Source organism: Oryctolagus cuniculus, chromosome 2, assembly GCF_964237555.1.
Source record: "Oryctolagus cuniculus chromosome 2, mOryCun1.1, whole genome shotgun sequence".
Classification (NCBI taxonomy): Eukaryota; Metazoa; Chordata; class Mammalia; order Lagomorpha; family Leporidae; genus Oryctolagus; species Oryctolagus cuniculus.
The window spans coordinates 181,719,027-182,007,384 of NC_091433.1; the positions used below are offsets into that span (position 1 = coordinate 181,719,027).

Below are 288,358 nucleotides of genomic sequence, written 5' to 3' on the forward strand. Positions count from 1 at the left end.
GAACACTGCAGGATAGTGGATGAGAAAGAACCTGGAAACACAAAATGCTGGGCAAATGCAGTAAAGAAAGCAATAACACGGCCGGCGCCGTGGCTCAGTAGGCTAATCCTCCGCCTTGCGGCGCCGGCACACCGGGTTCTAGTCCCGGTCGGGGCGCCGGATTCTGTCCCGGTTGCCCCTCTTCCAGGCCAGCCCTCTGCTGTGGCCAGGGAGTGCAGTGGAGGATGGCCCAGGTGCTTGGGCCCTGCACCCCATGGGAGACCAGGAAAAGCACCTAGCTCCTGGCTCCTGCCATCGGATCAGCGCGGTGCGCCGGCCGCAGCGCGGCCGCGGCGGCCATTGGAGGGTGAACCAACGGCAAAGGAAGACCTTTCTCTCTGTCTCTCTCTCTCACTGTCCACTCTGCCTGTCAAAAAAAAAAAAAAAAAAGAAAGAAAGAAAGCAATAACAACCTTTCCTGTGTTGGATTTTCCTAGAAAAGGAGGCAAGGACTAAGTGGCTAAAAAGGATGCCAGTTCTGCATTGACAGACAAAAGCCAGAGATCCACCTCCAACTTTTGGCCTACTGCAGCCACTCTGCCCTACGCAGGAGGCCCACATTTCCCACAGATGACCCACACCCTATTGGCTGATCACCTTGGCAATAGTGCTGACAGACATTCTGCTTCTCCCTGCTTTGAAGTGGAAGCCACAGAAGTGCTCCTAATCATTTCCTGAGCCACTCAACCAGCTCTGTGTGTTTCCCTTTGGCACATGTGCAGTTAGGGTACACCATCAAACAAAACCGGCTTTGAAATCAACTCTCAGAGGCTGCTCTCTGGAAGTGACCTAGTTCATTTTTTTCCCTTATAGGTCATGGCTATAACTCATACTTAGATGTGTCTAAAATGAATGGATGTGTATATTTATTCTTGAAAAAAATGCAGTTTCTGATTGTGTGTCTTCTACATAGGCAGCAAAATACCAAAGTCAAGGCACTATTGTGTGATCCTAGTTAATTCTAGTCCAGTGGCTTCCAAAGTGTAGTCTGGAGCCTGAGGATGCCAGTCCCCATGAGGAAATCCATAAGGTCAAGGCTATTTTCATAATAACACCAAGACATTGTTTTCCCTTTTCTGTTAGCTTTTGAATTAGTGGTTCAATAGTAACGGGAGCTACAGTAATAATGGCAGCAGGCAATGGAAACATAATGGGTACAGGCAATGGGGACAAAATGTATGGGATGTTACTGCATTATTCACCTCCATGCATCTGCAGGAAACTGAAAAATGAAGAGCAAAGAAAGCTTTGATTAATAATGTTTGGGGGCAGGTGGGAGGCAGTACTGTGACATAGTATGTTAAACCTCCACTTGCAGCGTGGGCATCCCATATGGGCACCAGTCCAAGTCCCAGCTGCTCCACTTCCAATCCAGCTCCCTGTTAATGGCCTGGGAGAGCAGTGGAGGATGGCCCAAGTGCTTGAGTCTCTGCATCCACCTGGGAGACCCAGAAGAAACTCCTGGCTCCTGGCTTCGGATCAGCCCAGCTCTGGCCATTGGGCTGTTTGGGGAGTGAACCAACAGATGGAAGATCTCTCTCTCTCTGTGTCTCTCCCTCTCTCTCTGTAACTCTGCCTCTCAGGTAAATAAATAAATGATTTTGAAAAAGAATGTTCTGGAAAAATACTATTCCTGTGTTATCTAGCCCGATGTATCTGGCCTGCATTGACAAGTGCTATGAATATTAAGTATACACTAGATTGCAGAGAGTGAATGTTAGAAACTAATGTAAGACATCTCATTAATAACTATTTTTATATAAATTATATGTTGAATCCTATTTTGAATATTCTAAGCTAAATAAATTATTTTAAAAGAATGTTCTTGACCAACCTATAACACTTATTTTGTTAAAACTGATCTTTTCTTTTAAAAAAAATCCATTTATTTATTTATTTGATAGTCAGAGAGAGAGAAGAGACAGGTCTCTTATCTGCTGGGTCACTTCCCAAATGCCTATAACAGCCAGGGCGGGGCCAGGCTAAAGCCAGGAGACCAGAACTCAATCTGGGTCTCCCATGTGGGTAGCAGGAATGTAAGTACCTGCTGCCTCCAAGGGTACATGTTAACAGGAAGCTGGAATCAGGAGGAAAGCCTACACTCAAACTCTTGCATCCTAAGAAACGTCTTAACCATTGTGCCAAACACCTGTTCCTAAAGACCATCTTTTCATTATTCCACGTGCTGAGACAGGAGGTATTCCTCCAGCACTTTTGTCATGCCCACATTACCATGATTGGCTCAAGAAGAGTGCTTGCACCTTTGAGTTGTAAGCTTACAAGTCTTCTGTTTTTCTTTTCTTGACAGAAACACTGACTACAGATATTCAGACTAAGGCATTTGGCAGACATGCTCTTGAAAATGAATGAAGGGAGCCTGTCATGCAAGGTGACAGTTTTTGTTGCTAATAGTAAAATTCAAACTTTCAGATGGAAAATAGAAAGTTGGGACACTTCTATCTACCACTATCACCTTGATGGCTTCCCAATACTTACACACTTTTCCATAAAGATGAGTGGCAATATTGATGAATGTGGCTCTGTTCTATGTTGTTTAATGAAATGTCCCCCTCAACATAAGGAAGATCTGTATAACACAGTGAACCAGTATTTTCAAAATGATAGAGGTAGTATGTCACAAAAATCAAACATGGGTAAAATTTCTATTCAAAGGGCAAGATAGACCAATTGATTTTGGTGTAAAAAAGTATAAAATGTTCATTAAGGTGATTTCAAATTCCATATTTTAACCCACTTTTGGGTACTGGTTGAGTTTGATGCAGAATCACAGAAAAATGTCCATGCTATCTGAAAAGACTAATAAAATACTCCCTTTTCCAACTATAGGATTGTGTAAGGCTGAATTTTCTTCACTGACTTCAACCAACTATAACCTATCTTAGCAATGTAATGTAGAAGACTGGACAAATGAGCAATCTTCTATTAAATTATACTTTAATATAAAGAGAATGATTTCATGCATTCCATAGTTCAGTTCCAAGAAGACAACCACACTTCCCTCTTTCCCCTGTTCCCCCTCAGATATCCCTCTCACCTTCCCCTCTTGTCATCAGTTTTTGCAAAGACATAATTTTACTTTAAATGAGGAGACTTTAAAAATATAAAGCAATGATAACTTTCTCACTAGAAAGGTGAATTATTTGTCACTGAGGCATGTTATTTTTATTAACATATAATTTGATTGCAGTTGGTATTTTTAATGAGTTGACAAATACTTTTAAATTTCTCAGTAAGTTTCTATTATGAGAAATATTAGAAGCTATGAACAACATAAACAAAGTGTTTCAGGGTCTTCAACAATTTTTAAGTGTGTAAAAGGCTCCTGAGGTCAAAAAATTGGAGAACTGATATTACAGAGGAATTTCATCTTGTAATATATTATATGGTATGTCCTCAGGTGAATGTTGGTGAAATAGAGAAAGATAAAGCACAGACCAAGCCATAGGAAGCTCCCAGAGTAGTGAAGTAAACAGCTAGTTATGGTACAAAAGAAAATATCCAAATCCAGAGCTCTGGGGGGCTTATGGGAGCCAGCTTGGGTGAATGAGCATGACTTCCCAGGAAAGTCATGCCTGAGATGAGATGGGCCTGTGTTATAAAGGATGAATTCATACAGAACGAAAATAAAGGTTCATATGAGCCCAAGGAGGGGCAGGAAGCATGACATTTAAGCTGGAAGGGTTATTTTATTCTGTTTTTATCATGTATTTGGGAGACTGAGAGATGAGGGAGGGGAAGAGAGAGAGAGAGAGAGAATCGCCTACCCACTGGTTCATTCTCCAAATTCCTGCAATAGCCAGGGCTGGGCCAGGCTGAAATCAGGATCCAGTAACTCAATCTGGGTCTTCCACAGTGAGTGTTAGGGACCCAAGTACTTGAGCCATCATCTGCTCCCTCCAAGGGCACATATTAGCAGGAAGTTGGAATAGAGAGGGGAATAAGGTCTCAAGCATAGGCACTCCAATATGGAATGCAAGCATCCCAAATAACAGTACTACTGTACCAAATGCCCCCAATCCTGGTTTATACAGGCAGAGGAAAACAATGAAAATGCTCAAGTGGAAGAGTGACCTGGTCAAATTTGTGTTTGTTTTTATTTTTCTTGCAATGAAGAAAATGAATTTGAAGAAAATATAGACAAAGTGATCAATAATGAGGCATCTACAATAATCTGGGTGAGTGATAATGAGGCCTGAACTGGACTCAAAAAATGCTAAGAAGTAAAATCCACAAGAACTGCTGACTGACTGACTTTCACAGTGAGGGAAAAGGACATATCTGGGATATTCCCAGTGTTCTAATTTGAATGAGAGAGAATAGAGGCTCCATCAGATGATAGAAGAAGGTGATTTAGGGGATCATATCATGAAAATTTTTGAGAGCTGATATTGAGAGGCCCAAGGAACAACTAAGCAGAAGTGCCCCACAGGCAACTGAAGTCTGAAGCTCAGAGAAGTATGGGCTGGAGATTTAAGAAAAGTCACCATGCAAAGATGCTTCAAAAACTTTGAGGTGAAATGGAATTAAAGACTAAGTTTATTCTGGTACAAATAATTTTGAAATCATATAGGTGGTAGCTAAAACCATAGGACTGAATAAAGAGTAGCCTGGGACAAAGATTGTGGAAACAAAAAGAGTGAGGAAGATGTAAGAAGGAAAAAAGCAAGAGAAGGAGGAGCCAACAAGGAAACTGACCCCAGGAACACGAGAAGGAGGAACGGTGTCAAAAGCAGCAGAGAAATCTAGCAAGACAAGGAGTAAAGGTTGCTACTCGGTTTTGGAAATTAGAAAAATATACGGTGACCTTAACGTATTTTTATTATATTGAGTAAAGATTTCTATAAACAATAATACAATAATATACACTGTGTATTATTGTAGGTGCCAGCAGCCCACTGGCACCAAAACACAAAGATAAGGAGATGAAAAGCCTAGTTGCCTGGTATAATTGGTTTACACTGCATACACACATGCTGAGACATGTACTATACCCCACAAAAATGCACAAGTACTACTTGTTAGTCCACCATTTAAAAACTAAAAATTTTTAAAGGGAAAGAAATTCTTGGGGAGTAAAGAAATGAAGAATATAAACAATCCCTGGAAACATTTGACTGAGTAGGGAGAAAGAAGATTCAATGTTTAACTAAATCCATTTGAATGTGAAAGGACAGCTTTAGCATTGTTGCTACTTGATTTTTGTGGAGTTTTTTTTATTTAAGACCCAAGAAATTTGGGCATGGTTATACAGTGATATAAAGAAAACCAACAGAGAGGGAAAAGATGCAGAATCAGGAAAAGAAAAATGGTGCTGGATCTTAGAAACAGAGGGGATAAGAAACAGAAGACCAGGGAGGGTGATGCCTCAACCAGTCCAGCCATAGGGAATGTGGGTGTGGGTGTGGGTGTGGGTGGATGCACATTTGCACGGAGTCCAGGGCAGGGAGTTGGAACAGCTCATGCCTCCTGGCCTCATTTCCCAAAAAGGGAGGTCATCTACTTAAAGTGCTATAGGAAGGCATTGCTAGAGGTATCAAAAGAAGAATAAAGGTTTGGAATACTTACCTTGGGTAACACAAAGCAGAACAGTGTCAAAGCCTGAATCAGGGAGGTTGAACTTGATTAAAGGAAAGATATGAAATTCTGTTGCTAAGATCGTTAAAAAGCGCACATGTCTGCATCTAGGGGCAGGTGGGGTGTCATGTAAACAGCAGTCAGTGCTTGTGCGTCTACTGAAATGTTCATTCAACATGGCATCAGCTGGCAGGCAGCAGACATGGCTGGCTGAATAGGCTTTGGCACTGTCTTCCTACCTGTCTTTATAATTCAGGTCACTGCAGAGTGGACTAATTTAGCTTCTCTTGGTCTCATTTTTCACATCTGAGCAGTGTCAATAATAAATCCTATCTCTATGCTTGTGATCTTAATGAGACAATATTTCCAAGGTATTTGGTACCTAACAAGTGTTAAATAAATGGCAAAGATACTATCATCATTATCACATTCATCATCAAAGCAAGAAACTGTGGCTGGGTTCACATACCTCACTCCCACAGCCCTGACACAGTGCCCACAATTAACTACATTTTGTAATTCTCTGCAGTCCTCTCTCCTGCCCCTTTCCAGAAGTAAAATTCAACATTGAGATGCTCTACTTAGTTTCAGAGAAAGAACGGGGAAAGTAAGAAAGGCGCACAGACATATGTAGGAATATGAGAGAGAGGAAAAGTATAAATATTTCTTTTATCTACAAAAATAATTGGATGTGGAGAAGGCAGGAATAGAGATGTTTCTCACTTCATACATTATTAAGCTCCTGAAAACTGGAAGCACAAAAAAATAAACTCTATCTCTATAAGGACTTATGTGTCACTTGGAATAGTACCTCCTATAACCCACACTTCTTGCTTGTACTTGTCACCATGCTAAAGGCTAAACACATGTGACCTCATCTAATCCTCACTATAGGTCCTGCAGAAATGGAGGGACAGAGACAATAAGGAACCTGCCTAATCCACTTGTAAACCAGTGTTCATTGCAAATTTATTCACAATAGCCACAAGGCAGAAGCAGCTTAAGTATCCACCAGTGGATGAGTGAATAAAAAAATATGGCATATGCTCACACGTGCAATGGTACACTCTAGAGTCATGCTAAGAAAAGAAGATCTGATGTGTACCACAATACAGATGAACCATGAAAACATTACACTAAGTGCAATATACCAGACTCAAAAAGATAAATATTATGTGATTTCACTTATAAAAATATATAGAATGAAAATTTATAGGCACAGAAATTAGATTAGAGGCTACCTGGGACTTGGGGAAGGTAGGAATGGGGAGATATTGCCCAATATTTGGAGAGGATGAAAAAGTTCTACAAATAGATATGTCTGATGGTTGTACAACACTGTGATTATAATTAATGCCTGCTTAGATACACTTAAAAGTTACTTTTTAATATTTTATTTATTTTTGAGACAACATATCTTTAATATACATTATAGTCAAAGGCTTATTGGCAGGGCCAGCACTATGGTGTAGCAAGTAAAGCCGTGGCCTGCAGTGCCAGCATCCCATATGGGTGCCAGTTCAAGTCCCGGCTGCTCCACTTCCAATCTAGCTCTCTGCTACGGCCTGGGAAAGCAGTGGAAGATGGCCCAAGTCCTTTGGCCCCTGCACCTATGTGGGAGACCTGGAAGAAACTCCTGGCTCTTGGCTTCAGATTGGCTCAGCTCCGGCCATTGTGGCCTTCTGAGGAGTGAACCAGCAGATGGGAGACCGCCCCCCCACCTGCCTCTGCCTCTCTGTAACTCTGCCTTTCAAGTAAATAAACAATTTTTTTTTTAAAAAGCAGCTTATTGGCTCAACTAAATAAAGAGTTCAACAAATAAAAAGTGAAAAGACCATAGTCTTTTCTGGCAGGAAAATAGGCAAGGACCATACACAGTAATCAAAGGAAAAGATGTTCAATTTCACCTAAATAAATTGTATTTTAAAACAGTCACAAGACCATTCAAACTATAGTAGTAGGTAATTTCTATCAATTTGATGGACAAATATTTACATACTGTGTATTTCTCTATCAAACAAGAAAACAGAAAATAGCATTTTGAATGTTTTCACCATAAAAGAATATTAAATGATTGAAAAGATAGAGTATTTACACTGATTTGAAATTTCCCAATGTATTCATGCATTTGAAACATTATATGGTATTCCATAAGCATGTACAATTTTATGTAAAAAATGTTTTACTTAACAATAAAAAATTATTAAAACAGTAATTATGCTATATATTTTACCACAGTTTTAAAATTTTTTCTGGAACAACAACAACAATGCAAAAAAAATTGTGCAAGTTCATTCACATTGCTGGTGGGAAAAGGGAGTTCCCAGGAGCCGCCAGCCTCATTTCGCATGGATTTCCCACAAGTCTGTGACTCCAGACTTTCAGATTAGCTTGCTCCCTGTCCCAGCACCTCTTTCTAGTGGACATAGCATGTTCCCCAAACCTCTTGCCTCCACAACTAGAGAGAATTCCTGCACTGGCCTTGAGTTGTGTCTCCCATTAGTGGGCTCCCTTTGTCTGCCCTTTGTCCTTGACATCAGAGGGGACATTACTGAGCATGAGGACTGAGCCATTTACGGTGTTGGTGGGCTAATCCAAAAACAAATTTGGTGGAGTCCCTATTGTTTCTTCCTTCCTTCCTTCCTTCCTTCCTTTCTTTCTTTCTTTTTTTCTTTCTTTCTTTCTTTCTTCCTTCCTTCCTTCCTTTCTTCCTTCCTTCCTTCCTTCCTTTCTTTCTTTCTTTTTCTTTTTTTTTTTTTTTTTTTGACAGGCAGAGTGGACAGTGCCGTTGGTTCACCCACCAATGGCCGCTGCGGCCGGCGCATCGCACTGATCCGATGGCAGGAGCCAGGTGCTTATCCTGGTCTCCCATGGGGTTCAGGGTCCAAGCACTTGGGCCATCCTCCACTGCACTCCCGGGCCACAGCAGAGAGCTGGCCTGGAAGAGGGGCAACCCGGACAGAATCCGGCGCCCCGACCGGGACTAGAACCTGGTGTGTCGGCGCCGCAAGGCGGAGGATTAGCCTAGTGAGCCGCGGCGCGGGCCCCCTATTGTTTCTTAATTCAGAGCCATGGTAGGATGTATCCCCAAGGGCAGGGAGCAGTCTGTGAAGACCAGAATGCACGGAGCTGATTCCACTGATGCATCCAAGGCAGAAGCACATGTGATGGGTGGTTGCCTGCCCAGCAGCTCCATTCTAGAAGAACTCTCATGCAGTCCAGGGCTTTACCCCAACACCAGCTTGAGAAGGGGCTCCTGGTGGGTCCAAGATGTCAGCTTATGACAAAGTCCAGCAACTCTTTCTGGTCCACAACTTGGGTGATCACTCAGACATGACAGGAGGATTTATATGTAATCCCTGCTTAGGAGACAGATTTCTCTCTCCTGTCATATTTGTGCAATGAGACAACCTGAAGAGGAAGTAAAGGCTGAGGACATGATCTGAAGAGCATTACCATGGCTCCCAATGACACACTTTCTTACCTCCATTCACAAAACAGCCACCATCATTCAATCATTCTACACGTGCTTATAGCATACTCACTGTGTGCCCCATGTTATGACAGGAGCTGTCCTAGAAATGAAATAATATGAACCATGGGGTCTTGGTGCAGCTAAGAGGGATGAAAAGGTAGAAAGAGAAATCGTCATAAAACAACAACCAACAGCACTCAACAGAAACACATTGTCCTCCAGCCTCAACATAGCCCAGAAATGTGATTCTGTGGATACCTGCAGGTGGGTATCAGAGGCCAGAACCTGGCAGCCCCCAGGAGAAGAGTTTAGGCTGGAGTTGTAGAGAAGGAAGGAGGGTAGCTGCTATTAAGTGCAGTCCCTCAGGAATAGAAAATGTAGAATTTAATGAGAAACACGTTATGGACTGGGAGATACTCTCACATTTACATCCAGCCAACAGGCACACACGGGACCAGCAGCAGCCACTAGATGCCAGATTCTTGCCCTAGGTACATATATACAACTGTGGATATACCTGCATGAGTGCACCAGCTTGTGGAGGAGACTCTAATGGCCTGACACAAAGTTCAAGGTCACCTGGAGAAGGCAGCTTTCACCCCACCCAGTGTCCCAGAGCCCCCAGGACATACCTTCCCCTAAGAGGCCACACTATGCAGATACACCAAAATTTATTCAAAGCTCCAGGATAGACAAAAGCCAGGCACCACCCAGTCTCCCTTTGTTTCAAATTTGTAACAACTGCAGGCTTGGCTCACAGTGTCAGGGGCATAACTGTTCACTTTGCCCCGGCCAACCCCTGTCAGGCACACGGTAGTTAGGGGATCTGTGTGGCAGGCCTTGTATTACCACAGAATCGCTGTCACTTGAATGTCACTCCATCCTGTTCAAATCAAGTTGTTAGGAAATTCAGATTAGGAAATAGGAATACAAGTGCTTAATGAAATGCATGGTGTATACCCACATGACAGCTCAGGAACAGCTGTACAAAGCCACAAGCCCTGAGGACAGATGGGTCACCTCTTTTGTCTCTTTCACCTGCTGCCACTCCCACTCCTCCCCAGCTCCCAAAGGCTCTACCACCAGAGCAGACAATCACATCTAGCCTAGAGCCCCTTCTAGTCCAGCTCACTACAATCTGAAATAACCAAGTCCCTGCCGCTGACCTAGGGCAGAGCAGAAGTGAAGAAATAGGAGTCAAGTTTTGGGACAATGTGCAAGCCAGAGAATCATTTTTGTGGCAATTTCCAGATTAACCCCATGACAGAAGGAAACCAGAATAGGCACTCCCTTGTTTGCACAGACTTTTGCCCCATTTCTGTGTTGGACTTCCCTTTGTAGACCCTCAAGTAGCAAACAACTTAGGCAGCCATGGCTCTCTCCCCGGGTCTACAGCCCCCAAAGGTAGAGCTGGCAAGGGTTGTTCTGCCCCATTACTGGACCACATCAATTAAGTGACCCACACACTTGACTGTGGTGACATGAAGGCCCAAGGCCAGCTTTCATCCACCCACTCACTTACCTGTCTGTCAGGTATTTACTGAGCACCTGCTGGGAGCTCTATTCCCTTTATATAGACTCACCCAGTTGCCACATATACATGTTTTTTCAATGCAAAAGAGGAATGCCCAGCAGCATCCCTCCCCACCCCTGCCTTCCTGTGCCTGGTCCTGTCTTACATTGTCAACAGAATAAAGGTTGGATGTGCCCGTCACTAGGGAGAAGGCCCAGGGCTGAGCAGAGAGGCCAAGCTGGCAGTGTGTGTGTCAAATCCACAAGAGGGTCTCCACATCTTTACATTTTGCATAAATGCATTAGACACTTGTCATCAGAAGGGCCGTAAAAACTCCTCATGTAAGCAGGGGCCTGGAGTGCCCTTTAGGGAGGTCAAAGTCACATTGTTTGGTCACTACAAGTGCACGTGAAGGTGTGCGTGAGAAAACTCTGAGAGGATGACTAAGGGGATGGTGGCCACGGGCAGTGGTTCTAAGAGCTGGCTCTGGGAAAATTCAGAAGCCTTCAAGATGGAAACAAAGAAATGGAAAGGCAGCCGTCGAAGACAAGAGCCAGGGACTCTCCGTGATTGCAGGTCCTGAATCCTGGCACGCATTTGGGTTAATTAATGTGGCAATGTTGCCTTATGCTGGAAAGCCCTTTCCATGTAGGAGATGCTGCTGATACTACCATTAGGGGAAGGGGATGAAGCTCTCTAAAATTCCAGGAAAAGAAAAGGGACGTCCCTAAATCACAAAAAAGAAATGTGAAAGACTCACAGAGTTAAGGACCCTGAAGGGCAGAGAAACCTTGAACGTTGTCCAATCCCATTGCTTTCCAAGAGGAGTCAGAGAAGTCTGGGAATGTGTCCTGATCTCACTGACAGCTGATTCCAGAGCCAGGGCCGGGTTCTCAGTGGCCTCCTCCAGCCCTCGCTGGCATCCCCACATCCTCTGTCACTCTGGGGCATCCCAGCTGTGCTGTGAGTGAACTTCTCTCCAAAGCCCAAGAGGTGAGCCTAGCTTCCAGGTAGTAGAGACACTTTCTTGTCCAAACCCCAGACATGAGGTTAGTGTGTGCCTCCCCAGAGGGAACACCTGAGAGTAAGGCCAGAGAAATGTGCATGCTAATGTGAGCCCCTGCCTCACTAGCCATAGGGGGAAGGAGTGTGGGGAGCCCTAAGTGGAGCCGGCCCTCCCAGACACTCTTCCTCAGATTGGGCTCACATTCAGTGACATCTGGGCTCTGCCTCATGGCCCCCAAGCCCCACTCAATAGCCCCACAGCATCCTCTGATTTCTCTTGCAGCATGCGGGAGCATGATGAAATCACAGGGAATAGAGGGAAAGAGCTGGGTGGAATAGAAAGGAAAGGAGAGGGGACGGCACTGTGGTGCAGTGGGCTAAGCCTCTGCCTGAGGCACCAGCATCCCATATGGGCGCTAGTTCACGTCCTGGTGGCTCCACTTCCAATCCAGCTCTCTGCTCTATGGCCTGGGATAGCATTAGAGGATGTCCAACGGCTTGGGCCCCTGTACCTATGTGCGAGATCTGGAAGAAGCTCCTGGCTCCTGGCTTTGGATTGGCTCAGTGCCAGCCATTGCGGCCATCTGGGGAGTGAACCAGCAGATGGAAGACCCCTCTCTCTCTCTCTCTCTCTCTGCCTCTGCCTCTCTGTAACTCTTCCTTTCAAATAAAAATAAAAAATATTAAAAAAGAAGAAAAGAGAGAGAAGGATCTAGTTTATCCTTACCTCCTCCTGCTGCCTTTGGATACTTCCACCCCCAGACCCTGCTGAGGTATGATTTGTCTGTCCTTCAATAACTTCCTGTTCATTTTGAGTCTCACCCCACTTGGGTGGCAGAAACTCAGTCTCATGCCTTCTCTACGCCTGCTTTACTTTCCCCAGATCTGTCCATGTTCTGGAAGGCTCATGTTGTATTAAAAGACCAGATGGGGAGGTAGCATGGCCCCAGTGCAGGCATAAATGACACGCACACTGTGCCACCTGCTTCTCATCTGTCAGTCCCCACAGGTCTTCACAGGACATCCACCACTCAAGACAGGCCCTTTAGATATCATTGTCCTCTTAGCTTTTTTGTGCCACCATTCCCAGATAGAATTGCCAACAGGTTGGCCACAAAGCTGCCTGCCAATCCTCCTTCACCCCAGGGCACCCTCTTTACATTGGTAGGAGTGATCTCTGCTCTCACTGAGGTTGTCCCTCCCATCCTGTCTACACACAGAGGGCTCACAGCTCCTCTGAGAGCATCAGCTACAAGAAGCGTGTGTCAAGGTGACTTTGTTTTCTGTTTCCTGCTTTTCCCATCTCCTTCCTGAGGGACCGAGCTCAGAGCAGCCTGATTGCTTAAACTGGCTGAGTGGAGAGGAAAGGGGAAGATAATTAATTATGGGAGGGAGGGGGAATAAATGTAAGTTAGTACTGAAAAGGTTGTCCTACTTTACATCACATTATTCTAGGGTTTGGATGTCCAAGAAAATTCTTCATGTGTGCTCAGTATTTTGGACAGGAATGCCACTGAAGAAGCTGAGAATAAACGGGGGAGGTAAGGGAAGGAAATGCATAAAGCAGCGATTCTTCAACCTCTGCACTTTTCTTCTTGGGTGACAGTGAAGCCTGAGGACCACCGGAGGCCAAGGGCACTGGAAACAGCCTGCTTGATGGTGGGCATGGAGGTCTTGTTGGAGCTGCTGGCACAAGTGCCTCTGGACAACAGGGTAGCCCTCTGAGATGACAAATTACAAAATGATGACCCATCTTCTGGACTGGCACATCCCAGGATCATATGGAAGACCTGGCATGCAAATTGCATTGCAATCCCACAATCCCTGCTGGCCAAGCACTTACGCCTCACACAAACCACACAACCTTAAGTAGGAATTTGAGCTATTAAATATTAAATACAAAAGCAAGTTATACTTTAAATACTAGCAAATTTAAGTTATTCATTTATTTCAGACATTGAAGATGAGACAGATAGACTCCCATCTACTGGTTCACTCCTCAATTGCTCACAAGAGCCAGCAGGGTTGTGAGCTGAGAGCAAAGAATCAGGAGCCAAGAATTCAGTCCAGGACTCCCACATAGGTCGCAGAAGCCCAGTTAGGTGAGCTATCATTGTTTTCTCCAAGGGTCTTAATCAGCAAGAAGCTGAAGTTGGGAACTAGAGCTGGGAATCAAACCCAGGTACACTGATGTGGGGCACAGGCATCCCACCAGGCTTTTAAACCAATGCCAGCATCCAGGTTGTGTTTTAAATAAGATTGCAAGGGGACTCTCAGAGGGCGTGATTCCATATTCAATAGTCATGGGTAGTTAGGGACCTCAAAACCTAGAAGAGCAAGGTTATGGATATTGGCTTTGCTTCTGAGCATCAAGCTGTGGCTTGATCTTTGGGTGGAAGTTGTTTCCACCTCTCAGGGAACAAGCCAAAACTTGAGAGCAAAGCATTTAGAAAGTTCTGTGCTCAGAAGCTAACTTGCTGCTCTAAATGGTTTTCATGTGCCTGGTATCTCTGCTCTTCAATGTAAATGCCATGGGACACTTTATAAGGGAACACAGAGCTCTAAAATTCACCTCCCAAGGTTAAAAATTGGTAAACAAGAGCAGGAAAAAGAATAAAGAAGTTAAGCTAGCCCCTACACATGCCCAATTTTCTGGTAACACAGATCATATCTGAAGCCAAAGCTGCTTCTAATCAAAGGTGGTTGCATAGCTGTGATAATACTTTCCACATTGGGTCGTCTAGGCAGCGCGCAGCAAGGGAGGAGGCTGTGCACACACAGCCATTAGGATGAGGAGGTATACACTCTCAATGGAAAGCCTGCATCAAAACTTAAGGAACGGTAAATCTTCAAGAAATACCTCCTGCCCTGGTCCTAACAACCCTGTACAAAGTCACTGTGCACGCTGCTGAGTTAACTTGACTCTAGGTAGCTGTTCACACTGTGGAAGTGAGCTGCTCCAGCTGCAAACTTTCCAGTACAGGCTTTGGGAGGCAGTGGTAGGGTAGCCTCAGACTCTAGCCACAGCCAAAGAAATGCCCAGTGGGGGTGCCAGTGAGGACTGCAGTGCAAAGCTCTCTGGGATTTGTGACCTCTAGCAGGGAGGTGCTCCAAAGGGAGAGGTTATCTGGACCAGAGCCCATCAATCTCATCCTAGATTCAGAGGCTTCCCTGGTTAGCCTTTTCCACTGAGGACCTATCCTGTGCAGCAAACACAGCTTCTTGTAGCCAACCCTGAGGAGAGTTTCCCATCACCATTCTCAAAGTGATTGTGGCAGAGAAACAACACTATGTGCGTGCCAGATACCATCTCACTGTCCTCTCCCAGAGTACACAGGAGAATGACAGTTTCCAGCCCCCTCCATAGTTAGGAGAGGCATGTGAATAGGTTTGTACAGTACAATATGAGTGGAAGTGATGTGCAACACTTCTGCTTTAGGGCCGTTAACACCTGGTGTGCCTTCACTGGGATTTCTCTCTTTTCTTCCAGAGACCACATGTTTAAGATGGCAACATTACACCACAAAGGAGCTAGGAATCCTGACTTACTGCATGGGAGAGGACAGCCAAGAAGAGCTCTCTGGGACCGGCGCCATGGCTCACTAGGTTAATCTTCCATCTGCGGTGCTGGCATCCCATATGGGCGCCGGGTTTTAGTCCCCATTGCTCCTCTTCCAGTCCAGCTCTCTGCTGTGGCCCAGGAGGGCAGTGGAGGATGCCCAGGTGCTTGGGCCCCTGCACCTGCACGGGAGACAAGGAGGAGGCACCTGGAGCCTGGCTTCGGATCGGCACAGCGTACCGGCCACAGCAGCCATTTAGGGGGTGAACCAACGGAAGGAAGACCTTTCTCTCTGTCTCTCTCTCTCTCACTATCTAACTCTGCCTGTCAAATAAAAAAAAAGAAAGAGCTCTCTGATCCACGCCAGACAAGAAATTATCCACCAGAACAAGAAAAAAACCTGTTTTGTGTTAAGCAGCTGAGTCTGTAGGATTATTTATTATAAAAGTCAGTCAAAATTACATTGACTTGTAGAAAACAGTCTGGAACTTCGTGAAAAACAGAAAAGGAACTGCGATATGATACAGCCATCCCAGTACTAGGTATGTATCCAAAACCATGAATTTGTTGTATCAAAGAGATACCAATTTCCCTATATTTATAGCAGCACTGTTCAAAATAGCCAAAATATGGAATTGTGAAGATGCCCATCACAGATGAATGAAAAAAATATGTGTATGTATGCACAATGCAATACTATTCAGTCTTAGGAAAGAATGAAATCCCATCATTTACAGCAAAATGATGGACACAGAGGACATCAGGTCGGGTGAAAGAAGCCAGACACAGGAATACAACACCACGTGTTCTCCCTCAAATGTGGTAGCCAAAATTCGATAATAATAAAAAAACAAAAAACTCAATCTCATCACAGAATGCTGATTACTAGAGGCTGGGAGCCAAATCTGAGTGTGGTTCATTCACTGTTACAAATATACCAATAGGAGAGGTTGATAATAGGGGGAGGGGGTGAGGGACATTTGGAAACTTTGTATTACTACCTCCCAATTTTCATTTTGTAAATTTAAATATACTCTGAAATAAAATGCTAAAAAAATTACATGGTGACTTTCTGAATCCACTTAAACCAAAAGACAATTGGTCCTCCCTTATCCCTGGCTCTTCTTTAGCATACTTTCAACCCCAAGGGAGCCATAGGACTTGACAGATTGTAAGGCCAGAGAGGATGTTTCCATAACAAGGGGCTTCCTGAGATGGAAGCTTTCAGAAAGTGGGAAAGACATATACTCTCCTCTCTGAGGAATTATTTCTTTTTCCACTTCCCCCTCCTGGAAGTTAACAGAAGGTGTCCATGGCCAGACAAATAAATATGTAACACTTCAGGTGATGATAGGGGCTCTGAGGAAGCATAAAATACAGTAAGGAGATGAAGAGGAGAGGGGAGGGGTGGCCTTGAAACAGCCAAGGAAGTTCCTCTGATGAAGTGATGCTTGGAAAAAAGATTCTGAGAATGAGCCCAGCAAACATCTGCAGGAAAAGTGTTCCGGGCCGAGGGAAGTGCAGGTGTATCATCTCTGGGGCAGGAACACAGTTTGGAGAAACGTAAGATATCCAGTAGAGCTAGGTGAGGATTAAAAGGAGCCAAGTGGTAAGATACGGGGTCAGAAGGCTGCCCCTAAGACAGATCACACAGGCCTTTGGAGGCCAAGTAAAGGACTTGGACTTTCTTTGAAAGAGCTCTGATTCTATTCTTTAACTCTTCAAATTCTCTGTCACAGTCTCTACACAGCATCCAGAGTGACCCTGTTATAACTCATAACATGTGTCACCAGTTTGCTCAAAACACCCTATTGGGTCCCCAGAATGCAAGCTAGATGCATCACAATGGCCTCAAGGCCCCTCCTGCACACCTGTGCCCCCACAGCCTCTTTGACTTCTACATTCTCTCCCTCTGCCTCATCCATGGTGCTTTCTTGTTGTTCCTTGAATAAATGAAAGGAAGGAAGAAAGGTAAGAAGGAAGGAAATTGAAATCAGTGGAATAAGGATCTCTAAAACCTCCCTGTCTTAAAGACAATGAGAAGGGCTGGCATTGTGGAATAGTATGTAGAGCTGCTGCCTGCAACACTGGCATCCCATGGGCACTGGTTCGGATCCCAACAGCTTTGCTTCTGATCCAGCTCCCTGCTAATGATCCTGGGAAAGCAGTGGAAGACAGGCCAATTCTTGGGACCCTGCAACCACATGGAAGACCCAGAAAAAGCTCCTGGCTTCTGGCTTCAGCCTGGCCCAGCCCCAGCCATTGAAGAGTGAATCAGTGGATGGAAGATTTGTCTCTCCCTCTCTGTAACTCTGCCTTTCAAATAAATAAAATCAATCTTTTTAAAAGAGCAATGAGTAGACTGACAAAACTTTTGTTGTCAATTCTTTCAAAATTCTAGAAATAAATCCAATATTTACATCAATTAAAAGGGTATTTATTTGAAAAAAATTTTGAGTTTCAAATAGAACAGAATTTTCAGGCATTCTGATTTGTCTTGTTCCCATCACAACAGGTTCATGGTAATCTCAAAAATTTCAGCCTGAAATCACACTGAAACCATGAGTCTGACAGCCATTGGAGGGGTAAGAATGGTGACACAGTTCCTTCAGAGACTGATTCCCAGAGTACTAGCATTATTTGACCTGTATGCTTTTCTCCTTCATTACAGTTGTCTTTATTTGACTGGACTCATATCTTACCACTACAAAAAGACTCTTCCTTTGGAGTGTTTATTAAAAAAAAATTAGAAGAAATCTATTAACTTTGCAGCTTTCAAGCAGGGCATAACAGTTGTGGGAACAATATGCTAATCAAAAAGCTTGAAAAGAAAAGCTAGGAATGACTGTCTGCAGAGGCTTTGAAAAGCTGTGACATATTGCAGAAGGCAATGTGCATGTGTAAGATTGTGCACAACTAAAAGGCCCATGAGAGTCTCACAGGCATGGAAAGCCACGACACGGTGGCAAAAACAATCTAAATGAAAGATCCTGGTGAACAAGACCCCAGCGGAAGGAACAGGCCATCAAGGAGAGAGGCACCTTTCTCTGAAGGGAGGAAGGAACCTCCACTGTGATACAGCCTTGACTAAACAAGTTCAGAGTCGGTGAACTCAAGGGGCTTCCATAGCCTAGACAGCACATAGCAAGAGTCTCGAGTGATTGCTGATGCCATAAATAAGAGTGCCAATTGTTAAATCTACAACGGGAGTCACTGGGTACATGCTCCCCACGTAGGATCTCTATCCTTAATGTATTCTACTATGAAACTTAAAAACAACACTACTAGTTGAACAATACCCTATACCTTGTGTGGTTGTGTGAGTGCAGACTGTTGAAATCCTTGCTTAGTATATACTAAGTTGATCTTCAGTATATGAAGGTAACTGAAAATGAAACTCGATGAAGGGCGTGATGGGAGAGAGAGAGAGTGGGAGAGGGTAGGGCCGCGGGAGGGAGGGAGGTGGGGGGGGGGGAGCCACAACAATACAAAAGTTGCACTTTGTAAATTCACATTTATTAAATAAAAAAAGAAGGAAAAAAAAAAGATTGTGCACAACGTCAGAAAACCTTAGAATGCCTCAAACTCTCATGCTGGGCAGATCTCGGTCTCTAGGAAAGCAGAAAGTGAAGGTAAAGACAAAATTGTCAGCTACCTAACTGGATGCTGAAGACATTCCCAAACACACACACAGAGTCCACAGGCAAAGACTGAGAAAATTACTGATTCCTGACAAATAAATCTCTATTCAATTAGTAGCTAATGTTTCAAGTAACAAAGAAAGAATTCAGTGGAATTAAACTGAAATCCAGTAATAATTTTAAAAAATGAGAACAATGTCTCCTGAAATAAATAATATCAATAGAGACAGATATTATTTAAAAGAACAGCATAGAAAATTCTTGAAGTGAGAAGTAAAATACTGAGATTAAAAATTCACTAGAGGGGCCAGCACTGCTAGCGTAGCTGGTAAAGCTGTGCCTGCAGTGCCGGTATCCCATATGGTTCAAGTCCCAACTGCTCCTCTTCCAATCCAGCTCTCTGCTGCGGTCTGGGAAAGCAGTAGAAGATGGCCCAAGTGCTTGGGCCCCTGCACCCACCATGGGAGACCCAGAAGAAGTTCCAGGCTCCTGGTTTCAGATTGGTGCAGCTCTGACCATTGCAGCCATCTGGGGAGTGAACCAGTGGATGAAGACCCCCCCTCCCCTCGTCTCTCTCTCTCTCTGCCTTTCTGTAATTCTGCCTTTAAAATAAATAAATAAACAAATATTTAAGAAAAATTTCACTAGAGGGACTCAAGAATAGATTTGAGCAATCAGAAGAAAGAACTGACAACCCTGAACACAGGCAATTGAGACTATTCAGTCCAGGAAACAAAAAGACAAAAGAATAGGGGCCAGCGCCCTGGCGCACTCGGCTAATCCTCCTCCTGCGGTACCAGCATCCCATATGGGCACCGGGTTCTAGTCCCGGTTGCTCCTCTTCCAGTCTAGCTCTCTGCTGTGGCCTGGGAAGGCAGTGGAGGATGGCCCAAGTGCTTGGGCCCCTGCACCTGCATGGGAGACCAGGAGGAAGCACCTGGCTCCTGGCTTCAGACCATTGTAACTCCGGCCGTAGTGGCCATTTAGGGAGTGAACCAACAGAAGGAAGACCTTTCTCTCTATCTCTCACACTCACTGTCTGAAACTCTACCTGTCAAATAAATAAATAAATAATCTTTTTTTAAAAAAAGACAAAAGAATAAAGAACACTGAACAGATCTTCAAAGACGTGAAGAATATTATGTAACACACCAACAGGTACTTGATATGAGCAAAAATGTTTGAAGAAATAATGGATAAAACTTCCCATGTATGATGAAAAATGTGAATCTGCACATCCAAGAAGCTCAATAAACTGCAAGAATGACAAACTAAAAAAAAAAAAGTCCACTTTGGGGCTGGATTTGTAGCACAGCAGGTAAAACTGCCACCTGCCATACCAGCATCCTATATGGCACCAGTTCAAGTCTCAGCTGCTCCACTTCTGTTCCAGCTCCCTGCTAACATGCCTGGGAAAGCAGCAGAAGATGGCTCAAGTCTCTGGGCCCCTCCCCTCTTATTTTATAAGATTTAAAGAAAATAAATAGAAAAATGACACAAGTAATGCTAACATAGAAATAATTACATTAAATGTAAATGTATTAAACATTCCTATCCAAAGGCAAAAGTTGTCAGGCAAGATTTTTAAGCCTTAAAATATATTTTCTACAAGAAACATACTTTAGTTCAAAAGTAAAAATAGGCTTAAAATGAAAATATTAAAAATTTCAACAGTAATGAACATAGGATCAGAATAACTATTAGTGGCAGACAGAAGAGAGTTTCAGACAAATAAAATGGTAGAAACAAAAAAGAACATTTATAATGATAAAAGCATCAATCCATGGGGAAGGTACAACATTAAAAAATACTTAACAATAGAGCACCAAATATATATAAGGCAAGAAATGACAGAATTGAAGAGAGAAACAGAGCATTCATCAACAATACTTGGAGTCTTCAGTATCATTTAATAATTGATAGGATGACTAACTGGAACACCAAAAGGAGAGACTATCAAGAAGACTTGAGCAGTAATATATGCCAGGTAGACCCATTAGTTATCTAAAAAGAATTCCACTCAACAGCAGAATACACATTCTTCTCAAGTACACATGGAGTATACGTCAAGACAGATTATATGGTAAACCATAAAACAAGTCTCAATCAATTTAAAATGGTTGATATCATAAAAAGTAACCATTTTCTTGGAGCACATATAATGAAATAATAATCAATGAAAGAATAAAATGCAGGAAATTGAAAAATAATCATATGTAGAAATTAAACTCCTAAGTGACCAATGAAACAAAGATGAAGTTACAAAGAAAAATATAAAGTACTTTGAGATGAATGAAAATGAAAACACAACATACTAAAAACTCTTGACCAAGAGAAAAGATAGAAGACTGAAATTATGAAAATCAGGAATGAAAGGCCCCACAAAAATGAAAGGGTTTAAAACTCTAAACAATTATATGCCAACAAATTGGACAGCCTACATGAAATAGACAAATTCCTAGAGAGGCATAAACTATTGAAACTATCTTAAAAAGAAATGGAAAATCTAACTAGATTCATAACAAGCCATTTGAAGTTGTAGTCAAAATGCTTCCTTCAGAGAAAAACCCAGGCTTAGATGGTGAATTCTATGAAACATTTAAAGAAGAGTACACTTAAAAGTGGCACTTCCCAAGCTTTTTCAAAACAAAAGAGGCAAGAACACTTCTCAACTCATTCTATGAAATGAGTTTTGTGATACCAAAATGAAAGACATCACAAGAAAACTTTTCTTGACCAGAATCCTCTATGAATATAGTTGCAGATATCCTCAACAAAATACTAAACTACTGAATCAATCAGCATATCTAAAAACCAAGTGAGTTTTATCCCAAGAAAATAAGGTTGGTTTAACACATATAAAAATCAAGTAATATAATACACCATAGTGATATAATATGGAACAAAAATCACATGATCATCTCAATAGATGCAGGAAAGTAATTTGACAAAATCTAAACATTTTCTGTGACAGAAAAAAAATCACTTACCAACCTAAGATTTTAAGTCAACTTCTTCAACCTATTGAAGAGCATCTGCAAAAAAAAAGTCAGAGCTAAAATCACCATTAATGATGAAGAATGAAAACTCTGTCCTGAAGATCAGAAACAAGTCAAGAATACCCTCATTCTTTATTTACATTCACTTTTTCACTTCACACCAGGTCAGCAAGGAAATCAAATGAAACAAAAGATACTCAGCATGGGAAGCAAGAAGTGAACTCATCAATAGTAACAGACTATTAACGCTCTGCTTTGTGAATAAAAAATTGTTTTTTAAAATAAATGCTAAAAAGGAAGGCAAAGCAATTTGTTATCTAGACCCTCTTGTTACCTGGTCAGGTTCTTTACATCTCCCAGCTAGTCCAGGCTCCATCCAAGCTTCCTGAGATGGGGTAAAATTATGATGAACAAGCTGCTTGGATGTTCTTGGATAATCTATTGAAAATGTCCTCACTTGACTTGACTGGCCTGGTCAACCTACACTGTGGGCTATCTCCTCTGAGACTTCACCTCTGGCTTCATTCACCTCCACCACAGATATGCCTCTAGCACCTGCCCCACAGTAGGTTTTCAGAAATAATGATGAAAGTTCATACATTTTTGGGCTTACTATATATAGGTTCCTTTTCTAAGTGCTTGACAAATTTTAACTAATTCTCAAAAAAAAATCCTGTGATAGATATGTTACTGCTATCATCATTTTACTGATAAAGAAGTTGAGGCTTAGATAAGTGAGATAGTTTTCCAAGATCACACAGCCAGTAAGCAGTAGAACTGGGGAATAAATTCAGGCCTGTTGTGGAGTGGCACTGTGGTGTAGTAGGCTAAGCTTCTGCCTGCGGTATAGCATCACCTATGGACGCTGATTCGTGTCCCAGTTGCCTCTATTCCAATCCATCTCTCTGCTTATGGCCTGGGAAAGCAGTGGAAGATGGCTCAAGTGCTTGGGCCTTTGCACCTGTGTGGGAGACCTGGAAGAAGCTCCTGATTACTGGCTTCGGATTGGCTCAGCTCTGATTGTTGCAGCCATTTGGGGAGTGAATCAGCGGATGGAAGACCTTTCTTTCTGTCTCTCCTATCTCTGTCTGTAACTCTATCTTTCAAATAAATAAATCTTTAAAAAAATATATAGGTCTGTCTAACTCCAAATGTTGGCTGGCTGGCTGGCTGGCTGGTTGGCAGGATAGGTAATGGATGGGTGGATGGACAGATGAATTAATGTGTATGAACTTCACTGACAGCAAAGTGTCCAGTTACCCTGTGGACACTTGCAGGTAGTGCCTATATTTGACCAGGAGGTTCAGTTCTCAGAAGGCAGAATGCTGTTATGACAAAAGCAGTTGCTCTTTGGTCCTTGAAGGGGAAGAGTCCTCTCAGTGTCTGAGAGCTGCTCCGTGGTAATTATTCATCTTTGATGCTAATGTCCTGTCTCTTGTCCAGGAAGAACAGAGGCTCATCATAGCTCAGCAGAGCACAGGGAAAAGACCATCTAGGCCTCTGAGGTTTGAAGCCTTTTCGCTTAGGAGGGAGAGAGAAGTCCATTAAAGAAAAAGGTATTTTTAAAATTAGGAACATAAGGTTAGGTACAGGACTTGAAAGGAGCCCACACGCAAGGGCCCCCTGTGATGCCTAAGTTGTTAGCTCCCTGGTAAAGCCTTGCCCTCCAGATCCAGGAAGACACCCTGTCCTTGTGGATGTGGAAGACATTAGATGGCTGAAAATTCATCCTACTGCTTCTGAGCCCAGCTTCTGCCAGTCTTTCTCAACCAGAGCTACCCATCTGAACCATAGAACAGAGAAAATTATTTGAGTGACCATTTTACCATTCTTCTAAGTGTGGCACGTAGCTAGTGTCATTCTTAAAGCACTCCAAAGAAATTGGTTCATTATACTCCATACAAATGAGGCTGTTAGTGCCTCTTCAATGAATGAAAGGGCACAGAGTGAGGTTCATTATGGAGTATTAGGGAAGATGGGAAATTCATATATTGGGATTCTAAGAGTTTACAATCTAATTGAGAAGGTTCTGCTTTTGCACACATAACTAATTAAGGACAGCTACCACTGCCTCTGCAGAAATAGCTCCTGGAAGTGGCTGGTGAGCAGCTGATGGACCTCAGAGAGGGGGTTTTCTATCTTCAGCATGATGATGCCAGTGGCCTGCTCAACTGTCACCTTGCCTCCAGATACCCCAGGAATGAAGAGAGGGATAAACACTGTGCAAAGTGTTGTAGAAGGAATAGCAATCAAAACCCTCTGAACAGCATGACTAAGAAACTTTGGAAAATGTGAGACTGGATGAGAAGTCAATGAGGGATTAAGATAATTTTTCCCAGAAGACACAAGGCCTGCCATGCCTTTGAAGAAAAATGTAATCAGTGCCCAGCTGGGGACTATTTCTGTGTGTTTGTCAACAGCCTAATGAAATAATGCAAAAGCAGTAAGGATGTCCCAGCCCAGAGTCTGCCAAATTGGGGTGCTAAGTAGCCCACCAGGAGTGAGGGATTTGAGGTCTAGTTCTTTCCACTGCTCCAGGACAATCCCTCAGTTCTCACAGCCAGGATGATAGGGATACTTCAGTGGGGATTTTGAAATTTTTTTCCATCCATTCTTCCCTTTTATCTGCCCCAAAACACATAGAACCTGAATGTGCTCTCCCCTCTCCCCCCTTCTTTTAGGGACTGTGGAAAAGGAGATTTCTTAAAGTATAAAAACAACTGGTTTGGTATCAATCGAAGGGCCTTCTGTTTTTGGTTCCATACCTGGGCCAGCATTCTGACCCTTTGGCGCTATGAGAAAGTGTGTTGATGGGCATTCCTGGACCCTATCTCAGACAGGGCAATGGTCTGACCCAAGAAAAGAAAACCAACATTGGCCACAGCCATTCACAAAGACTTAGAATCTTTTCCTACATATTTTGTGCTGAATTCACTAGACTATAAGAATATTTTTCCCAAAAAAACCTTTTATTTAGTGAGTACAAATTTCATAAGTACAACTCTAGGAATATAATGATTCTTCCCACCATACCCACCCTCCCAACCCACTCCTACCACAGAATATTTTCTCAAAGATGATCTCCTTAAGGTGATCAAGATGTTAGGGGAAAACTTAGTTGTAAAACCACTCAGAGCAATGCAGAACAAAGCAAAGCCAAGTCTGCCTGCCAGCTCCAGGCTTGGGTGTACCTGGCCATACACTAGAAAGAAGTCCTAGCTAGGGAGGGCCCAGTGTTTCATGTCGTCCTGGTATTCATATGGAACAGCTGGTGAAATAACATGTGCTTGTTCCATCATTAGGGAATAACTTCCCAGCCTGGCTCTGAAACAAATCACTTCAAATCTTCATTCATTTATCTGAAATTTCCTGGAGACTTTCTAAATTCCAGGCACAACAGTAGACTTCAGAAATAGATGTGCTACCTGCAAGGAGGTTTCTATCCCATGGCAGAGAGAAGAGTTAGTAGACGGTTATAACTCGTGTAAAACATGATGCAACAGAAAGAAGTGCAAAGGAAGCCCAGAGGGTCTGTGAAACCCAGCTTGCCAGGGATGAGAAGACCTCACAGAAGGGGAGATGCTAAAGTGAGTCTTGAACAATCAGCAGGAATTGTCCAGGGAGAGACTGTGAAGGGCATTCCCAAGCGAGGATCATTCAGCATTTCTAGATGTTTTGATTTTCCTGTCCTTTATGGAACCTGACTATACAGCAGTTTATTATATTAAACCTTCAAAATTTCCCAAAGTACCAATAGTTACTTCCATAATTGGCATATTGCATACACCATGTTCGGGCGCTGGGTGGCTGTTACTGATTCTGCAAGCACCAGGCCCTGAATTAGCCAACCCCAGGGGAATAGAGTCCCAGGCCCATCTCATTCTAAAAAGATCTCAGAGGGCCCTGTGGCTTAGTAGGTTAAGCCTCTGCCAGCAGCGCTGGCATCCTATATGGGCACCAGTTCAAGTCCCAGCTGCTCCACTTCTAATCCAGCTCTCTGCTAATGGCCTGGGAAGGCATTGGAATATGGCCCAAGTTATTGGGCCCCTACACCCATGTGGGAGACCAGGATGAAGCTCCTGGCTCTTGGCTTTGACCTGACCCAGCCCTGGCCATTGAGGTCATTTGGGGAGTGAACCAGCAGATAGAAGACCTCTCTGTCTCCCTCTCTATATGGCTATAACTCTGCCTCTCAAACAAATAAATATATCTTAAGAAAGACACAGAGAGAGAGAGAGAGAGATAAGAGGGGAAGGAAGGAAGGAAGGAAGGAAGGAAGGAAGGAAGGAAGGAAGGAAGGAAGGAAGGAAGGAAGGAAGGGAGGGAGGGAGGGAAGAAGGAAGGAAGGAAGGAAGGAAGGAAGGAAGGAAGGAAGGAAGGAAGGAAGGAAGGAAGGAAATCTCAAAGCACCATTGTGAGACAGGCCTGTGTATTCCTGGTCATTGTATGGCTGTGTTAATGTCAGTTATTGTCCAAGTTAGAAAAGAAGCAAGTGAGTCCCCAGAGTCCCTTCATCACTTCCTACATGTCTATCCTTAGGCCTCCTTTCCGTCTCCCCTAGGGTGTTGAAAGCCTCTTCTCTCACTTTGCTTCCTTGAGCCCCATGATCCCTGCCTCTTCACAAATATAATGGATTATAAACCTGGCAGCTGAAGAACTGACACTTTGCATCTAGGAATCAGGGGAAGTTTTGAGGATAGTGCAAAGATGGTTAGACAGTGTTTTTTCCCCACATATGTAGGCCATCTGTTTTGCTTGTAATTAAATGAGGATTTCTTTTCTACTCCAAAAGAATTTCAAAATTAATGTGGTTTTAGTCTGTGTAGCCACTAACACTCACAACTTCCTCAACCCCTCTACCAACCAGACCTTCAGTTACCTGCCACAACTGAGAAATGGATCCCTGAGAAGCACCTAGGAGCAAAGCAGTATACATCATATTCTTGGGAGCCTCCCTGACATTCAATACGCCTTGGGCTCAGGACATTAAGCCCCAAGGGTATCTCAATGTGCCCTTCACTGAAGGTTTCTAACCCAAGCATCAGGGCCTCATCGGCAATGATGTGAAAAACAGGGAGCTATGACTGGATTTCCAAGGAGCTGCAGAATCTGAAGCAGAGGAAGAGGACCCCACTATGAAAAATGATTACGTTTGGAAGGTTGGAGGGGGATGAGTGGGGTGAAAGGTCACAGTGCAGCCATTCCAAAAAGAAGCAGCAGCACAAAGTGTCATGTATCACAAAGAGGTTCTGCATGAACTGAATCTATGGATTCAGGAATCAGGAGGCTGTTATTCAACTCAGCAAGAGCAGTTCTTGGGGCTGGCACTGTGGCATAGCAGGTTAAGCCTCTGCCTGAGGTGCCAGCATCCTATATGGGCACCGGTCTGAGCCCCAGCTACTCCACTTCTGACCCAGCTTCCTGCTAGTGGCCTGGGAAAGCATTGGAAGGTGGCTCAAGTGCTGCACCACATGGAAGATCTGAAAGAAACACCTGGCTCCTGGCCTTCGGATCAGCTCAGCTGCAGCCATTGTGCCCATTTGGGGAGTGAACCAGAGGATGGACAACCTTTCTCTCTGTCTCTTCCTCTCTCTGTCTGCAACTCTGCCTCTCAAATAAATAAATCTTAGAGAGAGAGAGCAGTTCTCAAAGGATGGTGCAGGTGGCAGCCAAACTGCAGTGATTTGAGGATGTGGTGGTAGATGGTTGAACAACAATGGAATGTACTTAATAATGAAACACTCTGAGGGCTTCTGTGAGATTTATACTTATTTGTATAGGCCATGATTGAAGAGTCACCCAGGCTTCCTTAAGCATGTGTACTGGAGAAAGTTTTATGATAATGAGGAAAGGTAAAAACTGCATTCTATCATATCCGATCCTTTCATTCATATAGCTAATAAGCACATGTGAGTTTATGTGATATTTCTGCAACTGCAGCCTTGTGATTTTGAGCAAGTTTATTTAAACTATCCAGATGTTAGTTTCTTCATCAATAAAATGGATCTACTATCTACCTCATAATAATTAAGAAATCTACATTAAATAAGACCCTGTCATAAGCACCTAGGAAACTATTGGGCATACAATACATTCTTTTTTTTTTTTTTTTTTTTTTTTTTTTGACAGGCAGAGTGGACAGTGAGAGAGACAGAGAGAAAGGTCTTCCTTTGCCGTTGGTTCACCCTCCAATGGCCGCCGCGGCTGGCGCGCTGCAGCCGGCGCACTGCGCTGATCCAATGGCAGGAGCCAGGTGCTTATCCTGGTCTCCCATGGGGTGCAGGGCCCAAGCACCTGGGCCATCCTCCACTGCCCTCCCGGGCTACAGCAGAGAGCTGGCCTGGAAGAGGGGCAACCGGGACAGAATCCGGCGCCCCGACCGGGACTAGAACCCGGTGTGCCAGCGCCGCAAGGCGGAGGATTAGCCTAGTGAGCTGTGGCGCCAGCCACAATATATTCTTAATAAATGTAGTCACTCTTGACTTCATTTCTTCATTCTTGACTCTTGAAATCATCTTGATTTCTTGAATTTAATTGTTTCCTGGATGTCAAAGACACTAAAATTTAGAGGAAACTTGAAAATCAGGCTAAGACCAGTTAACATCTGTAGAAGTTCAGTCAAGCTTCCTGTAGTGATTTGACAAATGTTAAAATAACCTGAAAACAGATCCTACTTCCCACAGCACCCATCACCATTAAATAATGTTTAGGTTATTGCTTTAGCACACTATCCCCTTGATGTGGGACGCCAAGCTTGTGAAATAACATTCTTCAGCCACAGTATGAATGTATCCTGGCTCTTCTCTCAGTTGAACATGGTGAGCAGCTGGAACATGGCATCTTTCTCGGTGAGCTCCAGCATCACTGTCAATTAAGCTCCAAAATCAGAATTATCTCCGGGGTACCAGTGCAAAGTGCGTTTTGGTTTAGTGTGCAAAGAACTTAGGATAAGCTGTACATGTGACAGGTTTTCGGAAATGAAGACAAAGTTCCTCACAGAGTACACATTAAAATCAGGTCTTTCCTATTCTTTGTATTTTCTGTTGGGGCAAATGGATTCCCAATAGGATTGCTTCTCTTAAATGGTCATGGAAATTAGAAAGGAAATGCACTTTTTTTACTTTGCATTTAATTTTCATAACAAATATCAGTAAAAATAAGTTTAATACACATATGCTGTTGTGCATATACAAAATACTATATTATATACCTAATTGATTTATGCATAAACAATTTTATGTATATATACAAATATTGTGTGTGGATAACATATTACAAAAATCATTTAGTAACACAGCCAGAGGAAATAATGCTAACTACATGGTCCATTTGCTTTCCTTCTGGCCTATGGATTCTGGTCATAAATAATACTTGTCACTCTCATACCCAGTCCTAGAAGAGCAGTTCTGATTTTTCTTGGCCCCTGCATTGGCCATTGTAGAGTGTTCTAGATGGGTACAACCATAAGATAGTGGAGCATCCACCAGTTGGGTCCCCAGAGCAGGTCCGCGCTTTTATCCACACCACTTTTTTTTAAAGTTTGTTTTTCTATTTACTTATTTGAGATGTAGAGTTACAGTCAGTGAGAGGGAGAGACAGAAAGGGCTTCCTTCTGTTGGTTCACTCCCCAAACGGCCGCAACGACCAGAGCTGCGCCGATCCGAAGCTGGGAGCCAGGTGCTTCTTCCTGGTCTCCCATGTGGGTGCAGGGGCCCAAGCACTTGGGCCATCTTCTGCTGCTTTCCCAGGCCACAGCAGAGAGCTGGATTAGAAGAGGAGCAGCCGGGACTAGAACCTGGTGCCCATATGGGATGCCAGCACCACAGGCAGAGGATTAACCTACTGCGCCATGGCGCCAGCCCCTCACCCACACCACTTTTATGACACACAATGGACAAGGGATAAGCCTTTGCTCAGGTAAGCCACTAGGATGTTTCAATTAATTTTCAATCACAGCAAACCTCTCCTAATCTGGCTAATAGAAATCTTTAAATTCTCTAACCCAGACCTCAACCAGAGCTTCGAACTCAAAGTCAGGCATATGAGACTTTGGGAGCAATGATAGCACTCTGTTTTCCTTTTTTCAAATTGATTTTTAAAATCATGTAGATACTTTTAATCTAAAAAATATGTTTCAGTATTTTCCTATTCAATCTGGACAATCTTCTCAAATTCCAAACTATTTACCTTGATGAGGCTTAGAAGCTTAAATGTTTAAAGTTCCTCTTACTTCTAGACTATTCTTCCAGGAAAACGACTTTCTGCAATAACAAATAAGGACATCCCTAAATCAAGTATTCCAGATTTAGAAGGCAGAGGCCTTGGAGTTGCATTTCACTTACATGGCAAAAGGGACTCACCAGATATTTTTGTAAAGTGAAGATAATTGAGCTATTGTTTATAACGTTAAAAAAAAGTCATAAAAATTTTTAAATAGAGCAGCATTCTGCCAGCTTCATGGCTTATGTGAGACAAAGTGAAATGGTGAAGGAAGCATTTTTCACAACTCATGCAACCCAGCTGGAAGGCTGGAGAAGGAGACAAACACACCCAGTGGTCAGGGTTCAAGACTACCAAGTGGGGAAGATGTGCTCTGCTGCTGACTCCCTCGACCCCACAGGGCTTGATGAGGATTAAACAAGCTAAAACACTTTGAAGATGACAAATGCTTAAGTGCAAAGCATTATTATTATCAGAAACTATTATTTCATCAGTTCTTTGTGTAATCTAGTATTATAATTGGAAGCTCAGCAAGAAAATCTAATCTTTGGAGATTTTCCGCTCTGTTTTCAGAACAAAGAGGCAGGCAGTATCATTTATCCTAAGTACTTTGGACTTGTGAATGAAGGGTAACTAGACAGTGAGTGAGTATCTGTGCTTTCCCATTCTTCAGCTACCAAGAACTTTGTATTTGTTGGCATGACCAAAAAAAGCAATTTGGTACTTTTAGGAGGAAATACAACACAAAAAGATTTAAATTCTAGAATAAGGGAAAGTAAAATGGAACCTACCCAAACATTTTCAACCAAGATTAAAAACCCCTTCTGGCTATTTGAATAAATTGCTCTTGAAGTAATTAAAACTGTAACCTATGGTCTTTAGTAAATTCTAGTAATTTCTCTGTACTCAGTTTCAAATATTTTCTGATTGGCTTCTTTCCAAAGAGTACACCTGTGTGTTAGTTGAACAATGTCTTACTGAAAGATGAAATTCACTAATTTTGTTTGATTTGGATCTTGGTTAAAACTCTGTGGTTAGATATTTATATGCAGAGACACACAAAGAATAATAGCTGAAATTATTCCACTAGGGACTATAATAAGATTTCCATTTAGCTAATAAAACATTAGAATATGCTTAGCTAATGAAAACGATTCATCACTGTTTTTCTATCAAATACAAGACTTGTGGGGGGACAACTATTATTTTAGGTACAGAACTTGTAGTATTTTAACGTTCTTCCCTTCCATACCACATCCTCTTCTTAATTTATTCACTTCGTTTCTGAACTTTTAAAAGTCCTTGATCTATTTTAATTCATAAAAAACCAATAAAACATTGTTTTGATTTTAAATAATTGGCCTTTAATGCCTTTGATCCCCTTCTCCCATGTAAAACAAAAGACTAATGATTCCTATTAAATGTGGGGAATAAAGTTTGTCCCAGTAACTATTTTCATTTTATGAGGGCAATTTAAGTTTTCACTTTTGCCCATTAATTATATAAGAATGTCACAAATGTCAGAAGATGGGATTTGTTTGTTAGTGATTTGGTTCTCAATTGTAGTCATCTCCTTGCAGAGAATTAACACATAACTCAGTAGGGGATGCCACCCTGCACCCTTCCCCCACCCTCACGAGGACAGGGGTGTCAGTAAGAATCTGGTGCCAATCACAAACATGCTACAGTGCTGAGCATGCATGCTCTCCAGTGAGGCTTGTCTCAGAATGGCTCCAAGGAGCTCCCATCTCACTGTCAGGAAATGCAAACCCTCCGGGCAGCGTGAGGTGAGCTTTACTGGGCCCTCATGGAGAAAGAATGCTGCTGGCTTTCCTGTCGTGCTCTGTGAGGTCCACAACAATGACCTAGTCTAAGACTGGGAGAGAAACCTCAGTTTATGAAAGGAGCCTTTGAGGGGTAGGCATCTGGCAAGATTAAGACCCCCTCAGGATGCCAAATCCCAAATCAGAGTGACTCGTTCAAATCCTGGCTGTTTCTAATTCTAGCTTCCTGCTAATGTACACCTTGGTAGCAGCAGGTGATGGCTCATATACTTGGATCCCTGCCACACATGTGAAAGACCAAGATTGAGTTCTTGGCTCTCAGCTTTGGCTTGGCCTAGCCCCAACTGTTGTAGGCATTTGGAGAGTGAATCAGTGGATGGAAGATTCTCTCTCTCTCTGAAATATTTTTCTCATTGTTTAAAGAAAGAAAAGTTGTTTCTCAAATATTTTGCAAGCCATCCTGGGGAGCAGGAATGAATGTTTATGATAGTTTAAGAAGATTTTTCAATTCTCCAATAAAATACCAGGGAAACAAATAAATGCAGATGGATGAAACTAGGGATAGAAATACGTACTGTGCAAGAAACAGAAGAAGTAGATTATATGTGTATCTAATGCAGATTGGAATGGATAGAGAGACAAAGTAGGCACTAATATATTTGTGGGGTATGTGATATGTCAATTTTCATGAATCACTAATAATTCATGCAATCTTTAATTATCCACTTGGTTGTGGTACCCATTTATACTTCACATTCTCTCTCTCTGTGAGACTTACTTATTTACTTATTTGAAAGAGAGAGGAGACAAGAGATTGTCCATCCATTAGTTCAATCTGTAAATGGCTGCAACAGCAAGGACTAGGCCAGGCCAAAGCCAGGAGTCAGGAACTATATCTTAGTCTCCAATGTGGGTGGCAGCTCACGTAATTGAGCCAACATTGATGGGACACTGTGAATGTGAATCAGGGCCCACTAGAAGTCCAGACCAATGCTCAAAGGAGCATCTGCACCTTTGAAAGCAGTGTCTCCAGTTTATAATTAAACATGTACACACAACAAAGGCCTAATTGTGCATATGCATGTATACGTGTGTATAAAGAACTCTTATAAATCAACAATAAATAAATAAACACAATAAAAAATTGCCCTACAAATTCCATTACAATGGGCGGTAATAATGCCATCTTAAGTATTAAAATGATCATATTAAATGTTAAATTAATCATATAGATAGGATTAAGTGTTGAAGGAACCAAATAAATAAAATCAAATGTCTGGTAATAGCAATAGAAATAAAGAGGAGAGAATGTTCCAACATGGGAAGCAGTTCACACAGCAGCCTCATAGAATGACAAATGCTCTAAATAGCACTCTGACCTCAGAATCAGCCCTTAAGGCATTATGGTCTGGCTGAAAAGCCATGAGAGCATTTCAGGCATGGAAAGCCAAGATACTGTCGCATAAAAATGTCCTACATGAAGGATCTCTGTGAGTGAGATCCCAGTGGAAAGAAGGGGCCATCAAAGAAGGATCTATTTTTCTCTGAAGGGAAGAGAGAATATCCACTTTGCTTATGGCCTCGCCTAAATACTGACAGAGACTGTGGACTCAAAAGACTTCCATAGCCTTGGCATCTCATGTCAAGAGACTTGGGTGATCACTGACATCATACATAAGAGTGTTAATTGTTAAATTAATGTTCACTTACTCCCCATGCAGGACCTCTGTCCTCAATGAGTTGTACTTTGAGAATTAACTGTAAAACTTCTCAGCTTTTTATATTTTGTGTATGTGTGCAAATCATTGAAATCTTCATCTAGTATAGAATTGGTCTTATGTGTTTAAAGTTAATTGAAAAACCAATCTTGAAGAGGTTCCAAGATGGCAGAGTAAAGGAGGATAGCTTTAAAAAAGTGGAGAGGGTACAGTTTCAGGGAAGAGTTAGAGAGAAAATGGCAGAGGAAATGCTATGCAAATTAGAGGGACATAGTGGATCTACGTGGAGGGCAGGGACACCCACAGCTCAGGACTCTAGCAGCTGAGAGCTTCCACACCAGCGTGGGAGAAAGAGGTGAGACCAGACTGCAGCAGTCCAAACCACTGGTGATAAAGCTGCAAGAAGAGCCTAGAGGGAACCTGGCTTGGAGTCTTGTGGGGGATAGTGTACCTAGCAATCTAGAGGAAAAAAAAATAGGAGAAACACGTTTCTCTCTCCCCCATCACCTTACAATGGTGTCCTGTAACAAGCTGCTAGAGCAGGTGCCATTTTGGACATAAATAACAGCTGTGCCAACTTGTGTCCATGCCCAGCAATCAGCCAAGTGAAAACTCCTGACTCTGATGAGGAGCACTCAGGGGACTGAGTGCTCATGAATGTGGGAGACTTGTGTACTGGAATTGTGAAAAAAGCACAACAAGAAAACTGAGGCTGTGTGGGAGGACTCACAGTGTGGCAGGGTCTTTGGGCAGTCACTGTGGGAAACTCCACATGCTCAGGGCTTCCTGGTGGTTACCTGCTAAGGGACATTGTTGGGGAATTTGAGCTTACACTGAAGATTACACAGATCTTTTGCATGGTCCTTAGGACAGAGCGGACAAATATTACACCACTGTGGCTAATGCTCAGGCACTAGTCTCCTTTGAGGAGAGGAGCTCAGCTGAGCAGAATAAATCTCCTTTCTGATAAAAAAAAAAAAAAAGATTTACTGCACCAAACCAGGGTGTGTCACCTTACGCACCCCTTTCACACCGGAGAACTGAACAGAGTTCCCTGGCCACACTCACTGCAAACCTCTAGATATTCACTGAAAGTAGACACTGTACATATATACAGAGGCATGGTATAAAGATGAAAGCCAAACCAGTGGAAAGAACAAAAAAAGAAACAAACAAGTATCTCCACAAATGCCAAATAAAAAACACACCAGAATACAACACTTCAATACTAGATTATGAAGATGATGAGATTGAAGAAATGCCAGAAATGGAATTAAAAACATTTATCATAAGATCACACAGAAGTAATCAGAAGCAAATGCATGAGCTACTTAATTCTGTACATGACATGAAAGAAAATTTCTCTCATGTAATTGAGATCGTAAAGAGAAATGAAAATGAAATGAAGAATTCAGTAGAACAAATAAAAAATGCAGGGGAAAGCTTCAACAACAGAATTGGTGAAGCAGAAAAAAGAATAAAAGAATATCTGAACTAGAAGATAAAGCACAGGAAATTATACAGTCAAACAAAGAACAAGAAGAGGAAATTAGAAAACTAAAAACCACTGTTGGGAATCTACAGGATAATATCAAATGACCCAACATACTGGTTCTAGGAGTTCCTGAAGGTGTAGAAAAAGAGAAATGGTTAGACAACCTTTTTAGTGAAATAAAAACAGAAAACATCACTAATTTGGAGAAAGAAAGGGACATCCAAGTACAGGAGCACATAGAACTCCTAATAGACATGACAAGAAAAGATCTTCACCAAGACACATTGTAATCAAGCACACCACAGCAAAACATGAAGAAAAGATTCTAAAATGTGCATGAGAGAAATGCCACATTACTTTCAGATGATCTCCAATTAGGCTCACAGTGAACTTCTCATCAGAAACCCTACAGGCTAGGAGAGAATGGTGAGATATAATGCAAGTCTTAAGAGAAAAGAACTGTCAACCCAGAATACTACCATGCAAAGCTCCCATTTATGAATGAAGGTAAAATAAAGACCTTCAATAACAAACAGAAATTGAAAGAATTTGTCACCATCCGTCCAGCCCTACAGAAAATTCTTAAGGATATGCTACACACAGAAACATGATCATCACTACAAAAGAAGGTAAAGGAAGGAAATCTCCCAGTAAAAGTTCAAAGAAAATTCAAAGTAAAAAAAAGGAATATATTTGGAAAAATGACAGGGTGAAGTTATTACTTATCAATAGTCACCTTGAATGTAAATGGCTTCAATTCTCCAGTTAAAAGACACAGAATGGCTGAATGGATGAAGAAACAAAACCCATCTATTTGCTGCCTACAGGAAACATATCTCACCAACAAAGATGCATGCAGACTGAAAGTGAAAGGATGGAAAAAGATATTCTGTGCCAACAGAAACAAAAAAAGAGCTGGTGTCGCCATCCTAATATCAGATAAAATAGACTTTAACACAATAACTGTTAAAAGAGATACAGAAGGGAACTATGTAATGATTAAGGGATTAATCCAACAGGAAGATGTAACTATTATAAACATATATGCACCTAATTACAGGGCACCTTAAAAGAAATGTTAAGGGATCTAAAGGGAGACATAGACTCCAAGAAAATAGTAATGAGGACTTCAATACCCCCACTTACAGCAATGGACAGATCAACCAGACAGAAAAATTAGCAAGGAAACATCAGTGTTAATAGACACTATAGACCAAATGGACCTAATTGATATCTACAAAACTTTTTATCCTACAGTTTCAGAATAAACATTCTTCTCAACAGTTCACGGAACTTTTTCTAGGATTGACCACATGCTAGGCCATATAGCAAGTCTCAGCAAATTCAAGTAAATGAAAATCATACCATGCATCTTCTCTGACCACAATGGAATGAAGCTGGAAATCAACAACTCAGGAATCTCTAGAACATATGCAAACACATAGAGACTGAACAATATGCTCCTGAATGAATAGTGGGTCATAGAAGTCGTCAAAAGAGAAATAAAAAAAATTTCTGGAAACAAATGAAGATGACAATACAACATATCAAACCTATGAGATAAAGCAAAAGCAGTGTTAAGGGGAAAATTTATAGCAATAGGTACCTACATCAAGAAATTGAAAAGGTACCAAATAAATGAGCTATCAATGCATCTCAAGGATCTAGAAAAACAAGAGCAACTAGACCTGAAACTAGTAGGAGAATAGATATAATAAAAATTAGAGAAGAAATCAATCTAATTGAATCCAGTAAAATACAAAAGATCAGCAAAATGAAGTGCTGGTTTTTTTAAAAAAATAAATAAAATTGACACACCATTGGCCCACCTAACAAAAAAAAGGAGACAGAAGACCCAAATCAATAAAATTAGAGATGAAAAAAGAAATGTAACAGACACCACAGAAATAAAAAGAATCATCACAAACTACTACAGAGAGCTGTATGCCAACAAACTGGGAAAACTATAAGAAATGAATAGATTCCTGGACACATACAACCTACCGAAACTGAGCCATGAAGACACAGAAAACCTAAACTGACCCATTACCAAGATGGAAACTGAATCAGTAATAAGGGCCTTTCCAAAAAAGAAAAGGCCAGGACCAGATGGCTTCACTGCTGAATTCTACCAAACATATAAAGAATTAACTCCAATTCTTCTCAAGTTATTCAAAATAATTGAAAGGGAGGGAATACTTCCAAATTCTTTCTATGAAGCCAGCATTACCTTAATTCCTAAACCTGAAAAAGATGCAACAGAGAAAGAGAATTACAGACCTATTTCCCTGATGAACTTAGACACAAAAATCCTCAACCAAATTCTAGTGGGATTTATCCCTAGTATGCAGGGATGGTTCAACATTCACAAATCAATTAATGTGTTACATCACATTAAGAAACTGAAAAACAAAACCATATGATTCTCTCAATAGATGCAAAGAAAACATTTGATAAAATACAACACCCTTTCATGATGAAAACTCTAAGCAAATTGGGTATAGAAGGAACATTCCTCAACACAATCAAGGCAATTTATGACAAACCCATGGCCAGCTACTGAATGGGGAAAGATTGAAAGAATTCCCACTGAGATCTAGTTCCAGACAAGGACGTCCACTCTCACCATTCCTATTCCATATAGTACTAGAAGTATTAGCCAGACCCATTAGGCAAGAAAAAGAAATCAAAGGGATACAAATTGGGAAGGAAGAAATCAAACTATCCCTATTTGCAGATGACATGATTCTATATATAGGGGATTTAAAAGACTCTACCAAGAGACTATTGGAACTCATAGGAGACTTTGGTAAAGTAGCAGGGTATAAATTCAATACACAAAAATCAACAGCCTTTCTATACACAGACGATGCCACAGCTGAGAAAGAACTTATAAGATCAATCCCATTGCCAATAGCAAAAAAAAAAAAAATCAAATACCTTGTAAATTTAACCAAGGATGTCAAAGATCTCTATGATGAGAATTACAAAACACTAAAGAAAGAAATAGAAGAAGATACAAAAAATGGAAAAATCTTCTATGTTCATGGATTGTAGGGATCAATATCATCAAAATGTCCATTCTTCTGAAAATGATTTACAAATTCAATGTGATACCAATCAAAATACCAAAGAGATTCTTTTCAGATATAGAAGAAAATGATGCTGAAGTTCATATGGAAACAAAGGAGACTTTGGATAGCTAAAGCAATCTCATACAACAAAAACAAAGCTGGAGGCATCACAATATCAGATTTCAAGACATATTATGGCTGGCACCATGGCTCATTTGGCTAATCCTCCGCTAGCACCCCGGGTTCTGGTCCCAGTTGGGGTGCCGGATTCTGTCCCGGTTGCTCCTCTTCCAGTCCAGCTCTCTGCTGTGGCCTGGGAAGGCAGTGGAGGAAGGTCCAAGTGCTTGGGCCCTGCTCCCGCATGGGAGACCGGGGCAGAGGGGATACCTGGCTCCTAGCTTCGGATCGGCGCAGCACTGGCCGTAGCAGCCATTTGGGAGGTGAACCAATGGAGGGAAGACCTTTCTCTCTGTCTCTCTCTCTCTCTCTCTCTCGCTCAAAAAAAAAAAAAAAAGACATATTACACGGCAGTTATAATCAAAACAGCCTGATAATGGTACAAAAATAGAAAAGCCAAAATTAACAAATGGGATTACATCAAGTTGAGAAGCTTCTGTACTGCAAAAGAAAACACTCAGGAAAGTGAAGAGGCAACTGATAGAATGGGAGAAATTATTTGAAAACTATGCAATTGATAAAGGATTAAAAACCAGAATATACAAAGAGATCAAGAAACTCCACAACAGAACAAACAATCCAGCTAAGAGATGGGCAAAGGACTTAAGCAGATATTTTTCAAAAAGGAAATCCAAATGGCCAAAAGATGCATGATCATGATCGCTAGCCATTGGGGAAATACAAATCAAACCACAATGAGGTTTCACCTCACCCTGTTTAGAATGGCTTTCATACAGAAATCAACAAAAAACAAATGCTGGAGAGGATGTGGGGGAAAAAATACTCTAACACACTCTTGGTGGGATTGTAGACTAGTAAAGCCACTATGGAAGACAATATGGAGATACCTCAGAAATGTTAATATAAACTTACCATATGACCCAGCCATCCCACTCCTGGGAATTTACTCAAGGGAAATGAAATCAGCATGTGAAAGAGTTAGCTCAATTCACAACAGCTAAGACATTGAATCAACTTAAATGCCTATCAATCAAAGACTGGATAAAGAAATTATGGGATATATATACTATGGACTACTACACAGTGGTAAAAAAAAAAATGAAATCTAGTCATTTGCAACAAAATGGATCAATCTGGAAAACATCATACTTAGTGAAATAAGCCAGTCCCAAAGGACAAATACCATATGTTCTCCCTGTGAGAACGAATAGAGCACCTAAAACAAAATCTGCAGAAGTGAAATTGACACTTCTAGAAGGGATGACTTGAGCTGTCCTTGTCTTTACTGTCAAGGAACAGTTTTGATTTTTGTTTTGTTTTGTTTATTCAGTTTTTTTCTCTTCATACTACTTGTTGAATTCTTTACTTAACAAAATATATATAAAGTATATATACTTATATATGTAAGTATATATAGTATATATAAGTATATATAAAGTATATATATATATATATAAAGTTAAGTCTGTATAAAGGCAATTGAGGATGGATATCAGTAAGAAATAAGAATGGGAATAAGAGAGGGAGGAGGAAGTTTTTATCTGTAAATCTTCATAGTTTTGCTTACATTCCTAAGGACTCACTTCTAAGGGTACAGTCTAAAAACTTCTCATGGGACCCCAAACCCATTGAGCTCGGTGATAAAAATGTCATCCTAAGTGTTAATCATATTAAATGTTAAAGTGAACATATAGAAAGGATTAAGTGTTAAAATGACCATATAAATAGGATCAAGTGTGGGATAATTATAGTAGACAGAATTTAAAAGGAGAGAATGTTCCAACATGGGAAGCAGTCCACACAACAGACACATAGAATGACAATTGCTTTAAGTAACACTCTGACCTCAGAATCAGCCCTTAAGTCTTCCTGGTCTGACTGAAAAGCCTGTAAGTGCATTTCAGGCATGGAAAGCCAAGACACTGCAGCAAAAAAAAAAACATTCTATATGAAGGATCTCTGTGAGTGAGATCCCAACAGAAAGAAGTGGCCATCAAAGAAGGATGTACCTTTCTCTAAAGGGGGAGAGAACTTCCACTTTGCTACTGGCCTTGTCTAAATACTGATGGTGTTTGTGGATTCAAAAGGCTTCCATAGCCTAGGCAGCTCATGTCAAGAGGTTCGGATGGTCACTGACGCCATACATCAGAGTGTTAATTGTTAACAACAGGAGTCACTGTGCACTAACTCCCCATGCAGGAATCTGTCTTAATGAGTTGTATTATGAGAGTTAGCGTGATACTTGTTCTCAAACAGTTGTGTGTGTGTGTGTAAATTGTTGAAATCTTTATTTAGTATAGAGTTTGTCTTCTGTGTATAAAGTTATTTGAAAATCAATCTTAATGGAGAATGGAATTGGGAAGGGGAGAGAGAGGAGGCAGAGGGGTAGGAATGTGGGTGGGAGGGCGGGTATGTTAGAAAGAATAACTATATTCCTAAAGTTGTATATATGAAATTTGTATTCCTTAAAAAATTAATGAATTAATTTTAAAAAAAAGAAAATCAGTCTGGAGAATGGGACTGGGAATAGGAGAGGGAGGAGGAATTGGGGAGCGGGTATGGTGGGAAGAATCACTATACTCCTAAATTTTTACTTATGAAATTTGTACTCATTAAATAAAAGGCTTCTAAAAACTTAGCTGGAAGTATGTTAAATTGGTTATTTTCCTCTTTGTAATGTTTTTTCAGATAAATGCATATCTTAGAAGTTCACTTAAGTTCTGTACTTCTTTGGAGCAAGCATAAGCCTTACAGCTCTGTGAGCAGAACCACATCAATCAAAGAACTAGAGAAAAAGAGACCTAACCTAAAAAAAATTCCAAAATTATAGAGATTCATGTGAAAGAAAAATAAAAGTACTTCTAAAGTTCATAATAACATAAATCAAAGATACTTTTAGGGCAAAAAGTTTAAAATCCATGTGCAATTTTTTCACAGTATGCATTTTCCATGAACATTTTGAAGGATCCTTATATATGTCACAACATGTTTTGGAAGAAGTGCCTAAGATCAAGGAGAACAGCTCCGGTGTTCTAGCTGCCCTAGCACAGGCATGGGAGAAGCAGGCAGGGCAGTGCTGACTTCCCTCTCTGTGGGCAGCTGGGCCAGGCAGGGTACCCTGGAACAGCACACAGGCTTCGTTGAAAGGCCACATCCTTCTCTCTCTTCAAGTTCACCCAAAAATCTGTATTTCCAGATATTCTCCGGGATGGCTTATGAAGCTCAGTGATCCCCTGAGATTCCATGTGGGCCTCTCCACTTCCAGCCCTTTCCTGGAAGCACTTTGCTGTTTTGGTTTCATGATCTCGAAGCCATGTTTCCCTCTACAAAATGGGGAGAGTGGGTCCTTCCAACGCTCTGTGTCACTCTTCATTAAACGGCTTCAGGAGGAGTAAATGCCTGTAACTCTGGTAAGAGGATTCTGCTACAGATTTAGTTGTCTAAGGGAGTGAAGGACATATAGCTCTCCCTCTCCCTTCATTTGCTCCTCCACCTATTTCCCACCCTTTGACTTAAAGCCTTGATACTTAAAGTAGGGAACAGCAGCATCGTGTCACCTGGGAGTTTATTGGCAAAATAGAATCCCAGACCCATTTCATCAGAAGCTGCATTTAAACAAGACCATCAGATGATTCCTCTGCACATCGGAGTGGGAACAGAATCTGCAGCTCTGGCTCCAGCTATTGACACGCACACCCATTTCCAGCTGGGCAGCTCTCAGAAGCAAGACTGTCTTCTTCCTCCTTCTTGCCCCTTCATCAGACTGCCTTGCACAAGGCCATCCATGCAGCACTCGACTCCTGTACCGGTCCTTCCCTGCTTCCTGCTACCCTTTCACGTGGCTCTTGCTGTTCCCTTCCTGTTGACAAGTGTCTGCACAGGCCTCCTGGCTCTGTTTCTCCTCCTCCCAGTAAGGCTGCAAACACACCCCAAGATCAGCTGTGGTCAGCCTGAGGGGCTCCACCCTGCCTCTCCTTGTGCCAGAAGTAATCATTCCCAGAGTTCAGAGGTTTACAGATTGTTTCTTGTGGTTCCAAATGTTCGGTCAGGATGCCCTTGTGTTGAGTTGGCAGGACTGACGGCTTATTTAAATAGTTTTCCAATTCTTCTTGTTCAGACTGCTTCTTCCACATTGATATCACTTGTATGGAATATGAATGTAGGAAAACCATGAGGATCATGTCAATTCTGTCTCTAAACTTTTATACTGATTCAATCATTACATCAGCAGTTTCCACAAACTTTAAATTCACTCTGAAAGAAACAATACCCCCAAATCTTTCCACAGACGTGACTATACTCTGGGAGTGTGCTTTCACTTCCTAGACGCAGGAAGAAATTATATTTGAAGTCCAGGAAGGACATAACTTTTGGTATTTCTGGGGTACTTAGGGGATCTACCTATAGCCACAAAGTTGGAGTGCTTTTATCCAATTGTACACACGGGTGCACACACACGCGCACACACACACACACACTTGAACGCACGCATACAACTTCTGTGCCTCACTGCACAAACTTGTCTCTACTGGCTGGGAAAAAGCAAAAACAGAAAATTCCCAACCACAGTCCTGATTTCCTGGGGAGGGTACATTAGTGTCCTGGGGCTGCCATACAAATTGCCACAAACTTGGCAACTTAAAACAACAGAAATTTATTTTCTTACGGTCTGGGGACCAGAAGTTCAAAATCAAAGTGTTGGTGGAGCTGTGTTCCTTCCAGCTTTTTGCTGGCTCTCTAATTCCTTGTCTATGGCAGCAGCACTCACGTCTCCTCCATCTCAACATAGTGTTCTTTCATGGTGTCTATGCCTGTGTGTCTCAAACATCCCTCTTCTCTTTCTTATAAGCACACCAGCTATTGGATTTAGGGCCCACCTTACATTCAAGATAATCTCATACTGAGAGCCTTCATTTATGAGATCTTCAAACACTGTTTCCAAATAAGGTCACATTCATAGTACCAAGGATTCAGATGTGAACATATCTTTTAGGGGACACAATTCAACCCACTAAAGAGAGGGCAGTAGGTTTAAAACATGACCCTAACTTCTTGGATAATTCTTCCATCAGTAGGGGTCTATAGTCCCTCTAGTGAATCTGGGTGACCCTGCAGCTGAGCTAACACTGCACTGCAGCAGTAGTGACACATCTGACTTTCCAGGCCAGGTTATGAAAGACATGCAGCTTCTGCCTTGTTTGCTGAGATACTGGGTCACTGAGTAACCAGTCCAACAACTCTGGGTGGCCTAATGGAGAGGATCCAAAGTCAAGGTTCTCCTGCTACCAGCACCGGACGTTTGTAGCAATTATGTACCTGCTGAAGTCATCACCAGCCATGTGTTTCCAACAAGCACTTGTAATGTGGCTGGAGCAACTGAGGAACTGAATGTTAAACTTCAGTTAATTTTAAATAATTTAAATTAGATTTAATATAAAATACATCACTGCTTATTTTTATTCTGATTGCATATTGAAATGATAATATTTGGAATATATTAGGCTAAATAAAGTATATTATTAAAATTAACTTTACCTTTTTCTTTTTCCTTTTTTTTCCCCAAATGTGATTTTAAATTTGTTATGACTTATGTTATGTTCCTACTGGAAAGTACTACTCTAGCATCTTCTCCAAAATGTTCTGGAGCCCATGGTGACCTTAAGCACTTGTCTCCCACTTATGCCAGGCTAGACATGCCAACTGTTCACCTTGACCTCCCAAGGGCCTACCAAGGCTCTGTTCTCTACCTGAGCATGGAACAGACCTAATGTACACAGGGGTGCTCGTGGAAGTTTAAGGATATTTTGGAGCAGAAAAAAGGCCTCTCTTTACCCAATGCTCACTATTCTTGTGGGATACTATGGCATTTTGGAAAGATTTTAGTTAACCTGGCTTTAAATACAAGCTAAGGGGCCGGCGCTGTGGCACAGCGGGTTAACACCCTGGCCTGAAGCGCCGACATCCCATATGGGCACCAGTTCTAGTCCTGGCTGCTCCTCTTCCAATCCAGCTCTCTGCTATGGCCTGGGATAGCAGTAGAAGATGGCCCAAGTCTTTGGGCCACTGCACCCACGTGGGAGACCCAGAGGAATCTCCTGGCTCCTGGCTTCAGATCGATGTAGTTCTGGCCATTGAGGCCATCTGGCGAGTGGACCAGCTGATGGAAAACCTCTCTCTCTCTATAACACTGTCTCTCAAGAAAAAAAAAGACAAAAAAATTAAATAAAATAAAAATAAATAAATAAATACAAGCTAAGTGAGTGGGCATTTGGTGCAGTGGTTAAGATGCAGCTTACAATGCTCACATGCTCACATCTCATATCAACATGCCTGGCTTTGAGTTCCAACTCCAGCGTCCTGCTAATGTGCATCCTGGGATACAGCAAGTGATGGCTCCAGCAGCTGTGCCCCTATCACCCATGTGGGAGACTCAGGTTGAGTTCCTGGCTACCACCTTCTGCCTGGCCCAGCTCTGGCTGCTGTGGGCATTTGGAGAATAAACCAGTGGATGGTCTCCCTCTCTCTCCCTTTCTCTCTCTCCCTTTCAAATAAATAAATAAATATTTAAATACCAGCTAGGCTGGTACTAGCTGTACATTCTTAGGTGTATTTCTGCATCTCTCCAAACACCAGATTCTTCATAGTTGAAAGCAAAGCTTATTGTGAATATGTATAGCTCATTCTGCTAGGCCTGTGCATTTCTCTTTCTTTCTTTCTTTCTTTCTTTCTTTCTTTCTTTCTTTCTTCTTTTTTTTTTGACAGGCAGAGTTAGACAGTGAGAGAGAGAGAGACAGAGAGAAAGGTCTTCCTTTCTGCTGGTTCACCCTCCAAATGGCCGCTACGGCCAGCGCGCTATGGCCGGCACACTGCAGCCGGCGTGCTGCACCGATCCAAAGCCAGGAGCCAGGTGCTTCCTCCTGGTCTCCCATGCGGGTGCATGGCCCAAGCACCTGGGCCATCCTCCACTGTCTTCCTGGGCCACAGCAGAGAGCTGGACTAGAAGAGGAGCAACCAGGACAGAATCCAGCACCCCAACCGGGACTAGAACCTGGGGTGCCGGTGCTGCAGACGGAAGATTAGCCAAGTGAGCCATGGTGCCAGTGGGCTTGTGCATTTCTTGAGGATGTAATATGGCCCTTGCCTTACAGAGTCACTGTATGGATCAGGAATCAGGATGTAAATGGCCCAGAATCTAGTGCCAAATAAACAAGCTTATTATTATTATAATTTAATGCTATTAAATTATTAATCATTAATATAATTTATTTAAATATTAATACTTTAGAATTCTGACAGGATAGGAAGAAAGACCTCCAGAGGAGAGAGAGTAGTGGCCAATAAAACAGTTTACATTGGTTGTGCATGTGTGCGTTGTAGGGATGCAGAGGGGTGGGGAGACAGACAATATGCAAATAGGTGAATAAATATGTAGCTCAGAATGAGATGAATACCAAGGGAAGGCATCGCATTGGATAAGGAGCTGGTAAGTGACAGGTGGAGAGACTGGTTGGGGAAGACACATCTGCTATGGTTTGGATGTGGTTGATCCCCACCAAAACTCATGTTGACACCTGCTGCCAATGTTGGGAGGCAGGAGCTGTGAGAGGACTGCTATATTTCTTTTGAGACTAGGTTAGTTCTTGTGTGAACAGAATAGTTCCAGTGGGAGCAGACTGTTCTAAAGCAGGTCGGTGTCTTTGCCCCCTTTCCCATGTGCACCTGCATCCCCTTACACTTTTATGCCAGGAATGTGGCCCTTCCCAGAAGCCAAGAAGAGGCCAGCAGCACACATCTGGACTTCCAGAACCATGAACTAAATAAAACTCCTTTCTTTATAAACTAGATTCTCTGTAATAGCAACAAAACCTGGACCAAGACAGCTCCTCAGCTAAAGGGGCTTCCATCGGGGTAACCCTTGGACATGTCTCCATTTTCTCAACACTAGGCCTACAAAATAGGCTATGGATAGGAATCTGTCCTTTGACACCACATTATATTACTTTGCCTCTATCTGCCTGCATTCTTTTTTCTTTTTCCCCCACTTATCTTTTAACCCTAGCAACCACAGATAAGTGCAGCTTTCTAAGGAAAAAACTTAAAACCAACTGGCCTAAAGTCCATTCTTCTATAGCCAATTTGCACATAGCCAACTTTCTCAGTGATCTTTTGATGTAGCTACGTTCACCTACTTTTCTTTTAATGCTTCAGCTTTAGAACATTGCCGATGAAGTAGGTCAGCTTTAATCTCTTGTGAAGTTTTCTACTTTTCTAAGTTTTTTTCCATTTCTGTCAGTTTCTAAAGGGATTCCCATCTTATTTTTCATGTTTCTAATAAACATTTATGCAGCTATTCACAAATAAGTCATCTGTTTCTTTCCTTACTTCTTCAGGCAACTGGTGAACTTCTTATCCCTGGCTGCCTATAATCCTGCCCCACCCACGGTCCAGGTCTCAAATTCTCTTCTCTTTGTTGTTCTTTTTTTTTTTTTTTTTTTTTTTTTTTTTACAGGCAGAGTGGACAGTGAGAGAGAGAGACAGAGAGAAAGGTCTTCCTTTGCCGTTGGTTCACCCTCCAATGGCTGCCGCGGCCGGCGCGCTGCGGCCGGCGCACCGCGCCGATCCAGTGGCAGGAGCCAGGAGCCAGGTGCTTTTCCTGGTCTCCCATGGGGTGCAGGGCCCAAGCACCTGGGCCATCCTCCACTGCACTCCCTGGCCACAGCAGAGGGCTGGCCTGGAAGAGGGGCAACCGGGACAGAATCCGGCGCCCCGACCGGGACTAGAACCCGGTGTGCCGGCACCGCTAGGCGGAGGATTAGCCTAGTGAGCTGCGGCGCCGGCCTCTTTGTTGTTCTTTTAAACCACATTCTTAGAGAAGGTCACTTGAAAATTAATGTATGGCCTCTTCCAGGCACATACATACAAAAGACCTTGCTTTAAAAGCTCAAAGCAGGCCGGCACCGCGGCTCACTAGGCTAATTCTCCAGTCCCGGTTGGGGCACCGGATTCTATCCCGGTTGCTCCTCTTCCAGTCCAGCTCTCGGCTGAGGCCCAGGAAGGCAGTGGAGGATGGCCCAGGTGCTTGGGTCCTGTACCCGCATGGGAGACCAGGAGGAAGCACCTGTCTCCTGGCTTTGGATCAATGCAGCGTGCCAGTCGTAGCAGCCACTTGGGGGATGAACCAACGGAAAGGAAGACCTTCCTCTCTCTCTCTCTCTCTCTCTCTCTCTCACTGTCTAACTCTGTCAAAAAAAAAAAGTGTTCATAGTGGGGTATGAAATAGAAAAATAGAAAGGGACTTCAAAATGGTAGGAAAATGGAATTAAAAGATGCTTATTTTAGTGTCAAAAATAGTGAAATCCATGCATTGCCTCTTCATAATAACACATACATTTTCATGAGCTTTCTGAAGCCACCTCACATAAAGTGCTTTCTCGTCCTGTGCCTCATTAGCTTTCACAGCTCTGTTCTAAGACTGAGAAGGCAGAAGACTTTTTCAAAAGTATCTGTGAGAGAGACATAGAGGGAGAGAGATCCCATCCCCTGGGTAGTTGACTCCCCAAAGTCCACAAGGGCCAGGGTCTGAAGCCAGGAGCCATGAACTCAATCTAGGTCTGTCATAACTTGAGCTATCACTGCTGCCACCTAGGGTCTGCATTAGCAGGAAGATGGAGTCAGGAGACAGAGCAAGGAGATGAACCCAGGTACTTTGATACGGGGGTCATGGATGTCTTATCTGGCATCTAAACCGTGAGGCCAAATGTCTTCCCCAGTGCAGAGGATTTCTAGTGTCCACTGGAATGATGAGGAGGCGTGCACAGAGCTTCAGGCTACCCAGCTGGTTGCTGATGGTGCCTGCATGAAACACTGGGCTTGAGCGGTTAATGCTTCTCAATGGAGAGGTCCCACTTTCTGGGAAGAAGGTGAAGAGCCTTGCAATACAACCCAGGCTATTTCTTAGCTAAGGAAAAAGGAAGCTATTTCCCTCTTTTAAAAAGCTCCAGCAGGGCCGGTGCCGTGGCTCACTTGGCTAATCTGCCTGCGGCGCCAGCAACCCGGGTTCTAGTCCCAGCTGGGACGCCGGGTACTAGTTCCCGGTTGCTCCTCTTCCCGTCCAGCTCTCTGCTGTGGCCCAGGAGGGCAGCAGAGGATGGCCCAAGTGCTTGGGTCCCTGAACCTACATGGGAGATCGGGAGGAAGCACCCAGCTCCTGGCTTTGGATTGGCGCAGCGCTGGCCATAGTGGCCATTAGGGGAGTGAAACAACGGAAGGAAGACTTTTCTCTCTGTCTCTCTCTCACTGTCTAAAACTCTACCCGTGTAAAAAAAAAAAAAAAAAAAAAAAAAAAAAAGCACCAGCAAACCTTCACTGTTTGTAATGTTTCCCTCTCCTGTCATTTCTTTCTGGTATTCAGTTGACAGTTCAGTTCTTCGTCCAAGTTTTCACTCTGCTCTCGACCCTCAATAAAGGTAATTATAAAGGGGTAACACAGAAATTGGAATTTCATTGTTGGGCAAAAAGTAAAAAAAAGAGAAGGCTTGAAGAACCCTAAAGAAAATTCATACAGCTTCGAGGGCAAGCAGAAAGGCACAATGAAATGCAGTCTGAAAAGCGCTATAATTGGCATACTCCCACAAAGCTTATAGGACCCCAGAGGAGGCAGAGTCTATCTATACAGGGTGACAGGGGGAATATGGGACTTGCATACAAAGTAGTTATTACCTGACCTCATAACTAAATAACTTCTTCACATGAGAAATGTTTATTTCAATGGCACCACTAATTTAGTGTATGGTTTTATTTCTCACTGTATGAATGACTTTAAATGTCACTATTATTTTAGTGTGCAATGTTTCACTAGAAAAATACAAGTTTTTAGGTGGTTTCCCATATGATCCAAGAAATAAACTATAATTGAGAAAGTGTAGAGAGGAAATGTACAGTTCGGCACATGCTCACTTGGACTTACCCCTAACGGTAGAGCTAGAAACATGCCAGGGGATTCCAATTCAATTCCATCAAGGTGGCATGTACCAATGCTATCTTAGCAGTCAAAGTGATCAGTTTAAGTTCATAATTGATCATAATGATAGGATTAAGTGTCAAAGGGATCACATAAACAAGACTAGTGTCTGCTAATAATAACTGATAGAATTAAAAAGGAGAGAACTATCCAACATGGGAAGTGGGATACACAGTAGACTCATAGAATGGCAGATGTCCTAAACAGCACTCTGGCCTCAGAATCAGCCCTTAAGGCATTCGGAGCTGGCTAAAAAGCCCATGAGAGTTTCTCAGGCATGGAAAACCAAGACACTGTGGCAAAAAAAAAAAAAATGACCTAAATGAAAGATCTCTCTGAGTGAGATCCCAGAGGAAAGAACAGGCCATCAGAGAAGGAGGTACCTTTCTCTGAAGGGAGGAGAGAACTTCCACTTTGACTATGACCTTGTCTAAATAAGATCAGAGTTTGTGAACTCAAGAGGCTTCCATAGCCTTGGCAGCTCATGACAAGAGCCTCGGGTGATTACTGACATCATAAATAAGAGTGTCAATTGTTAAATCAACAACGGGAGTCACTGTGCACCTACTACCCATGCAGGATTTCTCTCCTTAATGTGTAACATTAACATTAACAGTAAAACCTCTACTCAAACAGTACTCTAAACTTTGTGTGTCTGTGTGGGTGCAGTCTGTTGAAATCTTTACTTAGTATATACTAAATTGATCTTCTGTATATAAAGATAATTGAAAATGAATCTTGATGAAGAATGGGATGAGAGAGGGAGTGGGAGATGGGATGGTTGCAGGTGGGAGAGAGGTTATGGGGGGAAAAGCCACTATAATCCAAAAGTTGTACTTTGGAAAGTTATTAAATAAATGTTGAAAAAAAGAGAAAGTGTAGTTTTAATTGTTGTTTTGTCTCGAATTATACTGTATTTCCTGGTTTTCAGTTTGCTGACTTTTACACTGGATTACACCTCATTTGGATCCAGATGAAACTCATACACTTCCTACAGCCACCACTGCCTTCATGTTGTGATGTTTTTGTACAGTGATCACTGCCAAATTGTTTCACACCAGATGGGACAAAGTAGGACAATTATCTAATGCTCCCTCAACAAATGGTATGAAAATTATTTAGGGGTTTGCTTTGATGTTATTACTGACATAATTATTCTTTCCTACTCTCCTCTTCAACAAAACTCTGTTAACCTATTTAGCCACTCCTTGCCCTTTCCCTTCAAACTCCCACAGGATTCTACCATGCTTGGTACAAAGTTTTGTTTGTTGTTGTTGTTGTTATTGTTGTTACATGATATTTATGTGTCCCAAATAACTTGCTTATTTTTAATTTAGTCAAAGAGCAAAACTCCCAGAAGTGCATTGGTTTGGGATATCTTCCATCCACAGATTCAAGGCATAATAACCTAAGATCACAGTAATTATGATTACTCATGTATTGTTCTATTTGAAATAAGAAGTGGAACCAGACTGACTGACTTTACACAGAGCCCATCTCCTCTAGCACTTCACATTAAGCTCTTCTGGATGACTATGACCACCACAAGACAAAGAAAGCCATCTAGAAAAGCAGGGTAGAAAGAGATAACTATAGTCTAAGGATATTGCAGAAGACTGGTGAGATCAGGGACAGAGCTGGACCTTGATGGCCAAGTAGGATTTCAAATAGGATAGAACAGGAGAATGACCCCTGAGGAGATCAATACCTGAAGCAAAATACCATAGTAGAGACTATTGGGAGCTATTTTTTTTTTTAAAGAAATTAATTGATCACTACTACTAGAGACCAACATTCTGGGATGGAGAAAGGCAGAGAAGGCAATAAACTTAGACATGTGGATCAGAGAGAGATGATGTTGGACTTCTGATGGCAAGCTGGAGATAGAATTTATTCTGTAAGGAAGAGGGGCCATCAAAGGCTTCACAAAGTACTCCAGAAGCATGGAGGTGTGAGATAGTCCAATGGGGAAAGGAGAAGCTAAGGTGAGGCTGCTCAAGGAAATGACTCAATGGCCAGGCCTAACTTGCAACTCTTGATCTATCATTGAAAATGTCTTCCAGGAAGTGGAGGATGGCCCAAGTGCTTGGGCCCTGCACCCGCACAGGAGACCAGGAGGAAGCACCTGGCTCCTGGCTTCGGATCAGCGCATTACACCAGCCGTAGTGGCCATTTTGGGGGTGAGCCAATGGAAAAGGAAGACCTTTCTCTCTGTCTCTCTCTCTCTAACTCTGCCTGCCCCCCCTCCAAAAAAGTCTTCCAATCATGATTAGATTTACACTTTCTAAAGCCTGTCTGTTCTAAGACATTTGCCTCATGTGTCAACATTGGCTCTGGTTCTAGCCCCAGATCCAGGGAAAGCACAAAGTCCTTTCACCTTGAGGACTGCCTCTCCTACCAGACTTTACTGCTAGTAACCTACTTTTCAACAGCTTTGTTAATGCAGACAGACCATCATACTGTGAAATTCAAATGCAATTTGTAAAGATGAAATCCCTAAATGGCATCTTGGAACATGGGTTAACCACCTCACCAAAATTCACAAGTCTTAACTATCCAAAACCATTTTGTAAAATATTGATTTAATTGTTGTTGTATTTAACTAAATGTTCACAGATGTATTTCAGCATTTTGCACACATAAGTCAAAATAAACTAGAAACTAAATTATTCAGTTTCCAGAATAATTCCTTAGGAGCCAAGTAAGAATGGAGGATCTTATTCCACAGTTCCAAGATGTACAACCCAAGCATGTCTGGCAATAAGCAGAAGCACAGTGGTGTAGAGGACTGCTATTTGCAGCTATGACTTCTGTCCCACAGTGGATGATATGGCCAGCCAAGTTATGCATCAAGAAATTTTCAAAACAATGACAACAGTCAGGCAGGTGCCTTCTAAGCCTCACATATGCCTTCCTTCATTCTCAGCACCTCCTCTCCTCTTATCTAGGGAAAATTTCTGAAATTTCTCAGTAAGCAGAAATGTATATTGGCTACCCATATATTGATCATCAACTTACCTGGTGCAGAGTGAGAAAGAAAGGAACCACCTCCCTGGTAGAAAACTTCCTGCAGAGTATGAGAGGATGGGTAATTCCACTAAATATGGAAACATAGGCCAGAAAGAGACAGAAAGCAACTCATTAAACCAGTAGAGTCAGTTACCATTTATACCCACTGAAGGTTTTATTATTCCACAAAGCTTACTTTTAAATATCTGAAAAAAATCAAGCCATTTTCTCCCTGGGAGTTCTATTCCAATGTTGGCTGAAGTTATTACACTTACATTTTTAAAAAAATTTTAAAGGTAGAAAGGGAGACAGAATGAGATCTCTTATCCAATGGTTCACTCCATTGGGAGTGGAGGGGAGAAAAGAAAAACCTCCAAAATCTTCAGGAGAGGCCAGTAGGCTTGAGACCCAAGGAAAAGCTGCTGTCCAAATCCAAAGGCATTCCATTTGCAGAATTTCCTCTTGCCCAGAGGAGATTAGATTTCATTCTACTTGACTTTCAACTAGGCCTTTGACTAGATGGAGGCTACCCACATTATGGAGGTCTTCCTGGTTTACTTGAAGTACACTTATTTAAATGTTAATTTCATCCAGAAAAAAATACCCTCACAGCGTAATATCTGACCAGAATAATATTATCCGATCCAGAATAATACTTGACCAACTATATGGGCATCATGGTACAGTTGAATTGACACACAGAATGAACCACACACATAGCAAAGCCTCATAGGTCAGGATTTCTCTAAAATAGCACTTTCCTGTTAGGCCTGGGGGAACTCTTGACCCTTTACTACGCACAACATTACTAGAAATGACAGCACTACATTGTCTTGGCCACTGAAATTTGCCATTGATTGGCACTGTGCCAAGTACCCAAATCACAACTCTGGGGGCATGACAATCAATTGCCCAAGGAGTCAGGTTAGTTGTCTGCAGTGACAGAAATGCCCTGAAAGGAAGGGGTTTGTAGTCTAGCTGTCAGGAGTTGGCAGGATCACCTATGTTCACTCATGGCACCAATTTTTCAGCTTTACCTCTGTCCCCCTCTCTTCTTTCATTCTGAGGCTATGGCCCATCTGACTAGGGACCACCCTGCCTTCCTTTCCCCCACCTCACTTTTCTGGATGGTAAATTTTTTTTTTAAATTTTTTGACAGGCAGAGTGGACAGTGAGAGAGAGAGACTGAGAGAAAGGTCTTCCTTTTTGCTGTTGGTTCACCCTCCAATGGCCGCCGTGGCCGGTGCACCGCGCTGATCAATGGCAGGAGCCAGGTACTTATCCTGGTCTCCCATGGGGTGCAGGGCCCAAGCACTTGGGCCATCCTCCACTGCACTCCCTGGCCACAGCAGAGAGCTGGCCTGGAAGAGGGGCAACCCGGACAGAATCCGGCGCCCCGACCGGGACTAGAACCCGGTGTGCCGGCGCCGCAAGGCAGAGGATTAGCCTAGTGAGCCGCGGCACCGGCCCTTGGATGGTAAATTTTAAGAACCTCCATTTAACTTAGCTAGCCTTATCTTCCACAGCTGCCCCTTAGGCCTTTCAAACAGTAAAACTTTTCTTCACTTTTGATTATTCCCATGCTCATAACCTCTAATAGTTTCCTTATCCTATTTTTCTACCCTAAATACCTTTGCTTTATTCCATTCTAATAAGAATTCTATTGCCATTTACAGTGCTCAGTTCAGGCATAATCACCAGGAGAAGGAAGTGATGCTTTTGTCTGTTCTTATAATAAAGCTAGTTCCATCATGTTTGTAATTACGTTTGGGAAAAGCGCTTGGTTAGATTTATAAGTACACCTTGTCCTATAATACTAAGCCAAAAAGGACAAAAGCATTTTATATATCCCATGATTTAATAAAATTAGTACTTGCAGCAATCAACCAAATTCCTCTCTGTTTACATCTAACGTTTGACCACTTAAAGCGATGGAATTTTTTTTGTAAAATTTCCGTAAATGTGCACTGAATTCATATATCCGAAATATCTTTGAAATGCTGGAATCAATTTGCTAATGTTGTAAAACTGACTGATATTCTAAAGCTCTGAAAGATATTGTTAGGCTTCCCATTTTAATAGTACATAGTCAATTTTATCTCTACCAGAAAAATTAATTTGCCTTGATATACACAATAATTATATGCATTATGATCAGTTTCTTACAAGACAACTTCCATGGAAAGCTGATAGAAAAGGCCTTCAAAGGGGCACACCTGTTTCCAATCAGATGCTCCTTCCAGTGCTCATGAGACAACATCCAGCATTCCACTGGAAAGACACACATCAATCTCTTTTGCCCATTTCTATGTCTTGGACAATTTTTCCTGATGATTTCTATGGGTCACATTTCACAAACTTTATGGGGGAAAGGAAGGCAGGGTGGTCCCTAGTCAGATGGGCCATAGCCTCAGTGTCGCTCCCCGTCTTCGTGGAGGAACGACACAGGACCCTGCGTTGTTCTTTCGTCTGCTCGGCCCTCCCCGGGTTTGCTGCTGGTTCTTTCCGGGTTGGCTACCGACCCTTCCACCTCCGTGGAAGGGCGGTTCCCCCTGCCACATTCCCCACTTCCGCGGGGGAGCGGCACACCGCCGGCCGGCTCTCTCGGGGGCTGCACAGGTGTTCCTTCAGATAGATGTTCCCCTTAGATGTTCCTGGTGCATGCCGTCTCTCTCCTCCTTTATAGTCCTCCTCCGCCAATCCTAACTCGGCTGCCCACACGCCGAGTACGCTGCTCTCCTCCAATCAGGAGCAGGATCAGCTCCTGGAGGTCATCACTCAAGTTGGCAAGAGGCAGCTGCGTAGAAGCTGTTTTCTTCTCTCCCAGCGCCATATTGTGGGAGAGCAGATGCATAGAATAAGTCTTAATTCCAGTAATTTAGTCCAGTCCGGGTTGCTCCCCACACTCAGAATAAAAGAAGAGAGGGGGACAGAGGTAAAGCTGAAAAATTGGTGCCATGAGTGAACATAGGTGATCCTGCCAACTCCTGACAGCTAGACTACAAACCCCTTCCTTTCAGGGCATTTCTGTCACTGCAGACAACTAACCTGACTCCTTGGGCAACTCCCAAACATTGTCCCAGTACAGTCAGACCATTGAGGTATGCCATAGTTCAGTGCAATATGTGATGGAGATTTTGAGCTGATTCTGTTCAGTTAAACCTAGGGTCATAGACTTCTGGCATCACCACCAGAATTACAGAACATGACCCTGCCTTCCAACTTGGAGGAATTATGAATGTGCCAGGACATCAAATGAGAGGTACTCACACACCAGCAGGTTGGGTAGAAGCCAATCAAAAAAGAATGTCATCACTCCCCTTACTGAGGGGCACAGGTGGCATGCTGACCTCTGTCAAGGAAATTTCTCATTAAGAAGCTAAGCCCAAGAACAAGTAGCACGATTCTTCAACCCAAGGAATGCTCAAGGATTATTACCAAACTCATAAATAGTCAAGAAAGCTAGTGAGTCTGTGGGCATTGACTTAACTCTTCTATGATTCATGAACACCCTGGCTACTTGCTCAAACAGGACACTGACTGGTCTTTGATGCCATCTCTTCTTTCCCCATGTTCTAGCTCAGTTCTATTAAGCTCCCCCCAATCAGTCATATCTTCTATTCTCCGATAACGTTCCCAGACTAAGGAACATCCCCAAGTTTTCCCTTTCCAAATAGTCTTAAGAGCCTGTAGTCTAATTATTGAACTTTCTCCCCTTTCACTGAGGCTTAGCTTTCTTCAAAAACAAAAGGAAGGAATGCCTTATTTCTGTTTTCTGCTGTCTTTCTTGTCCTGACACTGAGAATATGAAATGTCCACTTCACTGGGAAGAGAAGTGCCAGAAGGACACACTCAGAATAGATTTGGATTATCTATTATTTCAATAGGATCAGGCCAAAAACATGCATTTCAAAAGCATGAAGCAGATTTGAGACATCAATGGTCCAGTCAAGATGAGTGGTAATTTAGCAGCTCTACCTGCAGCTGCACTTAGAGGACATGCTTCTCTTTTTAAATGCTATTCATTCTTCTCAATGATGTTAACATCTTAAAATATTGAGTTTGTTAATTTCTTTAAATAACAGAAGTCTGACCCATAAAATATCAAATAACAAAATAAATTCTTTAAAAACCTACTACTCTGTAAATGAACATAAGATTCAGTCAACATAGTGGGTGAGCTAGCTTTCAGGTTCAAGTCATCATTTTGCATTGAGCAAATCCTTGTGAAGAATGAAGAAAAATGTGAGAATTGACAGAAGAGTCCCTGGTCTTTCAATGTAATCAATGATGATGATAACAAACCCTTGTGTCTCTGCAGGTAGGATCAGGTATGGAAACCCCAAATGCCTCTGAATTGAGTATCTGCTTTAATAAAGGTATTTTTCCTTTACAGTCTTAAGTACAGAAAGATGAGACATCAAAGGAAGATTTTGTTCAATGAGAAAAAAAGGATATTTTCCTTCAGGTGAAAACTAGTCAATAGATGGAGTTAGGGACTGGACGGGACTTACTTGTTGGAATCTCATTCACAGGGGGCTTGGAAAAACAGGTGAGGTTGTAATGAAATCCTCCACTCTCCCAACATTTACAATTTGTTGCAATGGTCTATGAATAGTCTTGCAAATTTGATTTTGAAAATTCCCCATAAAATGCACAAATATCTTTAAAATTTTATTTTCTTTCATTGAAAATATATTTAGCTCTGGCCCTGAAACAAGTTAAGTTCATATAAGCTCTAGTGATCTCAGTTCCTCATATGTAAAATGAGAGTAGTACAAATGATTTTTATATGCCCTTCCAGAATTAACATCATACATGTTCATAATTGAAAGAAAGTTGGGGCCGGCGCTGTGGTGCCGTGGGTTAACACCCTGGCCTGAAGTGCCGGCATCCCATATGGGTGGCAGTCCGGGACCCAGTTGCTCCTCTACCAAACCAGCTCTCTGCTGTGGCCTGGGAAAGCAGTACAAGATGGCCCAAGTGCTTGGGCCCCTGCACCCACATGGGAGACCTGGATGAAGCTCCTGGCTCCTGGCTTCTGGCTTCGGATAGGCGCAGCTCTGGCCGTTGCAGTCAATTGGGGAGTGAACCATCAGATGGATGGCCTTTCATTCTCCCCCTCCCTCTCCTTCTCCCCTCCCTCTCCCTCTCCCTTTCCCTCTCCCCCTCTCCCTCCACCCCCTTCTCTCCCTCCTTCTCTTCTCTCTGTGTAACTCTGACTTTAAAATAAATAAATAAATCTTTTTTTTTTAAAGAAAGTCAGCATTTCTTAATAGAGGAGGAGCTTGCATTGGAAGTAATTGCTCTTGCTACAAGAAGACACTGGCACCCTTAATGACTCTTTCCTCTTGAGTTCTCCCTTACTCCTATGGTCACTGGTTGATTCTTGCCATTACCATCATGCTGACTTCAGAAGATTCTGAATATCCCCAGGCCCAAGATGGATACAGGCCCTTGCTTTGGTTCTCCTGAATATGAGGAAATAAGCAGAGAGTGGTAAGCATCTATAACAGGCATTTATAAGCTATGACATATTCTCACCTTGTGATCTGTGGTGGGGTCCTACTCAGTCTAGGTCCCCCTTTACCTCCAAGAATAAAAAAAACCTTTGACCACTTCTCACCTGAAGCTGTGCATATGGATACCTACACTCCTCAAAATCCAGGCTCAGAGGGAAAGAGAAAGGCCCAGTTACTTAGCAACTGAGGCTTGTCTTACAGTTATTCATTTTACCTGGAGACTTTGCCAGTACTCGATATGACAATCATCTCACATTAGAGCAAAACACAGTAACCCTAGCACTCCTTCAGGGAAGGATATATAAGAAAATAGTATTAAATAGTTTTGTCATTGCTATAATGAAGATGTATAAGTTAGGAATAGTGCTGGTGCATATAAGAAAAATCTAGTGGCCACTGCTGTGGAGTAGTCAGCTAAGCCTCTGCCTGAAGTGCCAACATCCCACATAGGTGCCAGTTCATGTGCCAGCTGCTCCTCTTCTGATCCATCTCTCTGCTATGGCCTGGGAAGCAGTAGAAGATGGCCTAAGTGCTTGGGCCCTGGCACCACATGGGAGACCCGGAAGAAGCTCCTGGCTTTGGATTGGCCTGGCTCCAGCTGTTGCAGCCATTTGGGGAGTGAACCAGGGGATGGAAGACCTTTCTGTCTCTCCCTGTCTCTGTCCGTAACTCTCTCTCTCAAATACATAAATACAATCTTCTTTAAAAATCTAATTAAGAGCTTCAGCCTCAGGAATTTTCCATCTTTCTGCTCCACCATCTTTAATGCATGGTGTTCATTCTCAAGGGAGTTTCATGGCCCAAGATGGATGCTGAAGTTCCAGCCAATATGTCCATATTCTAGGTAGGAAAAATATAAAAAAGGCCCATGACAGATACCTGAATTTCTTCTGAGACATTTTGTGGAACTTCCCCTCAGCATATATTTGTGTTTCACTAACCAGAACTTGGTTTTTGGCCACAAGAAAATTGGGAATTGGGCACAATGACTCTCTAAATAAAATCAAGAATCTTGTATGAGGAAAGAAGGGGAAAATAGATGTTGGATTGGCAACAAATCAGCCATCTCTGCCTCAGCAGGTGTGTACAAAGCAGGGTGGGAGAGCTGGAGGGTACATCAGGCAGGCAGAAAGGCCTTCACTGGGACAGGTGCATTTGAGCTAAAAAAGGAAAAGGTGGGGAGTAGGAAAGGATTCTCAGTAGTCTCCCAATTGGTGATAAACATACTAGCCCACTCAAATGGGATGTGTAAAGATAGAGGAGTCAGAATAAAGCTTACAGGGAAACTCTGGGTAGTTAAGACTCAGGGGAGGAGGAAAGAGAGGTGGAGAATGAAACCAAACCAAAAGATTAGGGGTGGATAGGGTGGACATAGGTTTCGTCTCATAGATAGAGGGAGCTTACTGGCAATGTTAAGCATGAGAGTGACACAGTCTTATTTTCACAACTGAAAAATTAATACAATATTAACCCTAGGATATATTGATCAGCAAGAAAGAAGAGAGATTCTGTCTCGTCCCCCATGTTCACACCAGCAGAGTCACTAGCAGTTGGTGACTGCCAATGGAGGAAAAAGGAAGGAGAACCAAGGCTAATAACCCAGGCTTCCTTGCAAAGACAACACACACACACACACAAACACACACACATACATACTCAATGCAGATACACTCCAGTTTAGACACAGTACAAGTCTTATAGTACATGCTGGGGCTCAAATAGAAAGTAGGGAAGAAATCAAAGGATTAAAAAACACAGATTTAACTCTGATCAATTCTTTTGTCCTGTCTTTTATAGATCAATCTCCCCCCCTCCCCACAAACACACGCTTAAATCCTATTGCACCCTTAACATAATGGAGGGCCAATTTTTTAATCAAAAGCCATTTTTAGGATCAAAGAGAAACATATTTCTGGCCAGATATTGTGTTAGTTATATCTTGTAACATCATATGGTGAGGAATATTCAACAAACATTATAGATGAGGGTCCCTGAAATTCTCAAAAAATCAAATGCTTCCAACTCTGGGGGTGGGGTGAATTAAATCTTTTTTTCTTCCAGGATATTTTTCTCAAGTACTAGCGGAAGTGCTAATGAGAGACAGGCCTCCTTGCCATCCCGTGACAAACGTAATAGGTCACATGAAACCACAGAAAATGAGTCTATTTAAAAATGTCAGATACAACACTAAAGGAAAACTCAGTCTTGTATTTTTTCCTCTTGATCATGGTCTAATAGAGACAATTCAGAAATGATTTCTTCTGAACTTGGTGATATTCATGATTGAAATAGTGTTGCTAATGATAACAATGTGTAGAATCATTACATGGAAAGTACTAATAATGCAAATCAGATGTTGCAGTTTCCCTGTAGATTATTTTTTCCTAGACATATTTGATTCCTCGGAGATTAGCATATTAAAACTCAGATTTGTACTAACATATAGAGAATTTGAGCTTCTAAGAACAAAATTAGACAATTCACCAAATTTTCACTTATGCCAGTTTTGCCATGTAAAATAATGAAAATGTAATATAGTGGTTAATAAACCAAGAAGCATTATTTTCAAATACTTTTGGCACTTGATATATTTTTCTTAATCTATCTTTGAGGCATAATGTTAAAACAATTGTGAAGTTACACAATTATTTGCTAAATCAAAGGCACAACTTTTAATTTATTTATGTCAATTTGAAATTTTAAATATTACCTGATTTCTTGACTATGATTTCAAGAAAAAGTTAGAATTTTTTTCATAGTTAGAGGATTTTTTTTAAAGTATCTTCATATCTCATACTGTTTGTATGTCTGATAGTTAAAGGAAATTAGTTTCCTCTTCTGTGCAACAACAGAAAGATGCATTATGTTATCATGAATATAGGTTATTTCTACTGGTTTTAAGTAGTAATAAAAATAAGAATTTAAAAAATGCAAAAAAGAGACAACATCCCTTTTTTCACATTAGTAAATTTCATCTGATGGGTATAGAGTAAAGGAATTTCCTCAAAGAAATATAGTTGAAATAGAGGAACTTTTTGGAACAAAGACTTGGCATTAAACAAATCATCCCTACGTCACAAATGTGCCATAAGAACAAAAACACAACTCTAAATTTTTATAATAGCTATTTAAATAGGAAAAATTACATTTGAGTCTCATAAAAGGTACTCACTGTTCAAAGGCAGTCACTGTTCATATTTAAGTATACAAAATATATTTTTGCTATATCTATATAACATAATAAAGGTAGATATAATGGTTATACTGTGTACATTCAATACACACTGTATGGATCAAACAGTTTTGCTAGATTTTACTGCAATAGCAAACTCCAAAACTGCAAGTTTATGGCCACCAGTTATCTTGCTCCCATTATATGAACTCTAATGATTGGTTGCATCTCTACTCCACATCTGTCTCATCCAGAGATCAGGGCAAAGGCACATCCCAACCTGGTACATGCTGATCTTGGAGCAGAGAGAAAAGCAGAATAGTAGAATTCCACATTGCGGAATCCCACAATGGACCATCTGTTATCATTCCGTTCTCCAAAACAAGCCACCTGGCCAAGACTGATGTATTGGTCCACAAAATACAATTTCTCACTGAGAAAGGCATTAAATTAGTGGACTAACTGTATTGTTTAAGAAACTTTCTGTAAGCAGATTTATTCAAAGGATACCTCCTTCACAGGACAATGACAAATCTGTTTACTTAACAAATGACTGTTTACTCCTCAGTATATCAGAGCACATCAGAAACACGGCATATAAGCTAAGCAAATAGCACAGGAAAATTCATAGTTGGAAAATTTATATTTACAAACAAGATTCAAGTTAGGAAAAAAACAGGAAAAGCAGTATCATAAATCACAAAGCATTCAATTATGACTCTAAAATGAGAAATATATAGAACTAGCATGTAAATATAACTACTATTACCAAAAACATTAAATATATATAAAAACATAAATCAATAGGTCATCTGCTGAAGTAGGGAAATGTTAGATAGAATAAAAGTACAAAATTTGGGACTAATAATGAAATAACCACAAATAAAGCAGAGGTTGAAAGGGGCATGATGATCACTATGTTCAACTCTAAGCAAACCTAAGAATTTGAACTAAAAGGGTGATTTTTAGGAAAACATAAATTACTGATGGTTCCAATACTATTTAAATTTTTCCAGAGCATTGAAAATTAAAATAAAAAATTTCTAAATTATTTTTATGAAGTTACAGCAATCTTGATGGAACAAAAATCCTAACAGAAAGCTGCAAATTGGGGTGGTGCTGAGGTGCCGGCATCCCCATATGGGCACCGGTTCTAGTTCCCGCAGCTCCTCTTCCAATCCTGCTCTCTACTATGGCCTAGAAAAGCAGAAGATGGCCCATATGATTGGGCCCCTGTACCCATGTGGGAGACCCAGAAGAAGCTCCTGGCTCCTGGCTTTGGATAGGCGCAGCTCTGGCCATTGATGTCATTTGGGGAGTGAACCAGCAGAAGGAAGACCGTTCTCTCTGTCTCTCCTTCTCACTGTCTGTAATTCTACCTCTCAAATAAATAAATAAAATCTTTAAAAAAGAAAACGAAAGTAGCTGGCACTGCGGCTCACTAGGCTAATCCCTCCACCTGCAACGTCGGCACACCGGGTTCTAGTCCCTGTCAGGGCGCCGGATTCTGTCCTGGTTGCCCCTCTTCCAGGCCAGCTCTCTGCTGTGGCCCGGGAGTGCAGTGGAGGATGGCCCAAGTGCTTGGGCCCTGTGCTCGCATGGGAGACCAGGATAAGCACCTGGCTCCTGGCTTCGGATCAGCGTGGTATGCCGGCTGCAGCACACCGGCTGCAGCGGCCATTGTGGGGTGAACCAATGGAAAAGGAAGACCTTTCTCTCTGTCTCTCTCTCTCACTGTCCACTCTGCCGGTCCAAAAAAATAAAAGAAAATAAAAAAGAAAAAGAAAGCTGCAAATTAATCCCACTTAAATATATCAGTATAAGATCCAATATAAAATATTAGCAAACAGAATGCGGTAGCATATTAAAATAACATTTTATGTATTTTTGTATCTCTGAGGGTACCCCCAAAATAGTACTGTTATGGGCTGCAGTTTCCCCAGCTGGGGCTATTGCAGGTTTGTCCCTCTGTGCATGGAAGAATTAAAAGTGGAGGCAAAGCAAACGTGCACACTCAAGAAATAAGTCAGATCAGCTCAAGAAAGAGAGACAATGAGCAAACAACACATAAAAATATCTCCCCAAAAACCCAATCCCCCCCCCCCACACACACACAAAAAGAACCCTCAACAAGTTTCAACTCAATCTTTTTACTGTCAGGAAGCATAGAGGGTGGTATCAGGGTGTGGCTTAACTGAATATTCAAAAGGAACTGATGTTTGATACTAGGTTGAATACCACCCATCCTTGCCCTTTTATGGAAATATCAAAAATGTTCTGGTGTCAGGTGCATGATGGGATCAAGAATACCCGCCATGGTAACTTTATTATAATGACATAAAGGTCATTGCAGGGACACATCCTGCAGCCATACTGGATATTTCCAGTTGGCTCTAGTTCTAAGTTCACAACACTGTGGAACTTGTGGTTCCACTATTCAGAAAGGTGGGGGCCCGGATGGTGCACAGAAAGGGGATTGTCACACAGGCCAGGCTGGGCCAGCCCCAGCTCCCCTATCACAGGCTGTCCCTATCCCATAGAGGTTGGCATCAACAGAGCCATCTCCCAGCATGTCACACCATGGCTGTCAAACAGCAGCCTACACCACCATGTGGGTTGCTCAGAGCTGGCAAACCTCAGCTCCTCCCTCTACCTACCTACCTTCCCACGTCAGTACCCTTCCTAGTCTTTGGAGGCTAGAAAAAAAAAAAACTGGAAAAAAAAGACTATAAATAAAGCATATAGAGACCAAAATGTCATAATTAATTCTTTTTTATAAGATTTTCTTAAATTTATTTATTTGACAGATAGAGTTAGACAGTGAGAGAGAGAGAGACAGAGAGAAAGGTCTTCTTTCCGTTGGTTCACTACCCAAATGGCCACTATGGCCAGAGCTATGCCATTCCGAAGCCAGGAGACAGGTGCTTCCTCCTGGTCTCCCATGCGGGTGCAAGGACCCAAGCACTTGGGCCATCCTCCACTGCCTTCCTGGGCCACAGCAGAGAGCTGGACTGGAAGAGGAGCAACCGGGACTAGAACCGGTGCCCATATAGGATGCCGGTACCACAGTTGGAGGATTAACCAAGTGAGACATGGCGTCGGCCCCCATCTTTAATTCTAATAAAGACTATAATATGGTCTGTTGAGAGTCAAAAGGGCCTGCAAAGCAAAGCCCAAACTGGACAGACTTGCCTATGAAATGGAGATTTGCCCAGGGTATTCTTAAATTGTGGAGGGGTAGACTTCCATCTCTCAGAGGGAAGTTGGTTTCAAGAAGAAAACAGATGATTTAAGCATTTACTGGTTTATTCTTCCAATCTTTACCTACCACTTTCCCTGGGGCAGAGGAAAGAATTGAGACATCAGGAAAAGATCCTTTACCAGGAAAAGAAACACTGGAAGTGGAAAATGCATTCCAGCTCGTTGGTTTTGTTAAAAAAAAAAATCCTTTGATTTCACCATTAGCCTATGGTGTATGGCCCTCAAGAGACAGACTTATTAGTGGGGTTCCTGCTCCTACCCTCAAGAGGCTGTTACCACATGATGACTCTTTGGGTATCCTCTGGGGACTCTTCATGAGCAAGATATTAGGCTATTGGGATATTGTTTCCAGAAGACTATGAACTGGCCTGGAAGTATATATTATTTAATAAATTCGAGGCTTTGCTGGATTAATGGTTGAAATTTTATTCTCCATTTTGTTTTCCATTTCTAAATGTGTCCTTGCTGTGCTGTCTAAAACATATCATCAGAGATTCTGCAATTAGATTAAATGACAACATCAAGTTACTGCAATAGTGAAATGCAAACACCTAGTGCTGACCATGAATGAAAACAGAATCTAAGAATGAATTTGAACTCTACTAGCAAGGTGACTATATTTTGGTAATTAAGAGCTACACTGTGAAAAGGCAGGCACCCTTGAGAATTTTCTAAAGATATCTAAACTCAAGAAAGCAAAAGCATAGCAGAAAAAGTATAACAGAATTTTAGCAATAAGTACTCTGAGAAGCTTGAAATCTATCTAGCTAATATCATGTTTTCAAAACAGAAAGGGGGTCAGAGTCTTCATTTAGTTGATGTATTAGTTTCTGCTGTAACAAATTACCATAAGCTTAGCAGCTAAAACAACACGACTTACTATCTTAGAGTAATGGAGATCAGAACTTCAAAATCAGTTTCAGTGGGGTTAAAGCCAGGTGTTGGCAGACTTGGCATTTCTTCTGGAAGCTCGAAGGGAGAATTCATTTCCTTGCTTCTCCCAGCAATTGGCTGCCTGTTTTCCTTCGTTCATGGACCCTTCTTCCACATTTAAGTCAGCAGCACAGCCTCTTCCAATCCCTTTCTACTACTGCTGCATCCCCAATTGGATTTCCTTCCCTCCCCGCTTCTGACGAGGCTAAATCTTCTCTAATTCTGACCCTCTTAGATGGCCCCCTGTGATTACACTGGACCCACCTGGATCATCCTGCATGATCCTCCAATTCAGGATTGCTAAAACACACATCTCTAATCACATCTGCACCGTTCTTTTTGCCATGGAATGCAGCATGTAATAAGTTCCAGGGTTTAGGACGTGGGCATCTTAGGGGGACCATTATTCAGTCTACTATGGTTGGATAGATGGCTGGTATGGAAAGGTATTTTGACCTATGAAAAATTCCATGCTTAATTTATTGGGGAATACAAAGTATCCATTAAAAGTAAAAAGGAATGATTTGTAAATGTCCTGTAGCAGTATTATTAGCCCACTAAAACCTTACTGAATGGAGCAATTAGTTTCTGAAGAATCCAATAAAATGGGAACATACTGTACTCCAAGGGGATATCCATCTGCAGCTAGTCCCAGTGCCTACTTTGTTTTTCATTTATAGAGGTAGTTGAACTACATCTCCCATATTTTTCTTATCCTCATCCTTCCCTGCCCTGCCACTAAAAGCTTCTTTATGGTATGGTTTCATTGAGGTAATGGATCACATCATGGATTAAATATTTGCGGCTTCAGTTACACTATAAATGATGAATTACCCTAGAAGTCTTAAAATACTCATTTGATCTTTAATATATATACATATGCATATATATGCCAATATATGTGTGTACACATATGTTTTTGGATAATTTTCATGGTAGGAACATCTAAATATTGCTATTTATTAGTTTTTTAATTCATTCTTTTTCTAAGCCAAGTATCTTTCTGGAGGCAGTGCTATCAGTGACCTGTGCTTTAACAATGGTCTCCACATCTCAAAACTCATGTGCTGGCTTTAAGGACCATCTATATCTTTGGATCTGTGCATAATTAACTGACAAGAAGAACAATTTAGTTTTAATATGTGAGTTCAATGTAAATTTGTCAATTTTTAGCTATCATCTCTACATAGCTTGTTCACCACTCTTATTCAATATAGTACTAGAAGTTTTAGCAAGAGCAATTAGGGAGGAGAAAGAAATAAAGACCATCAAAATTAGAAAAGAAGAAGTCAAATTATTCATGTTTGCAGATGGATGTACATGGAAAAATCTAAACACTCCACCAAAAAGCTATTGGAATTGATAAACAACTCAGTAAAAGTTGCAGGTTACAAAATAAACACAAAAAACTGTAGTTTTTTTTTTTTTTGTTTGCTAATGATGAACTCACAGAAAGAGAAATCACACTCACAACAGCCACAAAAGAATAAAATGTTTAGGAATAGATTTAACCAAAAAAGTGAAAGATCTCATGGGAGCAGCACTGTGGCATAGGGGATAAAGCCGCTGCCTGCAGTGCTGGCATCCCATTTGGTTGCCCATTTGAGACCCAGCTGCTCCACTTCTGATCCAGCTCTCTGCTATGGCCTGGGAAAGTAGTAGAAAGTGCCCTAAGTCCTTGGGTCCCTGCACCCACATGGGAGACCTGGAAGAAGCTCCTGGCTCCTGGCTTCAGATCAGCACAGCTCCAGCTGTTGTGGCCATCTGGGGAGTGAACAAGCAGATGGAAGACCTCTCTCTCTCTCTCTCTCTCTCTCTCTCTGCCTCTCCTTCTCTCTCTGTGTAAGTGTGCCTTTCAAGTAAAATTAAAAAAATCTTTAAAAAAAGTAAAAGATCTCTACAAGGAAAATTATCAAACATTGTTGACAGAAATCATCAAGAACACAAAAAAAGGAAAGATATTCCTTGCTCATGTATAAGAAGAATCAATATCATTAAAATGTTTATACTATCTAAGCAATCTATAGATTCAATGCGATCTCTATCAAAATACCAATGATATTCTTCACAGAATTAGAAAGAGCAATCCTAAAATTAATATAGAATCACAAAACACCCAGAACACCCAAAGCAATTTTGAACAAGGAAAGTCAAGCTGGAGTCATCACAATAACTGACTTCAAAGCATATTGCAAAGGTATAGTAATCAAAACAGCATAGTATTGGCATAAAAATTAAGATACAGATTAATGGAATTGAACAGAGCGCCCAGAAATTAATCTACATACATAAAGCCAACTGATTTTTGACAAAAGTGTTCAAACCATACAGTGGAGTAAGGATAATCTCTTCAACAAACGGTGTTGGCAAAACTGGATGTATATATGTAGAAGGATGAAATTAGATCCATACCTCTCACCATACACAAAAATTAACTCAAGATGGATGAAAGGCTTACGTTTAAGGCCTGATACTACGAAGCTGCTGGAACAAAATGTAGGGGAGACACTCCATGATATTGGTGTAGGAGATGACTTCTTGGATAAGACCCCCAAAACACAAGCAACAAAAAAGTAAAACTAAACAAATGGGACTATATCAAACTCAAAAGCTTTTGCAAAGTGAAGATAATGATCAATAGCATGATTGGGAAAAAATATTCACAAACCACCTATTAGACAAAGGAGTAGTATTCTGAATATATCAGCAACTTAAGAAATGACGACAACAAAAACAACCAATCCAGTTGAGAAATGGGCAAAAAACTTTGATAATTCTGAAAAGAAGAAATACAAATGGCCAAGAAACATACAAAAAAGTACTCATCATCACTAGCCATCAGAGAAATGCAAATCAAAACTACAATGAGATATCACTTCACCCCTGTCAGAATGGCTAAAATCCAAAACGCAGAGAGCAACAAATGCTGGCAAGGATGTGGACAAAGGTTCCACTTATATACTGTTGGCGGGAATGTAAATTAGCGCAGCCAATGTGGAAAACAGTGTAGCAATTTCTTAAAAAACTAGAATTAGACTTTCCATATGATTCAGAATCCCACTAGTGAGTATATACCCAAAAGACATGAACACAATGAGTCAAAGAGATACTTGCACCACCATGTTTATAGTAGCACTGTTCACAATAGCCAAAATATGGATTCAACCAAGGTGTCTATCAACAGATGAATGGATAAAGAAAAGGTGGTATATATATTCACAGTGAAATATTACTCAGCTATAAAAAGGATGAAATTCTATAACTTGCAGCAAAATGGACGCAATCGGAGGAGATCATGTTGAGTGAAATAAGCCAGAATATCACGTTTCCCTTTATATGTAGGAACTAAAATTTAAAAAGAAGAAAGAAATGTTTTTATGTATCAGTATTGCTGCAAATATAGTTTTGTAAATCTTTTTTTTTATACCTTGTGAAACCAATGGTTAAAAATGTTATACTAGGGCTAGAGCTGTGGCACAGCGGGTACAGCACAGTCTGTGATGATGGCATGTCATGTGGGCACCTGTTCAAGTGTCAGCTGCTCCATTTATGATCCAGCTCTCTGCCAATGCTCCTGGGAAAGCAGTGAAAGATGACCCAGGCCCTTGCACCCATGTGGGAGATCCAGAAGAAGCTCCTGGCTCATGGCTTTGGATAGGCTCAGCTCCAGCCATTTCAGCCATTTGCAGAGTGGAACCAGCAGATGGAAGATCTTGCTCTCTCTCTCTCTGTCTCTCACTTTCTCTGTAACTCTGCCTTTCAAATAAATAAATCTTTGAAAAAAAGAATGTTATGCTACTATAGTTTTATTGATCTGTGATTACTTTAAAATTTACTCTATATGGGTGAAATAGCCATTTTTCTATTCAATTATTGTTTATAGCAGTAGTCTGTATTTCTACTAAACTAGAGTCTTTTTGCTTTTCACTTATTAAACTTCTTATTCAGTAAAGTATTTAGCTTTGTTACTGCAATGTAAATTTAAAATGTGTTATCTAAAAACTAAGAAAAGAGAGAGAGAGAACAAAAGGGAGAAGGAAGGAGAGTGACAGGGAGAGAAGGGAAAGAGGGAAAGGGCGAGAGCAAGGGAATATCATTATGTTCTTAGAAATGCATCTACAAATCACACTGAATCAGTTACAAAAAGTTTAAAATTAAAATAAAAATTTTAAAATACACTTTTATAAACTCATATTGAATTTTAATTTATTTTTAGGATAAATTATTATTTTTTTAATTTTTTGACAGGCAGAGTGGACAGTGAGAGAGAGAGACAGAGAGAAAGGTCTTCCTTTGCCGTTGGTTCACCCTCCAATGGCCGCCGCGGCCAGCGCGCTGCGGCTGGCGCACCTCGCTGATCCGATGGCAGGAGCCAGGAGCCAGGTGCTTTTCCTGGTCTCCCATGGGGTGCAGGGCCCAAGCACCTGGGCCATCCTCCACTGCACTCCCTGGCCACAGCAGAGGGCTGGCCTGGAAGAGGGGCAACCGGGACAGAATCTGGCGCCCCGACCGGGACTAGAACCCGGTGTGCCGGCGCCGCTAGGCGGAGGATTAGCCTAGTGAGCCGCGGCGCCGGCTATTTTTAGGATAAATTATTGTGTGGATCTGTTTTATTGACCTAAAGTATTGAAAGAAAAATCGATGTGGATCTCAGGGTACACCTGCGGCTCATTTGCTGGCTGCATTAAAGAATTGTACATTTAAAGCATTTAGAATTATATCTACTTACAAACTTACAAATGAGAAAATCCACTGTTAAAGCAACAAAATTGTAGCTTAAAATTCACCAAGGTATATGCCTATCTCTAGACTATACATCGAAAAAGCAACCTAAGTTGACTTTAAAAATTTGATTTTTTTCTTTCATCTTTTTGCTTTTTCTCTTCTTCTTGTTTCTTTTTACAAAATCATCAGTATACAATATCTTAACCCAAGGGCTGTCTAAACCAAGGGTTTCCAAGTTCTGTGTGGTGGAATAATTTAAAAAGACGTATATGATTAATAAGCACAGGACCTCCCAGTTCTCCCACATCCCCCAGAATTATTACTCCCTACCATGAAGGTACACATGTTGTGCAATTCTCTGTCGCATTTTCACTGATATCCTGACACCTTCAGCCCCTTGGAAAGCTGTTCTCATTAAGCTGCCTCCAAGTAAGAGGTCTCCAACAATTGTGGCAGTTTCTAGGCACTGTATTCAAGAATCACTACACAGTTGATCTTGGGCGTATCAGAAATGCATCCTTTCTCCCTCTTCCTCTTCATTGATGTCCATGAAATGCCATAAAACTCCGTACTGTCTCCACTGTGACTTCCTCCCTGTAAGTGCTGTACATGGTTGACAGTCCCCTGAAATCATTTTATGTTCATGTGACACTACTCCTAGTTCCTCTGCTGTACAGCAGACAGCTTTCTGCCCTGTCTGCTGTACTCCCTGGCACTATAACCTGTCACAGTGGTTCCTGAGTGGCCCTGCCTTGGGATCTGAAAAATCTCTCATAGATCTCATAGATCCTGTGGGAAAACTACTTCTTTATATTTGCTGCCAGAGTCTTCTCTCTCTAGGATCCAGATATAGTTCATATGGGCTGCACAAAGAGGCCATTTATCCAGGACCCTCATCCCAAACTCTGTCCTCAAGTTTCTCTGCTTCTAAATACACGTAAAACATTAAACACAAAATTGGCACATAATAAATATTATTTGACCAAAACAAAACCCTCTCTCTTTTTCTGATCATTTACATAGTCATTAGCATCCTATAATTAGCCTATTTGATATAAGTCTCAATTTACATCCCGGAATTCCCTTTCCACAATTTTTTTCTTGCCACTCAACCATGAAATTAAATAATCAGCAAACCTTTCATTGCATCTTTATTGGGCTACTGCTAGACCAACGGAGTGCACACTCAGCCCCTCAAGGGTGTTACAATGAGTCCTCAGTTACCCTGGGAGCAGGTCAGGATGTATCATTCGGAGACTCTGCTGGAAAAAAGAAAGCACAAGTGAAACTGCTTTAATCATAGGGCTTTGTTGGCTCATGCAACTGGCAAGTCCAGAGAAGGGCGGACTTCACATATGGTGCATCAGGACCAGGACCTTGCCTCCATTTCTCTTGTGAGTCCCTTCCTGCCTTGTTCTCCTTATTTTGACCTTTCATCACAGAGGCAAAATGCTGCAGCTCCAAGTATCCTACTCAGATAACACATAATGTGCAAGAACAGAGAACACAACTCCCCCAGCATTTCAAGCGTCACACTGACAGAACAGGCTTAGCTCATAGATCAAGCCTGTAATCAGTGAATGAGGCAGGGTGGGAGTGGCAGTGATGATTAAGTCAATCAGAGCCCATATAGGTGCCTCCCCTTCATACTGAGATTCTTTATTTATTTACTTTTTTTTTTTTTTTTTGACAGGCAGAGTTAGACAGTGAAAGAGAGAGAGACAGAGAGAAAGGTCTTCCATATGACTTGGAGGACCAAGTTTCAACATGAGTTTTGGAGGGGAGAAGCACCCAGAACATAGCTGTCACTGAAGGCAGGGGATGGTATGTCAGTTGTGAGATTATGTTATAAAAGACTGAAGCTTGTGGCTACCTTTCTCTCTTTCTTTCTCTCTCTCTCTCCCTCTCTCTCTCTCCTTCTCTCCCATTCTCTGTAACACTGCCTTTCAAATAAATAAATCTTTGACAAAAAGTCTTGCTCTCACAGACATACAATAAACAAACTAAATAGATTAATACATAATGACAATACAAAGGCAACTAAAAGGCCTGCTTAGTGGAAGAGAGTAGGCAAATGTCTTAGAACAGACAGGCTTTAGGAAGTATAAATCTAATCATGCCTGGAAGACATTTTTAATGATAGATCAAGACTTAGGAGTCAGGCCTGGGCACTGAGCCATTTCCTTGAGCAGCCTCACCTTAGCTTCTGCTTCCCCATTGGACTATCTCACACCTCCATGCTTCTGGAGTACTTTGTGAGGCCTTTGATGGCCCCTCTTCCTTACAGAATAAATTCTATCTCCAGCTTGCCATCAGAAGTCCAACATCATCTCTCTCTGATCCACATATCTAGGTTTATTGCCTTCTCTGCCTTTCTCCATCCCAGAATGTTGGTCTCTAGTAGCAGTGATCAATTAATTTCTTTAAAAAGATAGACCCCAATAGTCAACAGATGGGGCTAAGCCAGGTCAAATCCAGGAGCCCAGAATTCCATCAAGGCTTCCTGTTGTATGTCAGGAATCCAAATTTTTAGCCTATCATCCAATGCCTTTCCAGGCATATTACCAGGAAGTTGAATCAGAAGCGTAGAGTATCTGGGATTTGAACTGGCATATCAACGTGGCATGTGGTATTGCAAGCAGTAGCTTAATCTGCTATACCACAACACCCTCACAGAACAAGAGTTTTCCTGTTTGGACTGCCTTTGTGTCCCTAGCTGCAAAGAGGGGACTGTTAATGTCAGTCAATTAAAAAAAAAAAGAGTGAATAGAGAGTAAAATTATTTATGGAGGCCGGCGCCGCAGCTAACGAGGCTAATCCTCCACCTGCGGCACCAGCACACCAGGTTCTAGTCCCAGTTGGGGTGCCGGATTCTGTCCCAGTTGCCCCTCTTCCACAGCTCTCTGCTGTGGCCCGGGAGTACAGTGGAGGATGGCCCAAGTGCTTTGGTCCTGCACCGGCATGGGAGACAGGGAGAAGCACCTGGCTCCTGGCTTCCGATTGGAGCAGTGCACCGGCCACAGCGCATCAGCCATAGCGGCCATTGCGGGGTGAACCAACAGAAAAAGGAAGACTTTTCTCTGTCTCTCTCTCTCTCTCTCATTGTCCACTCTGTCAAAAAATAAATAAATAAATATTCATGAAAAGTGTGAAATTGTTTCACTTACTGTTTTTTAAATCAATCTACAGTGGTCTAATTTTTATGGCCCTCTATACTTGTAGAAGATAGCTTTGTAGAAACTATCATCCACTATGATCTCCTTACCCATAGTGCAGATGACCAATATGACACTAGCATTGTCACTGGTGATTTGACAGTTGCTGGACAACTGACCCACCCACCCTGAGCCAATCAGAAACTCTCTCCTGAGAGTTTGGAATGAAAATCAAAAGACCACGTGTGACTCTGTGTGGCTGTCCAAATGCATCAACCTGGACAGACTTTGTAGCACTGCAGTAACAGATAACACCAGGAATCTGAGGAGTTTTTAACAAGGTTTACTTCTTTTTCACAGTAAGTAGTCATCACCAGATGGTGAGCAGAGGCTACACAGCAACAGCTGCTCAAGGACACAGAGCTGCAGTAGACACCACCCTGAATGTTGTCATCACCATAACAAAGGAACAACTAGTCAGCTGCTAAGCCTAGAACTGATACACCATTTCTTCTCGAAACTTATTTCTCTCACCACTTCAGCCTTTCACCAGTCCTACTATGTGTCTAAGAAGATAACAACAGACACTATTTGAACAAAACTATCGATTTTTAAGTTTACGAGATAAATGTCAGAAGCCATAAGCAGTCACATTCTGTGGCCTTTAATCAAAGAAGGATAAAACAGATGCTCAGACAGAATTAAAGGCAACAGATGGAAACAGAATCCTGACTCAGTTTCCAACTGTTTTTCAGATCTCGTGTCTTCTTTTTGTTACGGTCTAGATGCATTCCTGCTCTTGGAGTGGAAATCATTAGTTCTGTGTGGGCTACATTACCTTCTGGTGCCTCTTTGACTTTCAAGTGGAATTGCTGAGTAGGCTATATAGTCTACAAGCCTGGAACTCATGGGAGAGTTCTGGGATGGGTGTGCAGTTTGGAGAGCTGTCTGTCCATAATTAGTACTTAAAGCTACAGGACTGGATGTGGTTACCAAGGGGGAAAGTTTGGATAGAAAAGAAGGTCAAGGACAGTGATGAGACAGAAGATGAGAAGGAAGGCTGAATTATGTTTTACTAATTGGCTAACTCCCTTGCCTTTTAGGATTCAGTTCAGATGTTTTCCTTATAACTCAATCTAATTTAGTCACTTTTATACTGACATTTAATGTTATTCCTTATTTCCTTCTTACTTATTCATTGTCTGCCAGCCTTCCAAAACAACAACGACAACGACAAGCAAAGAGCTTTACTGGGTCCCTGACACCCATAGCACAGCAATATCCAGCACACAGTAAGCACTCATATATTTCTGGAAGAATGAAAATAAATAAATGTGGTGGTGCAGATCCATTTCACAAGGTATATTTTTGTGCAATATGTGTTGGATGCTACATGAAAGCCATGTCAATTAATTACACATATTCTTAGACACAAATTACCATATACCATAAGTCAAGTCTATCAACCTCCTCTCATATTTTCCCTATACTATTAGATAGGGTAGAGCTACTCAGTGCTCACAGTACTCATACTGTGGTCCAAGGCCCAGCTACAGCAGAATAATCTGCAAATGCAAGCGCAAATCCTCAGCTTCACCTAGGACCTACACACTAAATCAGAATCTGTGTCTTAAGAAGCTCTCTAGGTGATGCCTATGCACACTAAAGTTTGAGAAGCATTGATAGTGGTGATGCTCCTGACCTTCAAATAAACACATGCACAAGAATTTAACAGTTTCCAAGGATTGTACTGAGCACAATTTGCAAGGCAATCGTATCTCAACAGTAACTGGAAACTACTGTAGAAAACAAGATACTTGGCCGGCGCTGCGGCTCAATAGGTTAATCCTCCAACTAGTGGCGCCGGCACACCGGGTTCTAGTCCCGGTCGGGGTGCCAGATTCTGTTCCAGTTGTCCCTCTTCCAGGCCAGCTCTCTGCTGTGGCCCGGGAGTGCAGTGGAGGATGGCCCAAGTGCTTGGGCCCTGCACCCCATGGGAGACCAGGATAAACACCTGGTTCCTGCCTTTGGATCAGCGTGGTGTGCCAGCCGCAGAGCGCCAGTCGTGGCAGCCATTGGAGGGTGAACCAATGGCAAAAGGAAGACCTTTCTCTCTCTCTCTCTCTCACTGTCCACTCTGCTTGTAAAAAAAGAAAAGAAAAGAAAACAAAAGAAAAGAAGATACTCACATAAAAGCTCCACAATACCAGTTTACCTAGAACATGTGTTGAGTGGGTTCTGCAGGCTCCAAGGGTCATTCCATTTCTGTAGTCAAGTGGTTATTTAAACAATTTACAGCGTGCTTATCACATCTCAGGCCCTATTTTAGACCTAGGAAATACAAAATAAATAAGTGATATTTGTCAAGTAGGGTCTCATGGTCTGGTGCTAGACACCAGACAAATAAGTATCCTAACAGAAGAATACACATAGTGATACAAGAGTATGAAACAGGAGACCTCACCTCACCGGGGATAGCAGTGAAAGCCATTCACAAGTGAATCTCACGTCATGTGTTGGAGTTAGAGGAGGGAGGGGGTAGCGTGAAGGGAAAGGAGAACAGCATGCAGGTAAAGGGAGCAGTGAGCAAGAGTATAAACCACTGGAGAGAGTCCAGACATTCCATAAACCACAGGAAAGGGAGAGACGTGGAAACCAATGAGGAGGTGCTGCAAGTAGTGCAGGTGGGAAACAGTAAGTCCTCAGACCTTCACAAGTGTCATGGGAACTCATCCAAATGTAATGTAGCATAAAAGGATACTTCAAAGAGTTTGCAAAATGTGAAATCAAAAGACAGGTTTATTTTGGTGCAAAAAATTAAATACATGTATAGAATTTTCACATTATGCATTTTCATGAAATTTTTAAAGGCCCTTTATGTGTTTCAAATTTTTTTGCACCAGAATAAACTTAGCTTTTAATTCCACTTTCCATGAACTTTTTGAAGTACCCTTGTATACAAAGCATAGTAGATGTGACCTTGTACAAATTAGGGCCGTGACTCCTATTCCAGTTTATTGCTAATGTGCAGACTGGGAGCTAGCAGGTGAAAGCTCAAGTAATTGGATCTCTGCCATCCACATGGGACACAAAGATTGAATTCCAGCTTCCTGGCTTTGACCTGACCGATCCATGACTGTTGTGGGTATATGGAGAGTCAACCAGCAGATGGGAGATCTCTCTTTCAAATAATTAAAAGAATAAGAGCCAGTGCCATGGCTCAGTAGGCTAATCCTCCACCTGCGGCGCTGGCACACCGGGTTCTAGTCCCAGTTGGGCACCGGATTCTGTCCCGGTTGCCCCACTTCCAGTCCAGCTCTCTGCTGTGGCCCGGGAGTGCAGTGGAGGATGGCCCAAGTACTTGGGCCCTGCACCCCCATGGGATACCAGGATAAGCACCTGGTTTCTGGCTTCGGGTCAGCGCGGTGCACTGGCCACAGCAGCCATTGGAGGATGAACCAATGGCAAAGGAAGACCTTTCTCTCTGTCTCACTGTCCACTCTGCCTGTCAAAAAAAAAAAAAAAAAAAAAAAAGAGTGAATTTCTTTCTGTGCCTCATTTTATACTATGGAGAAAAAAAATGGCAGTAATAATACTGAGTGTCCATAAAGTCTGGAAAGATAGATTTTGATTTGTAAAGATTGGAACTTCTTGGGGCCAGCACTGTGGCGCAGCAGGTTAATGCCCTGGCCTGAGGCACCAGCATCCCACATGGGCACCAGTTCTAGACCCAGCTGCTCCACTTCCAATCCAGCTCTCTGCTATGGCCTGGGAAAGCAGTACAAGATGGACCAAGTCCTTGGGCCCCTGAACCCACGTGGGAGACCCAGAAGAAGCTCCTGGCTCCTGGCTTCGGGTCAGCCCAGTTTTGGCCTTTGCTCCATTTGGGGAGTGAACTGGTGGATGGAAGACTTCCTCTCTCTCTCTTTGCCTCTGACTGTAACTCTTTCAAGTAAAATAAACAAATTTTTTAAAAAATAAATAAAAAATATAAAGAGGTACCAGTCTACTTCTAACAAATGGTTGAATGGTTGTGCTAATCAGTGAGATGTTGAATTCAAAAGAAGCAGTTATTTTTCTAGATGTGAGAATTATGATTTGCTAGCTTATCTACTTCTCCTGGCCTTTCACATTTTCACATTACTAGCATATCAGGTAATACATACAATAGTGTATCTAGTATTATACATGTAACTAGCATATTTAGACAAACAGGGGACCTCAGAAAGATCATGGGAAAACGGAATTTAAAAGGGTAGTTAATTTTGGTGCAAAAGAGAAAACTGAAATCCATGTACAATTTTTTCACAAGCCGCATTTTCCATTAACTTTGCAAAGACCATCACAAACTGGTCACTATGTACCATGTTCTCACACAACTGTTCACCACACGGACAGACTTTGTCTTCACACTGTTGGAGTGCAGGAAGTTCCAAACACCTGTGGAACAGGCATATTTAGCATTTCCCTGAAATGCAGAGTACCAGAGGCTGGCATTCTAATGCTAATGAACAATGCCAGCTGAGAATCCACTTAGCTGTGTATTTCTCGAGAGGAAGAGTTGCAAGCAGCCATTGAGAAAGGGGAAATGAGCAGAGAACTGGAGAATAAAGAACGGAAGGCAGGGACTATATCAAAGATGACAGACAACAAGAAATAGATAAAAATGAAAGAAAAGGGGAGAGATCACTACAACCCTGGTCCGAAGTCCGAAACTCCCGTTTACCCGCGCGCTGAGCGCCCTGAAGTCGTGTGCTTCCGGGAACAGTGCGCGGCGCGGCGATGTGACGTCACGGGGAGGCGGGATTTCCGGTCCCTGCAGCGCCTTCCCAGGACCGTCGGGGAGAGCCGGCCGCCTCTTAGGCGGACAGGTGAGGTACCCTTTCCTGCACTCGGGTAACTTTGCAGAGGAAGGGGATCCGACGCGTGGAAGCACTTTCCTCTCTGTGGCTCCTCGCAGATCCCTAGCTGCCTTTGTACAGGCAACCCGTGGTGGCGGAAATAACGGTGCTGCGATAGTTTAGGGGTTCAGAACCACTTGTTCCGGGCGTCCCTGGTGCTGCTTCCCCCGCAGTCTCGCCCCAGAGCCGGAGAACACAGCATTTACTGGTGGGCTAAGTGCGCCCACCGGTGCGTGCGAATGTCCCTTTGGGAAACCGACCGGGAAGAAGTGGCCAGGATGGGGCCAAGTGTGGGCCGGGAACGGAGCAGGCACCTGGTGCCTACACTGCTCTGCACCAAATCCCCACCCTTGGGTTACTGGGGTTGTCCTTCCTTCATCGGGTCGGGGTGCAGATTGGACGGTTTATTCCTTGACTCGTTACGGAATTCCCGCGAAGGTGGTTCCTGGACACCTGCTTTGTGGCCTGTGGGTCACCATCTAAACACACAGCCCTTAGCCATTTTAGCTCTAAGAGCAAATTCCTGTGGAGACAGAGACAGACAGAACAAAAGAAAGCCCACAAAATTTAGAAACGTCTCCAGCATCTTTACTCTGAGAAGCTTCGTTTTTACTTCGTTTTAAAACTATAAATGGCATCTCACTGGGGTGTTTTTGCAGGCTTTCTCTGACCCCTCTTCCCAGCACAAAGGTTTCCACGGGGTAATCAAGGCAGCATGCAGATGCTCCTTCAGATTTTTATATTTTAATGTTTCGTATTTTGATAGCTTAAGACCTTCAGAATGGATGCTTTTCTTTTTGTTAGGACGTTGATACCCTTTCAGCATTTTTAATTCCAAAGTCTGCTTTAAGTATACTTCATCCAAAGGGAAACTAGTGTATTATATTTAATGAATATATTTATAAGTAGAGTAGCCTGCACATTTTTCTAAAATTCTTGGCTTTAATTGATGCTCAGAATATAAACTACTTTCTAGTATATTAGAGAAATAGTACTTGTGTGATTCCAACAGCGTTTGATGCCATAGCTGGTAACTTAGAGGCTGCAATAGAGTTAGGGAAAAAGACATTTGCCTTTTTCAAGAAAATTCAGCAAGTTTATCATATGCAGTAGTGTATGCTTTCATTTTTATATTTCCTCAGTAATATTGTTGGATTCTGTATTCTTCATATAAGCTCAGCTTTCTGACCCAATTTCACAGATTTCATTTAAGTAGCAAATATTTCAAAGTAGCAAATTAGAATATAAAAGTTGTTCTGAAAAGTCTAAAATTGCTGATCTCATGACCACTTTATCAAGCAGGAGCAAAGATGACCGCTCGAATATTGCTGAGACATGAATCACACTTCCACTTGAACTTTATCCTACAGAATTATACAGCTTGTGCTTGGTATCCATTAGCATTATATAAAGCTTCAAAGTAATATGTGTCTGGAAAAATAACGGAATAGAAGTCACAAGACTATAGAATTGGTTTTGCCACTTGAAGTCCTAAGACCTTCAGCAAAGAAAATAAAAAATCCGTGACTTCAGATTTTCTTAACTACACTACCTACTTTGCAGATCTTGTTATAAGATGAGAAAGGGTGAGAATGCACTTATCAAATGAAAAGTACTACAAAAAGGAAGATAGCTTGTTGCAAGTGCCAGATTACCATCCCAGTCAGGATATAGAAAACAGCGATTTGTCGTTTTATTCCTTCATCTTATCCTGTGGATACAAACAGTTAAAAAGATTTTTTTCCATGTGTCTATATTGAATGATGACTTTCAGCTTTATTTTTTTTTAAATTGACATGGGACTATGTGGTAAGATTTCTGATTTTTCTCTTTTTGTACCACATATACCAGTTGCAATTAAGTAAACAACTGTATAATTAAGGTTTTTGTTTTTCTGTTTTTTAGAAAACTTACTGTGAATTTATAGATTATAAGAAGTGGCAAAAACTGTAGAGCAAGCTCCTTGTGCACCCTTCAGCCAGCCTCCCCTAATGGTGACATTTTATTAACTGCAGTAGTACATGAAACTTGGAAATTGACTTGGTTACAATCCAGTTACTGAGAGTTCAGTAGTTTTATAAACACTCATTTGTGTGTGTACACAGATCTTTGCAAGTTTGCCACCTGTAATCACATAATGACCACCGTTATAGTCAAGATGGAGAATTACCCTCCTTGCTCCCTCGTGGTCTGCTTTACAGTCATAGCCATTTGCCCAACTGCAATCTCTTAATTCTTGGCAGCCCCTAATCTCTGCATTACTATACTTTTGTTACTTCAAGAAAGTTGATAAATGGAATCATACAGTATGTAAATCTTAGAGGCTGACTTTTTTTTATTCAGCATGATTCATTTGAAATCCATACAATTCATATATATATATATATATATATATATCAATTACCATTCTTTTTTATTCTGTGAGGTGGTATTCATTGGTCAAAGGATATATTTGTGTTGTGTCCAGTTTTTCAGCTGTTACCATAGAGGTGTTGTGAACTTTTGTGTGAAGGTTTTTGAGTGAACCTAAGTCTGTTTTCTGTAATAAATGCCCAAGAGTACAGCTGCAGAGTTTTGTGGTGTTTGTTTACTTAACTGATAAGACTTCTTTAGCTTATTGATGTGGTGAGGTACATTAATTGGTTTTCAAATGTTGAACGTAACCTGGAATAAACCCCACTTGATCATGGTGTTTTCAGATTGAATATCCTTTACATGAAATGCTTGGAATCATAAGTGCTTTAGATTAAATATTTTTTTGTGAATTGGGGATTTTTGCATGTACATGATGAACTATCAGGGATGGGTTCAAGACTAAATTCAGAATTCATTTATGCTTCATATATCCTTTATACACACCCTGATGGTAACTTTATAGCATATGTTCAGCACACCTGCGTGTTGATTGCAACTTGTCAGGTGAAGTCAACTATGGAATTTTCTGCTGGTGACATCATGTCAATGCTCAAAAAGTTTTAGATTTTGGGACATCTTGGATTTCAAATCTTTGGATTAGGCATGATCAACTTGTACTTCTTTTCATATATTGCTGGATTCTAGTTGCAAATATTTTGTTAAGATATTGGTATGAAAGATTTATTGTGTATTTTTGTACTGTTTTTGGTTTTGATATCAGTGTATTCTGCAGGATCTTTAGATATATCTGTTTTTTCATTCCTAATATTGATAATTTGTGTCTTCTGTCTTTTTCAGTGGTAGTTTATTGATTTTATTGATCTTTTTCAAAGAACCAGCTCTTTATTTCATTGATTTTCTTTCTTTTTAATTGATTTTTGCTCTTAAATTATTTTCTCCTTTGCTTTGCATTTATCCCTGCCTGTTTAAGGTTTTCTTTGTTCTTTTTCTACCTCTGTGATTACTGACTTGAGAACTTTGTTTCTAGTGTAAGCATTTGGTACTGTTATTTCCATTTTGACATTGCTTTGTTGTATCCCACAGATTTTGGTATCTTGTATTTTCATTTTCACTCAGTTGTGTGTATTTTCTTTTTTAGATTTATTTATTTGGCCGGTGCCGCGGCTCACTAGGCTAATCCTCCGCCTAGCGGCGCCGGCACACCAGGTTCTAGTCCCGGTCGGGGCGCCGGATTCTGTCCCGGTTGCCCCTCTTCCAGGCCAGCTCTCTGCTGTGGCCAGGGAGTGCAGTGGAGGATGGCCCAGGTGCTTGGGCCCTACACCCCGGGGGACCAGAATAAGTACCTGGCTCCTGCCATCGGATCAGCGCGGTGCGCTGGCCGCAGTGCACCGGCTACTGTGGCCATTGGAGGGTGAACCAACGGCAAAGGAAGACCTTTCTCTCTGTCTCTCTCACTGTCCACTCTGCCTGCCAAAAAAAAAAAAAAAAAAAAAGATTGATTTATTTATTTGATAGCAGAGTTACAGAGAGGCAGAGAGAGAAGGAGAGAGAGAGAGAGGTCTTTCGTCCTTTGGTTCACTCCCCAAATGGTGCACTTCCCACATGGGTGCAGGGCCCAAGGACTTGGGCCATCTTCTATTGCTTTTCCAGGCTATAGCAGAGAGCTGGATCAAAAGTGGAGCAACCGGGACTCCAACTGGCACCCATATGGGATGCCGGCACTGCAAGCAGCAACCTCACCCGCTATGCCACAGCACCGGCCCTGTCAGTTTCATATATTTTTAAAATTTCCTCTGAAACTTCCTTTTTGTCTCATGGAATATTTAGATATGTGTTCTTTGTTTCCAAGTGTGTAGAGACTTATTTTTTGTTTATCTCTTACTGATACCTAATTTTATTCCACAATGTATAGAAAATACAAGCTTATCATTATAATTATTTTAAATATGTTTGTTTTATGACTGATATGGTGTATTTTTAGAAATGTTTCATGGATACTTATAAAAAAAGGTATATTCTGCTGTCGGGTGTAGTATTCTGTACGTATTCATGACATCCTGCTGGTGGTACTGTTCTCTTCTTCCGTACTTTTTAATTGACTGCAGCAGTTTTGGTTGTTACTGTGTTGCTGAGAGTCCCAACTATAGTTACAGATATTTCTATTTCTCCTTTGAGCTCTGTTGGTTTTGGCTACCTGTATTTTCAGTCTCTGTTGTTTGGTGCATATACAGTTAGTATATGTCTTAGTGAATTAATCATTTTATTTTGTTCTTTGCTCCAAAGTCTAATTAATGATTAACACACAGGCATCCCTGCTTTAAAAACTATTAAGATGAGGGCCAGCATTGTGATATAGCAGTGAAACCTGCGACTACAATGACAGCATCCCAAATGGGCCCTGGTTCAAGACCCGGATGCTGCACTTCTGACCCAACTACTTGCTAATGTACCTGGGATAACAGCAGAAGATGGCTGGAGTCCTTGGGCCCCTGTACCACAGGGGAGGCCCGAAAGAAGCTCCAAGCTCTTAGCTTTGACCTGTCCCAGCCCCTGCCATTGTGGCCATTTAGGGTGTGAACCAGCAGGTGGAAAATCTCCCTCACTGTCTCTCCTCCTCTCTCTCTAACTCTGCTTTTCAAATAAATAAAAAATAAATCTTTAAAAGAAAAAAGAATCCAGAACAGGGGACCAGCATTAAAAGAAATATAATAACATGACAAATCTTTTCTATACCTTTATTTTCAAACCTACCAATGTCATGCTGAAGTCAATTTCTCACAGACAATATACTTATATAGTGGTTTTTTTTAATCTATTCTGCCTATCTCTGTCTTTTAACTGGTTTGTTCAGAACATATATATTTCAAGTAATTGTTGATGGGTTTAAGTCAGCCATTTTCTTTTTTGTTTTCTTTTTATTCTGTTTCTCTGTTCTTGCCTTTCTACGGGTTGATTTATCATTTTTAGTATTATATTTGACTTAAACTGTTTTTGAGTTTATTGCTTAGTATACTTTTTTTTTTAGTGGTTACCCTCTATATAAATATACATAATAATTTATCTCACAGCCTACTTATATTGACTTTTGCCACTTCAAGTGAAATGTAGAAATCTTACTTTCATTTAGGAACCTTTACCTTTTCTACTCTTTCAATATAATTGTCATATTTCTCTTATGTATGGTACTTCCCCTGTTGTCTGTGGAAGATATATTCTAGTGTTCCCTGTGGGTGTCTAAAATGACCAGTAGTACCAAACACTGTATATATTGTTGTTTCCAATATGTACACACCTATGATTGAGAAAATAGGGGTTACTTGAATACAAGCACTTGGACACTCAGTCTGCTAACCTAGATAGTGATCAGATGACTAATGTGTGGGTAGCATCTATGGTATGAATGTACAATAGAAAAAATGGTTTCTTTATTAAATGTTATTAGCACAAGTAGTTCTCCATCTGAGAGAAAATCAAATTAAATCCTTATATATTAAAAGTTTAAATATAAAAATTGAAGATCTAGGAAGCTATACATATAATATAGAAACCCTTAAAAGGGTTGATATCTGTAGCATACAACATTTTTTTTTTAAGATTTATTTCTTTATTTGAGTGGTAGAATTACAGAGAAAGAGAGAGAGAGAGAGAGAGAGAGAGAGATCTTCCGTCTGCTGATTCACTCCCCAAATAGCCACAACTGCCAGGGCTGGGCCAAGCTGAAACCATGAGCCAGGAGCCAGGAACCTCTTGATCTTCCATGTGGGTGCAGGAGCCCAAGTCTGGGCCGTCCTCTGCTGCTTTCCCAGGCACATTAGCAAGGAGATGGATCAGAAGCAGAGCAGCCAGGTCTCGAACTGGCTCCTGTGTGGGATTCCAGCACTACAGGCGGTAGCTTTACCCCTCTTCGCCACAATGCCAGTCCCTAAAATTTTCTGACAAATTAGAAAAAGCTAAGTAACTTACTTGGAACCTAGACAGACAATATGAATAGACAATTCAAAGAAAAGAAAGTTCAAAAGGTTAACAAAGTGAAAAGATGTCCAAACATAATAGTAGTTAAAGACATGTAAATTAAAGAGTGAAGTATTTTGTACCCAAAGACTACAAGTGGCAACATGATTGTAAAGGGAAAGATATCTTCCTGATTCTCTAAAAGAAATGTGATTCTTAGGTTCCTTTTTTTTTTTTTTTTTTTTTTTTTTTTTTTTTTAAAGAAAAGAATCTGGCAGCACTTAACTAAAATTCGACACAGTAATTCCGTACTTGGGAATCTGGTGTATGAAAACAATACATACGGATATGGCAGTCTGTAAGAACATGGAGCTTTAAGGGGACTTACTGAAGCATTGTTCTAACCTGAGAACCAGCTGAGTGCCTGTCAGCAGGGAGATGGTCATGAGTTATGATGTATCCATATTCTGGAATCATTGATAATAAATTGGACCACTTGTTTTGATGGGATTTCCAAGTGTATGAAACAAAGTGCATGGACATGTATGTAGCATGTTCCTGTTTATCCAACAGTGATAATTATTTATGTAATAATGTGTATAAATGCTTATATATACATGTGTGATTATAGAAAATGATGGAATATTCATTTATTATTATATAGATAGCCCTGCTTGATTATTTTTGTTTTATCTTTCATAATTTCTTATTAAAATGAAATACTGTATTTTTCCTTTTTAAAAATGGTTTAATTTTATTCAGTTTTAGTAACCTTTTTAATTTTATTTTAATTGGACTTGTTTATAGAGAACTGTGACATAAATACCATGTGTAATGATCAAATCAGGGTAATTAGCATCTCTGTCTCCTTAAACAGTTATCATTTCTTTGTGTTGGTGACTTTAGAACTCCACTCTTGTAGTTCTTTATAAAATGTGTCATGAGCCATAGTTACTACTACACAGAAGTCTTTATAATGAGTGAATAGCATGGGTTTGGCAGTAATGTTGATGGAGAGGTAGAGTGGAGGCATGGTGCAGCAGATTTAAAAAGACCGCTAAAAGACAAGTTCTATGTCAGCTGAGATGATTATATAATTTTACTCCTTTATTCTGCTAATGTGATAATGACATTTTTGAATACTTAAACAATCTTTCATTTCTAACATTTATACAATTTGGTTGTCATCTGTTACCGCTTGGTATAAGGGTATTTCAAAAAGCTTGTAGAAAATACAATTGAAAGATAAGTTTATTTGTTGCTTAAGAAAAAAAAGAGTTATGTATTTGTTTAAGAGGTAGAGTTACAAAGAGAGGGAGAGACAGAGAGAAATGTCTCCCATCCACTGGTTCACTCCCTAAATGGCCAGAGCTGAGCCAATCTGAAGCTGGGAACCAGTAGTTTCTTCTGGGTCTCCCACATGAGTGCAGGGCCCCAAGGACTTGGGCCATCTTCCAGTGCTTTCCCAGGCCATAGCAGAGAGCTGGATTGAAGAGGAGCTGCCAGGAAATGAACCGACGCCTATGTGGGATGCTGACATTCCGGCGGAGGCTTAGCTTGCTATGCCACAGCACTGGCCCCACTAAAAAAGTTTTTAAACGCTTGCATTCAAGGGATATTCAGAAAGTTTGTGAAAATGTATATTTTGAAAAAACTAGGTGGATTTCAAAATGTTTTGTGCCAAAAAAGAAACCTTTTAGTTCCTCTTTTTTTCATAAACTTTTTGCAGTGCCTTTATGTATCACCAAATTTAGTCTGCTAGTATTTAGAATAGAGTTTTTGCATGTAATTTCATGAAAAAGATTGGCCCATAATTTTTCTTTATTGTAATATCTTTGTGAGATAGTGATAGTGAGGTTTGCAGGATTCATAAATTGAGTTGAGATAGTGGTCCCTCAGTTTCTATTCTCTGGATGCTATCCAAGATTGGTATTAAATGAAAAAAAAATTTTTAATTTTTATTTAATAAATATAAATTTCCAAAGTACAGCTTATGGATTACAGTGGCTTCCCCCCCCCCATAACTTCCCTCCTACCCGCAACCCTCCCATCTCCTGCTCCCTCTAAATTTTAAGGGGTGGACATTTGGCCTACCAGTTAAGACTCCAGTTAAGATGCCCATATAGGGGTACCTGGGTTCAATACCTGCTTTGGCTCCTGACTCTAGATTCCTGCTATTGCAGACACTTTGAGAAATTAAACTCAAGTGATTGGGTTCCTTACATCCTTGTGAAGGACCTGGATTGGGTTCCTGGCTTCATCTTCATGGGCATTTGGAGAGTAAACCAGAGAGACAGAGAAGACTCTCATTCAAATAAATTTTTTGAAAAGAATTGGTATTATTTCTTTCTTAAGTGCCGACACTTTCTTCTGGACCAAAAAAAAAAACACGATGAATTCAGTGTCATTAAAAACATACATAAAGATAGAGAACTATTAAGATTCTACTAGTCTTTTTGTATTAGGATTTTTTGTGTGTTTTGTCAGAGAGAATTTTCCCAAATTAATTGGCATAAAGTTCTTTATAGCATTCTTTCATTATCTTTTGATAGATGAATAATATGAAATAATACACTTTTTTCACTTCAGATAATTCTTATTTGTGTCTTTTCATGATGAGTCTTCTTAGGAATTTACTTATTTATAGGTCTTTTCAAAGAGCCAGCTTTTGGCTTTGTTAATCCTCTTTAATAAAATTTTTTCTCCCTATCCTATTAATTTCTACTCTATTATCATCACTTGTCTATTTTTTTTGTTTGGATTCATCTGTTTTTTCCATTTGTTTCTGCCAGATGGTTAGATCCTTGAATTCCAGCCCTTTTTTTTTTAACTGCATTTCACGACTTTCAGTTTTCCTGCATTCATGCCTGTATCAACATCCTATACATCTCAATATGTCATACTTTTTGGTCTCTGTTGCTTTTCTGCTTTCTTCTCATATTAATTTTATTCTCTATTTCCTTTTTTATAAACTTGTTACATTCTTGTCTAATTCTTTTAATGGTTACAAATTTTTGAAGACTTAAAAATTATTTTCTCTATCTTTCCTAATTGTTTTTAATGAAAGATTATTTGGAAACAAACTAGTGTATCATTGTTCCATCAAATTCAAACTCAATTTTAATGTATGTTTTAAACTTAAAAAAATAAAGCCTTCTAAGTTAAAATACTATCAGATTCATCTCATGTACCAAACAAAACCAACATGCTAATGTTTACTGCTAGATCAATAAAAAAAAAAAAAAAAACGCTTGAAATAAAGCTTCTGTTTGACATTTTTGTGTCTATTTATTCTTCAATTTTGTTTTGTTATCAATTACCAATTTCGTATCTCTGCCCTGGACCCTTAAGATTTAAATCTGCACCTGTCCAGCCACCAAATATTTAATACTAGTATTCAGGAATGGCACTAATTAATTACCATCTGAGGCTCAGACATATGCAAAGTTTATGCTGTGCTCTATATCACTGTAGGACAATAATACAGTCCACAAAGTTGTCCACAATTGATAATATTGTGTAAAGATTTTTTTTTTTTGGTCATTTCAGGCAGCTATGGAAGCTTTATATCTACCTTACGTAAGTGATAAATAATGCAAAATGTTATTAGATATGCTTTAGCTTTGAAAGAATACTCATGCTACCTTTTTCAGGCTTACTATAGGTCCGTTGAAGATTGGCAATCACAACACAAACTTCTAAAAATTTTTTATAAAGGCCAGCATTGTGCATAGCAGGTAAAGCTGCTGCCTGTGACACTGGCATCCATACAGGCATGCTTTGGGTCCAGGCTACTCCACTTCCAATCCAGCTCCCCTGCTGACGGCCTAGGAAAGGTAGAAGAAGATTGCGCAGTGTTTGGGCCCCTGCCACCCACGTGGGAGACCCAGAATGAAGCTCCTGGGTCCCTGCTTTGGCCGGGCTCAGCCCTGGCCATTGCAGTTGTCTGCAGAGTCTTTTCCCTCGTCTTTTCCACTCTCTCTCTCTGTAACGCCTTCAAATATATAAATCTTGCTTTAAAAAAATTCAGTTTTTATCATCTGCTGTTCTTCCATAGAAAAAGGAGAATTCTTACTTAGTAGCCAAGTAAAATGTAGACATTATTTGAATGCTGAAGCTAAGAAGGTGTATTTTTTTTTTTTTTTGACAGGTAGTGTTAGTGAGAGAGAGAGAGAGACAGAAAGAAAGGTCTTCCTTTTTCCGTTGGTTCATCCCCCAAGTGGCCGCTACGGCTGGCACAGCTGCGCCAATCCGAAGCCAGGAGCCAGGTGCTTCCTCCTGGTCTCCCATGCGGGTGCAGGGCCCAAGCACTTGGACCATCCTCCACTGCACTCCCAGGTCACAGTAGAAAGCTGGACTGGAAGAGGAGCAACTGGGACAGAATCTGGCGCCCCAACCGGGACTAGGGTGCCCGCACCGTAGGCAGAGGATTAGCCTAGTAAGCCGCGGCGCTGGCCAAGAAGGTGTATTTTTAACCATTTTCAAATATTTTTCTTCATTATTACAGCCTTTTGTCCTCTCTGGTCAGCCAATGAATTTGTGATATTAAATACTTACAAATATTATAGTAATTCATATTAAAGATAAGTTGAACCTCTAAAAATTATACTGATAAAATTCTTTTTTTCTGTTTTAAATCTTGTCCAGGTTTATATAAAATTTAATTGAAAAAAATCTGTTAGAAAGTAAAATTAGAAACACATTACTATAAGCAATTGATATATTTCCCATATAGGTAAATAGGATTGCCCAAGTTGTACAGATTGTATCCACACTTGTTTTTTATCCTGTGTAAGTTTGACTGCTTATCAAAATGGGTTTCATGAAAGATTGCTTATAGGCTGAGGCCAAAGGTGGAGCCGTCACCCTTGCCAATATATAATTACAACACATTGTCCCTTGTTAATCTGATACTTGTTTGCAGGACCAAGTTACCTTGGATTTGTAGGTAAGAAAGAGTTTGAATTTTTGTACCTCAAATTCTCCTGTGCTGCTTTTACGTGGTTGTGTGGGATTCAGAAATGTAAGAATGAAGTGAAATGAAGGGTGCCTCGTTTGTGCTCATGTTATCTCCAGGTTTCTCAGTTGTGTTTTCAGTGTTTTATAATTGCAGTTACTCTTTTGTTTCCCAATTTTTATAGACTATGCTTGAGTTTCCTACCCACTTGAATTACTAATTTTGTTGCTAATCAAACTCCCCAGATGCCTTCTCCTTGAAGTTAAGTATTTACTCATTGACTTTATGGTTAATAACTTCAAATTCTCTTCTGCTGAAAGTAGTGAGTGCAGCCAGTGTCTTCAGAGTCAGTGCTCTGATTTAGTGTTGTGTATAACAGCTCCATCTAATGCTGTTTCTAACACATTATAAATGTCAGAAGGCCTTTATAAATATACTGAATTTTGTGATGATTTTGGATACTGGGCTACAGTGACATTTATTGGTAAACTAAAATCATTGGATGAAAATGTATGGTGATACTTTAATTAGGTGGTCAATGTATTTTGAATCAAGAAGGGCCCCACTTTTTTAGTGAGAGTTTTTCATTTTTCTAAATATTGTTGTTTAAGAACATCAGTTTTGTACTTTTGGTTAAACATGGAGATTACAATGTATATATTTATTTCTCCTTCCTCCCTAAATTCATTTAACTGTCAGTAAAAGTAATAGAGGTATAAACAAAGAGAATGGAAGAGGCAGTATAACATCAAACTAGAGAAGTGAGATTTTAGAAATGCTAGAAAATAAATTACAATCAACAGAGCTGGGCAGTTTGGATGGAACATAATGTTTGATCATACTGTTGAACTATAATTTATTTAATCATTCCTTAATGTTGAGTCATATACATAATTTTTATTTTTTGCATAGTGGTTTGTCATAATTAACTGAACCTTCTATTAATAACCACTTAGATTTTTCAGCTTTTCATTATTATAAATAACATTCTATGCATTAGTCTGAAAAAAATATTTGGGATTTTTGTTTTAGAATCGAGTCCTCAAAATGACTGAAACAGAGTTTATGCCTTTTATGGGTAATGCCAGGTTGCTTACCGAAACCCATTCTCATTCACATCAGTATGTGGGATTTCCCATTTCACAACACCCCAGCCTGCATTGCATTTATCTTAAGATGTTCAATTTGGAAAGGGACAGGTGCCGCTTACAGAGAATTGCTTGACTGTGGTGCCATGGGAGAGCATGGCCTGACACGAGTAACAAGTTTTTCCAGGTAGAACTTAGCTGGCTGCCTTTACCCCAGCCGACTTAGGATAAAGACAGGTGCTGTGAGTTTAGAGGAAAAATTTCCTGTACCTGCAGTGCTCAAGGAAGGCTTCATGTAAGAAGTAGAATTTGACCTGAGCTAAGGTGAGAAAGATTTATAGAGAGACCTTGCAGACACATGAGTGTATCAGTAGATCAAATTAGAAAACAAGAACCACACAATAACTTAAATGATTGGTTTAATATAATAATTATTTTTAAAAAGATTTATTTATTTTAAAGGCAGGATTACAGAAAGAGAAGGAGAGACATAGAGAGATGTTTTATCTGCTGGTTCATTTCCCCAAATGGCTACAATAGCCAGGGCTGGGCCAGGCTGAAGCCAGGAGCTTCATCTGGGTCTCGCATGTGGTTGTCAGGGACACAAGCACTTGGGTCATCTTCTGCTGCTTTCCCAGGTGCATTAGCAGGGAGCTGGGTTGCAAGCAGAGCAGACAGTACTCGAACCTGCACCCATATGGGATGCCACCATTACAAACCGCATCTGAACCCACAACACCGGCCCCAACATAAGAATAATTAAGATGTGATAGGAGAAAAACTGTAAAGTTTCTGTATAAATATAACTGTAACAGGTACCACCAGGACTAAATGATAATACCTAAGTAAGGACAAAATTGGAGGTGGAGCCCAATGGGTAGCGGAGAAGTATGCTGGATTGCTTTGGCCAAAGCCTGGTCTTTCTAGAGGCTGCAGTATCAACCCTGAGGTGCAGATGAGTTGAGGCTAGTAGGGGTTGGGAAAGCTCTTTATTCCTGCAACATCTCTCCAGGGTATTCTACTAATAGAGTTCAATGTTATATCAGCAGGCAAAGGAAAGAAAATTTAAACCTCCAGGTCCATTATCCCAGAGAAGGCAATGACATGAGTTTGGAGCTGGGAGACAGTAAGTTGATAACGCATAAGGGGAGAAAGCATTCTGGAGTGGAGGGGGAATAAATACAAGACAAGTTACAGGAGAAGAAGAGTGTAAGGACTTAGAAATAAGAGGGCAGGGTCAGTATAAAGTGGCAAGAGGAGAAAAACTAGGAGAGTCTTAGAGTTTTGACTTTAGAGGGCTTTAAACGAATGAAGAATAGTAGAAGGTGAATATAGACCATTGAAGGTTTGAGACCTCTGCCGTCAATAGACAGGACAGGCCAAGGCAGAGATGGAGGAGAGATGTGCTTAACTTGGGCCTACATTTTTGCACATACTTAGATTATACAGCAAATTGTTCATGGTGTTATCTCATATCCTTTCTTTTGTTCCACCCATTCAGAATTTAAAAATGTAGTACTTTAGTAATACATACAATATGCTTGTAGTATTGGGACAGGAAAGGATTAATAGGAGAAGAAAATAAACGACCATGGAGTTCACTGTCCCTCCCACTTTTCCACTAGAGAATGCAAGGGTGAGCACTTCTGTACCAGTCCTCTCCAGGTCAGGTAGGGAGAGTTCGGTAAAGTACAGAACTGAAGGAAGCATGGAAATTATCCATGCTTATTGTTGATTTAAGCTGGGGAAGAGAGCGGGAGAAAAGGTGAGTCTGATTTTGATTCAAACCCCACTATCGTCTTATTTCATCAAAGATGTGTCTCCCTGTTCCTAATGATTCTTGTGGTTTGTTTTAATTTGTTTTGCAATCCAGTAATCCATAGAAACTAGTCTATCTCCCATACATCCTTGTGCAATTTCCTTCTAGGTATGCTGAAATTTGCCTTTCTTATTCCTGAATATTGTCTTTGGCTCACGGTTTTACATTTTATTGACTCTTCATGTTACCTTTCTCTCCTTATTTAGAAATGGACTCGGAAACCCAGGAAGAAATTCCTGTGCATGAGGAATTCATTTTATGTGGTGGAGGCGAGACCCAGGTCCTAAAATGTGGGCCCTGGACAGACTTTAATGATCTAAGTGTCGACAGGCCTAAGCTGCTTATTTTCATTATTCCTGGTAGGTATAGAAGCCTAGATGAAGAGACTTTATACAGATGCTCATAATTATTACTGGTTTTAAAGGTGCTGTATGTGGGGTAGGCGTTGTGGTGTGGGAGTTAAGCCACCACTTGGGATGCAGGCATCACTTATCAGTGTGCCGGTTAGAGTCCTTGCTCCTCCGCTCATGATGTGCCTTCCTGCTAATGCATCCCATGTTGGGCCCTGCCTTCCAGCTGGGAGACCTGGATGGAGGGAGGAAGAACTAGTTTGAAACAATTGGCGAACAAAGCAGGAACAGAAATGTTCTAAGTGTTCTAGTCCCCAGACTAGAAGTAGGAAGGGTATTAAATTAAGGTATATGTAAACAAATTAGTAGATCTGTATAAGAAAGTGTGAGGAGAAACTGACCCTCTGGTCTATACATCATCCTGTGTGTGTGTGTGTGTGTGTGTGTGTGTTTATTGCTTGGGTTAATCTGAACCCTGTATTTCTTTTCTTAGGTAACCCAGGGCTTTCTTCCTTTTATGTGCCATTTGCAAAGGATTTGTACTGTTTGACAAAAAAACGCTTTCCAGTTTGGATTATTAGTCATGCGGGACACGTCTTGCCCCCCAAAGACAAGAAGATTGTGACAACTTCAGAGGGTATGTCCTTCCTTTACAGTGAGTGGACGTGCCTGTTTCTAGAAAGCCTGCTAGGGTTAAGAGTTATCACTAATGGAAACCTCTGCTTGTGGCATTTGGTCCACAGTGCCATATTTTGGTAATTTAGAAGTTTTAGAGACATTTTTATTTTTCTGTGAGTAATTTTCTATAAGAATTTGGATGGATCAATCTGTTATTATTTGCCTGCTATATATTTACCAAATAATAATCATCCACGTGTTTATTGCTCATGTGCTATATTCTAGGGTTGCACTAAGAGAAGTGGTAGAGGCACTGGCCCTTGCTACCGTGAGGGGGAGTGAACCAGCTAAAGGAGGATCTCTCTCTCTCTCTCTCTCTCTCTCTCTCTCTCTCTCTCCCCCTCTCCCCCTCCCCCTCCCCCTTCCCCTCCCTCTTTGTCTGTCACTCTGCCTTTCAAATAAATAAAATAAATCTTAAAAAGAGAGAGAAGTGGTGGAAGGTGACTTTTTTTTGTCTGTGCCCTCTTCTCTCATGGTGGAGAGAGAGGATGCAAGTTCTTTTGGGACCCTTCCTAGGCACTCGTTCCATGCATGAGGTCTCCAGCCTCATCACCTTCCTCCCCCATCCTACTCATTTCCCAAAGTCTCCACCTCCTGATATCATCCCATTTCAGGGTAGGGTTCCACCATACATATTGACAGAGGAAGAGACAAGCATTCAGACCATACCAGTAAGTTTTGAAAGTTGAGTAAAATTTGGATTTGGTTGTGGAAGTGGAGTAACCAAGAGGGACTCCTACAGAAGGGAGTGAGATGTAATGAGTGAGCTACTGCTATGCCGGGCCAAACTGAAAGAAAACTTGAGAGCTGGGGAGAGAGCTAGGACTCCAGGTGGTAGGCTGCTGGAAGGATTTTTTTTTTTTTAAAAGACTCATTTTATTTGAAAGTTAGAGTTACAGAAAGACGGAAACAGAGATCGTCCATCTGCTAATTCACTTCCCAGATGACCACAATGGCCAGGGCTGGACCAGGCTGAAGCTGAGAACCAGGAGCTTCATCTGGGTCTCCCCACAAGAGTGGCAGGGGCCTAAGCACTTGGACCATCTTCCACTCCTTTAGGGAACTATACCAGAAGTGAAACAGCCAGCACTTTAACTTTCGGGAATTGAACTGGCACCAGTATGGAATGCCCGTTACAGGTGGCAGCTTTAGCCTCTTTGCCACAATGCCAGCCTCATGCTGGGAAGGCTTTCAAATGGAGGAAGTATTACCATAGTTTAAAAAAAATGAGGAGATGGGGCTGGTGCTGTGGCTTAGCAGGTAAAGCCACCACCTTCAGTGCTGGCATTCCATATGGGCACCAGTGTGAATCCTGGCTGCTCCACTTCTGTCTAGCTCCCTACTAATGTGCCTGGGAAAGCAGCAGAAGATGGCCCATGTGCTTGGGACTCTGTAACCACATGGGAGACCAGGAAGAAGTTCCTGGCTCCTGGCTTCAGATTGGCCCTGTTCTGTCCGTTGCAGCCATTTGGGGAGTGAAAGCAAATGGAAGATATCTTCCTCTTTCAGTCTCTCTCTCTTTCTCCCTCCTTCTCCCTCTAACTCTGCCTTTCAAATGAATAAATAAATCTTTTAAAAAATGAGAGGATAAAAGACAACCATAACTTTTTTTTTAATGAATATAAATTTCCAAAGTACAGTTTATGGATTACAATGGCTCCCCCCCTCCATGACTTCCCTCCCACCCGCAACCCTCCCCTTTCCTGCTCTCTCCCCTTCCATTCATATCAAGATTCATTTTCACTTCTCTTAATATACAGAAGATCAGTTTAGTATACATTAAGTAAAAATTTCAACAGTTTGCACCCACATAGAAACACAAAGTGAAAAATACTGTTTGAGTACTAGTTATAGCATTAAATCTCAATGTACAGCACACTAAGGACAGAGATCCTACATGAGGAGTAAGTGCACAGTGACTCCTGTTGTTGACTGACAACCATAACTTAAATTTTCAACAGACATTCCATTCAAGGGCCTTTGTCTTAGCGGCCCCCCTTAATTGGAGGTGAGAGAGAGGGGGCTGTGGCCACATGGCTGCTGTGCTCCTGATTCTTCTATGTCTCCTGTCACGTGAGCACTTTCTGTACTTACTGAGCTTCTAAGTTTTGAAGATATGGTGCTCTAAAATACATTCTACTTTTGTTGTATATTCATGATTATTTTAGTGTTGCAAGTTTTACTATACAAAGACCTATACTCTATAAATGATCTGAGTGATACTCAGGGTTTTGTTTTGTTTTTAAGATTTTATTTACTTATTTGAGAGGTAGAGCTAGAGAGAGAGAGAGAAAGGTGGTCCATCTGCTGGTTCACTCCCCAAAAGGCCTCTCCTGGAATTAGGGTTTGTTTTGATTGTATTTTTTAAGTATGTACTTTACCCTTTAAGCATCATCACAGATATAATTTGTGTTTTCAAATTTAAATATAGTAGCAATAAATATGATTACATATGTTAGCTCTTCTGAACACCCTCCAAGGAAGATGACTTTATTAATCTATATTATTATTCATTATTATTCATTTTGGGTACATGTTGTAGGTCAAATAAATACTATCAATTTATCTAGTTTATCTAATCTTTAACCTTATATTTTGGAGCTAACTTTTTAACCCCAATAAGTAATGCTGTCCAGTTTATTTGTTTTCAAAATGGATTAATTTTCTTTGTGGTGTTTTTATATTTAAAAGTTATATGTGCTTATTGTAAAAAAAATTTAAACAATATAGAATATAGTAAGAAGGTTAAAGTCATAAAATCTTGTTTCTATAATTTAAAGGGTGAAAAGAATGCCAACAGTTTATAATGCTTTATTTTAATTATGTCTAAACATTTTCAACCCCAAATCAAACAAACATTAGCATTTGCCACTGAGAGATGAGATTGTCCCATGCCTCTAACACTTTGTGTAATAAATCAAGGTTTTTTTTTCCAAGCTGAAGTAAGCACTGGGATCTGTAGTATCAGGAAGTATATTTTTGAGGTTTCCCTCCAAGCCCTGTCATGACAGTGTCATGATGAAGTATGTATCTTAAACCTTAGTAATATAGTTATATTGGATTTGAGGGTATTTTCCCCAACACTTTTTTGCTCCATTTTACCTGCTCAGAAATTTTAGTTGACTTATGATATATACCAAGAAAACAATAAGTATAGAGTGATTTGAAAAAACAAGTAGTGGGCTTCTACTTTCATCTCTGAAATATAGAACTTGGGATTTGCCACTGCTATCCTCATAAGAAGAAAGCTGAAAATCAATGATTTTTCCGAGATCTGTCAAAGAGATAAGGTGACAAGACAAACTGCCTCCTGAAATCTGGAGATTAGGAATACAGTGAAGATAGCTCACCTGAGGCAAAGGACCCTAAAGCCCTAAGCTGGTGAAATACGTAAATAATTACTTTGATAAATAGTTGAAGATGAAGTACAGAATGGTTTGAGAGTAAGAAACTAGTGCAAGCCTCATCTTAGGGGAACTTTCCCACTTTCATGAAAACCCATTACATTCTTATGTGAGAAGCAGAAAACTTGCCTAGCGCTTATTGTCACTGAAGAGGACAAGTAACTGTTTTGCAACATGTCTGGAGCATTCTCAATAATAAAGGCATGCACTCCAAGGGAAAAAACTTTGCCAGGGCCTTATCCAACTATGGGGGTAGGAGAGTTGGCCAACTCCACTCCATTCCAGTCTTCTTGTCTCACACACAGAAAGAAAAACTTGACACACACTTAGGCAGATTACATCCTGGAGTCTCAGCTTACTGAAAGACTGAGATTTAACAGCAGGTTATAGGATGCTTCCTGCCTCCAGATTTACTACCCTGTCACAAGGACTCCAGACTATTTAAGAATTATCAGTGGCCGGCGCCGCGGCTCAGTAGGCTAATCCTCTGCCTGCGGCGCCGGCACACCCGGTTCTAGTCCCAGTTGGGGCGCCGGATTCTGTCCCGGTTGCCCCTCTTCCACGCCAGCTCTCTGCTGTGGCCCAGGAAGGCAGTGGAGGATGGCCCAAGTGCTTGGGCCCTGCACCCCATGGGAGACCAGGATAAGCACCTGGCTCCTGCCTTCGGATCAGCGCAGTGCGCCAGCTGCAGTGCGCTGGCTGCGGCGGCCATTGGAGGGTGAACCAACGGCAAAGGAAGACCTTTCTCTCTGTATCTCTCTCACTGTCCACTCTGCCTGTCAAAAAAAAAAAAAAAAAAAAATTATTAGTGAAACCAAAGACAACAAGGAAGAAAAAGACTCACATACACACCCACCCACCCACCCACACACGTATGCTAGAGGAAACTATCCTTTGGCACCTATAGCTATAGCAAACATTAAACACAGCCCAGCTACCAACCACATTAACATAAAGCCTCATACTGAAGGTCTGTTTGCCTCATTTCCTGTTACCCAGTACATGGTATCCAGCTTTAAATTAAAAAAAAATTTTAAGTATTGTAAAAGCAAGAAGAAACTCTGAAGAGACAAAGCAAGCATCAGAATCAGATTCAGAAATATGCTTATTACTGATTTTTTGAATTATTAGGGAAATAAAATTATTATGATAAATATGTTATCAACTCTAATGGAAGAAGTAGCATGCATCATAAATAGCTGGGTAATACAAGCAGGGAAATGGAAGCAGAGAATCAAAAGGAAATGTAGAAAATCCTATAACAAAAATGAAAAATGCCTTTGATGGCTCTCCTGTCGAACAGATACAATTGAGGGAGAAACCATTAAGCTTGACAATAGGTTAATAGAAACTTCTCAATCTGAAACACAGAGAAGGGATAAAATGGAAGGAAAAAAAAGAGCATCCCAAGAACTGTGGGACAATTTCAAAAGGTACAACATATGCATAATTGGAATACCAAAACAAGCAGAATAAGATGGAACTAAAATATTGAAAATACTTAATGCCAACCAAAAAGCACGGGCCCAGGAAGCTCAGAGAACACTAAGTCTTCAGCTAGGTATGATATATGTACATTGCAGAAAACCAAAAACAAGGGGAAAGTCTTGAAAAAAGGTAGAAGGAAAAAGTCTTACCAGTGAAAAACAAATATGAGAATTACAGGGAACTTCTTGTCAAAAACCATTTAAACAAGGAGAGAATGAAGTGAAGTCTTTGGCATTGAAAGAAAAATACCACCAGTCTAGAATTCTATATCTAATGAAATTATCTTTCAGAATTAAAAGAAAAACAAAGACTTTCAGACAAATGCTGAGGCCATAGAGCTGCCTTAGAAAAAATATTGAGAGATGCTCTTTAGGGAAAAGGAAAATGATAAAGTTTGGAAACTTAAATATTTGTAAAGAAAGGGACAGCATTGGAGAAGGAATAAATGAAGATTTAAAATATGTGTATTTTTCTTATTCTAAATTGACCTGATAGCAAGTAACATTAACAAACAATAATACAATAATAATATATAAAATAATAATAAAATAATAATTGAGTGATTATTAAATATGGATCAGTAAAATGATAGAAGAGATGAATTGGGAAAATTTAGTTGCAATGTACCTGGACTAAAAGTGCCATGGTATAGTGTTATTTATATTAATTTACATTGTGTATATTGTAAATTCAAGAGCAACCACTGAACTTTTTAAAATTATAATTAATATGACGTGAAGAAAGAAAATGGGGTCATATAAAATGTTGAACTAAAGTTGGAGAAGGTAGAAGAAAGGAAGTTTTAAAGAAGAAATAATAAATTTAACAAATAGAAGACATTCACAAAAATGGTATGTACTAGTCTAAGTGTGTCATTAATCATTTTAAGTATAGTCTAAATATACCAATTGAAAGAGACTGTTTGGAATAGATTTTAAAAGATCTTATTATATCCATGTTGTATACAAGAAACTCATTTTGACTATAAGGATACAACTCAATTATAAGTAAAGGGGTATAGAAATACATGCCATGCTAGCACTAATTGAAGAGAAGTTACAGTGGCAGCTATTTTAATCTATGAGAACTAATAAACTAATTCGGTAAAGTTGAGGATATAAAATCAACAAAAATCAGTTTTAAGTTTCCATACAGTAACAAAGTACTATCTGAGAAAGAAAAACATCTAATTAACAATAGCATCAAAAATGCTAAAAAAAAAAAAAAAGAGAGAGAGAGAGAGACAATCTTAAAAGTGTAAACTCTTAGAAACAGGTGTTTGTCAGGGCTACAAAGTAGGGGAAATTGGGAGACATACAAATAGCCAACAGACACATGAAAAAATGCTCAGATCACTAGCCATCAAGGAAATACAAACAAAAACCACAATGAAGTTTCACCTCATCTCAAGTTAGAATCAAAAAATAATAAATACTGGTGAGGATGTGAGGAAAAGTTACCCTAATACACTGGTGATGGGAATGTAAACTATCATAACCATTATGGGACAGTATTGAGATTTCTTAGAAATCTGAAAATAGATCTGCCATATGACCTAGCCATCCCACTCCTGGGAATTTACCCAAATGAAATGAAATCACCTCCATGTTTATGACAGCTCAATTCAAAATAGTTAAGATATGGAATCAACCCAAATGTCCATCAACTGATGACTGGATGAAGAAAATGTGGTATATATACATTATAGAATACTACTCAGCCATAAAAATGAATGAAATCCAGTCTTTTGCAACAAAATGGATGCAACTGGAAGCCATTATGCTTAGTGAAATAAGCCAGACCCCCAAAAGACAAATATCATGTTTTCTCTGATATGTGGTAGTTAATATAGAATCCAAAAATAGTATATGAATGAAATGGAAAAAAGAATGTACACATGTCAATAAATGAAATAAAAACAGCTGAAAAAAAGAAATAAGTGAAAATAAAAATTCTATTTTAAAATAGAAGCAACAACTTTAAGTTATAAGATAAATAATTTCCAGGGATCTAATGTTTAACATGGTGATTATAGTTAATACTGTATTATATATATGAAATTTGCCAAGGGAATAGTTCTTCAAAAAAAAAGAAAAGATCCTAAACCAATAATCAGTAACCTTCCAAATATGAAAGTGGCAGCTTCAGATGGTTTTACTGGTAAATTCTACTGATGAAGAAATTATACCAATTCTCTATCTCTCAGAAAATAAAAGTAGAAGCAACATTTCCTAACTCATTCTGTGAGGCCAGGTTTACTATATTAGCAACATGAGATAAAGATGTTTAAGTTTCCAAAAAAGGAAAACTATATACCAGTATCTCTTACCAACATAGACACAAAAATTCTTAACAAATATTAAATCAAATCCAACAATACATAAAATCAATTAACCACCAGAGTGGGATTAATACAAGGCTGTTTTAACAGTTGAAAATCAATTAATATAATCCATCATATCAACAAGTCAAAGAAGAAAAATCATGTTCATATCAATTGATACAGAAGCACATTTGACAAAATGTAATACTAATTTAAGATTAAAATGCTCAGCAACTAGGAATACAGGGAGAAATTCCTCATCTTGATAAAGACTACCTACAAAAAAACCTATAGCTAATATCATACTTAATGGTGAAAAATGGGATTTTCCTCTAAGACAGGGATCAAGACAAGGATTGCCCCCATTCCTGTTGAACATTGTGCTAGAATTCCTAGCTAGTGCAATAAGATAAGAAAAGCAATTAGGATTAGGAAGGAAGAAATAAAATTACCTTTGTTCACAGATGATATAATTGTCTATGTAGGAAATACCAAAAAATTGATAACAACAAAAACTGTTGGAATTAATGTGATTATAGCAATATTGCAAAGTGCAAGGTTATATGAGGCCACTTTTAATGTGTGAAAAATTAGAATTAAAAGTTAAGTCTGCTTTGGTGCAAAGAAATTTTTGAAATCCATTCAGTTTTCTTATAAAATGCATTTTCCATTAACTTTTTGGGACACCCCCCCCCCCCATACAAATGAAGTCAATTGTGGGTGGAACATTTATCCTAGTGGTTAAGATGCTCACACCTATCAGAGTACTCTAGTTCAACACCTGACTCTAGCTCCTGAATCCAGCTTTCTGCTAATACAGATACTGGAAGACAGTACTGATGGCTCAATAATTAGGTTCCTACCACCTATGCGGGGGATCTGAATTGAGTGAGTTCCCAAGTTCAGCACCTGGTCCAGTCCCAGCTAATGCAGGCATTTAGGATATGAACTAGTGGACGTGTGTTCTCTCTCTGACTCTCAAGTAAATAACTATTTTAAAAGTCAGTTGTTTTCCTATTTAGTAGCAGTGAAAACTTAGAGTTTAAAATTAATAACACTTTACATTAGAACTAGGGTATATTTTGAAGGCTGAGTGAATATTGATTACCTAGCAGTGAAACATTTTAATAGCAGTAGTGAAAGAAAATTGAATATACAAATTGCATTGCCTTGGTTAAAAAAACATGTATTTCAGCAGGCATCATTTTTGAAATGTGACTGAGAGTGAATAAAGTATACAGAAAATACTTGCTTCTAAGTATGTACCCAAAATTAGGGGTTTAATACCATTGTGTTTCATTTGTTGGGAAATTTGTATGTATGTTGAGAATTTGTTTTTGCTACCTTATGTTGTGTTTGAAAAACAGAGGTGATAAAAGAAATCTTGCTAGAAAAGAGGCTTCCTTCTTTAACAAGCTGAACTAACAAAAGCTGCCAGCCACCTGGTCTTTAATATGAACTCTAGCAAAAGAAGAGAGAAACCAAAGACAGAGGGAGCTAGGAAGTACAGAGTGAGCTTCCCTAATATATTAGTCCAAATCCCAAATACTTCAAAATCCATGACCTTTTGAGTACGAAAATAATGCTCTAAAAGCCTTGGATTTTGGAGCATTTCAGGTTTTTGGATTTTTGGACTTCAGATACTCAACAGGTAAGCAGATATTCCAAAATCTAAAAAACTCTGAAATCTGAAGCAGTTCTAAACACTTCAGATAGGGGATATTCAACCTGTAGTGGAAATACCGCAAGTACACAGTGAGGGAAAATTCCTATTCTTTTGTTGTGTTCAAACTTCTTAATGGTTATTCTTATTCCTATGTTCTCAACTTGGTGAGAATGGCCAACCATGGTAGAGAGAAACTACAAGAATTACTATATTACAGAAACATTGAGCTATCACAGTAAGCTATATGAAATCATGCTAAAGACAGAGGCAAACATTTGAACAGGATGTGAATCATGATTTTGAAAGCTGAACTAGCCTTGAAGGATAACTCCAGATCGGGGATTCTCAAACTTCGGCATCCGAATCACCTGGAAGATTTATCAAAACCCACATGGTTGCCCCCTGGGCTGTTGGTTCAGTGGATCTTGGGTGGGACCTGAGAATTTGTATTTCTATTAAACTCCCAGGTAATGTTTATGCTCCTGGTCCTAGGCCACATTTTCAGAACCACTGCCCAAGGTCTGCCCCCATTAAGCACTGAGAACCAGCAGAAAGTATCTGTTGTGTGTCTGAATTTCTAGGGAATGTTTCTAGTTCTTGTTTTAAATGGATGTCTTATTACTCATAACTTGTTTGGAGTATGCTTATTGCTCTTTGTGCTGCAAGTGTAATGTTGAGTTAGTAACTTAGTAATTAGAGCCTGCATTCTTTGCTACCTAATGAGAACAGTGCCATCTAGAGGAATTAGCCCACAGGGCCACTACAGAACCAGAAGAAGCCTTGGTTTCCTAGAGCAGGTGAAAGGGTGACTCATCTTTGCCGGGAGTTACAGATGACTGACTTGAGTATGTGTGGTGCTACACAGGGCATACAATGAAACTGAAATGCCAGTCTGCACCTTATATAACAGTGCCTTTTCAGCTGTGTTCTGTGAAGGCTCTGGGCCTTGTCAAACACCCATTCAGGAAAAGCAATTCTGCTTTTATGTTTCATGAGGTGGAAGTTATGTTTGCAAGTGTTTACTATAATAGACTGCATTGGATAGGTAGGCTAGATATAATATTCTCCATTCAAGATTACTATCCTAAGGTGCAGGTTTTCTGACATGCAAAATATGGCACGAAAATTACATAATAATTGAGAGAGCATAAATTATAACAAGACATCAGATGTTGAGAGTGTATTTTGCTTCATAATTAGCACATGTTAAAATAATGAGCAGTTGGAAATAATATTCTAGTTGTACCACATTATCAAATTGAATGCAATTAGGAGAACAGATGTTCACCAGTGTCAGAAGGGGATGATTTGAGAGTAAAACTGGGACAAGAAATTTTGAGGAATTAGAAGTATAAACTGTTTTCTGGCTTTGATTTACCAGAACCAGCTTACTTGATGGCAAATGCATTGTCAACCATTTCGACTCATTTGTGTAAGAGGTATAAAATAGAAGCTAGAAATCATACTGGTTTACTTTCAGGAGGTAACATGACCTAAAAAATTTACACAGTCTTGGCAGTTAACAATGAATTTGAGTCATGTTTACCTAAAGGAACAATACGCAACTCCCACTGCTGTCCCCTTGGCAGAAAGAGAAAAACCAGTAGAACTTTCTCTCTGCCAGGACTAGAAATGGCAGAGGAGCGTGGAGGTAACATGGAGTTACCAGACTAGTCCAAGGCAGGAACAATTAGTCAATCAAGTCTCAGAGCTCACAGTCACTAGATATGAAAGCAGTACATCTCTAGATCAGAAGCAGACCAGAAGGCAGAGCAAGAGAAGTTAAGAATCCAGCAACCTGTAGCCTCCCAGGGCAGACAGAAGGACTGGAAGTGTCTGCATGTCTGTCATGTGCCAGATCGTTCTGCTCACTCCCTGCAGGCCTTAGATGTCTTCCCACTGGTCCAAACAGAGTCCAGACTCCTGGGTGTGATGCTCCCTGTCCTCCTTGATCAGTAACACCCTTCCTTTCCAACCAATTGCTCTGTCTTATCCTATAACCACAAGTAAATACAGAACTCAGGGCTATTTCTAAATTAATACCCCCCCAAACTTTCGTGCCTTTTGCTTTTGTTTTTGCTAAGTTTGTCAACAGTTTGTTCTTCTTGCTAAATCTGTCTCCTGTATCCCATATTTCTCCTGCTGAAATCCTTGGCAGTCATTGGGTTTTGTCAGGTGGAAAGCATAATTTGATGACCGTGATTTTAACAACCTATTTGGAGACTAGTAATTAGAAGTTATTTTAGGGGCTGTTGTGATGCATCAGGTTAAGCTGCCACTTGGGGTGTCTACATCCCATAATGGAGTGCCAGTTTGAGTTCTAGCTGCCCTGCTTCTCATCCAGTTTCCTGTTGATGCACCCAGGAGGGCAGCAAATGATGGCCTATGTACTTTGGCCCCTGCTGCCTGCATAGGAGATACAGATGAAGTTCTGGGCTCTTGGCTTCAGCCTGTCCAGCCCTGGATATTGCAGGCATTTGAAAAGTGAACCAGCAGATAAACTAGCACTCCCCATCTCCCCCTTTCTGTCATTCTGCCTTTCAAATAAATAAATAAATATTTTAGAAGTTATTTTATATGATTTGTGCTGGGGGATTATATAATTTTTATTTGTTTTTTTAAGTAAAATAGCAGTTTTAAATAGAAACCTTATCTTGCATCCCTTCCCCATGTTTCATACTTAAAAAGCTAGCAGAGTTTCACCAATGTTTAGATATATTGGGGGAGGGGGTGCACTGCAATCTGTTTTAAGAAGCCTCAAGGATTCTGTTGTATGCTTAAGTTTGAGAAACACTGCCCTAACCTAACAGTAATTCATGAAATATTGAAAGCTCATGGGCTTTAAAGACAAAGAGCCCTGGGTGTGACTCTCGCCCCTCCCACTCAGTAGGACTGGACTGTCAGTAATGTTTATCAGCATAGAGATTTTCACCTATAAAATGAAAATGGTAATACTTCCTTTCTATGGTTGTTGTGAGCATTGATTATTATACTTGATTTCCTAAAACTGTAGCTAGCATACTGTAGGCTTTTTTGTGTGTGCGTGAGAATGGTAACTACTGTCACTGTTATTTCTTTTTTAGATTATTTTTTCATTGAAGTGATTTTCACTTATTGAGTGAAAGCGTGCTTATATTTTTGCTTTTAGGTCCAAATGCTCAAGAAATTAAGGACATCTATGGACTCAGTGGTCAAATAGAACACAAACTAGCCTTCCTGAGAACTCACGTGCCAAAGGAAATGAAGCTTGTGCTCATTGGCCATTCCATAGGCTGCTATATTTCTCTTCAGATCTTGAAGCGTGCTCCAGAGCTCCCAGTAAGTACACTTTAGGTGGTGACTAAGAATGCCTGCTTATGCACCTGCACAAGCCCTCCTCAGCCTGCCTTTGCTCATGGTTAATGGATAAACAACACTGAGATGGCTGCTTGATAGCTGCCTTTGTCCTTGTCTCCGTATTATTGTGAGCCTGTGTGATGGTGTGATGTACATTTGTGAAATTCCCATAATGTTTCCAAGATTAATACTGAGGGAGATTTTCTTTTTTTTTTTTTTTTTTCAAATGAATACCTTTGAATCTGGGAGTTCTAATTTTACATTTAACTTGCTGTCTTTCATAAAGGAATAGTTAAGAGCAGTTAACAACTAAAACCTAGACAAGATTCTTACTGAGAACTTCTCAATCATGCCTTCTTTCAGAAGGAAGAAAATGTATCATCATCATTGATGGGCAAACAGCTATCATCATGGAATACAAAAGCTTTACTTAGCTCCAAGCTGTTAGCCTTGATCTTTGTTCTGTAGCTTGGTAGCCATTTTGAGACAAACATTCATTCATTCCTTCTCAAGTACATCTGGGATGCCGCTCTGTGCCTGATAGGAAGTGAGGCACCTGAGAAACACAAGAACTATTTCAAGAGCCTAGGAAAGCAAGTTAACTATAAGAGAGACGCAAAAACTTGAACTAACACATACCAGGGAAATGACTCATTGAATGGATGTAGTAATTGACAAGATAATTTATTTCTTCATTCAGCCAACACATACTAAGCCTTTGCCTTGAAGTATCAGGCACTATGCTATGTTTTTGAGAAATGTCATGGAGGAGAACTATCAATGGCTGTGATTGCTGCCAATTTGTATTTGCTGAATCCTAGGTGTGAGGGAACATGTGCTGTTTGTTTTTTTTTTTTTTTTTTCCCAAAGAAACCTTTTATTTAAGGAATAACCTTATATTTAAGGAATATAAACTTCATGCATTTCGTAAGTACAACTTTAAGAATATAGTGATTCTTCCTGCCATACCCACCTTCCCACCCATGCTCCAACCCTTCCTCTTCCTCCCTCTCCCATTCCCACTCCCATTCTCCACTAAGATGCATTTTCAATTAACTTTATACACAGAAGACCCACTCTATACTAAGTAAAGAGTTCAACAACTTGCATGAAAAAAAAAAAAAAAAAAAAAAACAACTGTTCCTCACCAGTAGAGAAAAGGGCTGTTCAAAGTCATTGCATCTTGAAGTTAATTTCACTTCCTTTTTTTTTTTTTTTTTTTTTTTAGAAACTTAATTAACTTTAAAGAAACACCCAAGAATGATACATCTTTTGGGAGCACTTAAACATAATTGTAATACAACTCTTTGAGGACAGAGATCCTGCATGGGAAGTTAATGCACAGTGACTTCTTTTGTAAATTTAACAATTAACACTTATGTATGACATCAGTGATCACCTGAGGCTCTTGATATGAGCTGCCTAGGCTATGGAAGCTTTTGGAATCCAAAAATGCTTGTCAGTATTTAGACAAGACCATAAGCAAAGTGGAAGTCTCTCTTCCCTTCAGAGAAAAGTAACTCCTTCTTGGATGATCACTTCTTTCCATTGGGGTCTCACCCACCGAGTTCCTTCATTTGGACATTTTTTGCCACAGTGTCTTAGCTTTCTGAGCCAGAAATACTCTCATGGGATTTTCAGCCAGACCAGAATACCTTAAGGGCTGATTCTGAGTGTTACTTAAAGCGATTGACATTCTATGAGTATTGTGTGGACTTGCGTCCCATGTTGAAGCATTCACTCCTTTTTAATTCTGTCTATCAGACACTTAATTCTATCCATATGATCACTGTAACACTTAAGATGGTGTATTTTACCACCCAGCTTAAAGGGATTTGAGGTCCCATGGCAAGTTTTTAAACTGTACCCTTAGAAGTAAGTCCATAGGAATGTATGCAGAACTATACAGCTTTACATTTACAAACTTCATACTCTTCATAATTACAACTTTAGGAACATGATGATTCTTCTCACCATGCCTGCCCACATACCTATACTCCCACCCCTCTTCTTCCTTTCCTCTCTTGTTCTCACTTTTATTTTTTACTGAGATCTAGTTTCAGTTGACTTTATATACATATGTTTAACTCTATGTTAAGAGTTCAACAAATAGTATAGGGAAAAAAAAACTGTTCCTCAACAGTCAAGACAAGGGCTGTTCAAGTTATTGCTTCTCAAAGTATCAATTTCACTTCTATAGATTGCCTTTTAGGCACTCTATTAGTTATCACAGGTCAGAGAGAACATGTGGTATTTGTCCCTTTGGGACTGGCTTATTTCACTTAGGATGTTTTCCAGATTATTCCATTTTGTTGCAAATGACCAAATTAATTTCTTTCTTTCTTTCTTTCTTTCTTTCTTTCTTTCTTTCTTTCTTTCTTTCTTTTTTTTTTTTGACACTGTGTAGGATTCCATGGTGTATATCCCATAATTTCTTTATCCAGTCTTCAGTTGAGAGGCATTTGGATTGATTCCCTGTCTTAGCTATTGTGAATTGAGCCGCAATAAACATTGGGGTACAGATAACTAACTCTTTCACATGCTGATTTCATTTCCCTTGGGTAATTTCCCAGGAGTGGGATGGCTGGGTCATATGGTATGTCTATATTCAGATTTCTGAGACATCTCCATATTGTCTTACATAGTGGCTTTACCAGTTTACATTCCCACCAACAGTGGATTAGGAGACATTTTTCCCTACATCCTCATCAGCATTTGTTTGTTGATTTCTGTATGAAAGCCATTCTAATTTGGGTGAGGTGAAACCTCATTGTGATTTTGATTTGCATTTCCCTGATGACCCTGAACATTGTTTCATGTGTCTGTTGGCCATTTGGATTTCCTCTTTTGAAAAATGTCTGTTTAAATCCTTTACCCATCTCTTAACTGGGTTGTTTGTTCTGTTGTTGTGGAGTTTCTTTATCTCTTTGTATATTCTGGTTAGTAATCCTTTATCAGTTACATAGTTTGCAAGTAATTTCTCCCATTCTGTCAGTTGCCTCTTAACTTTCTTGAGTGTTTCTTTTGCAGTACAGTGACTTCTCAATTTGATGTAATCCCACTTGTTAATTTTGGCTTTGACTGCCTGTGCCTCTGGGGTCTTTTCCAATAACCCATTGCCTGTGCCAATGTCTTGCAGGGTTTCCCCAGTGTTCTCTAATAATCTGATGGTGTCGGGTTGGGAAGGCAAGATGAGACTGATCTCTTTGTGCATCACTCTAAGAATTTTTTCTCACTTTGAGTTATAACGTGTCTCCAGGGAGATTTTAGAGCTCACTATAAATTTGCTCCTTTTCCTGCTTGTTACTGATAATGCTCCTGAAAAGTACAAGTATAGCCTCCCTGGCTGTACTTTTTAATTCCAAATAGAGGATTTGAATTTTCATATTTGGTTATAATAAAGGCATTTTTAATTTCTAAGTGTGAATTCAGTAAATGAAGGTTGTGCTCCATTCGCTGTACTGTTGTTTCTACTCTGTTTTTTCCCCTAGATAGGGCACCTTCATCAGACAACAGGCTTTGTTTTTGCTTTCAGCATTTTGCATGGCTTCTAATCTCTTTCGTGCTTTGAGATCTCCTCTGGTGCTGTGGTCACTAGCTTTACAGGGGCCAGCCTTCCTCTTACTGATTCTACTTGTATAGTTGCTGTGAGCTTGCTTTTGGAGCCAAAACACCAGGGTTCAAATAATCACCGTAATTTATTTGTCTTTGTGATCTTAGACAAGTTACTGAGTCTGTATCTCAGTTCCTTCATCTGTAAAATGGAAATAATGATATGTTCCTCAAAGTATTGTTGTGAGGCATTGTATAAAGTATTCAGAATCCTGCCTGGGGACTAGGCATTTGGTGCAGTGGTTAAGACGCCACTTGGGACCCCTGCATCCCATATCAGAGTACCTTCGTTTGAGCCACAGCTCTGCTCCTGCTTCCAGCCTCCTGCTAATGTACACCCTGGGAAGCAGCTAGAAATGGCTCAAGTAGTTGGCTCCCTGTTACCCAAGTAGAAGGTTCAAACTGAGTTCTTGGCTACTTTTTCCAGCCTTGTGCTGCCTCAGCTGTGTTAGATATTTGGGGATAAACCAGCAGATGGAAGATCTCTGTCTCTGTATGTATGTGTGTATGCGGGGGTGTGTGTCTGTCAGTCATTCAAATAAATATTTTTTCAAAAGAGTAGAACCTTGAATTTCCATGTAACACTTATTTATTTCTTTGAAAGTCAGGGTTACAGAGAAATTGGAAGAGACAGAGAGAGATCTTCACCCATTGGTTCACTCCCAAGGTGATCACAACGGCCAGCAGTAGGCTGGGATGAAGCCAGGAGCCAAGAGCTTCTCCCATGTCTCCCATTGAGGGTAGCAGGAGCCCAAACACCTGGGCCATCTTGCACTGCCTTTCAGAGGCAATTAGCAGAGAGGTGGATTGGAAGTGGAGCAGCCAGGACACGAACTGGTGCTCACATGGCATGCCAGCATCACAGGTACGCCATGACGCCAGCCCCATAAGTAATTATTTTTATGGAAATGACACTAGAATCATTGGCACAGTAATTAGATTAACTACTCTATTAGTTATGTACTGTTGTGTATTCTGTTGCTCCAAAACTTAGCAATGGAAACCAATACACATACATCCTCTCAGTTCCTGGCCACAGTTAACTGGGTCCTATACTTCAGGGTCTTTCACACGGTTGTAATCAAGGTGTCTTCTAGGACTGCCATCTCATCTGAAGACTTCAATTGAGTCAGATCTGCTTCCAGCTTACTCACATGGTTGTGGGCAAGATTCATTTCAAGGACTGTTGGACTGAAAGCCTAATTCGTCCCTGGCACTTGCGTGGAAGCCACCCTCCTTAACATGTCAACTTCTCACACTCGCTTCACTAACAAGCCTAGCAGAAAAGCCAGAGAGAGTCTGTTGGCAAGATGGAAGTCACAGACCATGACCTAACTACAGAAGTGGTGTCTCTTCATTTTTGTCATATTCTTTTTGTTAGAATCAACTCATTAGATCCAACTGAAACTCAAGGGGATGGAATGAAACTAGGAGATGAGGGTCACTGTGAGCCATGTTGAAAGCTGCCTACTCCAACACGATAGTGTATTGGTGTGCAGCCAAGCATGTGATATAAAAAGATAAGTATACTGAATTTACAACTTGATGTTGGCAATGACTTGGCCCTGCCAAGTAAAATGTAGTAAAATAAAATGAAATAGAATTTTTAGTTCTTAATTGTTCCAGGTGTTTTAAAAGACTGAAAAACATTAAAAAGTGCACTTGTATGTTTGATAATAACATGGCTATTCTGTAAACATAAGGAAAACATTTTCAGTTATGAATTGTCACAGTCTATTAGCTTAATCACAACCCTGTCCTTTTGGTTTTTGTTTCTTTATCTGATATATATTTGAAAACGGTTGTTCAAAACATTTGTTTTGAACCCGTGTCTCTTTCTGGGCTTGCACCACATGTCTATTAAGAAAGAAGTACAGTGCATCTTTTTTTTTTTTTTTTTTTTTTTTTTTTTACAGGCAGAGTGGACAGTGAGAGAGAGAGACTGAGAGAAAGGTCTTCCTTTGCCATTGGTTCACCCTCCAATGGCCGCCGCGGCCAGCACCGCATGGATCCGAAGGCAGGAGCCAGGTGCTTCTCCTGGTCTCCCATGGGGTGCATGGGGTGCATGGGGTGCAGTGCCCAAGCACTTGGGCCATCCTCCACTGCACTCCCTGGCCACAGCAGAGAGCTGGCCTGAAAGAGGGGCAACCGGGACAGAATCCGGCGCCCCGACCGGAACTAGAACCCGGTGTGCCGGCACCACTAGGCAGAGGATTAGCCTAGTGAGCTGCGGCGCCGGCCTAGTACAGTGCATCTTAAGTCTAATCTGCTTTTTTATGGCTTCTTCAACTTCAGAACTTTTTAATTATCACCGTTCTTTCAGGTATTCTTGCCCTTGTAGGAATAGTGGTGAAAAGGGGGCAAAAAGATGAAGCGTGAGTTTAACCTTATCTGTAGAAGAGACATAATTAGTACTGTTTTCAGAAAGACATTGAAACTGTGTTTTATCTTCTGAAAAAAAAGGTATGTTCTAGAAATCGTGTGTAATAAATTGTTCATAAAGCTCACTTTGGGGGAGGGTAAACATCTGTATGATTTTTTTTCTACTATTCAAATACTTTGTCTGGTTTCAATTAACTACATTGTTGAAGTTTCCCCCTCACACACACGCTCTGTCCACCCCCCCTTTCCCAACTATTAAACACCTGGACCAGTTAATATCAATGGTGTGATCCCTGCTGAAGTGTTGAAATTTCAGTGTCTTCTGGGCTGCTCTACAGCAACACAGAGCCTGCATGCCTCAAGTTAGCATGACACGCTCCATTTAAGATGTATTTGACAATCAAATAAGTTTGTGTAAGCCAGAGTGTTGCAATCCTTAATCATTTTGCCAAAAACAAGTTAGCTGTTATGTTTTATAACGTATGAAGTGTGATAATAAGAAACTTGTGTTTCCATCTCTTCTGTTATTTTTACTGGAATTTTTGACTCCCATAAGATTTTGAGGACATATGTGTAGTTAGTAGCTGGTTTATTTGGTTTTATTTTGGTTCAGTTCTTTGCAATCGTTCTTTAATTATAGGTCTTAATTCATTTTTTTTTATCTTTTATTTAATGAATATAAATTTCCAAAGTACGACTCATGGGTTACAATGGCTTCCCCCCCCATACCGTCCCTCCCACCCACAACCCTCCCCTTTCCCACTCCCTCTCCCCTTCCATTCACATCAAGATTCATTTTCGATTATCTTAATATACAGAAGATCAGCTTAGTATACATTAAGTAAGGATTTCAACAGTTTGCTCCCACACAGAAACATAAAGTGAAAAATAATAGATGATTTTTTTTTTAAATGATGATGAAATCAGATCAGACCTATTGTCATGTTTAATCCCAGTGAGAGTCAAGTTGGGAATTGATAATTTCTATTTTTTTTTTTTTTACAGAAGATCAGTTTAGTGTACATTAAGTAAAGATTTCAATCGTTTGCACCCCCATAGAAACACAAAGTGAAATATATTGTTTGAGTACTCGTTATAGCATTAAGCCTCAGTGTACAGCACATTAAGGACAGAGATCCTACATGAGGAGTAAGTGCACAGTGACTCCTGTTGTTGACTTTACAAATTGACACTCCTGTTTATGGCATCAGTAATCTCCCTATGCACCAGTCATGAGTTTCCAAGGCTATGGGAGCCCCTTGAGTTCTCCGACTCTTATCTTGTTTAGACACGGTCATAGTCAAAGTGGAGGTTCTCTCCTCCCTTCAGAGAAAGGCACCTCCCTCTTTGAAGACCTGTTCTTTCCACTGGGATCTCACTCACAGAGATCTTTTTGCCAGAGTGTCTTGGCTTTCCATGCCTGAAATACTCTCATGGGCTTTTCAGCCAGATCCGAGTGCCTTTAGGGCTGATTCTGAGGCCAGAGTGCTATTTAGGACATCCGCCATTCTATGAGTCTGCTGAGTATCTCGCTTCTCATGTTGGATCACTCTCCCCTTTATTTATTCTATCGGTTGGTGTTAGCAGATACTAGACTTGTGTATGTGCTTCCTTTGACTCTTAGTCCTTTCATTATGATCAATTGTGAACTGAAATTGATCACTTGGAATAGTGAGATGGCATTGGCACATGCCACCTTGATGGGATTGAATTGGAATCCCCTGGTATGTTTCCAACTCTACCAATTGGGGCAAGTCAGCCTGAGCATGCCCCAAATTATACAACTCTTCCCTCTCTTATTCCCACTCTTATGTTTAACAGGGATCACATTTCAGTTAATTTTCAACACTTAAGAATAACTGTGTGATAATTACAGGATTAAACCAGTCATATTAAGTAGAACAGACAAAAAAAAAATACTATGAGGGATAATGTATTAAGTTGTCCATTAGCAGTCAGGGCTATGCTGATCAAGTCACCGTTTCTCATAGTGTCCATTTCACTTCAACAGGTTTCCTTTTTGGTGTTCAGTCAGTTGTCACCGATCAGGGAGAACATATGGTATTTGTCTCTTTGGGACTGGCTTACTTCACTCAGCATGATGTGTTCCAGATTCCTCCATTTTGTTGCAAATGACTGGATTTCATTGTTTCTTACTGCGGTATAGTATTCTAAAGAATACATATCCCATAATTTCTTTATCCAGTCTACCGTTGATGGGCATTTAGGTTGGTTCCAGGTCTTGGCTATTGTGAATTGTGCTGCAATAAACATTAGGGTGCAGACCGCTTTTTTGTTTATCAATTTAAATTCCTTTGGGTAAATTCCAAGGAGTGGGATGGCTGGGTCAAACGGTAGGGTTATATTCAGGTTTCTGAGGAATCTCCAGACTGATTTCCATAGTGGCTTGACCAGTTTGCATTCCCACCAACAGTGGGTTAGTGTCCCTTTTTCCCCACATCCTCGCCAGCATCTGTTGTTGGTAGATTTCTGCACGTGAGCCATGCTAACCGGGGTGAGGTGAAACCTCATTGTGGTTTTGATTTGCATTTCCCTGATTGCTAGTGACCTTGAACATTTTTTCATGTGCCTGTTGGCCATTTGGATTTCCTCTTTTGAAAAATGTCTATTGAAGTCCTTGGCCCATCTCTTAAGTGGGTTGTTGGTTTTGTTTTTGTGGAGTTTCTTGATCTCTTTGTAGATTCTGGTTATTAACCCTTTATCTGTTGCATAGTTTGCAAATATTTTTTCCCATTCTGTCGGTTGTCTCTTCACTCTCCTGACTGTTTCTTTTGCAGTACAGAAATTTCTCAATTTGATGCAATCCCAATAGTTGATTTTGGCTTTGACTGCCTGTGCCTCCCGGGTCTTTTCCAGAAATTCTTTGCCTGTGCCAATATCTTGAAGGGTTTCTCCAATGTTCTCTAATAACTTAATGGTGTCAGGACGTAGATTTAGGTCTTTAATCCACGTTGAGTGGATTTTTGTGTAAGGTGTAAGGTAGGGGTCTTGCTTCATGCTTCTGCACGTGGAAATCCAGTTTTCCCCAGCACCATTTATTGAATAGACTGTCCTTGCTCCAGGAATTAGTTTTAGATCCTTGATCAAATATAAGTTGGCTGTAGATGTTTTGAAAAAGGAAACGTAACAACAGACACCACAGAAATAAAAAGAATCATCAGAAATTACTACAAGGACCTGTATGCCAGCAAACAGGAAAACCTATCAGAAATGGATAGATTCCTGGACAAATGCAATCTACCAAATTTGAACCATGAAGACATCGAAAACCTAAATAGACCCATAACTGAGACAGAAATTGAAACAGTAATAAAGGCCCTCCCAACAAAGAAAAGCCCAGGACCAGATGGATTCACTGCTGAATTCTACCAGACATTTAAAGAAGAACTAACTGCAATTCTTCTCAAACTATTCAGAACAATCGAAAAAGAGGGAATCCTCCCAAATTCTTTCTATGAAGCCAGCATCACCTTAATCCCTAAGCCAGAGAAAGATGCAGCACTGAAAGAAAATTACAGACCAATATCCCTGATGAACATAGATGCAAAAATCCTCAATAAAATTCTGGCCAATAGAATACAACAACACATCAGGAAAATCATCCACCCAGACCAAGTGGGATTCATCCCTGGTATGCAGGGATGGTTCAACATTCGCAAATCAATCAATGTGATTCACCACATTAACAGACTGCAGAAGAAAAACCATATGGTTATCTCAATAGATGCCGAGAAAGCATTTGATAAAATTCAACACCCTTTCATGATGAAAACTCTAAGCAAATTGGGTATAGAAGGAACATTCCTCAATATAATCAAAGCAATTTATAAAAAACCCACAGCCAGCATCCTATTGAATGGGGAAAAGTGGGAAGCATTTCCACTGAAATCTGGCACCAGGCAGGGATGCCCACTCTCACCACTGCTATTTAACATAGTTCTGGAAGTTTTAGCCAGAGCCATCAGACAAGAAAAAGAGATCAAAGGAATACAAATCAAGAAGGAAGAAGTCAAACTATCCCTCTTTGCAGACGATATGATTCTGTACTTAGAGGATCCAAAGAACTCTACTAAGAGACTATTGGAACTCATAGAGGAGTTTGGCAAAGTGGCAGGATATAAAATCAATGCACAAAAATCAACAGCCTTTGTATACACAAGCAATGCCATGACTGAGAAAGAACTGCTAAGATCAATCCCATTCACAATAGCTACAAAAACAATCAAATACCTTGGAATAAACTTAACCAAGGACGTTAAAGATCTCTACGATGAAAATTACAAAACCTTAAAGAAAGAAATAGAAGAGGATACCAAAAAATGGAAAAATCTTCCATGCTCATGGATTGTAAGAATCAACATCATCAAAATGTCCATTCTCCCAAAAGCAATTTATAGATTCAATGCAATCCCAATCAAGATACCAAAGATATTCTTCGCAGATCTAGAAAAAATGATGCTGAAATTCATATGGAGGCACAAGAGACCTCGAATAGCTAAAGCAATCTTGTACAACAAAAACAAAGCCGGAGGCATCACAATACCAGACTTCAGGACATACTACAGGGCAGTTGTAATCAAAATAGCATGGTACTGGTACAGAAACAGATGGCTAGACCAATGGAACAGAATTGAAACACCAGGTCTTAATTCATTTTAAGAAACTTTTTACATATATCAGATATGTTGTCATCTATTTTAATATACTGAAAAAATAATTGCCTCTTTAAAATTTAGTATGTAAAATTTTTTGTTTCTTTTAGCAAATTTGACACATACAGTTATAGAAATTCTTCAGATATTTTGACAAAGTTATAGAATAGGGAATTTTTGAAAGAAAATAGCTCAATAGGAGATTGTTTAATAATAGCTGTAGGCCGGCGCGGCGGCTCACTAGGCTAATCCTCCGCCTAGCAGCGCCGGCACACCAGGTTCTAGTCCCGGTCGGGGCACCGGATTCTGTCCTGGTTGCCCCTCTTCCAGGCCAGCTCTCTGCTGTGGCCAGGGAGTGCAGTGGAGGATGGCCCAAGTGCTTGGGCCCTGCACCCCATGGGAGACCAGGAGAAGCACCTGGCTCCTGCCATTGGATCAGCACTGTGCGCTGGCTGCAGCACGCCGGCCGCAGCAGCCATTGGAGGGTGAACCAACGGCAAAAGGAAGACCTTTCTCTCTGTCTCTCTCTCTCACTGTCCACTCTGCCTGTCAAAAATAAATAAATAAATAATAGCTGTCACAAGTTACAAGAAAAAAGACAATTGTTTTTAGACCAACAGGATCTTAGAAATGGGATGAGCTTTGTAGACAGTCTAACCCCATCTTGGGTTTTGTAAGTGGGGAAATGACAAGTACCTTGTCAGCATATGACCCTGGCTCTGTCTGAATCCCAAAATGGGTATATTTCTTAGCTGGGGATATAAAGAGAATCTCAGAAGGCATCTGATGGTTCTTTGAGCCTTTGGGTGATAACAGGGCCCAGAGAGGTGCTGGTGTGTCCCCGCAGTATGCAGAAAGGTTCATATGACTCATTCTGTTGCCACCAAGGAGGAAGAGGCACAGAAATGCTCCCACAATTTAATGGGGTGGGGTGGGTCATGATGTGGAAACAAAAAAGATAATCTGACTCTCACTATCTAGAATCTTCTTTCCCTAATTATCAATACTCTGTATGTCATAAATGTGCTGATTTTGCCAGTACATTGTTTGCGTGAAGTTCAAGATTGTTTATATTGCATTTAATGATAACACTTCCTCCCCTTCAAGATATACCATACCTTCACGAACTTAATTTTTTATGTTATTTGGCCTTCCTTAGGGAACATGCACCATAACATAGAGCTTCCTTTGCCTGGTTGGCAAAAATGTCTTCTCTCTAAATTAAATGTCCAGATTACTTAAAGTCACTCCTGTAAAGCAAGATTATTTTACCCTGTTAGATAAAAATCTATCTAAAGTATATTACTTATCTGCCTTCTTCAACAATGCATATTAATGACAGAGGAATTTTTTCTTAGTAATTGAAGACTAGTCATAATCACATCACTTTGAGAACATATTCTAGTGTAACACTTTGGTAGTATTGTGATAGAATAAAATATAATCAAAGGGATCTTGGTCTTTACCCTGAAACTTTTTTTTTAAGATGTATTTATTTATTTGAAAGGCAGAGTTACACAGAGAGAAGGAGAGGCAGAGAGGCAGAGAGGGAGAGAGAGAGAGAGAGAGAGAGAGAGAGTCTTCCATCCACTGGTTTACTCCCAAATTGGCTGCAACAGCTGGAGCTGTGCTGATGCGAAGCCAGGAGCCAGGAGTTTATTCTAGGTCTCCCACATGGGTATAGGGACCCCCAGGACTTGGGCCATCTTTCACTGCTTTCCCAGGCCATAGCAGAGAGCTGGATGGGAAATAGAAGAGCCAGGTCTCAAACCAGCACCCATATGGGTTGCCAGCACTGCAGGCAGCGGCTTAATGCCCACTAGGCCATAGCCCCGGCCCCTACCCTGAAACTTCTTAGCTCTCAATACTTTTTCTATTTTTAAAAAATGTTTCATGTTTGTTACAGTTTTTCTATCTTCTTCTTCAGTGTTAGGTGTCACTTCTCTTCCCTACTTCTAATTTATTGCTACTCATTTGCTATGGGTAGAGAAAACAGATAATCATAGTATAGTTTGTCTCAGTAAAAATGAATAGGTCCTAAATATAGGAGCAAAATTAACAAAATTAAATGCATGAGTGTTGTTATCGCTCAGAACCTTTTTTTCTTTTGTTTCTTTTGGAATCCCCTAAAAGGGTTTTGAGGATATTGTAGACACTCAGTATTTTAAAGACCCAGTACACAGCACAATTCCAGCTAAGAGGCTTAAAAAACTTGACTGGAAGAGTGAGAATAGCACATCAGGCCCTGTGACTGTCTCACCAACAGCATGTGGAGGAAGTAATGTCCTCATGCTTTCCAGCCCAGCCACATGGGGACCAGGAGGTTCTGTTTCCTCTCTCCTGAGAGCCAGCTGCCATATAAGAAGTCCAGCTACCCTGAGACCAGGCCACACTGTGAGAAAGGCCACACTGGCCACAGAGAAGGACCGTGAGACCCCAGACCTGAATGACACTGTGGACCTTCCAGCCCAGCCCAGCCCAGCCCAGCCCAGCTCAGCCCACCCACCACTGAATGCAGCCAAGTTAGTGGCCCTGACCAACACCAAATTGAGCAGGAAAACCTTTCGGCTGAGCCCTGTTTGAATTCCTGACTCACAGAATAGCGAGAAAGGATATCACTGTAAGCTGTAAACTGTCAGTTTGGAGATGCTGCGTTACATAGCAGGGGGTACCTTGTGGGAGAAAATGAGGACCTTGGGCTCCTAGTATTAGTAACCAGAGGGCCACTGGTGACCGTAAAAACAATGTTTTGGCCAGCGCCGTGGCTCAATAGGCTAATCCTCTGCCTTGCAGCGCCGGCACACCGGGTTCTAGTCCCGGTCAGGGTGCCGGATTCTGTCCCGGTTGCCCCTCTTCCAGGCCAGCTCTCTGCTATGGCCTGGGAGTGCAGTGGAGGATGGCCAAAGTGCTTGGGCCCTGCACCCGCATGGGAGACCAGGAGAAACACCTGGCTCCTGCCTTCGGATCGGTGTGATGCGCCGGCCGCGGCGGCCATTGGAGGGTGAACCAACGGCAAAAGGAAGACCTTTCTCTCTCTGTCTCTCTCTCTCTCAGTGTCCACTCTGCCTTTCAAAAAAAGAAAAAACATCATACTTTGGAAACTTATATTCATTAAATAAAAGTTAAAAAAAAAAAAGAAATGAGAAAAAAGAAAGAAAAAACAACAACAACAATGTTTTATTGGAATAATGGGAGAAGGAGGTTGCAAGATATTAGATGATAAATGGATAGTAATCTCAGAATTGGCCATTGAATGTGAGAATGAAAGAGGACAAGTTAAGGAAAAAACTGGTCAAGGGAACATTTCTTTTCCCTATAAGAAGGAGAGAATTTAATATGCTGAGGAATAGTCTATACAGAGAGAGATGTTCATAGTGAAAGAGAAATAGGAATATTTGTGAGAGCAGCTTTCCTTTTATTTCTCCTTTTTTTAAATGATTTATTTATTTATTTGACAGGGAGAGTTACAGAGAGGCAGAGAGAAAGAGAATGAAAGAGCGAGTGAGCTGGGCCAATTTGAAGCCAGGAGCCTGGAGCTTCTTACAGGTCTCCCATGTGGGTACAGGGGCGCAAGGACTTGGACCATCTTCCACTGCTTCCCCAGGCACATTAGCAGGGAGCTGAATCAGAAGCAGAGCAGCCAGGACTTGAACTGCTGTCCATATGGGAGGTTGGCCATGCAGGTGGCATCTTTACCCCTGCGCCACAATGCTGGCCCCTATTTTTTTTTTTTTTTTTTGTAGAGAACTTATTAATACATTAGATTCTCAAGGTCACAGCAAATATGTGATAATTACTACAACACAATTATCAATTCTCATGTTAGTGTGATAGTACAAGAACAAATTCAATGTAGTTCATAAATATAACTCCAAGAATCTAGTGATACTTCCTTTTTACCCTCCCTTCCATCCATCTGTCCTTCCTTCCTTCTTTCCTTTCTTTTTTGAGATAATATTTTTTTAAAAGATTTATTTATTTATTTGAAAGTCAGAGTTACACAGAGAGAGGAGAGGCAAAGAGAGAGAGAGGTCGTTCATCCAATGGCTCACTCCCCAAGTAGCTGCAACAGCCAGAGCTGCCCTAGACCGAAGGCAGGACCCAGGAGCTTCTTCCGGGTCTCCCACACGGGTACAGGGGCCCAAGGACTTGGGCCATCCTCTACTGCTTTCTCAGGCCATAGCAGAGAACTGGATCGGAAGTGGAGCAGCCGGGTCTCGAACCAGTGCCCATGTGGGATGCCGGCGCCCCAGGCCAGGGCATTAACCCACTACGCCACAGCGCCAGCCCCAGAGATAATATTTTTTTAATTTACATTATAGTCAGACGCTTAATACTCCGGTAAAGGGTTCAACAAGTAAAAAGTTAAAAAAAAAAAAAAAAAAAACTTGAATCCTTGAAAACTAGGAATATTGAATTTTTCTCAAATTTTGTGACTTGTGTCCCTCCCCCTCTCAGCCTTGTCAAGGTAGTGTTTATAATGACTTATACTTGATTCTTCATTTCAGTCTAGAAACCTAAATCAGTTTTTTAAAATTGATATTATTTTCAAAACTAACAATAATCATATCTTGCATTGAAATCTGTAAAACAAATTCACATGCTACAAGGTCATGTAACTACTGATGTTTCCCCATCTTCTAGATGAAATTCCAAGAAGTTATGTGTCTAACCCCTATGTCAGTTGCTGGTAAGGGCAGAACTATAGGACTGTGTATTCTGTTCCCTAACTTTCTTATTATCTGCTTTCCAGTCAAGTAAAGTAGAAAGGTTATGATCATAGTTAGTTACTTTCACAAGCATCAAACCAGTAATGCCTGAACTTAAGATTTCTGTTACTGTTTCTTTAGTACTTGAGTGGTTCCTTAAATACAGGAGGTGGTTTCTGTAGGAAGCAGGTGAAGGCTTTTGGTGAGGAGAAGGCTTTGGAGAGAAACAAGAGAAATGACAGCATGTAAGAGTTGTCTGGATCATGGGGAATAAAGGGATAAACCCTGGTGTGCAAAAAGCCCTAGGGATCAGGCAATCAGCAACTACTCTGATTTGTGAAAACTCCCTTTAAGAAAACAATAAATCTACTCTAAGAAAGTTTGTGTTGAATATGATGAAATGCTATTTTTAAGTCACGTATGCATTGCTTTAAATATCTATATTTATCTATTTGTGGTGTTTGCACATACACATTATCTTTTATGAATTACCCAGGGGAATATGTTAGTGAAAACTAAACACATGGGAAGTTTCAACTTTTCAACTTAAGCCATTTTTTTGGTTATCTGCATGTTTTTAAAAAATCCTGAAATTGCTTTCAAAGTGGAAAAATTGTGTGGGATTTTTTTCATCTTCTCATAACTCAAAAACTATTTAATACATTTTTCTCAAACTTTACAAAAAAAAAATCACCTTTGGGCTGAAACCAGGCATGGAAAATTTCACCACAAAGGCCTAATTTTTTGGAAAGCTGCAAGAAAGTGAAAACAGCAGTTGGTAATAGCGCATTCTTCATGCATGTTATTGCTTAGGACTTTATCTAATGCATTTCATCTGAGAATTTCTGAACACTTTTCATGTTTAAGTATTGGGCCATGTTAATATTTATGTATCCATGATAGAATATGAGACATAGAAAATTTCCCCAATTCTCTCTAACTGTGAGTTAGTGGGGTATGTTTAAAGAGACAGGTAGGGCCAATGAAGTGAAGTGGCTGGAGAGGCCTTATGGTTCCTGCCTAACAAATTTCATCCCCACCTCTTCCTGGTCTGTTAGTAGTTGTAAGTAAAAGGTAATGGATAACGCTGTGCACTGATTCAAATGTCTCAGCCAGCACTTATCATCACCTTGAATCCTGATAGAAGTACAAGTTCTTGGGTCCCACCTAGACCTGCTGGATCAGAAGCTGTAAGGTGGGGCACACCAGCCAATGTTTTAACCAGCACTGCAGATGATTCTAATTCATGTTCAACTTTAGAACCACCAACCTAAGCTTTCAAAAAGCTTGAAACGCAGAGCCCATTGAAATGCTGTGGATAGTTAAGTCTGTCCTGGGTCTTTCCATAACATGTCAGTTAGGTCTTCTCATAACATCTCTTTGAAGTGAGAAGAATACTAATCAAATCCTCTGCAGGAAAAATATTCCTTTCTATGTTAATGAGTTTGAGCTCTTTCTACCTATGATATTGTCCATAAACACAGGAACTCCCTTGGGTAAATCTTCAGCTTGTTCAGAGTAACAGCATACCATGATGTGTTTTCTCATTTCCTTGAGTTATCAGGGTCAGACCAGGGATGCAATTATATATGTGATTATCATTTCTTTAAGTCATAAATTCCAAGATTTAAGCAGCAAGGTATTGGATCTGTCCCTCACAGCTGACTTAAGCTCTGCTGTTGTGTGTACAGGTTCTCAATCTCATGCCTTGTGGTGGCCCTCTACATTCCCGCCAGCTCCACTGTCTGTGTTTTCATGTCTTCAGGCACTAACGCAGTGGGAGTAGGATGTTCTAACAACGTATGAGAACATTATCCAAGTTACAGAAGTCACTAGCCTCTTGTGAGCCTGTAGCTTATCACTGGCATCCCGGCTTGTAAGGATGGGAAATTTAGGCATTGTCTAAGGGAATTTAGACACTTTAAATATGTATTCAGCTGTAGCCCATCTTGGAAAAACATATTGCTCTACCAGGGTACTTAAGAATGTTTGTCGGGCCAGTGCTGCAGCTCACTAGGCTAATCCTCCACCTGTTGCACCGGCACCCTGCGGTTCTAGTCCCAGTTGCGGTGCTGGATTCTGTCCTGGTTGCTCCTCCTCCAGTCCAGCTCTCTGCTGTGGCCCAGGAGTGCAGTGGAGGATGGCCCAAGTCCTTGGGTCCTGCACCCACATGGGAAGGAGGAAGCATCTGGCTCCTGGCTTTGGATCTGCGCAGCGTGCCAGCCGTAGCAGCCACTTGGGGGAGTGAACCAACGGAAAAAGGAAGCCTTTCTCTCTGTCTCTCTCTCTCTCTCTCACTGTCTAACTCTGCCTGTCAAAAAAAAAATAATAATGTTTTTGAAGAAATGAAATAAGGGGCCCATGTTATGACACAGCAGGTTAAGCCACTGCTTACAACACCAGCCTTCTATATTAGAGTGCCAGTTAGAGTCCCAGCTACTCTAAATACAGTCCAACTCACAGCTAATTTGCTTGGGAAGGTAGTGGATGATGTCCCAAGTACTTGGGCCCCTGCCACCTACATAGGAGAACAGGATGGAGTTCTAGGCTTCTGGCTTTGGCCTGGCCCAGCCCTGGGTGTTGTGGCCATTTGGAGAGTGAACCAATGGGTGGAAGGTATCTACTGCTGTGTCTCTCCCTCTTCTCTCACTCTGGCTTTAAAATATGTAAAGTAAATGTTTAAAAAAAAATTTTAAGAAGAGTTTGTAGGGCCGGCACCACGGCTCAATAGGCTAATCCTCCACCTTGCGGCGCCAGCACACTGGGTTCCAGTCCCAGTCGGGGCGCTGGATTCTGTCCCGGTTGCCCCTCTTCCAGGACAGCTCTCTGCTGTGGCCTGGGAGTGCAGTGGAGGATGGCCAAAGTGCTTGGGCCCTGCACCCCATGGGAGACCAGGAGAAGTACCTGGCTCCTGCCATCGGATCAGCACGGTGCACCAGCCACAGCGCGCCGGCCGTGGCGGCCATTGGAGGGTGAACCAACGGCAAAAGGAAGACCTTTCTCTCTGTCTCTCTCTCTCACTGTCCACTCTGCCTGTAAAACAAAACAAAACAAAAAAAAAAAAAAGAAGAAGAATTTGTAGAAGTCCATGGAAAGAATATCAGGATCTCAGATAAAGATGTAAAGGGCACAAACAAGTAATTCACTGAAGAAGTAGCTAAGAAAATACATTAAAAAATGTGTACCTACTACAATGTATAACACAGTGCTTAATAAATTAGCATATAATAGTACTTCAGTAGTAGTATGCAACTGATGCCTGATGAATATAACTCAACAGTTATCAAAATTAACTGCTATTGTTGCAGAATTTAAAATAAAAAGTTGTGCTGTGTTTAAGTGTATACTTCTGTTTGCATTTTTAGAAATTCTGAACAGGTAACCAGGTAGTTTATATCTAAGGTGGTTAGGAGTAAAGGTTGTATCAGAGTGGAGACTCTGTGTTGTTTCTTCTTTTCCACAGTGCTCAGATATTACCAGAAAAGAATAAAACTTATAAAAAGAGTTCATACCCCCTTGAACTTACTAATCCTTTTCTTGAAATCTATATTAAGAAAATAACCTCAAAGGTACAGAAAGCACTTAAACAAAAATAGCATTTATTATAACAAAAAAAAGGAAATATATTAATGTCTAACTCTAAAGGAAAAGTTAAGTAGAATATGTAATGAGAAGCCATTAAAATTATATTTTTAAAAGATATAATAAAAAGTTTATAGATTTTTTTAAAGATTTATTTTATTTATTTGAATTGCACAGTTACAGAAAGAGAAAGGGAAGGAGGGACGGAGGGAAGGAGAGAGAGAGAAAGAGAGAGAGTAAGAAAGATCCTCCACTTGCTAGTTCAGTCCCCAAATGGCCACAACAGCCAGGGCTGGGCCAGACGAACACTCATATAGGATGCTGGTGTCACAGTCTCAGGCAGCGGCTTTAACCTGTACCCCACAACGCTGGTCTCAGTTACAAAATATTAAGAATGTAAGAATGTAGAGAGAATATATAAGTGCCACTATCTTAGGAAACATCATCCATGAAAAAGCTCAAAAACAAAATTACTCTTGTGTTTCAGTGGTGAATTTAAGGGTGGCTTTTTTTTTCCTATTTATTTTTTGCTTTGTAAATTTCCTGTAATGGCATGTGTTTCCTCATTATTATACTCATCTAATACTCATCTAATTGTCAAACTTCTTTTTTTTTTTTTTCATTTATTTGACAGGTAGAGTTGTAGACAGTGAGAGAGAGAGACAGAGAGAAAGGTCTTCCTTCCATTGGTTCACCTCCCAAATGGCCACTACGGCCAGAGCTACACCAGTCCAAAGCCAGGAGCCAGGTGCCTCCCCCTGGTCTCCTATGCGGGTACAGGGGCCCAAGCACTTGGGCCATCCTCCACTGCCTTCCTGTGCCACAACAGAGAGCTAGACTGGAAGAGGAGCAACCGGGACTAGAACCCGGTGTGTCTATGGGATGCCAGCGCTGCAGGCAGAGGATTAAGTGAGCCACGGCATCTGCCCTGTCATACTTCTTTAAGCAAGTTGATCATATAGAAACTTGGTCCAGGAACAATCTTTATAAATCATATTTACTTTTTTGTTGTCAAGTTCAATCCTTCTCATGACTTAGCCACATTAACCTACCAACCTTTTGTTGCCAACCTTTTGGGCACAATGTAAGTTATAGACAAAATGACAAATATATACAGGTTGGGTATCCCTTGTCTGAAATGCTTGGAACTAGAAGTTTCAGATTTGGGAGTTTAGCAAATTTTGGAATGTTTGCATGAATTTTACCGGTTAAGCATCCCTAAACTAAAACTATGAAGTGCAAAATGCCTTCAGTGCTTATAAACTTGGATTTGGGAACATTTTGGATTTTGAATTTTTAAATTAGGAATGCTCAGCCTGAATAAAGCCAAGTGCCATTCTGCATGAAAACTTGACAAAGATTTTTGTAGTTTGTTTCACAGTGGTAGAGTAAAAAATTAAGAGTAAAGTTAAAAGTAATGTCAACCTCTTGTTTTTCCTTCAAGAAAACCTACCCCTAAGACCAGTCAGTAGTGGTATTGTCACTATCACCATCTTTGTTGGCACCAACTAGCCTCTCCTCTGACCCTACCCTCCTCCTACTCCCACCCCTTTTTACCTGCTCTTCTTTCCCCACTTAATTATCTAGACTTTCTGCCTTCCTTGAAATTTTTATCAACACTGCCTTTCTCCTTCCCCCAAGATAATTTAGGTTGCTGATAAGTAATGTCTTTTGATGGCCTGCTTCATGATTTTATTTGATGCAATAACGAAATCATACATGAGAATTAGCATCATTCATCTGTTATGTCAAAATTGGCCTTATGTGAAAAATACAGCCATATTTGAGTTTCTTCTGATTATGAGATTCATAGTGATAGGATATTAAGAGGCTATGGGGTATTTTGGCTTGGCTCAGCCCCAGCCATTGCAACCATTTGGGGAGTGAACCAGCAGATTGAAGAGCGTTTTGTGTGTGTGTGTGTGTGTGTGTCCTCTCTTTGCACTCTTTCAAATAAATAAATATATAAATAATAAATCTTCAGGACAACACTCTGGTATTGTGGGTTGGACCACTGCCTGCATTGCTGCACTTCGGTCCAGCTCCCTGCTGCTGTGCATGGGGGAACGGTGGGGGATGGACCAGGTGCTTGGGCCCCTCCACCCACCTGGGAGACCCAAATGGAATTTCTGGCTCCTGGCTTCAGCCTGGCCCAGCCCTGGCTGTTGCAGCCATTTGGGGAGTGAACTGATGGATGGAGGACTTCTCTCTGTCTGCCTCTGTCTGCTTCTCTGTGACTCTGCCTTTCAAATAAAGAAGTCTTTAAAATAAATAAATAAATCTTTAAAAAAAGTGCAAACTGTTGAAATCTTTACTTAATATATACTAAATTGATCTTCTGTATATAAAGATAATTGAAAATGAATCTTGATATGAATGGAATGGAAGAGGGAGCGGGAGATGGGAGGGTTGCAGGTGGGAGGGAAGTTATGGGGGGGAGGAAGCCACTGTAATCCAAAAGCTGTACCTTGGAAATTTATATTTATTCAATAGAAGTTAAAAAAATTGATGTTTTTAAATTTTAAATTACAGTTATTTATTGCTGCTATGGTAATCAAGTTGGCTGTTGGATATTGATTTTGTATCCTGCAACCTGGATAAAATCACTTATTATTTCCAGGTTGTTTTCTTTATATATTCTTTGGGATTATCTACATTGAAAAGCATGTTATCTGTGAATAAGGAAAGCTTTATTTTTTTCTTTGCGATCTTATATATTCTGTTTCTTTTCTTTGCTTGATTAGACTTGCTAGAAATTCTAGTATGTTATTATATCAGAGTTGAAGAGACTGTAATCTTCCTTTGTTCCCAACAGTAGCACAGGGAGAAAACAGTTTTTCACCGCGACTTATGGTGTTGGCTGTGGCTCTTATTTACAAATATCTTTTGTTAGGTTAAGGAAATTTCCTTCTGCTCCTACTTTATGGAGAGTTTTAATCATGAAACCTTGCTGAATACTCTTTCTTCACCTACCGATATGATCATATAATTTTTCTTATTTAGTCTGTGAGTTACATTGATTGGTTTTTGAATGTTGAAAACAGTCTTGCATGCCTGAGATAAATACCATCTAGTTGTGATATATTATCTTTTGTATATTTTGCTGTGTTAACTTTACTAATATTTGGTTAAGGGATGTTGTGTATCAATTAATGAGAGCTATCAGAGTACAGTTTTCATTTTCTGAAGTGTCTCCTTTTGGTTTTTATATTAAGATAAAAATTACCTAAGAAGGGGGGGTTCTTCTTTGCTTGAAGATATTGTGTATATGTGTATATTTGGTATTACTTCTTCCCTGTGTATCTCATAGAATTCAACAATGAAGCCATCCATGCCTATCGTTTTCTATTTTGGAAGATTTTTAATTATAAATTCAATTTTTTGGTTTTTGTTTTGTTTTGTTTTGTTTTTGACAGGCAGAGTGGACAGTGAGAGAGAGAGACAGACAGAGAGAAAGGTCCTCCTTTTTCTGTTGGTTCACCCTCCAAATGGCCGCTGCGGCTGGCGCGCTGCGGCCAGCGCACCGCACCAATCTGAAGCCAGAAGCCAGGTGCTTCTCCTGGTCTCCCATGCAGGTGCAGGGCCCAAGGACTTGGGCCATCCTCCACTGCACTCCTGGGCCACAGTGGAGAGCTGGACTGGAAGAGGAGCAACCGGGACAGAATCCGGCACTCTGACTGGGACTAGAACCCGGTGTGCTGGCGCCGCAGGCAGAGGATTAGTCTATTGAGCCATGGCGCCGGCCATATAAATTCAATTTTTAAAACAGTATAGGATACTCAAGTTGTCTGTATCTCCTTGAATGAATTTTGATAGATTGTTTTGAAGACTTGTTCTGTATCATCTAAGTTATTAAATCTGTGGGCTTAGAAAAAACAAGAGGCTGAGGAGTATGAGTGAGTGTCATATCCTAAGGCAGACTGTTGTCTTTGTGACCCTTGCAGTTGAATGGATTCAGATCTGGAAAGTATACCTTGCACCTTGACATACCTCAGATTTGGTCACAGAAGAGCAAATTCATAGACTCTCAGCAGATGGAGCATAACTGTCAGAAGAAATGAGGAGGAGGAGAGTGGAAACAGATGAACAAAATTCTGTGAAATTTCCTTTTTGTGGCTATTGTGTATTCCACCCAGAAGTTTCTTTCTAGGTCTGTTTGTGGAGTTGAGAAATATGAATGTGACCTAAAAAGGCTCCCTAATATATAGGAACCCAGAATGTAAGAGCTTGTTTTACTCTTACTTCTTGCTTATATAGAAAAATCTGTGAACAATATGCAGTATAGGCCACAAAAAATTCCCTGAAGTGGAAAAAGCCTAGAAGGCACTAAAGGAAAGAAACTTCACAGAAGTTAAATGTGGGTGCTTTGAGATCTCACTTCCAGGCCAGTTCAGATTGATTGTGTTTGGTTTTGAAGAAACAAGGTTGTCATTTATCAGGGAATTACACTGGTGAGAAGATGAAAGACAAGCCAGCATCCTTTCTGGTAGTGTGTCCCTGGGAAACCAGATAGTAAATCATCCTCCAGCATCAGTCCTACAGAGACCAGAGGGAGCCTGCATGAATGATTACAGACAGTCCAGAAACCCCATGTCAACAAATAATTTTAGTTTATCCCCTCACCAGTATAGTTTCGGAGGCTTCTACAGCAAGCCAAATTGAGTGTTAGAGACTCAGCCTTTTCCTGTTTCATAACCGAGGGCCCTTGGGAGCTTCTGTGCCCTTCAGCAAAGGAGACACTCTCTGAGGTCTTCAGTAATACTGTAGTAATGCTGATTGCACTGATTCAGAGGAGATTTCATAAAAATGTAGGGACAGATGCTCATTATCTGGGGGCTGGGAAATTCTTCTTAAGGTCATTTGAGGGCAGATGACCTCCATTTATCCCCTTCCATTTGTAATCCCAGACCTGTGGCTCCATCCTAATCATTGTAGTTTCTTGTTGTCCACATATACTCTGCACTTTCCATCTTGGGCCATTGTTAAACAACTTCCTTTCTGTCTTGTCTCACAACACCTCATGGATGGCTTGTGTCTGTCTTTTAAAATCATCTCAATGGGTCAGCACTATAGTGCAGTGGGTAAAGCCACCGCCTTCAGTGCTGGCATCCCATATGGGTGCCAGTTCGAGTCCCGGCTGCTCCACTTCCGATCCAGCTCTCTGCTATGGCCTGGGAAAGCAGGGGAGGATGACTCAAGTCCTTGGGCCCCTGCTCCCACATGGGATACCCAGAAGAAGTTCCTGGCTCCTGGCTTCATACTCGCCTGGCTCTGGCTGTTACAGCCAATTGAGGAGTGAACCAGTGGATGGAAGACCTCTCTCTCTCTCTCTTCTGTCTTTGCCTCTCTGTAACTCTGCCTTTCAAATACATAAACATATCTTTAAAAAAAATTTCATCTCAAACACAAATTCCTACACGAACTCTTTCCGGTTCTTCTGGTCATTTTTATTCCGTCTTTCCTTTTTAACACTTTTTCTTGTAATTCTTATATACTCAACCTTCTGTTATATCAACTGTGTATTTACTTGATTTTTCTGTTAGCTTTTTTTAAAAATTAAGCTATAATTTACCTACAGTAACTTTTTTTATTCTCCTTGCTTCTTTTGACCTGTATTTGAGTTCACTGATCCTCAATAGAGCTTTGTATAAACGCCTTAAAACTCATCTGTTACAGTCTCAATTTCATTTTATTTTTTGCTTATAGAATTTCCATTTTATGTTTATACTTTAGTTAATAATTCCTAGAATTCTCTATCTTTCCACTTAGTTTCTTGATCATATTAATCATTTATTTTAAACTCCCTGTCTGATGTTATTCTCCTTTGTACCATCTTAAAATTACTTTTATTCTTCAGAGTTCGCAGATGACCTAAGCTGAAATAAATATTGTGTCTGATAGTTGCAGTATCAAAATCTCATGTGACTGCATTTCTAGTTTTTCTTTGTGCCACTCTGTTTTAGTAATATTGTCTTGTCCATTGGTATTGGGATTCCCGCAGAGAAATAGAACCAGTGAGATGTATACACACAGAAAAAGGTTTATTTTAAGGAATTGGGCCACGTGATGATAGAGGTTGACAAATACCCAGATCTCTTGTTGACAAGCTGCAGACCCAGAAGAGCCAATGGTGTAATTCCAATCCCAGCCTGGAAGGCAAGAGAACCAGAAGAATTGAACGTGTAATTCCAGTCTGAAGGCATTGAAAACAGGGTTTCAATTTGAGTCTGAAGGTAGAAAAAACCCAGTGCCCAGTTTGAAAGCAGTCGGGCAAAGGGAATTCATTCTTACGCAACTTCTTGATTCTGTTCATGCCTTCTACTAATTGGATGAGGTCCACCCACACTAGGAAGAATAATCTGCTCTACCTAGTGCCTCAATTCAAATATGACTCTCATCTAGAAACACTTTCACAGACATACTCAGAACTTTTGACCAAATGCCTAGGCACGTCATGTCCCAGTCAAGTTGACAAAATTAACCATCACAACTTGGTAAGTTTTTTAATTGAACATCTGACATTATATGTGAAAAATCACTAAAATATTTTTTAACTTTTATTTAATGAATATAAATTTCCAAAGTACAGCTTATGGATTACAGTGGCTTCCCCCCCCCATAACTTCCCTCCCACCCACAACCCTCCCCTTTCCCGCTCCCTCTCCTCTTCCATTCACATCAAGATTCATTTTCAATTCTCTTTTTATACAGAAGATCAGTTTAGTATATATTAAGTAAAGATTTCAACAGTTTGCACCCACATAGAAACACAAAGTGAAAAATACTGTTTGAGTACTAGATATAGCATTAAATCACAATGTACAGCACATTAAGGACAGAGATCCTAGATGAGGAGTAAGTGCACAGTGACTCCTGTTGTTGACTTAACAAATTGGCACTCTTGTTTATGGCATCAGTAATCACCCTAGGCTCTTGTCATGAGTTGCCAAGGCTATGGAAGCCTTTTGAGTTCACCGACTCTGATCATATTTAGACAAGGTCATAGTCAAAATGGAAGTTCTCCCTTCAGAGAAAGGTACCTCCTTTTTTGATGACCTGTTCTTTCCACTGGGATCTCACTCGCGGAGATTTTTCATTTAGGGTTTTGTTTTCTTTGTTTGTTTGTTTGTTTTGACGGAGTGTCTTGGCTTTCCATGCCTGAAATACTCTCATGGGCTTTTCAGCCAGATCTGAATGCCTTAAGGGCTGATTCTGAGGCCAGAGTGCTGTTTAGGACATCCACCATTCTAAAAAATCATTAAAATATTATAAAGCCCTTATCTTCCTCCAAGGAGGATTTACTTTTGCTTCCAACTAGCAGTTACAATTGTAATCACTTTGATGTCAAGAGGAATTGGGTGGAACCACATACATGTTTGTGGAGGCTGGTCTGTTTCCAGTTAATCACCACTTAACTGGATGTAGCACTTCAGTAGTTCCTACTGAAAACCTGGGTGCCTTGTCACGGGTGTTGTCCCCTAAACCTCCATAAAATTTCCTTAAACTCTTCAGCTTCTTGGCCTCCAATTTACTGCTGTCAAAGCAGAAAATACCTAAGAAAAGGTATTTCAGCACTTTTCTATGAGTTTCCTTTTCCCTAGGATCTTGGCCCTTCAGATTCCCTAACCCTTGATGCTTTCAGTGGGACTATGAAAATATTTCCCCAACTTTTCTAATTGTTCTTGGCAGGAAGGGTGCTCTGCAACAAGGTAGTCCAGCAGCCCACCCCCATCCACATGGTTACCAGCAGTGGCCTGGCTTCAGGTCCTTCTGGCTCTGCAGTTGACAAGTGTGTCATTTTGAATTTTTGACTCTATATTAGAACTGTTTTGTTCTCTGGAATGTGTTGCCATCTCTATTTTATACCCAATATTTTGATAGTGTTTGTTATAATGTTTTATCATTTTTAATCTGAAAGTGGCATACTTATATACTGAGAAGTTCTTATACTTTTTTCCTGTCTTCTTGTTTTCTCATTGTTCATGTATTATGCTTATAGAAATAATTCTGTTGCTTTATTTTCTTTTCCGTTGTTCATCTCTTCTGTTTTTAAGTACTATATGGTGAAAAATATTGGATATTTCCCTAATTTTGTTTTCCATTTTCCGATTTCCAACTCATCTTACTAATCTTTTGATTTCAGCATTCATGCAAATAGTTTCTAAAAAAAATCTCTTATTCTCTGTCCCCTTTCTGTAGACTCCTTTTTCTTTCATGGTTTTCATTCATGGATGCAGCTGTGAACAAAAACAGAAAAGAAAAAAAAAAGATTTCTACCTTCACAGAATTTGAGGTCTCCTGAGGAGAGATAGAAATAAGCATAAAAATGAGTAAATTTTTATGTTCAAAGATGGTACTATCTTGATAAAAATAGTGCAAGATAAAGGGGATTGGAAGTGCCTTAGGTAGGGGATAGAGGGCAGTGGTGGACTACAAGTGATTTTTTAACACTTTGTTTGGAAGTACTTGGAAACTTACAAAAAGTTTCAAAAAAAGAACATAATATTTACTTTACTCAGATTTACCTATTGTTAGTATTTTAACTCATTTGCTTTATTTTCTCTCTCTGCTGTACACACACACACACACACACACACATATAATACTTCTTGCTGAACCATTTGAGGATAAATTAAGTATATCATGATCCCCTTATCTCTATATACATCCTTAAATGTGCAGTTATTAACAATAGAAATTTTCTCTTACCTAACCACAGTATAGCTACCAACTCTATAAATTTAATATTGACGTAATATTTTAATCCGCCTTCCCCGTCAACACCCTTTATACCAATTCTTCCCTCCAGTGTGGAATCTAGTCTGTAATTAATATTGCATTGAGTTGTCATTTCTATATTCTCCTTTAGTCAGAAACATGTCAGTGGCATTCCTTTTTTTTTTTTTTCATAAAACTGACATTTTGAAGAATATACTTCCTTAATTAAAAAAAAACTAAGAACAACATCCTTGATTTTATGGTTGTCTCATATTTACTTATGATTAAGGTTATACATTCTTGTCTACAATGCCACATAGGTGATACTATATTCTCAGAGTGATGCATCTGTAGGCACATAATATCCAGCTGCTCCCCATTGTTGATTTTGATCACCCAATTAAGATGTTACCCAGACTTTCTCCACTGCATAAATAATTTATGGGGGAGATACATTTAAGATCATGTCAGTACCCTGCTCTTAATCAAAATTTTCCCCAAATTTAGTGTCCATTGTTTATCTGTGCCTGTTCCTGGTCCAATATTCACCATGATGGTTGTAAAATGATTTTCTGACTCAAGTGCTCCTTCCGCATGTACCAGCTGGCACTCAGTATTCTACTATAAGCAAGGGTTCTCTTTTCTCTCATTTATATGTGTATTATGTGTTTGTCAGTACATACTTCTGAACTTCTGTTTTGTGAAAGGTATCTGATTTACTTCTCTATTTCATTATTTTGGTGATGAAACTGCTTCGTATCTGGCCACTGGGAACTCCTTCATTTGGGCTCCTGTTGTGTACTACACTTTTAAGCAAGATAGTCATTACATCTCATTGAGAAGTTTGCTGCCAAAGGCAGAGTTAGCCACATGGCTTGCTAGAGAACAAGGATCTCAAGCAATAGAAATAGTTATTACAAAGGTGTAAAGGCCAGGAATAAGCAAGGAGACCAGTGTGAACATGAACAGCATGTGGGCTAATAGGAGAGGCATCTATATGACTTAGCTTTTATTCTGAATAAACAGAGAAAGACCATTCTGGCTGGCTGCTGTGTTTAGAAGAGACTATAGGAGAACAAAAATTGAGGCAGGGAAGCCAGCTGTGAGGCGATGGCAGTCATTCAGGTAAGCATGTGGATTAGAGCCTGGAGGTAGCAGTTGAGATGATGAAAAGAAATCTGTGCATTTCTGTTGATACAGAAGCTGAAGAACTTCATAATTGATCAGTTATGGAGTATGAGAGAGTACTAAGAGTGGTACTATTAAAGTTTTGGACTGAGCAACAGGAAGGGTGAGCTGCCATCAACTGGATTAAGAAATATGGAGTGGACTAGGTTTGTAGAAGATTGGAAGTTTAGTTTTGAAACATTAACTTTGAGATGTTGTTTAGACATCTCAAGTCAAAATGTAGAATAGGAATTTAGATAAAAATAAAGTCTTGTGTGTCAGCTATCAAAGGAGATTGAACAATAGAGACCAGAAAAGTGAGAGGGTAAAAACCAGTGAATGTGGTATCCTTAGAGCCAACTAAAATGAGTGTGCCAAGGACAGGAGTGGACACCTCTTGCCAGTGAGTCATTAGTTTACATCGCAGGAGACTAAGAATTGACTGCTGTGTTTAGTGATGGGGAGGTCTTTGGTAACGTTGAGCAGCTTCAGTTCATTGGGAGAAGTAAAAGCTTTTCAGCCTCTGTTGTGCTTCAGGGTACTTCCTTCCCGGCTTCAGTGTAATGAATGAGCCACCCTTTTCTTTTATCCTCCTCTGGAGGCACTGTCACTCAGCTGTACTCTGTCTCTTCCTTTGTCTGCTTCCTAACTGAAAGCCCACTGGCATCTCTTGTCTACTGTCAGTATCCTCTTGTCCTCTGGATTCTACTGGGTTTCTGTCTTTTTGATTTCTTATTTTCCTTTAAATTACCTTTTGAGGAAAACAGAAATAAATGAGTAGGTTCAATCTGCATTTTTAGCCGTAAGTGCAAATTGTTCTTTAAACCATGACAGTCATGTGTTGTAACTAGAATTAATGTAGAAGCCATAGACAGTTAAGACTGGAAACTTTTACTGCATTGTGTGATATTTCTTTTTGCAGCATCTTTGCCTTTCCCACACTCTCCCTCTATATCCTGTGTCCAGCAGTCATATATAACTATAACCTCCCATCCCACCAACAAATGCAAGAGTGAAATCTGCCATTAAATCACCTTCTTGAATTTATTTTGTGTATTGTAAAATCCAGATGGCTACATACAGATGTATACTTTTTGAAAACATCCAATCAGTCATGGTATTTTTATTTCCATTGAGTTTATTTTAGTCACCTTTATTTGAGCAATTATGCAGGATCTGACCAGGCTTAGAAAAGGGAGACAGTGGCTAAATCAACATAATACAAGTCTGGACTTCAAATTTTAGAGAGTTGGTTTAAAAAAAAAATAATTTCTGGGCAGACATTGTGGTAAAACACATTAAGCCAAGCTTTAGAACACCTGCATCCCATATCAGAATGCCTAATTCAAGTCTCTGCTACTCCACACTTTTGGTCCACCTTCCTGCTAATGTACTTGAGGGTTCCTTCCACCCTCATGGGAGACTTGGATGGAGTCCCTGCCTCCTGGTTTTGGTCTGGTCTAGACCTGACTGTTACAGACATTTGGGGAGTGAATCAGCAGATGGAAGATCTCTCTCTTCTCTCTTCTCTCTCTTCTCTCTTCTCTCTCTCTTCTCTCTCTTCCTCTCCCCCTTCCTCTCCTCCATCATTCCACCTTTCAAATAACTAAAATAAATCTTTTAAAAAAAAGAATTTCTGTGTGTTTTCATAGCAAAGATGAGACTTTTTATAAGTAAATAAGCAAGTGTGATATTGAAACTTGCGTTAATTTATCCAAGTTGCTATGCAGTAATAGACAGTGGCGTGTGCATCACTGCATTGCACTAGAAGTGCAGAAGATTACAGCACCGGGAAGCTGGAGCTGGCATTCTAGTCAGAGAACCAGATTGACCTGGTCTGTTGGATTTGGGTGTTTAGAGAGTTTCCCTTTGAAGCTGTGTGTTTCTTTGGCTTTTCAGAAGACACAGTTTAGAGGAGCTAAAAAGCTATAATCACAATTTCCGCTAGGTGAATTTCTGGATTCTCTGAAAGTGACTCTCTGTGGGTGTGATGAGGCCGTAGTCAAGGACTGCTGGCAGCCGTCAGCAGCTGGGAGAGGCAGGGAGGGAGTGACTCCTCCAGAGCGAGAGCCTCCTGGTGGAATGCAGGCTGCTGACATCCTGCTTGCAGCCCAGCGATGCCGAGCTGGCCTCTAGAACTGAGAAGCTTTCTGTTCATTGAAGCCACCAGATTGCAGTAGTTTATCACAGCAGCCAAGGGTGACTCACATGAAAGTCTACAGAAATTTCTGGGAGGGACAGGGGTTGTGGGGGTTGTGGCACAGCAGTTAAGCTGCTGCTTGGATGCCTCTATTCCATGTTGGAGTTCCTGGGTTCAAGTCCCATCTCTGCTTCCTATCCAGGTCCTCCCAGTACACACTCTGGGAGACAGCAGATAACGGCTCAAGTGCTTGGGTCCCTACCATCCATATGGGATACCTGGATTAAGTTCCAAGCTCTGGGTTTGGCCCACCTGGCCCCAGCTGTTGCAGGCATTCTTGTGGAGTGAACCAACTGATGGAATATCTCTCCCTTTCTCCTTCTCTCTTTCCTTCCCTTCCTCCCTGCCTTCCTTCTTTCCTCCTTTCCTCCATCTCCCCCTGTGTCATTCCAATAAATAAATAGAACCTTTAAAAAATATCATGGAAAGGACAGTGCCATGGCTCACTAGGCTAATCCTCCGCCTGCAGCACCGGCACCCCAGGTTCTAGTCCCGGTTGGGGCGCCGGGTACTTGTCCCAGTTGCTCCTCTTCCAGTCCAGCTCTCTGCTGTGGCCCGGGAAGGCAGAGGAGGATGGCCCAAGTGCTTGGGTCCCTGCACCTGCATGGGAGACCGGGAGGAAGTACCCGGCTCCTGGCTTTGGATCTGCACAGCACTGGCCGTGGCCGCCATTAGGGGAGTGAACCAACGGAAGGAAGACCTTTCTCTCGTCTCTCTCTCACTGTCTATAACTCTCTCTGTCTCTCTCCCTCACTGTCTAACTCTGCCTGGCCGGAAAAAAAAAAATCATGGAAAATACATTAGGAAAAAACTACACATGGACTTCAGAAATTATTTTTTACTCGAAAATCAATGTATCTCTTAATTCAGTGTTCCCATCAACTTTCTGATGTTCTCTTCTACAATGTCCTTGACACTTGATGAATATTTCAACATGGAGACTTGTGTATTGGGGGAATCTTCATGTGCTATTTCTGCTAGATTCCCTTCCCATCCTTCTCTACCTTTTCTTTCTGGAACTCGCTTAATAAGATGTTAGTTTTCCTGGATTTTTAAAAAATTTTCTTTCTACCTGTTCATCTCTGTGCTTTCAGTGGGTTTCTTCTACATTCAGTCTTCCAAATTTTCACTGATTTTTTTAATTGAAGAAGGTTTTTTAAATTTTAAAGAATATTATTTATTGAGTATTGCTTTTACTTATTTATTTAAGAGACACAGAGACAGAAAGGAGCGAGAACTCCTATCTGCTGGTTTACTCCACGAATGCCTGCAAGGGCTGGGGCTGGGCTGGAGTAAGGGGCTGGGAGCTCAGTCCAGCTCTCCCATGTAGGTGGCAGGGACCCAACTACTTGAACCATCACCACTGCTTTCCAGGGTCTGCATTAGCCAGAAGCTGGAGTCGGGAGCAGAAGCCGGTGATTGAACCCAGGCAGTCTGATATGGGATGTGAGTATTGTAACCATTAGTCCAAACTGCCTCTACATGTTCTTTTGATAATCTGCCCTTCATTGATGTATTAATTTTATTTCCTAGCAAGCTATAATTTCATCTGATCCTTCATGGTCTTTCTCTCTAAGTTCCCTTTATATTTGTTTTGCTATTTTCCATAGCACAGACTTTACTATAATGTTTGCTAGTCTGTTGTTTCTTATTTACATTTAAGGTTGCATATTAAATTAAATCTGATGGCTTTCTTTGTGGGGGCTGACTTGTTGGCAGTTTGACTTCCTGCCTTCACTGCAGGGGATTAGATACAAGTCTATTTTTTCCCCAAGGACCCCAAATGCTAGTGTGATAATATTATGGGGATATTTAACTCTAGCACAGCCAAAAATTCCACTGATATGGTGAATTCTTGTATGCTGAAATGTTGCTGATAACCCCCTCCCCACGTTCTATAAAGGTGCAATCCAGGAGTAGGATCATTAATCATTGAATTGTATCTGTGGTAGTAGTAGAATTGGTATTTTGGCAAACTATCTGTTAATTTGAGTCCTAAGGAAGCACCATTTTTGCCCCTGAAATTAATACACAAATGCTCATTTTTTTTTTTAAGCTTATTGGATAAGTGTTGTGAAGAGCGTTTCCGGGGCATTTACTTAGTCAGACTGATGGTGTATATATTACAGATTGTTGTTACAGATGTCTCCTAAGTGTGTGTATATTTGGTTGTCTCCTAAGTGTGTGTATGTTTGATAGTCTCCTTGCTTGTGAGTGATTTTTCAAAGGACAAAAGGAAACATCTTCACAATAAAAGTCATAAGCCAGTGATCTGTACAACTGGCTGGAAGCACTTACAATACTTGTATATAGAATGTGCATCTTTCTTGCAGTGATTGTATTCTGCCAATAGAAGCTGTTTTCTGGGAATCTTTTCCATAAAGTTTGCACAATATTGAAAACAAAGGTTATATTTTACCTTGAAATTAAATGGAACTTAATTGAGAATATCAAAGAATTATTTCAAAACCGTTTGATTTATGTATTTTGTTTGAAAGGCAGAGTTAATAGAAACAGAAATAGAAAGAGAGAGAGAGAGAGAGAGAGAGAATGAATCATCCATCCACTTGTTCATTACCCAAATGGTTGCAATAGCCAGGGCTGGGCAAGGCGGAAGCCAGGAACCTAGTACTCCATCCAGGTCTCCCACAGGGTGGCAGGGGCGCAGACACTTGGACCATCATTCTTTGATTTCCTAGGCACCTTAACAAGGAGCTGGATCAGAAATGAAGCAGTGAGGACTTGAACCAAAGCCCAAATGGATGCCAGCATCACAGGCGACAGCTTAACCTGCTGTGCCATAATGCCAGCCCCGAGAAAGCCAAACTTTGTGTCTTCTAGTTGAGTTCTGAGGATCTAGGGTTGTACTGGGGTGGTTTCTGCAGCAAGAACCCATCGTTGTCTGGTGCTTTGTACATGGTTCATGCCACTGGCCATGCACCTTCCCACTATGCCACTCTTCCTTAGTCAAGGAGCTGGGAAGGATACCACCGCCTCATCTTAGACAGGTAGAAAAATGGTATTTTAGTGTATGGAACTGCTAGGTACATGTTTCACAGTCTTTCAGCAATGTTAAAGGGAGAAGAATTTTTTTACTGATTTCTCTGAATAACCCTGTGCTCTGTCACTAGCACTTTACTCAGCTAAGTACTCAGTGAATTTGTATCAAAAATTCTTCTCTCTTAGGCCCCTTTCAGAGAGTCCTAGGCCATGATAGAAATGAGATTCCATGCCCATTTTATATGTTTCCTTCATGCTCTTTATTTTCCATATCCTGGAACCTAGCATGTCTTATTATAAATATCTTTCCCAATAGACTTTAAGTTCTCCGAGGACTGTCTTGTTTACCACTGCATCTCCAGCACTCAGCACAGTACCTGGCATATTGTAGATACCCAGCAGATTTTCAGTGAATAAATGAACAAATAAACAACCAATAGACTGATACATGATTCTTCCTCTCAGTCATTCTGGGCCTAAGCTTTTAAAAACTGGGGTTTCTAACTTAGGACAGTCCCAATGCCAAGGCCAAACACTGTGGTTTTTTTTTTTTTTTTGGTCCCCCCCCTTTTTTTTTTCACTTTTATTTAATGAATATAAATTTCCAAAGTATGGCTTATGGATTACAATGGCTTTCCTCCCATATCGTCTCTCCCACCCGCATCCCTCCCCTTTCCCACTCCCTTTCCCCTTCCATTCACATGAGGATTCATTTTCGATTCTCTTTATATACAGAAGATCAGTTTAGCATACATTAAGTAAAGATTTCAACAGTTTGCTCCCACACAAACATAAAGTGAAAAATAATAGATGATTTTTTAAATGCTGATGAAATCAGATCAGACCTATTGTCATGTTTAATCCCAGTGAGAGTCAAGTTGGGAATTGATAATTTCTTTCTTTTTTTTTTTTTTTTTTTTACAGAAGATCAGTTTAGTATACATTAAGTTAAGATTTCAACAGTTTGCACCCCCATAGAAACACAAAGCGAAATATACTGTTTGAGTACTCGTTATAGCATTAAGTCTCAATGTACAGCACATTGAGGACAGAGATCCTACATGAGGAGTAAGTGCATAGTGACTCCTGTTGTTGACTTTACAAATTGACACTCCTGTTTATGGCAAGAGTAATCTCCCTATGCACCAGTCATGAGTTTCCAAGGCTATGGAAGCCTTTTGAGTTCACCGACTCTTATCTTGTTTAGACAAGGTCATAGTCAAAGTGGAGGTTCTCTCCTCCCTTCAGAGAAAGGTACCTCCTTCTTTGAAGACCTGTTCTTTCCACTGGGATCTCACTCACAGAGATCTTTCATTTAGGTGTTTTTGTTTTTGTTTTTTGGTTTTTTGGTTTTTTGGTTTTTTTTTTTTTTTTTTTTTTTTTTTTTTTTTTTTTTTGCCAGAGTGTCTTGGCTTTCCATGCCTGAAATACTCTCATGGGCTCTTCAGCCAGATCGGAATGCCTTTAGGGCTGATTCCGAGGCCAGAGTGTTATTTAGGACATCTGCCATTCTATGAGTCTGCTGAGTATCTCGCTTCTCATGTTGGATCACTCTCCCCTTTATTTATTCTATCAGTTAGTATTAGCAGGTACTAGACTTGTTTATGTGCTTCCTTTGACTCTCAGTCCTTTCATTATGATCAATTGTGAACTGAAATTGATCACTTGGACTAGTGAGATGGCATTGGTACATGCCACCTTGATGGGATTAAATTGGAGTCCCCTGGTATGTTTCTAACTCTACCATTTGGGGCAAGTCAGCTTGAGCATGTCCCAAATTGTACATCTCTTCCCTCTCTTATCCCCACTCTTATGTTTAACAGGGATCACATTTCAGTTAATTTTTAACACTTAAGAATAACTGTGTATTAATTACAGAATTAAACCAGTCATATTAAGTAGAACAGACAAAAAAACTACTAAAAGGGATAATGTATTAAGTTGTTCATTAACAGTCAGGGTTATGCTGATCAAGTCACCGTTTCTCATAGTGTCCATTTCACTTCAACAGGTTTCCTTTTTGGTGTTCAGTCAGTTGTCACCGATCATGGCGAACATATGGTATTTGTCCCTTTGGGACTGGCTTATTTCACTCAGCATGATGTGTTCCAGATTCCTCCATTTTGTTGCAAATGACTGGATTTCGTTGTTTCTTACTGCGGTATAGTATTCTAAAGAGTACATATCCCATAATTTCTTTATCCAGTCTACCGTTGATGAGCATTTAGGTTGGTTCCAGGTCTTGGCTATTGTGAACTGAGCTGCAATAAACATTAGGGTGCAGACCGCCTTTTTGTTTGCCAATTTAAATTCCTTTGGGTAAATTCCAAGGAGTGGGATGGCTGGGTCGAACGGTAGGGTTATCTTCAGGTTTCTGAGGAATCTCCAGACTGACTTCCATAGTGGCTTGACCAGTTTGCATTCCCACCAACAGTGGGTTAGTGTCCCTTTTTCCCCACATCCTCGCCAGCATCTGTTGTTGGTAGATTTCTGCATGTGAGCCATGCTAACCGGGGTGAGGTGAAACCTCATTGTGGTTTTGATTTGCATTTCCCTGATTGCTAGTGACCTTGAACATTTTTTCATGTGCCTGTTGGCCATTTGGATTTCCTCTTTTGAAAAATGTCTATTGAGGTCCTTGGCCCATCTCTTAAGTGGGTTGTTGGTTTTGTTTTTGTGGAGTTTCTTGATCTCTTTGTAGATTCTGGTTATTAACCCTTTATCTGTTGCATAGTTTGCAAATATTTTTTCCCATTCTGTCGGTTGTCTCTTCACTCTCCTGACTGTTTCTTTTGCAGTACAGAAACTTCTCAATTTGATGCAATCCCAATAGTTGATTTTGGCTTTGACTGCCTGTGCCTCCCGGGTCTTTTCCAGAAACTCTTTGCCTGTGCCAATATCTTGAAGGGTTTCTCCAATGTTCTCTAGTAACTTGATGGTGTCAGGTCGTAGATTTAGGTCTTTAATCCATGTTGAGTGGATTTTTGTGTAAGGTGTAAGGTAGGGGTCTTGCTTCATGATTCTGCACGTGGAAATCCAGTTTTCCCAGCACCATTTATTGAATAGACTGTCCTTGCTCCAGGAATTAGTTTTAGATCCTTGATCAAATATAAGTTGGCTGTAGATGTTTGGGTTGATTTCTGGTGTTTCAATTCTGTTCCATTGATCTATCCATCTGTTTCTGTACCAGTACCATGCTGTTTTGATTACAACTGCCCTGTAGTATGTCCTGAAATCTGGTATTGTGATGCCTCCGGCTTTGTTTTTGTTGTACAAGATTGCTTTAGCTATTCGAGGTCTCTTGTGCCTCCATACAAATTTCAGCACCATATTTTCCAGATCTGAGAAGAATGTCTTTGGTATCTTGATTGGGATTGCATTGAATTTATAAATTGCTTTTGGGAGAATGGACATTTTGATGATATTGATTCTTCCAATCCATGAGCATGGAAGATTTTTCCATTTCTTGGTATCCTCTTCTATTTCTTTCTTTAAGGTTTTGTAATTTTCATCGTAGAGATCTTTAATGTCCTTGGTTAAGTTTATTCCAAGGTATTTGATTGTTTCTGTAGCTATTGTGAATGGGATTGATCTTAGAAGTTCTTCCTCAGCCATGGCATTGTCTGTGTATACAAAGGCTGTTGATTTTTGTGCATTGATTTTATACCCTGCTACTTTGCCAAACTCTTCTATGAGTTCCAATAGTCTCTTAGTAGAGTTCTTTGGGTCCCCTAAATAAAGAATCAGATCATCTGCATAGAGAGATAGTTTGAGTTCTTCCTTCCCAATTTATATCCCTTTAATTTCTTTTTCTTGCCTAATAGCTCTGGCTAGAACCTCCAGAACTCTATTGAATAGCAGTGGTGAGAGTGGGCATCCCTGCCTGGTACCAGATCTCAGTGGAAATGCTTCCAACTTTTCCCCATTCAATAGGATGTTGGCAGTGGGTTTTTCATAGATTGCTTTGATTGTATTGAGGAATGTTCCTTCCAAACCCAGTTTGCTTAGGGTTTTCATCATGAACGGGTGTTGTATTTTATCAAATGCTTTCTCGGCGTCTATTGAGATAATCATATGGTTTTTCTTCTGCAGTCTGTCAATGTGGTGTATCACATTGATTGTCTTGCACACATTAAACCATCCCTGCATTCCAGGGATAAATCCCACTTGGTCTGGGTGGATGATCTTTCTGATGTGTTGTTGCATTCTATTGGTGAGAATTTTATTGAGGATTTTTGCATCTATGTTCATCAGGGATATTGGTCTGTAATTCTCTTTCAGTGCTGCATCTTTTTCTGGCTTAGGAATTAAGGTGATGCTGGCTTCATAGAAAGAATTTGGGAGGATTCCCTCTTCTTCGATTGTTCTGAATAGTTTGAGAAGAATTGGAGTTAGTTCTTCTTTAAATGTCTGGTAGAATTCAGCAGTGAATCCATCTGGTCCTGGGCTTTTCTTTGTTGGGAGGGCCTTTATTACTGTTTCAATTTCTGTCTCAGTTATGGGTCTGTTTAGGTTTTCGATGTCTTCCTGGTTCAATTTAGGTAGGTTGCATGTGTCCAGGAATCTATCCATTTCTGATAGGTTTCCCTGTTTGCTGGCATACAAATCCTTGTAGTAATTTCTGATGATTCTTTTTATTTCTGTGGTGTCTGTTGTTACATTTCCTTTTTCATCTCTGATTTTATTGATTTGGGTCTTTTCTCTTCTTTTTTTAGTTAGTTGGGTCAATGGGGTGTCAATTTTGTTTATTTTTTCAAAAAACCAGCTCCTCGTTTGGCTGATTTTTTGTAATGTTTTTTGGATTCAATCCTGTTGATTTCTTCTCTGATTTTAATTATTTCTCTTCTCCTACTAGATTTGGGTCTGGTTTGCTGCAGATTTTCTAGATCCTTGAGATGCAGTGAAAGCTCATCTATTTGGTGCCTTTCCAATTTCTTGATGTAGGCACCTATTGATATAAACTTTCCTCTTAACACTGCTTTTGCTGCGTCCCATAAGTTTTGGTATGTTGTGCTGTTATCCTCATTTACTTCCAGAAAATTTTTGATTTCTCTTTTAATTTCTTCTATGACCCATTGTTCATTCAGGAGCATGTTGTTCAATCTCCATGTGTTTCTGTATGGTCTAGGGATTCCTGAGTTGCTAATTTCCAACTTCATTCCTTTATGGTCTGAGAAGATGCATGGTATGATTCTAATTCTTTTGAATTTGCTCAGACTTGCTTTATGGCCTAGTATGTGGTCAATCCTAGAGAAGGTTCCATGTACTGCTGAGAAGAATGTAAAATCTTTAGCTGTAGGATTGAAAGTTCTGTAGATATCTGTTAGATCCATTTGGGCTATAGTGTCGTTTAAATCTACTGTATCCTTGTTGATCTTCTGTCCTATTGATCTGTCTATTTCTGAGAGTGGAGTATTGAAGTCCCCCAGTACTATTGTATTGGGGTCTAAGTCTCCCTTTAAGTCTGTTAACAAATCTTTTAGATAAACCGGTGCCCTGTAGTTAGGTGCATATACATTGATAATTGTTATATCTTCTTGTTGTATTGATCCCTTAATCATTATATAGTGTCCATCTTTGTCTCTCTTAACTGTTTTTGTGGTAAAGTTTATGTTGTCTGATATTAAGATGGCTACGCCCTCTCTTTTTTCATTTCTGTTGGCATGGTATATCTTTTTCCAGCCTTTCACGTTCAGTCTGTATGGATCTTTATTGGAAAGATGTGTTTCTTGTAAGCAGCAAATAGATGGGTTTTGTTCCTTAACCCAATCAGCCAATCGGTGTCTTTTAACTGGACAGTTCAGGCCATTAACGTTCAATGTGACTAATGAAAAGTGGTAACTTTGCCCTGCCATTTGCCAAAGATAAGTTCTAATATATGCTTTGAATTCCCTGTGATCTTTTGTTGTGAGGTTTCCTTCCTTTATCTTCTTTCATATTGATGACCGTGTTTCCGTGTTTCTGTGTGTAACACATCTTTAAGCATCTTTTGCAGTGCTGGACGAGTGGCGACAAATTCTTTCAATTTCTGTTTGCTATGAAAAGTATTTCACCTTCATTCACAAATGATAGCTTTGCAGGATATAATATTCTGGGCCGGCAGTTTTTCTCTCTTAGTACCTGGGCTATATCTCGCCATTCCCTCCTAGCTTGTAGAGTTTCTGATGAGAAGTCAGCTGTGAGTCTGATTGGAGATCCTCTGAGAGTAATCTGACGTTTCTCTCTTGCACATTTTAGGATCTTTTCTTTATGTTTCACTGTGGAGAGTTTAATTACAACGTGTCGTGGTGAGGCTCTCTTTTGGTCGTGTTTATTAGGGGTTCTGTGAGCTTCCTGTACTAGGATTTCTCTGTCCTTCTCCAAACCTGGGAAATTTTCTGCTAATATCTCACTAAAAAGGCCTTCTAATCCTTTCTCCCTCTCCATGCCTTCAGGAACTCCTAGAACCCGAATGTTGGGTTTTTTAATAGTATCCTGAAGATTCCTGACAATATGTTTTAGATTTCTAATTTCCTCTTCTTTTCTTTGGTCTGACTGTATCCTTTCCTGTTCTCTGTCTTCTAAGTCCGATATTCTCTCTTCTGCTTCACCCATTCTGTTTGTAAGGTTCTCTATTGTGTTTTTCATTTGATCTGTTGAATTCTTCACTTCATTATGATTTCTCATCACTATCACAGTTTCCTGTTGTACTAGTTGTTTCGTTTCATTTTGATTCCTCCTTAATATTTCATTTTCACGAGAGAGATTTTCTATCTTGTCCATTAAGGATTTCTGTAGTTCAAGAATTTGTTTTTGAGAACTTCTTAATGTTCTTATCAATTTTTTGAGATCTGCTTCTTGCATTTCTTCTATGTCATCATCTTCATAATCTTGAATTGGGGTGTCTTTTTCATTTGAGGGCATCATGGTGACTTCCTTGTTTTTATTACCTCGGTTTTTGCGTTTGGCATTTGGCATATTGGAGATATTTGGTTTCTTCACTGTGGTGCTTTTTCTTGTTATACTATGACTCTAGATTAAGTGGACTATCTGTTTTTGATGGAGCCTTAGGGCTTGAGATGGGTGTGGCCTGAGAGCTCTGTTTGGTGTGCCAAAGGTGACACTCCCAGGTTAGGCGTGGTAAATCTCTCTCTCTCTCTTTCTTTTTTTGATTCGAAAGGGAAGTAATTCCGCACAGCTGAACGAAGTTGGAGGTAGTTAGCAGGCAAATGATATACCCACAGGAGCCAGAGATTGGAAGCTCTTTCCCAAGGACCACACAGGGAATCTGTTCGGCCCTCAGAGTGGGCTCAAATTCTCCTTCAGTCTCCCACTGGGTTGCCAAAGTTACGGAATTGTAGCGTCTCTGGAGAGTGCTCACGTGAATTCCGTGAGTTCTCTCCCCCACCGTCTCTTTTTTCACAGTCTCAGTTCAGTAGCATCACAAATTTACTAGGTCCTAATCTCCTGTTAATTCGCCCCACCCAGAGTCAGGTTTTTCTGCTAGGCTCAGGGCCAGTGCAGACCTGAGGTCGCTCTGCTTATGACGTATGTCCAAGATGGCGCCTGCTCTTTGTCGTGCTTGCCCTTGAGAGGTGAGCGGAGAGAGAGAAACCCGTGTCCGTACCAGTCACCTTTTTTTTTCTCTCTCTCTCTCTCTCTTCCAGTTAGCCTGGTGAACTTTTCCCCCCCGGGGGTCGTTCCCTCTAGTCTCCTCTCTCCGCTTGCCTGCCGGTGTCTCGGGCTATTGAGGTTCGGCTCACCTCACGTTCCAGCGCTGGTGTGTTGAGTCTGCCGCTGATGTCCCGAACTGTGGGCTCCCACGCTCTCCACGCAGGTCCACTGTGAATCATGTGTTCCGGAAGAGTTTCTTCTGCTGTTTCCTCCCCTACTCTTCCTTGAACCTGCAGTATCTGCACTTTTATTAAACTATCTCTCCCCGGACTATCAGTGTGCTCCCTTCCTATTCTGCCATCTTGCCTCCTCCTGTCTTTGGTCCCCTTTTAACCAACACATAGTGCTGTAACTCCAAGGTTAGGGAATCACCAAATAGCAATTTCTTGGTCTGCAGAATCATCCCTTCACATTCTACAAAGCTTTGCCGTTGAAAACCATGAAAAAGTCTGATATGTCAAAGACCAGAGTAATCATATGATGATTTTGCAGCTGTAGACGTGAGGATAGCTTCACCCTTGTTACCATGCACTAAGTTCTGAGGCTACCTGCAGAGCACCTTTCAAGTAAGAATAACAGGTGCCACATTAAGAGATTGCTGTGCTACAGAGCAGCTCATACGGAATAACCTACAGTGAGCCTTTGAGAATCATTATTTTCTTGAATGAGTTCTTAGCAATTCTGAATCTGAATGACTCAAACAAAAGTAAATTCTAAGAGATTTCAAGCCAAAAGGGCATTTTACATTTAAAAAAAAAATAAATGTAAAGTATATAAAATTAGAAAATCTTGAGAAGCATGAGCTGTAGGAAGATTGTGAAACCAAGTTTCAAATGTTTGTAAAATCATGTTATCTGTAAATATGCAAGTATTCCTTATAATGAGCAACATGAGATTTAAATGCATGAAGTGGCATGAAACTGCATTTTTTTTTATGTTCAGGTAATTGAAAATATAGAAAAATATCTTCCCCAGAAAGACTGAGTGTAATTCACATGAATGAGAAGTGGTAATGTGGTTAGTTTCTTGAATACCATCTTAGCCAAAGCCTAGTGAATTGGCATAATTTTGTTTCAGTAATCAGTAGCTGAAGGATCTCATACTTTACTTCTTAGGATATGTTGTTAGTTATTTCTTAAGCTAAATGATTAGATACCATTGTAAAGATTGACTCATGTCTAACAATAATGGCAGTGATTAGTTCAACCACAAGGGACTCGACTACAGAGAAATTCCTTTGCCTGTAAGTATGTGGTGTATGTCATGGCTAATGGCAAGGGCTCTGAAGTCACCCTGCTTGGGTTCTTATCTTTGTCATTTTATAATTGAACTTCAGTTTTCTCTCTTGTGCAATGAAAAACTTGCTTCATAGAGTTGTTTGTATTAAGTGAGATAATGTATAGAAGTGCATTAGTGTGGTACCTAGAAACTAGTAAGCTGTCACAACCACTGTTATTCTAAGAGAGCTTGCTCCCCCTCTGTGGAGTATAATAGCATCTTACTGATGTGTCAGAGTTCTAAGACGGGATATAAGATCTCAAAATGCAAGCTTTTGATGATTAAAATATCATGGCCTTTGCAGTTTATAAACTGCATACTTTTTCAATAAGCTGAATAGGTTTGTGTTTTCAGTCTGATTGTAAGGAGAGGAAAACAGGCCTTACAGGGAAAAGGCATGACTGCGTTTAGGTCTAGATCTAACTTTGGCTGCTAGCACCTTCATCTTTGAAGGCTGTCTGATTTATCTTGAGTGTTCACTGAGATGTGCCCTAACAATGTTGGCAGTCATATATAAAGAAGAGCAGTGGGAAGCACCCTGCCATTACTTCAACAAGTGGACTAACCTAATAAGCAGAAAGGGGAGAGTAGCAGTGATGCAGTTCTTTTGAAGATGTCAAAGCACTGTTTGTTATGACTGGACTTTTTGGTCACATATAGGCATCCTATATATCTGTTGCCCATGCAGAAAAGTGGATGCATCTGTAAGAAGCTGTCTAGATGATGAAGCTGATGAAGGACTTTTTGGATTTGCTCTTTGTTTAACAGGGGGAGGGGAGAAAACCTACTTAATGAAACAGATGGTTCACGATCCACACGTGAGCATCATATGCCTTAGCCTGTGACCGTGCCTCAGATTGTTTCTTGACATCCTTTCTGAAAAATGGTTAGTAATGATAAATTCAGGGAAAAAAAGCATAAAAAGAATGTGTCCAACCCACAGCAATGCATCCAATATAGAAAGCCCCAATGTGCATATTTACTTTCCTGTACTGTTGGGGAAAACATGGTTGTACTTCATTATCAGGTTTACTCTGGTATATTTCAAATGAGAATGTGAAATTTGTGAAAATGTTTTCTGAGAGCAGAATGAATTGGCCAGCCTGGAAACCCTCTCTTTAATGAGACAGTAACATTAGAAAATGTTCTGTCATGTGTACAGATGTGGCAACCTCTACACAGCTGTGTTATAAAATTAGACATACTTTTGACCAGGGTGAGGTTTTTTTTTTGGCTTGTAGATTTCTATATGCAACATAAAAGCAATTTCTATTACTGTGAATAGGCTATCAAATTTAGCCTGTAAGTTTAATTGAAATTATTATGATAGCTATGAAAAGTATAAATTTCATGTATCAGGTAATAACTGATGTTCTTCAAAGGCAAGAGAGGAAAAGCAGTCTCATCAACTAAGTATTAGTTGTGATAAATGGTCTTTGGTCTTCTATTTTTCAGAGGCAATGAGGCATTCACAGTGTGCATTAGAACTTCCTTATTGTTTTGGTCCATTCCCATGATTTCAGATTGCACTTAATTCTCAATTTGTTATTGATAAAGATCAACCAAATATAACCCCGTGGTTGCTCATGTATTTTTAGTTTCCCTTGCATGCAGTTTTGTTTAACAAGGGTCACAGTAAAGGATCATTTATAAAAGTAATGGATTGCTTCCTGTTTCTGCCAGCTGATTTGATCAGTCTGAAGTTCCTTATGTACTGTGGGTTACATAACTAGTATGGAATCTATGTGGTACCTTTTTTTTAGTTTAATAGTAACTGTACTAGCCACTTATATCCTCTAAATCTTTGAGGACCTTTTAATAAACACAAGAAGCCCCTTATTTTGAAGTGAGTAAACTTGAAATTAAAATAACCAGTTACCATATAAGACTAAATTATCAGACTTCTTAGAAAACAGATTGTTTTCATTAATTGATTTCTCTGGTTAACTGTAGATTTGCCAAAAAGAAAAAACACATTTATTTCTAACTTTAACCATTTAAAATGTTTGTAATGTGCTTTAGCATATTTGTCTGCATTCATAAAGAGAGTTCAATAGGAAGAGAATTTGATGGCACTTACATGTCCTAGATCTCAGTGTTTTATCTACAGTGGTGTTGTGAATGCAGAGACTGAGGGGATTGGGAATAGATACACCAACTTCACATTAGTTCCTAAAATTATTTTTTTAAAGATTTATTTACTTCAAAGAGTTAGAGAGAGAGAGAGAGAGGTCTTCCATCATTGGTTCACTTCCCAAATGGCCACAACAGCCAGACCTAGGCCAATCCAAAGCCAGGAGCTTCTTCTGGGTCTCCCACATGTGTTCAGGGGCCCAAGGAGTTGGGCCATCTTCTGCTGCTTTCCCAGGTGCATTAGCTGGGAGCTGGATTGGAAGTGGAGGAGCCAGGATTGGAACCAGCACCCATATGGGATGCCGGCTCACAGGAAGTGGCTTTACCCACTACACCACAGCACCAGCCCCCTGCAATTTTTTTTTTTTTTTTTTTTTTGACAGGCAGAGTGGACAGTGAGAGAGAGAGACAGAGAGAAAGGTCTTCCTTTGCCGTTGGTTCACCCTCCAATGGCTGCCGCGGCCAGCACGCTGCGGCTGGCGCACTGCGCTGATCCGATGGCAGGAGCCAGGTGCTTATCCTGGTCTCCCATGGGGTGCAGGGCCCAAGCACTTGGGCCATCCTCCACTGCACTCCCAGGCCACAGCAGAGAGCTGGCCTGGAAGAGGGGCAACCGGGACAGAATCCGGCGCCCCAACCGGTACTAGAACCTGGTGTGCCGGCGCCGCAAGGTGGAGGATTAGCCTAGTGAGCCGCGGTGCCGGCCTGCAATTATCTTTTAACTGAGTCCCTACTCATAGTTGATTTGACTATTTAATAATATTTTGTTATAGTTGCCTGGAGGAGGGAAAAAACAAAAAGATTGAGTATTGAGTACTTAATTTCCAGTTAGTAGAGATTGCATTAAGCAATAACAATTCTCCAGAGATCACTTACGAGACATAGTTGAAAAACCTAAAAATAAGCAAAAATACCTTTGTGCTTTCAGAATAAAAAGCCCTAAGAATATATGAGCCCAAAGGTTTAAAATATCTTATTTGAAAGTTGCCACCTCCTTTTTATTCGCAAGCTGCTTTTGAGGAAGGAACAGAATTCACACCTTGCTGGCTGTTAACACGTGCAAAGCCTCCTCATGTGTCATTGTGATGTAAGGTTTTCTATCTGTTCCATCAAAGGATGCCCCTTAGTTTATGTGACCACTTTTAATCATGGGCACTCAATTCCAGTATTTTGCTACTTGAAGTAATTCTGTTTTCCAGTTTTCCCAGTTGCATTTACTGAGTGAACCTTTTCTCCCCACTGATGCTTTTATCATAAATTTAATTCTCAGATCTACTCAGGTCAGTTTTTAGACTCTCTTTTCTGTGTTCCATTGAGTTCGGTGATCTGTTTCTGGTACCAAAGAGTTTTAATTTGACTTCCTGATCTGTGTACTACTCAGTAGAGCTGCTTCCTCTACTCCTATTTGCTTCTTATTCAAAATCCCTGGGTTATTTGTACATTTTGTTTTCCAGTTGAACGTTAGCATAATTTGTCAAATTTCAAAATAAGTTTCAAGTTCTAGCATGTTAAGTAGGAATGAATTAATAGATTGATTTAGTAGTTTTTATTCCTCTTTTGCAATAGAAGAGGGGCCGGCCTTGTGGTATGGTGGGTAAATCTACTACCTACAACACCGGCATCCCACCTGGGCACCATTTCATGTCTCAGGAGCTCCATTTCTGATTCGGATCCCTACTAATGGCTTGGGAAAAGCAGCAGAGGATGGCCCAAGTGCTTGGGCCCCTGCACCCATGTGGGAGACCCAGATGAAGCTCTGACTTCTGGTTTCAGCCTGGCCCAGCCCTGAGCATTACAGCCAACTGGAGAGTGAACCACCGGATGAAAGATCTCTCTGTCTCTCTCTCTCTTGTGACTGTGCCTATCAAATAAATAAAAATAAATCTTTAAAAAAAAAAAGCAAGAGAAGAACAAAGAAATGTCCTACTGAATTATGAAGTTTTCTTTAGATAAGTGTGGTGCATTTCCTTTCACATTTATATTTAGCTATTATTTTTACATATTTTAAAAATGTTTTAAACATAAGCTGTAAATAATGATAATTTTGCCTTTCCAGTATTTATAATTCTCATTTTTTGTCTTGTTTAATCATTGATTTAGCACTTCCAGGACAATATTAACAACACAACAACTAGAACAATCCTTTTAAAATAGAAGTTAGATATGTCACTCCTATTTTCAGAATCCTTCAAAGAATCCCCAGCTCCCTCAGTAAAACCCAAAGCAGACTCCGCATCATCTCCCTCACTGCTGCCTCTGTGATTACGTGATCTTTCTGTTCTTGATGCATTGAGCTCTGGCAGTACTAGCACCTGCTCTTACCCATCAAATTGCCTTTCTCTCATATGGGTTTTGCAAGTAACGGCTCTTCCCTCTCCCAGGAGAAAACTTTCCCCAGTTATCTCCAGTGTATTCCCTAACTGGTTTTGCACAGATGTCACTTTTCATTGAAGCTTTTTGTAAATGCCCTATTTAATCTGCTCTGCCACCTCCAGCAAGCCCTAGGCCTCTTTCGTTGTTGCATCTTCTTCCCCCACCACAGGACTTAAGATTTACCAACATGATATATAGATCTTCAGAAAGTTCATGGAAAGTGGAATTAAAAGATGAGTTTGGAGCCAGCACTGTGGCGCAGCAGGTTAACTCCCTGGCCTGAAGTGCCAGCATCCTAGGTGGGTGCTGGTTCGAGTCCCAGCTGCTCCACTTCTGATCCAGCTCTCTGCTATGGCCTGCGAAAACAGTAGAAGATGGCCCAAGTGCTTAGTCCCCTGCACCCACATGGGAGACCTGGAAGAAGCTCCTGGCTCCTGGGTTTGGATCGGCACAGCTCTGGCCATTGCAGCCAATTGGGGAGTGAACCATTGGATGGAAGACCTCTCTCTCTCTCTGCCTCTCCTCTCTCTGTGTAACTCTGACTTTCAAATAAATTAATTAATTAATTAAAAAAAAAAAAAGATGAGTTTGTAGGCTCTGCACTCTGGCATAGCAGGCAAAAGCCACCACTTGCGGTGCCAACATGCTATATGTACACTGATTCAAGTCTCAGCTGCTCCACTTCCAATCCAGGTCCTTGCTAATGTGCCTGGAAAAGCAGCAGGTGATGGCTCTTATCTTTCATCTTTTTTCTTAATATCTATTCCAGTAGATATGAGGTGATATCACATTGTGATTTTCATTTGCATTTCTCTGGTAATTAATGATATACGGAATTTTCCTGTATACCTCTTGGCCATTAGATGTCTTCCTTTGAGGAATATCTGTTTAGATCTTTGCCCAGTTTTTAATTTGTGGGTTTTTTTTTTCTCAATATTGAGTTGTGTTAATTTCTTAAATATTTTAGATATTAACCCCTTATCAGATATATGAATTAAAAATATTTGTCCTCATTCTGTGGGTCATTCCTACTCTACTGATTTTCCTTTGCTGTGCAGCTTTTTAGTTTAATATGATTCCATTTGTCTAGTTTTACTTTTGTTGCCTAAAGCTTCAGAATCATAGCCAAGAAAAATATTTCCGAGACAATGTCATGGAGCTTTTTTCTCCTATGGTTTCTTCAAATGGTTTCATAGTTTTAGGTCATATATTTAAGTATTTAATCCATTTTTAGTTTACATTTATGTATGATATGCAACAGGGTCTCATTTTGTCCTGCGTGTGGATATCCACTTGTGCAAACTTCATTTATGAAAAGGTTCTCTATTACCCTATTGTCTGTTCTTGGCACATTTATTGAGCATCAGTAAACGGAGCTCTTCTGGGCTCTCTACTCTATTTTGATCTATGTGTTTGGTTCTTTGCCAGTATCATGCTATTTTGATTACTATAGCTTCTTAGTATAGTTTGAAGTCAGATAATATAATGCCTCCAACTTTGTTCTTTGTACTCAAGATTGCTTTGACTATCCAGGGTATTCTGTGATTTTATACACGTTGGGTTTTTTTTTTCTACTTTGGTGGAAAAAAATATCATTGAAACTTTGAAGGAGATTGCATTGAATCTGTAGATAACTTTGGGTAATATGTACATTTTAACAGTATCCTTCTAATTCGTGAACATGGAATATCTTTCCATTTACTTGTGTCTTCTTTGCTTTCTTTCATTGGTATTCTATAATTTTCGGTGTGCAGGTTTTTTACCTCCTTGGTTAAATTTATTGTTTATTATTTTAGTAGTTATTCTATATTGGATTATTTTCTTGATTCCCTTTTTTAAATTTTATTTAACAAATACAAACTTCATGTATTTCATATATACAAATTTAGTAACGTAGTAATTCTTCCCACCTTACTCTTCCTCCTACCCACACTCCCACACTTCCTCCTCCCTCTCCTTTTCCCATTCTTATTTTTTACAAATTAATTTTCAATTAACTTTATACACATAAAATTAACATCACACTAAGTAAAGAGTTCAACAAATAGTATAAAGATTAAAAACCTGTTTCTCAACAATTGAGATAAGGGCTTTTCAAAATCATCACATCTCAAAGTGTCAATTTCCCTTCAATAGATTACTTTTTAGGTACTCTTGTTTCTTACCACAGATCAGGGAGAACATATGGTATCTGTCTTTTTGGAACTGGCTTATTTCACTAAGTACAGTGCTTTCTAGTTGCATATATTTTGTTACAAAAGACAGAATTACATTTTATCATACTGCTGGGTGATATTCCATAGCGTATATATACCATAATTTCTTTATCTAGTCTTCAGTTGATGGACATCTAGGTTGATTCCATATCTTAGCTGTTGTGAATTGAGCTGCAATAAACATGGGTATACAAATCACTCATTCATATGCTGATATTTGGGGGTCATAGATTTAGGTCTTTGATCCATTTTGAATGGATTTTTGTGTAGGAAATAAGGTATGAATGTGGAGATGCAGTTTCCCCAGCACCATTTGTTGAAGAGACTGTCCTTGCTCCAGGGATTGATTTTAGCTCATTTGTCAAAGATAAGTTGGTTGTAGATGTGTGGATTGATTTCTGGAGTTTCTATTCTGTTCCATTGGTCTGCATGCCTGTTTTTTTGCCAGTACCAGGCTGTTTTGATTAAAACTTCCTTGTAGTATGTCTTAAGATCTGATATTGGCCAGCGCCGTGGCTCACTTGGCTAATCCTCCGCCTGCGGCACCGGCACCCCAGGTTCTAGTCCCGATTGGGGTGCAGGTACTGGTCCTGGTTGCTCCTCTTCCCATCCAGCTCTCTGCTGTGGCCCAGGAGGGCAGAGGAGGTTGGCCCAAGTGCTTGGGTCCATGCACCCGCATGGGAGACCGGGAGGAAGTACACGGCTCCTGGCTTCGGATCGGCGCAGCAGCAGCCATGGCAGCCATTAGGGGAGTGAACCAACGGAAGGAAGACCTTTCTCTCGTTTCTCTCTCTCACTGTCTATAACTCTCTTTCTGTCTCTCTCTCTCTCACTGTCTAACTCTGCCTGGCAAACAAATTAAAATTAAAAAAATTAAAATTAAAAAAAAATAGATCTGGTATTGTGATGCCTCCAACTTTGTTTTTGTTGTTTAAGATTGCTTTAGCTATTCTGAGTCTCTTATGTTTCCATATGAATTTTAGCATTGTTTTTTCTAGATCTGAGAAGAATGCCCTTAATATTTTGATTGGGATTGCACTGAATCTGTAAATTGCTTTTGGTAGTATGGACATTTTGACAATACTGATTCTTCCAATTCATGAACATGGAAGATTTTTCCATTCTTTTGTATCTTCTTCTGTTTCTTTCTTTAATGTTTTGTAATTTTCATCATAGAAATCTTTGACATCTTTGGTTAAATTATTTCAAGGTTTTTTTGTTTTGTTTTGTTTTGTTTTGTTTTGTTTTGTTTTTTAGCTATTGTGAATGGAACTGATCTTATAAGTTCTTTCTCAGCCATGGCATTGTCTGTGTATACAAAGGTTATTGATTTTTGTGTTAATTTCATATCCTGCCACTTTACCAAACTCTTTTATGAGTTCTAATTGTCTCTTAATGGAGTCTTTTGGATCCCCTATATATAGAATCATGTCATCTGCAAATTGGGATAGTTTGACTTCCTTTTTCCCAAATTGTATCCCTTTGAATTCTTTTTCTTGCCTAATGGCTCTGGTTAAAACTTCTAGGAAATTATTGAATAGCAGTGGTGAGAGTGGGCATCCTTGTGTGATTCCAGATCTCAGTGGGAATGCTTCTAACTTTTCCCCATTCAATAAGATGTGGGCTTGTCATAAATTGCCTTGATTATGTTAAGGAATGTTCCTTCTATACCCAATTTGCTTAAGGTTTTCATCATGAAAGAATGTTATATTTCATCAAATGCTTTCTTTGCATCTATTGAGATAACCATATTGTTTTTGTTCTTCAGTTTCTTAATGTGATGTATCACATTGATTGATTTGTGAATGTTGAACCATCCCTGTATAGCAGGGATAAATCTCCACTTGGTCTGAGTGAATGATCTTTCTGATGTGTTGTTAGATTTGATTAGCTAGTATTTTGTTGAGGATTTTTGCATCTATGTTCAACATGATATGGTCTATAGTTCTCTTTGTTGCATCTTTTTCTGGGTTAGGAATTAAGGTGATGCAAGCTTCATAGAAGTTTTGGAGGATTCCCTCCCTTTCAATTGTTTTGAATCGCTTCTTTAAAATCTAGTAGGTGCTCACTTCAGCAGCACATACACTAAAAAGTCTAGTGAAGCCATCATCAGTGAAGCCATCCAGTCCTGGGCTTTTCTTTGTTGAGAGGGCCATTATTACTGATTCAATCTCCGTCTTGGTTATTTTGGTCTTTTTAACTGTTCTATGTCTTCATTTCTCAATGGTGTACTCTATGTGTCCAGGAATCTATCCATTTCTTCTAGGTTTCCCAATTTGTTGGCCTACAGCTCTGTTGCTAATTTCTGTGGTAACTGTTGCTACATTTCCTTTTTCTCTGATTGTATTGATTTGGATCTTCTCCCTCTGATTTGTTTTGTTTTGTTTTTTTGGTTGGTTCGGCCAATGGTGTGTCAATTTGGTTTATTTATTTATTTTTTTATTTGACAGGTGGAGTCATAGACAGTGAGAGAGAGAGACAGAGAGAAAGGTCTTCCTTCCTTTGGTTCATTCCCCAAATAGCCACCACAGCCAGTGCTGCACCAATCCGAAGCCAGGAGCCAGATGCTTCTTCCTGGTCTCCCATGCGGGTGCAGGAGCCTAAACACTTGGGCCATCCTCCACTACCCTCCCAGGCCACAGCAGAGAGCTGGACTGGAAAAGGAGCAGCCGGGACTAGAACCCGGCACCCATATGGGATGCTGGCGCCGGAGGTGGAGGATTAACCAAGTGAGCCACGGCGCCGGCCAATTTTGCTTATTTTTCAAAAAACCAGCTCTTCTTTCCCCTGATCTGCTGTGGGTTTTTTTTTTTTTGGGGGGGGGGGGGTTTCAGTTTTGTTTTTTTCTTCTCTAACTTTAATTATTTCCTTCCTCCTACTAACTTTGGGTTTAGTTTGTTGTTGTTTTTCTGTGTCCTTGAGATGCATTGATAGCTCATTTATTTGGTGCCTTTTCCAATTTCTTGATGTAGGTACCAACTACTATATACTTTCCTCTTAACACTGCTTTAGCTGTGTCCCATAATTTTTGATATGTTGTATTGGCATCTTCAAAAAATTTTTTGATTTCTTCTAAGACCCACTGTTCATTCAAGAGCATGTTGTTAAGTCTCCGTGTATTTGCATATGTTCTAGAGATTCTTGAGTTGTTGATTCCAGCTTCATTCCATTGGGGTCAGAGAAGATGCATGGCATGATTTTGATGTTTTTTAATTTGATGAGACTTGCTATATGATGTATCCTAGAGAAAGTTCCAGGTACTGATTAGAAGAATGTGTTTTCTGAAAATATGGGATGAAAAGTTCTGTAGATATCAGTTAGATCCATTTGGTCCATAGTGTCAATTAGCTCTGTTGTTTCTTTGTTATTTTCTGTCTAGTTTATTGGTCCATTGATGAAAGGGGGTTGTTGAAGTCTTCCCTTACTATTTTCTTGGAATCTGCCTCCCTTTAGATCCATTAACATTTATTTTAAATAGTCATGTGCCATGTAATTGGTTGCATATACATTTATTATCGTCTCATCTTCTGTTGAAATGATCTCTTAATCATTACATAGTGCCCTTTTCTGTCTCTGTTAACAGTTTTTGTATTAAAGTCTATTTTGTGTGATATTAGGATGGCTAGACCATTACACACAGTCAGCTGTGTGTCTAATAGAGATTCTTTGAATGTAATCTGACGTTTTTCTTATGCACATTTGATAATCTTTTCTTTATATTTTGCTGTGGAGAGTTTGACTACAATGTGTCGTGGTGAAGCTCTTTTCTGGTCATGTCTATTACTAGTTCTGTGTGCTTCCTATATTCAGACATCCCTTTCTTTCTGCAAATTGGAGAATTTTTCTGTGATTATTTCACTAAATAGGCCTTCTAATCCATTCTCTCTTTCCATGCCTTCAGGAACTCCTAAGACCCATATGTTGCATCATTTGATAGTATCCCATAAATCTTCAATACTGTTTTTATTTCTTCTTCTTTTTTTTATCTAAGTGAAAAATTTCTAAAGACTTGTCTTCTAGCTCAAATATTCTTTCTTCTGCATCATGAAGTCTGTTGTTAATGCTTTTCAATGCATTTGTATTTGATCTATTGAATTCTTCATTTCTAATATTTCATTTTTATTTTTATTTCTCTTTAAAACCTCGATTTCATGGGAGAAATTTTCATTCATATCATGTATGGATTTCTTTAATTTATGGATTTGCTTCTGAGTAATCCTATGATCAGTCTTTTGAATTCCATTTCCTGCATTTCATCAATCTCTTCATCTTCACATTCTAATATTGAAGTGGTATTGTGATCCTTTGGCAGGGGGGAGGGTGAGATGGGTGAGGCATCTAGTCTTTCTTAATATGGTTTCTTGAGTTTTTGCATTTATTTTTAGGCATTGTGGAGATTCTTGTTGGTTTTTTTCCTCTGATGGCTTTTATCTTTGAACTACACCTCTGTGGCTTAGTGGAATTTCTGCTCTTTAAGTGAATACCCAGAGGTGTGTGTTAGGTATGGCCAGGGAGCTCTGGTCAGTGCACCATGGTGGAGCAAGTATTGAAGTTGGGCATGGTGGATCTCTTCTTGTTAAGAGAAGCCACCTCTGTTGGCTTGATCACACCCTTACTTCCTGTCTTCCAAGATGAGTGATGAGTGATGCCCTCACCTTGGAGAGGAGTGTGTTAGCCCTCAGTGGATGTAATACTCATCTGTGCTTCCATATGGACTGCACAGAGGATCTGTGCATCCTCAGTGTGGGCCCGGATCCCACTGCACTGATGACTCCAGGCAATCAGGGAGCTCTGAACATGTGGAGCCGCTCAGTGATTGCCCAGATACCCAACTACATCCTGTGCCCTCTCATGCAGTCACAGTGTTCTTACAGTCTCAGCACCCAGGGCTCCCACAGTCACAGGGTGCAAAGGATCCACCCTGCCCTGCTTGCCTGTTCCATCCACAAAGTGGCTGAGGGATTCCCAGAGCCTGGTGTCTATGGCTGGTCCACCTAAGCATATTGAGCCCTGGAGCCCCAGAAACTGATTTTTTGAGAGGGTGGGGGCACCTCACTGTCTTATGTGGGTATTCAGCTTCCTGTCAGTCCTCCCAGCTAGACTCAAAGTCAGTGGGGAATGCAGATTTTTCCCTCTGGTAAAATCCCACGTGCATTCACAGTACCCACAGGCTGCAGCCCTACTTGTTTCACAGTCATGCTGGGAGCACACAAGAGTCCGTGCAGGCAATAATAATGCCAGAATGGCTTCTTCTCCCCTCCTGTTACCAGGTGAGTGCAGTAGAGCTACTGCAGTTGTCTCAGCTGAGAAGATGCAGACTATTCCCGCCAGTTGCTGGGTATGCACACACAAGTCCTGCAGCTGATGCCACCTACTCATGTCCAAAGTGGCACCTGCCCTCTCACAGCTGATTGCTGGGCACCATTGTGGTGGGGGGTGGGGAGAGAGAGATGTGCCTCTTTTCTTTTTCTCTGGGTGGGCGTGTGCCCTGTTCCCCTCAGAGCCCTGGGCCAGACTCAAAGACAGTGTAGTCTGTTAGGCTTTCCCTCCAGCTGTATCAGCAGTGGCACAGGCCGCTGCCGTCTGATAATCGCCTTGCTCTCCAAAGCTGGCACTTTCTCTGGCTTAGGGCTGCTGGGGTCGTTTGTTGTGTTTGTGCTGGTTGCTGCACGTCTGTACCTTCTACATGGATCCAGGCATCTCTCCTGCTTCCACAGAATCTCCACTGCAATTTTCCCTGCAACATTCCCCTGAGAATGCACTTTCTCACTTTTTTTCTTTTAAATATTTTTGCCTAGCCTAGAGCACACTGTCCTGTCGCTGTTCTGCCATCTTGGAGTTGCTTTTTCAGATTGTTTATTGTTAGTGTCTGGAAACATTACTTATTTTTGTGAGTTGACTTTTTATTCTGCAACTTTAAAATTCATTTATTAGTTCTAACAGATTCTTGGTGGACTCTTTAAGGATTTATATATATATGTGATCATGTGATCAGGTTATCTTCACATGGAAAAACTTAACTTCTTTTCCTTCCAGTTTGGATGACTTTTATTTCTTTTGCCTAATTGCTGTGGCTGGCATTTGCAGTGCTCTGTTGACTAGAAGTGGTGAGAGGCATCCTTGTAATATTCATGACCTCAGGGAAAAAGCCGTCACTCCTTCAGCACTGAATATCATGTTAGCTGCGCATTAGTCATATATGGCATTTATTGTATGGGGTGCAATTTGTTAAGGGATTTTTACCATATAATGATGTAGAATTTTGTCAGATGCCTTTTATTCATCTATAAGGTTAGCATATGATTTTTGCCTTTTATTTTTTTTAAAGATTTTATTTCTTTATTTGAGAGGTAGAGTTACAGACAGTGAGAGGGAGAGAGAAACGTCTTCCGTTGGTTCACTCCCCAGATGGCCATAATGGCCAGAGCTGCACCGATCCGAAGCCAGGATCCAGGAGCTTCTTCTGGGTCTCCCATGTGGGTGCAGGGGCCCAAGTACTTGGGCCGTCTTCTACTGCTTTCCCAGGCCACAGCAGAGAGCTGGACTAGAAAAGGAGGGACTAGAACTAGCGCCCATATGGGATGCTGGCGCTGCAGGCAGAAGATTAACCTACTGCGCACGGCTTGGGCCCCTGCCCTTTATTTTTATATGTTGTATCATGTTTATAGTTTTGCATTATCTTATTATTTTATACCTTTCCTATTAAGATGGTAAGAAAGAAGAAATGGGGAAATCTGAAAAAATGAAAGCACTGAATAGGATTTTACGTGTTCATTTCAGATTTAGATCCAAAATACTAGCAATTACTTTATATGAAAATATATTTAATGTAATAAATTGTGGTTTTTTAAAACATTTATTTATTTGATAGAGTTACACAGAGAGAGAAGGAGAGGCAGAGAGGAAAAGTGAGGTCTAACATCCGCTGATTCACTCCCCAATTGGCCACAACAGCCGGAGTTGCGCCAAACCAGAGCCAGGAGCCAGGAGCCTCCTCCGGGTCTTCCACGTGGGCACAGGGGTCCAAGGACTTGGGCCATCTTCCACTGCTTTCCCAGGCTATAACAGAGAGCTGGATCAGAAGTGGAGCAGCCAGGACTCAAACCAGCACCCATATGGGATGCCAGCACTGCAGGCAACGGCTTTACCCGCTACACCACAGCACCGGCCCCATAAATTGTGTTTTAAAAACAGATTATTAGATTTAAATAGAGGGGAAATGTACAGCTTTATCTCTATACATAAGGTGATAGAAAGGTAGAAAATAAAAGAATGGAAAAAGTTACTATACCTTATAAAATCTAACCAAAAGAAAGCTGCTGGTTATATTATACAAAATAAACCTGAAGGAAAAGAAGCATTATTAGAGATGAGAAGAGAGTTACTTAATAATTATAAAAACTTTACTGTACCAAGTACTAATAGTATCAGAAATTAAAGAGATAACATCACTCCTAGTGGTATAGAAATTGAAGTATAATAGCAGGATACTATAAATAACTTAATGCCCATACTTTGGAAATTTAAATGAAATGGACAAATCCCTAGGAAAAGATAACATCAAAGCAGACTCAAGAAGCAACCAAAAGCCTGCTTTGAATGAATCAGTACACAAAATTCTTTCTCAAAATTAAACTCCAGACCCAGATGGCTTCACTGGTATACTCCATGAAATATTCTGAGGATCGGGGCCAGCGCTATGGCGCAGTGGGTTAGTGCCCTGGCCTGAAGCGCCGGCATCCCATATGGGTGCCAGTTCTAGTCCTGGCTGCTCCTCTCCCGATCCAGCTCTCTTCTATGGCCTGGGATAGCAGAAGATGGCCCAAGTCCTTGGGGCCCTGCACCCGCAAAGGAGACCAGGAAGAAGCTCCTGGCTTCGGATCAGCGCAGCTCCGGCCATTGCAACCATCTGGGGAGTGAACCAGCAGATGGAAGACCTCTCTCTCTGTCTCTACCTCTCTCTGTCTTTCAAATAAATAAAATAAATCTTTAAAAAAAGAAATATTCTAGACTTGTTTATGTGTCAAAGGGAGCACATAAACAAGTCTAGTACCTGCTAACACTAACCGATAGAATAAATAAAGGGGAGAGTGATCCAACATGGGAAGTGAGATACCCAGCAGACTTACAGAATGGCAGATGTCCTAAATAGCACTCTGGCCTCAGAATCAGCCCTAAAGGCATTCGGATCTGGCTGAAAAGCCCATGAGAGTATTTCAGGCATGGAAAGCCAAGACACTCTGGCAAAAGATCTCTGTGAGTGAGATCTCAGTGGAAAGAACAGGTCTTCAAAGAAGGAGGTACCTTTCTCTGAAGGGAGGAGAGAACCTCCACTTTGACTATGACCTTGTCTAAACAAGATAAGAATCGGAGAACTCAGAGGGCTTCCATAGCCTTGGGAACTCATGACTGGAGCATAGGGAGATTACTGATGCCATAGACAGGAGTGTCAATTGGTAAAGTCAACAACAGGAGTCACTGTGCACTTACTCCTCATGTAGGATCTCTGTCCTTAATGTGCTGTGCATTGAGATTTAATGCTATAACGAGTACTCAAACAATATATTTCACTTTGTGTTTCTATGGGGGTGCAAACTGTTGAAATCTTTACTGAATGCATACTAAACTGATCCTCTGTAAAAAAAAAAAAAAAATCAACTCCCAACTTGACTCTCACTGGGATTAAACATGACAATAGGTCTGATCTGATTTCATCATCATTTTAAAAAAATCATCTATTATTCCTCACTTTATGTTTCTGTGTGGGAGCAAACTGTTGAAATCCTTACTTAATGTATACTAAGCTGATCTTCTGTATATTAAGATAATCGAAAATGAATCTTGATGTGAATGGAAGGGGAGAGGGAGTGGGAAAGGGGAGGGCTGTGGGTGGGAGGGACGGTATGGGGGGGAAGTCATTGTAACCCATAAATCGTACTTTGGAAATTTATATTCATTAAATAAAAGTTAAAAAAAAATAAAAATAACATTCTGAAGTCTGAAAAAAAATAAAATGAAAATAAATAAATAAAAACTTAAAATAAAAAAAAAAGAAAGAAATATTCTGAGGATAAATGTTATTACAAAATCTTCTATATAATAGAAAATAGGGAAATGATTTCCAGCTTAGTTTTTCAAAGTTGAAAAACCTTTCTGTCCAAACTTAAACATAAGCAAAGAAAGTTACAGATCCGGCTTGCTCATCATCCTGCAAAAATCTTACACAAAGTATTAGGAAACCAAATATTACATATATAGGTGCATTTATGTATATATGCATAAAGTATATATGCCAAAGTGGTTTAGCCTAATAATGGAAGGTTAGTGTCACATTAAAAAGATCAATACGATGCTGTCAGCCATATTAATAAATACAATTAGAGCTCTTTCTCTGTCTCCGGATCTCTCTCTCTCCATCTCTCTCTCTCTCTCTCTCTCTCTCTCTCTCTCCATCTCTCCATCTCTGGATCTCTTTCTTATGCTCTCCTTCTCCCTCTTTTCCTTCTTTGCCCCTTCCCTCCAGTCTGTCGGGTTTCCCCTAATAAACTCTTTCCTTTAAATAAATACAATTAGAAAAATACACATGACTATCTCCATAGATATAGAAAAAGCATTTGATGAAATTCAGCATCTCTTTATTATTTCAAAAAACAATTAGAAAATAGGAATGGGGAGCTTTTTTAAAATCTGATAAAGTATATTTATGGAAACATACTTTATTATACTAGCTAATTCAAGTGATTATATAAAAATTTTTCCTCTGAGATCAGGAGTAAGAAGTATTTCTATTTAGTGTCTTATTTAAAGTTCTAGCCAACTCAATAAGGAAATAAAAAGAAATAAAAGATAAAAGGATTTCAAAGGAAGCAACAATACTGCTATTTGTGGATGACTTGAGTGTGTACTAAGAAAATTCAAAGGAATTTACAGACAAGTTATTAGAGCTAGTAAGAAATTTTAGTAAGCTTGCTAAGCACAAAATAAACCTGAAAATATCATTTACATTGTACAGATCACAACAACCATTTAGGAAATAAAATTTTTAAATTTAAATACCTTTTATGATAAATAATGAAAACCTCATGATCTGACAGAAGTTGTGTAGCATAACTACAGTGAAAGTGTATAAAATGTCTTTTATAGGCATTAAGGAAGATTTATAATAGAGAACTATCCCATATTCATAGATTCTAAAGATTTTTGCTAAATGTAATACAATTCCAGTCAGAATCTTAAGATAACCATGGAACTTGAACAGCCAATTCCAAAATGTTTATAAAGTGCATCTAAAAATATCCAAGGCATTCTTGAAGAACAAGTTGATGAAGTTTAACTTACTGAACCAAGCATGCAAGTGCACCATGAAGCTTTAGCAAGTGAGAAAGTTGAGAGCAGAGGCGACGGAGGCCGTGACCCATGGTACCCGGCGTGAACTCTCCCACCAAAACAAGAAGTGCGCCCCTAGAGGACGGGCTTTCCACTGCTGCCCACAGGCAGAGGGACTCGGAGATCAGCAGCAGAAGCAGAAAAAGGCAAACAAGAAGGAACACAAGTAGCTTTGTGCCTTCGTGTGCAATCCTCTTGCCCTTCGCACATGTGCCTGGCGCCAGTCCCACCGTGCCGGCGTTCCCTCCTGCGGTGCCCAAGGCCCCAGCACCGATGGCATTCCCTCTGCCCTGAATCTGCAGCAGGTCCCTTGTGTGCTTCCTTCCCCTCGGGTAGCCTCTCTCCTCCTGGGCTGCCCCTGAGAGTGAGGGGGTGACCTCTTCCCAGTGTTTTTTATAATGATGAGGCACCCCAAAGTATTAAAGTTAGCTTTGTTTAAAAAAGAAAAAGAAGAGAGAATGAGAGAGTTGTGCTGTTGGCACGGTTAGCATAGTCCAGGGACAGATGAGAAAGCCCTGACACGTGTCCACTAGCATAGGCACAGGATTTACAACAGCACAGAAAAGCATGGAAGGGCAGCCTTCGCATTTAATAGAGCAGGGACAATTGGGTTTCCATATGGAAGAACGTTAAATTGGGCCCATACTTCACACCATACATGGAAATCAGTTTCAAGAAGATTATGGACCTAAATGTGAAAGACAAAACCAACCGGCTTTTCTAGATATTATTGCAGAATATCAGCTGCCAAGGAGACTGCGGTGACTATAAACATAGCCTGCCTGGCTTCATGTTCCACAGCTCCAGGTGGGACTAACCAACCAGAACCCAGCTGAAGCCGAGAAGTCAACCTTGTCATTGTCTTTACTGCCCTCTCAGCAGCTGCTGAGAGACCTGTTCTTCAGCCTAGGGAGAAAGCTGCTTCCGGTACAACCGGCAAGGTGCCTCCTCCTTAGCCCTTCACCTGCAAGGCTTCACCCAGGTAGTGAGAAACCTTTCCTCTCTCACTACCAGACACTGCTTTGCATAAATCCACCACTGTTTGAAATATATCGAGTCTTTTAAAGCAAAATAAACAAAAAGAATCATGATATTGGAAGAATACCAGGAATAAAAGACTAATTATATTGGAATTTCCTAAAAGATAGGGGAAGAATTCTAAATTTGAAGATAGAAAATCAATGGTTAATTGGAACAGCACTCCAACTGCTGAAATATTTTTATCATTTCTACCTCTCTTTAAGCATGCTGCTTGGTATCCAAATGAAATATCATATCCCTAAATCATATTGTTACCATTAAACATGGTGTAAAATGTATTTTGTGTGTTAGCTCCACGTACCTAAGGTGATTGTACTTTCAAAAACAGAAGAGGGAGTACTTTATAAATGCTGTAATATTTAAGAGTTCCTCTTGATTCACTATTAGCATTGTTAGACTTCTTAATTTTTTACCAGTCTGAAGGGCATGTGACTTATGTCTAAGTAACAGCTGTCACATTTGACTTTGACCCGTGGATGGCCATCCTAGAGACTGTCTTTGGACAAACGACAGAGATGAGGTAGTGGCGTATCCCCTGTATGTGCAATACAAGAACAGGGTGATTTCTGTACCACAGCTCTGGAGGCACTGGAAGTCCATTAAGTTCATTGCTCCATGCTTCCTGCAGCCGCAGATAACCACACTTCAGATGCTTGTGCTGTATCCTCTTCTTGCCCTGTGTCCTCAGTGATCACTGTTGAATCAGGAATCTGTGTTCCTTTGTTATGCTAAAAAGAATATGACCAGGTTTCAGAAAAGTGCTGGGATTCCACAGGTGATCCTGCTCCTTCTCTGTTTTTGACAGATTTTGCGTAGAAAGTGGCTTCCAGAGAGGATAATTCTTTCCGGTGACTTTTCTTGTCCAGTCAGACTTCACATACATCCAGTAATCTTTGCATGAATCTTTACATGTAACCTTTGTCTAAACCCACTGCAGTGCAGCCAGCCCACCCAGCTCTGATCTGAAGACTCTAGATCCTGTCATCCTGACCTTCTGGAGCTCATATTTGTGTCACAAGCACCCAAGGGTGCTCCTAAGGTCTCAGAAGGCAGTTTATTCAGCTCCTCCTCTCCTTTGTACTGAGAAGCTGCCAGAATGGCATAATTCCACTTTCATATTCTGGCTGAAACCCTGAATTTATGCAAAAAGCATATTAGAAGCTGTTAAAATGCACTTTTGCCAATCCAGCAGTTTTTAATCACTTGGAAAGGTTGTTGTTCCCTTCTTGCATGCAATGTTTTTTACTTATCATTCAGGCCATCCAGGTGTTGAAGGAGCAATGTTCTTAGGTGACAGTGGAGGTGATCTAATGGAGGTCAAATTATTGTGGCCAAAAGAGAAACTACTAAAATATGTCAACTTTTATTGAGAGAAAAGGAAGTTGGATATGACCAGGAAAAAACAAGAAGATGCCATGTCCAGAAAGAAAAGACTTCCACAGTTTTTGTTCTCAAATCTCTTTTAGTAAAAGAGACATGGAGACAGAATTACAGATGATGTCTGATCAGCTTTGATGTTTGGACAGTGCCATCAAGCAGATTATTCAGAAGGACTCTCCCCAGCAGAAGATGAGATGAGGCTGAGTCCATGAAAACTTCCCTTTCCTCTCAGGGCCAACCAGGAGAAGTGCATTCAGCTCATTAAGGAATGTAAATGAATACAGAAAGGCCATGGTAAAGCAAATCACTAATGTTTTTATATCAAAGGAACAGACTCAAAACTCAAGTTAAACATAGCCAAAGACCTAAACCTACATCATAGAATAAATAAGAGTCAGCCGCCTAATTTATTTTTAAAAAGCATTTTGACTGGAAAAATGTTTTTATGATTTGGGGTAGAGAAGAGTTTCCTAAATAAGATACAGAGGATTGCAACCATATTGGAAAAGAGTAAACCAAGTCTTACAATGAACAAAGTAATTGAGTAGACATTTCTTCAAAGGTATACAAATAGTCCACAGTTGCATGGAAAGATGCTGAACATCAGGAATCATCAGGGGAATGCAAATCAAAGCTACAGTGACACCTAACACCTGTTAGGATGGCTATCAAAAAATCAAAAGCAGAACAAGTATTGGTAAGGATGTGGGGAAATTCAAACCTTGTTTTACACCTCTTACACTATTGATGGGCATGTTCTGCAAGTAGGGGGTAAATTGGTATGCCTACTTGGGAAAAGTCTTTGTGTTTATCTACTAAAGCTGAATGTGTGCATAGCATATGACCCAATCTTTCTACTTAGAGGTAGGAAGCCAACAGAAGTACAGGTATACATGTACCAAGAGATATGTACAAAGTAGTTAAAAGAACTTCTGGTTTTCAGTTCTATATGTAAGGTGCTAGGAAGTTGCCACTCCATCCTAACCACAAATAAAAAGATAAGCTGATTGAGAAATCAATAACTATTCTTGGATCCATAACAGAAGGGAGGACACAGGGCAAAACTGTGCCCCAAAGACTGGGCAGTAGTAATGACTTACCAGAGTATAGATGGAGAGGAAATCCCCATGGGAACCAGTACCAGGGTAGGGAAACCTGAACTTTAGTTGACAGATTATTGGGGGTTCAGAGTGGGCAACTCTGGAAGTTTAAAAACTCCAGGGAGCCACTGACATACCAGCTCCACAGTTTTTGAAGTTTGACCTCCAGGAGTTCAATCAGGTTTTCACAGTAAATAATGTAGGAAAAACTCCCTTATGCTACCAGCAGGGGGAGGGGCACAGGAACCATTTTGAAATACGCCAGAGTACTGTGCTCTATTTAACAGGGTCTGCTCTCAGGAAAAACTAGTTAAGTAGGAGTGGATGATTGACACAATGGTTAAGACACCATGTGGGGAAACCCACATCTCATATGTGAGTACCTGGATTCAAGTTCTAACTTACTCCCAATTACATTTTTCTACTAATGTACACCATATGAAGCAGCAGCTTAAAGTGCTTTGGTCCCTGCCACCTGCGTAGAAGACCAGGATTGAGTTCCCGGCTCCTGGCTTCTGGTTCTAGCCTGGCCTACCTCAGGCTGTTGTGTGAGGATTTAGGGAATGAACCAGCAAATAGAATATCTCTATCTCTTGCAAATAAGCTTAAAAATTTTTAAAAAAACTAGTTAACCAGACTCTAACATGTTGACCTGGGGGAAGGGAAATATCCAACTATAGTCTATGCTAGACTTCTACATTGGGGCCACTTCAGCCATACTGTCCCACCTAAGGGGGAAGAAAATACTGAGGACACTTGTGATCTCATACTCCAGAGGCACGGGTTTACTGAGAGACTAAGACCTAATCATTGGACCTTTGAATATGTGCCTCTCCCCTACCCCTTCCCTCCACATTACTGAAAGCCTGTTTATAGCAGTTCCTTTTATCTAGTGCATCATGTCCAACTATCAAGAAAAAAATTACAAGGCATACCAAAAGGCAAAAAAACATAATTTGAGGAGATAGAGAAAGTGTCAGACCCATATATGCAGAGAATTATCAGACCAGGAATTTCAACCTACAATGACATATTAAAGGCTCTACTAGATAAAAGTAGATAGCAGGTAAGAACAGATGGACAATGAAGGTAGAGATATGGAAATCCTAAAGAAAAACCAAAATGAAATGCTAGAAGTCAAAACACTGACAGAAAAGAAGAGAGCCTTTGCTGGGCACACTAGTAGACTGGACATGACTGAGGAAAGAATTTCTGAGGTTGAGGATGAGGATATCTCAGGAGAAACTGCCAAAACTGGAGAAAATACAGAATTATCCAAAATGCTGAGACAACTACAGAAGGTGTAACATATATGTAAAGAGAATCCACAAAGAAAAGAACGAAAGAGAGTAGGTAGGGAGAAGGGAGGAAATATTTCAAACAATAATGATTGAGAAGTTTCTCAAATTAATGTCAGACATCAAATCATAGATTTAGGAAACTTAGAGAACACTAAGCGAGATAAGTATAAACAAAATAGAAGTATAGGTAGGCTTATCACTTTGAAACCATAACAACTGAAAAATAAAAAAATCCTGAACCGGCCGGCGCCGCGGCTCACTAGGCTAATCCTCCGCCTAGCGGCGCCGGCACACCAGATTCTAGTCCCGGTCGGGGCGCCGGATTCTGTCCCGGTTGCCCCTCTTCCAGGCCAGCTCTCTGCTGTGGCCAGGGAGTGCAGTGGAGGATGGCCCAGGTGCTTGGGCCCTGCACCCCATGGGAGACCAGGAAAAGCACCTGGCTCCTGGCTCCTGCCATCGGATCAGCGCGGTGCGCCGGCCGCAGCGCGCTGGCCGCGGCGGCCATTGGAGGGTGAACCAACGGCAAAAGGAAGACCTTTCTCTCTGTCTCTCTCTCTCACTGTCCACTCTGCCTGTCAAAAAATAAAAAAAAATCCTGAACCAAAAATAATAATAATAATAAACTTTACCTATAGAGGAACATAGGTAAAAAACACATCCGACTTCTCAGAACTCAAGCAGCAGAAAGAGGGTAGAATAAAATATTTGAAGTTTAAGAGAAAAAGAAAACTAACATAGAAGTCTATAACCTGCAAAATAATCTTTTAAAAAACAAAGGAGAAGTAGACTTTTCAAACAAAAACCAAAGGAATTCATTGCCAGCACCTGTACTATAAGAAATATTAGAATAAATTCTTTAAACAGAAAATAATATAGATCATAAACTTGTATCTACATCAAGACAAGAAGGTCATTGAAGAAAGAATAAGTGAGGATAAAATAATTTCTTTTTCTTATCCATAATTGATCTAACAGATAAGTTATATTCAAAATAATGATAGCAACGATGTTTTTAATTATATACAGTTGTGTGTATGTTTTATGTGTGTTTATATGTGATGTATAAGTGAAGTGAGTGACAGCAATGGTGCAAAAGTGCAGAGGAAGATTTAAGATTATTGTTTTATCATAAGCAGTACAGTGTTATTTAGTAATGGACTGGTTATAAATATATATTGCAAATTCAAGGGCAACCAACAGCAGAGGTATAACTGATATGCTAAGAAAGGAGAGAAAATGAAATCATACAAAATGCCCAATTAAAATCACAAACAGCAAAAAAGAGTGAAAAACAAAAGTAAGAATGAAAAAATAATAAATATGATAGATATTAATTCAACTATATCAGTAATCATGTTGAACATCAGTGTTCTAACTGCATCAATTCAAAGATCGTCAGAATTGATCACAAAAGAACATCTAACTTCTGTATGTTGTCTACAAGAAGCCCAATTTAAATATAAAGACACATAGAGGTTAAATAGATAGAGAAAAATACCAAGCTAACACTAATTTAAAAAAAAAAGCAGGAGAAACTATTAATTTCAGACCAAGTCAACTCCAAAGTAAAGAAGATTGTCATCTATTATAGATATTACATAATGATAAAGGGGTCCATCCTCCAAGAAGACATAACAATCCTTACCATGTATGCAGCTAACAATAGTGTCATACTACATGAGACAGAAACTGATACAACATTGAGGAGAAATAGATGAATCCATTGTCAAAACTGGAGACTTCAATACTTCTCTATCCAAAATAGGTAGATCCCAGCAGGCAGAAAAGGAGTAAAGACATAGCTGAACTCAACAAAACCATAACCAAATACAATTAATATAGATAGACTTCTTCATCTAGAAACAGCAGAATAAAAATTCTTCTTAAACCCACGTGGAAACTTGACTAAGATAAACTACTTTCCAGGCCATAAAACACTCCATTTAGAATAGTAATCATGTAGTGTCTGTTCTCAGGCCACAGTGGAATTAAACTACAAATGAATAGCAGAAAGATAACTGGAAAATCCCCAAATACTTGGAGATTAAATAGTATACTTCTAAATAACACATAGATTAAGGAAGAAATTTCAAAAGAAATTTTAAAGCATTTTAGAACCAAATGAAAATGAAGATATAGCTTATCAAAATTTAGGGGATGCTACAAAAGCAGTGCTGAGAGGGAAATTTATAGCATTTAGAGGCTGGCACTGTGTCGTAGCAGGTTAAGCCACTGTCTGCAAAGCCAACATCCCATATGAGCACCGATTTGAGTCTCAGCTGCTCCACTTTGTTTTTTTGTTTGTTTGTTTTTGACAGGCAGAGTTAGAGAAAGAAACAGAGAGAAAGATCTTCCTTCCGTTGGTTCACCCCCAAAATGGCCGCTACGGCTGGCACTGCACTGATCCGAAGCCAGGAGCCATGTGCTTCCTCCTGGTCTCTCATGCGGGTGCAGGGCCCAAGCACTTGGGCCATCATCCGCTGCCTTCCCAGGCCACAGCAGAGAGCTGGACTGGAAGAGGAGCAACCAGGACAGAATCTGGCGCCCCAACCGGGACTAGAACCCAGGGTGCCGGCGCCGCAGGAGGAGGATTAGCCTAGTGAGCCATGGTGCCAGCCAGCTGCTCCACTTTGGATCCAGCTCCCCACTTACGTGCCTTGGAAAGCAGCAGAGTGTGATCTGAGTAGTTGGGCCCCTGCCACCCATGTATGAGACCTGGATGAAGCTCCTGGCTCCTGGCTTTTGCTTGACCCAGCCCAGACCATTGCAGCCATTTGGGGAGCAAACCAGCAAATGGAAGATCTCTGTGTGTGTGTGTGTGTGTGTCCCACTCTGTGTAACTCTACCTTTCAAATAAATAAATGAGTCTTTTTTAAAAAAAATGCAGAGATAAGAAAAAGTAATCTCCATTCTCATTTCCTGTTCTATTAAAGATTTATTTGTTTATTTGAAAGGCAGAGTTACAGGAAGAGAAGGAACTTAGAAGGAACCTAGAAGACAGGAACCTAGAACTCCATCCAGGTCTACCATGTGGGTGGCAGGGGCCCAAGTACTTAGGCCATTATCCTCTGCTTTCCCAGGTACATTAGAAGGGAACTGGCTTGGAAGAGGAGCAGCCACAACTGGAACCAGAGCCCATAGGGGATGCCAGCGTTACAGGTGGCAATTTAACTCACTGAGCCACAACATCAGCTCCTTTCTGCAGTATTATTATTAAAATATATTTCCTGGTGCTGGTGCTGTGCCATAGTGGGTAAAGCCACTGCCTGAAGTGCTGGCGTCACAAATAGGCACTGGTTTGAGACCCGGCTGCTCCAATTCCGATCTATCTCTCCACTATGGCCTGGGAAAGCAGTGGAAGATGGCCCAAGTGTGTGGGTGAACTCAAAGAAGCTCCTGACTCCTGGCTTCAGATTAGTACAGGTCTGGCCATTGCAGTCATCTTGGGAGTGAACCACAGGTGGAAGATCTCTCTCCCACCACCCCCCTGCCTCTGCCACTCTGTAACTCTGCTTTTCAAATAAATAAATAAATCTTTAAAATATATATATAATATATTTCCTGATATTCTGTTGAATTGAGTTGAAATAGCATTTTTGTCCTTAAACATTTCCCCAAGTAGAGATTCCCAGCTTCCCTTGAACCTGACTTATACCTTGTTAAGGTTGTATCTTTTGTTAGAAACTTACTTGTTTGGTCTTCATAAAGATTATCTTTGGCTGATAACATCATGGAAGGAAAGAGCTTTTCAAATGTGAACTAAGTCCAAATATAATCAGTAAGAGAAATGCTGAATAGAAACAGAGGCTCTGCTTTCCTCTAGTATCATCATTAACCAAATTGGCATAACTGCTAAAAGGGTATGTTGGCTTCTTCTTTCAACAATTCTGCATAGGAATTGTGAATTGCTGTCATAATTATGTGGAGTTATTTAGGAATCCCCTTCCTCCCTACAGTGAAAATTGATCATAACTCCTCAAGGTGTCGTGGGATGGCCAGATCCAGGTTCTTATCTCTGACACAAGGAAGAATTTTAGGACAAGACATAGGTAAAGGTTAGAAGAGGAACAAGATTTATTTGCCTGAAAAGCCAAAGTCCATACTTGAGAAGAAATATGTGAGCTACATTTATGAGTTTTGGCCATCCCTTTATATGACATGGAGGCATAGGTGTTGGTATCTGGAACAGGGTTTAATTGAATATTCACACGTGCAGAGTTAGTGGTGGGATTTGAGTGTTATCCATTTCCTTGCTCCTTGTTGGAAATCTCAGAAGTGTCATGGTATCAGGTGCATGATGGAAGTAGTCAGCCATGGTACATTTTTATAATGATATTATAATTAGCTAAAAATCATTGCAGGGTCAATTTTGGCCAGTGCATTTCTTTTTTTTAATTTATTTTTTATTTAGTAAATATAAATTTCCAAAGTACAGTTAATGGATTATAATGGCTCCCTCCCCCCATAATTTCCCTCCCACTCACACCCCTCCCATCTCCCGCTCCCTCTCCCATTCCATTCACATCAAGATTCATTTTCAATTATCTTTATATACAAAAGATTGATTTAGTATATATTAAGTAAAGATTTCATCAGTTTGCACCCACACAAAAACACAAAGTGTAAAATACTGTTTCAGTACTAGTTATAGCATTACTTCACATTGGACAACACACTAAGGACAGATCCCACATGAGAAGTAAGTACGCAGTGACTCCTGTTGTTGACTTAACAATTTGACACTCTTGTTTATGGCATCAGTAATCTCCCTAGGCTATAGTCATGAGTTGCCAAGGCTATGGAAGCCTTTTGAGTTCGCCGACTTCGATCTTATTCCGACAGGGTCATAGTCAAAGTGGAAGTTCTCTCCTCCCTTCAGAGAAAGGTACCTCCTTCTTTGATGGCCCCATTCTTTCCACTGGGATCTCACTCGCAGAGATCTTTCATTTAGGTCTTCTTTTTTTCTCCAGGGTGTCTTGGCTTTCCATGCCTAAAATACTCTCATGGGCTCTTCAGCCATATCCGAATGCCTTAAGGGCTGATTCTGAAGCCAGAGTGCTATTTAGGACATCTGCCATTCAATGAGTCTGCTGTGTATCCTGCTTCCCATGATGGATCGTTCTCTCCCTTTTTCTTTTTTTTTTTTTCTTTTTTTTTTTTTTTTTATATTTTTTGACAGGCAGAGTGGACAGTGAGAGAGAGAGACAGAGAGAAAGGTCTTCCTTTGCTGTTGGTTCACCCTCCAATGGCTGCCACGGCTGGCGCGCTGCGGCCGGCGCACCGCGCTGATCCGATGGCAGGAACCAGGAGCCAGGTGCTTCTCCTGGTCTCCCATGGGGTGCAGGGCCCAAGCACCTGGGCCATCCTCCACTGCACTCCCTGGCCACAGCAGAGAGCTGGCCTGGAAGAGGGGCAACCGGGACAGAATCCGGCGCCCCGACCGCGACTAGAACCCGGTGTGCCGGCGCCACTAGGCGGAGGATTAGCCTAGTGAGCCACGGCGCCGGCCTCGTTCTCTCCCTTTTTCATTCTATCAGTTAGTATTAGCAGACACTAGTCTTGTTTGTTTGATCCCTTTGACTCTTAGACCTATCAGTGTGATCAATTGTGAACTGAAATTGATCACTTGGACTAGTGAGATGGCATTGGTACATGCCACCTTGATGGGATTGTATTGGGATCCCCTGGCACGATTCTAACTCCACCATTTGGGGCAAGTCCGATTGAGCATGTCCCAAATTGTACATCTCCTCCCTCTCTTATTCCCACTCTTATATTTAACAGGGATAATTTTTCAGTTAAAATTTAAACACCTAAGAATAATTGTGTGTGTGTGGTTTTTTTGGGGTTTTTTTTGTTTGTTTGTTTTTAGTTTTTGACAGGCAGAGTGGACAGTGAGAGAGAAAGACAGAGAGAAAGGTCTTCCTTTGCCGTTGGTTCACCCCCCAATGGCTGCCGTGGCTGGCGCACCGCGCTGATCCGATGGCAGGAGCCAGGTACTTATCCTGGTTTCCCATGGGGTGCAGGGCCCAAGCACTTGGGCCATCCTCCACTGCACTCCGTAGCCACAGCAGAGAGCTGGCCTGGAAGAGGGGCAACCGGAACAGAATCCGGCACCCCGACCGTGACTAGAACCCAGTGTGCTGGCACCACAAGGTGGAGGATTAGCCTAGTGAGCCGCGGTGCCAGCCAGAATAATTGTGTGTTAATTACAGAGTTCAACCAATAGTACTAGAACAAAACAAAGAAAAAATACTAAAATGGATAAAGTATTACATTGTACATCAACAGTCAGGACAAGAGCTGATCAAGTCACTGTTTCTCATAGTGTCCATTTCACTTCAGCAGGTTTCCCCTTTGGTGCTCAGTTAGTTGTCGCCAATCAGGGAGAACATATGATATTTGTCCCTTTGGGACTGGCTTAATTCACCCAGCATAATGTTTTCCACATTCCTCCATCTTGTTGCAAATGGCTGGATTTCATTGTTTTTGACTGCTGTATAGTATTCTATAGAGTGCATGTCCCATAATTTCTTTATCCAGTCTACTGTTGATGGGCATTTGGGTTGGTTCCAGGTCTTAGCTATTGTGAATTGAGCTGCAATAAACATTAATGTGCAGACAGCTTTTTTGTTTGCCAATTTAATTTCCTTTGGGTAAATTCCAAGGAGTGGGATGGCTGGGTTGTATGGTAGGGTAATATTCAGGTTTCTGAGGAATCTCCAGACTGACTTCCATAGTGGCTTAACCAGTTTGCATTCCCACCAACAGTGGGTTAGTGTCCCTTTTTCCCCACATCCTCTCCAGCATCTGTTGTTGGTAGATTTCTGAATGTGAGCCATTCTAACCGGGGTGAGGTGAAACCTCATTGTGGTTTTGATTTGCATTTCCCTGATTGCTAGTGATCTTGAACATTTTTTCATGTGTCTGTTGGCCACTTGGATCTCCTCTTTTGAAAAATGTCTATTGAGGTCCTTTGGCCAGCGCATTTCTAAGCAGGAGCTTTGCTGAAGCTGCAGTTTTCCATTTCATGGAAATAGGGGGTGGGGGTAAGCAGAGCAGATGAGTCTTCTGGAAGGAGCTAGCAACCTCAGCTCCTCCTTGCTAGCTGCCTCTTTGCCTTCCTCAAAGGAACATCCTCATATCCTGTCCAGACTGGATAAGGACTCCGAGAGGGTAGTGAGTGATGTTTCTTCCAGTCTGAACAGAACTCTGGCGATATTCTAAAATCCAATCTTTTTTTTTTTCCCCAGTATTCTATAGTCAGAACAATAAAATAAAAGGTTCCTGGATCCTGGCTTCAGCCTGGCCCAGCCGCAGCCATTGCAGCCATTTGGGGAGTGAACCAGCAAATGAAAGATGCATTCTCTCTCTCTCTCTCTCTCTCTCTCTCTCTGTGTGTGTGTGTGTGTGTGTGTGTGTATCCCTCCACCCCATATTTCTACCTTTAAAATAAATAAATAAATATTTTTAAAAGGAAACCTCTCATTAAAGTTTGTTTCTTTCTTGTAGGTAACCCGTGCCTTTCTGCTTTTTCCAACAATTGAGCGCATGTCTGAGTCACCCAACGGCAGGATTGCCACTCCACTTTTGTGCTGGTTTCGATATGCTCTCTATGTTATTAGCTATTTAGTATTTAAACCATGTCCTGAGAAAATCAAGTCCTTGATATGCAAAATGAGCCTTCAAGCAATGAACGTGAAAAATGAATTTTTACAGATGAATATGTTAGAACCATTCTGCATTGGTAAGCACATTTTAAATGTATACATTTATTTTTGTATCAGAAAGTGATTACAGAATAATCTCAAAACAGTAGATAAATATAAAACAAGCAATTATTTGTTTTTCCTCAAATATTTTGGTATTTTTTAAAAATTTTACTTATTTATTTAAGAGGCAGAGAGACAAACAGAACTCACATCTGCTAATTCACTCTTCCAAATGCCTGCAACAATGAACACTGGACTAGGCCAAAGCCAGGAGCCTGGAACTCAGTCCAGGCCTCCCATTTCAGGGGCAGGAACCCAGGCACTTGAACCGTCACCTGCTGCTGCCCAGTGAGCACGTTAGCAGAAAGCTGGAATCAGAGGCAGAGCCAAGACTCAAACCCAGGTACTCTGATATGAGATGTGGGTATTCCAGCCTGCAGCTTAACTTTAGGTTGAATGTCACCACCGCCACCACACCACCAAAAAGAAAGTTTAAAACTGGAAAAAAATGAGGGTATAAATAGAGTAAGAGGAATTCGTTCTGCATGACACACGGAGAAGCCTTACCAAGCCTTAACTTGACCTCGTGCTCCTGGTTCTCCACTCCAGCTACGGGTGGTGAGAAACACTTCTGTGCATAGTACATAGCCTGGGTGCAGTCCTTCCAAGAATCAAGGGTGTGGCCTGTCAGTTCAGTGTTTTGCAAAAATCAACCCAAGGAAACCAGGCCCATTATTGCTATAGAGTTAACAGATTGTGCCTTTTATTTTCTCTTCTTTTAAATGTTGGGGGGAGGGGTTTTAAATTATAAAAGTAATAATCATCATGGTGATATGGTAATATATTTTAGTACTGGGTGCTTTGCTGATTGTATTTTCTTATTATGCCTGGGAATGATTTTGCTATTTTACTTTTTGGCTCCAAAAGTTGTTTTAAAATCTAATCTATATTTTTAATGCAGTTTATTCTGTATTTATAAATGGTTCTAATAATAAAATAATCCTGGTTTCTTAATCTATAAAATTGGAATAATACTCCATATTTCAAGAGATTGTTCCAGGATTAAATGAGCTAATATTCAAACATGCGACAATTCTATCCCGGATTTTATTTCTAACAGGCCACCAGAGAATGATATGACAATAATAATTACAACAACAGCTAACAACAGTATTTCAAGTTTTTACTTGTGGTCTTCAGAAGAACTAAGGAGGCTTAGATATTTTTACTGGCCCTATTTTACATGAAGAAACTGAGATATGGAGAAGTTACATGGTTTGCCCATAGTTACACAAATAGTGGATAGTGTCCAAACCCAGACTGTCTGCCCTGGTGTTGTTTCCTTTCACCATGCTGCTGTTGTCTTTTTGCCTTAATGACAGAGCCAGGACTCCTGAATGAGGTTTACAGTGATCATCTGTATTAAGAATGTCATGAGATCAGGCGCATAGTGAAACCTAGGAACTCGTCACAGCCATGCCTATATAGTTGTACAGCTGCAGATTGTATCAGAGGTGTTTCTCTCAATATGTAGCCACAAACAGTCATCACAGATACAAAGTTCAGTATTTTTTTCTCCATGCTCTCTCCACGTCCCACTCTTCGCTATAGGCTTAGCGTAGTGGTAAAAAGGGAGCGGAGAGGGAAAGAAAACCTATGGACAGTCATAGACATGGCCAGTGGTTGAAGGAGGAGACAGATGTTCTTTAACTTTCTAATTTTAATTCTGGAATGTTGCCTACTACCCTAAAAAATATCCGGTCCAGGTGTTCGTCCTTCCCTCATATCACGGAAAAGAAATGGCCTAACAGGTGAAAAATGGCACTGCCATTGAGCCAGAAACTCAATTCCTGTTTATGTTCTGCCCTAGACTTACTCTGTGGCTTCAGTTTTGTTACTTCCCTCCTTGGCTGCCAGTTGTTGATGGAATCATGATCAAACTAAGTGATCTCTAAGGGCCAGTCCACTTTTGGAAAGTATTTAAGACCGAATGGAGGCCAGCACCTCGGCTCACTTGGTTAATCCTCCGCCTGCGGCGCTGGCACCCCAGGTTCTAGTCCCGATTGGGGCACCGGATTCTGTCCCAGTTGCTCCTCTTCCAGTCCAGCTCTCTGCTGTGGCCCAGGAAGGCAGTGGAGGATGGCCCAAGTGCTTGGGCCCTGCACCCACATGGGAAACCAGGAGAAGCACCTGGCTCCTGGCTTCGGATTGGCACAGCACTCCGGCCGCAGCGAGTGGCTGTAGCGGCCATCTCGGGAGTGAACCAATGGAAGGAAGACCTTTCTCTCTCTCACTGTCTAAATCTGCCTGTCAAAAAAAAAAAAAAAAAAAAAAAAAAGACCAAATGGAAATCAACATTCAAAATTCTAATAATGTATATATGTATAGAAAATTCTCCGCAGACTTCAATACTCATGTTAATTCCCCTTACTGAGGTGTTTTTTTTTTTGTCTTGTTTTGTTTGTCTTTGTTTATTTTCTTACCCTACCAAATGAATTTAAAAAAAATCGCATTTAGGGACTCCATTTGACTCCCAAGACTTCTGGTTCTGGGAAGGTGGAGTGAATGTACTTTTCCTGATTTCCCCTGCTGCATACTGAAAACCCTGAATGTTACATGTTGAACAAACATAGGGAGTCTGCTGGAAACCCAGGGAACAACTTAGCCGTCAGTCCCCTGGGTTTCTTCTTGCCACATGGATCCTGGACATGGCACCAGCAACCCAGAAACACACACACACACACACACACACACAAACACTGTAGCCAAAGTGTCTCCCTTGTAGGGGAGGAAGAAAAGTGTTTTCCGTGTACCCTTCATGGTTCTTACTTGGGACAGATCTTGGTTACAAAAGACTGATTAATAACAGCCAACCAGAAGTTTATTAGCATGTACTCATATAGCTCATATATACCTGAGAGATGCCCAGAGAAGTGAGTGAATCGCAAAGTGGCTTCCAAAAGAAGAGTTCAGGCTGAAACAAGGAAAGAAGAAGGCTGGACGGGCCAGTGCCGGGTGAGGAGGGACTGCAAGGCAAACAGGGCGAGGTTTGCTTTGCAGATTCCAGTGGGTGCCTCTCCATTGATAGGAGTCTAATGATTTAGCGGCAGCCTGCTCTTCCTGGTACCGAGAAAGAAACACCGTGGATGTTTCCTTTATAGATGTGGATTTCCCTCTATGGATTTTTCAGGCCTTTTCCCTGCATCTGCAGTTTCTCAAAGCAATCTTTTAGCTAAAAAGGCATATTTTAAGGGTGGCGAATTCGAGTCTTCTACAGTCATATTTTGGGGTGTTATTTTATGATCTCTTATACCCTCTAAAAGCAATTATTAGACAATAACTGCTCTATTTCAGCCAAACACAATAGTAAAAACTGTGGCCTTCTCTTTTCCCCATCTGCAAAGATCTTACAGTAAGTGGCACTTGACCCCTAGCCAGCAGCATACTTCATTCTCTGCCTGCATACTCTCCAGACAAGGATGAGTGCAGAAGTAAGAGTGTCACCACAGCCCAGCAAGAATGGAGCCACCACCCCTACCCTGTGATGTCAGTAGGGTCACATGAAGAATTGGTAAGGGACTCCTACCCCATTTGGCAGTAATGAGGTACACCACCACCACCACCACCCCCGCCAGAGCAGTGCCAGAAAAAAAAAAGAAAAAACAGAGCCGGCGCCGTGGCTCACTAGGCTAATCCTCCACCTTGTGGCGCCGGCACACCGGGTTCTAGTCCCGGTCGGGGCACCAGATTCTGTCCCGGTTGCCCCTCTTCCAGGCCAGCTCTCTGCTGTGGCCAGGGAGTGCAGTGGAGGATGGCCCAAGTCCTTGGGCCCTGCACCCCATGGGAGACCAGGAGAAGCACCTGGCTTCTGCCATCGGATCAGCGCGGTGCGCCGGCCACAGCGCACCAGCCGCGGCGGCCATTGGAGGGTGAACCAACGGCAAAGGAAGACCTTTCTCTCTGTCTCTCTCTCTCACTGTCCACTGTGTCAAAAAAAAAAAAAAAAAAAAAAGAAAGAAAGAAAAGAAAAGAAAAAGAAAAAGAAAAAACAGGAATTTTGAATAAAATTCAGAGACTCAGGCCCAGCATTGTGGCACAATGCGTTAAGCCACTGCCTACAATGCCAGAATCCCATAAGGGTGCCAGTTTGAGTCCTGGTTGCTCCACTTCCAATCCAACTCCCTGCTAATGTGCCTGGCAAAGCAGCGGAAGATGGTCCAAGTCCTTGGGCCCCTGCCCCCATGTGGGAGACATGGATTAAGCTCCTGGCTCCTGGCTTCAGCCTGGCCCAGCCCCAGCCGTGGCAACCATTTGGGGAGTAAACCAGCCAATGGAAGACTCTCTCTTTCCCTCTCTCCCTCTATAACTCAGCCTTTCAAATAAATAAAATAAAACAAAAGGATCCAAGTCTCATAACATAATACCCAAAGTGTCCATTAGTTGACAATCACTTATCCACAAAAATCTCAGTTTGATTGGAAAAAGATAATAGATGCTAACAACAGAATGACAGAGATACTAAAATTGTCTGACAAAGGAGTGGTCTGTAGAATGTATTAACAACTCTCAAACCTCAATACAGGTTGAATGTCCCTTACCCAGAAATGCTACCCATTGAGCATTCCCAGTCCAAAACTCTGAAATCTGAAATGTTCCAAATTTGAAAACTTTTTGAGTGTCAGCATGGATTAGAGATGCTTAACCTATAGTAAATCCAAACAATCCAATTAAAAAATGGGATAAAAACTTGAACAATTTACCAAAGAAGATATAGATGCCAAATAAGCTCATGAAAACATGTTCAGCATCAACCATTATGAAAATACAAATGAAGATCACGGTGAGATTATCATTACACACCTATCAGAATGGCTAAGATGAAAAATAGCAACAGCCGTGCTGGTGAGAATGCAGGGAAACTGGACCAGTCATACAGTGCAGCTGGTAAAATGGCACATCCTCTGGAAACAGTTCAGCAGTTTGTACAAAAACTAGATCTTCAACTATCATGTAACTCACCATTTTCACTCCTGGGCATGCATCCTTGAAAATTAAAAATTTGCATTCACACAAAAGCCTGCACATGAATGTTCGTAGCATCTTTATACATAATAGCCCCAAACTGGAAACAACACAGATGTCTTTAAATGAGTAAATGGTTGAACAAACTGTGGTAAAACCGTACTATAGAATACTACCCAGCAATAAAAAGAATGTTTTAATACAGACAACAAGCTGTGGGTGGATCTCCAAAGAATTATTCTTAGTGGGGAAAAAAAAATCTCCAAAGGTTACATAGTATATGATTGCATTTATATTGTATTCTTGAAGTGATGAAATTAAAGAAACTGAGAACAGATTAGTGGTTGCCATGAGTTAAGAAAGGACAAGCAGGGGCCGGTGCCATGGCTTACTTGGTTAATCCTCTGCCTGCACGCCGCCATCCCATATGGGCACCGGGTTCTAGTCCCAGTTGCTCCTCTTCCAGTCCAGCTCTTTGCTGTGGCCCGGGAGGGCAGTGGAGGATGGCCCAAGTGCTTGGGCTCCTGTACCCGTGTGGGAGACCAGGAGGAGGCACCTGGCTCCTGGCTTCGGATCAGTGCAGCGCGCCGGCCGTAGCGGCCATTTGGAGGGTGAACCAACGGAAGGAAGACCTTTCTCTCTGTCTGTCTCACTGTCTATAACTCTACCTGTCAAATAAATTTTTAAAAAATTAAAAAAAAAAAGAAAGGACAAGCAGTAAAGTAGGTATAGTTATAAAAGAACAATTAAGATCCTTGCAGTGATGAAATCCTTTTGTATCTTAACTATATCAATGTCAATATCTAAACTGTAATATTATACCGTAATTTTGCAAGTTAATAAAATTAGGAGAAACTGGATAACAGGTCCACACATTTCTTCTCCCTTTGTTGCAGTGATGGACTTCCTGTTGTTTCTTCCAGTAGCCCCAAGTGCAGGCAGCAGGGAACAAAACAGACACAGTCTTCTCCCTAACCCAAGACATCCAGAGCCTTCCAATCACATTGTTGCTTGATGAACCCTGGGCTTCCTGTAGCACAGAACCATGATAGAGTTATATTATGCTTTGTGCAAAATAGACTATAAGCCAGACTGGACATTCAGCCACATTACTTCTTTTCAAACAACCAACTTGCAAACAAGTTGGGAGCACAGCCCTCTTATTTCTAACATTCTCTTTGTTCTACTCCGGTGGCTCTAGATACGGCCTGCTGGTGTCTGGTAACCATTACTTCATTAGACTCTGGTTTCTTCCCATTATCCATTCAGTCTTTGTCACTGGGTAAAGGGAAAGGAGGCAAGAATCATCTGTGTTCTTTCTTTGGTTTCTTGGTCCATTCCCTACTTGGGTGCTTAGTTCAGTCTCCTAGTAGTGACCTAGCATGACAATTAACCAAGCCTTTTAATCGTCTTAGCCAGCCTCTGCCCACCTGTCCCCTACAGGTCCCCAGTGCCACCCTGCTCCTCCTGCAACAACCGTCACAACAGACCTTTGCCCAGGCTTGCCCTGGCCATCCCGCAGGTGATTCCTAGTCCCTTGCTTACTCTGTAGAAGGTTCCAGCTGAGAGAGAGTACCACTCCTAACACTAACTACCCTTACAGGAGACTAGTGGGATCTGTCAGAGCTTGTGCCCCAAGAACGGTGAAGATAATCAAAATTCATACCAGCCACCTGGTCAGTGGCTGGTCTTCAGTTTACATGAAGGGAGAGGTTATCAAGGGAAAGAAACAAAACAGGTCAGCGATCATTGCAGTGGTCCTGCCTGGTTCAGCCGAATTCTTGCCCTGTAGGCCTGCTTCTCTGTGGCTTTGACTGTCATCCAGACAATGACCTTTACCTTACCAGCTTGACTTTGAGGAAGCCTTGCAGTGTTTGCACATTATGTAATGTCTGTGCTTCAGTAGAAATCTTAGGGAAACAAAAGGAGGAAGTTTGCTAGTCCAAGTAGTGGATAATAAATCCTGCCCTATCTAGATAAAAACTGGTTCTCTGTATCCTTTCTTTTATACACACATTTTTTGTTGTTGTTGTAAGCTCCGAAAAATTCAAGTATTTCCAATGCTACAGCCCTTTCATGAGAGATGGCACATCCCTTCCTGCCCAACACAGTTCTGTGGCACTGGTGGGAGGGAGTGCACCCTCCTTTCCTGCTAGCATTCTGAGTAGAGCAGCCCTAATTCAATTGGAAACATCCCTAATACATTGACAGCATCACAACAGTGTGCAGCAGTGTGATTTCTGCAACTAGATTGTCTTAAATGTTATTTTTTAAAGGACATGTGAACTCTAATTCTGGAATGTTGTCTACTACCTGTTTTCTTTAGAGTAGCTGTTCTTCCATTTCATGAGAAGTAGACTTCACCAAGACAGCTAAATTGGATCTTCTGATCAAAGCCAAAAAAATAATATACTTTAGCTCAGCAGTATCACAGGTCAAAATAATTAACTTTTTAAAAATATTCTATGGTCTTTTCGTTAGTTAGGCCAAATTGATGTTTTAATTCCTTTCAGTTCCCTAGCTAGAAAAAGCATAACACAGAGAATAGGGAATTCCTAGTGGGTTGCTTTACTTTGTTGAATGTGCTCTTGAAGAAAAAAAAAACTTCAGAATCTTTCCTTAATCAAGACGGAAATAACCTTTTAAAATGGTTATAGTGATGTAAAATAAACTGAACTATTTAATGAGCTGACAACATAAGCCTCACTAATGAATCACAAATTTCTTCTCAGAATATTTTTAGCTCAATCCCAGAATAATTATTCAAATAAGATGAAACCAATCTTCTGCGCTACTGTGCTGCATATTCTGTCACCCATGTGAGCAGCTTGTGAAAATCTGGGTAAAACCTAACTATAGTCAATATTGGTTCATGGAAGTGTAGCCTAGAATTCAGCAATGAAGGAATAGTTTTGTTTTGTTGCCAATATTAGAATTTAGGGGAAAAGGTGATTAGATATGGCACTAGAATATCATCTCTGTCATAGACTCAAATGGCCCAGTGAATGTCTTACTGTGTTTTCTAATTTTATAGGTAATACATTGATTTGCTTATTCTTACTTTACTTGAAAGGCAGAGAGACAGAAATCTTAGATCTACTGGTTCACTCCCCGGATGCCCTCAAAAGCCATGGCTGGACCAAAGCCAATAATCCAGAACTCCATTTGGGTCTCCCATATGGATCTCAGGGACCCAAGTACTGAACCATCAGCGGCTGCTTCCTAGGGTGCCCAGTAGCAGGAAGCTGGATCAGAACAAGGCACTTCCGTATGGGATGCAGGTATCTCAAGGGTGTCTTAACCACTGCACCAAACACCCACCCCTAAATATATTTTTAGTCGTATTTTTAAATTATATGCCGGTCTAAAGAATTTTTTTTTAACTTTTATTTAATGAATATAAATTTCCAAAGTACAGCTTATGGATTACAGTGGCTCCCCCCCATAACTTCCCTCCCACCCGCAACCCTCCCCTTTCCCGCTCCCTGTCCCCTTCCATTCACATCAAGATTCATTTTCACTTCTCTTTATATACAGAAGGTCAGTTTAGCATCTATTAAGTAAAGATTTCAACAGTTTGCACCCACATAGAAACACAAAGTGAAAAATACTGTTTGAGTACTAGTTATAGCATTAAATCACAATGTATAGCACATTAAGGACAAAGATCCTACATGAGGAGTAAGTGCACAGTGACTCCTGTTGTTGACTTAACAACAACAAATTGACACTCTTGTTTATGGCATCAGTTATTTTTTGAAAATTACACAACACCTTGAGTGTGTTTTTCACTTTAGCAAACTGAATGTCACTTGGATGAGATTGTCTGTGGACTAAATGTATGTTTGTAATAACTAGACTCCAAGCTTTTAGAGAAACGCATAATAAGTTGTGTAACTAGTAAGCACTTCTCCAAATTATGCAGAAATTTTAGAAGGGGAGAATTGATTTTATTGGTCTGATTTTTATGTTGTTTAAAGCCACACTTGGCACCCGTAGGAAACAACTGGAAGAAAATGAAAAGCTGTTAAGGAATTTCTTCTTGTGGAAAGGCTCTGTTTAGATTTCTGAAGTGATCTGGTCCTGCTTCATCTTTGGGCGAAAACTCTTGCTGGTGCCTCTCTGAGCGCACGCCTTCCTCTGCCTGCCACGCTCTCTGCCTGCAGCCCTGCTCGGTGTGGCTGCTCCTGTCTCCAGGACCTGTCAGTCTCACTCACAGTCTTTCCTCAACCTCCAACCCTGCTCCCTCCACCTGTTTGCCTGGAATCTTCTGACTCCCTAGCACCCAGCCAGTCACCACCCCTTGGAGTAGTCAGAAGATGTGCTAGGAGGTCTCTTCTGGGAAAGGCTCTTTTTCAGTTACTACCTCTGCCTTTTTGTCAAGAAAGTGTGTGGCACGATGCCACCCTCCTACCCGCTCAAGTCGATGGGTGGATGTTGAGCACATTGCCATCCCCTGTACTGTGACCAGTGCTCGCAGAATGTTCAAAGGCCCTGTATTTGTTCATTTTTATCAACTGGGGTTACATTTGACTATAGATAACACAAAACTACATTACAGCAGCCAGAATAGATAGGGATCCATTTCTCTCATGCACTAAGAAATCTAGGCACAGGTCATTGAGAGGTAAAGAACATCTTAGCAGCCCCATCAGGGACATGCATTCTTTCTATATCTCCACTCCATTGCCCTTGGCACATAGGCCTTTACCTTCATGCTCATCATCTCAGGGTCACCTGTTAGCACCTGCAACTCTAGGTGTCATGTCTGACATTCAGACAGAAAGAAGGGGAAAGGAGCGGGGAGCAAAAGGCTTATTTCTGATTAGGCTTTGGCTTACTTAGAGGAATACTCTTCTAGGAGCATTTTCCTGTAGATTAGTAGCTGTAATCTTTTCTTAAAAAAAAAAAAGATTTATTTATTTTGCTTGAAAGTCAAAGTCACGCAGAGAGAGAGAGAGGTCTTCCATCCGCTGGTTTACTCCCCAGGTGGTCACAAAGGCCAGAGCTGCGCCGATCCGAAGCCAGGAGCCAGGAGCCAGGAGATTCCTCTGGGTCTCCCACGCGAGTGCAGGGCCCCAAGGACTTGGGCCATCTTCTACTGTTATCCCAGGCCATCGCAGAGAGCTGGATCGGAAGTGGAGCAGACAGGTCTCGAACCAGCACCCATATGGGATGCCAGCACTACAGGCAGCAGCTTTACCCGCTACGCCACAGTGCCAGCCAGTAGCTATAATCTTGTCACATCCTTTACTATATGTCTCAGTAGAAGAAGTCAAGGGAAGTGAAGGTTTTTTTTTTTAATAGACTTTGTATAGTTACACCATGTCTACCATATCCCTACTCCAAAATGGTGTGGGGCCTCATCATGCATGGACTTAATCATCTACCAAACACCTAACTAAGTCAAGTCCACACTCTTTGTCTACCATAGCTAAAACCTTCCAAAGCCATGTTCCTCCAGAATGTCTTTGGGCAGTAACCTTTGACTTGGGTCTGCAGTTTGTTTTCCAATGTGGCATACCCTCTTCAAAGCATGCCTAGATAAACCAATACACAGTAGGGCACATCTCTATTCCCAGGATTATTTTATCTTCTTTTTTTTAAGATTTACTTATTTATTTGAAGTGCAGAGTTACAGAGAGGCAGAGAGAGAGAGAGAGATCTTCCATCCGCTGGTCCACTCCCCAGATGGCCACAACAACTGGAGCTGGGCTGATCCAAGGCCAGGAGCCAGGAGCTTCTTGCGGGTCTCACACCGTGGGTGCAGGGATCCAAGCACTTGGACCAAAGCAGAGCTGGATTGGAAGAGGAGCGGCCAGGTCTCCAACCAGTGCCCATATGGGCCACCAGCACTATATGCAGAGTCTTTATCTAGCCCCATTTTATCTTCTATTTTAAGAGAAGTTTAAAGTAAGACTTGTTGCTGTTCACCTCCATCTGTGCACTTACTAATGGTTGCCCTCCACAGTCACTCTCCCATCATGGAGGTGAACATAGGTAAATACACCAAATTCCCTGTCCAGCAAGTCTTAAATGGGCACTTGTTTAAAGAGATTGATTTTTGCTTGTCAATATCATGGTATATTTTGGACATACAGAATCTGTCCTTTTTAAAGAAGCTCAAAGTGACCAGAAATGGTGCTTCAAAACATTTGTGAAAAATGGAATTAAAAGTACATTTGACAGCAGGTGTTCAGCCTAGCGATTAAGACACACTCGTTAGGATATCCACATTCTATATTAGAGTGCCTGGGTTCAGTTTCTGGCTCTGATTCCTGACTCCAGCTTCCTGCCAGTGTAGACCCCAGTAGACAATAGTGATGGCTGACATAGTCATCTTCCTGCCACCCACACGGGAGACCTGGATTGAACACAGGAGACCTGGATTGAGTTCCTGACTCCCAGCTTTGGCCCCATCTGAGGGCTACTGCAGGTATTTAGGGAGTAGACTAGTGGATGAGAGTACTCACTCTCTCTGTATCCCCATCCTTGCCTCACAAGTAAATAAATAATTAATTAAAACCAGTAAATAAATAAAAGTTGTTTATTTGGTGTCAAAAAACTTTGAAATTCATGCACAGTTTTTCATAATATGCATTTCCTGTGAACTCTTTGATTTACCCTTGTATTAGAATAAACCAGGATATCTGGTAGATTTCCTACCTCCAAAACTCACCTGTCCAAAATTAAATCATGCCCACCTCCAGCCATTCCCCTTGTCCCAGCAATTCCCAGCTTCAGCAACAGTCTTTACCCCCCAATGTCATGGTGAAAACAAACCAGGGCATTCTGCTGTGGAATCTTACTGGTGGCATTAGTCACCAAAACTTCCCACCCCCAAGAAAGCCATTCATGCATCTCCTCAAAGTCTTCTACTTTATATTAGCTGTGATTTTCCTTGCCTCGACATGGTCCCCAGCTGCTATGCCTAGTGCTTGTGGGGCTACTTTCTAGCCAGCCTCAACAGAAGCTCTTGGACTTGCCCTTTGCCTGCAATGATTCATCTCACATTTGTCCCAGCACCTACCAGCTTTGTTCACCCGTGTCAGTGTGCTTCAGCCTCCAGTTTCCACCTCCATTTGTGATGTCAGCTTTTGAACCACTTCAATAAGAGAGCAAGCTCTTTCTCTGTACCCAACCCATCCCCAAAACACTCAACCATGCATCCTCCTCCCTCAGTCTTTTCTCATTTCTTTTATTTAAAGTCCTTCCTTACTGATGTCTGCTATGAGCCAAAAAACACTGAGGAAAAAAGTGAATGAAATACAATCCCTGTCCCTAAGTTAGTTAGAATTTTAACATATCAAATAAAGGCTGTCAGTGTGAATGTTACTGAGAAAGAGGAGATCAGTTCTACCCTAGTTAAGTAACAAAGGAGGAGAAGATATATGAATTTAGACTTGAAGATGATTTGAAATTTTTCCAGATGGACAAAATGGCATCAAGATAGGTGATAGGGAACAGGCAACTGTCCTAGTGGTTAATATGCCAGTTGAGATGGCCACATCCTATAATGGTGCACTTGGGTTCAAGTCCTGGCCCCTCTCCCAATTTCATCTTCAATCTCATGTGTACCCTGGGAGACAGCAAGTAATCATTCAAGTGATTGGATCCCTGCCACACATGTGAGAGACCTGGATTGAGTTCCCCACTCCTGACTTCAGTCCAGCCCAGGCCCAGCTGTTCTGGGTATTTGGGAAGTGAACCAACAAATGGATAATCTCTGTGTGTCTCTTTTCCTCTGTCTCCCTGCTTCTCAAATAAATGAATACTTTTTTGAAAATGGTTGTACTGTGTGCAACCTTCTATTGTAATCATTGTGCTTGGAGAATTCATTTAAAACATACAACCCATGCCATGAATGCCCTGTGGTCTTCCAACTTTAGCCTGACTTACCTATTTCAAATCTTTCAGCCACTCCACTCTAAGTGGAAGTCTGACAGTAATATTTGAGCATAAAACATTTCAGAAGATGATAGAAACAAGTAAAATAGAATATTGGGCTCCCCAGTGAGTCCCCTCTTTTACATTATATTTAGATTTTCAATGAAGCAAAAATAAACAATTCACATTCTTCTACATCATTCTCTTTCCTTCATGTTTTTGTTTCCATTACTCTTGCTGCTCGACATTTCCTTCACTGTGGTGCTTGAAACGCTGGATTCTGCTGGGTTTCCAGGAATGCTGTTGACAAATCATTGCCAAGAGAAATGTGTTTTCCACTTAGGAAATTACACTTCTATCTGGTATTATTATTTCTGACCACTGTGTTATATTATGAGCATTTCTGAGGAATGACAAAGATGTCTTCTTCAGAGCAATTACTGGAAAAGAAACTGGCATTTTTTTTCTGCTTTAAAAGTAGACTTAGGAAATTACCAGAAAAACAATAAGAGCCGGAATAATGCTGGGCCGGGGCACACTCCCTGATGAAAAATTTATTATTAGAAATAGAAAAGCTTCTTATAAAATATTTGAGTTTTTAGAGTTTTTCCAATTTCAGAATGACATTAAAATCTGGAACTGGTTTGTGTATATAAAGGACAATGTAGGAATAAAGTTGTTTTCTTCCCTGTATGAATACCCAGTTGACCCAGTCATCGTTTAGTGGAAGGCCATGTGTTGGTTTTCTATTGCTGTGTAACAAATCACCACAAGTTTAGAAGCGTAAAACAGCACCCACTTATTCACTATGTCTGTGAGTCTATGAGTCAGAAGTCCATGCTGAAATCAGGTTGTCAGCCCCTGAGTTCTTGTCAGGATTCTCTGAGGAAACCCACTTCTGAGCTCATCCGCATCGTTGACAGAACAGCCAATTTCTGTGGCTTTAGACTGAGTCCATCTCTGTTCCTCAAGGCCGCAGTCAGGTCCTTTCCAAATGAGCTCCATCTTCTAACCATCAGTGGTACAGTCCTCCTGGTGCTTCATATCTTTGCCTGCCTCTTCTGCCACCAGCCAGAAGAAAACACTCAGATTTGGGATTTGTGTGAATAAATTAGGCTTCCCAGCATCTTCCTTTCTTAAGTTTAACTCTGCCAGATAACATAACCTAATCACAGGAGTGTTGTGTTATATTCACAGGTTCTACCCATGCTCTTAAGAAAGAAGATTATAGGAGAGTAAGGGGTCCTTAGAAGCTATCTTAGAATTTTGCCCACCACAAACCACCTTTTTCCCACTGTTCTGAAATGCTACCTTTGTCAAAAATCAAATAGCCCTCTATATGTGGTTATTTCTGGAAGAGTTTATGTAGAATCAGTATTTCTTTCTTAAATATTTTGTAAAATGACCAATAAAATCATAAGGGATTGGAGTTTTCTTTGTGAAGAAGTTTTCAGTTACAAACTTAATTTCTTTAATAGATGTAAAACTATTCAGGTTACTTGTTTCTTTTTAATAAGCTTAAAATTTGTGTCTTCTTGAAAACTTTTTCCATTTTACCCAGAGTGTTAATTTCTTGGCATAAAGTTGTCCACAAAATCATTCAATTATCCTTTTGATATCTGTAATCTGCAGGAATTCACCTTTCTCTTTCCTGACATTGGTAATGTCTTATGTCTTCTCACATTGTTTTGCGTGATCAGTCTAACCAAATGTTTATCAATTCATCATCTTACTGAAAAACTAACTTTTGGTTTCATTTATTTTCTTGATTGCTTCATTGATTTCTATTTCGTTAATTTATGCTGTGAACTTTATTATTTCCTTTACCTTGCCTAATTTGGAGTTAATTGCCCTTCTCTTTCTGATTTCTTACAGTGAGGCTACTGATTTAAGTTTTTTTTTCTTCTCTAATACTGGTTTTTAATGCCATAAATTTCTCTCTAAAAATGGCTTTGGACTTGTTTTACAAACTGAAATGTTGTGTTATGACTTACTTTTTTTGCTTAGGATAATTTTTAAGGGTTCACTTACATTTTAGCATGTCAGTGCCTATTTACTTTCTAGTGCTGAATAATGTCCCTTTGTATGCTGTATCACATTTTGCATTTCCATTCATTAACTGATGAATATTCAGATTGTTTCCAAGGTTGAAACTATTGTGAATAATATCGTTATAAGCATTCATATACAAGTTTTGTGTGGACTTATATTTTAAATTATTTTGGGTATATATCTGCAAGTGGAATTGCTAGGTGTATGGTAGCTATATTTAACATTTTAAGGAGCTGCCAAACTGTTCTCCAAAGTGCCTGTACCAATTTACAATGTCACCAACGGTGTAGGAGGGTTCTAATTTCTCCACATCCTTGTCAATACTGGTTATTGTTTGTCTTTTTTATTCTAACCATCACAGTAGGTATGACATGGTATCTGATTTTGGTTTGACTGCATTTCCCTCATGATTCATGATATTAAGCATGTTTTCATGTGCTTATTGGCTACTTGTATCCTTCTGTAGAGACATGCCTGTTCCAGTCTGTTGCCCATTTTTAATCAGTTTATCTTTTTACTGTTGAGGTGTAAGATTTTTTATAAATAAGAGCACTTCATAAAGTTTTAATCCATGAGTAGTTTTTTTTCTACTTACACACTTCCCATGACCTTTTTGAAGATCCTGTTTATTTTGGGTGTAGATCCTTATCAGATTTTGAATGGTCTCCCATTCTGTGGGTTGTCTTTTTCACTTTCTTGATGGTGTCTTTTAACCCACAAAAAATGTTAGCTTTGATGAAGCCCAATTTCTTTTTGCTTTTGTCACTGTGCTTTTACTATCTTAACTAAGAAGCCATTCCTTCATCTAAGGTCACAAAGATTTATTCCTATCTTTACTCCTTTAAAAAAAAAAAGATTTATTTTATTTATTTGAAAGGCAGAGTTACAAAGACAGAGGGAGGAGAGTGTTCACTCTCCAAATGGCCTCCATGCCTAGGACTGGACCAGGCCAAAGCCTGGGACCTGGAACTCCATCTGAGTCTCCCGTGTAGGTGGCAGCAGCCCAAGCACTTGCTGCTTTCCTAGGTGCATTAGCAGAGAACTGGATTTGAATTATAGCAGCCAGGACTCCAACTGGTGCTCATATGGGATTCTGGTGTCATAGGCAGCAGCTTAACTCACACTGATGCAATGCCAGCCGTATCTTCCCTTCTAAGAGTTTTATAGCTTTAGTTGTTAAATTTAGGACTATGATTCATTTTTAATTAATTTTGGGATATGATGTGAGATAGTGACCCAGCTTTGTTCTTTTACATATGTATATCCAGTTGTCTAAGCACCATTTGTTGAATATTTACTAATTTTATTATCTTTGTTATTTTAGGATTAATTTCAGCTGATCAGTTTTTCTCCTTATTTCAGATTGTATTTTCCTGCCTTGCATGCTTGATAATTTTTTGTTGGATGCTTTTGTTAGATGCTGGATATTTTTGTATTCCTATAAATATTCTTGAGTTCTGTTTTATGGGACACAGCTTTGTTACTTTGAAATACTTTGATCCTTTCTAGTCCTGTTTTTAAGCTTTGCTAATTGGTACCAGAACAGTTTCATTTAGAGCTAATTTTACCTACCACCTACTCACAAAACTGAGTTCTCAAGTTGAGGTATGAGATATGAGGTTTTATACTGAACTGGTAGACATGGTCACTATTTCCAGCACAGGGATTGTTGTCTCTAATCCTGTTCCCCAGGTTCCAGTAGTTTCTCACATGTTTGTGCTGATCAGTACTTAGCTGAAACTCAAAGGGAACCCTGCAGATCTCTGAAACTTTCTCCCAGTCACCTCCCCTCTCCGCTTTCCACTGCTCTACCCTTCTGAACCCCACTGCATTTTATCCTCCCGAGACCATCAGCTCTGTCTCCTCATTGTGAAATGTACCTGGAATCTATTGTAATCAATATGGTAATGTGACAAACATGAAAGAAGAAATGTTTATAGTCAGGGCTCCTAAGAGGAGGGGGCATGCCATGCCAGGCAGGGCCACACAGGGAAGCGCAGGAGAGCTTGTGTCAGGAGGGAGGAGGAGCACAGGAGAGCGTGGCCCAGAGCCTTTACTGTGGTGTCCCAGGGAAAGATGGGATGTGGCAGGTTCAGCAACTGAGCATGTTTAGGATTGGCCAGTTTTTAATAATTTTGGCAGACTGTGGGATATGGGCTTTGGATTAATTAGTTTACATATGAAAGGTACGGTGACAGGAGACTGTCTCCAAGAATTGGCTAACCCTGGGAAGGACAGGGTCTCCTCAGCCAGATGGATGTCAGAGCATCATAATCTATAGAAAGTAACAATCATGATTAGTACTCGCCTCGGCTCAGGGAAATACCAAGTGTGGCTAGCATTCCTCCTCCTGTGCTACAGTAGGGAACGTTACTAAGCAATAAGCTGAAACAAGCCTCCCTTTCTGTTTTCTCAGGGGTCATTGTCTTTTCAGTGTCCCTTGCCCACTGCTTTAAAAATTGTCTTTGTTTTTCATATACTGTAACTGTGTTTTACTTGTTTTAAACAGGAAGCTGAATCTAGTTTCTCTTATCCATCTTGTTCAGAAGTAAAACTGTGAGATCATTTCCATTGGAAATCAGTTGAGATTTTGGGAAGCGGGCAGCAGCATAAACAGCTTTGGCTTCTGTGTTAATAATCCAGCAGTCCTCACTAGCAGATTGTACTTTCCCATCTTGCAAGCAGTCTTGTTCCCAGAATCTGATCAGGTATCTCCAGTTTCATGAGGAAGATGTTTGTTGTTTCATAAACAACTTCAAGACAGAAATCATGTTGGTTATGCTAATTGAAGCTTAGATATTTCTTGCTCTACAAAACTTTGTTAACAAAATGGCAAACATAAGGTATTGAACCACACGTTTAGTGCTACAACATGATGCACTTCAGTTCTATGGACGTAGGACCTTGGTGGGCATCTCCTATGCTGCCTGCAGCAAAGTTGAGCTTTCTCACCCTGTGTGTCAGAGCGCTATCCAGCACCACATAATGACCCAGGCAACCTTTCCATCGTGCATGTGACCCTCTGTAATATAAATGAGGCCTTACTGAGATTGGAGAACATCTGTTGTTGGCACTCATTGCTAATTTCCTGGTTAGCAGATAAGTTGTAGGCCCCCATTACCATAAGAACCTTCCTTTTGGAGAATGGAGAGTTCATTCTATAGCTTATCAGACCTGTTTTCTGGCTGAAGGGAATCAAAACCAGGGTTTGTCAGGAAGAGCAAAGAGTGAATAAAAAAAAATACAAAAAAAAGTGCATGTAAAGGTATTGAGGCCAGGTCTGGCTATAAATCTTTCAACATTAAGTGCAGTAATTCTTTACTGAGCATTATTCTATGTGTGAGACCCAGATCAGGCTCAGAAAGAAGCTACATGGATCCAGATCATCATGGGGAACATTAAGTGCCAAGGTTACATGAACACTATCAACTAAATGCTGAAGGCATAAAGAGGAAAAAGCAAAGTCACCTCTCTTGGAGTGATAGGCAGAGCAAGGTAGAGGGAAAATGGAGTTTCTCTGTTAAGTGTTTAAGGATGATGGGGGATAGAGGTAGATTTCAAGTAGACAAGATGCCATGAATCAAGGGATAGAAGATGAGAAATTCAGTGTGTGTTTGGAAGTTGAGTAGTTAACGTCCATTGGAAGGTGTATAGTCTGTAGATGGAAACAAACATGAAAGTAGGTTGGGATCAGATTTTGTGGAAGAGACTAATGGGAGGTACAAAGAATTATCTTCCATAAAATCCCCTCTTTTTCCCCAGAGTCCTTCCTAACGTACCTTTCCTTTCTCATAAGCCTCTACCAATATCTGTTTTTCATTGTTCCCCTTCTCCTAATATCCAGTTGTCTAAGCCCTTAAGTTCTGACTTATTTGTAGCTCAAGAACGTCACTGTCTAATAAGATGGACATTAGCCATTGAAATTTAAATTTAGTAGTGGATATTTCACCTACCAGTTATGGTAACCTACTATTTTCAGTTCCCAGTGCTTGACTCTGGCTTCCTACCAGTGCAGACCCTGGGAGGCAGTGGTGATGACTTAAGTAATTAGGTTCCTGCCACCCATGTTAGAGACCTGGACCACATTCTCAACTCTGGATTTCCACCCAGCGCAACCCCAGCTGCCACAGATATGTAGGGAATGAACCAAAAGATGGTAACTTGCTTTATTTCTCTATCTATCTATCTATATCTCTGTAGCTCCTCTCCCTCTTCTTCCCAAATAAAAATTTTTAAAAATAAATAAACGGAAATAAGTAAAACCAAAAGTTCAGTTCCTTGGTTTTGCTGACCATATTTGCTGACCAAAAAGCACATGTGGCCAATAGCCACCATATTGGACAGCCCAGAAAACATTTCCACCATCTCCAAAAATTATGCCACCTATTCCTACTCTAGAATGTGCGCAAAGGCAAGATATAACATTTCACATGTAATGTAAGTGTGTGAGGACTGAGAATATCAAAAGAACTGAAGGAAGGGAATCAAAATATCAACAATGAATGTCTTTAGCTAGATTCAACAACTATTTCTTCTACTCTTATAATTTCTGGGTTTTATAGAGAGAGCACATGTCTCCAGTAGTGGGAGAAACGGTATCTATGATCAGTTATTGTTTTCCACAAGCACTTTAGTCTTCACTGTCTCCCTGCCGGGTGGTGTAACTACCTTGTAACTAGTTGTCTACCTCCAGGCTTGCTCCACTGACAGTTAATCTCCTAAATCATAGGCCAGTTCTTTTCATTTTCCTGCTCAGAATCTTTAGAGGGTCACCAGTGCCAGAGCAAATGTTGTAGACTATTGAGTCTGACATTCAGAGTCCTTCATGACCTGGCCCTCACCTGCCACATCATTTCCAGGTATCTACATGATCCCTGTGCATGGTACACTAATCCCTACCAAACTCATTCAGTCAGGCCCCTTGACTAACCCAAGCAAGCCTGTAATGAAACAGGTACCAAATTCAACATAGCTGAATCAGGGTTGAACTTTTGCAACACAAGCCTGTAGATTCTGAACTGTCAGCAATGGCATTCTTACAGGAAGGTAAATGAGGGTATGTTGTTATACCGGATATAATACCAGACATTCTGATATAATTTAAATAAACATAATAAAGAATTTATATACATATACAAAACATGAATTAACTTGATTATTATATCACTGTACAACTAGAATCTCTGAGTGAATCTATAGTTTACAGTTATGAAGCCAGGTTTCACTGATGGTCAGTGTTCAGTGTTGAATTTGAGATGAATTCCAATGAGGAAGATCCCACCCTGGAGAAAATAGGGATTATATGACTCACTACCTAACAAAGGCTGCCTTGGACTTTTTTTTTTCTATCATGAAAAGAAAGCATTTATTTGATTCTTTGTGGCATAGCAGTCACCCTCATGGCAAGAAGACAGAACCCAAACCTGCTATGTCTTCAGGAAAGGTGGGAGAACAAGTATTACATACCTGTCTTGCCAAAACTGTGCCTAGATGGAAGATTACATATCCTTGGAACACTGTGTCAAGAAGCTGGAGCCTTAGGCGGGCTGGGCGTGTTCATATTACACTCAGTAGTAGGCACCTGGTGTGGGAGGTCTGCAAGTAGAAGACTGCCTGTCGCAGCCTGCAGTCACAGGAAGGAAGCTGGTTGATCCGGCAGCACCTAACGGGCAAAGCATCCTTCCACACAGGAGTGTGCAGGGCACCTCATGTCCAAGGGTAAATAATCTGAGGTCTCAAAAATTAAGGCTAGAGAACAGGCTTAAATAGATGCTTTTCCTGAACTTTGTAGCTCTTATTTCTGGGAGAAATCATAGGACTTAGAAGCCTAGTTATTCAAAAAAGAAAAAAATAAGAATGAATATTTTAAATAAAGTCTTTTTGAACCTCAACTTAGTCTTTTTTAATGAAACTTAAGCTAACAAATAGAGATAAGGACATCAGATGTTACTTTGAGAGTTCATTGCCTTGGAGGATGCAAGTGCATCAGACACTTCCTCAACCTAATAGAATCCAGAACAGAAAAATGGACAGAGTGAAGGGCGATGTGGAGGAAATGGATAAGGCAATGAACAGGAAAAGGAAGAAATTAAAACTTTATTGTAATTTAAAAAAAAATCCCTGTAATCTCAGCAAAATCTGGCATCCAAAAATAAAGAACAGAATACTATGAACAAAGAAAGAAAACTTGTTGGTAATTGAAATTTTGAGAGCCAAAATTAAAATTTAATAAAAGGTGAGAACAAAAAATTGAAGAAGTTGAGGAAGTAATACAAGAAAAAAAGGGGGGGACAGTGGAAGGAAAATATCATTTAGAAAATCAGCACTAGAGATCCTACCACTAGAAGGTCCAGAAAGAGAGGAAAAACGGGAAGAAATTATCAAATACTAATAAAATTAACATCTCCGGAACTGAAGTTGATGAGTCCAGGTTGTGAATAGGCCCACTAGCTATCCAGCCTAATTAATGAACAGATTGTTAACGAGTTCAGGCTCCATGAAACTTCAGAATACAAGAGCTAAAGTGAAGACACAAAGAACTTTCGGGCTTGGGGGTATGGAGAACAGGATAGGTGCGAAGTTGTAAGAAGTAGTCGCATGTCAAGCAACTGGAATCAAAATCATTAACCTTGGATGCTGGAAGACAGGAAATCTGAAGGGCAGGCCATTTTCAGCGTAACACTCTCTGCCTAGCCCAATTATGAATCATTGTCAGAAAAGAAAAAATAGGTATAAAAATAATATAAAATCTAGCTTCCCTGCACCGTTTTATTAGTTAGTGGAAAATGTGCTTCAGTGAGTAAAAGAAGTAAACCTAGGAAGAGAAAGTCACAAATAGAATCCACAAGCCAGGGAATCCAGTCTAGAGAAGTGGCAAAGGGAAGTCCATGGATGGCAACTGTGCAGCAGACTGGAGAGCAGTCAGTGCAAGATTGCAGCAGAATGGAATTGGAACGGACGAACTATTGGGCATGTTCAGACACCTGGAGAGAAATTACTTGTAGAAATAGGGAAGGGGCCAGTGTAGCAGATAAAGTCGCCACCTGCGATGCTGGCATCCCATATGGGTGCTAGTTGGTGTCCTTCTGCTACACTTTCAGTCCAGCTCTCTGCTAATGGCCTGGGAAATGCAGTGGAGAATGGCCCAAGTACCTCGGGGCTCCTGGGCTTCATCCTGATCCAGCTCTGGCTATCGTGACCATCTGGGGAGTGAACCACTAGATGGGTCTCTCTGTCTGTCTCTTCCTCCCTCTGTAACTCTTTCACAAATAAATAAATCTTTAAAAAATAAAAAGAAAAGAAATAGGCAAATTTTGATGGGTTATTAAAGAAAGTACAGAATGTTCATCTACCGCCAAAAAGAGCAAAGAAATAAAGGTAGCAAATAATGATGGTGAATACAACGGAGCATACAAGAAAAGAAAAAACTATCATCTATTGGAAGGGAGGGGAGCAAATAGGAGAAGAGAGAAGCAAGGACAGGCAAATCATCTGGGATTCCATCAAACAGAGATAATCAGTCTTGTTACCTTCTTGTTCATCATTTCAAATGAGTCTGTACAACGCACTTAGCTATTATTACAACAATCATAGATCATAGACCATAGAATCATTAGAATCATAGACCATAGTATGCTATTTTGTAATTTACTTTTTTCAGTTATTTTATTCTTAAAGGTATTATATAACTTGCTTAATTATTTTAATATACTATGCATGAAATAACAATATATATTTCACTAACCAAAATAATTTGTTAACCAAATCCATGTTGCTTTAATTTACTGGGTTATTAAAAATACTTTGGATTACTACAGTAAAACAAGGGTAGCTCTGACTTTGAACCAGAACCTAGGGCTTGACTTCCAAAGTCTTAGTATACAGTTATAACTCTCTTCTCCTGATTTAGGAGATTAGGCCAAGAAATGCAGCACATTTGCTCCTCTGTGTATTCATGCTAATATCACAGACAATAATAATACAATCACACCCTTAAGGATTATATTCAAGATGTTTGAAGTGAGGCAGCTTATTATTTACCTATATAAAATAAATGAAAAACTGCTAGATTGCAAACTGTGAGGATGAGATTATCTCTTTTGGTTACTTTGTGCTGGGACATAAATAGGTGGCCTCATATGAACAAAAAAAAATGGTTAAAACAATCAATAAAATGATACAGAAGTTTTTAGTAGGTCTGTGAAATTAAAGAAGTTAAGATAAAGTTATTTCTAAAAAAAAATAAAGACACTTTTTTAAGATTTATTTTTTTGAAAGGCTGAGTTACAGAGAGAGAGAGATATATTCCATCTGCTGGTTCACTCCCCAAATGGCCACAACGGCCAGAGCTGGGCCCATCTAAGTCAGGAGCCCAAGGACTTTGGCCATCTTCTGCTTTCTCAGGCCATAACAGGGAGCCAGATCAGAAGTGGAGTGGCCAGGACTCCAAATAATGCCCATATGGGATACTGGCACTGCAGGCAGATGCTTAACCCACTACACCACAGCGCCTGCCCCTAAAGGCACTTTTCTTTAAAAGAAGCTGATTGGTCACAACATCTCATCTTTACCTCATTCTATACCCAATAAAAATTATATTAAAAATGTTTTTGAGATACATAAGGGAATGAGAGAGAGACTGTTAATTGACAAGAGATTTCAATAGATTTGTGCAAGAGAATAAGAGAAGAGCAGAAGCTAATGAAGCAAGATATAGGGAACTATAGCTCACAGCCCCCACTGTCTCATCACAGGAATCTATTTTAATTTGTTAATTACAGTTGAATTAGAAATTCAGCTCCTTGTTTCCATTAATTACATTAAGTGATCAATAGCCATATGACTGCATTCAGCAACATATATATAGAGTACCTCTTTTATCATAGGGAGTTTACTTGTACACAGGCTTAAGAAAAAGCAAATATAGCTAAACAAGGCCTCCATCTCTCCTGAAGAATCCCCTAGAAAGTTGAGACTCAAAATTCCAAGTGAAAGTAAGGAAGAGTGAGATTGAGAAAAAAAAACAAAGTTTAATTAAAGTCAGTCATGCCCTCCTCTGCCATCTTGTATAGTACACGCAGCAGCTGGCATCCTCCAACCCATAGACCAAAATAAAGGGAAAAGTCAGAGTGTTCTTTCGAAAGATTGAGGAATCTAAAAGACCTTCCCATGTTCCATTATACAGGGGCTTTTTGACGTAACATAATAATCCATGATGCTGGCTCTGCTATACAACTTTTACTGAAGTGTTCTTAAGATGAATGATGATTACCAGGCATTAAAGAACCTCCAACATGAAAAAGCATGAGCAAGGAAAGAAACAAATAAATGGCTTTAGAGTCAATGGAGACAATCAGAAAAGCAGAAGAAAACTTTGAAACGATATGTTGATCTTCAAGATCAGAGAAAAATGTTGATATAAACAAGAACTGGGTGCTTTGAAGGAGAAACAATCAGAAACAAAACAGACCCCATGCCAATTAAAAATATGAAAATTGGGGTGCAGAGCCAAAAAGTAGAATGACAACAAAAAAAGTTAAATATTAAAACAGGAAAGATAAGAGCAAGTAAGTGAGAACAATGAAAACCAGAGGAAGCAGTTAACAATCTAAATTTCCCAGAACTGAAGAATACAGTGAATTTAAAAAACACCCATATTGAGGCATATCACAGTGAAATAGCAGAATCAAGAATAATATGCAGAAAGTCTTAAAAGCTTCCAGGATTGCATACCTACACATGCAAATGCCTTCAAAGGAATCAGAATCAAATTAGTATCTGGCTTCTCAACAACAATCATGGATGTGAAGATAGTGGAACAGTGTCTTCTAAGTTCTAGGGGAAATGATTTTCAACCTGCAGTTTTCTAACTAGCGAAGTATCAGTGGTGTAAAGGATAGAGAAAAAAAGAAGACTTTTCAGTCATACAAAAACTCCAGAAATTTCCCCTCAGGTGGATCTTTAAGAGGTCATCTAGGCCGGCACCGCGGCTTACTAGGCTAATCCTCCACCTTGCGGCGCCGGCACACCGGGTTCTAATCCTGGTCGGGGCGCCGGATTCTGTCCTGGTTGCCCCTCTTCCAGGCCAGCCCTCTGCTGTGGCCAGGGAGTGCAGAGGAGGATGGCCCAAGTGCTTGGGCCCTGCACCCGCATGGGAAACCAGGATAAGTACCTGGCTCCTGCCATCGGATCAGCGCCGGTGCGCCAGCCGCAGCGCGCCGGCCGCGGCGGCCATTGGAGGGTGAACCAATGGCAAAGGAAGACCTTTCTCTCTGTCTCTCTGTCTCACTGTACACTCTGCCTGTGAAAGAAGGAAGGGAGGGAGGGAGGGAGGGAGGGAAAGAAAGAGGTCATCTAAACATATCAGAGGAAATCACACACAAGAAGGGGAATGGGACCTTGGCCCCTGGTTCTCTCCAACCTCATCTCCTACCGTTTTCCCTCACCCTTCATCCTTGGCAGCTGCATTGCCCGTCTTACTGTTCCTCAGACGCAGCAAGCCCTCTCCGGCCCTGCGCTTCCCCAGGTGTCGCATGCCCCAGTATCGCATTTCATTCAGGTCTCTGTTCAACCATCCTCTTATAGGAGAGGCCTTTCCAACACACACTACATAAGCCCACCACTATCACTGCACAGTCTGTGTCCTTTTTCCATAGCACTTTCTCCACATCTGTTATATATATGTTTGTATTCAACCAACCAAAACACTAAACATAAATTCAGTTATACCAGGCAGTGTTTCTTCTTGTTCATTGCTTTGTCTCCATTGCCTAGAACAATGCCTGGCATGCAGTAGGTGCAAAATAATTTTTGAATGAATAAAAAACTGAATGAGTTGATTAGCTTGGACTTAGAAAATAATGAGAACAACCCAATAAGGCCCCATGAAAGGAAATCCTCAATTTCCAGCAGCCGAGGTTAGAGTAGAATTCTGGTCTAAGGGTCCTGGAAGAAGGGCCCTGACAAAAAAAAAATGACCAAAGAATATCTGATTGGGTGGGAGGCGGGGAAAAGAGGTAGTTATAACAAAGGAAAGTATTGGGTAGAGGAGGGGTTTATAAGAATGGAAATGTGCTATACTACTTGGCAGCAAGCTATATTTATAAATAAAAGTGTAAATATTACTTAAGTAATAATAGAGGAATTGAAAATAAGATATAAACATATTGAGAAGATGGCAGGAAAGAATGTGAGGGCTATAAAAGTGAGCTAAACCCTCTTCTATCCTAGCAGCCAGGTAAGGACAGTGATCATGTTACCAAGAAACAAGAAGGTGTTCATACAAATGCATGTGTGTGGAGGTAACAGAGTTGAGAGAAATGTGCCCTAGGGACAGATGTAAAGGTGAGAAACAAGGGGTCAGGAAACTGTACTTGTTCACGAGAAGCAGTTTTGTGTGCTGTTTGATGATGTTGACTCTGTGTGTGTGTGTCTTACCTCAGGAAAAATAAAAGTAAACTTCCAGGTAGTTTAAATCACAGGGCTGGGGGAAGGCATAGGGAAAGCACAGGGAGGGTGCGGGCCTCCCTTGTTTGGATGGAAAGTTTAGACACAGTAATTCCTGGCAGCACGAGAAATAGCTATGTTTTGCAGTTTCTGGGTGAGGCTAACCACTAGATGAATGAAAGTGGAATTTATACTTTGAGTCTGTTAATGAAAAGAAATGTGTTAAGGCCTGAGAATAAAAGAATAATTGGAATAATAAGAAAGCATAGGATATATGAAGTCAGGTAACCGAGTTAGACCAGGCATCTATGATCTCAACGTTTTGTCCCTTATTGAAGAGACTTTCAGATGGCCTTTTTATAAGATTTATTTTTATGTATTTGAAAGGCAGAGTAACAGAGAGAAAGGGAGAGACACAGAGAGAGATCTTCCATCCACTGATTCACTCCCCAAATGGTCGCACTGGCCAGGACTGCGCCACACTGAATCCAGGAGCCAGGAGCTTCCTCCTGGTCTCCCACGAGTGTGCAGGGGCCCATCCGCAGTGCATTAGCAGGGAGCTGGATCAGAAGTGATCTTGAACTGGTGCCCATATGTATGGGATGCCAGCATCACAGGCGTCAGTTTTACCCTCTGTGCCACAACACCAGCCCCCAGAATGCCTTTTTAAAGAAGTCCACTTACATGATTTCATGAGATGTACTTAAAACAAAATGAAAAAAGGTTAAAAATGAAAGGAAGGACAGATATATCAGGCAGATGCTGACAAAAAAAAAAAAGGCAAGGTAATAACAGTCAAATGGAGCACAGAGCAGAGCACAAAGCATTGGATACAAAGGTCCATACCACTACAAGAAAGCCATGCTCTACATTTATGCTTTCTTTGACTTTCTTCCTCTTTCTTGGGTATTGGACATCTTGAAAATGAAGATCATTTTGCTCATTTTGCAACCAGTATAATGGGACTAACAATCATGAAAGTCTCTTGGGGACAGGCATTTGTCACAGTGGTTAAAGTCCCCACTTGGGACACCTGCATTCCATAGCGAAGTGCCTGGTTTGAGTCCCAGCGCCTTTCCTCTGATCCAGCTAGTGCTAGTGCCACCCGGGAGGCAGCAGAAGCTGGCTCAAGTACTTGGGTCCTTTCCACCCATGTGAGAAACTTGTATGGAACTCCTGGCTCCTATCCTCAGACGAATTCAGCCCTGATTGTTGTGAACATTTGGGGAGTGAACCAATAGATGAAAGATTTCTCTCTCTCTCTCTCTCTCTCTCTCTCTCTCTCTCTCTCTCTCTCTCTCTCTCTCTCCCCCCTTCCCTCCCTCCCTCCCTCCCTCCCTCTTTTTGAAACAGTAGATAGAAGCTCGCTCACTGTCTCTCCTTCCCTCCCTCCCTCCCCTTCTCCCCTCTCTACCTTTCAAATAAAATGAAAATAATTTTTTTAAACTCTTGGCAGCCCTTCAAGGGTGGGGAATATCCAGCCTGTGTACTGTAAAATAATTTGGTCTGGCCCTGCCAAGGTAGCTGCAGGTGGGACTCGAAATTCAACAAATCTATAATTTTTAAGTTGATAATTCTGTGTGGGCCACCAATGATGTTATGAATATCCTTGGCTGAAAAAATATTTCCCATCCCTGAAAAATAAAAATTCCTTTTAGTTTGTTTGCTTTTTTAAATAAAACTGCCTGTGTAGTTTCATATTAATAACTCTGCACAGTTTCCCTAGTTTACTTTGTTTATCTGTAATAATGTTTATTTCTCATCCTTAACATGTATTGGTCAGTACAGTTATACCATCATCTACTGTGGTACTGCATTAGATTGCTGGACCCCTGAACTTTGCTCCTGGGAAGCCAGGTGAGGTTGTGAGACTATCCTTGTTAGGACATGCTCTTGTCTTTAGAACCGCCTGGCTGCCTGCCTCGCTCAGCCTTTCTGTAGAGCCTTACTGTATCAGATGATACATGGCCAAAAGAAGAGGCAGGAATGTGAATTTACTAATATTAGTATATAGTTGTGTTTGTTCTGTATATTCTAAGTGTTTGACTTTTTATCTTTTAATGTAGCTAATGCTGTCTACCTTGGGGGCCAAGAAATGATGGAGGTTGTGAAGAGAGATGACGAAACCATAAAGGAAAATTTACCTAAGGTAAATCACTTCGGGGCTACAGCACATCATGTTTACAGAAGACAAGCTAGAACTGATTAGATCTCTAACACCTCAAGAGTTTGTAGATTGAGACAGAATTCAAGTTCAAAGGAATGTTATTCCAAAGTAAAGCTGATGGCCTAGTGACTTGCACACATTTTGGCACCTATTTTTGTTAAATATATTTTAGAATCAATACTTTTCCATTTTGTCCATGCATTTTAGCCACTGTAGGCTTGGTACTGAGAAGACTTTCAATGATACCAATAGAACAAATGAGTTGCATTGAGATATAAATGAAACAGGAAAAAAGAGCTAACATTGTTATGACCTGATGAATAGTGAGCCTGTCATTCTTATTCTGTAACACATAAGGTTAGGAATGTCTCACTTTGACACCAAGACTCGTTTTCTGAAATATTCAGTATTTGTGAGTAACTCCTGCAAATACTAGAACCTTCTGCAAACACATTTGGAAGACCAATCTCTGAAACTATAAGGAGACTATGGTGTAGAATTTTAAGCGCCCTAGAGTTTGGGTGGTTGTGATAACTCCCCTGGCATCATTTGTCAGTCTTAGGAGGACAGAGTGGCACTGATTAATGCTATAGCCACTAGCCATGTGGTTATTTGTGCCTGGTTTGAATTGAGATGTGCTGTAAGTGTAAAATACACATGGGTTACAAAAAACTTAGTGTAAAAAAGTAAATGTTGCATTAATATTTTATGTTGATTATATGCTTAAATGATAATATATTGAATTAAATAAAATATATTAGTAAAAGTAATTTCACCCATTCCTTTATACTTGAGTGTAGTCACTGTACACTTGTCAAATTGCATGTGTGCCTTGCTGTATTCCTCAGTTGGCACTGATGTGGAGCTTTGCGGTCAGTGCTGAAGCTGAACTCACTTCTGCTGGGTGCGCTGAAATGATCCCTGCTGAGTGGCCAACTCGTAAAGGGTCCAGGAACCTGTCATCTGCAACTGAAACCCTGCTGGCTTTGGGCTGTCTTCATAAATCTGACACATTTGTCTTCATCTTGCCTACAGTGTTAATTCAGATATCTAAATCTCCCAACAAAAGTATCTTAAAGCAACAAATATGTATCTCCTTAAAAATGTTTCCAGAGTATAAAGAGTATTAATGCAGAGAAGGTTTTTGAAAATGACAATCTTTGTCTTATGGTCATAATGACCATCGTGTTTCTGGGTTATTGGTTTTTTTTTTTTTTTTTTTAAGGTTTTCTTTCTTCTTCCTTCTTTCCTTCCTTCCTTTTTTCCTTCTTTTTTTTTTAACTTTTATTTAATGAATATAAATTTCCAAAGTACGACTTATGGATTACAATGGCTTCCCCCCCATACCGTCCCTCCCACCCACAACCCTCCCCTTTCCCACTCCCTCTCCCCTTCCATTCACATCAAGATTCATTTTTGATTATCTTAATATACTGAAGATCAGCTTAGTATACATTAAGTATGGATTTCAACAGTTTGCTCCCACACAGAAACATAAAGTGAAAAATAATATATGATTTTTTTTAAATGATGATGAAATCAGAGCAGACCTATTGTCATGTTTAATCCCAGTGAGAGTCAAGTTGGGAATTGATAATTTCTTTTTTTTTTTTTTTACAGAGGATCAGTTTAGTATGCATTAAGTAAGGATTTCAACAGTTTGCACCCCCATAGAAACACAAAGTGAAATATATTGTTTGAGTACTCGTTATAGCATTAAATCTCAATGCACAGCACATTAAGGACAGAGATCCTACAAGAGGAGTAAGTGCACAGTGACTCCTGTTGTTGACTTTACCAATTGACACTCCTGTCTATGGCATCAGTAATCTCCCTCTGCTCCAGTCATGAGTTTCCAAGGCTATGGAAGCCCTCTGAGTTCTCCGACTCTTATCTTGTTTAGACAAGGTCATAGTCAAAGTGGAGGTTCTCTCCTCCCTTCAGAGAAAGGTACCTCCTTCTTTGATGACCTGTTTTTCCACTGGCATCTCACTCACAGAGATCTTTTGCCAGAGTGTCTTGGCTTTCCATGCCTGAAATACTCTCATGGGCTTTTCAGCCAGATCAGAATGCCTTTAGGGCTGATTCTGAGGCCAGAGTGCTACTTAGGACATCTGCCATTCTATGAGTCTGCTGAGTATCTCACTTCCCATGTTGGATCACTCTCCCCTTTATTTACTCCATCGGTTAGCGTTAGCAGGTACTAGACTTGTCTATGTGCTCCCTTTGACTCCCAGTCCCTCCACCATGACCAACTGTGAACTGAAATTGATCACCTGGAACAGTGAGATGGCATTGGTACATGCCACCTCGATGGGATTGAATTGGAATCCCCTGGTATGCTTCCAACTCCACCACGTGGGGCAAGTCAGCCTGAGCATGTCCCAAATTTCCTCCTTAGAGTGACAGAGAGAGGGGAAGAGACAGAGATCTGCCATCTGCTGACTCTTTCCCCAAATGCCCAAAGGAGCCAGGAACGCCATCCGGGTCTTTCACATATGTGGCAGGGGCCTAAGTACTTGGACTGTCATCCACTGTCTCCCAGGCACATTAGCAAAAAACTGGGCTGGAGCACAGAGTAGCTGGGATTCCCAACCAGGCACTCGAATATGGGATGCAGACGTCAACCCACTGTGTCACAGTGCCTGCCTGGCCATCATGTTTCTTAAGCATTAATTGCCTAGAGACTGAAATTTGGAGAGCAGAAGGATGCCTTCACTAGCTGAATGAGGACGGCTGCAGCCTCAAGGGGGCCTTCTTCAGGCTTTCAGCTGCCTCCACTCATTGAAGACGGTGCAAGGAAAACATATTTTTCAGTTAAATAATAAGTGAATCTGTTTCAAGAATGCATTTAAGTTCTCTGCTTTGGAAGTTCCTAAAAACAACTGACTTCCCAGTTAATAACAAGGCTGGCAGATGCTCACTTCCAAAATTCACACTTGCTGAGTGACTAGACCCATCCTGTGTCAGAGCCTGTCTTACCACCTGTGGAAGCCAGCTGCTGTAAAATACTCATCATTTCTGGATTCTCTTCGTATGTTGTGCTCAGGAAAAGGTCAAAGAAAGGTGCTAACTTATTCCTGTGCTGAGTTAAATCCATATGCAAATGTAATCATTCCCAGATAGAGGTCTGTTCCCGGTAACTGTGTCAGGGCTGTAAGTTCACTGAAGCTTTTATGGGGTAAATAGAAGGGTATAAAGAGAGATGGCAGACATTCCAAGGTTGGTATTAACACACAGTCACAGCAGTACACTTTTGCAGCTCCAGGGAACAGCCTTGTTTTTAAGATAGCAGTAAGTGTACGTGTGGAACTCGAGGAAATACAGCATTGTTTGGTTTAATGATGCAAAACTACCTTGCAGTTAGTTGATTATGATTTCTACCAGCTAAGTTTGAGCTCTCTACTAGAATAATGAAATTCTAATTCCTAAGTGAAACTAAGTGCAGAGAGACAGGAAGTTTATTGCAACTTTTTGTTCCTGTAATGAAAAAGAGGAAACATGCTGTAATTTAATATTGGTAAAAGTTGAATCAACATAATATGTCCCAGTCTGCTTGAGAAAATAAGGAAACTTCACAGAGCATGTTGCTCCAGGAAGATAGTGGGCACTGCCTTCTGCCTTCCACTCACCCCTGATAATTCATCAAACCTGAAAATCAGTTCCCAAGGTTAGAAATATGCCTGCTTTAGAGAGCCTGGTCAAGGATGCCCTGTCCATTTCTACTCACGCAAAAGGTATTCATTCAGAAACTCAGTACCTATCCAGGGCCATCCAGTGTGAGGAGTTTTTGACTCACATTTTTTGGAAAAATCATTCCATGCATCTTATTCAACCTAAAACAGTTGTTAAAAATGTATCTTTGGGGGGGCCGGTGCTGTGGCGCAGTGGGTTAACGCCCTGGCCTGAAGTGCCAGCATCCCATATGGGCGCTGGTTCAAGACCCGGCTGCTCCATTTCCTGTCCAGCTCTCTGCTATGGCCCAGGAAAGCAGTAGAGGATGGCCCAAGTCCTTGGGGCCCTGCACCCGCGTGGGAGACTGGGAGGAAGCTCCTGGCTCCTGACTTCGGATCGGCACAGCTCCAGCTGTTGCAGCCATCTAGGGAGTGAACTAGTGGATGGAAGACCTCTCTCTCTTTCTCTCTCTCTCTCTCTCTGCCTCTCCTCTCTCTGTGTAACTCTGACTTTCAAATAAATAAATAAATCTTTAAAAAAAAAAAAAAAGTATCTTTGGACTATCCCACGAGGAAGCCACAGGAATGCTAGTTTTAAAATAGTCTGTCTATTAGATCATGCAGATGACTTTCTTATTTTCTCTCCTCCCCTAGAAAACTGTCAGGCTGTAACCAGCAGACTTTGGTTCTAAATTCAAGTTTTCTACCAGTGGATTTCCATTGTGCACATAAAGAAAGCTTTTCCCTTGGGGAGAGTGGACCTTTTTAACTCTGAAAAACCTGAGCTGTCTTTCCACAGTCGGGAGACTTTGTAGACAGTTGTGTCTAATTGCAGTTCTTCAGCACTGGGTATTTAGTGTCGGTTCCTGGAGCAAGTACATCTACCTCATAGTTGTTTCCAAGAGAGTATCCCACTGTTGGACAGCCTGCTACTTCTCCACCTGACTGAATCCTACTTGTCCTTTAAAACTGGCTTCACTGTCATCTCCATGGGGCCTTCCCCAGCCTCTAGTTTTGATTAGATGTCCCTCTGCTCTCAGGAATCCCTACATAAAGTTTTAATATACATTTATCACTTACCACCAAATGACCTGCCCTCCCCGCTCCCCACCTTGAGATAAAGAATTCTGTTTTATTCATCCTGATGCCCCCAGGACCTAACACAACACATGATACCTGGAAAAAAATCAGTTAGTATATACCAGATGGATGGGTAGAGATAGGGAAGCCACTAGAGTGTAGATTCTAAACCCTTTTTGTATTATGAATCTCTTTGGCTCTCTCATAAAGTATTTGGACCCCTTCTCAGAATAATACTTTTAAATGCATAAGGTAAACACATGAAATTATGAAAGAAACCAGTTTTATAGTTATCAAAATATTTTAAGCAAATTTATAATATGCATTTTATTAACACATTGAATAATCATATAATAGATAGAAATCCCACTGTAAATTTCTGGTGATGAATATAAATAATTTTTTACTTACCTATAATGAGTTTACTGTGATTTGAAAGAGTCTTTGGTGTTCATAGGTGATAAAATACAGGCATTACTTAAACAAGGGCCCTTCATAATGTTCTTGGAAAATGCATGTTATGAAAAAAATTACACACAGATTTCACATTTTTTGCACTAAAATAAACTTACCTTTTAATTATGTTTTCCAACAAACTTTTGAAGTACGCTTGTACTGTGGTTTGTTGCTTGTATTCATGATGGTGGGAAATACAAAATTTTAGTTAAAGTTAACAAAAACAAACATATAAATTTTCTCCAGTTTTTACAGAACATCCCCCCAAAACCCATGTGCATGCATGGACCTATATCCCCAAAGTGAAGCATCTCAGCATTAGAGAAACTAGAAAAATTTAGGTGGCATGGTGTTGTGACTTGGCCACTGGCCTGAGAACCAGAAACCATGAAATGCTGCACTCAAGAGACTGTATTAAGTTGCTGAGCAAAAGGGTGACAGTCAGGGTGATGTGCAGGGTGTTTGACAGCCATGGGACAGCCTCTGACGAATCAGAACATGGGCCAGCTGTGAACCTCCAGTCTTTAGGGGGAAATGTGTGTGAGAACATTGGAAAAGAATAGGATCTGAGGTGGGAAAATTGTATATAAGGTTTTTACAAAGATGAAGGCAGTGTATTTGGGATGGAAAGCCGTAAGAGGTAGCATCAAAGGCACTCGGGACTAATAGAGTATGGGCAGATGGAGATGGAGTGATCTAAGATTAGCTCTCCGTATCTGGATTCAGTAATAGGGAAGAGACGAAGCAGCAAGTTGTGGAGGGCAGCTGAGAAAGTAGTTGATTTAGGTACCTGTGTTTGAGGTTCCTGTAAGACATCCCAATGGACACATGACTGGATAGCTGGATGCGTGGGTTTGAAGCTTAGAAGAGTAGGCTTGGCTAAATTTTGATTTTGGGGTGATGAGGCTGTAGTCGAAGTCATAGGCATGGATAATGGCAACCTAAGGAAGCATCAGTGTTAGGACAGAAGACATCTGAAGATTGATCTGGGAACCAGCTCACAGGTTGGGGTGAGGGGAAGAAGAACCAGTTAATAAGATGAGAATGGAGAGGAAGGGGTGGGAAGGAGACCAGGATGGAATAAGGCAGGGAAGAGAATCAGCTGTGCATTTTCACCACCCCAGTCCCAATGTGTCTGGGGGCCTCTGGGGTCTGCTATGCTTTATGAGGCACCTGGTGTGTCCGAGGCAAGTAGGAGGTCAGCATTCCCTTGGTCTGTCATTGTTCTAAACTATAAGGGGATGCCTGTCTCACTCATGGAAAAGTGAATTAGTGTTTGGTTTATAAACTTGAAGTTTTCATTTCAAACTCACTGCGGAGGGAAATTCTAAACTGCCGTGACCATCTTTGGCCCGGGCTGATGGAAACAGCTGGTGTGTGCTACTGCCAGAGTGAACCTGAGCATCACTATCAGTCTCTAGGAATCTGAAATTGTTCCCAGAGAGAACACGTGGGTGCAGCTTTCAGAGGAAGGTGGGCAGTCGGGAGTGGGGGTACTGCCCCCTGCCCTGGAGGGCCAGGCTGCAGCTACAGTGTGTTTTGGCAAAGGGACAAAGTGTCCCCAGAAACAAGAACCCTCTACCCTGGCCCTATCCTCATCCATCTTAACCTGCCTGAGGGTTTACCAGAGGTGCACACCGCCTTTGGGAACAAACCTCATGCAGTTGTTTGCAGATTTGGGCATGCAAATCCTTCTGACATGCACACGTCCTGCTTGGTGGAGCGTAGGAAGTGCTCCCTGGACCAGCTAACCAGGACTGCCTTTCCGCCAAGCCTCGATCTGAAACGGATTCTGTTAGTTCTGCCTGTTTAATTTGAAGCCTGTCCAGAATGTCATAATCATCCTGGAAATAGATAGGTTTGTTTTTATCTCATTCACTTTGACCTTGAGAGCTTCATTTGAGGCAGTTGCATTAACATCCCCTTGAATTCAGTCAGCGCCTGACTGAAAGGAGCTGAGTGTGTGGGAGACAGGGTCCTCAGTGCGGCCTGGGTTGGAACCCCAGCTCTACCATTTGCTTGGTTACGTGATCTTACTTAAGTTGCTGGACCTCACTGTGCCCCTTTTGTTGTTGTTGTTGTCCATCAATAAAATGGTTTATTCTATCCAGTTGTTCTAAAAATAGATGCTGTAATTCAGACCTCATCCTTCAGACCTTACAGGAGTGTCTGGCATGTACTAAGCATTCAGCAGCATGGACTACTACGGTTACAGTTAACTAAGGCCTCACTCTGCCTCAACAGACTTTAAAATGACTATTTGCCTAACTTTTCCTCCCCATACTTCTGCCCTTCCCAGATAATGTCTTTCTTCAATGGCAGATGTTAGTGATGTGAAGTCTGAGGCCGAGGGCCCTGGAATGCCCCAGTCCCTGTCTAAGTTGCAGCCAATGCTCCTTGTAAGGTGCCAAAAGGAACTGTGGTAAAGGAACCACAATGAGGGAAAACACAGTAATACTTCACTTTTACCAGAACTCGGGCCCAGCACTGTATAGCAGAGAATCCTGATGGGCTGGACTTGATCTTCTCTCACTTAAGTGAAGATCTTTCCAGCACACCTGCCACTTTCCTGAGGCGTAAAACCAGGAAGGAACAGAACGCAAGAGGATAAACTGGCTCCCGGTGCCTCCTCCTCAGCTGCCTAAGGAGGAAAGCAGGTGCCGTGGGTCAGCTTCTTGCTGCAGTCCCATGTGAGAAAGAGATGAAGCTAGATGTCACTAGATGGCCTGGTGTCTTCCGTGGGGGAGCCAGTGGTCCTGCCCTGCAATTAGCCAAGCAGGAAAGAGAGGGCTCCCACGTACCTGTTCACCTGCTCCAGCTGTGGGAAACGGGCTGGGCGGAGCTCATGGGACCGACTTCTGCTCCTTAGGGGCTTGCATTCTGGCCTTCACCTCTATCCTCAGCCACTTTCTTCATTCTTGGGACAGTTTAACTCTTATTTTCCCAAGGATAGAGGAAGGGAAGAAAGGAAACAAAGTAAAACTAGAATTTAAATGTCCTAAACATCTCTCTTTCTTTAGCAGTTATGCAGGTTCTGGGAAAATGCCCAGAAAGACTGCAGTGAATTTTTTTAATTCATTTATTTATTTATTCATTTATTTATTTTATTCATTTATTTATTTATTATTTATTAGAAAGAGAGGGAGACACAAAACAAGATGAATCGTCCATCTACTGGTTCACACCCTAAATGGCCACAATGGCCAGGGCTGGGCCAGGCTGAAGCCAGGAGCTGGAAACTCCACCTGGGTCCCCCGTTTGGATGGCACGTACCCAAGCATTCGGACTGTCCTCCACTGCTATCTCAAGCACATTAGCAGGAAACTGGATCGGAAGTGGAGCAGAGACTTGAATTGGCGCTCATAAGGGGTACCAGCATCGCAGGGGGTCCCTGCGGTGAAATCTTTAAAGCTTTGTAGCTGTTTGTGTTCCCATAGGGATAAGATGTTTAAATAACTGAAAAGAGGTGCTTGTATTCCAGGAGAGGTTTCTCATTTCTTTGAAGGTTGCAAGGTCAAGGCCTAAGTTTCTTTGACTTAGGCAGGGAGGTATAGAAGCTTGTTGCTATCCTCAGAAGTGCCTCTTGATAGACCAGAAAGAATGGGGAGAGGGGACAGGAGAAAAGGCAGACATGGCGGGGGGAGGGTAGAGTTAAGGTGCTGTATGGTATGGGGACAGGAGAAAAGGCAGACATGGCGGGGGGAGGGTAGTGGTTAAGGTGCTGTATGGTATGGGGACAGGAGAAAAGGCAGACATGGCGGGGGGGAGGGTAGAGTTAAGGTGCTGTATGGTATGGGGACAGGAGAAAAGGCAGACATGGCAGGGGGAGGGTAGTAGTTAAGGTGCTGTATGGTATGGGGACAGGAGAAAAGGCAGACATGGCGGGGGAGGGTAGTGGTTAAGGTGCTGTATGGTATGGGGACAGGAGAAAAGGCAGACATGGCGGGGGAGGGTAGTGGTTAAGGTGCTGTATGGTATGGGGACAGGAGAAAAGGCAGACATGGCGGGGGAGGGTAGTGGTTAAGGTGCTGTGTGGTATGTCCACATATCAGAGCAGCTGGGTTTAAACCTTGGCTCAGCTCCCAATTTCAGCTTCCTGCTGTTGTGCATCCTGGGGGCAGCAGGTAATTGCCCAAGTACTTGGATTCCTGGCTTCTGGCTGGACCCCAGCCATTGTAGGCATTTGGGAAGTAAACCAGAAGTCAGCAGCTCGCTCACTCGCACTCTCTCTCTCTCTCTCTCTAATAAATAAAATAATTTTTAAAGAAAGAGAAATGGCAAATATGGCTTCTGTGAGGACTCAAGCTGCAGGGTTGCAGGTACGTTTGAAGAGAGACATGTCTCCTGAGGGCACAGGGATGGGGAACCGTTTTTCTGCAGAGAGCCGTTTGGATATGTATAACATCATTCCCAGGACATATAAAATTATCAACTTAAAAATTAGCCTGCTAGGGGCAGGCTCTCTGGCAAGGTGGATTAAGCATCCACCTGCAGTGCTATCTGCCTGCAGTGCAGCATCCCATATGGGCACTGGGTTGAGTCCCAGTTGCTCCACTTCCAATCCAGCTCTTTACTGCTGGGAAAGCAGTAGAAGATGGCCCAAGTGCTTGGGCCACAGCACATGCATGGGAGGCCTGGAAAAAGTTCCTGACTCCTGGCTTCGGATCAGCCCAGCTCTGGGTGTTGCAGCCATTTGGGGAGTGAACCAGCAGATGGAAGACCCCTCTCTCTGTCTCTCTTCTTTCTGTAACTCTGCCCCTCAAGTAAACAAATAAATATTTAAAAATTATAAAAGATATTAGCCTGCTATAGATGTATTGAATTTTGAGTTCTGCCTGCAGTTGCCTTGGCAAGGCCAAACCAAATGTCGGCCCTTATATGGCCTGCGGGCTGGACATTCCCCACCCCCTTCTTAGGGGCACACTGAACAATTAAAGAAAAATGTATTTAGGAACCAGAATCTGTAGTAACCATCATACCACTTTCCTGTAGAAAACACAAGAGGAAAAACAAAAGCACAGTCCTGGGAAATCATAATCTAGAAGAACTGAGAAGATTAAATTTTGTTTTTAATAGAAAAAAATGGTCTACTGAAACATGACAACAATTTGGAAAAAGCAGTTCCCCCCCTCAATCATGTGTACTTTGTATCAACTCTCATGAGTATCAAAACAGTGCTAAGGAGAAATAAACTACAGGAACTAATTTATTTCTTCCTAAACCTTTGAATATAAACATTCTGCTGATAACTTGAGAATCTCAGTTAATAACTGCAGTATTTTCAGACCAGTTGTCACACCCATGACATGCAGCGTCTCAGAAGAACTGCTCAGGAGCCAGCACTGTGGCATAGTGGGTTAAGCCGCAGCCTGCAATGTCAGCTTCCCATATGGGCGCTAGTTCGAGTCCCGGCAGCTCCACTTCCCATCCAGCTCCCTACTAATGTGTCTGGGAAAACAGCAGAAGATACCCAAGTGCTTGAACCCCTGCACCCACATGGGAGACCCGGGGAAGCTTCTGGCTCCTGGCTTCAGCCTAGCCCACTCCCAGCCATTGCAGCCATGTGGGGCATGAACTAACTCTCTCTCTCTCTCCATCTCTGGTTTTTAAGTAAATAAAAATAAATCTTAAAAAGAATAATTATGGGCTGACGCTGTGGCTCACTTGGTTAATCCTCCGCCTGCGGTGCCAGCATCCCATATGGGCACCAGGTTCTAGTCCCGGCTGCTCCTCTTCCAGTCCAGCTCTCTGCTGTGGCCCGGGAGAGCAGTGGAGAATGGCCCAAGTGCTTGGGCCCCTGCACCCACACAGGAAACCAGGAAGAAGCACCTGGCTCCTGGCTTCAGATCGGCGCAGCGCTGACCGTGGTGGCCATTTGGGGAGTGAACCAACAGAAGGAAGACCTTTCTCTCTGTCTCTCACTGTCTATAACTCTACCTGTCAAATAAAAAAAAAAAAAGAAGAAGAAGAAGAAGAAGAATTACTCGGACATCAAGAATACTTTAGATAAATGTATTTGGCCTTGCTCCAGTCATCACAATCTGTTAGTTTTCTTTTTTTTTTTTTTTTTTTTTTTTTTTGACAGGCAGAGTGGACAGTGAGAGAGAGAGACAGAGAGAAAGGTCTTCCTTTGCTGTTGGTTCACCCTCCAATGGCTGCTGCGGCCGGCGCACCGCGCTGATCCGAAGCCAGGAGCCAGGTGCTTCTCCTGATCTCCCATGCGGGTGCAGGGCCCAAGGACTTGGGCCATCCTCCACTGCACTCCTAGGCCATGGCAGAGAGCTGGACTGGACGAGGGGCAACCGGGACTAGAACCTGGTATGCCGGTGCCGCAAGGCGGAGGATTAGCCTAGTGAGCCGTGGCACCGGCCCATAGTTTTCTTATCTAGTTTAGGGCATCCTAGTCTGGGCTTTATATTTTTATAACATGGGTCCATTCACTGTAAATTATAAATACTAGCAAAAGGGACTGTGTAGGGATGTTATCTCTGATGAATGACCCAGCTGTACAACTCATCCATTGCTTCAAATTCAGCAAGCTCATCTCTCTAAGCCTCAGTTTCCTTTTCTGTAAAATAGGGATGAAGTTCCTTCCTTAGAGTATTGTTGCAAGGGCACAGTGAGCTAATAAGTGGAAAGTGCATGGCACAGAGCTTGCCGTATTGTTCTCAGTTTCCGTTGTGATTCTTTTTTATACCAGCATTATAATAGTTTCACTCTTAAACACTGCGCTCTGTTATCCAGTTAGTTCTCTTTCTTTCTGCTTCACCTGTCCTCCCCACCACCTCCACACACCTCATACTTTTTCATTTTCCTGTTTAGGGTTACAGGTGCAGAGTCCTCTGGTCAGTTCGGTTGCCTGAGATTTACGATCTATGGGGAACAGGAAGTATCTCAAGCCAGTGTACATAAAGGCATTAGATAACCATGTGTTTTGCTTGTAAGCTAAGATTTCCAGAGAGCCCTTCAGTGAATGTAGCCTAAAGAAGAATCTTTAAAACAAAACTTATAAAACTTGACCCTACCATCGATTAGAGACTTTACCAAATGCAGCCCATTCTAAGTGGTTGCTGGTCATGGAGAATCAAAGCATCAGGCAGCCATGGGAAATCTGGACCCCTCTCTGTTCTGTATCTTGAACACTGACACCCCTTCCAGTTGAGGCTCCCGGTACATCTTGGCCAGTGGGAACCTCATAATTACTTGGACATGACTTGTCCTTCTAGCTGACTCTTCCGTATTACAGTTTTCACACGACTTCACCCCTATAGCATGTATTGGTGAGAGGGCGCAGGGTGGCTCTCTGCGTCCAGGTATCTTCAGGCAAGAGCATGCCCTGGAACAGAGGAAGATACCTGAGGAGCACGAACCCAATTCTGAATTTCCAAATTCCTCAACAGTGTTCCGACTCTGTGCTGAACATGCTACCTCCTGAATTTTATTTAGTTGTTTCTATTAGACAGGGAGAGAGGGGCCATCCTCTAGTTCACTCCTCATGGGCCCACCGGGGCCAGGGCTGGACCAGGGTGGAAGCTGGGAGCCAGGAACTCAGTCTGGATCTCTCAGTGCATATTGTCAGGAAGCTGGAGCCAAGAACCAGAGACAGGACCTGAATCCAGTCAGTCTGATACGGGATATAGAACCGTGAGACCAAACACTTGCCCCTGAATACAGTTTAATTTAAAAGATTCCTGGTGGTAAGTGTGGGGAGTAGTTTAGAAAGAACAAAGTTACTCACCCTATTGGTGCCTTCAAATAGGCTTTTACTCTCAACAGGACTTCAAGGGGAAGCTACAGCAGAGTAGTTGCCGAGAGAACCTGGGAAGAATACTTTTCTTTGGCCAGACTAGTCAGCCACTGGTTGTAAGGTCACAACTACAGAGCCATCGAATGAGCTGAGACCAAGAGGAAGACCCAGGCAGCTGCTGGGCTCTCCTGTTCTCCAAGAAGCAGAAGTTACTCTGCTAAAAACTGTGGCAAAATGAATTTTGGCTTTAGGGGCTTCAGATTGCCTGAAAGTAGTTGAAGTGGGCAAAAACAGGAAAATGGTAGGAATAAATGAAATGGTGTATCTGTAAGTCAGAAGTCCTCTGTAGTTCTCAAAACTGGAACCCCAGATGACAACCAGAAAAGTCTCTATGATGTGATTCAGAGTAAGTCTGCCACTCAAAGCTGTCATCAGTCATGTACTGTCTGTAGTATTCCATGAAATATTTTGCTCCTTAAAGTGTTTTTAAACTAACCACCTCTTTCAACTTGGTTTAAATCATAATGCTATTGTAATACAGGGCAGTGTTTTGCGTATGGGGGTTTCTTTTAAAGATTTATTTATTTATTTGAAAGGCAGAGTTACAGAGAGAGAGGGAGAGACAGAGAGATCTTTTTCATTGGTTTACTCCCAAAATGGCCAGAGCTGGCCTGATCGAAGCCAAGAGCTTCTTCCTGGTCTTCTGTTTGGGTGGCAGGGGCCCAAGCACTTGGGCCGTCCTCCTTTGCTTTCCCAGGCACATTAGCAGGGAGCTGGCTCAGAATGGAGCAGCTGGGACTCAAGCCAGCGCCCATACGGGATGCTGACACTGCAGGTGGTAGCTATACCCAATACAGCACAGTGCCAACTCCAGGCCAGTGGTTTCGTAAGAGCAATCTCACCTGTCCCATTTTCAGACCATGGATTTGACATTGGATACAGTGATACTATCTGGTGGGCAATGGGACCAGTTTCCCATACCTTCCGTCCCCCACCCCACCAGTCTCTCATCCCATTGCAGCAGAGTAATTCCCCTGGCAAACTACCTGCTCATGTCACTTCATCTGGACTGCAGAATAAAGAGCAGCTTCCTTCGCACATACAGAGGAAAGCTGTCCATGGCCCCATCTTGGTTTGCTCCCCAGTTTTATCTCTTCCCACGCCAGTAGTCCAGCCATTTGCTGTCAGTTCCAATCCCCATACCAACCTTCTCTTTCATGCTTTTGACTTTGAATGGCCTGCTGGCCACGGCGTGTCCCCCAGATTAAAGACTGCACTTGGCCTCCGCCCTCTGAGGAATTTTTCCTGCTCTCTGCTTCCCAGCAGCTGGCCCTCATCCGGGCTTTCAAATCCCCCCTCTCTCTCAAGACAGTTTCCAGCTTCCTAACAGGTAGGTGCTCAGTCAGTATTTGCTGAACAGACTCATTATTAAGTGACTGAAGATTTGACTAAGCAAATTGGGTATGTTACAGGAAGCTACAAGTGACTTTAGCCACTTGAAGACTGGAACTGGACAGCTGTTCTTCAGCGATAACAGGTGTCACAGGATCTGTCAAATTTAGCTCTTATTTTTTTGTAAAAGTCACCACTGTGAACCCTTCTAAATATAATATTTCATTTTTGATGCCTTTTCTCTTTTTTTAGAAAAACAGAACTAGAAGTTAGCAATTTTTCAGTGAAATGCAATAGTGTAGAGCTAGAAAATTACTTAAAATTTTTTTTACTATGTTGGTGCAGGAAAATTTGAGATCTATGCCTAGTTCTTTCATAATACGCATTTTCCATGAACTTTTAAAATGCCCTTATACACACACACACACACACACACACACACACAGGTGTGTGTGGTACAGGTCTAGGTAGAAGATATCCAGTAAGGATCTCAGTCAGGCTCTCGGCCTCAGAGGAGCTGCCTTCCTCCAGCCTGCTCACTGTCGCCCACAGTATGGTTATAACACCTCCCCCTGAATCAACATGCCATCCAGCCTGGTGGAGCCTTTCCTTAGAAATGTCCTAAACTCTCTTGGAATACTGATCCCACTTCATCAGCTGCGGTAAAAAGCCCAAGAATCGGATTGATCTTTCTATTCATTCAAGCAGCGTGGCCCACGGGCCTGGCTGAGCTGCACAGCAGTATGTAACAGCTGTTCAGCGTGTGAAATGGTCCCCTAGTCACTCAGTGACTCAGTAGCTGTCTTCCTCATCCTCGCCTGCCTCCCTCCAGCATCCTCAGCAGTTTCGCTGCTGAGTTCCTTCAGTGAGGTGTGGGTGATGTGTCACACACAGGGCTCCCATGGTGGCTTTCTTCCCATCAGACTCCTCTTCATACACTCCTGTAAACCGTGAGGCCCGGCTGCCCGAGGGCCACCTGCAGCAGCCCGGGCCAAACTGCCAGGTGCTGCCTCCACAGCCTCCGACTGCTGGTGTCATGTCTGTGTCAGGAGGGGAAGGTACTTTCTAATTAAACGCTTTGTCTTTTCTTTTAGCTTACATTTTACTATGGTACTACAGATCGATGGTGTCCAAAAGAGTACTACGAAGACATCAAGAAAGATTTTCCAGAAGGAGATATTCAGCTCTGTGAGAAGAACATACCTCATGCTTTCATCATGAACTTTAGCAAGGAAATGGCCACCACGGTCGCTGGCTGGCTCAGGGAGGAGCTCTCCAAGTTCTAATACAATGACACAGAAGATAAGCACCCACAGCCAGTACCCAGAGGCTGGAGGTGTCCTGTACTTAGTAGGCAAATGTCTAGTTTTGATGTTTGATATTAGAAAAGAACTACATGAGAACCTCTTGGCTTAAAAACTGCTGGCTCCCAGCTTTCCACACTCCAGGCTAAAGTAAGCACATTTGATCATTCCATAGGGTTAACACAGTTTCCAAGACTCAAGGAACATGGCGATCTATAACCATGGTCTCATGTTTGCACGAGATGCCCAGTGACACCCTGTGGTATATTTTAGTAGGCAGAACCCTTGCAGCCCAAAGAAAAAAATCTAGATTTAGTTTATTTTGAGTTACATTTTAGAGTAGGCTCTTCTGGAGGAAACTGTGGAATACCCACAGAAAAAGCAAAAGAGATCAGTGAATGTGAAGTGCAGAGTCAGGTACTGAAGTGTAGGAGATCATGGTGAACGCTCATGCCTCAGCAGCAGGAAGTGAGGGGCAGAGAATGCTGGCAGTGGACCTCGGTCTCCTCTAAGGACAAGAGGTGACGATCAGCTCAGACCACCTTTGCATCAGCCTCAGTGGCGCCCATCACTGTGACTTCCTGATCCTGCTGCATTAGATACAGGAATACTTCGGTCAACTAACTGGAATGAAGAGTTGCTGAAGGGTTGCAAGGACATCTCCTGTCATGGGATAGACAGCGGGCTCCATGCTGAGCCTGCCCCTGCCGGGTGAGCTCCCTGTAGGCGTCTGTTCCTGGCACGTGCTGTGCATGCCGACCCGCAGTTGCTCTGTGAGTCTTGCAGTAAAACTCTGTGGAAGACCAGCAGTGAGCCAAGTGTGTGCTGGCCATTGAGTAGGATGTTCTTATCGACTCTCTGATTCTTTTCTTCTGAAAGTCTTTTAGTAAATAATTTTTGAAAGAGTGTTTTAAATTGCTGAGTAGCAGAGCATTAGTTCTGTCTTTCTGCACTAACTTTATATGTGGGGAAGAAATTACTTTGCTAATGAACCAAAGCAGGCTATGCAATTATGTGAATTCACCTCTCTACACACTGAGGTCTAATAGAGAAGCAGTGTGTTCTCTGGCCCAGGGGAGCTGATAGTACAGTTACCTTCCCTACCCTGACTCAATCCTGAGACTTAGGAGCCAGTAAATTCCACTGGCCGTAGTAACAGTTGATGATCGATCAGAAACATTCCATTTTCTGCTAGAGGAGGTCCCTCATGGAGTTACCATCCCTTAGGACCGTGAAATGTTGACCTTCCTATCAGAACCTAAGGCCCCTGATGAAAGATTCTGCACAGATATGCTGCCAGCTCCATGGTGTTGAATGAGTTATTGTCCTTTGGCATGGCTTCTACATCAGAGCAGTGACTTCTCAGAAAAGCCAGACAAGGCGCGCTGTTAGCCCAAGGGGAAGAGCCTGTGGATGCAGAGGCCCCAGGCACTGGCTGCATAGAGTCCTTACTGGCATCTGCATAAGGATATGTTCTAGAAATCTGATGTTAGAAGCCAGGAGATTCTCTGCTATGAGTGCCTTGCATACGGGAGATGCTTAACAGTGCCCAATCAAAGCATATAAACAAGCCCTGGTAGATCATGCCTACTAGAATAAAGAGCGGCATCCCCAGCCTTTTTCTTGGATATTGTATGAATCAACTTTCATTACCTTAACTAGAATCCCTAAGAGAAGTTCCCTTATAAAGATTTCTTTTCACTCATCGTTTTAGAGGTTCCCCGTCCAGGATCAGATAGCCCCACTGGTCTGGTGTCTGATGAGGGCAATGGAGGTGGAACTCATCCAGAGGGAATGTCACGTGGTAAGAGAGGAAACAGAGCAGTGAGGCCCAACTCAACCTGCACCCCACACTCTGGCGAGGATTCCCTTCCCAGAGCAAACCCCAGTGACCTCAAGACCCTCCCGCTGGGCCCACCTCCATGCACCATAAGTAGATCAAGTCTCCACCCTTAACCCGTTAACTATTAACAGAAGGCTTTGGGAATCAAGGCCCCAATATGTGGGCCTCTGGGCTCTAGTATCCAAATAATTCATGTTATTCTACAATACTCAGTATCTCAAAAGCCTGTACATATAAAATTATATCTTAGTTTTGTTTTTTAGAGCTTAAAATGATTCCTGTTAATCATCTGAACACCACATGATTTTCAAAATAAATGTTTGCCCAGCTCTCATTCCTTTGTCTAGCCCAGACTCTGCATGTTTTGGGGGATGGGAGAGGGGGATATGATTTGAGCATCTTTGAGTAAGGCTGCGTCGAAGTCTATAATGAAAGCGAAGAGGCCCTTTCTCCTGGCATCTTTGAGAGAGGGCAGAATCGGATTTCAGAAGATTCAAGTCCATTTTATTTCATTAGGAGTACAGAAGACGAAAACAGACAAACAGTGATAGAATCCATTTTCCAGAAGAGTTGTCCCCGTCTGTCCCAGTCAGCCAGGTGGCTGGTCTCCATCAAACATTGAGCTCCTTACAGAGTGCTCTAGTGCAAATGAAAAATGGAAGCTGGAGCCTTGACCCAGGCTCATGGTTCTTCTGGGCCACATGAGAGTCTCCAGAGGCAGCACCCAGAGGCTCACAGGACCTGACCCCCGAGACTGCCAGGCCAAGACCCTCTCACCATCCGCTTCTCCACTCCGACCCTTGGACAGCCAGTGGCCTCCAAAGGCTAGATTTTCCTTCCTCCTGCCTGTGCACAAACAAAAACAATACCCGTTTAAAGAAGACAAGACAACTTAACACGAGTCTGATTCTGGATTGGATGTTTTTGCTACAAAAGAAGGTATTGGGACAGTTCGCATAGCTTGAATGGGTCTGGAGATTAGCTGGGGTGAAATGCCAACGTGAGTGTTCTGGTGTCAGTGGTGCTGCTGTGGAAAAGTAGGAGGAGGCCCCTGTTTGTGACTGAAGCTACTGAAGTGTCTCGGGGCAGTGACCACCACTTCAAGTTACTCCCAAATGGATCATGGGAAAATCCTGGTTTTTTTGTATACTTGCTAATTTTTTGGAAGTTTGAGATGGTTTCTGAATTTCAAAAAATAATAATTTAAAAAATACACATGTCATTGCTCCCTCCTTCATCTGTCCCCTGCGTCTTTTCCACAAAGTAAATTTCTTCTAGGCTACTGCCTAGAGACTCAGGTTCAGATCCCAAATGTGTCACTTAGTATGTGATACCTCAGAGACATCACCACCCCCCGCCCCGCCCTGCACTGCCTCGTGCTGCCTCCTGGGGGCCACAGGGAGCAAGCCCGGCCAAAGCCAGGGCTGGGAAAGTTCATCCAGGAAGGACAGCTGAGGGCCGGCTGGCTGCCGGGGCAGGTGAAGCGTGAACAGTGAGAGTGGAGCAGCTTCCTCCGTGAAGCTGGGGCAGGATCAGCACTTGCCTCACCTTTGTGGATTTCTGGATGGGTTTTCGTTTGCTTTCAGTGGGGATAAAATGAGGCCATACACCTCGCATCCTGCCTAGCTTATAGTGGCCATTCAGACAGCACCTAAGGGGAAGGGATAGCAAACTTGCTTTTCCATTGAAATCTGTGCTCTTGGGGGATGTGAAGGAGCTCGTGCCATGCCAGCCAGGTTTCACCTAGCCTGTCGCTTACTCCTGGAAGTCTTAGGTCTCCAGCTCATGCACAGAGGTGGCCCTTGCTCACCTGGCTCTGCTTTCTGGCCTCAGGCCCCACAGCCTTGACAGCCCAGGACGCTCTTGGAGCCCACTAAGAAAAGATGTGGGAAGCAATGCCCGTGCTTAGCCAGTGTGAATTGTCATCTTTGATCCTGGCCTTCTCTTGCAAGAGACAAGAGCAAGGACCGACTGGGGCTGCTTCTTCCCTAGGGGAGGAGCTTAAGGAGAGGCCAAAGGCTGGGACAAAGTGTGCTTTGTAAACAAAACCAGGCCTGCGGCAGAGCTCCCTGCCAGAGTGCTGAGGACCGATAAGCGTTGAGGAGCGTCGTCCAGTTGCTTTCCAAGGAGACTGAGATTCCTACCTGGGCCCACACAGATGGAGTAAACGATCGCTCTGGTCCAGCTGCAGAGGGCTGTGGGCCATGGGCAGCTCCAGAGAAGACTGATGTCACCAAGTGTGATACCACGAGAGCCCCCAGGTGACATCCTCAGAGCACGGGCCCACGTCGGAGAACGCTCTGAGTTGCTGTGGTTTTAAACAAGAGAAAGCTGGGGATCGGGGAAGAGGAGGCTGTCCCGGCACAGGCAGAACTGGGCAAGTCTGGAACAAAGAAGAGTGAGCCCTGAGGGAGGGTGCTGCTCACCTGCGCTGTCAGCGTCACACGCCGTCCCCTCAGCCTGTGTGGTGCTCCCTACTCCCATGTCACAGCTTATCCCCAAGGTGCGAAGGAAAATGCCTTGCCCAAGGTCTCGCAGCTGGGGGATGACAGCTGGGATTCTCTACTCCAGAGCCTCCCTTCGTCCCTTCTCTGCACTGCGTCCTGCTGCCTCCTGGAGGCCACAGAGGGCAAGCCCAGGCGGAACCAGCACAGGGAAAGGCAGGAAGGGCAAACGGGGACCAGAGTGGCTGGTGACTTAAGAGAAAGGGGGCTGCAACAGAAACGGTTTTCAGCGGGAAAACCTGCATCGGGGTTGAGAGGAGAGGTGCATGCCAGGAGTCGGTGCTGAGGGAGCACTTGCTTCGTCCCTCTGCAGCTCTTCCTGGGCCAACCGTGCTTGCACACATGTGGCGACTTCACTCCTCTGTACCAGTGCTGCACTCTCAAACCCTGGGAATCCCTGCTTCAGCTTTGGCATTGCCCGTCCTCTACTCCATCCCTGAGACGGCCAAATCACCATCGGTTTTTGCCCCTCCCTCCCTCCCTCCATGACCCCCAAGCTGTGTCTCTGCAGGAATTCTACTTGGCCAGTCTGCTCCTCTTCCTGACCATTGAAGGAAAGTCCTGGAAGGTGGCCTTGTGCCTCCGTCACCCCCTTACTCTCTGGGATCAGGGAACAGGGCCTGCCACATGGAACAGTCTACAAGTCCAGTTATCTGAATCAAAGTTCCCACCGTACTTGAGGCAAGTGCTCAAGAACTGCAGTTCTCGTGGTCAGACTACAAGAAAATGACAGTTCCGCCTCGGCCTCCTCAGAACTGGCTTTTCCAGTGAAGTGTGGCCGTGGACACGTGCTCTCTTACCCCTTTACCCCTTGTGCTTTTCCCAGCAGAGCTGGGTTCGGCTGAGCCATACAGAGTCAAGGGCATCAACTGCTCGCTCTGTGGCACCGGAGGACTGCCAGGAAGCAGGGCCGCAGCACCTCGTGGCCCATTCATCTCCTCTGGTATGGCTGCAACTGTTAGTTCCATTCTTCTCCGATTAGAAAACCTCTGGGGTTTGGGTATTAGCAACTACCAAATATGTGGTTTATTATTTGTTCAGCGCTAACCCCATGCAGCACCCCAAGTGGGAATTTTCACAACAATACACAAGACTGTGCTTGGGGATAGTAGAGCTTTTTCATTTTGAATTGCATTCCTCAAGCACTCTGGCTAAAGGGCCTGTGCTGACCTCCCCACGTTGGGACAGATTTCCTTGCTGAGGAAGTCTATGGGAACATTCCTCTTCCCTGAGCTGGGAATGTGACCCTGTGACTGGGCGTCCATTACAGCCAGGGGGTGCGGGTGCACCTGCAGGGTCTCCTTCCCTCACAGAGGGACTAGAATCCCGCCTCTGCAAATCCACCCTGCTCAGGCTCTGCGGAACATCTGGGCTTCCTCCTACTGGCCACTGCCTTAGGGCTGCACACCTGCATGTGATTAGAACCTGCAGACACCCACAGCCCCAGCATTGGCGGCCACAGCACTGGCAACACGTCACAGTGGACAGGGTTCTCCCCAAATCACTGTCCCTCCCGAGCAGATAAGTGTAGGGTCCCCAGAACATAGGAGCACCACCTCCGTGGACAGCACTTAGAAGTGTCTTAGCCTCTGCCTGCTTGGAAAGGAGCAAGCATCATGGGTAGACCTGGGACACACCAGGGCCAGTGAGGAAGCACATGAGTCAGTCTCGGGCTCCCCTTAGCATCACCCAGGATGTGGCCTTTGGGGCTTGCTCTCATCAGTGTTTGGGAAATAGGGTAAATTTTTGAATGCCATCCCTGGGTCCCTGTAATTCCCCCTTCTCCACTGTATAATCCTCTAACCACAGAATGCTGGGGTAGGTCATGTAGAGACTGAAAAATAAGAAAACGAAGGACTGACCGAGGATTGTTAGAAACAAAGCATGACGTCACACTGTTCCATTGCAAGGTCACAGGAATGATGCATTTATTGCATCTGCCAAATGAGCTAAAAGGGGGACACCATTTATTTCTTCCAAGGAGACCCCTTTATTTAGTAGCAATGAAATTCAGAAGCAGCGGAAAGAGCAGTTTCTTGATCTGCCGCCTTTCACCCAACAGAGACTTGGGCTGACTTAGAGACTTGGGAACGCCAGGATCTGAGGGGGCTCGTGCCGCCACCACTCTGACAAAAGGCAGGCCTGCCGGCAGACTCCATCTCCCCACAGCTGCCGCTCCGCTACTTGTCTCTCCCAGAAACAGTTACGGAAGAGATGAACTCGCTCTCTGCTGCATCTGGAGGAAAATCGGGTGTGGGGGCTGGGAAAGCCGCACAGAGCGCCTGCGGGCAGCCAGCCCTGCGCCTACCCACCTGGGAGAGGTGGTGACGCCTAATGCCTTGTCACTGAGCACGGGATCTCTGCACTTGTCTGAGAGGACCCAGCCAAGGCGCCCGTGGACTTTGCTCTAGGAAATCTGTCATTGGCCTTGGCGGAGGAAGCTGCTCCAGCAGGACCCTGGGACCACCTCTGGCGTGGACAGAGCCTTTCCCTGCAGCCGTGTTTGGAAGGACAACACTCGCTCTCCGGAAGTCACGACGCTTCACTCGCCCAGGGGATGTGTTCCACTGCATCCCGCCTCTTCTCCCCCTACCCCAGGCTTCAGCTGGTACCTTCCTGTGCAGACTTCACACAGCACGGATCTGCCTGCAGTGTCCTACAGTCTCCCGCCAGTCACCAGGACCCAGCATGCAGCGGCCCCGGGCTGAGCCGCCTCCCTCCACAGCTCCGTATCTGGGAGGCTGGGGTTTCCAGAGGGAATGGCCAGCCCCCTCATTTGAGTGCAGTCATTCCTAACACCTCAATGGCTGGCCGTGGCTCTTAGCTGTTGGACAGCAGGATAGACTGGGTAACAAAAGCCGACAAACACTTCTCCAAAGACCAGTCATGAGCAGTCATATGAATAAAATATTTAATCAACTTATCTGTACAAAATATTAAAACGGTTAATGAGGCGTATACAAGCCTGTTTAACAAATATATACCGCTATATAATAGTCAAGAAAAATAGAGATTGCTGTTTTACAGGTCATTTACATTTCAATATGTACAATCTATTTAAATTTGAGAATACATATACACATGGATTTATACCTGCCTTTGACGGGTTCCCTGCTAGCTGGCTGGGCGGCAAGGAGAAAGCCCAATCGAGTTCTGCCCTGGCCAAATCAGAGCTGGAAGACTGCCAACAAAGGGGATTTCAGTTTGCGTTAAATGAGTTTCTAAGACTTCTCCCCCTCCCCCACCCCCTACCCCCAGGCCAACTGGGAAACAGTGGGTGTCACTACAGAATGAAAGGGCCTTCTACTCCCACCCCCCCCAACCCCCAAATAATTAATTTTGTCTTTAGCCGCTGAGGGAACAGCGTGTAATTGAGCCTTGATGGTGTTACCATCGCTTTGAGTTTGGCCATTTCCTTAAAATCGCAGTATTGGAATCAGATTAAATCGGCCTCTTAAGCTGCAGGCTGCTCATGGCATGCAGACCCACTCGGGGCCTGCCCTGGACAGCGTCACGTCACGTCGCCTGCTGCTGCGGCAGTCCCGCAGCAACCTACACAGGGAGAGGAGCGGCTGCTTTGCTCACGCACGGGGAGGGAAGAAAAAAAAAAAACTTTCCAAACTTTTCAGGCCCCTCCACGGTCATCTGCCGCCTTGCAAAAAGTGCTTTACCTTTGCAGTGGGAGGGGTGCAGTGCTTCCAGTTCAGAAAGCCAAAGTGATTCAGTGGTGATTCTCTGTCAAAGAGGACAGAAAAGCTGTTTGCGCGAAAGTGTGGCATGAAATACAAAAGTAGAACCACTCTAAGGATGCTCCCGTTTGATCCGTGACGTATCCGAGGCAGAGAATGCCAGAGAAAATTCCCTCCTCCAGAGCCTCTGGGCCTGGCTTGAGCCGTGAGCATTTCCCAGCCAGAAGGCGTGCCCCAGCCCGCGCTTGCTGTCTCACCGCCCTGCATCCCCATTCGCCTTCTCCAAGCTCTCTCCCCAAAATGTAAGTTGCAAAGAAATAAACCCTGCCGCCGGCACCCTCGCTCCCCAAGCCAAGGTGCTGCTGCCCCAGCCCACGAGGGAGACTAGGACCCCTGCACCGGTTCCTGCCCTTAGCAGATGTCACTCACTCAGCTCAGAAGATGAAGGCAAGGAAAGGCCCTGGACACACCTGGTCACGGCTTTCCAGACTCGTGCCATGGAAAACCTGCGGCGAGGGCAGCCCGTAGCCCCTGTGAGGGGTGGGAGAAGCCAGACTCCAAGGGAAGACCTGCGAGTGCTGTCAGGCTGTGCTTGGTCACACCTAACCATCACCACCTGCCGGACGCTGCCCCGCCCCACCTGGACGCCCAGGGAGTGTCCCAGCCTGTGGGCCTCTGAGCCCTCAGGTTTACTTCCCACTCAGCAGGGCTTTAATGAACCGGCCTTACTGGAAGTCCTGTCTTGGTCAGCCATGAGCAGGCCTCAGGCCCAGAGGGCGAAGCTGTGAGTCTAGATCCTGGCAGTTGAGCGCCCAAGGAGCCTCCCCGCACTACGGGCATCCCACGCCACCTCCAGATGCCGCCGTCTGCCGGGTGGACGTGTGGGGTGGCTCCACCAAGAAACCAGCGCTCGGCATCTCAGCTGGACCAGCCGCCACTGCACCGCGCCCCTGTGTGCCCACAACCCAAAACGCGGCCCAGAGGCCCAGCAGCTGGCTGTGTCCCTGCTCTTGGAATGTCAAGCTCTTCCTGGCTTTGGACGGCAGAGGAAGCGGCTCTGGGGGCCTCGGCACACAGCGCAGGCTGCGGGTGTGACTCAGGCCAAGGGTTCAATGACCTCACGCTCCTCAGCTCCATCCCCGCTGACCCAGGTGTGACCGCTGCCACTGCCGCCGCCATGATTGCCCCAAATCCACAGTTGCCGGGCCAAAGGCGAGCTGCTGAGTGCAGGCCAGCGTCAGGCACGGCCCAGGCTCCACAGGCTCCACAGCCACCGCAGCTGGGAACAGCTGGGCGCGTGCGCACCGTGAGCAGAGAGCATCCCTGAAGGCTGAGCAGATGCCTCCCAGCCCTCGGCATCGCCCTCCACTATGCAAAGGCGCCTGCAGCCCTGCCCCTGGAGCCCCCCACCCCTGAGAACAGGCTTCCCTCACCTGCAGCCCTGCTCAGCATCGCCTGTTTCCCGTAGCCCCCGAGAGGGGTGGGAGAAGCCAGACTCAGCTCAGTGCACAGGTGAGAATCCAGACCAGCACAAGGCCAGGAAGGACACTTGTGCCTCCCCCAGAAGGCCTTCCCCTTGCCCCTCAAAAGGCCAGGCTGCCAGAGACAAAGTATCTTTTTTGAGGCCTTTGGATGTGACTGCCCACGGCCACGTTCCAGGCCATGGAAAGGAAGGGCAAGAGGAAGAGAAGTTCTTCCGGCACCTGCCCCGGGGACCCCCACCCCCACCCTCAGGCCCAGACACGTCACGTTGGTGAGGAGGTCGGGACTTGATGGGCACCTAAGACAGCAGCCCACCTGGGGACAGTCCCAGGTCCCTGTCTGGCTGCCAACAGGGCCCAGCCGTCCCTTCCCTGTGCTGCCCCTACAGACGCACCAGCCGCAGGTGCCAACATTTCCCCAGCGCAGTGCCAGCCTGCGCGTGGCTCTGCTCACCACACCTGCGCAGGGTTAGCAGCGCGCCTCTGCTAGGGACACAGGATGTAAGCCTGGCTCTGGTGAGCTGAGCCCCCACCCGCCAAGGTCCTGCCCTCCTCTGCACCTGCCTTGCCCCAGACAGAAATCAAAGCAACATCTACAAAGCACCAAGAGTGCCCAGGAGTGAGAGGGACACACACACACACACACACACACACACACACCACTCTGGAGATGAGGCTCTGGGACTGGGCCAGATGCAATCACATTTTGAACCATCTGAGCGGGCTGTGGGGGGCACAGCAGAACCCTAATCCCTTGGGTGTTCATTTCTCAAGGCCAGAATGTGAAGGCAGCGTGGAAGTGACTGCCCATGGCTCTCCTCAGACCTCTGCCTGCAGAGCGGCCTCCCTCCAGGTGGGCGTGGGCCATGCTGTGAGGCTGTGAGGCTGTGAGGCTGTGAGGCTGTGAGGCTGTGAGGCTGTGAGGCTGTGAGGCTGTGAGGCGGGCATCCCTTGTGGGCGGGCACAAGCCAGTAGGGGGCTCAGCCTCAGCAGTGTTTCTGCCCACACACTCCCAGGGGCTTGGGACCACAGCGTACCTTCCTCTCTCCCTTCCTCAATCCACTCTCTGGGGGCAAACACGGGCCTTGGCTCTGTCTCAGGAGTGCTGCTTGGAGAGCCCTGGCCTTCCCAGCCCACCCGGCATCCTGAAGGAGGCCCCCTGGCGCGAGGCCCAGCGTGAGGGCCCTGCTTTCCAGGCCAGCAGAGGCCCGCGCCCCCAAGGGGCCGTGCTCTTGTGGGAACCTGCAGGGCTTACGGCGGGCCTGACGCAGCTGCAGCCCTTTCTCCTCTTTCCCCTGGCTTTTCTGCAGACCAGATTCAAGCCAGGGAGAGCTGGGCTTTTTCTGTGCACAGCCTGCTCTTGGAAACCGTTCAATTTTTCTTCCTGCTTTGGGAAGACAATCAGCGTGCAGTCCCGAGCCATTTTCTGCCGGGAGTCGGAGTGAGATTCCTGCCAGGATGAAGACCTTGTAGGATCTAACACGCTCCTTCCGTCCACAGGGTTATCCCCTCCCATCACTGCTGGAGGGCAGGCTCCTGCGACACCAGGAACCCAGCAGACAGGGCGATGTTACTACCCCCGCTTCATTACTGCACCCGGCTTCTACTGCACTCACACCTCCTGGCGCCCAGGGCACTTTAGCAAGAAGATGCCAAGAGGGCTGGTGAATGGGGAGCAAGCATATAGCAAGTGGCAACAAAGTCTCCCTCTCTGGAAGACCCAGCCCAGCTGCACAGGAAGCCAAAATTCAACCAGGTAGTTCTTGGGAGCTGTGGAAATGTCCACCTGCCGTGCAGGGATCCCCTCACCACCAGAGTTCTGCTCCTGGCAGTGGTGTCCAGCTGTCTTTGTGTCTGGCAGACCCAGCAGCAGCCCCCTTGGGCCCCAGCTGGCTTCCCCAAGCTCCCTGAGTAGGGATGCCAACCCCACTCACTCACAGGAAACAGTGGTTCAGATGATCTCAACTAGTAGTGCACAGTTCCCCCCACAAGATGGAAAACTGTGTGCACTTCAGCAGGGATGCTTCGGTGACCTCAGACGGGGTGGCTGCGCTACGCCGCTCGGTCTTGCCAGACTTGATCCCTGCCTGCCGGGCGCTGGCTCTCCCGTCAGTGCTGACTGGACATTCCAGCAGGGGACTGCAGCGGAGCAACTGGGCTTGTGCTGGTCACCCTGGCCCGACACCCCTCTGCCTGTAGTACACACAGAGCGTGCAGCGTAGCTACCAAGCGTGGCGGGGCCACTTTAACCACGTCTGAGTGGAAGACACCTGTCTGCGCACATGGGGTTGCCCTCACCCTCCTGCTGTCGTCTAAACTGTGGGTTCCCCTCATAAGGACCGGCAGAGCTGGAGCAGGGCGCCCTGGCCCCTGGTGGCCCGGCAGCTCCACGGGAAATCCCAGACAGTGCTTTCACTCAGTGAGCAACGCCCCAGCCAAGGAACCATCACTGTCTAAGGACAGCACCCGATCCGGGGGTGCAGCCTGCACTCAAGACACAGGGACGCCCGCTTCCTGCGTCACTCACAGCTATCCCATCTAACCCCATCGCAAAGCACCAGGGGAAGGGGTGTGGCTTTGTTGGTTTTTTTTTTTCTATCCATAAAAAGCTCAGGATAAATCATGACATTTCTTCCCCCTCAAAATCGCTTTTCCTATTTGCTAAAAAAAGTATCAAAGTGTTTGCTTTTGGCCTACGACATGAAATACACTAGAATTTCTTCAAAGTCATGTTCAGCTATAGTTTTTCATTAACTTCCTTTTGAAACATTCTAGCACAACATTTAACATGTGGTGCCATTTTTAAAATAGTTCATTATGACAAGTATAAAAGCAATCACTCTTAAAAATCACCTTTTACCAAAAACAAAACAAAAACAAAAACAAAAACAAAAACAAAATAACAACAACAAAAAAAACTCTGCAGGCTTCTTTGGCAAAATCCACCAATTTGGGAATTCCCTTTGCCCACTTGTTGAAATAAGACTGAATTGTATGACAGTGGTCACTTTTTAAAAAATTTAATCTTTAGAGGGGTATTTCATGTTCCAGTTATTTATAGCCACTCAGATATAAATTCACACTTTAAGAAGGGGAGATTTTAATTTTAAGAATACATTTATATACCTTTTTCCCCTTTGCAGAATTCTACAGATGGAAAAGGACTCAGGCTGGGCTGTTAATAAATTAGCCGTATCTAAGTCTCTGGTCTCTCTCTAAGTGTAATCACTAAGAATTAAACTGCACGTAAGCTGTCCTGGACCTCAGCTCCCAGGGTGAGTGGAATTCACGCCTCTCTGAGACTCTGAGGGAGAAAGCCCAGCCTGGCATTAAAGGGAAGTCCCCAGGAGGGCTGCAGCCAGTTGCAAAGACGCAAACCGGGACAGGTGGAGTCCAGGTTTTTTCCCTTCCATCCACAAAGGGCCACAAAGGACTCCCAGGCATAACCAATCAAACACAACAACGAAGGCTGCTCACTCCTGCATGGCCAGAAACATCCCACCACCTGTCAGGCTTGGGAACATGGGGTGGGGGTGGGGGGGCCAGGACAGCTCTGCGTCCCACACTGAGCCCTGCCCAGCCTTCCTCCTGCTCTGCAGCTCTGGGTTGTGAGTTCCAGTCTGACAAAAGCTTCACTTCCCAATACTATCACAGTGCAGAAACTACAGCATCAACAGTGAACGCATGTGAACGCCAAGGCAGCCCTGACAGCTAAGCACATGTATGCCGCGCCTACCCGCAGACCAGCGCGCAGTCAGTCCTGGAGCGGCCCCTCCACACGAGGGCCCCGGGGGCCTCTTAGGAAACCCTGGCAGCTCTCTAGAGCCCGCCCCCTCCCCGTTCCCAGCCCCTGCCCTCGCTTCCTCCGCTGTGCCACCTCCCTGGGACCAGCCTGGGAGCTTGTGAACTTGGCTGGGACCACCACACCCTCAATGCCAAGTCAGGTCGTTGGGAGAGTCATTTTCTCTCTTTCTCTCTCTTTCTCTCTCTCTCTCTCTCCCAAATAAGAAAAATACCCCTTTGCACTCCAGATCATTCCCAATCGGAATCGATTTTTAAAAGGGGGGGGGGGTGAGGGCCAGGGCTGACCTTGGCGGACATCTGGGAAGTTCAGCAACCCAGCCTTTCAGACGAAAACGCTCAAAGCCCAGGTGGGCGCCCTACTGGATTTCCGAAGTTCAAAGGAAAGAGATGCCTAGTGCAGGGATTCCTCCCCAGAGTGAAAGCTCCGTCCGCCGCAAGGCAGACCTCCATAAAGAACTAACAGCCCTTCGGGGAACCCCGGGGTGCAACGCCCGCAACTGGGCCTGCAGCGGGGCCTCGCTCCACACCCCTCCACAAACACGCAACCGAGCACCCCACTCCGTCAGGGAACCCACCCTGCAGCCGCCACCGTTCCAACCCGTTTCTACCCGATTTTTGCAGCCTGTGGCTGCAACATCAACACCAGCGGCCCCCTCTAGCGAAAGCGGGCACTGGGCTCAACGCAGGAGCGATCTGTCGGTGAAATACGCGCTGCCGTGCCGTTCGGAAGCGGCGGGCCGTCTCTTCCCAAGGCTGTCGGACGCTGTCCACGGCAAGTGCGTGAGCGAGTGAGCGAGTGTGTGGGTGTGAGTGCGAACGCGCGCGCTCCAGTGCGCGCTGGGTCACAGTCCCACGCGCACGGCGGGCCAACCGGCCTGGCCCACGCTACCTGCAGCCGCACGCCTCCACCACCATGTCCTCGTACTGCTTGTAGACCACGTTGTTGGCGGCGTCGATGTAGAGGATACTGATGGGGCTGAGGCGCGCGGGCACGCAGCAGGAGGCCGGCGCCGCATCCGGCGCCATGGAGTTGAGCAGCGTCTGAATGATGGCGTGGTTGGTGGGCTCGAGGTGCGAGCGCAGCGGGAAGTCGCACACGCCCTCGCAGTGGTACGCCTCGTAGTCCAGCGGCGCGATGATCCAATCGTCCCAGCCCAGCTCCTTGAAGTCTACGTGCAGCGGTTTCCGGCTACAGCGGCTCCGGCTCCTGCGCCCATGGCCCCGGCCCGCGCCCCCGCCGCTGCCCTGCGCCGCGCGCGTCCCGGTTAGTGCCGTCCGCCGCCGCCTGCGACCGCCGATGGCCACCCTGGACGACGCGCCGCCAGGTCCCGGGTCCGGCGGCGGCTCCGCGGCCAGAGAGGCCCCGAGCGCGCGGGCCTGGGCGCGGATCTCCCGGAACAGGCTCTCCTTCCTCTGCGTGCGGGAGGAGACTACGAGCAACGCACGCTCCTCCGCCGCCGCGCCGCCGCGCCAGCCGAAGCCCAGCAGCCTCACTGCCAACGGGCTCCGCCCCGGGCCGGCCACTGCGCGCAGCAAGAGACAGAACGCGCGGGTGGCTCGCGACTCCCGGCGGTGGCGCCGCACGGCGTCGGCCACGTCGAACACCTCCCAACGCGCGCCGTCCAAGGGCTCGGCGGCCCGCGAGTGCAGCAGGCGCGGGGCGCGGGCGGCGCCCGGGCACGTGGACAGTAGCAGCAGTGTCGGCGGACGCGTCGCAGTGCCAAGGTCGGGCTCCGGCGCCTGGCGACGCAGCACGCGCAGCTCGGCGCCCACCACCTCGTCGGCGTCGGAAAGACTGGACACGTCGAATAGGAAGCTCTGGCCGGTCTCGGCCGCCGACTCGTCTGGAGGGGACCGGCAGAAATAAAGAGAGAAAGAGCGCAGTGAGAGCGAGGCCCGCACTCCCCGCGGCGGGGCCTCCAAGCGCAAATGGCCCAGCCGCGCGGTTAGCGGGAGTAAGGCCCAGTGGGCCGGTGCCCGTCCCCGCGTCCCGAGCCCCGCCGGATCCCCGTAGCCTGGCCCAGAGCACAGGGAGCATTCTCCCCGACTCTCAGCACCGGGGCTTTGGCTCACGGAGCCGAGCGTCCCGCCACCGAGACAACCAGACACCGCACAGCGCGGGACCGCGGCACCAAAAGCTCATGCTGCACCTGGGAATAAGGCTTCAGGCCGCGGCGCCACCATACCCAGAGTCAGAGGATGGCCTTCCCTAGCGAAGTGGACAGAAGTCGCGCGCCGCTTGCTGCGCTCGCGCGCTGCAAGAGAGCTGCTCGTCCAGTCCGGGCTGTGCGCAAACTCGAGTCTTGGGGCCCGAAAGCTCTGCTCCTACGCTACCTGTCTTCCCCCAACCCGGCCTTGACATCCCCGCCAGGCACGCTCTCCCTTGCCGGCGGGGCCGTTCGAGGCGTCTACCAGGGAGCGCGTCCCTCCAGGGCGACCTAGGAGAACTGAGGCCCAGACAGGGGCCAGGCTCCCCCGCCTCCGCATTGGGCGCCCCTGGTCGCGCTTACGACCCCCAGGCTCGGCTCCTCCATCTGTTCCCGTGGCCTCGGGAGGAGGGGGAGGGTCGGCCAAGGACCGCAAGGGATCTTCTCGTTAGGGTTTGGGGCAGCGCAGCAATGAGGGCAGCGGGCCGAGCGAGGTCTCCCTCCAGGCGCCTTCCCTCCGTTGTAACTTATCTCGGGCTTGGGTTTTTATTTCTGGTCTTGGGCTTTTTTTTCCCCCCTTTGGGGGCTCAAGTTGGGGGGAGGTTAAAATTCCACCAAGGAAGAGATAAGGAACTCCCTTTGAAGGAGGTCATATGGTTTCGTTTTGCCCCAAGCTCGGAGAGACTGCGGACTCCCCACCACCACCATAGGGGATTTACTGACCAACCAAGGAGCCAGGCGCTGATGCCTGAGGTCCCAGGTCTGGGCCCTGTGTTGGCCTCTGGGGACCTCATGCAGCCCTCTCCTAGCTGAGGCTCCGCGTGCACTCCCCGTCCTCGCTTTCTCCCAGGGCTCTCTCTGCCCCACCAGCAGCCACGATATCCTCTCATTGAGGCAGAACGGAGAGGTGGTCTCCCCAGCTTTGCCAGCCTGATAGAGCTCCCAGAGAAGGACTTGGAGACCGCAGCATGGTAGACCTAGGGCACACGCCCCCTCTCCTGCAGCTGGGAGCTGGGAAAGAAGGTCAAGGCTGAAGCCTTCCCTGGTCCTGTGCTCCAGGGCCAGGCTTTCCCAGTGAGTACCCCAGCATCCAGCCCAGGGGCCATGTCAGACCCTGGGAGAATGTGTGATGGGTCCAGGGGAACCATGGGGCCCAAGAGGAGGCTGTGTGTGCACAGGCACCCTGTGTATGGTGGTGCTGGGGTGGGCCATTTGAGCCAGGCATGTCCTCTGCTGCTTTCCTGAGCTGGGACTCCAGGTGTGCAGCCTGCAGTGGCCGCCAGTGCCAGGGTTGGTCTCAGACCCAGGCGCTTACTCTCCAGGCGGCTTTGCCTTTCTTTCCCTCCCGCCTTCCTGGGTCTCTGGCTGGACAGAATTAAGGCCAAAATTACTTGCATTTCCGCCTGAAATTAGTTAAATTTTCCCTATCTGTCTGCTTTAATGACTTCAATGGAAATTAATAAAATCCAGATGACACACAGCAAAACCACCATGCGGCCTCACCCACGTCCTACCTTCGCAGGGCCCAGGGCAGGGTGAGGTGGGGCGCTCGGGGCAGAGAGGCCTGCGTTCCTGCCCACACAGGGTCTTGCACCGCTGGCTTTCCGGGGGCCCAGCGCAGGAGCAGGCACCCGGAGCCACAACTTCACACACCAGCCCCCAACCCGGCCCCAGCCTTCTGAGGAAGGCCCCTCATATCTGCTGATGCCACCAGCCTCTCCAAGCCCTGGAGTCTCTGGGCTCCCCCCAAGTTGGTGTGGCTCCACGGGAGAGCTGCGAGGACCGCCGTGAGGAAGCAGCCGCCGCCACCATCCCCGCGCAGTCCCCCTCGGCGGGACCCCCCCCCCAAGTTCCTGCTCCTGCCCATCCTTCTTCTCTGATGGCTCTGGGTCCTGGGCAACTCCAGCTTCTTCCCCCCAGGAAGCAAGGGGGACCCGCGGGCCGATAGGGCCAGGGCAGCCCGGCGGAGAAGGGACGCGCTCGGGCCGGGGCCCCCGCGAGATGCGCGCGCGACCCGCGCTGCTCTGGCGCGCGCTGGCCTGGGCGAAGGTGCTTTCTAACAACTGAGGCTGGGAGCCGCGGCGCCACGGTCCCGATTGGGATGGAACCGGGGCACGGCTCCAGGGCTTGTCTCAGCCCTGGACCCGACGGGATGGGCTGAGGCTGGGCAAACCTAAGTACCTTGGGTAGCCTGGTCCGCGAAGCCGGTGATGGTGTCCGCGCGGCTGTGGCCCGAGACGGAGGCGGCGGCCACCCCGGCCTGAACCCTCCCGGCCAGGCTCCGGTAGAGCGACATCATGAAGTGGTGCGGCACCACCGAGCCGTTCCTGAAGCTGGAGCCCGCGGCGCGGCGCGCAGCGCCCGGGACGGCCGAGGCGCCCGCAGCCCGGACGAGGGTCCGCCCGCCGCTGCCGCCGCCGCCGCCGCCGCCGCCGCCCCCCGGGTTCCGGACCGGCCCTGCCCCCGCCGCTCGCAGCACAGCGGCCGCTTCCAGCCCGTCGCGGGGGCGGCAGGCGCTCAGCAGCCAGAGGCACAGCGCGGCGGCGGCGCTCAGGTCCATGGGCTCCGTGGGCCGGCCAGGCGGGCGGCGCGGGCTCCGTGGCTCCGGGAAGTCCCCCGGCGCCTTTTGAACATAGTGTTTAATAATGGGGGAAGTGTGCGCAGCAAGCCGCGGCCCCCCCTCCTCGCCCACCCCACCCCCGCCCGGCGCCCGGAGCAGCGCCCCCTGCTGAACGCTCCGGTGGCAGCGCGGCGCCCCTTACTCGGGCCTAAGGCGAGTCCAGGGCAGGAGCCGCCTCCCCCACCGCCGCAGCCCCCTAGCCCTGGGGGCGGCACCAGCCCCCGGCTCCCGGAGAGACCTAGGGCGCCCCGCCTCCCTCCCCAAGGCAGTGCGGCCCCCGGCCCCGCCCGCGTGCGCCCAAGACCTGCGCGCCCGCTTCGGTTCGCAGCTTGGGGCACCGCGCGAAACCGCCCCGCTGCGGAGAAGCCCCCGCCCAGTCCCCGCGCCTACTCCGCGGGGGCTGGGACCGCCAGAGGTGGGGCCGCGGCAGGACTCGGCCCCGCGCGCCCAGAGGCCGCCTGGGCGTGAAGGGAGGCCACGAAGGCGCCGTTTCCATCCCTGAATTCGCACCCCGACGCAGCCCCCCGAGGATCGCGGCGCGCGGTCCCCGCCAGGCAGGGGATTCGCAGGGAAGGAAGAGCCGGCGAGCGGCTGGGGGCGCGGGCCGGAACGCGACCACGGCGGGGACCGGCCTTCGGGGAGGAAAGCTGGGCGTGGAATTTGCGCTGAAGCCGGAGCCAGGCTCTTCGAGGATCTCGGCAGCGGCGAAGGCAGCCCCCGGGGCGATGAGAGGACTGCAACTGAGCCCTGCGCGGTGGCGCGCGGAGGCCGACGGCGGTCGCAGGTGGAGACCTTCCGCGCCAGCCCGCGGGAACGCGCGGATGCGGCTGGAGCCGGCAGGCGAAGAAGAGCCCCGAAGTGACACCCTCGGCTTTCCTTCCCCCGTGACGGTCACGGAGCGCAGCCGGCGTGCGTGGACGGGAGACCCCGCGGTGAGGCGCGCGCGCGCACACACACGGCCGGGAGGGACCACTGAGCCAGCTCTGGCACCGTGGCCGCTTCCTCCCAAGCGAATTCCTCAACACCACAGTTTGGGCCACCGCGGGGACGCGGCACGCTCTCGGTCCTGGGAGAGGTGTGGGGCTGGAAGGAGAGGCCAAGCTGACCCCCGGGCCTACTTGGAGGAGAAAGGTCCAAGGTTAGCGTGGGAGAATGAGCGCGAGAAGGACTGATGACCTGGGCCAGGGTCCACGCTGCCAACCCCGAGGGGCTTGAGGGTGCCGGGAGGCGCGCGCCTTGGGAACGAAGCACGGGCTAAGGCTAAGCCATGGGCACGCGCGTCGCTCTGCTGGTGCCAGCACGTGTTGGAACCGTCACAGGCCGGCTGAACTGGCGTCTGTGGCCTCACTGGCCTCCTTTGCCCTGTAACCACGCAAGAGGCGTGGGCTGGAGTCAGTGGGCCTGGTTCCGGGTGGACTTTGACCTGTAAGGATGTCGACATCAGTCTCCCCAGCTGTACTACAGTGGGAGAGAATGGGCTGGTCTGGGCACAGGCCTGGCCCAGCAGGTGACACTCCTGCCCTGAGGCCCCCTTGGGGTGAGGGAAGCAATGACCGGGGTTGTGCTCTTGCTGTCCTGGTGGGTGTAGGCCGCCTAGTGCCACTGAGACAGGATTTCCTCCTGTGTGAAAGGGGAGGATTCCCCCTGCGGGAGGTTTGTGTGCAGCCAAGAGAGCAGGCTGGTGCGACGCGCCACCCCCAGGCTGCTGTGGGTGCTGGGTGCTCATGGCCCAGCGAGCAACTTTTGAACACACTACCTGGAGTGGGGGTGGGGCGATGCTGGAGCCACTGCCCGAGAGCTGGGCGGGCCCAGACAGGACCCACCTGTGTTTCTTCACCTGGACAGGGAAGGCCATCATTCACACATCCCCTTATAGTCCCTTCTATCCAGTCAATGCTTACCACCAGCGACTCTTCCAGGAGTTGTGAAACCAACAGGACAAACACATGGTGCCTTAGCGTGGGCAGGAGAGCCAGTAAACAGTAGGCACATAATATGTGTTAGGCTGTCAGGTGGCTCAGAGTCCAGCATGGGGATAAAACAGCTCTGGGGTTTTTCTGAGCAGCGGAAGAACACTGAGATAGTTACATTTACAAATTAAAAATGGTTACATTTGTCAGCCCTGGGATGCCATTTCTGTCTGGTGACCACTGTATCCTGTGCGGGGGTACTATCATTCCCATTGTATAGGAAAGGAAAGTTGAGACACAGAGACATTCAGCGGCTTGCCCAGAGTCACCCGATGAGCGGCAGAACCTCCGTCACCAGCTTTGGGCTTCTTGCAACTCAAGGGACAGGAGCGCGAGGGGCCTTTGTCTGCCAACCCCCGTGGAGACACGGAGTGTTCCTGCCTCTCCTCTCCAGCTCTCTGGGAAAACAAAACAAAACAAAAAAGCTGCGTTCTTTCTTCTTTTTAATTTTCGCTTGTTTGTTCTTTGAGAAAGAAGCAAAGAGATGGAGAACCCCCCCCCACACACACACACACTCAGGGTCACTTCCCAAATGCCTGCAATGGCCAGGGCTTGGCTGGGCTGAAGCTCAGAGCTGGGAACTCAACCCAGGTCTCCCATGTGGGTGGCAAGGATCCAACTGCTTGAGTGTCACCTGCTGCCTCCCAGGGTGTGCATTAGCAGGAGGCTGGAGCCAGGAGCCGGAGCAGGTGCGGAACCCAGCCACTGCAGTGTGGAGTCTTAACAGCCCAGCTAAGCCCCCTGTGCCCTGTCTTCGCAGAGAAATGAGCTCGGGTCAGAGGGAAGACAGAAAGTGGTCCCAGGGGCTCACAACACCTGCCGTGGAAAACAGTCTCACACCAGCAGCAGGGCCTGCCTGCAACCCAGGTCTCCAGATGCCCTGCCCAGGGCCTCCCAAGGCGCCTGGGCGAACATCCACCCATTCACATGGAAGATGGTGCCTTCACTGTGGACGGAGAGAGGTGAGACCAGGAGTTCACCACCGCTTACTCCGTGCAGCTCAGGCCCTCCCCAGAACAGGCGGCCCTTGCTGGGCCCCCAGTCCAGCCCAGCTCAGGCCTGCTGGGGCCTCCCTCTTGGGGGCATGGGGAGCCGCTGGTCCGCAGGTTGGACAGGAGAGAGGTGGACCTCCTGGCCTGGAGACCTGGAAGCTCAGTGTGCAGGAATTCCTTCATCCTCGGGACCCGAGGCCAGGAGGCCCTGGTGTAGAGGGCAGGGGTGGAGCTCAGAGAACCTGGGAGAAAATGGGGGCCCGAAATTCCAACTGCAGTTCTTCATCGCCCTGACAGCCATTCCGAGCCCCCAGACCTCCAGCTCTGTCAGAGAGAGGAGGGGAGACTGGCTCCCACAGCCGCAGGAGGGAGAGGCAGCCTGGCTGGTCCCAGAAGCTCCCCAGAGAGCACTCGGCTGCTCACCCATCTCCTGCAGGTCAAGTCCCTGGTTCAGGTCATGGACTCCCAGCTTGTGTGGGTCACCCAGGCCAGCCTGGATCATGATGAAGTCTCCCCAGGCTCCCACAGTGACGGGGAGCTGTGTCCCAGGCCGCCGTCTGATAATCTGTGTGGGCCACCCCGTGGCTGGGGGGCGCTGTCCTGACAGCTGGATTCATGCCACTTCGGAGGGCACACCTGGAGCCTGCCAGCTAGAGCCACATCACCGTGTCTTCCCAGCTGCTCAACGAGGGGCAGCCGGAGCGGCAGCCTGCTCAGCCTTGCACAGGCTCTCCTGCCACAACCACACACCTGGCTCTGCTGACAGAGCTCTGGGGTCCCTCGGAGCCGGCCTGCTTGGCACCCAACATTGTCCCCATGGGGGGCCAGGCACCCAGTGACTGCTGATTGGAAGCCTGACACCACAGCCCGAATGGGACCAGGAGTCCTGCGTGAGATGCTGGGTCTTGCTCTCTGCAGCAGCCCGAGGGCCTCTCAGCTCTGCTCCGGGCCCCCTGTGGTGCAGCCTGGTGCGCTTCAGCCTGCACGCTGTCCTCTCTGGGGCTACGTGGGACCCAGGGACCCTGCAGCTGTGCACTATGTTGGAACAAGAGGCTGGAGCTCCTGAAAATCAAGAGACCTGGGTTCAAATCGTGCCTCTAACCTGGGGCTGCAAACCCCTCGCCCTGCCTGACTCTCGAGCCACAGATGTAGACTGAGTCTGGCAGTCAGGGTTCACTGAGGGCCCAGCCCGCCCGCCAGGGAGCGGTGGAGAGAGTGTGAGGAGGGGTCCGCTGCCAGGCGCCCGTTCCCCACCTGGACCCAGCAGGGCCTCCAGCCTTTCTGACTCAGAGGTGGAGAGATGGCAGGGCTCTGGGGAAGGTCTCCGCATAGGGAGGGCGGGAACGCATCACCCTCGGCCTCTGGGGAGGCTGGTCTCTGCTGGGCTGGGCATGGCTGCTGCTGTCCGCGGCGGCGGAGCTGGGAAGATTCCAGCGGGCTCTCGCTCAGCCCCCTGCGATGCCCAGGGCCGGACTTCCTCAAGCTCAAGGAATTTCCCATGCTCAACCCCTGGCTGCCCCCCTGCCACGGTTACCCCGGGCAACGGCTGTGGCATCCACAATGGGGTCGGTGCAAGCCGGGCCCCAGGCCACTGGACATGACCTGCCTGCGTGCCCCAGGCCGCCAGGTTGGGGAGGGGAGGCAACCGAGAAGAAGGGAGAAGAGCCCAGGAAGCTTTCTAAGAGGAACATGTCAGTCCTGGGGTTTGGGACAAGCGACTGCGGGCTGGAGGACACTGCCATCTGCTGGTCATTTCTTGTAACAGCACCACGGTGTGTCCGAACCTCTTGCCTGCTGACCAGGTAGGGGACAAGACAGGAATGAGTTTCCAGGGCTCTGCAGCGAGGGAGCCCACCTGGTACTGTAAGGTGACCTGGGAGAGGAGGGCACAGGAACCTCCTGCTTTGACTCATATTTTTACGTGAAAAAGCAATAGATACTCCGGGGGGGGGGGTCTTCATTATCAGATATCAAAATAAACTAATTCCTGGGAGCCAGATGACAGAACACAGGAACAGAGTAGAGAATCCAGAAGCAAGTGACAGCGTTTCAGAGTATTTGGAATATAATAATGGTGACAGTGACAGTGAGGGGCATGAATTGTTCCGTGGGATTTACCAGTGTAAATTTACCAGGGATTTACATGCCCTGATGACATACGTAGGGGCAGTACGGCTGTTGTTGAATGACATTGATCACAATCAATTCCTAGTGAACCAAAGAACAGGTTATAGAAAATGAAACCATATTGGGAAAATCTGGAGAAAATAAGTGAATATATGTATGGTCTGGGTAAATATCATTTCACTTCACAAATCATCAAAAGTAGGGGCTGGCATTGTGGTGGAGCAGGTAAAGCTGCTCCAGTATCCCATCTAGGCTCCAATTGGAGTCCCAGCTGCTCCACTTCCAATCCAGCTCCCTGCTAATGTGCCTTGGAAAAGCAGTGGAAGATGGCCCAAGTGCTTGGGCCCCTGCACCCGCATGGGAGACCTGGCTCCTGGCTTTGACCTGGCACAGCCCTAGCTGTTGTGGCCATTTGGAGAGTGAACCAGCAGATGGAAAATAGCTATCGGGGCCGGCGCCATGGCTCACTTGGTTAATCCTCCGCCTGCAGCGCCGGCATCCCATATGGGCGCCAGTTCTAGTCCTGGTTGCCCCTCTTCCAGTCCAGCTCTCTGCTGTGGCCCAGGAGTGCAGTGGAGGATGGCCCAGGTCCTTGGGCCCTGCACCCGCATGGGAGACCAGGAAGAAGCACCTGGCTCCTGGCTTCAGATCGGAGTAGCACAGGCTGTAGCAGCCATTTGGGGAGTGAACCAACAGCAGGAAGACCTTTCTCTCTGTCTTTCTCTCTCACTTTCTAACTCTGTCAAAAGAAAAGAAAAGAAGAAGAAGAAGAAGAAGAAGAAGAAGAAGAAGAAGAAGAAGAAGAAGAAGAAGAAGAAAGGAAGAAAATCGCTGTAACTCTGCCTTTCAAATAAATAAATAAATGTTTTTTTAAATAACCAAAAGTAATATTCATTGTTGGGACTTCATAGAATTCTTAAAATGTGAGTGTAAAAGATTTGGTAAGCAGTGGCAGGTACTTGGCACAGGAATTGAGGCGCCACGTGGAATGCTCACATCCCATATCAGAGCCTGGGTTTCAGCCCCGACTCCGCTTCTGCTCCCGCTTCCTGCTAATGCCCACTCTGGGAGGCAGCAGGTGATGGCTGAAGTGTCTGGGTCCCTGCCACCCACATGAGAGCCCTCCATGGAGTTTCTGGGCTCCTGACCACAGCCTGGCCCAGCCCTAATTATTTAAGACCATTTGGGAAGACTCTCTCTCTCTCTCTCTCTCTCTCTCTCCTCCCCATCTCCCTTCTTTCCTCTCCTTCTCCCTCTTTCTGCCATCTAAAATAAAAATGAAATAAATAAACATTTTTTAAAAAAACAGGATTGACCTTCACCCAATGATACAACTTACCATCACCAACCATAGGGGAAATTGGCACCAGGTGTGCCGATGCGATTCCCTTCCCCCACCCACCCAGTGCACCTTCCCTGCTGGTGATTCGCCTGCGTCTAACCCCAAGAAGCAACCAGAATCCAAACGCAGGACTATTCTGCCGGACACATGTGAACTCTTCGGAGTCAGCAACGATCACAGAAGATGCGTGCGGAGCTGTTTCAGAACAAAGGAGACTAAAGGGACCCAGGGATTGAACTCGGTTAGAGTCCTGAGTCGGGGCACGAGGTGCGATGCCTGGGGAAGCAGTGGGAAGTAACTATGTTGCCGAGCAGTGGGAGAGGGGAGCGTGGAGGGTACAGCAGAGGTACAGCAGACGATAGTGTTGCACTGCTCCCTGGTTCCTGAGCACCCCCAGGGCACCCTCACGTGGCTGTGAGGATGCAGAAGTGTTGGGATGTCCACAACCACCTCTCACCTGTCTCGGGGGTGGGAGGACTCGAAGAAACAGAGAAAGAGCGCGCCATCTGGCCTCCCAGGCCTGCCTTCAGCATGGATCCTGCCAGGTGGGCTTGGCCAGAATCCTCTGGGCCTTGCTGTTTCCCTTTTGTTGTTTTCCAGGCTCTGACCCCCACCGCTCCTTGATGGCAACACCCACTGGCCGGTGCTCTGCTGGGAACTGACGCCAATTCTCTGCTGCGGTAGTCGGCAGTCGCATCTCTTCTCGCCGTTGCTGTCCAGGCCTGGTCTGTGCCTGACACTGCCTCTCCTACCTGATGCTCCAGCCATGCTGGAAGCGGCTCCCCACACCCAGTCCCCTCCCTGAAATCCCCTTGCCCCTGTGTTTCTCTCTTACTTCTCAGGGACCAAATGTAAATGCTTTGCATGGCAGCCGTTCCTCCAGGGCCTCCTGCCCCACACCTGCCTTTCCAGCCCAGCCCCACAGCTACATTTCTGGCTCTCCAAGACGCCCTGGCTTTGCGTCACTGCCTGTCTCACATCTTTCTCTACCCCGTACGGAGCAGTTTTTATGTGAGCAGTTTACAACTATAGCAGCAAGAACTCTGTTGCAGAAAAACCCACTTGGACTGGCTTAGGCACTCATGCAAGACACCTGGAGAAAGAGACTAGAGATGGTTTGGTAGTGTGTATGACATTGGATTCCCCAGGCTCTTCTGTCTTTAATGTGTAAGCTCCAAACTCATGGTTATGCCTCATACTCACAATATGGCTGCTGTGTCACCAGAATTCTATCCTATTTGTGGAAAGCAGACAAGGAAAGGGCAAAGAGTTTTCTCTACCAAGGAAAACCCTCCACAGGGACTTCTGCATATATGGACAGAATCCTGTCATTTGGCCCCTTCTAAATGTAAGGGAGAAGCTGGGATTTACCATCCCAACCTCTTTGGTAGTGAAAACAAGAGGAGGGGAGCCAGCACCTGCAGTGCCAGCATCCCATATGGGTGCTGGTTCGAGTTCCAGCTGCTCCACTTCTGATCCCACTCTCTGCTATGGCCTGGGAAAGGAGCAGAAGATGGCCCATGTCCTTGGGCCCTGCACCCACGTGGGAGACCCTGGCTTCGGATCAGTTCAGCTCAGGCCATTGCAGCCATCTGGGTAGTGAGCCAGTGGATGGAAGATGTCTCTCTCTCTCTCTCTCTCATCTCTACCTCTTTGCAACTCTGCCTTTAAAATAAATAAATAAATAAATAAATCTTAAAAAAAAAAGAGCTAGGCCATTGGGAATAGCTTTTGTTTAATTAGTCTACATGCCTGCCATGTATTTCCTCTTGTTTCAGTTGCATTTTATCTCATATTCCTTTTACAACAAATTAGTTTCTGGTATACCCATTTCACCAGTGAGAAAATCAAGGCGCAAGGGGGCATAACACCTAGTTTTCATGGCCTGGACTACCTCTTGGAAGGATTCCTTGTATGCCCCAACACAGGCTGAGTTAGTTATGTGCCCTCCACTGAGCACCCGCGGTACCCAGGGCCTGCACCTGTGTCCCAGTCTCCAGAGGTCCCTGGGCAGTCTTCGGGCCCCACTAGATGCACCTGTGTCTCCTTCTGCCCCCATCCCGGCCCCCGGGGCCTGGCGAGGTACCAGGCCCAGAGCTGTGCCCACGAGCGTTTGCTGAGTGCAAGCCCGGTGATGGCCCTGCTCTGTGTGGGGGTGCCCAGACCCCAGGAGCCCAGCCCACAGCATCATATTAAGAGATGGGGATAAACCGGGAGCTCCCCAGGACACAGCCCCTCAGGAAGCCAGGGAGTTGTCACAGCAGGGCTTGGCCAGAGCTCATTCACCCTGGGGACTGTTTGCCTCCCACGGACCACACTGCCCCCTGGTGGACACGGCGGCCTGGCGCAGTCCACCCAGGGCAGCAGGGCAGGGAGGAACAGAACCGCGTCGTTTGCAATGTGGTTTGTGTTACTGTGGCCTCAGCCGTGGAAGGGGCTCCTCGAGTTAAGCAGCAAGCAGAAAATATCAGATTTTGAGCCCACATTCCATGCATTGTGTCCAGTTACGCACTGGAGAGCAGAAGGGGATCGCTGTCTTTCACAGGGCGCCGGCTTATTCCGGGCAGGCACCAGGTGCGCCGAGGGCGCCTGTGCCCCACGCCCGGCACAGCAACCGGCAGAGGAACCGGGGTGAGGCGCACCTCGTGTGCTCACAGGGTACAGGCGAGCTCTGGCCCCAGCAGCGCTGGGGAGGCCCCAACTTTGCAGCCCTGCTTATCGCTGGCCTCCCTGGCCGCCTCCTCCGCGGGCTCCCCCCAACCCTCAGCGCTCACTGTCTTCTTGCCGCCCTTGATTCCCACATCTGAGTCGGCAGCCCGGGTTCGGTTCCCTGGGGCCAATCGTCCCCATAGCCCCAAGCCCTCAAACACCACAGGTCGGAAACAGAACTCACAACCTCACCAAAAACCTGCTTTCCCCCGGGTGCCCAGCCACTCGCAGGGCGGAGCCACAGCTGCGTTTCGACTCCTCCCACCAGCCCCTCCCACGCTGGAGTCTGGACCCACCCCTTCCCTTCGTCTCCTCACCTGTCTGCTCCTCACCTGGGCAGCCGTCCCTCCAGCCTCTGCCACCATCACCGGCAGGCTGGGTTGTTCTGCTGCACTTCGCGCCTGCAGGGTCCCGTGCGCCACAGCACTGCCCGGGGCACAGCGGGACAGCCGCTCCCTGATGGCCTCAGGTGCCCCTGGCCTGGCTCCAGCTTGCCCTGTCCCCTGATTCCCTGCTGCGGGCTTTCTGCTCTCTGGAGCTTTGCTCGATCTGCGCGATCGCTTCTTGTTTCTGCGGGTTTCCCCTGCACACTGGTTCCTTTCAAAGTCTTTTCAGATCCCCCAAGCCTGAGGGCGAGGAAGCACATTGGCCTTGTTCACCGTGGACTCTTAGCACCCACACACCGTGTGTGTCTTGGATGAATGTTTGTGCAGCACGACCAGCTCCATCCACCGCCCAGCGCGCTGCCCAGACTCCTGGAATGCTCAGCCCCATCACCCAGTTCCATGCCCAGACCCTCAACGTCCTTCCCCTAAAGTGTGACATGTCTGTGGCTCCCATGGCCCCTGCTCTGCCGACAGGCCAGCAAGCAGGAGTGGTCAGCAGCCACCACCCCATTCAGTTGTCCTCCTGCTCACGATCGCTCCTCCACTCTAGAAGCAAATTCCAAGCAAAATCGGCAAGGCGTAAGAACAGTTGTGTTTGGGGCTGGCACTGTGGTGTAGCCGGTAAAGCCGCTGCCTGCAGTGCTGGCATCCCATAAGGGCGCAGGTTCTAGTCCCAGCTGCTCCACTTCCAACCCAGCTCTCTCCTGTGGCCTGGGAAAGCCGTGGAGGATGGCCCAAGTCCTTGGGCCCCTGCACCAGCATGGGAGACCAGGAGGAAGCTCCTGGCTTCAGACCAGCGCAGCTCTGGTCTTTGTGGCCATCTGGGGAGTGAACCAGCAGATGGAAGACCTCTCTCTCTCTGCCTCTCCTTCTCTCTGTGTAACTGTGACTTTCAAGTAAAATAAATAAATCTTTAAAAAGAAAAAAAAAAAAAGAATGGCTGTGCTCATTCAAGAGCAACTTTGGGGAAAGCCACTTTCCAGAATGTGCCACTGTAGAATGTGTTGGTGATGATGATGGTGGCAGGCGCTGCGTGTGTGTGTGTGCGCGCGCAGCCCAGTGGCCAACATTACTCTAGGAGTTGTCCTACAGTGAAGCCCCAGGGAGAGGACAATGAAATAGGCACAGCTGTTGGGTGCCTTTCCTGGCCCTGCTTCCAGACAGCGCCTTTCCCTGGGCCACTTTGACAGGTGACAGTACCATCCCCCTCTTTCCCACCCGTGGAGAGACTTGAGCATGTTATGCACGGGTCTGTTACATTTGCACGCCTCTATACCTAAGGCCATTTTTCAGGCAAGCAGACCCCTGCTCCACTGCCCTGGGCCCAGCTGGGGCAGGCCAAGGGTCAGGAACCTCTGCCAGCCCCCAGCAGAGTGTCTCTGACTCTCCCCCGTGGGGAAGAGTGCCTGCCAGGTGCAGCGAGTGAGCAGACGCAGGAAAGGGACGGATCCTGCAGGCCAGGGCAGGAAAGACGACCCGGAGCTCCAGCTTAGCAACAGGGAGCTTTCCAAACTAGCAAATGAAGTGAAAAGTAGCGTTTATTTTGGTGCAGAAACGTTTTGCAGTTCATGCATAGGAGGGGCGTTCATAGACTTAATGAAGATGAATATTATGCAAAAACTATGTATGATTTTCAATTTCTTTTTATGTGTGCGTTTCGCACCACAATGAACATTTCATTCTGCTAGCCAGGAACTTTGGGGAACGAGCCAGCGGGCAGGGGGCGTGGCTCGTGACGACACGGAGGCGGGGGCGGAGCCGAGCGCCGGGCCGGGCCGGGGAGAGGCGTCTCCCAGGCGGCCGCAGCCCCACCCGAGACGCCGGGGGGCGGGGACGCAACGCTGCCGCGCCGCCGGGTCCCGTGACCGCGCGCCCCGCCCGCAGCCGCCGCAGCCGCCGCCGCCGCCGCCGTCATGCAGTCCCCGGCGGTACTCGTAACCTGCAGGTGAGCGGGATCCCGCGCTGCGAGGGTCCCCATTGTGTGGATCGGGACACGGAGGCCCCCAGGGCGTCAGGGACTCACCCCGGACCCGGCACAGGGCTGGGACGGGCCGCTTCCGGGCAGGGCAGAGGGCGTCTCGGACTTCCCTCGCTACTGGAGGGCCCGCAGCCCTGGACACACACACCCTCCCCGAGCTCCCCGCGTGCCCGGCAGGTGCCCCGGGCGAGCAGAAAGTTCAGGTTGCCGTGGGAACACAGGCCGGCGAGGAACCCGGGCTTCCTGCGGGACGCGTGGAGGGGAAGGCGTTGCGGCTGCTGCAGGAGGTGGCTCGGGAGAAGTGAGGGTCTGACGGCCCCAGGAAGAGCAGGCGGTGCGGGGGCACCTGGGCCCGGGCCTGGGGGGACCCAGCGCAAGACGGTCCTGGCACTGCCCCGCCCAGGACTCACTACTGGACTCACTAGTCAAGTGTTGGCGTGTGCTCCACACTTGCTCGGAAACCTCGGGCCAGCGCGCCGATTTGTTGTGTAGATGGATGTGTTACCCACCCAGCGGGCACAGGAGATCCCCGTGGCTTCAGATGTGGGGAAGTAGGGTACCCAGAGCGGACCCGGTCTGCTCTCCGTGATGGAGGGGGGCTGCAGGAGTCAGCCTCCTCTCGCTGAGCCTGTTCCTTCTGTGCCAGTTGCAGCCTTGAACTTGACAGCTACCGGCAGCAGACACTCCTCCCAGCCACTTGCAGATCCCGGGCTATGACTTTGGGGCTGGGTTCTTGGGAAGTGGGGTGGGCAGGGGCTCCCCCACACTGCCCATCCTGCTTAGCGAAGGCCAGGTGATCGGAGCCTGCCTGCAGGAGTGCAGGAGCAGCAGTCTAGCGGTGAGGTGTGCACTCTGCAGCCAGCCTGGCACCTGTTTCCAGCCTGGCCTCCGCCCACACCCATCCCCCCCTGCACTCAGGTATGCGTTCAGCCAGCAGGTGCTCGTCAGTTCTCTGTGTCCCGGGCTGGTCCAGGTTCTAGGATGTGGAGCCTGGGTTGGGGCAGCAGCATGGCCAGCAGGTGTGGTGTCAGGGATGACAGATGCTGTGAAGAGTGACAGGAGACGTGCGTGCTGTGTCAGGTGTGGGCAGGGGGTGTCCCTCCAACAGGCTGGCCGCTGGACAGAGACAGCAGGAGCTTGTGGCCAGGGTGGCTGGGGTGCGGTGAGCTGGGGGAGCGTATTAGGTGACATGGCGAGCAGGTGGGCTTGGGAGCAGGGGACCGTCAGGAAAGGCCTCGCAGGCCACCACAAGCCCGCAGATTTCATCCTGAGAGTGACAGGACATCCCGGGCTGGTGGCCGTGTGAGCTGCACAAAGACCCTTCGGCTGCTGTGTTGACCTGGCTTGCGGCTGGGCAGAGCCATCAGGAGGGGCTGCCCGAATCCACGGAGAGCCCATGGTGGCTTGGCCCCTGGGGCTGGCGGTCGATGGGTCGGGTGAGAAGTGTTGGGTTGGGTTCTGGGTGTATTCTGCAGATCAGGCGTTCAGACTTGCTGATGAGGAGGCCCAGAAAGAGGTTTTGACCACAAGGCTCTTGTCCTGTGTTGCTCAAAGAATGGTGGGCTGGGAGACGGCGGGGAGCAGGTGTAGGGGAAGGTGGGAGTGGGCATTTGTCCAGACGTGGTCCCTTTCAGGAGCTGTTGCCCAGCTCCAAGTGGGCGTGTCGGGGAGTCTGGACTAGAGACTGGAATTTGGGAGCCATGGGCCTGTTGGTGTTTGAGGCCTTGGACCTGGATGAGATCTGGGGAGCGGAGCCTTAAGTGACGAGGTGTAAGGTGGGTCCCGTGGGTGAGATCGGGGTGGGGACTGGGGGCACTACCCAGGGACGCTGAGCAGGAGTGGCTGGGGAGGGCAGAGAAGAGCCAAGAGAGAGTGGGGTGCCGGGCGCCAGCGCCAGTGACAGAGCTTGAAGGAGGGGAGTGAGCCGCTGCTGTGAATGTTACTGAGCCAAGAAAAAGTGAGACTTCTCCTCGGGGTTTAACCCCACAAGGGCACGCGTGGCCTGGGCACGGGCAGTCTCTTTTTCATGGTGAGGACAGGAGTCTGGTTGGGGTGAGTTTAAAATCAAATAGGAGGAGAGCACTTTCAGGTCTGCTGGCAAGGCGGGGAGAGACAGGGCCGGGGGATGTGTGGGGACAGAGGGTGGTCACGTGCTGATCCTGACTGGCAAGGTGGGGAAACTGGGCAGAGAAGAGAGGGGGACATGCAGGAGCAACGTCCCTGAGACGGCGACAGGGGCCAGGACTCACTGCCCCGGCGGAGGGCATGACCTTAGGAGGAGCCAGCCCGTTTGCCCACAGCCCCAGGAGAGACCAGTGGATGGGGAGGAGGTGCCAGCTGATTGGTGGGTGTGCTGGGGACGCACCGCCTGGTCCAGTAATTCCCATTTCCTCAGTGACGTTGGGAGCAGGAGCATCAGTGGGGAGCAGGTGCTGGGTTTTAGCTAAGGGTTGAGGGAGGTCTAGGGTGCACGTCTCCCTACTCAACAGGCTGTCCCTAGAGCTGATCAGAAAGGCAGACCCTGGGGCCCTGTGGAGTCAGAATCTGCAGCTCAACCAGGCCCAAGGGATTTGTAGACATGTGACAGTTTGACACGCTTGCTCCCGGGCACAAGTGGGCAAACAAATCCTGCCCAGCCGGGGTTGTGTGACTGCAGGGTGTGTGTGTGTGTGTGTGTGTGTGTATATGGGTGGCTGCGGCTGCCCCCCATGCTCCAGCAGCCAAGCGGAGTAAGCGCCACAGAGACCAGGTGGCCCTCAGCACCTGAGGTACTCTGGGAGTTCAGGGGGGTGGAGTGGGAATGCATTAGGCACAGGTGAGTAGGCTCGCCGGCGGGCTTGGGAGAATCAGTCTGTGCTCCCACTGCCGATGCAGTGGCCAGAGTGTGCCTCTCTGACAAGTTCCCTGTTGTTGCTGATGGAGGGCTGGGGACCACATGTGCAGATCTACATGTCTAGGGCCAGGTAGGGTTGCCAGGCCTGCTGGGCCGGCAAGAGCCTTGGGGTGACCACCTGGCCTGTGTGTGTAGCTGTCGCCAGGGGGCTCAGCTTCTCAGCCCTGCAGCAGAGGTCAAGGGAGTCGAAGCCTGAGGCAGTGGGTGGGGTCTGTGCCACTCAGGTGCAATGTGGCAGGACCAGGGGTTGTGGCTCCTGGTGCTGGTCAGGGAGGTCCAGGGCCCCCTGCCGGCTGCTTTCCCCTCCTGCGCATGCGCCTTCCTGGTTGGCACCACCGCCCAGTGTGGCTTTTCCATGAGGATGCTGAGAAATCCCCCCAGGGTCTTCATCAGCCCTGCAGGAGGACACCTGTGCCCTGAGGCACCTGCCCGGGATTGCGTCCTGTCTCCACTCGTGCCCGCGCGACCTGGGGCGGCCGTTTCCCGTGCAGGTGCAGGGCTGCGCCAGGCAGGAGTGACTGGGTGCAGATGAAGTCTGCAGTGGATGCCTCCTGCTCTGAGGGCATCCAGTCTCACGGAGCAGCCCCAGGCCACAGGCACACCCTCTGTCCCAGTGTCAGGCCGGGAGCGCCACTGTCTGGCAACCTCACAGCACACACGGGGCCCCCGCCACACTCCAGCAGCTCGCTGGGGCGGCCAGCCGGGCCATCCTGAGCCGCTGGTGCCCGCAGGTGGGCCTCACCCTGCGTGCACAGGTCTCTGCAGTTGGCAGCTGCGGGCGGCTCGCCCAGGGCCTCCTCAGCTGGGGAGGGCATGGAGAGGGTGGGGTCCTGGTTCCAGAAAGCAAAGGGCCTTGCCCTAGGTGCCATTTTAGCCCCCAAAGCCCCTCCCACTCAGGGCTGGAGCCCACCCCGCGCGCCGAAAGGCCTGCCCGGCACACTGTAGATCTTGGCCTCAGCGTGCCAGCGCGTCCTGCTGGGGTCTGCCCTCCATCCTGCTGGGTCCTGCCTCTCTCTCTTTGGAGGAAGCCTCTGGCAGCGGCTCTGCTCACGGCCCCGCCCAGTGCACGTGGACAGCACTGACCAGTCCCCAGAGCTGTGCTGGGCAGCAGGTGCACCCTTGCAGCCTGGAGGGGGCTCTCGCCTGCCCAGATGGGGAAAACGGGGCTCAGGCAGCCCTGCCTCCGCGGCCTGACCCACCTCCAGCCTCGCAGGCTCCCTGGCAGCTTGGCTGCCCTCTGGCTGAGGAGCTGCGTCTCTCTCTCTCTCTCTCTCTCTCTCTCTCTCTCTCTGCAGCCCTGGTGGGTTTCATGGCAGCGTTACCCACGCAGGAGCCGGGCCCCTTCTCTGGGTGAGCAGCGCCCAGGACCCCACGCCCCCGGAGTCTGCAAGGCTCCTGGCCTGTGTCTTTAGTCAGAGACTGAGCTGCTCCTCAGCTTCCAGCCCCACCCTTGTCTGAGCTGGGAGCAGACCCTTGTTCCCTGAGCAGCCCAAAGGTAGCACCCACGCCTGGAGCCAGGACAGCCAGGCTGTAAGAGGGGCTGGCAGGTGGCGGGGCCAGCCTCATGGGTCCTGCCCGCATCTCGCTTGGGAAACCTGGGACTCGGATCTGAACTCGGCTTCTTTCCCTGCGCAGGCGCGTTCAGAATGCCCACACAGGCCTCGACCTGAGTGTGCCCCAGCACCAGGAGGTGCGTGGTAAGATGATGTCCGGCCACGTGGAGTACCAGATCCTGGTGGTGACCCGGCTGGCTGCATTCAAGTCAGCCAAGCACAGGCCCGAGGACGTCGTCCAGTTTTTGGTAAGTGGGGGTCTCCAGCCCGGAGGCTGTGAAGTTGCTCATGGTCCAGGGACCCAGGGAGGAGACACACTGAGTAGCATCAGGCACTTCTCTCTCCAACACCGGTGCTGGGCCCAGGAGGGCCAGACCGTGTTGTGTGGTTGAGCCACAGCTGCTGTGGTCCGTGGAGACGCAGACTTGGAAAGACACGGCAGTAACCAAGAGCACGTGGTGGGCTGTCGGGATGTGGAGAACGGTACTGAACTTCATGGAAGAGGTGAGCTCTGAGCAGTGGAACAGGGGAGAAGTGTCGCCCCCTGCTGAAGGCATGGCAGCCGGGACGGGTTTTGTGCAGGGTGGGTGGGGGGGGGTGACTCAGGGACTCTGAGCAGGTGCGCAGGGTCCTGGGATGAAGAGGGAGGTGACAGTGAGTGGTGGGCAGGATCTAGCTTGCACCTGGACTTGTCTTGCAGCCAAGGAAGAGTTTTAAGCAGGGAAGTGGCATGGTCCCCTTTGCCTTTTTTTTTTTTTTTTTTTTTTGACAGGCAGAGTGGACAGTGAGAGAGAGAGAGAGAAAGGTCTTCCTTTTTCCATTGCTTCACCCCTCAATGGCTGCTGGTCTCCCTTGCGGGTGCAGGGCCCAAGCACTTGGGCCATCCTCCACTGCACTCCCGGGCCACAGCAGAGAGCTGTCCTGGAAGAGGGGCAACCGGGACAGAATCCGGTGCCCCGACCGGGACTAGAACCCGGTGTGCCGGCACCGCAGGTGGAGGATTAGCCTAGTGAGCCACGGCACCGGCCCCCCTTTGCCTTTAAGCAGCCAGGCTGGTCAGAGAGTGGAGCTGGATTGGAAGGAACAAGGCCGAGGACAGGGAACCCAGAGTTTCGAGGCCAGGGATGACTTGGAGCAGAACAGCTATGGCCGGCGAGGAAGGGAGCGTGGCGTGCTGGAGCGTAGTGTGCATAGAACGCGCTGCTTCCCCTGACTGACATGAGGAATGCCGCGGAGGCGGAGGGCAGGTCTGAGGGGCGGGGCTTGAGTGCAACGTGTCCACCCCATGGCCGGCGCTCAGGACGGAGGCAGGGTTTGGGAGGCATCAGCTCAGAGGTGATTTTCACAGTCTGGGGGTGGATGGAGTTGCCTGGAGAACGAAGAAGGAACCCTGGGGTGCCAGCAGGAGCCAGGGAGAGGCAGAGGAGGAGAGCCGGGCCCTGGGGGCTGGAGCTGGGGAGTGAGTTTCAGGAGTAGACAAGGTCATGCACTCATCATTACTCCTCAGACTCTTGTTGGAAGGGCCTGGGGCTGCTGGCTGGGGCCTGGGGCTGCAGATGGTCAGGATAAAGGTGAAAGCTAGTCCTGAGGTGGGGAGAGGGGCAACTTGCTGCAGTTGGTTCTGAATCTCCTGGCGGCCAAGGCAAAAAGGGAAACTGAATCGCATGGCTCTGGGAACCTATTAAAAGAGACAACGTGTTCTAAGAGAACTGAATGGTGCGAGTCTTTCTGTAAGGCACGTTCCACAACACGGTGGGCAGTGCCTAAAGCAGCAGTGCTGATGTTTGGCTGCTGGCTCCCTAGACTGTCAGTGGGAACACAGCTGTGAGGGTAGGTAAGGTCTGAGGCGGGCTCTGTAGGATGGTCGCCGCCCTGCTGGTCTGACTTAGGATGGAGCGCAACATGACACATCTTCAGGGGTGGGAGCAAAGGGGAGGATGTTTGAGACTGGTGTCCCTGGGCATTCTGGGAACTGACAAGCACAGGGCCAGCCCACGAGGTTGCATGCAAAGGGCCGGCAGAGGACGGCTGTGACTGCCCCCTGCTGCGGGGATGGCCTGGAGTACTTGCACAGGGCAAGGAAAAACGTGTTCCCTCCCCGTGGGCTCTGGAGATGTAGCCCGAGCCTGCACCCTCTCTGAAATGTCACGGCTTGGCTAAAGAATTAGTGGGCTCTTTGCACGTCCCCCTTCAACAGACGGGAGTGCTGTGGCATAAACACGCATTTCATTGCTCATCACGGAGTCAAGCCGGCCTGCAGGAAGCCCCGCTCTGTGTGCACACCCTAGCCTATGCAGCTGTGCAGGCACGCACACCTCTCAGATGTGCAGGGTTCCAGGCACTGTTACTGTGCCCAGCACCCAGCAGAGCCAGCACGCAGGGGCACCAGGTCGGTGTGAGATTCCCCGGCTCCCTCCACACTCAGTGTGTCTCCCTCGGTCTCCACTTGCTGCCGTGCACTGTCCTGCCAGTGACTGGAGACAGAGGCTCCTGGGATCCAGGCCTTAGTGGGGTGTGTGGACTCCGCCTGCATGGAGCAGTCAGGCCAGCAGGGGGCGCCCAGCCCACACTGCTGCCGCTGCTGCCTGCCTGGCCGAAGTCCCTGCAGTGCCTCCCCTGCCTTTCCTTGAGGGCTGTTCTCAGGGGAGCTCCAGAGCCGGGCCTCTGTGCCGCAGCTCCTGTCCCCCGTGGCTCCCACTGTGGTGCCTGTGAGGGTGCAGGGGCAGGCACTGGTCAGCCAAGTGTGCCCGCTCTGGGCACGCCCAGTATAGTCCAGCTGCCCAGTCCCCCGTGCCTAACCCTTGACCTCCCATGGAGCACGGGGAAGCACGGTGGGGCTGTGGGCGTGGTGGGGGTGCACACAGAGAGGAGACTGACAGACCACAGCCATGACGTGGCTGTCAACCCCGTGACACCGAGACCCGTCCTGCTGTCCCTGTATCGCAGACTGAAGACGCAGCAAGAGCTGGAAACGCTGACATGAAACCCTTAGCTCTCTAGGAGGGGCGGGGGCGGGGGCCCTGCGGCACCTTGCTGACGGCAGCAGGGCCTGGTAGTTTCACCCGGGTCCCGTTGTGCAAAGATCTTACGGCAGGACTGAGACCAGCTTTGGCTGTACCGCTTGGCAGGACTGGAGGACCGCTGCCGGCTGCATGAGAATGATAGAGACTGTGCCGAGAGAGAGTGACACGGGCTGTGGCAGGAAAGTGCACCGTCAGCCTACCAGGTGTCCAGAAAGGAGGCAGGGACAGTGGCAGGCTGGGCCAGGTCCCCGTGTCAGTGCCTGGAATCACACCATGGCTGCGTCTTTCCTTTGGGCCCCTGACATTCATCAGTGCCTGGGAGGGAAACTGAGGCAGGGAACCAGGCAGGGGATGGCAGGTGGGCGTGCCTGGGCACCCTTCCGGTGGGACAACTGGCTGGGTCTCACTGTGCATACAGGAAACCGCGTGCTCCTCTCATTCCAGGTCTCCAAAAAGTACAGCGAGATTGAGGAGTTTTACCAGAAGCTGAGCGCTCGCTACGCGGCGGCCAGCCTGCCCCCGCTCCCCCGGAAGGTGCTGTTTGTTGGGGACTCTGACATCCGGGAGAGGAGAGCTGTGTTCGATGAGATCCTGCGCCGGGTCTCCGAGGACGCCGAGCTGGCCAGCAGCCCAGAGCTGCTAGAATTCTTAGGTACCCGAGGCCCCGTCCCACGTCCCTGAGGTCTCCCCGGCCTCACTGCTCTGGCTGGGTGGGTGTGTGCCCACCACCGCCCTCTGCAGCCTGAGGTCGCCAGCCCCCTGACACCTGTCATCCGGCTTGTGGCTGAGGAGGCCTGGTCATCACAGGACTGTCATCTGGGGGCCAGATGCGCTCACCCAGAGCGTTCTTCAAAGCATCAGCCCACTGTGGCCTTCCTGGGCAGCCCCATGCCTGGGCTGTACACACACACACACACACACACACACACTTGTCACCAGGCCTGGGTGGGGCCCTGCAGTGCCCAGGAAACACCAGACCCCTATAGCCAGACCTGGCACCTAGGAACACCTCACTCTCAGCTTGTGTCCCCCAAGAGAAGGTCGTGGGCAGCTCCCCACCAGGGCAGAGCTGAGCCGATCCAGTGCCCCTGCTCCTTGCCATAAAGAGGATGAGGAGCCCTCGCGGTCATCATCCACCCCTTGTCTTCTCCGTAAGATGGCAAAGGAACCTGCTCCCAGGGGGTGTGAGAATGAGGTGAGCTGATACATGTGGGGTGCATTGAACAGACCCCCCACCCCACTGCCAATGGTGGCTGCTCCAGTGGCCCTCCTAGTGCACCTGTCCCTGCAGAGCCCCTGGGGCCATTTCCCAGCCTCACAGATGTGCCCTCGGGTGGGCAGGGCCAGCTGCTGCGGGTCTCCGAGCTCCAGGAGCCCCTCTGTCGCTCGTACATTGTTAGGTTAGCATCACCCCGCTCAGGGAGTGCAAGTTTAATACCAGTCTGAGAGTCTCAGGAGCCAAGTTCACGTCCCTTCCAGAGCAGCCCTGTAGAGCCCAAGCCCCAGCAAGAATCCTGCTCCCTTCCTGTCACTTCCGTTTCCTTCCTGCCGGAGTGGGCAGCACCTCTGAGCGCTTGCGGAAGTCCCCCCCCTCCCCCCCAAGCCAGGGCCGATCTAAAGAGGCGGGTCCTCCAGCGGTTAGGAGAGACACCCTGGAGGCATGCTAACTGGATCCAGATCCTGCTGTGTGACCGGACAAGTCACTTATCTTCTCTGTAATCAGTCACTGCTTCTGCAGTAAGGTAGTCACAGTGGCGCTCCAGGGGGTGATTGGAAGGGGCCTGTGCACTAACTTCTGTGAGCGCTCAGAACAGGCGGAGCTTTATAACAGCAAGCATACTCTGCGTTGTGTGAAAGGAGGTTCAGGGACACCACGTGGGTTAGCTAGGAGGCAGGCCAGGAACACAAGAGATATGCTGTGTTCACACACACACACACACACACATGCCTTAAACACACACATACACAGGTAAAAGTACGTTAAAATGATACTGCGAACACTCGGTGGGCTGGCACTGTGGCACGGCGGGTTAACTGCCAGTTGCAATGCCAGCATCCCATATGAGTGCTGGCTCAAGTCTGGGCTGCTGAGCTTCCGATCCAGCTCCCTGGTGATGCACCTGGGAGAGCAGCCAAAGGTGGCCTCAGTGCTTGGGCCCCACGTGAGAGCACGGATCAAGTTCCCGGCTCCTGGCATTGGCCCAGACCAGCGCTGCCTGTCTTTGCCCCGCTGTAGATCAGTGCTTTAACGGAAACTCCTTGCTGACTTCTGTGGACCTCCTGGTTCTACAGGATAGCGAGGATCTGCCGAGAAGGTTGAGAGCAGATGAACCAGTGTTTATTTTCTAATTTGTTAAAGATTTATTTATTTATTTGAAAGGCAGAGTCACAGAGAGGCAGAGAGAGAGAGAGAGGGAGAGAGAGAGAGAAAGATATCTATCCACAGGTTCACTCCCTAGATGGCCCCAATGGCCAAAGCTGGGCAGATCCGAAGCCAGGAGTCAGAAGCTTCTTCCTGGTCTCCCATGCAGGTGCAGGGGCCCAAGCACTTGGGCCATCTTCTACTGCTTTCCCAGGCCATAGCAGAGAGCTGGATCAGAAGTGGAGCAGCCGGGACTTGAACCAGCATCCATATGGGATGCCAGCGCTGCAGGCTGTGCCCGCTCTGTTACCCGCTGTGCCACCGCTCTGGCCTGTATTTTTCTCTTTTTTTTAAAGACTATTTATTTGAAAAGTAGAGAGAAAGAGACAGGGAGAGCTTGCATCTTCTGATTTACTCTCCAAACGTGCACAACAGCCAGCGCTGGAACTCCCAATTTGGGTGGCAGGGCCCCGAGCGATAGGGCTATCTTCCCTTGCTCTCCCAGGCACCTTAGCAAGGAGCTGCATCGGAAGCAGAGCAGCCAAGGCTTGAACTAGCACTCTGATATCGGATGTCAGCATCACAGCAGTGGCTTAACCCACTGTATCACAATGCCAGATCCATGTAGCAATTTGTAAAAAGTGAGGGGCCAGGAATAAAAGCAAAACCAGCGAATACACGGGAGGCCTGGGCAGGACAGGGCCGCAGAGCCCAGATACCTTTCCTCCACACCTGTGCCCCTCACATGGGTCTTTCCTGCTGCTGCGGCTCCAAGACCACAGCCCTTCCTCCCCGCCTGCCCCTGGGCTGCGTGGATGGTGACATGGGCCCATCCACAGCTGGAAGAAATGTTCACGGAGTCCCGACGACCCCTTCTGTTCTGGAGAGAGCAGGTTGGGGGATGGGGGTCCGCCGTCCATAGCTGCTCTGTCCTGGGGGTCCTCCTTACCCTCTCACACACAGCTTTGTGGTTTGTGAACTGTCCGTGGTGTTTGCACAGTGGCCAAGGGACCTACAGTGTCACGGGCCTGCGAGCCACACAGGTCCTAAGCTCTTTACCTACAGAGTGTTTTTTTTTTTTTTAAGAAAAAAAAAGTGGACACTTTGAAAGACACACTGCCCAGTCTGCGCAGGGAGACGAACAAGAAGTCTCAACCCTGCTTCTCAGGCTCTCTGGGCGTTCCCAGCCTCCCACAGAAGGCTACTTCACAGACACGCAGGGGCTCAGAGTGTGTGGCGGTGCGAGGCTGCTGCGTGCTGACCTCACCGTGGCCACCTGGCTGTGGACCATGCAGGAAGTGCCGATTTAAGCCACTTGGCCACAGAGTGACCACACTTTGTTCTGGAACCTTCCCTGCGCTCCCTCTGCACTTGTCCCTTCCTGGTCTAGCCACGCAGACTCTCAGAGCGGGTCTCCACTGTGGCTGGTCTGGTAGAGCCCCCCTGCTGTGCCCCACAACCGTCACGGTTGTCAAGTGTGTCGGCCTGTTGGAGTTGCCCAGTGGCTGTGCCCTTGGCTGTCCCCACAGTGCATGCAGGCTCCGGGCCCCAGAGTTTCAGGGGTCTCTGCCCCTTTCTTGTTCTGCTGCTCCCACTCGTGACTGCTCTGCCCAGGTATCCCTGCTGCCCTCGGGGGCCAGTAGCAGATACCTGCCTGCCTCCCCCAACACACACACAGAATGGTTGTTGTCTCCTGCCCACTTGTACCCACTATCCTGGCTCAGGCAGACTGCGGTCCTAGGCAGCTGCAGGGGACCCGGGCTGTAGACCCCAGCACGGGAGGGTGCGGTGTGGCCAGGCGCCTCCTTTGTCCCTGAGTGGGTATCGAGGCTGCTGTCTGTCTTCCTCTGCAGGCACCAGATCGCCAGGGGCTGCGGGTCTCAGCAGCAGAGAGCCCTCTGACCATGACCCCGACAGCCAGGCCGGGGACCACGAGGAGGCTTTTGACTTCTTTGAGCAGCAGGAGCAAGTGGCAGCTGAGGGTCCACCCATCCTGGGCCTGAAGGGCGAGGAGCCGGAGAAGGCCTTGGACGAGGAGGAGGAGGAAGAGGAGGAGGCACTGGATCCCCTAGGCATCCTGCGGTAAGTCTCCCCTCGTCTGCAGGACCCCCCTCCTGACCTCATTCCAGCTTTCTGGAGACAGGCCTGCCCTCCCTCCCTCCCCCAGGGAGACAGAGAATTCCTTTGCCTTCTGGGCCACCTGCTCACAGGGTCAAGGTCACGACCTTGGCCTGGCCTGCTGTGGAGACTGGCTCTCTGCATGCCCCCAGCAGTGCTAGGTCTCAGGCCTGGGCTCAGGAGTTGCGTGCTCCTCCCTGGTTACTGAGTGTTCCACACCAGGGCGCTGACAGCTCAGCGGCTCAGGCTGCTACACTGGGAAGCCTGGGTCTCCTGCAGCCGGCTGACTTGTGGCTATGAAGCTGCCAAATTGCTCCTGGCCCTGCCTCGCCACAGGGCAGGTGGAGGGCCCTGTGAGTCTTGTGGGTGAAGGAGACCCGTGGCCCATCGCTGCTGACTGCATATGCTGCCAGGAGGCAGTGAGCTGGGCTGCCCTGGCCAGTGGGCTGTGCCCCCTTACTCTACACACAGCTCCACACACACGTGCACCCGCACATATCCACGCAGGCGTGCACACACCCCCTGACTGGCCAGCCGAGGTCTTGCAGATCCCTTCCGGGCGGTGTCCTGCTTCCCTCACCTCCTTGTCCCTTCCCTCTCCCAGCCCTCCAGCTGCCCTCAGCCGGTCAGCGGCTGCTCCTGAGCCCCTGCTCCGTGGGCGGCCCTGCAGCAGGGCGGGGTCCAGGGCCAAGGCCGCGAGAAGGGCCTGTGGGGCCACACTTGCTCCCAGGGCCTGCCCGTGGACCGGGCTCAGAGGCTTGGGCAGGGCAAAGCAACCAGAAGGGAATAGGCTCTCTAAGGGCCACCCCAGCACCCTCACTCTTTTCTTCTTGGCTTGAACAAAAATGGGGCTAATATCTGTTTTTAAGATTTATTTTATTTATTTGAAAGAGTGACAGAGAGAGGGAGAGAGAGATCTTCCATCCACTGGTTCATTTCCCAAATAGCCACAAAGGCAGGGGTCAGCCCAGGTCAAAGCCAGGAACCAGGAACTGGTCTCCCACGTTGGGTGGCAGGGACCCAAGCACTTGGGCCATCATCTGCTGTCTCCCCAGGCACGTTAGCGGGAAACTGGATCAGAGCCGAGTAACTGGGATTCGAACCAGCCCTCTGATACGGGATGCTGGCGTCTCAAGCAGTGGCTTAATCGGCTGCGCCGCAGCGCCAGCCTGGAACTGAGTACCTACTGCATGCTGAGCGCTGTGCTCTGTACCACGCAGGCCAAGTCTCATCGGTCCCTGCCCTGCAAGCTGCTGTTAGGTCCCATTTCACAGAGCAAAGGCCCTGAAGCCCACAGAGGCCAGTGCCCTGCTGGAGACCCAACAGCTGAGGATGCTGGTGCAGGATGGGCGCCATGTGGGACCCTGGGACCTGGAGCCGGGCTGGCGGGGCTGGAATCCCGGCTCTGCCTGCGCAGCCTTGTACCCAGCCTGCTCCTCTTCCCTTCAGCTTTCCCCAGTGAGGCCGGAGTCCTGGCAGCACCTGCGGCTTAGGGCTCCTGTGAAAATTCCAACAGTGGACATGACCGGTAGCGGTCGGCTGTCCTCATGGCCCCATCGTCCTGTGGAGCCGGGGCCCGCCCACACCTGGGGGCCCTCCTCCCCCGTGGGACAGGAGTGTCTCAGCCATCCACTGGAGGCCTGGGTCCGCGGGGGACAGATGCCTGTCTGTGGGTGCTGCTCCAGAAAGGAGGTAGAGCTGATTGACTGGGAGTACACCTGAACAGCCTGCGGGAGGCAGCCCTGAGGGCTCTGCCTGCAGTGCGCAGACTCTTCCCGGGGTGGGGTGGGGGTGTTGGGGTCGTGAGACCAGCGTGGTGGGGCGGGGGTCCACATGGAGGAAAGGTGCCCAGGTCTCGGGGAGCCGCTGCAGAAGCAGAGCTGGGAGTCAGCGTCCTGGAGTGCCTGGGCGCATGGTGCACCCCAGAGTCGGGCCCCAGGTGGCCATTTGGAGCGGGGTTCAGGGCCCCGAGGGAGGGGGCTGGGAGGGCAGGGAGAGGCCCGTAACAACCGCTCCTGATCAGCGTGGCCCCTCTCGGGCCCTTGTTTTGCTGAGGGGAAGGTGTTGTTTACAGTCATGCTCCCATTGTTCTGAGTAACCACACGTGGTGCCAAACGGAGACAGCCAGCTTCTAGCTTCTAGCTGCAGAAGGCACCTAGCGACGCGGCTTCTTTTTGGGGTAGGAAAATGCACTTTGGGGTTGGTGCGTGTGCCAGGCCTCGGTCCTTCCCAGCCACAGCCACGGTGGGGCGCTGTGGCTCCACCGCAGAGCTGCCTGGAAGGGTGGGAGTTGTCAGCACAAAGCAGAGCCCGGGCTGGCCCCGCGTTCCTTTGTCTTTCCAGCCGGGCTTTGATTAGGGGAAAGATGGGCTCTGTGACACCTAATTAGACAGCACTCCACGGTAGAAAAGCCTGGCCCCAGCCCCTCCCAACGCTGCTGCTTCCCGCATCCCCTGGGATTTTCTTGTCCCTGCGCCATCCCACTACCTGCAGACGCCGCGCAGGCTGCTGCTGTCCGCTCTGCCTTGCCGCTCAGTGCTCCGTCTGCTCCTCCCCGTGGTCGGACGTCATTTTTGTATTTAGCTTCCTATCTCAGAGACTGCCCGGCTCTGAGCAAGTTGAAGTTCTGCTCTCGCAGGTCCACCTTCTGGGGGCCAGGCTCTGGTGACCGGAAACACCCGGCTCGTGTGGAAGCACTGACCACGCGGGGCAAGGGCCTTGCTCCCTCCATGTGTATGCCGATGAGGGCTGGCGTCTCCGTGCCAGCCTGGGCTTGTGCTGCGTGTGCTGTTCCCTCCTCCGCTTTCTCTCAGCTTCTGCACTGGTTGGTGCGGATTGGTAAACACAGGGCTCCCTCAGCCCCTGGGCTGGTCCCTAGGGTCTGTGTCTGCGAGGGGCGTGGCCAGGAGCTGGAGGGACTTGGGCAGGTGCAGAGCTTCCCTCCTGTTGAGCTTTTCACAGGGCCCCGGGCAAGGTCCCCCTGCTTCCCTGGGGGCTCCAGCAGAGGGCTTTTTTAAAGGCTGACTCCTCCTTTTGGGGGGGCCTCATCTGCTTTTCTAAACCCTGCCTGTCCAAGGCCGCTGCTGCCCACTTCTCTGTCCCAAGGAGCCGCCTCCAGGTCTCTGAGGTCTCAGCCGAGGACCCAGCTTCACGGGGTGGGCCGGGCCAGGCTGGCTCCTGTGTGAATGTGCCCTGGCGGGGCTCCCCTGGCTCCCTCAGAGGGGCAGGCCGTGCTGTGGCCTCAAGTGGCGATGCTGGGTATGTCTCTGCAGTGTTGTTTTTTCATAGTGTTTTGTGTAGAGTTTGCTTTATCGTTCTTACAACAACCACGTGTTCTAACATAAAAACATCTTACTCCCCAATGGTTGCTGTGGTTCTGTGGTTTTGGGTGCCCCTGGCACACTGCTGGCTGGCCCCAGATTTGCTAAGCCAGGATTCAGAAGTAAGGCGGTCCCCCAAGGTGCCAGGAGCTGCCTCCCCTTGGGTACCTTTTGCTAAATGGCGCTGCCGTCACTCCTGGACTGGGGTCCTCCGACATCCCAGCTCTACTCTGGGCACCCAGACCTGCCCTCTGCCAGCCGGCAGCCTGGCCCAGCCTGGAGCTTGGAGGAGATGCAGATTCCCAGGTCCCCTCGACCATGGAGGGGCCTAGACTCTGTGCAGATTCCCGTGCAAGTTCATGTTTGAGAAACCCCAGAAACCAGATTCCATCAAGGTCTCGGAGATGCCCAGAGGGAAAGAGGCATGGAGAATGGCGGGTGAGTGGGTGCCAAGGAGGGAGGGCTGTGTGGGGCGGGGGAGGGGGCTTCCTTTCCTCTCTGCTCCCCGCTCCGCCTGCTGCCCCGTGGGTTCCCCCTCCCACGCAGCCTCCTGCCAGAGGAGTTCCCTGGTTCTGCTGCGGGGGCCCTGAGCAGGGACTCGCTGTCCTTACCTCGCCTTGTACCTCCAATGCACGCAGCCCTGGCCTACGCTGGGAGCAAAGCAGTGAGGAATGCAGGAGGCAGGTGACACCGCCACCACCGCCGCCGCCCTCGGGCTACGCCCTGGGCCTGTCGAGTGGTCACAGGTGCATTTCAGCAGCCGAGTTGCCCCATCCAGGTCACTGCACCTGGTCTGGGTGAGTGACTGCGCTGATAAGGGCGACAATGGGAGGGCAGTTTCCACCATAAATCCAGCAGCAAAGTCTTTGATACAAGAGAGATTTCATGCGGAACCCAAGCCTGTTGGACAGACGGAAGTGGAATGGCCCAGCTGTCGCAGGGGCAGCGCCTGCCTCTTCGTGTGTGTCCCCTGCCCCTGCCTCAGCTCTACTTCCCGAGAGGCCCTGGGCGAGGGCCCTTTACCCTGCGCTTTCGAAGTCGCTGGGCAGTCAGGGAGCCCAGCCTCTGGTCCCCTCAGAGCAGAGGTGGAGGCCGCGGTCCAAGGTTCTGGCAGGTCAGTGGCGGAACCTCTCAGGGCCTGTTTCTTTGTGGAGCAGAGACCAGGGCAAAGGGGAGAAAGGGAGAGCTCTCTCTAGAAAGCTGGCGCTCTCTCAGGTTCAGTTTGCTCTTTGCTCAGAAGAGGACTTTCTGTGCGTAAGCAAGTGCGGTCTCACGACCAAAGGCCGCTTTTTTCTATTTTCCGTTGTTAGGCAAGCGTCAGGGCCAGCAACTAGGGCTGCACCTGCTGCCAGGGGCTGCGGGCCGCACACCTGGACGTGGGCTGGTCTGGGGCAGTGTAGCTGAGCCCTTGATGGGAGCTAAATGGCTGCTGGACTCCTTGGGAGACCCTTGTCTGCCTTTCTCCTGCCCCAGGCTGCCCCGAGCCTTGTGGCAGCCCCTGGGTGGGGGTCTTCTTAGGATGAGGGGCTGTGCAGGACCAGTCGTCAAATCCAGTCTCTCGGTCGTTAGAATGGAGGAAGCTTCCGAGGGTCACACAGCAGCACCGTGAGAGTCGAGGCTGGGCTCTCCCACTGGCCCAGGACTTCCCCATCTCCCTGCCTGTGGCAGGTGCACACTTCCCAGCCCTTGTCCCCTGGCTGCTGATTATGCTGTGAGTGAGTGGGTGGAGGGACCTTCTCCCTAGCAAGGCCCGCCAGCCCCCACTGGCCAGGTCAGCCTTGGTGTCGTGATACAGTTGATGAGGAAGAAATGGAGACCCCCACATGGCACAACGCCTGGCTGCTTGCCCTGACTTGCTGTTAGCCAGGGAGGGGCCAGCCGCCATCAGTGTGGTTGGCAGCTGGGGAATGGGAAGTGGTGCAGTGGGTAGAAGGGAAGGCTCTGGTGTGCCCTGATTGGAGGCTGCTGGCCTGGGGAAGCCAGGGGCACTCAGGGTGGGGCCCCTGCACAGTGCGTTGTTAGGGGAACGGGTTGACTTTGTTGGGAGCAACCAGGGACGCCAGCAGCCACTGACCCAGGCCTGGCCACTGGGGCCATGCTGCGAATGCAGTCTCGGGGTGGTTTGGTTGTGAGCAGGGCTGGACATTGAGCAGGGGGTACCAGAGGGTGGCAGAGCCCTGACCGGCCTGGCTTCCCATGGTGCTATTGCCATGGGGGTGGAGGGTGGCGTCTGGCCCCTGCGTGGGGAGAAATGGCATCACCCACCATCAGAAGGTGTCAGGTTGCTGAGGTCCAGGGCCCACCAGCTGGGCTCAGAGGAAGATAGGCCCTTGGAGAATGACTCTGGAGACCACAGCAGTGCTGCGTGTCCATGTGGCTCCCCAGACGGAAGTCTGCCAGGGGACGGGGGTGGGGGCGAGAGGAGCCATCCGTGAGCCTGGACAGTACCACGGAGCACCTGTGTCTCTTCCCGTCCCGGCCCCACGCCAGCCTGCATGCAGGCTCCACCTCCCAGCTTCCACAACACTCCTGTATCCGTGGCCTGCTGTTTCCTACTGACCGATAAAGAAGCCGACTGCAAGGAGTCCGTGACCGCTGGGTTGCCCCCGGGCTCTCCTGCAGGCCCCCCTCTGCACCTCCCTCTGCAGAGGCCACAGCCTCCACACACCCTGTGGGGGGTGCCGACTTCCCCCCTTGCCTGTGCCCCCTGCCCTGCTGTTAGCACTTCTCGTAGGCCCAGGGCGGTTCTGTGCCTGGAGCGCAGCTGTCGCAACTCTGCCCATCCTTCTGCGAAGCTCCTGTCCAGCAAGACTGGCCTGAACCCTCAGGGCAGCTCATACCTTGTGCTGCTCTCCCAGGGACGCCCTGCTGCTTGGTGCCGCTGCAAATAGCACCACCCGGAGTGGATTCCAGAGGTGTATTTATTGACCCTCAGAATTTTCTCTAGTGGGAAAAAAAGGCTGAATTTAAGACACAAATGTGCAAAGTGCTTTATTTACACAGGAAAGTTGCACAATCAGATAGGAGGTTGACGTCTACGGTTGGTTAACCGTCACCCACACTGTGCAGGCCGCGGTCATGTCTGCATAGGTCATGGTCATGTCTGTGTGTCCTGTCTTCTATTTAGACTGTGTTGAACCAGCTCTGGGAGTGGCCTCAGCTTCTCATGTTCACCCAGGTCCGGGGCGGCTGGTGCCCACGCACAGTCTGCCATAGCAGGTGCACCCGGGAACAGTGCCATGGGCCTCCTGGGTGGCCGAGGGGCGGGTGCTCTCGTGTCAGTCATCACTGTCACCAGAACATGCCTGCGCCATGGGGGGCAGGGCTGCTCCTTGGCCTGCGGGAGCTTTGGAGCTGTCAGCCACGCAGCTGCCGCCTCTCAGTACACATGCCGCCTGCAGAATGTGACCCGGCCTGCGCCTCTGATCTTGTCAGGCACATGCTGCGGGGAAGCTGGTGTCTGCCCCTGTTCACATGTTCATGCAGTGTGAACAAGCTTATACATACCTGTGCTCACCCAGGAGCCCCCCTGCCCACCTCCTACAACCTATGCTGGGCTAGACTCATGGGGCTCCTGGGAGCTCACGTGACCCCTGTGTACCTCAGGAAGCAGGAGCTGGAGGTGTGTTCAGTACATTTGCTGTCACTGTGCCCCTGGTGACAAAAGCATCAGCATTGTCGGCCTTCATCTTGGCAGAGGGAGAAGAGGGCATCCTGGTCGCCTCTGCGAGGGGCTTTGTCTCCAGTCAGCGCACGGGGTGTGTGTGTGTGTGTGTGTGTGCGTGCGCGCACACCCCTGTGGGCAGGAATGAGGCGATGCTCCGGCTTGGAGACTGGCTTTCCTCGTGAGATGGCTGACCCTGCCACCGCGGTCAGGGCGGTCAGGGACCCCGCATTCTCCTCCACAGTTCCCTCTGCCACGGAGTCCCGGGACCCGTCCCAGTTGATACGCACGCGTACCTTCCGAAGCTCTCGCTGGCCTCATCTGCCCCAGACATGCGGTCTCCCGGGCGGGCCCTGGTCCCTCCACAACCAAGAGCAGAGCTTCCACAGGGTCTGAGCCCACCGGCCCTCCCTTCCCAGTGCTGTCCCTACCTTACATCTGAGGGAGCCTTGTCACGCAGGGGCACCCGTTACCATGCACGACCCAGTCAGGACCCTTGCAGACCCTCGCAGAGCGGCTTGCCATTCCCTCTCTGCCTTAGACACTCTCCTGCCTGCCCAGGTTGGCTCCTGTGCCCTGGCTGTGTGTGTGCATCTGTGACTGCTTGGTGGTGAGCTGGGACAGTGATGAGTCTTACTTATCTTTGCCCACGTCACCCAGCACAGGTGGTGCACGTGGGAGGTACTCAGCAGGTGCAGGTCGTAGAAGCTACCTGGAGGGAGTAAGGGAGCTGTTGCAGGGTGACTTGACTTGGTGAGGTGACCAGTTGGCTGACAAGATCTTTGGAAGAGGAACGTCAGAGTGGAGGGGCTTTCCATGTAGAAGCACGGCATGAGACAGGTCGGGAACCTCTCTCTCTTCACTCGCTTCTTCTGCTCCCTGGAGGAAAAGAAGAAACAAGTCTGAATTGGAGATGCGCCGTCACCTTGTCTGTCTGTCCTTCCTTCCATCATCTACTCATTAACCCTCTGTCCACCCCGCCTCTCGACTCTCCTCTTTCCATGAGCCGTCCAGCCTGCCTTCCTGCTGTCCATCTGCCCCTCCGTGCCTCCTTTCGTCCAGTTCTTGGGCATCTTCTCTGGCCCAGGCACACTGCTGAGTCCCCAGAGCCTTAAGTTCCGGGGCCGATCTGGGCCGGCACGGAGTTGTCATGCCTCCTGCTTGTTCTTTGTCTCAGCTGAGTGTGGAGAGCGGGGAGAGGATGGCCCAGGAATGGGGTGGCTACAGATGGCAGCAGGTGGAACAGCCTCTTGCAATGGACATGCACTTTACTGCAGTTCAATAAGAGATCACAGGCATCCCTGGGGAGACAGACAAGGCCGTCACCTGATGGACAGTCGGACTCCACTTGTGCGGTTGGGACTTGAGTCGGTGTAAAGAGGGCGTCGCTGAAACGTGTGCAGCTTCTCCGGGCAGGATTCACAGTGCTTGTCCCTTCTTGCTGCCTGGGTTCTTCAGACACCCATCTCTGAGCTCCTGAGCCTCTCACTGGCCACCCTGTGGGGCCCATGGGCTGGGTAGGACTCGAGTTTGCTCTGCGGGAGCCGTGGAGGGACCTGCTTGTTTCTAAGCTGGGTGTTGGAGAACCTGGAGACTCTCCACCCTTCACAGCTGCACTGCCTGCTGGATCCAGAGGCAGGGGCCAAGCGGAGGGGTCAAGGGATGGGGAAGCAGCTGAGCAGAGCTCATGAGCAACGGGGCTGGGCACATGGCTGCCAGATCACTGACCGTGACATTGCACAGATTGGAACGCACGGGGTTCTGGCTTAGGAGGTCTTGGTCAGGGCCATCCCTGCTGCGACCGTGGCTTTTGCTTGCTGCCCTGCCCAGGAGTTACAAGAGCTGAGCTGGCTCTCGTAGTGAGTGAGAACAAAGGAGAAACGTCCCCGTAGGAGCAGCTGAGCCCTGGCTCCTCAGAGGGTGAGAGGGGCTGAAGCCGATGCTTCTGCAACACTTGCCGTTAGGGTGGACGTTGAGGCTCCCCTGCCACAGGCGGGGCCAGGGGTGGTGCTGAGGCCTAGGCCTGGTGCCCTGTGCTACAGAGAGTGCAGGGACTGGGAGGTGGGGCTATGGGCTCAGTCCCTGTCCCTGAGGCCTTTACTGCCTTTGTAAGGTGCCACTTTCTCCCCGAGAACCGTCCCGCACCACCCTGCCCGCTCACGAGGCATCCGAGGAGGTAGGGACAGGCAGGAGCGTGGAGCCCTGAGCACAGCTCCACCCCCCAGGGAGTGGAGAGCCCAGCTGCTCGGAGCCACCGCCCTGGACGCGGCTGGGTGCCTTCCCATCTCAGCTGCAGCTGGAGGCGGGTGCCTGGGAGTCTTCCCCGCTGGACTCCAGACCGTGGGAATGGCTGCCGCCCGGCACTCTGCCCTCCAGCCCCCGGGCCACCCTGTCATTTTTGTCGCCATGGTTTAATCTGGGTTACGCCGAGGGCAGCAGCAGTCTCGCGGCACAGTTTTGCCACCCAGTGTTGGCAGCATGAGCTCAGACGGTGACCTCAGCGCAGTGGAACTGCCCGCGAGGCAGACGGGCCCGTGGAGCTCCCGTTTCCAGTAAGAAGCTTATTGTCATCGCTTGCAGGAACCCTGAATGGCTAACATGGGCATCAGCAGCAGGGATTGGCTCAGCTTGTTAAAATAAAACCACGGTCGCTGACTCATTTACCAGCTCACGGGTGGTATCGCTCTTGGTGACGGGTGCCATTCGGGAGTACCTGGCAACATGAGCAAGCGAGGTCGCTGGCTGCCACGCCCACTCCCCGGCCTCCCAGAGCTTCTGCCCAGCAGGGCCTGCGGGGTGCAGTGGGCCCTGGGGTGGCAGAGCTGAGCAGGACTGAGTCCCAGAGGGGCGTCCTGAAGGAGGGCTGCCCAGTGCGTGCTAGGAGGACAGCGGCCACGCCACTCCAAGGGCTGGGTGGGCAAAAGGGACTCACCTGCTGCTTTTGGCGCTTGGCCCAGCCCTGGCTGCCGTGGAGTGTGGCCCTCTGCCCTGGCCCCTGGGTGCTGGACCAGGTGCTCCCCAGCCTTTGGAAGCAGAGCACGTCTTCTGTCCCGTGACTCTGCAGCGAGCTGAGCTGTCAGGGTCCACTCGAGACACCTGCTCTTCCTGACATGACCACTTTCCCAGCACAGATGCGGCCCCTACCGGTAGCAAGTGTCTCACCACTCTGTCATCCGATCACAGTAGTGTCCCTTCGACTCCCTGCCCTGCTGCCTGAGATTGGGGGACAGCCTCTTTGACCCCACCTGGGTTGCTCTGGTCTGGCCCCTCCAGGCCCTCCTGGGGCCCCCTTCAATCCCAGTCTTCTCTACTCTTCGGTGTCCCATAGGTCCCTGGCCAGGCCTGGTGCCCATGTAGGCCGAGCAGGCCAGCTGGGCTGTGAGGAGAAATTCTCACCTTTGTGTTTTGTCTCTGATTCTCCAGCTCCAAGAAACCCAAGAAGCGCCCGGAAGTGGCGGCGAAGGCCCAGCCCTCGCAGCGGCCCCGGCCCCGGCTCACCATCTTCGATGAGGAGGTGGACCCTGACCAGGGGCTCTTCAGCCCTGGTAGGAAGGTCTCCTCCCAGGGCCGCGTGGAGGACGAGCCTCCCACAGACCGTAAGTACCCAGGGTGTGTCCCCCCCGCTCTGGTGTGGGCTCAGTGACCGGCCGTGTCGCCCAGCGGGCTTTGGATCCGTCCTGCACAAACAGGGTGCGAGAGTGCCCCCTGCTACACTCGGGTCAGCTAGAGACCAGGCTGATGGAGATTTGCCTCTGGAGAAGGCCAGCCTCGCACGTGTCCCCACAGTCTGGAACATTCTGCGGCTGCACAAGTGTTCCCAGCACCCCTCAGCAGAGGAGACGGCTGTCTGTGTTGCCTGGGTTGCATCTGGAGTTCCTGGAGCCTCCAGTCCTCATGTGGGTGGGACGTGGGCTCCGGCCAGCCGTGAGCTCGCGTGTGCCTCTGGTTTGTCGCCTGCACCGAGGGCCCAGTGCAGAGCTGGCAGATGGAAAGCCTGCAAGGACTCGAAACTGAGCCAGGCCCTTGTCGAGCCACTGTCCCCTCGCCGTCCTCCTGTCCCCAACTGCACCCTCTCCCAAGTGCCCAGCAAAGCCAGACCCGACCCTCCTCACCCTGCACCCGGCGCTGAGGGTGGGCCACGACTTCCTCTGACCGCTCTGCCGCTGCCTCGCCCACAGCCCTGAAGCTGTTCGATGATCCTGACCTTGGTGGGGCCGTGCCCCTGGGTGACCCCTTACTGCTGCCCGCTGCCCACCAGAGTGGAAGGCCCGCATCCAGCCCAGGCCCCAGAGCTGCCTCCGAGGAGCTGTTCAGGTACCACCTGTCCCAGTGGGGCTTTGGCAGCTCAGGAAAAGCCGGGGACCCGTCCTGGGGAGGGAGCCTGGCCTGACACCCATGGGAAGCTGTGGCTGTACATGGCCAAGAGGGCTCCGGGGTGCAGGGCTCCAGGAGGAGGGTTGCTCACCCAGGGCAGCCTGGCCGGCTCCAGAAAGAGCGAAGTTCATGCACACAGCAGTCTTTTTCTTTGTAATAGTTTGTATATTGTGATAGTTTACATGGAAGATCATGGAATCATAACTTCAAGGGCAGCCGTCGCTGGCACGAGCGAGTTGGGGACTCTGGGCAGCAGTGCGGCTCTCTGGAGGGAGCAACGCACAGACGTACTGTCCACTGGCCTGTCTGCCCGGGTGGTGGGCATCAGCAGGAAGGAGGTGGCAGGAGACAGCGTGCCTAGATGATTGGCTGCCGTTCCCGCAACTCTTTGTGAGCGAGACCCAGCGCGTGAGCTCACAGCAGCCCCCACGTAGGTGCTGTCCTCTGCGTTTCTCAGAAAGTGGACTGTGGGAGAGGTCCCCTGCCCGAGGCCACAGCTCCTGCCACGCTGTGCAGGCCACCCCTCTCCATGGGGGCTCTCGAGCCCTTGGAGAGGAGGCCACAGGTTCTCGCTGGCTTCTGTACACGCTTGGCTTTGTGCATGCCCCGCGCCGCAGGGCTGTGCTGGGCAATCTAGGGAGGCCGAGCTGCCTCTTTCCAGGAACAGTGGCACCGAGGCGTGCCGTCCCGGGAGGTTGTCATCCGTGCCCCTCGTTAGCAGTGTGGGGCGCCCGCCAAGCCTGAGTCATCGCGACAGCTCCTCGTATTTCCATATCCCCAAGGTCCCTGGCATCTGTTCGCTCTCCCACTGTGTCCTCGCCCCGACATCCTGGCAGGCAGGGAGCGGCTGGGAATTTTTGTTAGGGGGTGAAACCAAGGCACAGAGAGGCAGATGCTGGCACCAGCCCCAGGAGTGGCAGGGCCATGCTGTGCGGGTCCCCGTGGGGCAGCATGCGTGGGACCTCGGTGGCATCATCCGTTCTAAAGCCATGACCTGGTTCCCTGTGTTCTGCAGAGCCCAGCGCAGTGAGGGTTGAACGGGGCCCTGTGGCTGGGTGGTGAGCAGCTTCAGGTTCTCGCTGGGCCCCGGGGCCCTTCCTGTGTGTGCTGCCTCTTAGCCTCCTGCAGCGCCTGGCGAGTCTCTGCACCCTCTTCATTTTACACACACCCAGTGTCCCGAGAGCAGGAACCATGTTCCGTTCTTGTTTGTGTCTGCCCTGTGACTGTCCAGGCAGCAGTCAGCTTCCTGTCGCAAAAGCCCCTCCGGTGGTGACTCATCCACTCGTGCTTTGCCACCACGGCCATTCCATCACTGGCCTCAGCCTCAGCTGTCCCCGGGCAGCAGGGGCAGTGCCCAGCGGGGCTCCGGCCACACGGGGCCGACCTTTGATCTTGATCTGGCATCTCTCAGGTTGACCTCTCCCTGGCTGGGCCTGGCAAAGAGGGGCCTTGGACTTGGCATTCGTGGAACCTGTTAGTCGTGACCCAGGGAGCCCAATGGTAACAGGGTGCTTGGAAAGGGGGTGCCCTGGGTGTCCCCGCATCCCAAGAGCCACTAGGCCGGCGCTGCGGCTCACTAGGCTAATCCTCCGCCTTGCGGCGCCAGCACGCCGGGTTCTAGTCCCAGTCGGGGCGCCGGATTCTGTCCCGGTTGCCCCTCTTCCAGGCCAGCTCTCTGCTGTGGCCAGGGAGTGCAGTGGAGGATGGCCCAAGTGCTTGGGCCCTGCACCCCATGGGAAACCAGGATAAGTACCTGGCTCCTGCCATTGGATCAGCGTGGTGCGCCGGCCGCAGCACGCTGGCCACAGCGGCCATTGGTTCAAGGAAGACCTTTCTCTCTGTCTCTCTCTCTCTCACTGACCACTCTGCCTGTCCAAAAAAAAAAAAAAAAAAAGCCACTGGACCACCTCCTACTGTGGCTGCCACCCACCACCGCCCACCTCAGAGCAGATCCTGCTTCTGTTCCGATCCTTCCCAAGGATTCAGCTGCTTTGCCAAGCAGCCTAATGCGGAAGTCTGAAGCCAACAAGCTGTGGGCTGCTGCTTTATTTCCCCAGGTGCCTCTGTTCGAGGATAATTCAGTTCCCGTGAGCTTTTCCTGGTGAGGGTATGGGGGAGCCGGCTCCTGCCCCTTGTTGGCCAGGACGGGCCATGTGCCTGGTGGGAACTCGGGAGCAGCCTGTCCTCGGGCGGAGCTTCCTGAACCGGACCAGAGCCCAAGGTGGCCGCTCTTTGTGAAGGCCTGGCCTGGGCTGCACCTGCTGCATCTGGACCAGGAGGACACCTGTGTTCGTTTCTCGGCCATCCACGTGGGCTCCGGATTCTCTCGGTCGAGGGGAGGGGGCTGTGCCAGAGAGTGACTCTGGGAGCAGGCAGGACAGCCCTCAGCAGCTGGTCCTGCACACGCACACAGCCTCTGCCAGGCCTGCGGACCAGAGAGTGGCCCTGGTGAAAGGCGCCTCCTTGGCCGGCGCCGTGGCTCAATAGGCTAATCCTCCACCTTGCGGCGCCGGCACACCGGGTTCTAGTCCCGGTTGGGGCGCCGGATTCTGTCCCGGTTGCCCCTCTTCCAGGCCAGCTCTCTGCTATGGCCAGGGAGTGCAGTGGAGGATGGCCCAGGTGCTTGGGCCCTGCACCCCATGGGAGACCAGGAAAAGCACCTGGCTCCTGGCTCCTGCCAGGATCAGCGCGGTGCGCCGGCTGCAGCGGCGGCCATTGGAGGGTGAACCAACGGCAAAAAGGAAGACCTTTCTCTCTCTGTCTCTCTCTCTCACTGTCCACTCTGCCTGTCAAAAAAAAAAAAAAAAAAAAAAAAAAGAAAGGCGCCTCCTCTGCTCCTGCACCTTCCCAGCCCTGCTGGCGTCTGTGCAGCCGTCGGCTGTATGGCCCAGACACGGACCCTGCAGCTGCCTCCCACCGTCCCCTTCCCACCTCCAGACCCTTGCTCTCTGCTGCTGCCTTCTCCAGAGCTCGCTCCTCCCCTCCCGCTTCATGCCAGGCCCCGTGCCCCAGGAAGCCGTCCCTGCCTGCGCTGGCCCCCTGGCCACCCCCTTGGCTTCTTGGACGCTTGTCTGACAGGCAGGGCTGGGGCGCTCTACACGGGGATTGAGGCAACTGCTCCTTTTGATCTCACCGTGCTACGTGTGGCCCCCTGGCCATTGGGAGAAATCAACTCGGGCGCTGTGCCCTTCGCCCTGTAAAGCGCTCTCCAGTTGTCGACTGAGCTGATCCTTGCAGGAATTCCTGGGAGGTTGGCAGAGCAAGATGGCCACGCTCAACAGACCGGGAGACTGAGGACTGGGATGGGAGTCGTGGGGTACAGAACAGGAGCCAGTTCCGCCTGCAGGGCTGCCCTCCCCGTCTGACAGCTGAGGAGGCTGGAGCTTGGAGAGGCCACACGGCCCCCAGGCCGTCTGCCTTCCATGCCTGTCTCCGCGCCTCGCCCCCCGCACCAGCATGGCTGAAGGATGCAGGGCGGGTGAGGGTAACCGTGAGACACAGGCAGAAAGCATGACCTGAAGCTGGCACCTGCGAGGGTGCCCAGGATGGCAGACGCCCTACAGCACCAGGCACACATGGGCCATGTCCTGCTGCTCCTCATGCTAGCTGTGGGAGGCAGGGCAAGGCCTCTCATCTCTGTGCCTCGGTGTTCACATCTGGGAGATGAGGCAGTGTTCTGGGATGAGACGAGTTAGCGCAGGTGGCCCTCCAGGCCGTGGCCAGCGGCCAACATGGTGGGGAGCGGGTGCAGTGGGCTGCATGACCTTCACTGTGCACCTGCTCCCTGGAAACCAAGTTCCTCCACCAGGAGCTTCCCCAGGCCAGAGGGGCTGTGGTGAGCCATGGACAGGGCATCCCTTCCTGCCAGTGTCCCCGGGGACCATCCTCTGGGACCAGCGCCATGCTGCGGCCTTTGGCCCCACCCGTCTGGGCTGTGTTCGATCCTTGTGGCCCTGCCTGTAGCAGACCCCATGCCACAGTGACTCGGAGCCCCTTGTTCGTTCTCCGGCTGAACTTGGGAGGGATGAGGCCCTGGCCTCTTGGGTTCGGACATCTGGCTCAGGTGCTGCCACTTAGCGTCCCCTCTGCTGGCCCCTTGCCCCTGTGGCTCCCCTTCCTGCCTGCCAGGGGCTCTGAGGGTGAAGTGCAGTCATGCATCCGAGGTGCTGGGCACAGAGCCGCCCGCAGTGACAGTGGCAGTGGCGGCCATTTCTGAAGGGGCTGCAGGGGCAGCACCTTTAGGGTGGGCTTGCTGGCTCCCTGCAGCTGCCCAGCACCCATGGGGGGCGTGGCCTTGCCAGGGCCCCTGCTCCTTTTGCAGGGGCTGACCATGCTCAGGGCTGCTCCCTTTGGTCCCTCAGAGTGGAAGAGGATTTGGACCAGATTCTGAACCTGGGGGCTGAGCCCCAGCCCCAGCCCAAGCCCAAGCCCCAGCCCCAGCCCAAGCCCAAGCCGCCGGTGGCAGCCAAGCCAGCACTGCCCAGAAAACCAGCACTGCCCCCCAAAGCAAGCCCCCCGGAAGCCGTGGCAGGGCAGCCGAAGCAGCAGCAGCAGATCCAAGCCATGGACGAGATGGACATCTTGCAGTACATCCGGGATCACGATGCTCCTGCCCAGGCCGCCCCCAGCCTCTTCTGACCCCCAGCTGGTGCCGGGCCGGGCCTGGAGGCCCTCCTGCCTGTGTGAGTGGAGGGTGCCTGGTGGGATGCCGTGGTGGCCCCCTTGGGTATGCTCTTCATGTCCAGGGCTATTTTTAATGAAATCTCCGAGGGAGGGGAGGGGACCCCGAGCCCTGGGACCCTACACTGCATTGCTCCCTTTATCCCAGGCTCAGGGGTCAAGCAGAGGTCACCACAGGAGCCCACACTGTCACAGCTCACGTCGGCATGGAGAGGAGAGTGAGTGTGGGGTGCCTGGCGAGCCAGGAGCCCGGCCCCAAGGAGAGGTTGGATTTGGGGGCAGCAGCTCTGGGAGGGCGTCTCCCTTGTGCCCTCTGAGTCTGCCAGCCCAGCATGGAACAGAGGACCCAGCTGGCCTGGTCCTGGGCTGAGGGTGGCAGGTCCCTGCGCTCAGGGTGGGCGCTGTCGTGGGCCTCCCGGGAGAGGGATGCTGGGCAGGAGAGCCCAAAAGTCTGGGGTGTGCTGATGTTAGCCCCTCCTGAGCCTCTTCCGGTTGCCAGCTCTATGGGGACAAGTTGGACCCCTGCCAGGCCCCAGACTTCCTCCCTCTTGCTTTCCCAGGAAGGGCCTGGCCAGGTCACGGCCTCCTTGGGCCTCTGCACACAGAGCCAGCATCCACCATCGCCCTCTCAGCAGAGTGGGCCGTGCACGCCCCAGAGCTCTGCTGGGCCTGGGGCTTGGGTGGGGCTTCCTGTCCCCAGGGGTATACAGTGTACTCAGGCTTCTGCTCCTCGGTGACCTGTCCCCAGTGGGGCACGTGCCAGGGCAGGCCACGGCCTCAGGTGTCTCCCAGAGCTCAGCGCCCTGATCGCTCAGCGGGACGTTCCAGGGAGCAGAGGAGGTCAGGGTGGCCTCCTGCATGTGTTCTTCCCGTTCAGAGCCAGTTTTTAATGAAACGCCATCATTAATGAGATGCGGCCTCTGGTGTCCATTGGCTCTGTCCTGCCTCCCTGTAGGCCTGGAGATAGCCCAATCTCCAGTATGCCAAGCTCCTCCCTGTGCCAGGACCTGCAGGGCCAGGAGCGCTGAGTCTGAGCTGTCCCCTGTCCCCTGGCCAGTCCTGAGCAGGCCATCTTGCCACCCCTGCCCCAGCAGTGGGAGAGGATCTGAGGTGGTGGAGCAGGCTAAAGTAGTGCCCCTCCCCATCCATAGGCCCCACACTCTTGCTGGAGCAGCAGGAGGCCACCCACCTCGTGCTGACTCCAGCTCTCCCCTCCCGACCCCTGCCCCCTCCCACTAGACTGGGTGGAGTCAGAAAGGAGCAGAGCGGGGCAGGGCAGGATGATGGGAGAGGCCTGGTTCCCTGGCCAGGCGCCCTGATGGACCTGGCCTGCCCTCTGGCATAGGTTCACCTGCCGTGGGCCCAGCCTCCTCAGGGTCTGGTGGTCTCTGGACTCCTCAGGGAAGCATGGGCTCCCCAGAGACCCAGGCTCCAGCTGTGGCTCAGTTCTCAGTTCTCACCTACAAGTCCATGAGCTGCTGGCCCGTCCGTCGTCCTGTGCACTCTCTGCTGGTGCTCATTCCCACATCTGTTGCCTGTGCCTTTCTGTGCCTGGGCTGAGGGACACGGGGCAGACGGACGATGGGGCTGTCCTTGAGAACCCCGGGATCAGGGCAGGCACTCGGCACTCCCACATCTCAGCCACGTGCCTGGCTTGAGTCCGGACTCCGTTTCCAAACCAGCTACCTGCTGACGTGCACCGGGGGAAGCAGCTGGGGTTGGCTCAGGTGCTGATCCCTGCCACCTACACGGGAGACCCAGGCTAAGACCCGGGCTCCTGGCTTCAGCCTGACCCAGTCCTGGGTGTTGTGGGGCGTTCAGGGAGTAAGCCAGAAGGGAAAGCTCTCGCTCTGTCCCCCGCCTCCCCTTTCTGCCTTTTGAGTAAAAGTTTTTGAAGAAAATAAAAAAAATATTTTGGAATAAAGCAATGGACTCAACCAGGCTGCTGCTTGCTAGGGGAGGGAGGGGAAAGGGAGGGTTCTGGTCATTCTTTCCCACCATGGAACTTGAGGCAGGAGGCCCAGGGACGTAGGCCAGTAACTGCTCAGCCAGGACCTGCCTGCCCCCCAGCCCTCACCTCCCGTCTCCCCAAAGCAGGGACCAGCAGGGACCGCTGTGGGCTTGCATCTGGCCTGAGGCCCCTTCATCCCCAGGGCAGGGAAACTTGGCCTGGCCTCTGCCCTCCTGCCAGGGCCAGGCAGCTCTGCAAGCTGGCGTGCCCTGGAGAAGCGGCTGCCCAGGTAGTTGGGGCGGCCACAGGCTGTGTGAGCTGTGACTGGGGCTGGGATCTCGTAGCTAAGATTGGAGTCCAGGCCCCAAGGACAGGTGGCTGGGCTTTTGAGAGAAAGACTGCAGTCCCAGAACCTGCAGCAGAGGGCTCGCTATGGACAGGAACCGGGTTTTGTTTGGGACAGCGACACTTGTTTATTTTGTAAGCCTGTCGTGAGGCTGTGGACAGGATGTGCCGCCCGTGGCTGGCGTCCCATGCTCCCTCCCGCCATTGTTCTCTCAGGAAGCCGTAAACTCGGGTCGGTTGGTTCTGGAAAGCCCCCGTGCTAGGGCGGGTCCTGGCCAGGCCGTGTCGTGGGCTCCGCCGGAGAGTGGCTGCCTATCGAGTTCTGGTGTCCCGAGACCTTGTCAGTGCAGGGCACCTGGGACCCAGTTCACCCCGCGTGCCTGCTGGCTGACCCTGAGGCTGCAGCCCTCAAGCCAGACACAGAAGAGAGGGTGCAGTCCAGACTCCATGCCCAGGTGGGCATGTATCAACATCTCCGGGCGGGGCTGACGTGGAGTTGAACTCAGATCTCCAGGTCGCCAGCTGCCCAGCTCAGCACCTGCTGGGAAAGAGGAGGGTTGGGCTAGCAGCATGTCCCTTGGCCGGTGGCCCTAGCTGGACAGCAGGTGCATCCCGGTGCTGCTTGTCTCTGTGTGGGTGCCGACTGCCCAGAGAGGCATGGACAGCACTCGTAGCCCCTTGACAGGCCAAGCTGTGAGCGTCAGGCTTTGGATGGTTCCAGAAACTGCCAGCTGCTGGCTCCAGACCATCCCCACTCACCTCCCTGAGGCCTGTGGCTGGGGGAAGCTGAGCGAGGGGCCAGCCAGTAGGTAAAGCAAAGGTTGGTCGGGCTCCGAGGGCCTGGAAGGAGCCGGGTTCCAGTCCAGCCCGGGCTGTGGTGCCCCTCAGCTCAAGTGCTCAGTGAGGAGACGCACTTGGGCTTGTGGGAAGGGGCCAGGTAGACTGTGAAGTCCTGTTTGTGCCTGCGGGTGTTTCGGCAGGCTGGTCACTGTCCCTGTCCCCAGAGGGAGCCTGCCCGGGACTGGCCTGGCGTGTGCTGTGACTCAGAGTGCAAATAGCCATCTCTGCTGCGTGGCTGACCTTGGCCAAGACAGCCAGGGAACTGGCATTTTTGGGGTGACACCTCAGATAAAGCTGCACTTCCTGGAATAGGGGTTGCGGGGTCTCTGTTGACAGCTGTCAGAGGCCTGCTGCCTGCACAGCCTCCGGACTGCTTCTACGGTAAAGCCATGTTGGCTGTCTGCAGCCCAGCTGGCCAGTCCCCTTGCCTCTTTTCTCTCATAGAGAGCTCGAGCCAAACACCCGGTATCCATTAGGCACCTGCTGTGTACAGGGACTGTGTCCTGCCAAACATGGGGAATCAGGCACAGGGAGGCTTCGGAAAGCAGAGAAAAAGCAGGTCAGCCCACCCAGCTGTGCTGCATGCCAGCCACAGAGTGGGACGGGAGACCAAGCCACTGGGAGCAGGACCAGGACCCAAACTGTGCCGTATGGAAGGCACCGCTGTGGTGCTCAGGGGACACCAGAGTCCAGGGCAGCCAGCAGGGAGCATCCCCAGGGACTGGCCACATGCAGGGCCTGTTCCAGGCACAGTGCAGGATGCAAGGATGGAAAACCTGAGCCATTAAAGCTGATCCTACCAGACGCCACGCTGCACCCTGGTTCCGTTCACTTCTCTGGGCTTTCTACCCAAACCTCAGACACAGCTAAAAGAGGTGCCGCCTCCTCCACGCAGCCCTCTCTGCCACCTGCCACACATGCACAGCTTGTTGGGTGCAGCCAGGGCTCAGGCTTTTGGTCCTGGCGCAGGTTTCTTGGGGCTGCTGGGACAATGCTTCACAAACTGGGTGGCTTCAAACGACAGTGTGGATTCTCCCATAGCTCTGGGGCCAGACGTCTAAAGTGAAGGTACTGGCAGGACTGTGGTCTCTCGGAAGGCCCGGGGCACGGGGTGGCCAGCCTTGCTCCTGGTGGCATCTGGAACTTGATGGCACTGCAGGGGTCCTGAGCTGGTCTCTGCATTACTCCGCTCCGTGCCTCCGCCTTCTGTCCTGTGTGTTTACATGCAGCCTCCTCTGTGACTCCAAATTTCCCTCTTGTAACAACCCCAGTCATGGCTCTAGAATGCCCTCCTTATCTCCCATGGCTTCATATTACCTCGATGATATCTGCACAGACCCTATTTCCAAAGAAAACGATCTTCTCGTGTTCCAGGTGGGCCTGGGTTTGAAGGGCCACTCTTTGGCTCAGTGAAATGACCTGCGTGCCTGGCACTCAGCAGTAAACTCAGGCAGGCAGCGTCCCATCCTGTCCCGCAAAACCGTGGCCTCTGGTTGGCAGGCACCTGCGTTTTCACACCCTGTCCTAGGGGGGCGCTGTCGGGGCAGGGTAGCATGGCTGGACACGTGTGTGATGATGGAGGTCTGTCTTTGGCAGCTGCCAGCAAAAATGCTGGAGCCTGTCAATCTAAAGTCCCATGTCTTTATAGGGTAGTAAAGTAACTTCTCGGAGTTATATGGGGCACGAGATGGAGCGTGGGGGTGCAGAGCTGTGCTGGTTGACAGTGGGAGAGCAGCTTGCCTTCCTGCGGGGTGGCACAGCTTCGGGGAAGGCTTTCCCTGGTTGGCACCTGCTGCTCAGAGCCTGGCCTGATGGCTTCCCCAGGCAGCCAGCTCCTGGGGCTTCCCTCCCCATCGTCCTCTCGCTGGGCCTGTGAGATTGGAAAAGCTCTGACGGAGCTGCAGTGCCTGGACCCTAAGGCTTCCTTTGCCCCTGCCATCTCCGGAGAGCGGGCTCCTGACGCCTCCCCGTGTGTAGTACGTTCCTGGGCTTTCTTTTGGTTTAAGAAGTCGCTTGGCTGATTTCTCCTAATGAGTGTGCTAGGTCCCAGAGAGCTATGTTTTGAAGACTGGGGAATAGAACAGCTGAGTTCTTGTGCACCTGTTTCTGGGCTTATCCACAGCGGCCAAGGGGCCAAGCGTGACTCAGCGCCTGCCTACCAGGACCTCGTTTTACTGGTCAGGCTGTGTGAAGACTATTGCAATAGCTTGGTCTGGGGTGGGGGTGACCCTGGTTCAAACCAGGTCGCAGGCTGTAAAATTCCATGGGAGTAGCAATGGAACATGCCTCTGCATTTTGGTTAAATATATAGTACACACACACACATATATGTTTGGCTAGTTTTTAAGAAATGGAACATAAACTTACTGTACCCCCTAGCAATTTCACTCTTAGGTATAGACCGAAAGAGAACTAGAAGCACACGGAGTCTTCAGAAGCTTGTGGGAGATGCACATCTTGAAAAAGCTACGCCTGGACCTCAGAGTGCTTTACACCAAAAGAAACTCTGGTGGTTGCGTTTTCCGTGCACTTTGTGACCACCCTCGTAGGGCCTCCTGAAGATGTGCACACAGATGTTAGCAGCTGTGCTCACCACAGCCAGAAAGCGAGTCCTTAGCTGTCGGCTGGACAAGCAGCATGCTCTGTCCGCAGGGTGGCTACTGCGCAGCCTTGGGAGGGGCGGAGCAGTGATGCACGCCACAGCCTCACACTGAACCCTGAAACCTCGCCGAGTGAGGCGGCCCGGCTCAGCGGAGCACACATCCCTAGGGACCAAGTCAACCAGGAGTTAGCTCAGGCTGGGGTTGGAACGAGCGGTGGCCAGATGGACAGTGATGGGCACCGAGGATGTTCTTGGGTGACAGAAACCGTCTAAAATCTGAGGTTTGCACAGTTCTAAAAGTTTACTAATAGGGCCAGCGCTGTGGTATAGCGGGAAAATCCACTGCCTGCAGTGCTGGCATCCCATATGGGTGCCGGTTTGAGTCCCGGCTGCTCCACCTCCGATCCAGCTCTCTGCTGTGGCCTGGGAAAGCAGTGGAAGATGACCCAAGTAATTGGGCCCCTGCACCAATGTGGGAGACCCAGAAGAAGCTCCTGGCTCCTGGCTTCGGATCGGCCCAGCTCTGGTCATTGCAGCCATTTGGGGAGTGAACCAGCAGACTGAAGACCTCTCTCTTTGTCTCTCTCTGCCTCTGCCTCTCTGTAACTCTGCCTTTCAAATAAATAAAGGTTTTTTAAAAAGTTTACTAACATTTAATTGTACACATAAAATGGATGGATTGTTATGGGCTATAAATTATTCATCAATAAAACTGTGAGAAAAATGTAACGACTGGAAAAGCTGCCAAACCCATGGACAGGGAAGTGCAGAGCTGGTTCTGTGGCTCTGTGGCCTCCTGGCTGTGTGACCCGGGGCAGACAGTCACCCTCTCTGTGCCTCAGCCTCCTTAGCCGTAAGGGAGGGGAAGCAGTGGCCCTTGCCTCTTCGGGGTGGTGAGAAGTTTAAAGAGAGCTAGTATTTGTAAAATTCTTTAATCAGTGCCTGGGACGCGGTACCCTTTAGGTGAGGAGAAATCTGGAAGTGTGTGGGGAAACTGGAATTAAAAGGCAAGTTTGTTTCAGTGCAAAAAAGTTTTGGAAGCCGTGCAGTTTTTTCATATTTTCACATTTTCTGTGAATTTCATAAGACACAATTCTGCGTGTGAAGAATTAGGTTTCTGTTGTGCTAACAGGGACTCCAGGGGTTAGGTGCCCCCACTCCCCCCAGCAGGGAGGGCCCAGCACAGACCCGGGGGCATTGCTGTGTGGAGGGCGGACACGGCAGAGAGGAGAGGCCAGGTCCTTTGCTGCCTTCCCTTGGCTTCTCCGAGACCCGGGCTGCCCATGTGCAGGTGACATTGGCTTCCCGCACCTCGCTGCGGAGTGGGGATCAAGGCAGACAGCCCAGGCAAAGCCCCTGGAGACCCACAAAGGGGGCCTGGTGTCTAGGGGTCTCCGGGGAGTGACCAGGAGGCACTAAATCTAGGGATGCCGTGGGCTGCGGGAAGGAACCGTTCTGACCAGGAGGGAGCCCGGCCCACAACACAGACCAAGTGTGCTTGCCGGCACCATGGAGATGGAGAAATAAACACACTGCCCTCCCTCTCTCGGCCCTGACCTTTGTCAGGAGCAACTGCTGAGCAGGGCAGGGAAGAACGGTCACCGAGGGAGGCTGCGGTGGCCCCGTGGCCTCAGGGACAAGGGAGGGCCTGGAGGTGCCTTGGGCTGCTTCCCGCTCTGGATTCCCTGAACTCTTCCTCCACTCCCTGTGGATGGGAGCAGGAGCGGCCCGGCACACCCCTCCCTTCCAAAAAAAGCCACACACACATGCGTCCGTGAGTGTTAGTAGTGCACGAATCCCATCAGTCCCCCTCCAGCCAGAGGGAGCCCCCCAAATGCCCATGAACCGGCGTGCGCGCACCCCTCCCAGCGCCGTCCAGCCATGCAGAGGGGAGCCTGTAACACGCCAAGCGAAAGAGGCCAGACCCAAAAATTACCCTGTAGGAGCCGTTTCAGTGAATTCGAGAAAGGGCAAAGTGACAGAAACGACGGATCCACGGTGGCCAGGGTCGGGGGTGGGTAGGGAGCCCAGGTCGATTGACTACAAGCGGGTAGAACAGAACCTCTCGGGATGGGAGTGTCCTAGAACATGAGGATGGCTGTAAACGTGCCGGACTGCACGCATAAAATGGGATTTATTTGCCGTATGTAAATTAAAACCTCAATCAAGCTGTTCAAAACAAAGCCACGGACAAAGCCAAACATTACCATCCAACCCAGCAACCGTGCTCCTCGGGGCTTTCCCAAAGGAGCTGAGAACTTGGTTCATGCAAAGCCTGCACGTAGATGTGTGTGGTCGCCTTACTCGTAACTGCTGAAGTCGGGCAGCCGCCTGGAACAGCTGCACACCGTGAGGGCCACTGTGTGACAGCCAGAGGCCTTCCCGAAGGGGACAAATCTGCGGAGACGGGACAAGGCCGGGGTGGGGGTTAGCTGACTGGACTTGTTCATTCTGGCTTCTGTTTCTGGGGTATGCTCCGAACCCACTTGTGTGTGTGTGTGCGCATGCATGTGTGAGCGTGTGTCTCAAGCCTCTGCCTCCACAGCGGTACCTGGCCTTGGGGGTACGGGCAGCAGGCTGGGCTCTTTGGGGCTGAGAGGGGAAGGAAGTGGAGGCGGCTCCACCTGCCATGGAGCCAGGGGCCCTGGAATACCTGTTTCCTGGAGGGCCCTCAGTTCTCTCTGGGGCCAGTGGGGCCCTGGGGTTGGGGATTTGTTCTTCCTGTTGCCAGGCAGGCCCAGCATGGCCCTTCTCAGTAAATCTGATCTCGTCAGCTTCCTACAGCTTCTCAAGACTTCAGCGTCTGTGAG

The 288,358-nt window shown here is 45.3% G+C and overlaps 3 protein-coding genes and 2 long non-coding RNA genes across 12 annotated transcripts; 2 read left to right on the forward strand and 3 right to left on the reverse strand.

Moving 5' to 3' along the window:
- Positions 1-71,031: 71,031 nt before the first annotated feature.
- LOC103347825 (uncharacterized) lies at positions 71,032-81,819 on the reverse strand. Of its 2 annotated transcripts, XR_516322.4 has the most exons (3): positions 77,749-81,819; positions 75,242-75,383; positions 71,032-71,159 (listed from the first exon to the last, which is right to left on the reverse strand). It is a non-coding gene; the product is annotated as an uncharacterized lncRNA (long non-coding RNA). The 2 variants fall into 2 exon arrangements; XR_011386770.1 differs by lacking the exon at positions 77,749-81,819 and adding an exon at positions 75,517-77,723 and having other exon boundaries at positions 71,032-75,383.
- LDAH (lipid droplet associated hydrolase) lies at positions 77,830-224,408 on the forward strand. Of its 4 annotated transcripts, none has more exons than XM_002710058.5 (7): positions 77,830-77,923; positions 92,351-92,503; positions 92,988-93,131; positions 105,202-105,371; positions 177,806-178,040; positions 206,478-206,560; positions 222,022-224,408. In XM_002710058.5, exons 2-7 carry the CDS (start codon positions 92,353-92,355, stop codon positions 222,211-222,213), a joined length of 975 nt encoding a protein of 324 aa, XP_002710104.1. In that variant the 5' UTR covers positions 77,830-77,923; positions 92,351-92,352; the 3' UTR covers positions 222,214-224,408. The 4 variants fall into 4 exon arrangements, with proteins under 4 accessions (XP_002710104.1, XP_069925497.1, XP_069925496.1 ...); XM_051840582.2 differs by lacking the exon at positions 77,830-77,923 and adding an exon at positions 89,117-89,228; XM_070069396.1 differs by lacking the exons at positions 177,806-178,040; positions 206,478-206,560; positions 222,022-224,408 and adding an exon at positions 137,807-152,700 and having other exon boundaries at positions 77,834-77,923.
- Positions 224,409-229,472: 5,064 nt separating this feature from the next.
- Positions 229,473-240,388, reverse strand: GDF7 (growth differentiation factor 7). Of its 2 annotated transcripts, XR_011386769.1 has the most exons (3): positions 239,881-240,388; positions 230,250-237,396; positions 229,473-229,759 (listed from the first exon to the last, which is right to left on the reverse strand). XR_011386769.1 is itself a non-coding variant. In XM_008254824.4 (2 exons), the coding sequence occupies exons 1-2, from the start codon at positions 240,257-240,259 to the stop codon at positions 236,438-236,440; spliced, it is 1,338 nt and encodes a 445-aa protein (XP_008253046.4). In that variant the 5' UTR covers positions 240,260-240,388; the 3' UTR covers positions 229,473-236,437. The 2 variants fall into 2 exon arrangements, 1 of the variants encoding a protein (XP_008253046.4); XM_008254824.4 differs by having other exon boundaries at positions 229,473-237,396.
- An 11,270-nt stretch (positions 240,389-251,658) lies between these two features.
- On the forward strand, positions 251,659-286,194 carry HS1BP3 (HCLS1 binding protein 3). 3 transcript variants are annotated; one of them, XM_070069397.1, is made up of 8 exons: positions 251,659-251,790; positions 256,352-256,517; positions 259,737-259,944; positions 263,508-263,736; positions 274,180-274,352; positions 274,935-275,070; positions 279,492-279,812; positions 285,958-286,194. In XM_070069397.1, exons 1-7 carry the CDS (start codon positions 251,759-251,761, stop codon positions 279,766-279,768), a joined length of 1,221 nt encoding a protein of 406 aa, XP_069925498.1. In that variant the 5' UTR covers positions 251,659-251,758; the 3' UTR covers positions 279,769-279,812; positions 285,958-286,194. The 3 variants fall into 3 exon arrangements, with proteins under 3 accessions (XP_069925498.1, XP_017196396.2, XP_002710099.2); XM_017340907.3 differs by lacking the exon at positions 285,958-286,194 and adding an exon at positions 279,959-281,734; XM_002710053.5 differs by lacking the exon at positions 285,958-286,194 and having other exon boundaries at positions 279,492-281,734.
- Positions 264,635-269,978, reverse strand: LOC138848666 (uncharacterized). The gene is made up of 2 exons (XR_011386772.1): positions 266,260-269,978; positions 264,635-266,047 (listed from the first exon to the last, which is right to left on the reverse strand). It is a non-coding gene; the product is annotated as an uncharacterized lncRNA (long non-coding RNA).
- Positions 286,195-288,358: the final 2,164 nt, after the last annotated feature.

What these genes read in the sequence shown, in the direction of transcription:
- LDAH (XM_002710058.5), top strand. Translation starts at nt 92,353, where the DNA reads ATGGACTCGGAAACCCAGGAAGAAATTCCTGTGCATGAGGAATTCATT. An exon ending in GCTTATTTTCATTATTCCTG is followed by an intron (nt 92,504 to 92,987) that starts GTAGGTATAGAA and finishes TTCTTTTCTTAG; the next exon opens with GTAACCCAGGGCTTTCTTCC. An exon ending in GATTGTGACAACTTCAGAGG is followed by an intron (nt 93,132 to 105,201) that starts GTATGTCCTTCC and finishes TTTTGCTTTTAG; the next exon opens with GTCCAAATGCTCAAGAAATT.
- GDF7 (XM_008254824.4), bottom strand. Translation starts at nt 240,259, where the DNA reads ATGGACCTGAGCGCCGCCGCCGCGCTGTGCCTCTGGCTGCTGAGCGCC. An exon ending in CGCGGACCAGGCTACCCAAG is followed by an intron (nt 237,397 to 239,880) that starts GTACTTAGGTTT and finishes GGTCCCCTCCAG; the next exon opens with ACGAGTCGGCGGCCGAGACC.
- HS1BP3 (XM_070069397.1), top strand. Translation starts at nt 251,759, where the DNA reads ATGCAGTCCCCGGCGGTACTCGTAACCTGCAG. An exon ending in AGAGCTGCTAGAATTCTTAG is followed by an intron (nt 259,945 to 263,507) that starts GTACCCGAGGCC and finishes CTTCCTCTGCAG; the next exon opens with GCACCAGATCGCCAGGGGCT. An exon ending in GGACGAGCCTCCCACAGACC is followed by an intron (nt 274,353 to 274,934) that starts GTAAGTACCCAG and finishes CCTCGCCCACAG; the next exon opens with CCCTGAAGCTGTTCGATGAT.